Raw genomic sequence first — 282,324 nt, forward strand, 5'->3', positions numbered from 1 at the left:
AAAGTAGCTATTCAAGCATAAAGCATAAAAAAATTGTCGATACCGATATCATTGTCACGGCAGCCCTGTCCCGGTAAGCCCCACAATGCAGAGCATGATTGGTTCCAGCTTGTCGAATAAACCGACCGGATGCAGCATCATGACGTTAGCGTAAATGACGAGGGTTAGCACGACGAGATCCTGGAGCCATTGATCGAACTTTTTCTTTCTCTCGCTCATCACAAGAACAAGCTCAACAAGGTTCGACCGGATTTTTTTTTCTGTCGAAAGGAACAAACACAAAACCGGAAGCGTAACATTCATAAGGCGGAAATTTATCGTTCAACTGCAGCAACGGACACAATTTTAACTTTCATCCCATCAGCCGTACGGAAGCAGAACCATAACATTGTGCTGGGTGCTGTTTGGCAGGATCAAACACACACGACACGGTTCTCAGCAGTTGCATGCATGGGACAAGAACGCATTTAATTCTGCCACCGGAAATTGGGACACACTGGACGTGTTGGCTGGTTCCGTGGGAGGTGGGCAGTTTGGGTGAAATCCGGTGTGTTGCTGGATTCTTAATTGAGTTATCGCAACGTCTCGCAGCTGATAAATATACATTTCAATTACACCTGTTTCGTCGGACATGTAAGGGGGCCCCGAAGATATAATTACGGACACCGTTACCGCTTGAGTTTTCTTCTCGAGAAGGGCTGTTTTCATGCGAACTACAACCGAGCAATGCTAATGAAGATTGATTATAACTATTTTTTCCTGTTAGTTCACCGAGCACATTACCCCATTACACGAAGGACGTTTCATCTGAACATCAAAATAAGAGAAAATTGCTGTAAACGTACGATAGGGGGATGTTTTCTAGATGACCTGGAAAGGAGCCGACGAAACCCACACAAAAAGCTTCCCATGCAGAACGGCTATCCTGATGAACCCTTCACTGAAATCAATCCTTTCCCGTACCACGGTCGTTGTCGATCGGCCATGACCAGGAAATGGTAACGGAGCGTCCAAACAAAAATATTAATATGAGGGGAAGGAAAAAAATGGTAAACCCTTCCTTCGTTGCTTCACGCTCCAGCTGGTTCCGAGATGGAGCCGCCCGGTACTGGAAACGATCGGCGAGTAATGGCAAGCGACTTGATCCACTTGACAGTTTGCCCTTCGTTTGCGATGGCCGTGTACCGTACAGGTTACGCCAAGCGAAAGAATATTGATTGAAGGCTGTGGTGTATATAATTTACACACCATTTGCTCGCTGTCGTAAGGAACCACGGCAGCTTCCACGGCAGCAAACGGGTGATAAATCATCGGACAAAGTGTGCCAAATGTCGTGCACTATCATGGACATGCAGTGGCGTCCGATAGGTTGTTTATGTAGTCCTGTCCACATTACATTACATGATAGAATTTGTGTTCACTTTACACAACAAATTAATAAGCTGATTTGAATAATCAATTTATTATCGTCCCGAATCCAAACTAGACATTTTGTTTTTTTTTATTGTTTGATGTAGTCGAATTGGTGTGGACTATGTTAAATTAGGTTCACTACTATTAGGTTGAGCCAAGAAGAGAGAGAGACAAATCTGAGCAATTCGTATAAAACTCAATTTAAAAATGAAGATCTGCTTATAAAACACCTTTTTTCTTCTTCTTCTTCGCGTAACGACCTCTGAGGTCATGTCGGCCATTTCAGGCTTACGAGACTTATTTTACCACGTAGCTGGATAGTCAGTCCTTGCTACGGGGGACGGTCCGGGTAGGATTTGATCCCCGGTCCTGCCGTATGGACCGGCGCCGTTTATCACATACACCACCGGGCCGCCCCGCCCCGGTGGTATAAAAACACCTTTTTTATATATTCCAAATAATTCCTCTAGGTTCTCTTTATTTATGGTGTTATTGTTATTGACATTTTTCCTAATTTTCTTTTTAAAATTTTTAATTTTCCTCCTTTTACTTTGATTGAAATTTATACTATTTTTCCTTTTTTATTACATAATTCAAATTGTTTTGAATAACAACACATTTTTTTCGAATAACACAAAAGATTTTGTAGGAAATTTATTGAATTCTTTGATTACCGCTTGCGTAAAGAAAGAAACCCCAACGTTCTAACGCTTCTGGTATCGAAAGCTTTTTCATGTTCCGGTACTAGCCAACAGAGGGCGCCACAAAAAAAATTAATAAAGCTTACGAAAAAACGAACATTTTCTCCGTTTGAAGAAACACGTTATCCGACATCAAGAGCCCGTTATCATGGACACAGCGCATGCGTATAATCCAAAACACATCACCGGCATAACGAAGTTCAAACTGTGCATCGACCAAACAACGGCTAGGCCGATCAAACAAAATGCCGATCAAAGTCCTTTCCTCGGACGATTGGTTCGAGGTTGTGCTCGTTAAACAAACCACATCTTCCATCACGTTCCAGTGGACGTTCCGGAACCCGCTCGATGTGCCGTACGATCTGTTCAAGGTGGAAAAGTGTTACAGTGTCAAGCGCGATGGCTGGGAAACGGTATACTGGGGTGCAGCAACAACCTTGACGGTGCGATGTCTCGAGCAGAATCTTTGCTACTCGTTCCGTGCAAGCATCCTGCACCAACCATCGGATGGTGCAGATTTCCAGTATGCCTATCAGTCGCCCATCTTCAAGGCAAGCACCCTGCCAAACATTCCCTCGACGATGGGCCTGTACCGGGCAGTCAAAAAATGTCAACCAGGTCTGGTAAAACGACTTCTGTTTGCTCGCCCCGAACTGGTGAACGTACCCGTGCATGGAGAAACATTTCTCTACCTGGCCGTTCGCAGCAATAGCCTCGAGCTGGTAAACGCACTGCTCGATTCCGGTGCTAACATTGATTTGGGTGTACCGGAAACAAGCGTTACGCCACTCCATCTGGCAGTGTACCAACGCAACCTAACGCTGGTGCGCCATCTAATCGAACGTGGTGCCAATGTGCACGCACAGAACTGTGTCGGTATGACCGTTGGACACTATGCGATAGATGCCGACGATCTGATATTGCTAAAGTACGTACTGACGCAGGGCATCAGCCCGGAGACTCGAGATCGCTGCCAGTGGACGTTAATCTTTCGGGCGCTTTACATGCGCTCCTCGGTAGATATCGTACGACACCTGCTTGAACGGAAGTGTCGACTAAAGGTGAAGGACCGACTACGATTAACACCGCTCTACTACGCTCAGGTGTCGGGACAGGAGGAGATCCTGCGGTTGCTCAGGAGACGACTAAAGATCTGATAAAAGCAGCATAAAACGTTTAAGGAAAGAACCCAAAGATTTTAATTTATACATTTGGAGGAAGTTTTTTTTACAATAAACGATATTGTCCAAAACTTAAAGCAATATAGATTATTCATTTTTTTTTCAGACAATTTTCAACTTTATTTACAACCCACAACGATCAGATTTTGAGAGCGTTACCGCGTTAGCGTTATTGAGTGCCTCTCACAATCCGGATACATATAAATCTTTCTCTGCTATGATTATCGTATCTATCGTTTTTATTTTATCTTCCAACTTGTTCTATTTTTCTCCTACTTCTTCTGAAGTAATTCTTTCCTTAACATCCCTCTCAACTCCTTCAAAGGGGCTGGTTTGTAACTCTAATGTACGTGCGTATGTTTTGGGTTTCTATTTAAATAAAATGCTAATTCTATCTTCACGTGCCCCTCGAACGAACTCCACATTGTTATCCCCTAATACTGCATCCCGTGCGTAACTTGCCGGGCAATGTTAACCAACCATCTACAACAACACCGCTCGTCGAAGCACGATCGTAGGCCATGCCGTGAACAAAAGTCCAACGATGACTTGGCTCCAGCTGCTTACAACGGCCATTCCACCACCTGCCATCGGTTGCCAGCCATCATCGTGGCTGTCGCCATGATGATCCGGATGATGATGTGCCGACCGTTTGCTCCGTGTTCGACCAGCTTCCGATTCGGTTTCCTCGTACGGGATCGGATCTTCCTGTGAGCTTGCAACGGGCTTCACTATCGATAGCTTAGTCGAGATAGGTTTACCTACCACACCGGACTGATGTTCACTGCTGGCACTATCCTGCGCATTAATACCTCCCGGTAGCAGAGGGTTCGCATATTCCGATACCGGTGGCTGGACAGCATTCGAACCACGCGTCCCATAGATGGCGGCAGTGTCTGGTGCGAGATATGCCGCTATCGGCGGATACTCACCACGGAACGGACCAAACTGAGGCGTGTCGCGCAGTAACTGTTCCGTTTTCGAGCTCGGACCAACCGGTGGTAGTGGTTCACTTTGCTGCGAAGCAGCTGAGGGACCGTTCACTAGCGACATGTCCAGTACCGCTTTACCATCGAACGAAACAACTGAGCCATCGGAACCAATTGGAGGTAGATAGAACGGATCGACTCGATCGTTTGCCGCACCCAGCGTATCTTGTCCTTCGCCCACCACATCGGCCGTTTCGTCTGGTAAGATTTCGACATTACGCTTCGTGGCCGACTCGCGAGCAGGACCGGCAGAAGGTTTCACATGTGCCATCGCCATACTGTCCAATGGCGATGGAATAAACATCGGTTCGAACGTTTGCTTCGACGGTTCATCCTGGCCGTGGATCATCAGTGCATCGCTCTCGATCGCTTCATCGATATCATCGTCCTGTCGTCGCAAGAAGCCATGCGCACGGTTATCCTCAAACTCGAGATCGAAGTCATCCTTTCGGCGATAGATCGGCTTAAAGCCACTCTCCACAACGACCGAACTCGGCTCAAAACCATGATTAGCGGCGTGTCCCTCGTACGACACCTTCGGTTCCGACACATCATACGGCGTCTTGAAGATTGGTTTGATGTTCGGCTTCAGTGATTCCTTCACCGGTTTCGTATGACGGATCGGTAACGTAATCGGCACCGGTTCGTTCTTCTTCAAACTCATCGTCAGATGCGGTGGCATTTCGGGTAGTGCAAAGGGTGGACCGCCAGGTGAGCTACCCGGTCGCTGCTCACCGCCACTAATCTGCTTGGGGGGTTTCGCCACCATCATCTCCACCGACGGCCCTTTGCGGAATGGTTTAATCTCGGTAGGCTCACCCAGCAACAGAATCGGAGCGATCGCCTTGATCGGCATTTTGCCCTTCGTCACAAATGGACGCATCAATGGGGCGACCGGTTTCTGATAGTGACTCACAATCATCGATGGCTGCGGGATGACGAATGGTCGCGTTGGTCTGCTGCCATGCACTGGACGACGTTCCATACCGATCGGACGGCGAACGGGTAATTTCACCGGCCGAAACATTGGACCACTGTTCGGAGGGCGTAGGTACACCGGTAAACCGGACGAAGATAGAATCGGTTTTGAGGATCCCGGATACCCTGGGGGTGGTGGATGACGATGGCCAGGTGGACCAGGTAAGAAACCCGGATGACCCAGATGGTGCTGATGTGGTACAGTTTGATTAACGCTCTCCACAGTCTGGTTCGCACGTAGCTTCTCTTCCAATTCTTCAGCCGCCCGAATGCCATCCTCAATAATGCGTGTCATCTCGGGGTTTTCCTCCAGGTTGATATCGAACGACTGTTCCTTCTTCGTGTCCGGCGTCATCTTGTGGTGCTTGATCAGATCTAGCTCATGTTTTTGCAGGAAATTCTCATGCTGCTGCAGGAAATTATCTGCCGGTAGGACCTTCGATTCATGGCGTATCGATTCCTCTACCGAGATACCTTCATTCGGTTCTACATAAACCTCATCCAGCTCGCTTGGCTGCGCTACATCACAAGAATCGTGCACGTTAATGCGCCAACCAAGATAACGATGCGTGAAGCACTGATAGTACACGGTGTCGGGTGTGTCTGCGTCCGGTGTCCAGGTGATGATACCCGGCTCACCTACATCACACTTGAGCGATAGACTACGCTGGTACGCACCAAAGGAAGGATATTCATCTGCCGGCGGACCATCCGAATTCGGTGTCCAGTTACAGATGCGTCCAATACCCGTTGGAACTAGCTTTCCGCTACGACTGCGATGTACTCCGGCAAAAATGCGAACATTCTGAAACGATGCACATATAAAGATATTTGCATTTCGCGTGTAACTCCAAGCACCTTACCTTACGATCCTCTTCCGGTTGATTTTCATATCCTCCAACGGAATCGTCAGTAATGTAGAAAGGATGATATTTTGCAGGAACGTTAGGGTCCAGTCCACCTTCCACCACGAACGTGTAAGTCTTGCCGCGCACTACATTTATCTCGGGAATCAGCAATCCATTAATGTACCAAGAAATACCCCATCCGACGTGTCCTGGAACAAAAAGCAATTCATCCGAAATCGTCGACTTGTAGACAACTGCCATAAAACACGTGCATATCCATGTAAATACCTGTAATTGCTGGATATCCCTGTTTGCCACCAGTTGGTCCCAACTGTGCGTAGAACACACCATCCTCCGGTTCATCACACTGGATCGGTGGAATGTCCCATGCTCCTGGTTTTGCCGGTGGACGTGCCGTCGCCGGATGCTGAGGTCGCTGCTGTTGCACGCTATTGCCCACATCCTCCCGACGATTGCCACCTCCATAGCTGGACGACGATGATGAGAGTTTCTGTGGCTGTTCCGGTTGCTTCTGATCCGATTCCGGTGTCGGACAGTTCCAGAACGGTTGGCGACCGAAATCGACCAGCTTGTTGCCCTTCAGATAGTGCGAATGGTACGACACTTCGTAGCGCTGATTCAGTGGACCAACTGCCCAGATGATTGCCTGGGATGCATTAGTATAAACCGGCAGATCGAGATGATCTGATGCACGTAGTGGACGTTGGTACGTTACGATCGAGTACCCGTTAACCATAGCCGCATTAAGCAAACGGATGGAATTGCTATTCTCGGTAATGCGCGTGTCGGGACAACTGCCTCGACCACCCGAGCATTGCGATTTGGCATCCAAATAGTAATCTTGCGCATAACCCTTGCCAGTGGCCTTATCCACCCAGACGACTGCTACATCGGCACCCACCATCTGGCTCTGTTGCGGGTTCGGTGAAACGCCAAACGACATGTACTCGCCATCATCTTGATTAGGGGATAGAGAGTTACGATGTTTCAAGATTTTTTTTTTAGAAAAGTAATAAAACAGATACAAAATATAAGTCTTGCGTGATGAGTGATACCTACCTAATTTCGCTACCAACTGTACAACGACACTTTCTCCGGCCACTGCCCATCGAACCTCAAAAGCTAACTCGTCGAGAAGGACTTCACAGTTCAGTTTCGACTGCGAGAAGCAAAAGTGCAAAGAAAAGAATACGGTATCATCTATTATGAACAGCTCAATTCTTGACCTACTTAAGTACAAGCTTTAGAGTTTCAATGCAAACTGAACTTCTTCCAAAGCTTTAAGTGCCTTGAATTCGCAAAGTCTAAGCAACACCTCCCATTCCCTAATTAGCAAGCTACTATTTACATACCAAAGCAGCAGGTAGTATCTAATGCTACTATTTACAATCGCTTTCATTGTTTGGTGAAGCTCTCACTGATCAAGCCACAAAGCAAAACAAATAGGTTAGATCGTTTCCGAGCGATGTTTCTTACTTACGCACGGCTCGCCAACGAAAGCACCGTCCCCGGGCAGTTGAGCACGTCGATCGATTGTGGTTGATCATTTGGGAACGGTTTTTTGTTTCTTTTTTTTTCATTAGCCCGTACAATCAAAGCAAGCGGAAAGTTATCGACGCACACGTTAACCACGGTGACTGCACAAAACAATTATTATTTACAAACAATGAAAACACCGCTGGAAATGTTCGCTTCCGTTTGTTTTACACTGGTTTTATTTTTCGCCCATCAAACGGCGCTGATCGGTGAACGGTGATGATCGGTGGCCCGGTAAGCGTAACGCGCGTTTCAAGCGATGCAGCTCACGCGCGATGATCAGGTTTCGCAGCAACTTCGTTGCATCTCCGTTGCAGTCACCGCTCGTAAAGCTCTCCCGCGGCACTTAGCGATAATGGGATTAGTTAATTACACACGCACACAGTTCCACCGGGCACCTTTTTGGCTGTATTGACGGCTCGGATAAAGGCAAGTGACAAATTACGATACATGGCGCGAAACGCGGAACCGTTTGATGGAAAGCGTTTTTCTATCGTGCCATTGAACTTGTGGGTATCTTTTGAAGAATGTGTTTTTTTTTATTTTTTTTTTCAACTGTACCGAACGGATTCTTCACATTCATTAGAGCAAAACATTTCCTCTCCTGATCGCAAAGACACATTTTCTTTTATTTTCTATCTTGATTGTTCCGCCAAATGTTACCATTATGAGTGAACGTCCGTTCGTGTTGCATCCGTGGACACATTGTTGCCGGCGAAAGAAAACGTTTCTGGAATGCTTTGGAACAACCAGCTTTTCGGTGGCAAAAGTTTGCCGGATAGTAATCCACAACAAAACTATTTGTTTCATTGCTTATTGTTAGTCATTGCATTAATAATAAATTCAACATTTACAATGTAGTTATACAGTTTTATTTACAACCTAAAAGAATAACATATAAAAGAGAACGTTGTCGTATAGTTTGACATTCCAATGCCACTTAACAACCATCTCAGGATGTGTTTTTATAAAAAATAATTTTAGAAAGATTTTTTTTCCACGCCTCATTACTTCCACAAATTCCAGACTGAGTAAAATAACTTACTCCGTAACTCGTACAATACTATCTATGCATCATAGTTTCATACCACACTGCTAAGATATTAAATAAACGTGTACTTAAACATAGAACTTCCATAGCACATCGCTGCAGTTCCGTGGACCGATTAGTGGGTCGCTTTACGTGAAACGCGATCGCTGCAAACGAAAGTAAAGTGTTTTGAAGAGTAAAACCAGCACATTGGTTGCAAAGTAATAAAGTGTCACTGCTGCACAATGAATCGGGTCAGAACTGCAACGAAGCGATTAGAAACGAGCCGACCACTATCCCTGAGATGCATAGATGGGAATAAGGATGATTTTTTGTGTGATAGCGAACGTATGTGCTTAGAGGCCATGTCTGTTATGATGCGCTTTAAATCCACCGAATGTGCACAACAATCACACAGTGAAGTATTTCATCGTGAAATTAGAATGAAATTGTACAATGGTTTCCTGGTGTGTAGTAACATCCGCTAGAAGTTGGTTACAGGTTACGGATAGGGGTATACAGATGTGAGTGTGAGTGGCACACAAATGGTGAAATGTGAGTAGTGTTTGATATCAGCATGAGATAAGTATACACCCGAACCAGCCACCCAATGCTGTGACGTGCCCCAGGTACTAGGCTGTGCGCTTTATGTTGAAAATGGAATATGGATAGTGGAAAACATTGCCGTATGAACACGCCCATCACTCCACTAGAACAGCAGTGAGCCAACGTAGTCCAGCAGACCACCGGAACTGGCACTTCCAGCCGCTGGTCGGGGCGGTTTGCGACGCTGATTGCCATTAGTTACCTGCGGGCTAATGCCAAGCATCTTCAGCGACGGTGGCACATTGATCTGGTCCGGGATGCGCACATGTCCGAAATCGACGGTAAACGCCTCACACCATACACCAAAATGACCGATATCGAACACGGTCAGATCACCCGGCAGGGTAAGGACGATCGTTTTCTTGTCGTAACGGCGCAGTGGAGTTTCCTTGCCATTCTCGTCCGGGATGCGAATACCTTGCGAGGTAGGTGCCGGTCCACGTCCAACCCAAAACTTTGCATCTGTAAGATGACGTACGTTAAGAGTTGAGTAAGAATTGTGTTTTAGTCTTGGATGCAGCTTCAATGCAAATAATGATCGTAGGAATTTATAAAGACTTTTCCAATATCTTTGTCAAGTCAGACTTAACGTGTTGTATGTAATTTTTAATTTCTGTCCTTTTTGGTACATTTATGATAAATTCATTTTTTTCTACTTACCAGGTGCTTCACCATCGTAACTAAAGTTGGGTACGAGCAGCGTTTGAGCGTCGACGATCACGATATTGTCCGAGGTAACATCATGCACACCGCTCAGGCCCGCGATTTTGGTCGGGCGCGGAAAGTCGAGATCGTTCCGTATCTGCACATCGCCAAAGTTGACCGAAAAGTCATCACACCACACGGAGAACCAGCGAATGTCGCGCAGCGTCTTGCCCTCTGGCAGCGACAGCGTAATGTCCTCGTTACGATATCGCCGCAACACACCGGCACGGCCCCGCTCGTCGCGCAAACGATGGGCGCCCTTATTGCTAGGGGCCCGAGTATTGCCAACGTAGAAATAGGCAGCTGGGAGGACATTAACAAACATGAAGACAATTTTAGATGCATGATAAAATACAAGCTTTTGTGGGAGAGAGAAAAAGCACACAAAACGGACCGACCAAATGATTGGGTAACCCTTAAATCACCCGGAGGGAAATGCCCTAACGACGGTGATGATGACTTTCTACTGGTAAAACGGGCAATTAATGCAACTTACCGGGACCTTCACCGTCGTAGTTGAAGTTCTTCAGAAAAAGCGTTCTTGCATCGACAGCATAAACCGAACCGGAGACACCATGGTGCAGCTCGGTAAGATCAGCGATCTTTGTGCCATAGTATCCCTGCAGTGCGCTAGTATGTGTTGTTAGGAAACCTGTAGCATGTAAACGGAGAACAAAATATTAATTAATCAATTTAATTTCTTTCCAGTTTCCAGTAATCTCCACATGCATCACAGAAACCGAAGAGACCACAAAGAATAATCACACCAAAACCGAAAGATACCAATTAGCACAACCATTTCGCAACGGGAATAAAGGACCATGTTCCGTGATTCTTTTACCTTTTGGCAATGGTTTGCAAATGGTCACTCCTGGTGTGCTCAGTGAAACCTGTTCCCGGCAGAGGGAGAAAACAGACATTAAATACACAGGAGAAAAAAAAATCTCCCCATTTGTTCGTCTTAAATTAATTGGATTTTCCCTTTCATTTTCACCCGCTTCATCACCATTGCCGGCGGGTTTGACAACGAAATGCTTTTGGACCATTAATTTACCCTTTCGCTTCCCTTAGCTTCCCTTGTCCGTTCGCTTCCAAGAAGCTTGAAAGCAGTTTTGTTGACGGTCAAATTCTTTAAAGCTCGCCGGAAGGAAAGCAAAACCACTTTCTCGGCGGTTTGGATGGGGCAAAATGATCTTCCAGACCCAACACCCCAAAGGCTGCGGATGGTTTGAATGTTTGCTGAGCGTATGCTTTTTGTCGTTTGACGTGTCTGCAACCCGAGCAGTCTTTTGATTGAAGGGCGAGGACAGACAGATCGTAAAGTGAACACGATCGTAAATCGTTACCGCGTGAACACATTCGTGCGATTGTTTCGGAAGAGAAAAGCAACTCCAAAGGTAAGACACTACACACTGGTAAAAGGATAAGAGGACACTTACATTTCAAACACGCTCACCGCTTGCCCTTCTCGACACTCGACACCTATGTCATTGTTGGGCGTCGTTTGATTGATTGGCTCTAATGGTGGGGCCTGGGTGTTTGGGAATGCCTTCGCAGATCCGTTCCCGAAACATACCCTCGCTGGTATAATTAACATACCCGCGGCGAAACCATCTATCGACTATCGTGTGAAAAGCACGGCACCGGACGTTGTGGCGAAAGGAAAACAAAAGTGATTTTTCCCTCCGGTCTGATCGAATTCTTTACTCCCCCAGTTTCCGCACAATCGGTGCCCAATCGCTCTATACGGAACGAAAGGGATTTAGCTGGTGAAAGTTCGACAACGGCCCGGCCTGGTCCATTGACCTTAGCGACGTTAAAGATGATGATGTTTGGTTTGAATTCTGGCACGACTCCTTCAGTTTGTGCCATTTACCATAAATAAGCCCGAAAAACCCCCCCCTCATGGAAACAAATGTACTCTCAAGGCCGGCATGATGTCAATCATTGTGCACCGCAGTGATGGAGCGATGTATACGATCCGGTACGGCTTCTTTCATTCTTTCTCTTTTGCATTGTGCGAAACAATATTCAAGCATCGCCAAAAACTACCAACTGCCCACTGACGTAGAAGCTTACCTCATCGCTCTTCAAAAGCGCACGCGTAGACAACGGCAGCGGGAAAAATATAAATATACAACAAAAAAAAGTAACACAACCACTGTGCCATTTTTGTATTGCGACATGATCGTAAAGTTGCGCAATCGATGAACACTCCTGCCCGTTACGATCCTGGCTGGGCATCGCGAAAACCGTTCTGTTTACGGCATGATGTTGGTTCGCGTCACCACCGGATGCAACCGTGCTATTGCACACGGTGGCACGAAGAAGTTGTAAATTAACATATCGTTAGCGGTGCTAGCGAAAGACCTAAAGGGATCACCAGAGAACGATCTTGTTGTGTGATGTAATAGAGGCATTTTCCTTCGTAGGACATTATAATAAGCATTCGGTGAGATGAGCGTGTTGAAAGCATTACGAGATGATTTTTTTTTTTTGCTTAACACATAACTGTTAACAATTATAATAATCCTTCAAACACATTCATCAAAAAGCACCTGAATGAAAAATGAAGCTTTCTTAGAGTGAGTATAATTTGATAATATCTCTACGAGGACATTGAATAACTCAATTTAACTCACACACAGGGATTAATGTTATTTCTTAGATATAAAACTCTGGAAAGTGTTAGATTAGGAGTTAACTCTCGGTGGAGACAATCAACTCGCTCAGAACGATTCATCTCACTGTTAAGTTATTTAACTCATGAGTGAGTTACCTACAACGACTTAGTATACATTTGTACTATAACAGCATTTAAAAATCTTTAATAACTATTTCAAAAGAGATTTCCAGATATAACTCGCTATTAGCCGAGGTAATTTATTAAATAAGTCGTTACTCTCATTACTGCAAGAGACTCACACTAAGCAGATAGCAAAAGCTCCCTTACGCAAGAACTTAACCATATCATTTGGCCCTTTCCAATCCAACAGAAGATGAAAGCGTACCCATTTCCTTGCAAACAGCAAACGATCATTTGCAAGATGCAAGCGCAAGTCTGGCTGACTGAGTGCATTCGAACCAAACTTATCGTTTGTCGCTTTAATAAATAGTACAATTTTACGATCACTCAGCAAATGCTCGGATTTAACGGATTGGTTGGCCGCATAATGTGACAGCAGCCACCATAACTGAGACCGAAAAGATGCGTTTTTAGTAGCTGTGCTACTTTTTTTATCTTGCTTGATAAAAGCGAAAGGGAAGCTTTTGCCTTCCGAACATGTCGTCTGGAATCGGCTAATCGGTTTTGTCGCTAGTTGGATGTGCCGCAAGAGAAAAAAAGAGATGTTCGTCTTGTGGTATGCTTAAATGATAAATGAATAGACTGGGGAAAAAAAATTAAGCACACAAACAAAAAACCACCACCTTTAAACTCCAGCACTGCGCTGAGCAAAAGCGAAAGGGAACGAACATCGACGAACGGAAGACAGTTCTCGAAGTATCGATTTATGACGGACTGCATTGAACGAAGCCTTCCTGTAGCGTTTATGGTTTCTTTTTGTTAATTTTTAGCACACTTTACACAATCGATGCGAATAGAGATTGCCGTGAGCTCAGTTCAATAAATACAACCACAGAAATGATCAGTTTTTAGTTTTGACCTGAATTAATAATTTTAAAGATCAGTTAGACGATCCGTGTGAATTTATATCATACAATTTACTGTATTAATAACTCCAGTGCAGATTGTAGCATCTAACGGCCTCAATGTCACACGAAATTATTACACAACCCTAGTCAGAGCGTTCGGTACAAACGGCAAATCTTTACATAAAAATGCTCTCGCTACTCAATGGTTCGAAAAGGCCGGTGGCCTTTTCCGTTTTCCCACCGAACGCTGATATTAAAAAGATAATTCTACGGAGCAAGCCAGGGGCAAGGTACAACATCAACTGTATGCCTCCCGTTCGCACGCACGGTGATCAAATCGAGAAGATCATCTTCACACATCTTCTTGCGCACGCGACCATCTTCGTTCGCTGACCGCGTTCAGATGGGATAAGACACTGATCGTGTACGATGGTATAATACCGTGCGAGCGGTGAAACACCTCACCGACAAGGGAAAGAAGTAGAAGCAGCAAAAAAAAGCACCAACCCAACAAAACAAAACCAGCATAAGGGGCAACATTTGCATAATCGTTTTAACCTTTGATAAATGACGGACCTCCTCACTCCCGGATCACCTTCTCCCCGGCGATTGCAACTGCGAGGCGTACCGGGGCCGAAGATGCACAATCCATCCTACCATCGAAAGGTTTTGCACACAGCTGGACATCGACAGCGATCGCGGCTCATCGGGGTTGCGGCAAGTTGCTGGACGGGTTTTGCGTGATGTTTCTCAGCAGGTTATTCTTACGATTTAGCAAACGTGATCCACTTCAAGTGTCTGGGTGCTTATTTTACTGTTACTGAGAAGTTTCTCATTTCTTACAAAGGATTCATCTATTGGAGCAGATGTTTACTTATAAAGTGTAAATTAGAACACTTTTAAACTGTATTAGAAACTGCATATTCTATTTTTTAGTGCTTATATAGAGCAACCTCATTTTCTAGAGAGTAGTTTACTCCATTACTACTCGGAAATGACAGCTCCAAGCGTGATTTGACAGATCAACTCCAAAATTCAAAATCTACTCCAAAATGGGGATGATATCACATTTTAAAATTTCAAAGAATATTTCAAACTTGTTTTGTAATAATAAATCATTAAGTGTAAAAAAATGTGTGTGGGGTTTTTTCAGAAAAAGATTTCAATAACAGATGCACCGAAGGGTACGATCGAGTCTTGGAAGAACACGTATAAACTTGGTATGCCTGAGTATATACAACGCTGGTTTTGTCTTCCTTCATGATTATTTTGATATTGCGAGTTTCTTTAGTTTCTAGATTAGTAGTTTATAGTTTGATTGAGTAACATTCTTAACCGTTTTTAATTTAGAGTTAAATTATAATTTAATGTGCTTCACAACAGTTCATTGCTTACTTCCAAATGAGACAAAACAGCTTTCCCTACCATGTTCGTTTTACTTCAGTTTAGCCTTTACTACTTTTTGTAACACATTCCACATTTTTGTTTAAACCATTTTTTTGTAAAAAAAAGCTAAACATGATTTTTGATTCGTTTTTCCCACCAATTCCTCCATAACCACCGTCAATTCGCTTCGGCAATAAATGTAGCACAATGTCTCCTTATAGCCAGCAATTTACTACATCCTCCATAGTTCGTTTGAAAAAAAAAAAGAGAAACCCTACCGGAATGAGCTCCAACCATATGAAGAGTGATATGAGCTGAACCGAACAAAATTGAACCATCACCGAAAATATAAGCCACCGATCTCGAGTTCAAAATTGTCGTCATTCCATACCAAGTAACCGGTAACGCTCCAGTTCCGCACGGCGTAAACCATGCACACCCGGGTGAGACCGAAACGTGCTGATATTAATTGCAACAACCATAGCAACAAAATACATACAAAAATCTCACTCAAAAACTAACAAGCTGGCACCATATCCGAGCCAAGCCCGAAATATTTGGGTCAAAATTTCCCTTTTCCGAGCGTACGCTCACTCGCTATGACCACCCTGTGTATGTATGCATGTGTGTATGTGTGTGTATGTGGTGTGTGGCCGAAAAGTATGTAGCGAGCATAATTATTCAAATCCATTTCACGGCCAAGTGACTCAACGGGAAGCGATATCAAACTCCCCGGATTGATGTTGGTGGTTGATGAGCTTTGGGTTTCTTTAACATTTCTACTGCTGCTTTGGTTGTTTTGTTTCGCTATACCACTGCTACAGCAGCGGACACTTTTCCCTGGGTCCGCTTTTTCCTTAGCTATCCCCGCAAATTGATAAGCAAGTATCGAAAGGAACGGCATATCGAGACCGAAGATGAACAACGCTGACCGAGATCTCCCTCTATCTTTGCGCACCGAAGAACGGTGCGGAAGATGGGAAGAGTGAAATCGTGAAAGCAAACCGGGAAAAAGGTGGCAAACCCCTTACTACCCACCTGGAGGTAAAGACCCAGCTTATATATATATAAATATAGTTACCTCGTCTGTACGGTGCTAAGAAAACTGCAAGCTTCGTGCAACGCAGCTTGGCAAACGGACAAAACACCAGGAACCGAAAGTTGGCCACGGGCTGTGGTGAAAACAAACAAATCGAACACGCGCATACCGGGTACATAAAGTGGGCACCTACTATCGGGCCCCCCCGATAGTCCAATATTTGGGTCTTGCACATTCGAAAATTGTGAATTTTTATTCACCCGAACAGCAGCACCAGCACCATTAATTATGATGTCGATGCTCTGGCACCGGGTTTCGGGTCAGGGGCGGAATCGATCGGCCGGTTCAGGCACTGGTCTCCGCGAGGTATCAGTACGTGGTTACCACCTGGGTGGAACTAGGGAACCGGCACACGATAATTTGCCACCCGGATAAAGCCGAGATGAGACCCCGCACGGTTGGCCCATCATCATCATCATGATCATCATGGAGGGAATAAAAACCAGACTCATCTGGCACTGTCTAGAGTAAGACTGCCGGGATCCGTGGATGAGCGGACGGGCCTCATGGAATGGTGAAATAGCATAAAAAAATAGCTATGACTCTTCATCACGTCAAGCACCCAGATCGTAGTTAGATCGTGTAAGATCAATGTTGCAGGATAGTTATTTTCCTTATTCGCCTTGTACTCTGCCTTATTCTTTTCTATTGGCGGTGATGTTCGAGGTGCCAAACCGAACCGCGGAGCGATGATAGTGAGGTCGAGGTGAAATTAAAGCATCCACTCAATTCGTAACATCATGGCACACATTTTGCACCCCATTGGTTTGTCCAACGCATCCCAAGGAAATGGAATCAAGCGCCTACCTGGTCGACAATTGACCCAAATCTTCATCTTGCACACGTCAATAATGATCGTCATCAGGCGATCATCTGCGGTACTTTAGATTTTAGTTGAAGTCAGTTGCAGAGACATTTTCTACTATTCTTTCACCCTTACAAAAGACACACTCACATCCAGATACACACATGCAATCACGGAAGAAAGTCTTGGACGATCAATCATCCTCATCGAAACACAGAAAACTTACAAATCAAAAGTATTCCAGCGAAGTACCCGATCACTCTCGATCGCGGCCGGACGCTGATGCTGCTTGTTGGCAACATTTTATTCCTCCTGGTTTTGCTAACGGTTGTTCTGCCCTGGAACCACAGGTTGTCTTAGACCAGTTTCGTGAATGCACGCCACACTTCCCCATAAAACTCTTTACACACGTGTACCCCGTGGACCTTCGAGGAAGATCCTCCTAACTGGCAAACAGTTCACTTTTAACAATTCTCAGTAGCGAAGCTTCACTTTTCAAACTTTAGTTTCCGTCCATTCCAGCTGTCCGACAGCCACGGGACAGAAGCACCGGGATGTATCTCAGCCAAGTCCCGTTCGTTTTAGTTTAGCCCCTCAATCGTTCCCTTTGCTTTGCTGATGTTTTGTTTTGCTGCACTACTTCACTTTCTGCGTGAGCACAAACTGCGTATGGGATCGCAGTCAAGAGTCCCGTTTCTGTTTTTTCTTCTTCCTACACTGGCACGTACACACACCGAGAGGCTCACATCTGTGCGCAGACACACGCACACACTATATCCACTGGTGATCGGTCCGGTGCAAGCCTCCAGACTCCGGATCGTTTGGGAGGATCAAAGGGGATTTTGTGGAACAAACTCCAAACACTGCTCTCCGGGCAACGGCTCGAGCCCAAATGAAGCCCGCCGCGATGGTGCACCACCATAAGTATGTACCGTGAATGAGCCGTTGCGTTTCGGTGGCGCTCTCGCGGATTTTCGTTGAGAGGCTGCAGGCATCTCACCTGCTGTCGGTTGTTGTTCTTTTCTCAGGAGTTAGTTTTGTCTTTCCGCATGAGTCTTTTTATACGTGAGGCACCTCCATAAGTGTTGGCGAATAGGAGAGCTTTCGGATCAAATCTCAACGCACGGAGCTGTGTTCGAACCGAGGATCACTTCGACGGATAGAATGATTTAAGGTTAGGCTTTATTTACCTCCAAAATTTTCAGGGAGACCTTCGACGTAGTTTACAAAAAAAGTGCAACCCAATCTGTCCCAAATGTGAACAAACAATGAACAGGCAAAAATTCCAAACATCATCGCCCAGCCGAACAGCTCCTTCCGGTAAACAACACAAATTCCCACATGAAACGCAACATCAACATCAGTGAGCAGAAATAAGGAATGAAAAAAAAGGAAGAGGAAGCAAAGGAACTGGACCAGCAACCTTGGACGGTTTGAGAGTGGTTTTGAATTCGCTAGAAAATTAATTAATTTCTATTCCGTGCATCCATTTGCATCGTGTGGCGTGATGAGCCGTGTGGGGGGGATTAAACTCCGCAACACCAGCAGTGGGGTGACCGACTGTATCGGGTGGAAACGTATTACAAGTCTTCTACTCATATCTAACGATATTATAAAAGCTTCCCCTTCGCCTAAATGTCACGGCTCCGGGCAAGCGCTAGGTGCCGTGTAACGACCGTGAACCAAGACCTGCAATCGATGGTTCGTAGATGTGTCCGCATCCCGCATCCCATTCACTTCACTATTACGTTCTAGGTGTTCTACCGTTCTGCCGCAGACGGAGATCGTCGTGATAGGCCGCGAGACGATAATGTAACCTTTTTCCTTTTTTTTTTTTGTTGCAACCGTTAGCTGTCTGACCGGAATTCACGACCGTTCGAGCGCATCGTGCGGTTTGCAAATTCACCCGATGACGCCCCCTTTCGCTGGGGTGACCCAACACCTTCCGATCGCAACGAGCCGCAACAGGTCCGTGCATGCATTGAAGACACGTGAAGGTGAATGCAGTCTTCTCAAGAACTTTGAACGCCATTCAATGCAAATCACATCTGCACTGACGTCTTGAGGTTCGTTGCCGTTAATTTGACGGTCCGGAAAAAGTTCTTTGTTTTGCACCGGTGTACCAATGTGTGCAGAGCACAGACGGGAGCTTCAAGCTGTTGTGGAAACTACCGAGATCGGTCCAGCTTGTAATCGTTTGCTGGCGTTCTTCTAGCGCAATCTTTGCACCATTCTGTATAATTTATTCTCGTTTGCATACCTTTTGCATCGTTTTTGCCATGCTAGAGCGACCATATGATTGCACGGTAAGTTTTACGAGTTCTTTGAGTGATAATAAATAATCTACCAAGCAGCAGAACGTTTGTCTAGAAAGGGATTGAAATAAAAATTGCTCTGCAATATATTCAAAAACGTGCCTTACCCCTGGCATGGCTTTTGGGAGCTTTCTACAAACTTGTCAATTCACAGCCTAGCAGTTCAGCCCCACTATTAGTTAATATTTCTATGCCTGTTATATTTCCTCTTCTCGCTTCTTATCTCTGCCGTCTTACCGCGTTTGTGACTCTTCGTGTGCAGATTGAAGGAAAAACGGAAACCGTTGTCTAAAATTAGTCTCATCCTGTCTTCCTACCTTACCGCACCCCATCGTTCATCCAAACATCGATCTCTTCCTCCTGTTTTTTCTCCATTTCTGCGGTAAGCGGCGCTCGTCTTTATCGTTGATTAACGAACGTCACTTTTGCCACCTTCTTTTCCCGTGCACCGCTTTTTTTGTTTCTCTCGCCAAAAACCTTTCTTCCCAGCTGCGAGGGAAACCGATTTTCCGGCAGCTATTAATGCAATGACGCGGTGGATGAGATTTTGTTTAGTTAAAATGTGGGACAGATGCATTCATTTATTTGACTTGCGTCCACGATGGAACCGTAACGAAGCGCGATTACCGCGATTTTGATGGATACGCTTTTACTATCGAATTTGGACCGGGAACCGAAAATCGATGTTTGATTCGATAGAAATCGTTAATGAACATATCAGCAGGCATCGGATCGTGTGAATTGTACTCTTACAAAAAGGCTTACCTTACTAACCTTACAAAATGTTTAATCTATGTTAGTGACAATTTGTAATACTGCTTTAAAGAAAGATATACAGTGAGAATGTTGAAGAATATAAATTTTTTATTGTACATTTATTATTACAATTATTGTATTTGCTCCATGCTTTAGATTTCAGAAATGAAATATTCCTACAGCATAATATTTTCAAATTAATAAACTAAGAATCATCACAGGTAGCTCCATTCATAAAATTTTCAAATCGTTTGATTTGAATATATTATCAAATATTTGACGAAACAAGGGACTGTAAAAAAACTTACATGATTAGTACATGATTATGCAGAATCCTGAAAAAATTAAATTTTCAAATCAAATCACCTTTCCTAGTACCTGAGCGTATATCTTTCTTTCAGCTCGATCCTTATGATAACGAATTATGGCTTTAGTGAGTTGTTATTCCTACTAACCAGTGTAATCGACATTCCCCTAAATATTTTCTTTAGATAACATGGTTAATATATTTGTTTTATCTTTTTCTACTTCATAAGATTATTAAAGTATTCTTGGAATTGTGAAACGGGAAATATCAATATTGCATTGCTGCATTCGCCCATTTCTGGGAATTTATGTATAATCTCAAGCCACACGAAGAACAAAAAAACCGCAAAGTCTTTTGTCCTATGCAAAACATCAAGAATAACACTTAAACGATGAATTGCATACTTTCAGGCGTTATCTATAATGTAAACTTTACATGAAAGATGCAAACACACTAATATATAAAATTATATTCTCCTAAGGAATAATCGACAAAAAGTTATTTGCTTGATTAAATGTAAAAACACCATTAAAGTTTTTTTCCTTAAACAAACAATATTTTGGATCGTGCTTTACGCTACAACCTAAATCAATGAAATTGAATCACCCTCTGTTCGGTGCAGGCCTCTCATGAGTACGAGAGTGCCAAGAAATGCATCAAACAAAATCATTTCTCTCACTGCATCTGCTCAGAGAGTTAAACAGCCGCAGCAGCAGCAAAAACACTTGTTGCGTACACAATAATCTACATTGTCTCTAGCATATGGGGTTTTGCATAAATCATACACAGAAAAACAAAGCCGGATGCGTTCTTCATGATATGAGCAACACGGGAGGAAAAAAACGCGCCCATTTAATAATTGCATCTTTATTGCACATTTTTTCACGCGCACCCCCATATTTTGAAGCAATGTAAATGCACCAATGCACCACCATTTCACTTGTTTGCAGAAGATCGCGTGGAATGTTTAATTACGCATGACAGATGAGCTGATCATACTGCGCCGGGGTGCAAAAACGATCGTACTGCACATCGCGATCAGCGAAACGTAAACAAAAAGTATCTCATGAGTCAATGCTCTCCCGCGAGAGGGTTTAGCTCAGCATCAGAGAATGAGCAGGGTTTGCAAAGCGCACAAACGTTATATATTTTTGTATTTTATCTCTTCTGCTTTGTTTTATGAAATTCCTTATTGAATTATATATCTCTCAGATCCAATAATATTATTCAAAGAAGCTTTTAAAATTTGTCTCCTAAGCCTTTTTTATTTATTTAAAATATTTGTCATTTTTCGTTAAACTTTGTAAAGCATACAAGCAGATAAAAATCCACATATAACGTTAAATATTGTAATGCTACTATAGGAAAATAACATACCGAACCAAACACACTCATGAGTGATTCAAAAATGTAAACAAAGCGAAAAGAAACCAAGAGACTGAGAGAGACTTGTCAAAATTGCTCCCTTTGTCCATGAATGGTGGCCAAACATAAAACCATGCGAGCCAGCGGAGACGTGATGTAGTTTTGTTCGAATGCCCAACATAGTAAGTTCGTAAATCCGTGAATCACAGTGATCCGGCGCTCTGTACGACGCCATTGTGATTATCGCTCGCAACCAATAGATAAGCGTTAAGCGTGTGGTAGTGTGGTAGACGAACAGCAAGAACTGAGATAAGATAAGCTACTTTTGTCCAGCAAAAACTGATCGTACGGACGTATTTGTTCTACGGAGAGTCAACAGTCCAGGCTATCAGCCAGCTTGTTTGGAACAGTGACTTCGAACAGCTTCTAGAAATTATTCCATCATGAGGAATCTGCTGATCGATCAGGTAAGCATTGCAACCGGTCTGGTCCGGGCTGCTAGCCGTGTGTTCCCTTTCCGTGATCTTCTCATCCGATGAACATTGAGGCACCTAAATTTAGAAAACCGTGTGCAATTTTACGGACAACACCGGCCGGGACCGAAACGTGGAAACCATTAGCGGACGGTAGAATTGATTGCGCAGGAATTAAAGTTTAAAATCCGCACGAAGGTATTGCTCGAACCAATTGGAATATTTCGGTGGAATGTTTTAAGCAATTTGTTGCATTCCAATACCTGCAAAACAAATCAAGCACCGTGGATGGGAAGATGTTTGGACAGTTTCACTGACCCCTGTCCGTAAGGTGTTTATTTCTAAATATTTCTCGAAGTGGAAAAAAAGCCCCCAAACACCTTCCCCAGCTCTCAACCCTCGTTTCTGTACGTTAAATGGAAGTGCTAAAATTAGGTACTTGATGTCGCGAGTTGTCATTTCACTTTTCGCCACCTTCGAACGTCTCACTTCCGACCGACCTCCAGTGACATAATCCTTGCCAAATCTCGTTCTTCGTAAATCAATCCACCCGTGTGTGTCAATCGGTGTGAGAAAGCAACACATAAAAGACATGCAACAAAATTGCGGCAAAGTGGTTTTCCTTTTTCGGATGACCGAATCACTGGGCCGCCTCGGTCCGGGTGTGACCGTATAAGGAAAAACCAACTGAACCGCGGCCTGCCTCAACGGCTAGATCCTCCCCCCCTGTGGGGCGCAGCCGGCTGACGGGTTAATAATAATTGAATTTTAATGAACTCACCTACCAGCGCACCAGGTCCCTGTCGCTCTGTATTGCTAACGGTTTCCGGCGCTTTCGCCATCCGCCATTTGAGACGCTTGTGCCAACCGGCTCGCGGCCGTCTTAATGCACTAAACCGTTGTGGCTTTCCCAAAAACGAGACAGGTACGTTAAAGTAACAAACAAAAAAATGCACACATACACGTACTGCTGCCAACTGTTGCGAGAGATCTTTCCGGCGGTCTGTCAAGAAAATGGATCAGATGGATTTCAACAATAGTAATAAAAAATATACTAACACACGCGCCCATCATCAATGGCCATTGGCCGCACCGGAATAAGTCAATGAGATGGTCCGGCAGCACCATCTTCCCCTTCTCGGTCCCCGGCCCATCGCTGTGGTGTGAAGAGAAGCGTGCAGGTGAAAATATATTTCCTTCGCACCATATGTGTGCATTTTCACGCACTTGCACGCGCTTGGCATGGGACCCTGCGCCTTCGTCTGCGGTGGTTTATGCGCACGCATTCACATTCCGCACCAATACAGTAGTGTGCGCGTACACCCGCACACCCCGAAATGTTGTTGATCGCAATAGCGGGTACGATCGGGGTACGGATCTTGTTAGACAACATGGTTTGCTAGTCAGTCGTGTGTGGGAAGTAGGATTTGTCCATGATTCACTCTATTTATTCGAACGAAACTAACGGTTGCGAATGGCAGATTGATGCGGCCACACATGTTCGACGCTGATCTTGGCAAAGATTCATTTGTTGCCGCATTACGAATGGGCGTCATTTAAAGCAAAGGGAAGAGATACTTCTTTCGTCCACTTATTCACTTTAGGCGTTTGAAATATCATTGATCGTGTCTGAGACGGCAGACAGACGCACGCAGTGTCAATGTGAGTAAAGTGTTTTAAGTCAATCTATTCTACTGTGTCAGCCAACTACTGCTCCAAATATTTCCATCTTGCACGTAGTAGTTTTGCTAAAAGATCAACGAATGACAAATTAAATTTTTACTTTCTTCTTTCATGATCGCTCAAAATTCTGTTTTTGTTTGCCTTCATGGAACTCATGATGAAAAGCTTAGATAAGATAAACATTTTATCGCAGTTCTTCTGAATCTCTTTGAGTAACATAGTTTGATAAGAATAACTTTCAAATTCGTATCTTACACATTTTATTCATATAAGTGGTCATCGTAAATATTGAGGCAATTTTGAGTGGTTTAAATTTAACATTTCTGGTTAAAGTTTAAAGTCTACTGTTTAGAAGGTGATGTGTGCCGAGTGCAATGAATAATCAAAGTATTTACAGAACCATGACATACCAAATGTCTTCACTGAAATGAGTCGCTACATCTGTGTACATTATCCAATTCGGTACGATCACTAACCATTCGTACGACCGAAAACAATCACATTCCAACGTGCACAACTTATTACTCATGAACTTATAAGGCAAACCAAACAAACATCCTGTCGCATTGCGTTCTGGTGTTTAATTTATTTCGAGTGCTAGTGTTTTTAATTATAACACCAAATATTATCCGCATACCCGACCGACTTCCAACCCGAATGCAGTTCTCGGTCTGTGTCATGCAACCGGCAAGCAATGATGCAATGTGCCGAAACTTCCACTTCTCATGAACGAAAAAAATATACAAGCGCAATGAAAACCATCGAAACGATCTTTTACTTTGGTTTGAAAATATAGCAGACGCGCTCGAAAAAAAAATCCCATCCCAACACACGCATATACGACCACCGACATTTTGCGTCCAAATTGACGATGCGAATCAGCGTCCCTCTCCGAGTGAGGGTGGTGGTACGTTGTTGTAGTTGGTGATCGTGAACTAAGAGGATTTTTGTTATTTTTAACCCAACCGCGAGTGTCTTTGTTGGTTGGTGGAGCAGAATTTACACGTACTCAACACGAAAAGAAGACGAAAAAAAAGCGCGTCCTTCTCGGTAGCATGAATGGTTTCCCTATGCTGTTGTGTGGTTGTGTTTTGCTTGTTTGGCATTACTTTTATCGACTGATGGCAAATGGTGGTACAACCAGGGAGCCGTGAATGCGTCACACTACCCAACCCGCGTCTATCGTGTAACCTACGACGCACTTTTATCTCACGCGACCGATGAGTAATATCGAACTTGAGCCGCACGTGACGCCAATCGGATGGTATGCGCCGAGGAATGTTTGTACGACACCGCACGATCTTATCCAACGTTTCTAACAGACGTTTTTTTTCGTGTTTTTCACTTACAGATTCGTGAGGATGGGTTCGCCGTGATCGATGACTTTCTGACACCGGACGAGATACAAGATCTGTTAAAGATCGGCCAGAACCTCCACCAGGATGCACCGAAAGAGGAGCGAAAAGTGTTCAGCGCAAACGCGGACGGCAAATCGGCCCAAAGTCGCGAGCAGTATTTTCTCGACAGTGCGGACAAGGTGCGATACTTCTTCGAGGAAGGTGCCGTTGGAGAAAACGGCGAGCTGCTGGTCGATCCATCGATTGCACTGAACAAGGTGGGACATGCCCTGCACACGGAACATCCCGCGTTCGAAGAGGTTACGTTTTCGAACCGCGTGAAGGAAGTATGCTGGCAGCTTGGATTCCGACGACCGGCCGTTGCGCAGAGTATGTACATCTTCAAAAACCCGGGCATTGGTGGGGAGGTTAAGTCGCATCAGGATGCCACCTACCTGTACACGGAACCGAGCACAACGATCGGCTTCTGGATACCGCTCGAGGATGCCACACTCCAGAACGGGTGTCTGCACTTCATCAAGGGTTCCCACAAAAGCGGTGTCCATCGGCGGTGAGTAATAGTTCAAACATGAGCAGTCGTGAGGGAGGGTCGTGATGTGCTTCTATTGAGCAGAGTCTTTAATATGAATCTTCATTGTACAGTCGTTCAAAACATGAGTAAAAGTTACTTAAATCTTCAAGAATTCATAAACACAGACAGAATTAAGATTCGGCCAAAGTTCATATAAATTCCTTCCAAATAAATGAAATTTAAACAATTCATGGATCAGAAATCCCAGATATAGTAAAATAAAAAGTAAAATACCAGTAGTAGCGATGTGCAAAGTGAGTGAGAATGAATGAGTGAATACAATCTTTCTTGAGAGTGAGTTAATTCTAATCTCAACAAAGAGTTATTATAATTATAATAAAAAGAGTTGAAATATTTTTTTTGAAACATTAAAGTGGCAATTCACTCATGAAAGAGCCATTTGATTCGTAAAAGTGTCATTTGACTCTTATAGAGTCATGATTCTTTGTGGTGATCTTTGACTTACTTATTCACGAGTCATATCACTCTTTGACTCGAAGAAGTGTCATTTGACTCTTTGTGGTGACCTTGGACTCACTCATTAACGAGTCAACAATTTAATATTTAAAAATAACTATTCGAATAGACAGTTATAGAATTTATTCACTTACGTGAGTCACTCACTCAGAGTTAACTCACCTGAACGAGTTATTATTCCCATCTCTAGTCCATAGTATTCGACAAATCTTAGCGACAAATTAGAGATTCATTCGTCGTAGTAGAGCTTCAGAGTTCAGAGTAGAGCTGTCTTAAATAGATTACTACAATTTAGCAAAAATATAAAATAATCTTTTAGAAGTTACTTCTTTTCTTCCTTTAGATCTCAACTTCTTACAACTATTCTTAATTTAGTAACCAAAACAAGTTTTTGCAATACTCAACCATCCAGTCACATTAAACTTAAAACTGTTGGAAAAGTCTTTGATCTCATTGCTTTTCTTTCGTTTCTTACAGATGGATCCGCAATCAGGACAAAAGTGCCGACGAACTGCTGATCTACGATCGACCGGCACCGCTATACCCGCAGTCCAACTTTGTCGCCGTACCGGTAAAGGCCGGTTCATGCGTCCTTATCCACAGCCAGGTGGTGCACCGGAGCGATGCGAACAAATCGGAACGTAGCCGGCACGCGTACACCTTCCACGTGATCGAAAGCGAAGACTGCGTATATTCCAAAGAAAACTGGCTCCAATCATCAGAGGATCGTCCATTTCCGGTGCTGTACGAACGTAAATAGGGCTTTCAAAACAACGCACAATGCTAGTGCGTTACGATCGATTCCATCGGCAGACGATTGTTTTAGGATGTAAGATGTCCCTTTCCCATCATTTGCAGCGACCGATGATGGTAAATCGAAGTGTCTCTCTGTAATTTACTTGTAACATGTACAACTGTTTGAAGTGTGTGTGAAATATTTTTTTTTGTAACCCATCATCGCAACGCAACCGAACCTTTGCTCTCTCTCCGTGCCATAGATGTTTATTTACACTTCGGCGTTGGCGATTCGGTGCTCCTCTGATACACACAGTTTCTTTCCCCCTTCTCGTAAAAAAGGTGCCTCAATGCGCCAATGCGGTAGTTGGATCACAAACGGACCCGAAGCCAGCTGCAGCCGGTATAAGCTATGTAGCAAATTGTGAATAAAACAACTATTAAATTGCTAATTACATGAATAGTGTTTCCTTCCGTTCGTTCTCTGCATCATTGCCTGTGAGGGTCGGTGGCACTGATCTTTTCCCTCCTCCTTTTTATTTCAATGCCATCGGTCACGAATGGGTTGCGATCTGTGGTCGTTGTAGTGGAAAGAAAGGCACAGGACAGTAAGCCTTTATAGCAACACTTTTCCCATTTTTTTTAGACCGACCCGACAATAGTGCGGTTGAGTTGATTAGCAATTCATGGTAGTAAGGTATGATTGTTAAGATTTATTTAGTACCTTGTTATTGCCCATTAAGTAGGCTAAGTGGTGAAAAAAACATCTGGCCTAAATAAACTGCTCATTTCTTAGCCTTTAATTCGTAAACATCGGTACGCTTCTGGCGTAGAATCGGTATTTGCTGCTTAATCTCATCGCACAACTTAAGGTTGATGTCCGTAACTAGCAGCTCCTGATCTTCCTTTGCCCGGCACAACACTCGGCCCCAAGGATCACAGAGCAGCGAATAACCGTACGCAACATAGTCGGTCGTTGGATCCCGTGCCGGTGACACAAGCGCCACAAACATCTGATTGTCCAGGGCTCTGGCGCGCCCCAGCAAATCCCAGTGCAGTGGTCCAGTGTACGGATCGAACGCAGACGGGAAGATCATCATGTCGCAGCCAAGCTCACGATAGCACGCCGTCAACTCGGGGAATCGTTTGTCCCAACAAATGCCCAAACCGATCTTCAGTGTCCCGATGGTAAATGTTGCGAAACGATCACCTGGGGCTAAGGCAGACGATTCCTGGAACGTGCACCGGCCAGGGATGTTCATGTCGAAGAGATGCATCTTCCGGTACTTGCACAACAGTTCTCCCTTTGGACCAAACACAGGGCAAGTGTTGTACAGCTTGGTACCGTCACGCTCCGGATATGTACCACCGACGAGATATACACCGAGCTCGGCAGCTACCCTGGCCAACGCCTGACTCGTTTCACCCCGTGGAATCTCCTCGGCATGCCGTCCAAATTCGGCCGTACTGTACGGTGAGTTAAAGCACTCCGGCAGGATGATCAACTGGGCACCTCGATCCTTTGCTAGCCGGATCTGCGCGATGGCATTCGCAATGCACTCCTTCTTCGTTGGACGGCCGTACAACTGCACCAAAGCTACACGAAGCGTAGACATTTTTTTTTTGTAACGATCCAACCGATCTGATCGGCAACACCGGAATGATAGTTCCTGATCTACTGCTGTTTCACTGTCTCCGGTAGGCGCTTTATATAAACATGGCAAAACTGTACCATTCCAACGACGATCGCTTATCGATATCGAACCGATCTTGTTGCAAGGATGCAATAAATTTGCTAACGTGTTAACAGCATCACACCACCGAGAGCAAAATGTGCTGCAAATCGCGGGTGGCAAAGGTTGAATGGGCAGCCCATTATGATAAGAGTGATGCACGATTCCAGGAAGCACATTCAATTCACGAAAGGGATTGAATGCAATCGTTCGTTAAAAATGTATTTTAACGAGAACAAAATGTTTTACTGAAGTTAATTGGCAAGAGAAATTCTTATAAGAAAAATCTTTATATTTAGTATTTAAATTGTCACAAAGCATCAAAAAACTTGCATCGCTATGCAAAATGCAAGCCTACCTATCGGGCGCAAAACGTTTAAATTGCAAAAGATCGCAAACGATCAGCATTTGAACACTCACTCAAACTCTGTATGTTGAACTTGGGATGTAAAATCTAATGTAAAATACTCTAATATTTCACTAAACACATAGAAACACCTATTTTAAAACATTTCATCGTTTGGTGCATGCTGACGATTGGATTTGTTATTGTAAAACATTCGATTGATGAATCGGCTTGGTGGGGTTGTAAAGTGATTGATGGGTAGATTAGTAGTTATAGATTATTACCAATGCGAAGTTTTCGTGATAAAGCAAATTGGTGAAATTTGTCAATTATTCTAATTACGCCAATCATGAGTTTGCTTAAGATTGCTGTTATTTTAATCACAACTTTAACTGAACTTGTGTGAAATATTTTACGATTCTCATGTGCGATGCATATGGTCCAGAAAAATACTCGATGTGCTGGTATCAGTTTTAGTTTTAAACTATTTTTCTAACAAATTTAGAAAGCAAATCCAAACCGGCAAAACGGCCCTAATCGGTTACATTAGTGTGAATTGATGGCACCAAAACAATTCGATTATTTTATGCGCTCAGTAATCGATCATGTCTTTGTCACGCATTATTCTTCGTTTCGCTCCCCAGTCCTTCTCGCATTCACGTTCATCTCATCTCGTTCCATTGCTTATCGACAGACCGCGGCAATAAACAGCTGTACGGTCATCGTGCGTAACGTCAAAACAAATCTCAGTCCGTAACCGGTCACCCGGTCGCCGTATGGTTTCCGGGGGTCAAACAGGAAAGCTGATAGCGTACAGCACCAGTACAATCGAAACCCTGTCCACAGAGCAGATGGTGTTCCGAGCGTGCAAGGTGCAGCAGTAGTTCGGGAACGCACTTGACCGTGAGTAGCAGTCAAAGCAGTAACGGCAACGGTAAAGTGCAGTGTTTGGTAAAATCGGGCCTAGAAACCTGTGGAATAGCGTTGTTCGTTGTGTACTGTCGTCCGTCCGTGTTACCAAAATGACGATCAAGATCGCTCTCATACAGCTGCGTGTAGTTGATTCGAAGGAGAAGAATCTTAAGAATGCCATCGATCTTATACGCATCTCAAAGAAGGAAAAGGATGCAAATGTGGTCGTGCTACCGGAGTGTTTCAACGCACCGTACACGGCCGATTCATTGCAGGACGTGGCTGAGGAGATCCCGAGTGGTGAAACCTGTCGGGCACTGTCGAATGCTGCCCGCGATTTCGGTGTGCACGTTGTCGGTGGTTCGATCGTCGAATCGTTTAGTGGACGGCTCTACAACACCTGTACCGTCTGGGGCCCTGAAGGTGATCTAGTGGCAAAATATCGGAAGGTAAAGCTAAAATCACGAGTATCTGCCACTGTGCTGGCTGTGTTCTAAGATCTACTGATATTCTTTCGTTTCCAGGTGCATCTGTGTGATTCGAGCCTTAGCGGGAAAACGACGGTAGCAGAAACGAAGCTATTCACGCCCGGTGACAAATATGCCACGTTTACCGTTGGAGAAACGCGCATCGGGCTGGGTATTTGTTGGGATATGCGGTTCGCCGAGTTTGCCACTGCCTATCGCACGATGGGCTGCGATCTACTAATCTATCCGGCAGTGTGTGATGTACCGACCGGAGAGCAACACTGGGAGCTACTGGCCAAGGCACGTGCTCTGGACAACCAAACGTTTGTCGCATTCTGTTCACCTGCGCGGGACACACACGCCAAGCTGATCCCGTACGGCCATTCGCTGGTGGTCGATCCTTGGGGTCGCGTCATCCAACGAGCAACCGAGTTTCAGGAGATCGTCGTGGCGGATCTGATACTCAAGGAGCTGTCCGACGTTCGCAAGCGGATACCGGTGTTCGATCAGAAGCGAACGGATCTGTACGAGCTGAAGGTTGACTGTACTGTCTGAAACGTAATTTCGCAATCATCGTATGCGATTGCGAATCGTATGCCGTACAATGGACAGCGATGATGATCGCGTGTGTTTGTTCCTTATTTTGCCTTGTGTTGTGATCATCTTTTTGCTATACTGTGTGCTCGGTTTTAGAAGATCAAATGTTAAACAATCTTTCGTATGGTACCATAGCTACTTTTTTCGGTTTACTGATAATGAATAAAAACATACTCTTTTGCAATAGTCTAATAATTCAATTGCAACAAATCATGGGTGTGATGGTTTCACGATCGTTATGTGCAGAAGTCATGAACACATGCAACGATCTTATCGGGCGATCTGATTATTATTTTCCATAGTAATTATCATTTTAAATGAATAAACATGATTTTTTTAAGATTTCACTCACCATACAATGTCTTGTCTTGTTTTAGATTTTAATCTTCAAGGTCAAGATCAAGATGTTAAAACGACCAAAAGAACTTCTTTTCATTTGCCGACATGAATCCCAAATTATATTGTCTACTTAATTTTTCTTGGACCGGGATTTGTAATTTCATGACAGCAGGGGGGAATTTTCACAACTTACTTACAAACATTAAACAAGTTGTTCAATAATATGACATCTTCAAACTGGCATATGAATATATAGGAGAGTCCAAATTATTTGTTTAAGTCTTACCTACTCTACTCTAGTCGGTCGGTAAACGGCAGGCAAAGGCCTTGAAGTATGCATTTTCTTTATCTTTTTCTTGTTCTTTTGCGAGGTACATCACCTCTGGAAACCTCTGGACCCTCTAGATATGTAAACCTGGAACTATGGACGTATGTCCTGAAAGTTGAAACAAGTTCTCCAGCATTATACATGATCATCTTTTTCATGATTGTCTGTATTGTTGAATGAGTATATCGTCATCTAGATAACACAATCAAACGCATCCAATAAAAAATGAAAAAATACTATTACCAGGCGCCATGCAACTGTCATTTTAATTACTCGTTCTGATCGCAGTTGCCGCTTGACGGCGGTTGTCAAATTTTGTTCGTCGGGTGTGTGTTATTATCTACAACAACAACAACCACTATTTAACACAGATGATTTAAAAACAGCTGATAATTGTATTTAATCGTAGTTCAACGATTTTTTCAGTACATTTGTGTTTCAAAACGCCATTGTTTTAATTCATCAATCTACAGCAATAGTTCAGGAAGTGTCTAGCATTTGATAGTCTGTCTGATATTTGCGATCGCGGTTAGCGGAAAACATTATCAATATTGTAACATCTCGAAGGTTTGTGTAATTTGTGTAAAACATTTATAACAAGAAAGCTGTTTGTATTACAAGAAAGATTTTCATGTAAAAATTGATGCATAAAAGAGTGTGTTCATAAGTATATGTATTTTTAAATTCCAAGTGAATAGATCGAGCTATGTCGCTGCATAATCCCGCACTGATAAGACCCTATTATCAAAAGGAAGAAGCAAACATAAACAGCTATTCTTTTTTTATTATCTAATTTATTATCTAAAAAAGCAACTGTGTCAGATTGGCTGCCACTTTCACGGTAACAGATGACCACGATGGCTCGCGGTAAGCCAGTAAAAGTAAATACGAAAAGTTTACTTGAATATAATTTGCGATCTTTCTTCACAGCTGGATTTCGCATTGCCTTGCTACAGTTGAAAGTAGGTGCAAGCAAGGCACAAAACATCGAAAACGCTTTGGCCAAAATACGGTTTGCCGCAGTGGACAAAGGTGCCCGTGTGGTAGCACTGCCAGAATGTTTCAACTCACCGTACGGAACGCAACACTTTCCAGCATATGCAGAAGAAATCCCAACCGGCGAAACAAGCCGCAGCCTAGCAGCGATAGCGAAGGAGCTCGGCATTTACCTTATCGGCGGAACGATTCCGGAGAAGTGTACAACGGATAACAAACTGTACAACACCTGCACCGTATGGTCACCGGACGGTGCCCTTATGGCGACGTACCGCAAAATCCATCTTTTCGACATTAACATACCAGGCGGGATCACGTTCCGTGAATCGGACGTCCTGACGGGCGGTAGCGACCTAGCGACGGTTTCCATCGAGGGTGCGAAAATTGGCATCGGCATTTGCTACGACATACGGTTCGATGAGCTAGCGCGACTGTACCGCAATCAGGGGTGCGATATGCTAATCTACCCAGGTGCATTCAACATGAAGACCGGTCCGTTGCATTGGGAGTTGCTTGCCCGAGGCCGTGCGAACGATACGCAGTCGTACGTGGCGACCATTTCACCGGCACGCGACCCTTCCGCTGGATACGTTGCCTGGGGCCACTCGATGGTGGTCGATCCGTGGGCAAAGGTTATCGTGGAAGCTAACGAAGACGAAGCAACAGTTATCACGGACGTGAATCTCCAGACGGTGGATGAAGTGCGGGCACAGATTCCGATATTCAGCCAACGCCGAACGGACCTCTATAAAACGGAACCACTTGGAAAATAGCGTATGTAGTACGCGTACCGAATATTTGCCATTTTATGTAAAAAAAACTGTTGAAAATAAACCTAAACGCTATATGGCTATATCGCATAATGGTTGTTTATGTTGCTGCGGTCAACTTGCGGTAAATCGTGTTCCGTCGTTGGCTTACTTTTCCGTTTCATAGCTATATTGATTCAATTGACAATAACGAACGTTATCGCAGGCAGATAAATAATAGTCACATATAGATACTATTTAAAGCACTATCTACTGATAAGGGCTAACCAACAACAATCATGCTCATGTCGAAAGCTATGTGGTTGCAGATTCAATGCCAGGTTTTGTTTGCTTCCGTCGAGACACGTCACCAAACTCCAACCACACAATGAAGATTCACATGTTTCTAGTAAATTTACTACTAATTAGCAGTGTCATGATTGGTTGTAATGCAAGGTGCAGCATGAAGATAGGTGATCAAGTTTCCGGTAAGTGGATTGTCCATTAGCCTCCATGCCGAAATGGTTCGCTAATGCTGCTGACACTGTTTGTCAGGTGAACGATTGCTGCACAACATAACCATTTCGAAAGGACCTTTGGATGTGGAACAAATAATCGAAATGGAGCTGGATTATCGCGTTAGTCCGCTACAAAGCGAAGAAATTAGCTACGTCCAGCTCGATGGTACCGGTCCCGGGTGTTCCGCTATCATAAGTAATAGTGTGGATCGCAAAAAGCAATTGTATGGTACGGTTTCGAGTACAAGCGAACTCAGAGAGTTTTCCGTCACACTCTCAGTGTATGGAATTATAAGAATAAACGGTTCTTGATCAGTATTGGAAAACAGCACTGAAAACTATAGGAGAAGCATACCAAACTGACACTGTACACCAAGTGTTTTATTTCTGCAAATGACCTTCTTCCTAGACAAAATATTCCATATTGAACTCGACCACGGAACACGGTGTGGTGATTTCGAACGCTTGCAGTACCGTCGGATGTAGCACACCGATACGCCCGATTTCCGTTCCCTTATACAGCACCGCAGCACAACGGCCCGGGAAGTAGGCCGGATCATCGCATGCCTGCAAATAGTATCCGGTCGCCTTATCCCACGGCACCTCTAGCAGCTGCATCACACGGTCCAACAACCCGTGCACCACCTCGAAACCGGCCGTCTTGTTACAGTTTACCGCACACACCCGACGTTCGTTCTTGGCACCAACCTCCGATTTGCTATCCGCCAGCACAACATCGGACACCTCGAACAGCTTCAGTGGCAGTGGCATTTTGCGATTGGCAGCGAGCGTTTTCAGCAATCCCGGTATTAGCGTAGTGCGGACCACCTGAAACTCGAGCGTCTTCGGATTGGCTATGTGAACTGCCGGGATTTGATCGATGCTTGCGTTCATCTTGGTCGCAATATCGTCCCGTGAGCAAAGTGTAAACGTTAATCCCTCCGTGAAGCCGGCCTGGGCAATCTGTTCCCGCAGCTGCTCGGTCAGTTTGTTCAACGGGTACTGCTTTGCAATGTGCATCTTCGCCGGTAACGTTTTCGGGATGCGATTATATCCATAGGCGATGGCCACATCTTCGTAAATGTCACAAACGTGCAGCATATCGTGCCGGGTGGGCGGAATTTCAACTTCCAACGTGTCCGGATCGGTTTGCTTGGTCGGAAGCAATCGGTTTAGCAGCTTCGTCATGTTCTCTGCCGATTCGTTCAGTCCAATGTAGGCGTTCGTCTTGGCTACCGAAATCGTTTCCTTCCGGAAGGCAAGATCCGGATATTGTTTCGTTTCGCCGCTTGCCGATACTACGTCACAGTATTCGACGGTAAATTGTTTCGCGCAATGCGTGGAAAACATGCACACAAGCGTATCGAGTACGATCCGCGCCTTGGTCAAATCCGTTGCCGTACACTCGATGAAGACGTTTTTCGTCTGCAGCGTAATCTTCGAATGATCGCCATTGATAATCGGTGGCAACGATAGTACCACACCGTTCGCATCATAAATCACCGGATACACCGGGGAGTCACGGATGATGGGAAGATATGCCTTCAGCTGGGCATGCGTTGAGTAGAACTCCATCAGCTCTTCAGCATTCATCGCCTTTTCCTGGTTCAGCGGCACGAAACTAATGTCTTTTGGCGGCTTAGCATCGTACGTGAACGGGCCCTGCAGTGTATCCAGATCGTGCGTCCCGATGGCCACCAGTGCACGCTTACGGCATATGTTTTGATGTAGCTTATCCTGCAGATCGATGAAACTGTCGTACGAGTCCTTCGTGAAGGTAATATCACGCAAGACGGCCGCTACCGCGAAGGGACGAATTAGTGCAGTAGATTTCGTAACGATCATCTTCTGCGACGACGAACTCTTGCCGGTTGGTCCGACCTTGGTGAATCGGGGAAACTTGAGCCTAAAATTAAACGATGCACACATTACATTTATTCCTTGCACTTCTATGTAGAAAAGGTTTTACTTACTTTCCAAGGAACACCTGTAACCCCATTACCAGCCCTTCCAGACAGAGCAGATCGTACCGATTGGCCGGAATGTCAATGCGGTAGATTATTTCTTCCGATGCATCCTTTGCGGCTTCCACCTGCCCCTGTTCCTTGGTAATCATCTGCTTTTCCGTAGTGATCTCGTCCAGTTCCAGGCCAAACTCGAAGCACAGTTTTTGGAATTCATCATCAGCTGCAAATTATACATGAACCGGCATCCGGTGCGAGTGTTACAAGACACATAACCTTCCTCTCGATTACACAAATGTCGGATACTAACTGTAAGTTTTACCAAGAGCCTTAAACAGTAAGTCACGTTTCACTCCGATGGTCGGCATTTTTAGTTAAGAAATATCGATCGCTGAACTGTAGGTTTTTTTGAAATTTACAGCACGGCAAGTTATCTGCACCAAAGGATATTTGTTGTTGCCAACACACCGAAAGAACTTTTATTTTTTGTGTCAAACTGCGTTTGACGTCAAAAAGCCACAGTTCAGTTACATTGATAGCCCATAGATGATTTTCGTGTTGAAGCCCGTGTGAAAATATTGTAGGTGTTTTTAAGTTGTTTAAGATAGTCTTTTTTATTTTTTACAATGATGAAAACAAATGTATGCATGTGTGAACAAATGTACGTATCTGCTATTAGCTTGTGATATCGAAAAAAATGAACTATCAAACTTGTCTTCGAACAACATCTGCGGAGGAACCGGAATTTACACGCAAATTGTTTCAAAATATACTATGCAGTAATTAATGTGGTCCAATAAACTCCATCCACCACAATTTTTATAATAATTTCCATTTGTTACATCCATTTCAACGGTCCTCTGGAACTTTCGATTTTTCTCAAGCGAAGAATTGTCCTTGCTTGCAAAAAATGTCGTATGTACGAATTTTCTTTCCTCACCGCATTATCTTCGCTCCGGATGTGACGAGCCATTTTCGGGCGAATTAATTGTCAAAACTGATGGCTTTCGAGCAGATTTGCGACAAAAAACATCTTTTCAAGCACATTTCGAGCAGAACGGGGCAGCGAGTGAGAGAAAGCAGGAGGTGAAAATAAAATATGGCGAAAAATTCTACAGGCGGTCAAAGGCACGGAAGCTCCGAATGAAAAAGCGAATTTACCTAGTGAAAAGTGACTGTAAACGTACCTAAATTGTGACAAACGCATGGTAAATGCGCCTAGCTCATTGGACGCATAGCGAAAAATGCAGAATGCTGAACAATCCGGAGTGAAAAACCGGGAGAAAATTGTTAAATCAGTGAATCAGCAGACTTCGTTGAAATCGCAGCTGCAGCAGCAGCAGCAGCAGCCTTCATCGTCGTCTTCGTCGTCGTGTTCGTTGTCTTTATCCTCATCAACATCAACGGAAGGAGAGGAGGCAACGGCAATCGTATCAACTTCCCAGGGAATAGCAGCAGAAACAGGAGCAGCCAACACTTCGTCATCGACATCCAAGAACAATAGCAACAACAGCAGCACAATCGGTGGTGGTAGTAGCAGCAACAGTAGTGGTGGTATCGGCAATAGTGGTAATAGTGGAGTAACAAGCAGTGGAAACAGTGCTGCTGCTACTACCATCGTCGACGTTGTTGCTGGTACGGCCACCACTTCTACGACATTTTCGCCGTCATCATCATCGGCCTTGCATGCGGGACGGAATGCTGATGACGGAACGGACTCGGTCGTAGGAACAGCGGCGCATCCACTGTCAGCAAGGGCGGAGACTGAAGAAGCTGCAGCTGGAAAGCTGAGGAACAGGCTTACACTTGCTGCAGCAGACACAGTAACGCTTCTCGGGGTTGAACCGATTCGAACCCAGCTGCCTGGCAGCGTCATTTGTAAAACCAGTTCTAAAAATAATGGTAAAACAATGTCTTCGCCGAAGAGTTCCACAACAGCCACAAAGCCTGCTACGCCATCGACCGTGCTCGTGGGTGCCAATACACCGGGCGCCCCAGGAGCTGGTGATGGTAGTAGCAGTACCGGCAAACAAGCTAACGCCAGCAACGGTACCAACGGTGACGACGACTGCAAGGTCGCAGCGGGAGGAACCGGAAGTACCACTGGTATGTCGAAGCCGGCTCCTGGTGTGCCCAGCCAGAGCGCTGCACCTAGTTCGGCTAATATCAACAGTAAACCATCAGCGACCAGCAATAGCTCGTCTCCGACCAAGTCGGATACCGAGACCTTCTCCGAGATACAGCCTCGCGTTTCAGACTCGTCAGAGTCGGAAGAGGAATCGGTGTCGGAGGTAAATTCCACATCTTAAATACACGTATTTGTATCTTACAGGTTTAGGGGCTGTTCTCACTGTAGAATCGATACTTTCGGCAGATGAACATTCATTTGTTTATTTTGCTTTTTTTCTACTATCTCTTATATTAAGTTTTATGTTCACACTCTCATTTCCAAGCAAAATGCTAGGTTTGCCCTGGCAAAAACAAAGAAAGTTCCTATGTTGTACTTAAACAAATGCATACATACCTTACCACGCGGTTTATCCGCTTATCTCTTAGCAATAATCCCCATTGTCATTAGATAACCCTATTCATTTACGATTTACCTTTCCGGATACATTTGTTTCATTATATATTAAGAAGCAATCAATATTTTCGAAAGATTTTTACATCAATTTTCTAGTGATGTTTCAATCTTCAATGTTTTCGGCTGTTATAAAAAAAACAATAGAGTATCCTTTTACACAATGATACCGGATTATATGCACATTAAAATTATACCGGAAGTGTGTCAGCACACAGAATTGCGTATAATATGCGTTTTTCATCAAGTAATGACAATTGTTCTCTCAGCTCTGTCATGAGCAATGCATACAGAAGCATGATTATACTGTCCGTTGGGTGAAGAATGCAGCAGGGTGTGTTCTTATGGATGCAAAAGGCACAACGTATGTAAAGCCGAAAAAACTGTGCCGTTCGTCGTTGTGCGTCTGTAAAAGTGCATTCTACTTTGTGCTGTCCAGCAGCGCTTTTAAAACCAAGGCCATAATATTTCCAAGCTTCTTAGACCTTCATGAAACGAAACAAAAATGTATATGTTTTTTGTTTTACTTTTTTCAGTTAATTTTTTGTACTGATGATAGGTTTTAATTTTCTTTATCTACTAACATTTGAAATAGAAAATCAAATTTTCCTCAGCCTCCGAAGGCACCATGTTTTTCACAAATCTACCTTGGTAGGAGATAAAGAGCATAAAATTCATTAAACTTTACAAAAATTAGTGTTCTGACTGTGGGTAAAGATGTTCCTGTTCGAGCAGAGCACAACCCTAACCTAATCACGAGTCTGTCATCCAGAGCCGCAGTCGAGCAGTCCATGCTTTTTTTTACCCAGTAACCAGCAATAGTACCGTCGATGCGTGTTTTGCAGCAAATGTGCGATTTTGCTCACACAAAAGAAACGGAGCACCCGGTTTTTGAAGGGAAAACGATCGCTATTCGAGCAATCGTGTGGTCCTTCATCGTTCGTCCCTCGTCATCGCCCCAAAAGTTGCTGGTAAAAACGAGCAGCAATTGACGGCAGTTGTGTGGTAGCAGACGAAGTGTGCGTAATGGCAGCTGTGTATGCCGCATGTGTACGTGCGATCGAACCAGGCAAAGCAAACCAACACACTGACAGAGCGGTCACTGTGGCAGAAGAGCGTAGTACAGTTGTGTGCGTGTGTGTGTCGCGGGTAACAGCACTAGCAGCAGAAAAGGGAACAGTCGCGCGACCGTGTTCGTTCCTTAACTAGGTGTCGAAACTAGTGAGGCAGAATTTTTAGTCTGAGCTATAGTTGAAGTTTAGTCGTGTAGCAGCAGTAGAAAAGCCGTAGTGCGTGCGTGCGTGCATGCGTTTGTGTTTGTGTGTGTTCGCGTATGGTGTGGTACGTCGTCCATTCGACTGCAGTGGAAGATGCTGATGATCGAAGTAGCAGAATGTGTGATGAAAGCATGATGTCGAGCATGGAAGTGGAAGAAGCAATGAAAAGGTTAAAAGATTGTGCTTCAGGCGAAGAAGACGAGCGGGAAGAAGAAGTGCATGATGGTAAACCGGAGCAAAATTTGCAGAACGACCATCAGCGAGTGTTGGAAGAAGTCAGAATGCGTGTAAGTGTCACTATAGTGTGCTGTTGAGTGCAAATCTAATGTATTGGCATTGCAGTGAAACAAAAATCTAATGGCCTCTCGAAACTAAATCAGTAGCTTTGCAAAGTGGAAAATTGTGGCTGCAATAGCTGCAGCAATTCCCGCATGTGGATAGTGATTGGAAGAGATGGGAGGAGTTGTCAAAATGAAAAAAAAAGTTAATTCCACACTAACACACTGTCACGGCATGTATGTTGGATCAGCAGCAATATGCCACAGCACTAAAAAGAGAAGAATAGTTTTCGCAAGTGCAAGTGTGTATGTGCGTGTGTGCGTAGTGTATGTGTGTTGGAAATGAGCGATTTTTTCCATTCGTTCCATCTACTTTTTCCCGCATTGCTGTGTTCTCTTCCTTCCTTCCTTCGATCAACTGAACCGTGAATTCCTTTAAGACCTTGTTGGTGACTAATTCCGTGCTTGATACATAAAAACGTAAATCGGTGCGTGAATTACAATCGATTTCCGTGTGACATTCAATTAACACCACGATAATATTGTGCCGAAATCAATTTTCCTATTGTCGTCGGACAGGAAAAAAGGTTACGTGATTCTGCCGACATGATGGTCCCTGTTCAGTGCATCGTGTGCATCGATTCCGAGGAAGGCGTAGAGAAGTTGATGGATTGCAAAAAAAAAGAATGGAAAAGGGAGACATGACATGACGTTACTTTGACGGTAGTGCTATGTGCAAGTACGAAAGGTGGTACAACTACATCGATGAGCGGTCCCCGGCAATGGAACGCGCGTGTGTACGCTAGTGGTTGTGATAATAGTGCACACCTTATAGGAGAAGGAGAAAACGTGAAAGTGCTGCATGACTGTTCAAACTATGAAACAACAGCTATTTGGACTTTAGAACAAAGTTTTCGTATAATATTTGTTCAAGGTTCATTGTACATTGTTTTCCATATGAAACGACAAAGAAACAATTCCGTATAGCTGCACATTGCCTATGTGGGGTTGTATGATTGATAGCGCATCGAACATTGAGGGATGGAAGATCTTACAACTGCGCGTGTTAATTTATCCTTGTACTATGCTTGAAAATAGTAATAGTAAATGTTTAGGAAAATAATCCAACCGCTGCTCAACATTACGTTCTTAATTGCATTTTAGCATTCGCTAAATAAAATCTCGCAATAGAAGTTAAGCTAATTGGTTAAAAGAGAGCAACGGAAATGTGGTATGGTAGTGTGCGTTCCACATTCCGCAAAGTCGCAGGCGAATGCGGCAAACGATAGTATAGGTGGGCGCATATGAGTGTATGCATATGCGTGTTTGTGTGTGTGTTGGTGAAAGCGCTCTTCCGTCCGACGGGGATATAATACGGTGCTACCATTTGGAGTCGTCGGTCGAAACGGCGACGAAGACGACAACGTTTCTTTGCAGTATTTCAATTTTTTTCATTCGATCTTTTTTTTCTCACGATGTGTGTGGCACACGATTTTAGCCTTCTCCGTACAGCACACCATCGCACAGATTTGCGCTCTCTCGCTCACACTAGAGCGTTCCCTTGATTTGTTTTCCTTCTTTTCCCGACGTATGGTCCTCTAAGCGCGATCGATTTCTCTAAAGCGTTTTTAATGTGAAATGCATTTTTCGTGGCGAAATGTTTATTTCAACAATTGATTCGCCGAAATTCGATCCGTGCCCAAAATGTGTGCATGTGTTGTGTGAAATTCTAATGGCGGTTAGTTCGTTACGCTGCTAACTTCGAATAATGGAAGATCTGTGTTGATCCAGCGTTAATTTCAGCGTAATGGACGCGACACATTTTGCAACACAATGTTAAGCAAAATCATATCGTGAATTTACATTGTACACATAAATTGCTCTGTGCTGTTCCTGGTATTAAATCTTATCATTATGCTTATTGTCTCAATACGCCTTGGTGGCATGAAACGTAAAGTGATCAAATGATCAGACTGGTGACCACCTCTTCTACACTACTGTATATGGTTGCTTGGAAATCGTTCATTAATGTTTAAATTCAGAGGAAAGTACGATTGGCAAACCAGGCACATTTCTGTTTTTGGTAATTGACTCCCCACGTGCGTTTAACAATCCTTTTTTTCGTAATTAATTTATTGAAATAAATATTCGGATTAAAAATTAATGTTTTACGAAATGCTCGGAAGCGTACGGTCTTTCGATAGTTTCTATACATGTGACATTCATAAGAATACCAACCAATAGATGGCGCCAGTGGTATTAGTGTTTTTATTCGTCAAAAGTAACTGCATTGTTGTCCGTATCGGCCAATTTCAGCCAGATACGATTACAACGATGACTGATAAGGTCATCCCTTCCAGAAACACATGGTCCAAGCTTCATTTACCCGGATCCGGCATAGATACGGATCAGTATGTGGTAACGCCGGCATTAAAGCTCGTTAGAAGAAACGGCACATTAGCATGTTAGTGCGTACCACCAGCATACACATCGCTTCATCATGCCCAACTTCCCATTTCACATATACTCACTTGTGGTTTGAACTGGGCGTAGACAGGCACTGTCAACAAAGTACTAGCGCTGGTTACAAATCAATATTTTCGGATTTAAAAACTTACTTTTAAAATATTTATGAAAGTAAAAGCAAGCTTCATTTAAAATGTATACTTTTATTTGTCAATTAGTCTGTAAATAATTATAATTAAAGACTTGGAAAATTTGATTATTGTAAAGACGGGATCGAATCAACCCTTTCGCTGTGTAAGGATTTGCCCCGTGTATCGCATGGGGCCAACGAATATTTGCAATTATGATTCAAACTCACGATACAGGAGAAAATAAAATAGGGAAAAGTTCACCCATCCATGCCAGTAGTAGTGGTAAATGCTGGTGATGTGCTCATGATCGGTAGTAAATGGTAATTAGGACCGTCCGAATCGTAATAGCTGGAGATAGTGTGTGTGTGTGAGTTAAAAAAAATGCACGGATTCCCAGCAGGGAATTAAAAGTCCCAAATCGTTCACCGTGTGTAACTCCTCACGGCTTTTCACGATGGGTTTAATTCATTATTGGACTAGATGTGGAAGGAAACATCAATATAACATTTAACTAAACGTCATGAACATTTAATATTGGAGTGTGTAAGGATATGGTCAGTCATACAACCGTTTCTTCATGCCCAATATTTAATAACCTTGTGGGGACTAACTAGGTACAGGAAAGGATCCGCATTAATGTGTGATTCAAAGAAAAGCTTTAATTTTATCTTCAATACTCGAAATTTCCTACTGATTGCAAATCACTTTCCCTCCCTTTGCGTACACAAACGACCCTTGTAGTGAATTAAATCGATTTGCATTCGATTAAATTATCATTGGAAGACATTATGGATACAACACGCCTGTAGTGGTTTTTTAGATGATGTTCCATAGGGAATATGTTAATTCATGTAATTCTAAATGTTAACATTCCGCTTGTTAGTAAGGTTGTATATGCATTTTTCGTCGATTCGCTTAGCTGTACGATTCACAATTTACTTCAATCAACTCAAAGTGCTACACACCGGCGATTGTAAAAGAGCTGACCAAAAGCCCACAACACACTCACTACGATACTCTTGCAACCGCGGGTGTGGAGGTCAACGTACTTGCCCACAAACGTATTGACACACATGACATGCGATTCGTAAATTGTGCGTTTATTTAGAGGCAAAGTGTGTTTTTAATCACTCGCTTCACGAATATGCAGTCTGCAAAAATGTTGATACTTGTTTGGCTTCATGTACAAATTTACAAATGGCAAACTTTATACTATTGTTGTCATTGAATGCACATATACTACATATTTAATATAATACGAAATAGATAAAAATGGACATACCAAATATATCCGTTACAGGTAGATGCTTCTCCTTGTCTAGTTGTGATTAGCATGTCCTTTAAAGTAAATTCAATGATATAACTGTAGAGACTTACGGCATTGAATTACTGTAGCGGGTACACTATAAATACCTGATGTGTTTAGTCTACAAGCCCTTGAATTAATCTAAATCAAAGAAAGGATACTCATACAAACAGATTATAAAGAGTATAAACACTTTGGGCAATACGCTAGCATATTGTTCAATGAAAATGAAGCAACATAAAAATGTAATCCATGAATTACATAAGCATAAACAAAAAAACACAAAGTTCTTAATTGTTTTGTTTTCATTTATATAGAACGATCGTATTTCTTAGTTAATTAGTTGTCTTTTAGCTCATATTTAAAATGAGTTGTTGTGGTTGTTGATACCATAAATGATGTTCGTTTGTTTTTTTTTCCTTCTTTTGCTACACCCTTCATTTTACGTTATTTTTGCAATTTTTATTATCTTGTTTTTTACCCTCTTAGATTTTGCTGGCTTGCCTATGTCTAAGGCCAGATCTGCTGGTAAGTGTCGTTGCTTGTGTGTTGAAAGCGGTCTCCACCCTGCCCCAAGAGGCCTGCGCGTTCCATGTGTTTGTGTGTGTTGCGTGTGTGTTTGTATGCGCATTCCATTTTCCTGGCTTCATGTCATGTTGTCGTTTTTTTATAAGCATGCGGTCAAAAATTATCCAATGCCAAATTTCAAACTAAAAGCTGATAAGTTTTCTTATAACTTATTGTTTTGTTTTTACATAATTTAAATTACACATTACACATTACATCACACATTACAATTATTTAATACTATTGTTTTTGGCCTCAAGCCGAACCAGCTTTGATAACATTTTTATGCTAATTTCTAACCCCACGAAACACGCCTAAAACGTCTATTTTTATGAACCTGTTTTGGTAATATCATAAACAATTTTAAAAATAAACCGTTTGTGTTATTACATTTTACGGACCACGTTTGCCAGTGCAATTATAAACTACTCACAACCAACAACAACATCCAGCCGATCTTGAGCCTTTAGATACTTCAACCAGCAAAACAGGACAAACAATAATTGTACTGTCCATTGTTAAGGATGGGGAGAGAAGACAATTATCATTATATTTTGATCAGCACAACTGTATTCGAATTTTGTACTATTTTCTTAATTGTCTTTTTGTGGCGAAGAAATAGTTAATGTACATATTACTTTTTTTACAATTACTATCAAACATCTACACGTCCATTTTGTTTTTTAGATTATAACATTTTTTGTTGTTGCATTTTTACAATGAAGGAGCATTGAAGCGGCCTGTGTAATCTAAAGAAAGGAGGATGGCCCAGTGTACTACGCTTGCGATGGCCTATAAACTTGCCATATCTTTTTTTTGTTAACAAATATTTATTTCATACATCCGTAATTCGCATGAGATTCCCTTTGTTAATGCATCATTCTTTTTCGCTTCCTACAGGTTGACGACTTTGCGTTAGATCAGCAGTCGATTGAAATACCGGAAACGGAATGTTCCGACAGCTGTGAGAATGACGTCGACATGGATGAGTCGGACAGTTGCGACAACGATGCCGACGATAATGAAGATTCTGATGGTACGCATATATTCGCGCAACGAGATTGTGATCCGTGTTTGACGGATTTACTAAAACAATTTTCTTTACTGGTTTGTTTCCCTTTCGCTCACAATAGAAGACGACGAGGACGATGATGACGATATGGTTCATAGTACGGTACCGGGAAAATTTCTCTTAGAGAACGATGATGATACCGATCATGAACGAGGTAAGTGGAGGGATAATTTCATTCTATATGGAACGGATTTACGAACACTTTACCGGCAAGATTTGGTCTTTAAATTCCACATTTGTTTCCTTCTCTTTTTAGACGAAGCAGCGCATGCCTTAACGCGAATGAAATCTAGCGATGGCAGTCCAAGGGATAAAAAGTAAGTGTGAGCAACATTGAATGTCAGCTCATTTTAATTTATCGTTTCTATGTTTCGTTTATAGTTTGCTATCGCGTTCGCTGATTGCGGCTTGCACTGATAATGATGTGAATACAGTGCGGCGTCTGCTCGTCGAAGGAAATTCGTTGAACGAAGCCACCGAAGAAGGCGATTCATTGCTTTCCTTGGCATGTTCCGCCGGTTATTACGAGCTGGCTCAGGTGTGTATGACAGCTGGAAGCGTCATATTGGGATAGCATTAAAATTGTTTTCGTATTTGTTTCGTTCTCATTTCTTTCCGTATAGGTACTGCTTGCAATGTCCGCACAGGTTGACGATCGTGGCCAAAAGAACGATTGTACCCCACTGATGGAAGCTGCATCAGCTGGTCATGTTGAGATAATAGAACTGTTGTTCAAGCATGGCGCGGACGTGAATGCGCAATCGTCCACCGGTAACACTCCGCTCATGTATGCCTGCGCCGGAGGCCATGAGAAGGCAGTGAAGTTACTGTTGGATCACGGTGCTAAGGTGGAGGATCACAACGAGAATGGGCATACTCCGCTAATGGAAGCCGCCTCTGCGGGTCATGTCGGAGTCGCCAAGGTAAATGCTAGCTCTGTTCGAAATGGATCATTCTTTTTGTTACCTTTTTTACAATTCCATATGATTAAATCCGAGAACAGAACTCAAACATTGTACCAATAGCACAGCTATCATCTTTGCAACGAAACAACACAAAGACAGACGATATTGCTCACTGATTTGATCGTCATTATTGAGTCGATTTATTGCTGATTCTAAGGTCGTTCGTTCAGAGAGAATCTATCACTTTCGAGCGGGTTATTTTGTTGTGTAAATTTGTTGAGTGCATTTGCTACTGAGTAATGATTATTATTTGATCTTATCTGATGGATTCCACGCAGACAATTATTAACTATATGTTTTAAACTTGTTGCGCGATCGGTGTGTATAAATAATGATCAACTTATAATTTGTTCTTCTTTGTAGATTCTGTTGGAGCATGGAGCCGGTATTAATACACATTCTAATGAGTTTAAGGAGAGTGCTCTAACGCTAGCCTGCTACAAGGGCCATCTAGATATGGTTCGCTATCTGTTGGAGGCTGGAGCTGACCAGGAGCATAAGACCGATGAAATGCACACAGCTCTAATGGAAGCGTCCATGGATGGGCATGTGGAGGTGGCGCGGTTGCTGCTGGATTCAGGAGCACAAGTAAATATGCCAACTGACTCATTTGAATCGCCGCTCACCCTAGCAGCATGCGGAGGGCATGTTGACCTGGCGATGCTGCTTATCGATCGCGGAGCTAACATCGAGGAAGTAAACGATGAAGGCTATACCCCGCTGATGGAAGCTGCACGAGAGGGTCACGAGGAGATGGTGGCACTGTTGCTACAACAGAGTAAGTGGTTTATCATAGCTTTTAGATTGTTTAATTTATAAAGACATTTTAGTTTTGATTTTCTTGTTTTGTTTAATAACGATATGTTTTAAACAAGATTTTAAATTTATATTACCTATGGAAAATCTCCCCATAACTGATGATTTCTATATAACAATTACAGATGCGCAGATCAATGCTCAAACCGAAGAAACTCAAGAAACGGCTCTGACGCTAGCGTGTTGTGGAGGATTCATCGAGGTGGCAGAATATCTCATCAAGAATGGGGCAGATATTGAGCTCGGTGCGTCAACGCCGCTAATGGAAGCTGCCCAAGAGGGTCACATCGATCTGGTGCGTTTTCTGCTTCAGCATGGTGCAAATGTACACGCGCAGACGCAAACGGGCGACACTGCGTTGACGTACGCGTGCGAGAATGGTCATACTGAGGTAGCGGACATTCTGCTAAACTATGGAGCTGAACTAGAACACGAATCGGAAGGCGGTCGCACGCCGCTCATGAAGGCGTGCCGCGCCGGTCATTGGTGCATAGTGAAGTTTCTGATCGAACGTGGTGCAGACGTTAATCGGCACACTACGAACAATGATCATACGCCCCTCTCACTGGCCTGCACTGGCGGTCACCAGAATGTTGTGGAGCTGTTGCTAAAGAACGGTGCAGATCCCTTCCATCGGCTGAAAGATAGCAGTACAATGCTGATCGAGGCAGCCAAGGGTGGCCACATTGGTGTTGTGCAGCTACTTCTGGACTTTCCGCATTCGCTAATGAACGCGAATGCTGCCCAGCAGCAGAATATGCTTAGTAGTGGACAAATGCAGCAACTACAACAGCAACAGGCACACCAGCAACAATTGCAACAGCAACACCAGCAAGCCCAGCAGCTCATTATCACGCAGAACCATCAGCAGCACCAGCATCATCAGCAACAACTGCAGCAAGCGCAACAGCAGCAGCAACAGTTGCTGGCGGGTCCTCCTGGTTTGCGCGAAGTACCCGAAGCGATTCGTGTGAGTAACAAACAGATTTTTCAACTGCCAAGCAAAGATATGCTAGAACAGCAGCAGCAACTGCAAGCCCAAGGACCTCCGCAACAACAGTCCCAGCAAGCTCAACTGCAACAGCAACAGCAACTTCAACAACACCAGCAGCTGCTTGCGAACAGTCACCAGCTTATAAACCAGGCGAACATGTTGCTGGACAGTAGTGGCAACGACACGTCCGTTCTGGCACATCACCTTTTAGAAATACAAGACCCTTCCCTAAAGGATACCTTCCTCGAAGGTTTAGCGATTGGTTTGCGCCCTCGCGTACGTCGCATGACCAGCGGGCCAGCTGGGTCTGCTGGATCGTCAACCACACCGCCGATTTCCGGGCAACAGCAGCAACAAGATCAAGCGACTGTTGCTCAACAACAATTGATACAATATTTACACCAACATCAACAGCAGGCGCAACAGTTACAAGCAGCCCAGCCAATCATTCTACAAGGGAATAGCGTCGTAACACAGCAGCAGCAACAACATATGCAGCAGCAGCAGGTGCCAACGGTTGTAGGTAACAACAATGCAGCTGGGGCAGGTGGTAATAAGCAACAGCGTAGCTTACTGCGCAAGAAGCAACAGCAACCAACAGTAGCACTGCCTTCGCCATTCGAGGCAAATCTAACCAGTTCCGAGGCACAGCAGGTTCGCAGCGATCCTATTGGTGAGGATAATAATGGGAGCTGCAGTGGTGGAATGAAAAACGTGTCCTCGTTGCAACAACAACCTCCTCCCCGTGTCAGCAACGTTGCGATGCGATCTGATTACGAGCAGTATCAGAAGCAGATGAGTGAGATCCAATTCCAGAAGGTAATTAATATTTGTGTTTTTGGTGTGTTTTTTACAAGCCGATATCATTCATCCGTTATTAATGGTATATTGTTTACAATAACTTGAAGCAAACAGATCAATAATCAGTGCCAAACATGAAACGACATAAACGTGCATGATATACCTAATCATCTTTTTTGACTGATTTGTTTATTGTAATTTATTACAGAAAGCGAAAATACAATTCATCAGTGATGCGAAAGGTCCACCGCCAACTCTTTTACCGCACACGGAATCATACCTTGCCAACTTGCAAAACAACTTGCCTCAGTCGCAACAGCAACATCTTCAACTGGCAACAATAGCTGCTAATGCCGCCGGTACCTCTGTTGTTCCAGGCGGCACTAACATCAGTCAGGCTACCGGCAGCACCAGCAGTGGCACTACCTTGACTGCCCCATCGGAAGTGTCCCAAAGCACTGCCATCAGCGATCGTCCAAAGGTGAAACCTGTGTCCAAAAAAGATGCCAAGAATAATCGGAAAACTGCAGCAGCAGCGGCGGCTGCAGCAGCTGCGGCAGTTGCAACCGCTACAGCCTCAGTACAGCAGCAGCAGCAACAATCATTCTGGCCTTTGACGAGTAATAATGCGACCGGTGGTAGCGGAAACGCCACCGGTGTCCTGCAGCAAAATCCAATGGTGTCAATTTACAACAACTTGGTTAGTACATTATATTACGGATTTATCATACTTCTTACCAGAATAACTATACTCGATTTATTAGAGTTTAAATTTTATATGTGATGTTAAGTAATGTCTAGTAATGTGTCTTAATGTTTTTTTTAAATTGTGTACTTTTTTTGTAGTCTGTGATTCCAAGTTCCGACCAGAATGTGCAATTGTTGCAGCAATCAATGGCGAACTTGAATCTTCAGTCACAGTCACCCGTAACGCCATCCACCATGCAAACGGCATCGATGTCTTCGAGTGGCAAACCATCTGATAAGAAATCATCAACGGATGGTGGAAACGATGTGAAGAAGAGTGATTTTGGTAATGCGAACGAGTCGTTCTCAGCTACTGCCGATGTGAAACATGACAGCAGTATGATTCCTACGTCGTTAGCCAAGCCGACGGTTATCACGAGTATTGTAGCGAATCGCAGTTCAAATGTTAAGCAAGACGATGTCGCTGAAGGTTGTTCGGCAGAGCAGATGTCCGTATCATCATCGGTTCGTGGAACCGCAAAAGAAGCTACTGCCAGTGACAGTGCCAGCAGTAGTAGCAGCAGTAGCAGCAGCAGCGCAGGTGACAGTGGCTCATCGGGCAACGTGAACGGCAGCTCTGCAGCTAGTAGCAGCAACTCTACAACCAACACAACGAGTACCGGCGACAGCAGCAGTGCACCATCCGGGGATGCCGGTGCTGCTGGCGATGGCGAAGGAAGCACCATCAGCAGTGGAAGCATCAGTAGCAGTAATAGCAGCGCTAGTAGCAGCGACAGCAGCACCACCACAAGCGCAAATAACAACACTGCCGAAGGAGGAGAAGGAGGAGGAGGAACCGGTGCAGGTAATGCCAATGGTGAAGACGAAGGAGGTACCAGTGGTGGGAACGGTGGAACCGTGTCTAGCATCGATCCGGACAACCAGTTCAACCTTTTTGCGATGGTCGATCGTAAGTTGATGCTCAAGATCGCGCATCGCTTGCTCGGCGATACTTCCAAATCACCTTCGGAAACACCACCGCTGACCAGCTGCCCAGGGTCGAACTTGGAACCTCCCGCTTCACCCCCGCCAGCGATGATAAACAATGCCGGTAGTGTACCGAACACCAGTGGGTGGAATGGACAATAGTACGCGAGCAGCGCTTGATACGAATTGTTCACCTTTCCCCATGTATCGTCCTTTTTGTCACCCACGGACCAGCACATTAGTCCTGTCCCGGACTATTTGCGTTCGACGGTGTTTAGGTCGTTAGAGCGGTTTTTAATTTATTGATGCTTAATTTTCTTCTTACCCACCCAGATATCGAGTATCCGGAGCTGTCGCGCATCCTGTGCAGTTTCAGCGGCTCCGACATACTGCCTGCACAAGAGTTCGTGCAAGTTCATCAGCATATGCAAAACATTATTCAGCATAAGAGCGGTAGCAATGTAAGTATTCTTCGAAAGTGCTCCGGTGGCCAACAGCTGCATGATTATTCGCCATTACCACACCGTTTTATATATCACTAGCCTATCAAACTCGGCGATTCTACTGACGGCCATCAGTATGCGGAAGAAGGCGAGGAGCACCTGCCAATGTTTAACATCGAGGAATCGGATGCTGAAGGCATCACCGAGTGTGTGGGTGGCATGTATCCTGCACTGATGAATGATGAAACCCTCGAACAGTATCACGGTGAAGACGGATCAGTTACGCAGGCACACGGCTCGCGAGAATCGACATACAACTATGAATGGGTGGACAGCATTGACGATGTGATCCATGTGCTGAACGGATGCCCCGAAATTCCAATGGCATTGCACGTAAGTGTTAGAGACATAAGCAAACAATAAACATCGAACTAGAACATAAATATGACGATTGTTCCTCAACACACAGGATATGGCTGCCAATTTCGGTTGCCAGGATATGGATATGTACGCAAATCTGATTGGTTTAAACTCGTTCTGCAAGACTCGTTGGGCGGGTAACCAGACCCAGATAACTTCAGGTACATCGTCACCGGTAGAAGACGGCAGTGGTATGGTGACACTTAGCGATCCGACGTTTGCTTATCGTACCGCCCAAGCTGCTGGTCAGTTGTTAGCATTGGATCCGCAGCCATTTTCAATGCAGTCGATTCAATTGCTTAATCAAATTCATGAGGTATGTAGCGCGAAATTAGGTTAATAAATGTTGACTAGATATCGAGAGTTTTCTTTCTTCTTTTATTCAACCATTACAGGCATCTGTATCACTGGCTTCCGCTTCCGGAACTGAACTACATCATCCGCCAGCAACAAGCAGCGGTGCCCAAGGACAGCAACCAAAGCTTGTGTTCAATGTCGATGCCGATAAAGCTTCGCAAGTGCATTTGCTGTTTCAACTGCCTACCATGCAATCTCAACAGCAACAACAGGAAATGGCGCAGGATCAACAGCACGATCATATGAACATGATGGCTAACAGTAACCAACAGCAGTCGCAAAATCAACAGCAGACACTTTCATTGCAGCAGGCAGCTGGGCAGCAACAACAGCAGCAGTGTAATATAGCAGCAATGCAACCGCACGCAGCGGCTGCTGCAGCAGCTGCTGCCATTCAGCACGCTCAGCTTCAACAGCAACTACATGCGCAGGGTATGTCTGCTGGACATTCCGGTTCAGTGGCCTTGCAGCAGCAACAACAACAACAACGACAGCAAATGCAGCATCTGCAGTCCCAGGCCCAGGGACAACAGCTGCAACATTTGCAAACCCAGGGCCAGCAGCAGCAGCCCCAACAATCGCAACAACATTGTTTACAACATGCCCAAATGCAGGTTTCTACACAAACACCGCAACAACAACAGCATGTCGCATCGGCCAGAGGTGAGGAGGAAATGTCCCCGCTGGTAAGGACACAACATTTCGCTTTAATGGACAACAACCAGCCAGCCAATTCTGTCCCAGGCAGTGGAAAATTAGGTGGCGGTACCGGTGGCGGAAAGAAGGGAGAGAAAAACCGAAAAGAAAAGAACCGTCTCGCTGCAGTGCCAGCAGTTCGTCAGGCACCGGCTGGCCAGCAGAGTGCTGGTGCAAATGGTCAAATTCAAAACTATCAGTACGATAGCACCAACAGCAATACACGATCGGTCGGCGGAGCAATGGATATACCACCACCGAGTGGTGCCGTGCAACCGTTCCATGCCGGTACCGGTATGATGCCACCACAGGGTGGCACAGTCGTATCGGAGCGAACGATTGATGTAGACTCGGAAACCGATTCGAATCATGATACCGCATTAACGCTGGCCTGTGCCGGCGGCCATGAAGATATGGTGGAGCTGTTAATTACCCGAGGTGCAAATATTGAGCACAAAGACAAGAAGGGTTTCACCCCGTTGATATTGGCAGCTACGGCCGGTCACGAAAAGGTGGTGGATACGTTGCTTCGCAATGGTGCCGAGATCGAGGCACAGTCGGAACGAACCAAGGACACACCACTTTCGTTGGCCTGCTCTGGTGGACGGTATGAGGTAGTTGAGCTGTTGCTCAGCATGAACGCAAACCGAGAGCATCGCAATGTGTCCGATTACACGCCACTCAGCTTAGCTGCTAGCGGTGGCTACGTGAACATCATTAAATTGTTACTACAGCATGGTGCAGAGATAAACTCACGCACCGGAAGCAAACTAGGAATTTCTCCGCTTATGCTTGCTGCTATGAATGGGCATGTTGCCGCTGTTAAGCTGCTGCTTGACATGGGTTCGGATATAAACGCACAGATTGAAACAAACCGTAATACGGCGCTAACATTGGCATGCTTTCAAGGCCGGCACGAGGTGGTCAGCTTACTCTTAGACCGTAAGGCCAATGTAGAGCATCGTGCCAAGACAGGCCTTACGCCGCTGATGGAAGCGGCTTCGGGCGGCTACATCGATGTCGGTCGCGTCCTGCTAGATAAGGGAGCCGACGTTAATGCTGCCCCAGTACCATCATCCCGCGATACGGCGCTCACCATCGCGGCTGACAAAGGTCATCTGAAATTCGTCGAACTGCTCCTATCGCGTGGTGCCCTGGTAGAGGTGAAAAATAAGAAAGGCAATTCACCGCTCTGGCTTGCGGCAAACGGTGGTCATCTGGGTGTGGTGGAATTACTTTGTAGCGCCGGCGGTGATATTGATTCGCAAGACAACCGGAAGGTTTCCTGTTTGATGGCTGCCTTCCGGAAGGGCCACACGAAGGTAGTGAAATGGATGGTAGGTCAGGTGACACAGTTCCCGTCGGACCAAGAGATGACGCGTTACATCAACACGATCAACGAGCAGGAACTGTTGGAAAAATGTCACGATTGTGTGAAAGTTATCCGTGCTGCGAAGGATCAGCAGGCAACCAAGGCGAACATAAATGCATCCATTCTGCTGAAGGAGCTTGATCTCGAACGGTCGCTGGAGGAAAGCCGCAAAGCGGCTGCTGCCAAGCGTCGCGAAAGAAAAAAGCGACGCCGGGCGGAAAAGCGTGAGCAGCAGCGCAAGCTGGAGATGGGCGAAGAAGGTGCTGGCGGGGAAGGAAACGATGACGAGGATGAAGAGGAGGAAGCCGAGGACGAGAAGGAAGAGGAGGAGGAGGAGGAAGAGGATGTGGACAGCGAGCATGACGAGGATGAGTTGCTGCTTTCTGCTGCAATGACGCAACAGTCGTCTATTAACAACAAGAATAAAAATCGCAACTCCAATCACGTGACCTCCCAGCTTCATAACAAATCGCAGCAAAATCATCGCGAGAAAGAGAAGGACGGGAAGGGCAAACATAAGGACAAGGAGAAGGATAAGCATAAGGATGTGGAGCGCGAAAAAGGAAGAGAGCCCAATCAGGCTGGATCTTCCTCATCCAATAGCAATCAGCGCCAGCAGCAGCAGAATGCGAACGGTCAGCTATATCAGTATCGGCCAATGTCGATACCATATCAGGTACAAGAGGAAGGTGATTCTGGTATCGATGCCAACAGCTTGGGTTCTTGTTCCAGCTCAGAGGTGAAGTCCTCATCGAACAGCAGCGCGCTGGAGCAAAAGAAAAACAACAAGAAACGAAAGCAACAGCAGCAACAGCAACAACAGCAGGCACAAACGGCACGCGGTACGATTGCCTCCACGAACGCAGCCGGTGCAGCAAGAGCAGCAAAGGCGGCCGCTGTCGCAAATGCATCTAGCGGTGGCAAATCGTCCAGCAATGCGCAACAGCAGCACCAACAAAGCAGCAACAATCGGCAATCGAAAAGCCCGGAGAGTGGTACTGTATCAACGTCGAACGGTAATACTGTGGTGCAGGATAAAAACTCAAAGGAAAAGAATCGGCGTCAACAGCAGGAGAAAGAGCAGCAGCAACAGCAATATGGCGGCGGTAGAGAAAAGCGTGAAAAAACGCTAGAGAAGGAAAACGTCGCACCGAAAGATCACGATCGTTCGGGTGGACTGACGATGGCAACGAAGAACGAAAGCAAAAAATCCTCTACTAACGATCATCATCACCATCATCAGCAAAGTCAGCCGACGGGTAACAGCGGTACGGGCAGCAGTGGCGCAATGCAGCAGTCACAGCAAAACAGTGTGGCGGGAAATCGTAAATCGATTATCGTGTTTGGTTCGGGCAACCGGCACACCTCGGAACAAAATGATGAACTGGTATCAAGCGGTGGGGGCAACTTTTATAACAATGTCAGTGGCAGTGGAAAGAAAACGCATGGTAACAAAACGTTTTACAACACTGCAAATAATGAGGATCACGGTCATCATGGCAAGATGTCCTCAGCTAGTCCGATGAAGCAACAGGCCATGTCTGGTGGAATGTCTGTGTCACAGCAGCAGAATGCAAACGTATCACAGACCAACTCAATGGGTGTTAAACGCGAAGAAGGCTGGAAGGAGGTTGTGCGCAAGAGTTCGGTACAACAGAGCGGCGGCAGCGGCGGTAGTAGTTCAGGGAGCAGCGGCACCGGAAGCAATAGTGGCAGTGGTGGTGGTGGCGGCGGTGTTGGTAGCAGTGGATCTTCTTCCTCGCCAATGGAATGTCGTAAAGTGCAGGTGCCGGTACATGCCATCTCGCGGGTAATAGGGCGTGCTGGCAGCAACATCAATGCAATCCGTGCCGCAACAGGAGCGCATATTGAGGTAGAGAAACAGGGAAAAAGCCAGGGTGACCGATCGATTACTATCAAGGGATCGCAAGAAGCGACCAAGCAGGCACACTCACTAATCGTTACTCTCATTAAGGATCCCGATGTAGACATATTGTTAATGTTGCCAAAGCACAACGCTAGCAGCGGCAATTCAACGCAAAAAAGCTATGGTTCTTCGACATCAGGTACTGGTGGTGGATCATCGGCTGGGCCACACTCCTCAGTATCATCGGGAGGGCTACTGTCGTCCGGTGGAACGTCGGCCCAACAGTCACCGGTTATTGTGCCTGCGGCCATTATTCCAACCAATGGTGCTGCTCCGACAATGTCGGCTATCGTGGCGTCGGGTGGTGTTGCAGCAGCTGCTGCAGCAGCAGCAGCAGCGGCCGCCGCAGCCGCAGCAGCCGCTGGCACTAACAACAATTCGATAGGAGGCCCCATTAAGGGTGGAAAGAATGTGTTTAGTGCTACAAACAAGTCTACCAATGCGAACGCCGCTAACATTGTTGCTAGCGGCAGCGCATCAACAGCAACCAGTGCAGCGACCGTGGGTGTGGTTAACACTAAGACTCCGTCCACCCAAGGTTCGATGCCGCCAAACTCAAGCGCTACACGGACGTCGACTACCAAGAATCTGTTCCTATCGTCGGCAGCGACAGCCTCGCCACAGCAACAGTCGTCCCGCGTGCTGACGGCAGCTTCCAGCAATAATGTCACTAATAATAGCGGCAGCGTGCCATATGCCGTTGCGGCTTCTGCTGGTCAGGGAAAGGATGCAAAGCGACAACAGCCGACTTCACAAGCATCACAGCAGCAATCGTCCACCTTACTCGCAACCGGAGGACCAAAGGGACCGATCCATCACCCTGGTTTAGCAACGAGTGGTCCATCAAGTGGAAACGTATCGGCACCGTTCGGCAGTGTAGGAATGCAATCGATGAAATCGAAAAACCACATCAAAGCACCAAATGCATCTAGCTCAGTACCACAGCCAGGTGGTACGAATGTTAGCGGCAACACTGCCGGTACGGGAGCAGCCTCTGGCGTGGTAGGATCGTTCGCCAAGTTGGTTGCTTCGGACGGCGGAAATGCAGCCGGAAACAGTCAAAAGAAGTCATTCGGCACTTCCGGTGCCGCTGGCGGCGGTTCTGGAAATTCCTCTGTCATGGCGCAACAGGGCCAACAGCAGCAGCAGCAACACCATCAACAGCCATCAGTTGGAGTGATCGGAGGTCGCGCACCAGCACAAGTGCAGGAATCTCCAGCTAAAAGTGGTGGATCAGGGCTACCAGTACCATTTGGTAGCAATGCCAATGCAGTTGGTGTTGGTGTGTCTACAATTGGATCACACATGATTTCATCGAATTCCCATCAACCAACTGGAGGTGGAGGCGGTGGCATTGGTAACGGCAATGGAGGGGCTGGACATCAGAAGATTTCGTCGTTTATTCCTCCCATTGCAACAAGTGGTCCAGGTCCGACGATTGTTGAAGCTTCGACCGTACCGCCATTACCACCTATCACTGTACCAAATACAGCGAATCCACTTGCTGCACCCGGAAGCGGACGATCCATTACACCAATCGGACAACCACCATCATCGTCCGCATCAGCATCCGTATGCTCGGTTTCGACCATTTCATCATCCGGTACGTCGACCTCATCGTCAGTGACGGGTCCCATAGGTAGTCGTAGCGTTACTACACCATCGCCGTTGCTGCAACAGCAAACCTCAACCACCTCGCCAACCATCGGTGGTCAACTACACTCAAAGATGCAACCTATCGGATCGCATCAGCAGCTGCCACCTTCGCCTCCACCGTCGAACGTCTATTCACTGTTCAATGATCCGTTTACCAATAGCCAGTGGGGTGTTGGAGGAAACGGCACTGGAAGTAACGTTGGCGATGTTGGAAAACCACCGCTGTACGGTGGGCATCACCATCAGCAACAGCATCATCTGTCACACGCGAATGTTCCGCCGCATCATCATCAGCAACATCATCAGCAGCATGCAGGTGTCGGTGTTGGTGGTGCAGGTGGTGGTGTTTTGGCAACGTTCATGGAGAACCCACCAACGCTGCAGGTATGTAAAGAAAGCAACACCAGAAAAGAGTAACAATTAGAGAATCAAATTTATAACATTACATCCATTTTGCTTTTGCAGGTCGACGCATCTAAGGCTCCGGGTTACCGTGGAAATGCGATTTCTTCGCCAGTTAGCTCCAAAGCCTCGAGCAATGCTACAACTCCTCCATCATCCAGCATGTCCTCGCATCAACATCAACTTCAGCAGCAACCTCCAATGCACCAATCTTTGCAGCAGCAGCAGCAGCAGCAGGCCAATGGAGGACATTTAAATCTCCACCATCAGTCGCAACAGTCTCACTCGCATCAGCAGCAGTCATTGGGGCTTGGTCATATACTGAGTGGAGCGAACAGCGGTAGCAACAGCACATCGCCACTCACCGGCTTGGGAAGCGGGACCGTCGGTGCACAGCAGCAACCTTCAACTTCCACGGTTGTTTCACGTGACTCGGGAGTTGTGAACATGGTAAGTGGAGGACATTCATCTTCCTCTGCATCATCGTCCGTACCGTCATCCACGTCCGGCGGTGGTCAACATCAGCACCATCCATCCTCCTATCAGTCGTCGAACGAGCCACCGAACGTCGGTATGAAACCGACACCACCACCACAGTCGATGCACGGTGGTGGTACTGGTAACGGCGCACAAGGCAACGGTGCTCCCGGCGGTGGTCTAGGCATGCTGCGTTCGATGATGAACCTGTCCTCACACATGCGGCATCCGGTAGGTGGAAATGGACCACCGGATTACTTGAGCGGTGGTGGGAATACTGGTGGACGCGACCATTCTAGCGGCTTAGCACCACAGCAACCACCCGTAGGAAGTTCGCGGCCTCCGCCGCTTATGTTTGAAAACGCTGGTAGTGGTGGTGGCCCTCCGGATTCGCTTCAATCCTCCTACCAACAACATCTCGGTCTCGGTGGTAACGGGAACGCAGGTCTTCCGCCCATTTCCCGCCTCAATCCTAAGGCATCGTCATTCTCCGGTGGCATTGGTCCTTCAGTTATGCCACCGGCGCAACATCAACCGGGCAAGATGGGCCTGTCCAACAATCATCAGCCTTACGGTGGTAATAATGCAAGCGGTGGTGGCGGCGGCGGCGGAGGATCTGGAATGTTCCACGCGCCACCCCCAATCGGCATGGGTGGTGGAAAGTATCCTTCGCTGTCATCGTACAGTCTTGCACCGGGTCGTCCCAACAGTCAACAGCAACACGGTAGTGGTGGCGGAACAGGAGGCAACAGTAGTGGTGGTCCTCCACCCGTTGGTGGAATGCATCATCGTGGTGGTACAGGCGGCGGAAACAACTGGTTCTCGTCTGATTTAGGCCACCTACAGCGTGACAATTTGATGGGCATGGAAAATGGACTCGCAATGGCGCTTAATGCTGCCGTAGGTACTGGGTCGCCCAACATATCGCCAAACAACAACAATGCGCAACATACTATAAACGGTGGTGTTGGTGGACTTGTTGCGCAGCATCAGCAACAACAGCAACAACAGTCAATGATGGACGATTCTCGGAAGCTACCCCGCGCCATTGGTACCGAACGGGCCTGGAAATATGGTGGAAATGGTAATGTTGGTCTTGTGGGCAGTGGTAGCGGTGGTGGAGGTGCAGGTGCTGGTGCCGGTGGAGGAAACAATGGTGGAAACATGTACAATACTGCCATGGTAACGACATACGTTGGACTGGACGGACCAGACATAATGAACGGTGGTGCATCAGCGGCTGCAATCGCGGCTGCGGCAGCTGCTTCCGGCAACCAACCGTGGATGGGCATGGACAAAAATCAGTTTATGGGCAGCGGCGGTGGTTTGGGAGGGTCGCAACAACAGCATCAGCAACAACCACCTCTACCATGGCTAACGCCGGCAGGAATGAACAGACAGTACATGGATGATATTCATATACCGGATCACTTCCAGGTAGGTAGTTGCACATGTAGATCTCCAAGGTGTATCATATATGATCGCCATGTTTTTGTTTTAAAATCACGTTTTGCCATTTCATCTAGTTTAAAAATTATCTGATTATCTTTAAGGCTATTTATTCATGCCTTGGTGGTAAAATGTGATACTGCACATTTTTTGCCATTTTCAGTATATTTAAATAAATCGTGAACCGGACGAAGCATATAGATGTACTAATGCTACGCGATGGTGACAACTGTTCTCTAAATTGCATAGTATCGAAATGTGACGATTTCGAAATACACAACTTTATGTGTTTGTTTATGTGTGGCACCAAGAAGCGATACATCATGTTCAAATAGTTATTGAAGTATTTAATTTCTACAGAATAACAATTTTTTTTACAAAGAATTAATTGATTTTAAAGTTACTTAAAAATACATCAAATTTGCCAATATGTGTCACAGCCTGTATTTAGTATCATATAAATATAAATAGTATTGAATATAAATAAACACAACTGGTACTTTCTTCTTTATCACTAAGCAACTACAAATGGATTATCATGGCAACATTGGTGGATCTGGACCGAGTGGACCCAATCAACCTAACATGAACTTCATGCAGTATCCATTCACACCATCCAACGATATGGTGGGAACGGCAGAACTGCGACCACCGTGGGAACATGAAAAGCATGTAAGTGTTGTTGATAAGCAAAAAGGCGTGAATACGACAAGATCAAGCTAACCATTCGGATGTCATTTATTTTTCGATGCAGGGCTGGTCGCAAAAGTGGTCTGGACATTAAACGAAGACAACCAAGCGATCCTGTCGAAGATGTCGGAAGCCAATTTGTAATAATACTACACTTACCGTAATACCAGCTGCTTTAGAATCGGCAATTAGAAAGGGATAGATAGTAGAAGGAAAAATAGAATCAGCAGAAAGATTCGTTGGTAAGTTAGCATCTTGCTCTGCAGGTTGTCCTGCGGGTTTTGTCATCTTAAAGATGACGTCAAACCAACTTTATAGAGATCGGCTAAATGTGTGTTGCGTTTGATGAGACAACTTCACAGCCACTGCTTCACACTACTAGTTGACCGTTTCTCCATGTCGTAGTAAAAATGCGAATGTTTATTCTGAAAAGTATGCGTTTAGCCTCTGCCCCAATTGCGCAAAGTGTTGAAAATCGTGAAATATCTGTTCGGAGTTTATTCGAAGCGTCGTCTGCTGTGTGCTGCTGATACAATTCCTCGAAATAACAGTGGAACGGAGGAAAACGATTAAACCTACCAAGTAGTAAGGTTATTGCACTGCCATGTGCATGCCCGAAATCGTTTCCTTGGGTTTTTTTTTGTCTAATGTTCAGTCGTTCACATGCTCTTACTCTACAGTACAGTTAATAGTGACACTACACAATGTTCATTTAACAGCGTAAACTACAAAGACACTATGTGCACTATCTCGTTTTTGGGTAATGGAATATAAGAATATATGTCAACAGTGTATTTCTATGCCTTTTTTCGTTTCTTTCTTGCGCCCTAAAGTCATAGGAGGTGGGAATCGCTTTGAGCATACCGAAATGAACGCTAATCTCAACTGTGTGTTCGAGCTACTCCGATAGGAAACAGCACAACATATATAGGAACGGTGGCGACAAAGATGTATATCCCTTAACTTCGTTCACAGTATGCCGCTTGTCGGTAAGCGTAATAAGTCGGTTAACACAGTGTCTGCCTTGCAGTGAAAACAAACTCGACAATTTTGCACAAGTACTACCACCATACCGAGCAAAAAACTGACGATTTCGCACGTTTTCTAGTAGTGTGACGTAATCGGTTAGGATATAAAATCAATATCAAGCCAGCCAAATGCATAGCATAACAAGCAAGTATAAATAATACCAGTACTACTATAACATCTACTAGAGTAATATCTACTTCTACCATTAAATACTATCACTTATAAGCTACACTTGAATGCTATCCTGAGATAAACACGCATAACAAAATTTGCATATGAAACAAGCTCTACTACGCAGAAAAAAAACACACACACAAACACACTACTCAAGCCTATTGAAATTATTGCCTACAATGACGACTAGACACTACTTAGAGCGCAAAGAGCAAAAGATCGAAATTGAGCTGCCGAATTCACCAATGGCCGTGTGTTGGTAACGTAGTTGGTTATATTGTGCATCTAAAGGTAATGGCTAAAAGTTTCAATTTTAGGAATCTACATTTAGATAAAGCTGAGTCTACTACTCAACCACGGTCAGTTCTTCTACCCTGCTTGAACGTTGTTCAGCTAATGTTCGAAGTTGGATGTCGCACTATGGGTAGTAATTTGGATAGCTTAGTAAAAATGAAGTAGAAATAGTGCAACCTAATAGTAAAAGAATTGATTTACGCAAAATATTGATCATAACGATCATTCGAAACGGACATTCTTCTTCTTCTTTTGGATACCATTTGGCACAGGTGGTAGGAACAAAATTGGCAGAAAAAAATGATCCAACTCGGTTTTAATGGAACTGTTTATCAAAAGAAAAGAGAAAGGCTTTACCGTGTTAGTAGGGCGGCAAAAACATGCTTTATTTAAATAGAATCATGCAACACGAAGTGAAAAAAGATACTACGAGTGGAAGTAGAAACAATTATACCAATAATAACCATTACACGGGCTTTATAAAATTATTCTGAACCACGAGGTTATGCTTTGAAAAACTAACGTTTGAGCCTACAAAGCTATTCATATTTTGTCTAACCTATTATACATCTAAATCATCAAAAACACACAGCTTCCTGGTGCCGCTTCGGTAATTGCAATGCACTTATTTGAGCCAATGAATCAATACAGTTTTCACATATACATATTATCAACAAACAAAGCAAATGGCGGTCTTCTTCAGGTTAATTTCTCGGCACAGTATAAAGAAACCGATCGTAGAAGCCGGTTCGAATATCGGCAGCGAACAGTGAGTGGCACCTAATTAGACACTTGAACGGGAAAACATCCTGCAATCTACATTATTTCTTTACGACGGACGACAGCAGCACTGTCAAACTCTAGTTTGATTTGTATGCTATCAACAAGAATATCCGCATTTAAAGTTAAACGATAAATGCTACTCGTGTGGGCTGTGGAGAGAAACACTTAAAATTGGGACAGAATGGACGTGAGGCTGTATAATCCTCGGCTTTACCACGCGATCTTCAATTGGGCCTTGAAGATTCATAGGAAATGCCAGGGTATGCTAAGGCCACCCGTTTCTAGTTCAAATGTCGTATCGAATACGAAAGAATTTTTTGTGCCGCAAATACCCAGACAAAACCGTTCCCTTTGGTTGCAGGATATGTCCGACTCGATGCGTTGTCGGACAACAATTTTCAACATTTTCGGTTTTACATGGGTTGTAAACGTATAGTTTTGGGTGTTTTGTTTTGTACCACGCCACGTAAAGAGCAATCAATGGTCGAAGAAAATGATGGACATTGAATGGGAATGGAAATGGCAAGCAGCACTGAAAGCTTCGCTAGTGTTTGTTCTTTTAGTTCATTTAGTTGGGATCCGTGTGTAATTGTGGTTGGTCAGAGAAATGGTATCGCGACAGGCTAATAACGCTTTGCGGGGACTATCCATTCGATTAGCCTGTGTTAAGATGATCCAAATTGAATAAATTGCTTGAAAATTCATACAACTATAATGTAGGCAAGTTTACTAAACATGCGATCGTGCAACCACCTACACACACTATTTGCCGTTGTTCAATGCAGAAGTCACGAGTGTATGGCAAGCAGTAGAAGGAGGAAAACTGCAGTGTTTGTTGCACACAATGATATTTAAGAAATAAATGAACGATTGACGAAAGAACGAAGAGAAACAGAAAGATTCCCGTTGATACTGCTTGAAAATATACGATGAAAAGATCATACGCAGATGAATGAAGAAGAAACATGATAAAGTCGAACCCATGAGTCTTGAAAGACTCAACAGAATGAGAGGAAAAGAGAACATATTTGCAAAATATGCTAACATGTATTGGAAACTTATGTAGTCGATGAAGAAAACATACTACCAACAACGGGAAACATGAGTAAAGAATTACAGTGGACATATAGAGAAAACAGTTATAGAACTAGAAATAACGCTAACGGTAGATTAAAAAAGGCAAAATAAAACAGAAACCCATTCACTCACAACACTATCCGTGCAGTGTGTGCGTGTGGTGAACCTGATATATACGTTGTCGGTAAAATGATAAAACGGAAGGAAGATGAAAAAAAAAAACACACACACACACACATGATGCAAAACAAGCAAAACCCGTACAGATTAATGATTACTGATGGATTATTGAATAATTATTATTATTATATATTATTATTCTATAAATTATATATTATATTTGGAAAGTAACCAATATAAAAACTGAAAACGGAATATTATAAGTAATGAAGCAGAAAAACAAACCAGAACCAAATGTGTGTCTCTGTAGCTGTTATGCGTGTGTGGTTTCGGAGTTCGGAATCTGGAATCCAAACGAAATGATGACATTCTTAACAGCTGTTATGTGTGTGATCTGTCCACAACACGGGGATTTTCGACCTTTTCAATGAATATTTTACTTCCAACTTCTGTTGTTCTGACTGTTCTACTCAACAAAGTGAACAAGCCTGTGGGAACTATGTGGATGAAATTTTAAAGCTCTGGGCGGCATGACGCTGTATTTGGTAGTGGCGCCAATATTTACAAGACAAGACTGGGTATCAAATCCCATCTGGACCGGTAGCCCCTTACGCACGACTAACTATCTTTCTATACGAGTGCCACCTCTTGAGGTGGAAGAAACAAGAAGCTGTTTTAAAAGAGCTTTCAATAACCTATTTCATATGCCGCGCACTGGCGCAGAATAACATTTTATAAGTACAACTATGAATGTTCCGTTGCTGTTCACAATGATGAAATGGTTCAATCGATGAGGATTTCAACGAAAGAAAAAAGACGAACTTACACTATCGATCACCCGACATGACAGCAGGGTCATCTCCTCCGGGGTATCCCCTAAATGATGAAAACTGGCTGTCTCTACTTGTTGATCTACTAAATGAAAAAATCGCAATATTTAAACGGTTCGCTACTGTGATTTTATTTTTCGCGTCACAAATTTTGCATGAACCTGTAGAAAGAGAATCTCCGTCTCCTAGTTGATTTTTATTACATTTTTATTTTTCTTAAAAGTTGTATGCTCCTCAATATTAGAATGTGCTATTTTGTTAAATTTGAATCTCGTTTTTACTTCTTATACTTAAAAGAGAATATTCGCTTGGCAATTTACAAAACCCGTGTGTGTGCATTTTTGATGGTTTATGAAAAATGAATAAGAGGCGATTCAATGGACACCCCAGAGTAGATCATGCTCTGTGTTGCCGGACTCTCTCACAGTTCTGAGTGTTTAAAGATTCGTCTTTCAACTTCCTCCTGAATTTTCTCCACTTTGCGCGTTTGCTTCTTTATGTTATCTTCCATCAGCTTGTGCGTATCCGCTTTGGCATCGCTCTGTTTATGCTTCTCCAGGCTAAGCGCATGCTCTGCATGCATATGGCGCAGCTTGAGCAGACGGCTTTCGTAATGCAACAATTCCACCTTCAGCGAGGCCAGCTCATCCGCACTAAAGTCGCTCGCTAGCGCCACCCTCCATAAGCCCTGCACCTTGGGTTCGACAAAGTCCTGGCTGTTTGGCCCTTTGGAAGCGATCCGATCTAGCCTATCGAAATTGTCCCGTATTTCACGATGTTTTTCACGCAACTGGTTGGATTTATGTAGATATGCGTGCTGTTTGTTGGCGCCTTGCTGCGAGCGATCACCTTCCTCTGCACGGTCCACCTCATTGTATCGATCATGCTCGTCTTCGTTGATCGCGTTTAGGTGCGCCTCGGCATTTCCTGCCTGTTCGTCTGCCTCATCACCCAGTCGCTCCAGCAGACTGTAATACACATCGATCTTAGCCTGATGATGGTCGAACTCTTCGCGCAGCGCGTCAAGTTCTTCCGTCGTGAAACCGGCCGCTTCCGCCTTGTCCCACAGTTTGTTTAGTTTCTTATCCTTGAAGAGACTCTTGTTTTTGTACGCATCTTTCTTGGTACCTCCATCATTGGATTTGTACATTTTGTACTTTTCCGGATCCTGAGTATCGTCGAAATGTTCCAGCAAACCGTAGGTGCTCATTATCCTAACCAGCTTGTTGCGCAGCTCAGCTTCCTTCAGTCCATCCTTATCTTTCTCCTTCAGCTGCTTGTACGTAATTTCTTCCTTATCGTGTAGCTTCAGTTCAGTGTACAGCGACTTCAGTTTCGGTTCGGTAAGCCGCTAAAGAAAGCAATAACCAAGGTAGAACATGTTCAGTTTCCTTGACGTGGCGAATGGGTTGCGGGACGAAAATGGTACTTACGTGCTGTGCCTTCGTCCAGACAAGGTTTAGTTTCGCCATGCGGAATGGTCGCTGGATGTTTCGGAAGTCCGGCTCGTATATTTCGGTATCTGGCAGTGCATTGGCGTGTTTGGAATATTTATTGTGAGCTTTCTCTTCCGACCGTACGACATGATTGCATATTAACACTATAAAAACTATCACACACAATCTTCCGCGTAACAACATTCTCGCAAACTGTATTGCTATTGCAGCTCGGGAATTCCAACGCTTTCGCTACGACCAGCTCATTAAATAAATGAGTTCTAGTTTTGTTGACCCAGCGAAGCGATTTGGAATATTTACCGTCAGCTGACAGCTGTCATCGTGGTGAGTATGGTGAGTAAAAATAATTCACCACCCAGAGTGCTAGAATTAAATACCAGTAAACTTTTTGAGTTGGGTAAAACATTTAAAAAACCATCTAAGATCCCAGCGGTTATTGAATATCTAATCAATTGAACCCATATTCAGAGTCCTTCATTTTAAAACGGAAGTCTTACCTCGTTTTAGAAGTTTCTATAGAAATAATTTAAATGGATTTAAAGGTGAGATCAAGAATTCAGGAATGCGTATTGAGACAAAGATTTTTTCTATTCATTCACCCCACCTCTTCGCCCAACACCCTTCAGGTTCCAAGAGAATGGCTTGAATTTCCCGAAGACGCCGAGGACAGCGAGGGAACTATACACCGTGCACCAAGTACGGAAGAATTACAGACGGATAATGAAGACGAACAACCATTTGAAGAGGCCGATCGATATGAAACAGAATCCTATGTTGCAGTGGATGCCGAAGTGCATGAAGTGGGTGATACGGGAATTGTAATGGTTGAGTTGGTGGTTCCAGTGCTGCAGCGTAATCTTCTTGCACCTGAAAGACGAAACCGACATCGAAGCAATGGGCATAATAGGAGATCACGAAGGTCACGAAGATCAGGACGGTCTCGCAGCCGTTCAAGAAGACCAGCACGGTCTCGAAGCCGTTCAAGAAGACCATCCGAGCGCCATCAAGACCGAAGCGCAGAAGACACCTACAACGAAGAATTTGGTTTGCCACGGCCATCGGACAGACGATACAATAGGCATCCTAGTTCCAGCACGACTTCAGGTAACGCTCCATCCGACAGTCCGAGAAGATAACCTTTTGCCTAAGGTACAATACCCAAAATTCGAAGCTTTATGACATACGATCAAAATTCGTAATTTGTAGAAGATTGAAATGATTTAATTAGCATGCTTAGTACCATATTTGAAAGATACGTGCCATATACATATTTAGCAGAAATACAAGATTACATCATCTTGGCATTTCGTCCAGTAACAAAACGCTGGAGCCGGTGGGAGATGTGGTAGAAAATGGTTGTTTTGTTTATGGGTACCGACCACAGGACAACAATGTAACCAAAATTTTGCGCTCCAATTGTTGCTGAGTGAGCCACATTTTTCCAACAAGCTGAACAGCGGTGGCCAACTTAAAACTAGCCCGCTTTCTTGATGAATCATCGAAACAAAGTTTTGCCCTTTCGACCCACGAATAGCAACCGTGGTGATGCCGTTAGCTCTAGCAACTTTCGCTGAGACTCGCGCTTTTCAAGTTATGCTTTGGGGGCTTTTTATTGTATCGCGAGAACTTACCTCTACCGAAAACAACCCGGCAGTGTAGCGGTGTTGCTTTGCTGAAAGAACTGCAAAGCCGTACAAACATGGCCAGAGTAATTGCCCTGTAGTTTCAAAAATTAGCTAAGAACCTTTTGGTTTGGTACGACTCTTCTGCAGAAAATATCTCCCACCACCACTCGCGGAGATCCATCACATTGGCCAGTGATAAAGCACAAAAGAAGGTTACCGTACGCATCTTGGTGCACAGTTACGGTTCAGTAGTTGGCACGTTCCGGTACGGGAACGAATCGGTCTAGCAAAGAGTTCTCTAAGGCGAAACTCTGCGATATGACTTTAGTACAGACTAAGGTCCATTTTCTCACCCGCCTGTGCGCCTTAGCGGTGGTGATACTGTTCCTGGTTCCCGGTGTCCGTGCACTTACAGCGGACAATGAAGTACCGTCCGTGTTTGGCAGTGAAACGGTCCGCCAGCTCGGTGTCAGTGTTAATACGAAACGGTTAGCGAACGTGCTGGGCGATGAGTTTATTAGCTTCTACGCCAAACCGCAAGATATATTCGATGGCCAGGGTAATCCGATCAGTGAAACTAGCTTCCTTATGGCACAAAGTCTCGGTGGTACCTTCGTGAAGGTGATCGCCGACTCGTCGCAGCTTCATCTGCAAACAACGGGCGGCGAGAGTGTGATCGGTAGACCGGACGATTTGGAACTGGTGCAGATAAGTGCAAGCGCGTGGCAAGCCTTCTACGAATGGGCACGACGAGCCAACATTGTACCGGTGTTTGTACTAGACTACCCACAGGACGGTGATCAATGGAACGCAAAGAATGCGCTTCGTATTCTAACCGTCGCCAATACGCTCGGAGTTACCAAATGTCGTTGGCAGTTAGGCAATGGTAAGAATGAGTTTTGTGTTGTACGTAGTTCAATTTCATCATTCCCAACACTTTCACTGCAGGGCTCGTAAAAGACGCTCCCAAGTATGCGGATGATTTGCGCACATTCCGTACCATGCTGCAAGCCTTCCCCACGCAACAATGGTCCGTTGTGGCATCGGAATTAAATGCTCAATTCATCCCACTGGAAGAGATCCAATATTTCCACGCTAATGTCGATAGCCTTGTGGAAGCCATCACCATAACGAGGTAAGAGTCTGGTTCTGGGACCGTTTCTGTTATACTTTGTAAGAAATGTATATAACACAGACACTTCCCCGCTATAATCCGTTCCCGATAGACCACAGTACACCGATGGTGCGGCATGGAATTATACTTCGCTCCAGAGAGAAATTCATTTGCGTGGACTTTCTAAGCAACGGCTTCCGATATGGCTCGATCTTGTTGAGGAACAGCAAACAGCTGTGGATGGAGCTAAAGCACATCGAGCTCCTGGTACTTGTTGTAAATCGTGTGTACAGGATGGGCTGGAGTACGCTCGCACACTCGGCGAAGCTGCCCGTGGTGGCATTAGTGCGGTATTTCAATCTCTCCAACGGGACGATATTCAGCAGTACACATTCAACTATTTAGTCGCTCTGCTGTACAAACAAACTGTAGGACATAAGGTCTTTCCCGTCCACTTCAATATGGATCCTTCCAACGAGAACACTAGCCCCATGTCGGTATACGCTTACTGTACACGCAATCGGACCGGTTCTCTTACGCTCATGGTAGTAAACGATGAGCATGATGGTGCGACTAATGTCACGATTCAACTGATGACTAGATCACTCTCATCGCCGGTTGAGCTGTATTTGTTGACCGTCCAGGATGGACAACCGATGGTGAATAATCGACCGTTAGAAGTGAGTTCGGAACTCCTTCAACCAGAACCGGTAAGAGCGGTCACTACGCTAACGCATGGTGTAAGCTTCTACGTGCCAGCGGAAGCAATATTGTTCGCTGTAGTACCAGGTGTGCAGATACGCGAATGCCGCCATGATGAATTGCCGCAGCGCAAAAAACTTTCCCGAGAGCTTCAGAACGATCGCACCTCAGCCGACATGTTGCTCGAGCATTTGATCGGTGAATTGGTAGAAAAGGAGTCACACCCAAGTCTGCAGCGCAAGCGTCGCTCGTTGCTGCTTAACGAAAGGCCGGCGCGGGCCATCTTTGGAGGTGAGAAGCGGAAACGGTTTCACGGTCGTTTCGTTAATACGGCACAAGATGATAGCCTTACGGAAAGCCTCTCGGAGGTTCTCGCGGACCCGCAACCGCCACTGGAACCGACGGAAAGGACTGCGAGAGGTACCCGCCAAACGCAAGCCTACAAGAGACAGCAGCGTCGTAGACAGAATAAGGAAAAACGATTGGAGAAACGCAACTTGAAGAAAATGAAACACCCACTGCGGGAGGCCAGACGGGAACGATCGAAACGTGGCGATATGATGCTAATGGGTCGTCGATCATCTTTGAACCAACCGAACCGACGGCTCCACGATCGTTTGCTGAAGCGCATGTCGGCCAAGTTGGCCAGTCGCAAAACGAAACGATCCTCCCTAGCGGAAGCGGTTAATGAACCACCAAACTTTGCGGGCAGTGACGAGGAGGATGAATTGCATCCACGGTCGGACTTTCCGCTTGGGGATGTACATTTGGTGATCTCGAAGGGAAGTAGCAGCAGCAATGATGAGGATGGTTACGTGTCGACCGATGAACATTCGAATCAGCCGGAGGAGAGTTCGGACGAGTACCAACGCATGCCAAGTTGGGGTGCATCACGCCATCGACCAGCCGTTCGCCGAAGAGTCTCGATCAACCAGCGCGATTTTCACCGTTTTGCACCGGTGCGGGAACGAAGACCGATCGAGACCACCAACGACGAAGAAGATTGTGTGCGCCGTCGAACGCTTCGTCGTGGACCCAAAATGGAGGAAATGCGAGAGACGAGACGTGTCGACCGGTTTATACCCATCCAGAGAGCACAATCGCAAGAAATGCAACGTTTCGACACACAACCTAGCCATCCTGAGCAAAGCAGCAGAGAAGCGTTTACGATTGCGCAGATGAAAAGCAAACGCTTTGAATCGCAAATGGACGAGCAACGAGAGATGGAAATGGTGGACAACTCTCCCGAAGACACTGCACCGATTTCCGAGGAAACTCCGGAAGAAACTACTGATCGTACGGTAGCTACTTCCGAAGAGGAAATGAATCTTTTCACACCGGCACCCCGGACCAGTGATGAGCGTCATATCCCACGGCTGGAACCCACCTGGTCGCTAGAATCGACATCTGCCGAGGTAACTGAGTTGTCCCCCAATCGCTACAAACGCTCGTTCCCTGCGCCGGACGCCGAACCACCGTCCTCAATCGAGTCCGAGGAGGTGCAACGGTTAGAAGACTTTTTCCGCACCAATGCGAAACTGCAGCAAAAATTTGCCGAAATGTTTGACCTGCTGCTCGAAGCAATCGAGGAGCTGGAATCGGAAGATAACGATGCCCGGGAGGTGCTTGATGATGACGTGCGGCTGAAGGAGAGTGATGCAAACGAAGCGAATGAACCGTCTCATAAACGTACGAAGCGGAACGTCCTACTGCATCCACAGTCCTGGGAATCCCGGGAACGGTCAAACATGATTCACCGACTGCAGCAGTCCGACGAATCTTCGGACGAAAATCTTGTGATGCCGGGAGAGGTACGGATTCCGAAGCAACAGGAAGAGCTCGTCCCGATTGGACAATCGGCCCATAGAGAGACTCGCGATTCCGAGCCCGACAATGGTGAGGACGATGAGGCAAAACCGGGAGCTTTTATGCTGCGATCGGTCGTAAACTTTATGCGTAGAGCGTCTAACGAATTTCACCAACTGTTTTCCAGTTGGTTTGGAAAGAACGCGTGAGTACAGGTGGTGATTGTCTAGCTTCCAATAAGTTTGTGTGTAAAATAGTTTTTATTTGTAAGTAAAATAAAATGACTGTGTTTTTTCCTACTCAAATTATGTAATGTTTCGATACTGTTTCTATATCACGGAGTTGTTTAACGGAAAAACAATAATTTGAACGGATATTTCAAATAACTGCATGAATTATTAACTCGAGCAGTTCCGGCGTGCACGAATCGTGGTGTGTTTGGCAGCACGGCGATATTTTGGTGTTTACCATCAGCGCAATGACATTGGCAAGCCGGACATCAGCTGACCGCACGCAGCGCGTTTTCCTATCCTGTACTTCCCACGGCAAGAGTTATTTACGGTACGTACATATCTATGAAATTTTATTACAAAACACACGGTAATCGAGCTTTTTTTATTCCAGCTTTGTCTGCCACACTCATATTCATCACATTCCAATCCAAAACCCGTTCTAAGCACGATGAATCAGGAAGATTTGTACTGGTTTACGTTCATTCTTGTTACACTACTCGGATTCTTTACCTACAAACTACTTACACGCCATCGTTCGTACTTTCGACTGTTGCGCGTTCCCTTCGAAAAGCCACACTTTCTTTATGGCAATCTGGACGATGTGCTGAGCGGCAAGCTGACAACGATGGAGAAGATTGAACAGTTCTATCGAAAATTTTCCAGCCATGGGTAAGCAACAAGGACACGTTTCACAACGACAAGTTTCACGCTGATAGCATCTTACATATCGTAGATTGTTCGGGTTCTTCAATTACATGACACCGGCACTGTACGTGCGCGATCCTGCACTAATAGGGCAGATGCTACAGCCCAATATGCATCATTTCGAAAGCCATGGCTATTTTCTAGACGAAGCAAAGGATCACTTTCTCGGCAGTCAGCTTCATCTCGTAAAAAATGCCGATAAGGCCTCGAAGTTGGCTTCATTCGTGGCACCCATTTTCCGCAATCCAAACATCCTTTCTACGGCGGATAAAACTTCGCAGAAGTGTTGCACCGCACTGATGGATTTTATAACGTCACGCGTCGAGCTAGAGTTGGAGTTGAAGGCTATTTTTCTGAAGCACACACTGAACATGTTTGCCGCGATAGCGTTCGGCAAGGATTTGAACACATTCCAAGACGATACGGATCGGTTCTGTGCCGTGGCTAGCGGGATGGCTTACGGCACCAATCCGGTACAGGTGATTAAAACGATGGCATTCTACTTGGCGCCGGGACTGATGCGAAGCGCTGGCGTACAGTTTACCGACCGGCAGGAAATTGAGTTCCTCGTCAAGCAATACCATACTGCCGCATCCACGCCCAGCACACATTCGGTAGCACACTGCCTAAGCCAGGCTAATGACAAATTGAAAACAACTCTGCAACTAACGGACGAACAACTGACCGCACAGTGTGCCACCTTTTTTACGAAAGGGTTCGAACCTACGCTTAATTTACTGTCGTTTGCGGCTTACGAGCTGGCCCAAAGCTTGGACGTGCAGCGAAAACTTTACGACGAAATGTCCCACCATGGTCTTACAGCCAATAGCTCTACCGGTGTACCGCCGTACGAGAGTATCCGATCGTTGCCCTACCTAGAAGCGATCGTACTTGAAACGCTTCGCAAATGGCCCCCACATCCACTGTTGGTTCGGGAGTGTACCAAACCATTCAACATTCCGGCCACCGAGAACGGCGATCGCGCTTCCATCCCGATGAAGGTGGGTGACAAATTGTACGTATCCGTGTGGGCACTGCACCGAAATGCGGACTACTTTCCACAGCCGGAACAATTCAATCCGGAACGGTTTTTGAGCGGGAATGCACCACGTCCGAACACATTCATACCGTTCGGCATTGGCCGAGGCTGTGTAGGGCAGGAGTTTGTTAAGCTGGTAGTAAAGGTCACACTGGTTGCTCTGGTACAAAGGTTTAAGCTTAAACCCGGAGAGCGTACATCGGATCCTATAAAGCTAATCGAATCGGCCTCCTCACTTGAAGCACGCGATGGCTTTTGGATACGCCTGGAGCCGCGAGTGTAGTGACGTGCAGATACAGTATTTCCAAATAGATTTTAATCTTTACACCTTAGCATAGAAAGTGAAATCATTCGTCAAAACTTTTGAATTCCCTTTTCCAACCCCATGATGATGACATTCTTGTAGTGAAATCTCTTGCGCTACCATTATGTAGATATTGAACTTTGATTTTGATTTAAAAAACAAACACATTAAACGCAACACGTACAGTTTTGCAAGCTATCTAATATTGTATAGCGTATACAAAATTATCGCACACACAAACATTTTTTTGAAAATTCATTCCTCTCACATTTCAACCCTGACTTGTGTTCTTTGCCGCCCTTTCGCTTCACCTAACTTTTCGCCTTATACTTCCATCTATAAGTTAAATGCAACACAAACGATAAAACGTTCGTTGCGCCATCCACTGCCAAGTCCTGTTTACTAACCGAAGGGTTGTGTATAGTTTTGCCTTTTCCCTAATCAGCAACGAATCGACCCGAAAGCCGGCATTTGCACACTAATTCGCTAGCTAATGAAACCGATCAACATCGTATCAACAAATCTAGCACCTTGCTCCATACTTTGCTTTCCTAGAACAGGTTCACTTCGGTACGCGCTTCTTGCATTTTTTTTTGTTCAATCCTTTCAATTCATTTTCCGTCCTACTTATGTTATTACGCACAACAGCTTACGGTGCGTGATTTACTGCTTGCTTTCCTTTCCGGACCAATTCTATTTTTCGCTTCTTTATCTTACATTTCCTACCGTTCTAATATACTGGCTTAGGCAAATCACGCACGTACGCAACTGTCTGTGAAAGTACGTTATTAAAGTAACGTAAAATAGTCAATCCTATTCTCGACCTCGTGTACATTCACATACATTTATGTATCTATATAGTTATATCACATTTTAATAACAATTTTGCTAATAAATTATTCGATTTGGTACGATCGCGAGCACTTTTGTTACGCTGCATACCCGGTAACCACTGGATTCTCCGGGTTGTTTACGTGCCGTTTCGGAGTGCCGACACGTTAAGCCTTAAATCGGTTCTCACAGTCCCGCTGGTAGCGCAACCGTGCCGATTCGCGTTCCTCCGCATCCAGGTACCAGAGCGTAATGGCGTAACGGGTGCGATGGGCCGGCTGGACTTCGTGCGGGTTTCGCCGGTCGGACCAGAAGAAGAGGATGCGATCAAAAAGCGGCTCAATGTCAGCGACTCGATCGTTGCATCCTTCCGGGAAAATTCTACAACAATAACAGTAATTAGTAAGCCATCGGCGCGCAAAGTGTAAACTGATGTGAATGACTTTTACTACCTTAGCAAACCACCGCTTTCCCGAACGTCCCAGTCGAGATTAAGATAGTAGATGGCGGTAATGCAGCGTCCGTCACGGTTGGGATTGTCTACGTGCTTCACGTAATGGGATCCGGAGCCAGGATAGCAAGCGACCATAGCCTAAAAATACAACAAAACATAATGCAATGATGAATTATCAAAATGTATGGGAAAACAGATTATTTTACCAAATCAATGTAGCTTCATAAAACATAAGATTCTGAGACGATAAAAAGTGAATAACTAATTTATATAATTGATTACATAAATATACTTCTAAAATCTAAATTCTCAATTTTCAAATGTGGTGCTGTTGTAATGCAATTCAACCGTTTATATTTCCAAGTCTTCAAGTTTGGAGCAAATATACCTCCTACAATAAAGCAAGCAAATATACCTCCTACAATAGATATCAATCTAAAGGTATAGCAAAACCAGCTAATCCGTGTGATATCTAGATGCATTTCGTTTGATAAGCGCTATCGAGTTTTTTTTTGGTTAACAACCCGATACCTTACCTAGCATAAGGAGATGCAAAAATCACAATACTTTTAACAAACTACCAACGCATTAAAATAATGTGGAACTCTCTTTCGTGCTAATGAGTTTATCATTGTTTAATTTTGGTAGTTGGAGCAATGGAGCAGGTGTAAAACAGATAAGCCATGCAAGTAACGTGTTATTCATAAGGTTTTGATTGGAAAATCAATTAATCGCAACAATGATTTATCCTTTCAACAGTGATTGAATAATACAAATTCCTATTTTTATTATATTTTTCCCCACAGTAATTTTTCATTAAAAAAAACAAGTGATACCCAAAAACCCGTGCTGTAAGAACTGCATAAGCTTTTATTCCGTACGAAATTTCGGGTACCATCCCAAAATTGGCGTACGTGACAAACTCCTCGGTCTGATGCCGGTCAAAGGCGAGGCAAAGTTGTGCGCACGCGTTTACACACACCCGCGTTGCACAAACATATGGCCCTACCGCAGCCACGCCGCGCGACCTAAACGTCCCAGAAAACATTTTGCTTGGAAATGGCCTAGTGGAGTGCGCGCGCGCCCAGCGTAGTATATGTGTGGTTTGTGGTGCAGCGCGGCACTGTTGTTCTCGGTAGTACACCTGACTCGTACACACTATCAGTGCGCAAATGTGCAGCAGCGTTATCCGATGGGTAAGTGTTTGGTATGTTTTTGTGTGATAGAACGAGAGAAAGAGATACAGAGTGCATAGGATACGGTATTCGGCAGATCATACAATCAGCTACAAATCCCTCTCGTTGATACCGCAGCTTAGGTACGATAATAAAAAAAATCTGGAGTTAATTTAAAGGTGATATCATCTGATTAATTACAACTATTGGATTTGCTTTTTAATAGGTTGCAATGAATGTAATCTACAATAATTAATCTCTTTAAATCAGCGTTCTCCGATGGAAGAAGCTCAGATAAATATTTAGCTACGTGTGTGCATATGACAGTGTCGGAATCCGGCTATACGTTACTATTTTTATTGGCCACGTCATAAGTACTACACCGAACAATCTAGGCCATAAAATCCTTTCATCCTTGGTAGTTGTATATCACATGCAAGTAAGTAAATAAATCGTCGTGGTTGCATGAATATTTATTTGTCAACAAACTTAGATAAGCAACGGAACAAATCTGAACATCATATTCGAGAATGATTGACTAAGGACACCCAAAAAGATAGATGATTCGTTTCATTAATTCTATCTCCAATTGATTCATTTAAGAAAGGCTCGCAAATCTCCAGGGAGTATTCCAAATTTGAATCAATAGTGTTCTGTCCAGTGGAATGAATGATGTCCCTAATAAAGGATCATTATTGAGATCATTTATGTTCCATACTTCATAGACAACATTAACACAAAAACGACTCAAATGATAAAGCAGACGTAGAATTATCTAAATCCACTTAGTTTAAGTTACTTAATATAGCTCTTCCTCAGTAATGCCCGAAATTAAGACATGGATATTACCATCACACTGTTCTTATCATCCTCTCACGTTCCACACACAGAAAATGCGGCAGGAGGAAATGCAAAAATTTATGGTACAGCTACTTCCTATTATTAACGGCACACACATCAACGTTTTCGGGTTAATTCATGCTAATGTAAGATCATTCCAACTAAGCGCTTTTTTATGTATATCCTGGCGATCCACTCTGTTGTAGGACAACGTTCTGATTCAGCATATTGTCCAAGAATTTGTTCTTCGGGCAGGGAAGCATCTAGCCTTTCAGAGTACCAATAAACTCTTCATTTGAACACCACCCTCAGTGAAAACATGCAACAGTTTCAAACTTACGTACGACGCCAAGTCAAAGATTATGACACTGACCGGGTATTTGGTTCGAAGCCTGGAGCTGACCCTTTTGACAGGGTTTTTTGTGCGAATAATTGTGGACAAGTAGTGCAGTAACCAGTATGAATAAACAAAATTGTCCCCGTCCCATTTCCTTTTCGTTTGTAATCACTGCCAAATGTTATACCATGGGCAAAACCGTGAACAAAAACCATTAGATCAAATCACCGAAAAAAAAACCATGGATCGATAAACGGAAAACAGCCAGAACCGTGTGTAATCGCGTTTCGTGTGTCTCTAGTGTGTCATCAATCACGTTTCATTGATTGTGGGAATTTTGTCTTTGATCGGGATGTCGGGGGAGGCAGTAACGATTCATGATTGCCTTTCCAAACAAAACAAATAATGTACCCGTGTTCCTCCCGATGATTCCCGAAAGATGATTTCATCGTACCAATATTAAGATGCCATTTCAGGGTGGAATGAGCATATTGTCCAGATGTACACATTTCCAGGAACAGGACCGACATGGGGATGGATCGTAGTAACGGATAGTTGCAACAGGGGTCTAACACACGCAATCTCACATTAACACGCCACAAGTGATCGGGTTACGAGGAGCAGGTGATGGCTTTTCTAGATTCGTAGAATTGATCCACTGTTTACTGACCAAACAAGATGACACACATGAGTGGTGGGTGGTAAAAATTGTCGCGCAAAAAGGCTTGATATTTGCCATTCTCCCACCTCCCCCATCCAGTGCTTCCCCAATCACAAACAGAAATGAAAAAGAAGAGGAGAACGTTGCAAGATAAGGTTCCGTCATTGATGCATTCGATTGTCATCATCCCGACTGTGCAGTGTGAAAGTGCAGCCTTCGCATCGGATGGCCCTGAACGCGGTTGAGAATGACGGATTCGAGAACTACGTGACCATCCGGTCATACGCAATTTTCTCTTCGAGCGGAAAGGGATCTCTGGTGGTAGGTTTACATTTCGCAGTGTAACGCGATATTGCTCAAGGTCTTTCATTGACCTGCTCCCACTTCATACCACAGTGCCAGGTGTAGAATGAAGGAATAAAAGCGATGTACAAAATAAAGTAACACGCAAAAAGGAAATATAAACAGATGTTCGATCACATCAAGCGAAAGATTAAAGGAAGTTGATTGGGTTTCGTTTCAATCTTCCACAAGCAACGCACGCGCTGCCGAACCGAAGAACTGTGCAGTGACAGACAAATAGGCACGCACGAATGCAGAAAAATAGCAGCACGAAAGCCAGAAACCAGAAAGTGACCAGACTCAGGAGCATAGAGTGAAATTAATGCGAAGATGAGATGCCAACAGAGTTCATACCATAACCTGGGCTAACGAACTATTGGTCTAGCGTGCTGGGAAGGTTATTTTGAAGGGGAGTAGAAAGGTGTAGAGAGAAACAAAGATAGTGAGAGTAAGAGAAGGCTGGCATCATGCACGTGCGAGCTCACGTACGCATTTGGCAGCATGTTGCGCGACATTCAAAATTCAAGAGATTCTTCATCGCAACAAACCGGACACGCGCGTGTTCGGCTGCACGTGCACGTGTTCTTAGTGTGGTACGCAAGTGAAGATTCTTCCCGAGATGGAAATTTTAACTGTAATGGAAAAGTAACGTACCTTTGTTCGCTCTTTAATATTATATCGGCCAAGTTTGCCATTGTTTTTCATCCGCTTGCAGTTGGTAATGACTGCGTCAACCTGCAGTTGTGTGAAAAGGTGCGTGTTAAATATCGAAATGGGATGCTTTTGTTTGCCATTTTAACAGGATTATACTTACGCGATTGATAAGATATCCTATGCTGCTGCAACCTGGTTCCTTTCCACCAATCCACGTAATTTTATCTCCTCGTATATGGCGTAAATTGTTTCCACCTCGGTTTGAAACTAGTTGCCCGTCCTGTAGGTAGGAGTGGAATTTGGGAATGGTTAAGAAAAATTATATTAAAATTATTATCGTATTTATTTGCTACACTTCAATGAATTTAGTGCTGAAAAATGCATTCCTACACGTAACCATAATGTATATACAAAAGGACAAATACGATTTTTGCACGATTACGCCAAACCAAAGCGACAGAAACGACTCAACGGGGCCAACATTAAGTATCAGATAAGATAAGAAACCACCTAGGCATATTTATCCCACTGTTGCACCGTATATGTTGCAAAAATTGATACTGTACTTTACGGTAGGAATTAACTTAAAAAAGACAGCATTTCACCGCTCGGTAAAGGTCCAAATATATATATACAATGCTACATGCACATTTAAACAATTTTCCATATTATCTTACCCGAAACACTCCGGACGAATACATTCCGGTCACCTCGTCCAGTACTTGCAGACCGCGTTCCTGGCCAAGAAAATTGTCCAACACACACACCCCATACTCATTCATATCCCGTATCAAACTACGGCAAGCTTCATCCAAACTTTCACTATCTAGCTCAAACGCGCCTTGTGTAGGTCCTTCACTAACGGAATTCGTCAAACCCACTGGTGCACCACTAACATTAACACTCGCTTCAGTAGCAGGTTTTCCATTCGAAACTTGTAGTGTCCTTCCTTTTCGAACGTCCTGCTTCGAACCCAACAGCAGGCTAGCATCACTTGAATCCACTTTGGAGAGAATTGGTCCATCCACGGCACTGTTCGCCTGCCGGAGCAGAGCAGCCAGTTGTTGTTTCTGCTGCTGCTGCTGCTGTTGCTGCACTTTGGTTGTTCGCTGATCATGCTGAGTCTGCTGCTGTGGTTGCTGTAGCAACATCACGCTGCCGGATTGTGCCACCTGCATTTTTGTCGTTTTCCCAACGTACGGATTACTTTGATCGAGTACACCCGGCTGCTGGTCGTGATCACTTTCGCACGCGTCACCTGCTAGCAACACAACAGGGCTGTTTACAAAATTGTTGTTATTGTTCTTCTGAAATACGACCGCGTCCCGGTCAAACCCGATGTCAAAGTTGCGATTGTTGTTGTCCGTTTTCTGTACGTCCGTAATCACAAAATCCGATTCGAACAGTTGTTCCGGCTGTAGTTGCTGTTCGGTACCGTCGAACACGTTTAAATTGTTAATGTTATTGAGAAAATTGTTCTCGTTCAGTATATGATCCACGTCGAGCTGGTCGAGATCAGCGAGCTCTTCGGCGGACGCTAGTGCATCGATCGGGAACAATTTTGAAACTGCGAGCTCGTTCAGAAACTCATCACCACTGTCGCTGCCATCGGAAGCTATCATCGGTTGTTGCGTTCGCGCGCACGTCGTCCCAACCGTTGCCGGAGCTAACAAACCCCCTCCGTCGTACATAATGTCAAGGGTTGCTGTAGCTGCGGTTTGCGACGGTCGGCTAGAGGAGGATGCGATAGCAGAAGACGCATTCTGATCAACAGATGACTGTGTGAGTGAAGGGTGTGCAGCGATGTTTACATTTGCCGTCTGTGGAACAAACCCACCGCTGGTGGTGTTTGTACTACAATTCGGCAGTACCATTTCTGCACGTACACACAAACTGCCTTCGTCCGATGGCTCGGCAGCAGCAGCGGATTGTAGGAAAACATTCCCTCCATGCAACCGTTCCTGCTGCTGATTTTGAGTATGTTGTTGTCCATCGCTAACAATAGCAGGATATACGGCTGCTGCACCACTAAGTGTTTGTAGATTCTGCTGTTGTTGCAGCTGCAATTGTGTCGACACTGCCGTTGACGATGGCTGGGGCAGCTGATGTATCGAGCGGCACTCGGTCTTGTGCACCTTCCAGTCGATGCGCTGATGGTCGACCGAACAGTAATACGCAATCTGGCAACGGCTACATCGGCGAAGCCCTTCGTTCACACCGCATATACGGCACTGGTGCTGAAAGTGGCGATGCTGCTGTACTATCATATTCGGAGTGGTTGCTTGCTGTTGGTTCGGTTGCAAATAGTTTGTGAAGCGGTGTGGTCCGCTGTCTTCCATTGCTGTTGTTCCTGCGGCCGGTGCTGGCAAACCTCCCTGATATCCACCATGCATGACCACATACGAACAGAGACGCAAATAAATATTAAACACTCACATACGCACACACACAAAAAATGGGTCTCTAAATTTACAACACGATTCTATTCGCTGCAAAAAAAAACACACGGAAAAGAAAACTAAAATCATCTTGATGTTCCTGCAGTGGATTAACGTTTGTTAAACTACTCACATAAAACCATCCGGTGTAAAGCTTCTTGAGGAAACGAATCGAAACGTAGGTATTGAACTTTGTTGCGATTGTTTTGATTATCCAAGCAGACAGTGGATTCGATGGCCTTGTTTGACATTTCTTACTTTGCTGCACCGCACGCTCCCTGTTGTTCCGTTTACACACTGGTTGCACTTTCTATGAATGCGGGAACTGCACTATACCCATACACATACACACACACACACTTTCCCACTCCCTCTCTTTCTTTCCTCACTTTCTCCACGACGGTACTAACCTGCCAATAGTTGACCACAATGTAGGAATTTCACAATTTGACCGACAACGACCTTGCACGCAGTATGTACCTCATTTGACTGGTCCATCCGTATGCGTACACGCTGTAAGCTTCCGGCTGATGATGGCCACACATTTTCAACAGTGTTACGCACCGTGCTCCAACAGCCTTGTTATTTGGGCATACCTTTTCGGATGTTTGCGTCCTAGCACGGGATCGTATCGCAGCATAAGTGACGGCGGCACCAGCACTGTTATTTTGTCAATGACTTTCATCTTCCACTAATCACGCGTACATACGCACTCTCGCACCTCCGTTCATGATTCGTCCGTACCGACACAGGATGTGAACAAATAACAGCAGCAATGGGCTCCTCGTTGGAGGGACTTCTCCCTCCTTTTCCACCTCGCTGCTTAGAGAAGATGGTGCACTTGAACTAATTTTTCGACATCCATGCGAACGGTCCCGATTCGCAGCTGCAGCAATACCAGACCGACACCGTAACGAGTGCAGAAAGCTGTAAAATCGGAACCTTTGCTTATGTGTGCGTACCATCGTTCTTCGCTGCAGCATTGCAGGGTTCGCATGTTTCGCCAACAAGCCAATTGATTTGTTTTTTGTTTCGCTTCAAACGCTCAACAAGACATGCGTAATAAGGTGATACTAAAGTATTATCCTTTGCAGGGTAGATAAACCCGGGCTTATTCACTCGAGTCAAGCCGGAAGTTAAGCTGTGCATTATGGAACCATCCATATGATCAGCGGACGCATGCGTTTTCGGTTCAAATTAAATTGTCGTACGCCGGTTTCTTGACATTTGACGATCCTTCCTTACGATTATTGTTTATTTGTTTAATTTCATTCAAAATTCTACTACGACTCGATAATCACACTACACACGGGTGTTTGTGCGGTGCAGTAGCGAAAACGTTCAATGTACTTGTGACTTCAATTGCTCATTGCGACTCACTGATTTTGTCGTTTTCCCCTTTTCACAGTCCATTTTAGCAGACCATCTACGCACAGTCATCCGTTGCTTATTTTCTTTTTGCATTAGTTTTTGCTTGCTTCTTGTTGGAGGACTGAGTTTCAATAAATAATACTTATTCCAGGTTTTCTCTCCTGCTCTCCTCGCCCTTTGTGTGTTTTCATTAACTACTTCCTAAACACGCTAATCCACCGCTAAGCTTATTATAGTGCAGTCGATAGATTCGCCGACAACCGGTTGAGTATGCGAGCAGTAGATTATTGCTATTGGCGGTACTACTAGCGGAGCCCACCGACGATGCCGGTGCGTTTGGTGGTAGCCCGGTTGTTGCTGCATCGCCGGTACTGTGAAGCTGATGTGACATCAATACTGTACCACTCCTTCCACTCCCAGCAGCCTGTTGCTGTGTATTGGCTGTGATGTTCATCTTTGGATTGGACGTGCCATTGTTAAGTGTAGCGAAGGTGGCGCCCCGCCCTGCTGTGGACGATAGTTCTCGCGTGGATATTTGAATCGACGTTGAAGTTGATGAGTTGGACGAAGAGGAAGTGGAAGAACCGCTCGATGAGGAGGTTGATGTGGAAGGAAGTAACATACGCTTGGCATCCCAGATTCGTATCGTACCGTCCGCACATGATGAAACGAAATGGCTGCTATCTTTGCTCCACGTGATACACGTAATGGCCGCTGTGTGATCTTTCAGCTCTGTCAACTGAGAACCGGCTGTTAGATCGAAAATGCGCACTCGATTCTCTTCCCCTGTAATGTGCAAAAAAGTGTTGGTAAACGATCGGAAGGTAATAGAGGTAATAGAGCTTCAGGAAACAAACTTACCTCCCGCGGCAAGATATTTCCCATCAGGGCTGAAACATATCCGCTGTACCGGTTGCCGACAGTCGGTAAAAATGCGCAACAATTTCCCGGTGGTAACACACCAAAGCCGCACGGACAGGTCGGTCGACCCGGTGGCCAAATAGTTCCCGTTCGGATGAAATGCTACCGTGTCGACATCCTGAGTATGGCCTACGTACATTTGTAATGGAAACCGACGATCTGTAGACCACAAGCGTGCGGTCGTGTCACGGGACCCGGTAGCAAAATACAGGCCAGTAGGACTTTCCGCAACACACCAAATTGGATGATTGTGTCCACGATATATCGCCCGGCACGTATAGTCACTACCCGTCCAAGCACGCATGGTACAGTCCCGCGAAACGCTTACCAACAGTGGACTGTATTCGGAGAAGAGAAGATCCGTCACGGCATTTCCATGTCCGCGCAAAGACAATCCACCGGTTTCAGAGCTAAAATGAGTTTTGAAACATTAATTAACATTCAGGTGAACAAATCACGGGTGAAACATACAAAGTGTTTTCCAAGCAACGATTGTCTAGAAATTGCTTCCATCGTTCCCGTTTTGTAAGCCTCCGTTTATGCGGCGGAAGCAACTTATTCATCCGCTCGATACCCGCCGACCCACGCAAATCGAACATACTATCTATTCCATCATCTAGCAGTGAGGTGCCGTCACGGTGCCTGTCCTCTCCCGCTATCCGACACTCCGATTCGTCCCTACCGTTGACTCCGGCTGCATACTCATCATCGGATTCATCCGATTCACTAAATCTACTATCACAGGAAGTCACATTCCAGCAGCACTGGCGGTCGCGAATGCTGGCGTACGGTTTCCGGCCCATCTGAGTGCTGCGGTTGGTCGACCAAAGCATTATAGTGGAGTCTTCGAAGCCGCTCGCTACATGACAGCAACCGGTATCGATGGCCATACTCGTCAGCTGTTGACCAACGTTTTCTAAGCTGTACACGCACAGTGGCCGCTGATAGACGAACAATTTCTCCACACTTTCTTTCAATCGTCGCAACCGTTCCTGGCTATCCATTCGCGGGAACATTCCATCCATACCAATGTTATTAGTGACTGGATCGCTTTGCTGTTGCTGCGGCTGTTCCGAAACTCCACTTTGGGAGGCATGCGTGTCCTTAATACAATTACCATACTCGTCCTCATCATCATCTTCACCGAGAGTTGGCGAACCGATCCGATCGTTTGACGCTGTACCGTTCTCGGCGTCGAACATTTTGTAGCGCAAATATCGCGCATTAAAGCCATTCAGCAACAGATAGCGTTCGTTTTCACGTTCCGTATGCTCGGTAAAGTCATACTCTGGTTCCGATCGTTGCAACACAGGTTCCGCTACCAAATCGTCAACTTCCATCGGTAGACTACTACCGTTTAGTTGACCGTTCGAGGAGTTTGATCGAGCCACTAGCGATCGCGCGATCATGGAATCTAGCTGTGCAACACCCGAAGCGTCCGGCTGGCAGTCTACAAAGTTCTTGTCATCGGACGTATCGAAGTAGAACCACGTGCGCAACGTTTGCAGGATAAGAGAATGCCCATGCTTTGCTAAGTATTGGCGCATGGCTGCAATAGTGGCCGAACGGAAACGTAGCTGCGTTTGACAGGAGCGAAACTGCACAAACAGCGGCTCACTTTCGCAGTCCTGAAACCGTGCGATTTGCGACAGCTTATGTATCAACCTTCGATATGGTTCTAAACGTGCCGAATCGGGTGACCGCCCGGGCGCGAAAACAATCGCAGATCCATGTACAGCTGATGATGGCATTAGCGAACTCACATCTGCTCCCAGCGGCAAACTGTCAATGGTGCCGTTTATTTTTTGCTGATTCAACATGAGCAGCGGAGATGAACCAGCCGTACCAGTAGAGTGTTCCACTTTGCCCACCAACGGTGCATGTTTGCGAAGGAACTCGATTGCCGGTCGCCAATCACGCCCCTTTAACATCTCAATGTACAGATGACATAGAAGCGGTGGGATAATCTCATTTAATTCCGTACGAATTGGTTCCTGTTGATTTCGTACAAACTTTGCGAATCTGTGAGCAGGACAAAAAGAAAACAGGATTAATGATAGTGCCAGGATAGTTTCATACATGGCACCGAAGACGTACTTGGCAAAATGTTGTTCAACTTGGGTTATGTTCGAGTTTAGGCAGATGTTGGAGTACAGAAAACTGTTCACCATCGATGTGTCGTTTTTGATGGCAGTGTTCATCACAATTTGCTCAGTTGATTGCGTGAGGATGAGATCCGATTTTCGATAACGATCAGTAACCTGGCAACGGTAGTACGAAAAATAATCAGATAAATATAAGTCAACGAAGTTCCAGGTGCGAAATGCCGGGAACCAGCGAGCAACGCCGTTTTTTGGCTGTGGCTGTCTCTGCGATTTAGGGTTATCTTATGCGCTGCACCGTACACCGCACACAGTCCACTGTTCGTCGCAAACGAAGTTATGCTGAGACATAATACAACCCATGGAACGAGGCGGTTATTTGCTGGGAACAGGTTTGTATAGAAGAAGTAGACGGAATACCGCAACCCTGACGTTACACTTACACTGTAGTTGCGCGCTTTCAGATAGGATCCGACAAGGCTGCGAATCAGATCGGTTTTAGATTTGCGAGATTTGCTGGTACTTCCACTGTTGCTACTACTGCTGCCGCTGCCGCCACCGCTACTGCTATTATTTGTCGTTATTGTTGATCTTTTCGCATCAGCCATTTTTCCTCTGCGTGTTTTTCCATTCGTACTAACAAGAACCGCACAAAACAGGAATCCTGAACGCGGCTGGGCAAGAGGCAAGAAAAAAACAGACAACTGTCAACTCGGACCGAAGTGTGTGCGTCTGGAACAGGCTGGTGCATGCAGACAATTTTTGCCAACCGATAGTTGGCGCTTTGACAGTAGCTCATACCGAATCGTGACGAATGTTTTTCAAAAAAATTTAAATAAAAAGGGTCATTTATTGATTCGTTAGCATAGAATAAACGCGTTAATTAAGACCGCGCTCAGAATCAGCAGCCTAGGTGAAGATTTTTTTTCTACCAAAAATTAAGTAATGAAATACACTGAAACGTCGATTATCCGTACTCGTTGGGACTCTGCCCTAGCCCAGCTCTGGATTATATGGAAAATAGACACATTTTGCTTCATTGTTAAATTTTAGTATATCGGGTGTGATTGACGGGATGAATTAATCGCACGATTATATTTTGTTCAGTGGTTTATCGTCACATAAAAATGTATAATATATTTGTACTAACTTGAACAATTTTTATCATTCACAGTTGAGCAGCCCATCAAATTGAGGACTTTATTATTTGCCATCATAAGGATTGAAGTTATAATTTCTCAATTTGTAGAGCATTTAAATAAAAAAAAAAGATCACACAATTCCTTTTCTTCCAAATTCGATGTGTTGTACTGTCAAACAGTATGTCCGTTTGTTGACGGTGCAGTTCCATGTTGAAAGCTCGGCGATGTTCTTGAACAACAAAACGTCAAAGCAGAAGCTTTATCGAAAGTGGAAAGAGTTTCTCAATATTTTACGCGTCCAAAGTGTTACGTTTTTCGGTGAAAATACCTTGCAAATCAGGTGCAAATAGTTGGCAAAGGTATGCACAAACGAATATCGATTCAGATAACACGGATTACACATCGTTAATGCTGTGAAATCGTATCCGCAATACTGGATCCAAATCCCTTTCTTTGCACCAGTGAGTTCGTTGTCTTCTTCGGGTAGCGCTCCATCGAATGTTGTATATAGATGTGTGCGTGTGTATATGTGTTCTTCCCAAAGCTCAGTGAATGTGCAGCCTTCGCGTTTGGTTAGAGCAGCGTCTTCCATTCGTGAAAATGTTTTAATTTTGTATGCTGTTAATCTATTATTTCGTTCGTTCCGCCAAGGATATTCAGCGCCCAAACGCGTAAAGGTTGCACGTAATCGAAATATAGTGATTATATTAAATGCATATAGACCACAATCCTGTTATGCAGTTTCGCTGTGTTTATACGGTGTGGTAAATTACTGTAATTATGATTGTATGTATGCTCTGTGTCGCTGTAAATAGTGAAACAATATCGATATTATTATTATGTGTTTTTGCTGTTGAGCAAACGAAGCTAAGATAGAGTATTGTTTATCCTTGTGCTACGCGCCTAAAGCAATGATTGTCGCGCCATCTTTTGTGTTAGGAATTTAGTGTGTTTTAGTATTTATGCTTGAACTGATTGGTAAATTATCACACCGAATGGGACGTAGCATTGCAGACTCCAGTCAAAATGAGATATGAAACGAAATGTGTTATGTGAGCCCGCTATGGAAACATTATATAAAAAGCATCGCAGGTTAAACTGTACGAAGCGGAACAATTAAGTTCAGGTTGCTCTGTTAATCGCCGGGATGATTGCAAACGGAAACACATGAATGAATTAGCTGTTTCACGAAAGAGAAAGATTTTACACCCCCAATCGATGTAATCCCTTCGCACTGGTATCTCCCTCCCTAGAAGTATCATCGTAGAATCATCGCATATAAAACCGGTTCGAGCAAGCTGCACGCACGGGAAGCGCCGTGCGATCACCAACACATGCCCAAATCCAAGGCTAATGTCGATTTTCGCCGTGCGTGCATTACGCGATTCGTCTTCTTCGTTTAATCGTTTATCGCAAATCGTCCTAGGTCTCCCTTTGGCTTTGTTTACTGTCTTAGAACGCGCACAAACCCATTGCAAGCCTGTTTAACCAAATCAATCTCTCTTTTCTTTTGCATTCAATAGGCGGAAAGTGGTAATCGTTGTCGGTGAACGGGCACGGAACGGGCAAGCAGCGCATGATATCAACATAACAACGAGCTAGACGCAAAAACCTTTCCTTGCCGGCAGTGTACCGTACTCCACGCACGTTGGGTTGGATTCTGATTTGACGAGGTTGGTTTGTCATTTGATTAAGCGAAATTAATCAATAATATTTTGCCGCCTGCGTGTGCTTGTGGCGATGGCGGTAGTGTATGGCGAAAATCAAAATCGATTAGCTCATCGTTCATTACAACGGGTTGCCATTCGCCACTGTGATTACGGTGTTTGATAGCTACAATATTCTCAAGTTTGCTGAAATCCATACGAACAGAAACCATGTACAAAGCATCGCGCGACAACAGCATAAATAGTTCAGGGATAGGAAGACAAACAAAAGAAGAGAAAAAAAACAACCAAATTAAAATCATACCGTATTGTATACACACACTTCCGTGCAGGTGTAGGTGTATGTGTGCGCGCGCGCTTGAGTTTTCGATAGTGTTGGTACACTTATGTATGCTGGCAGAGTTACGAAGAAGAATGCGAAGAAATCTCTATGCTTTCACTCTACACGCTTGCTAAATAACCTGCCGATTCAAGGATTCTTGTTGCGTTGCTCGCAATCCGCAACTGTGATACGCACACGTATGTGTGTGCCTTAAGAATGAAGCAAGGAATTCTTTCCACCACATGCATTTTGTGTGAATTTCCCACTGTTTTTTTCTTCTCCTGTATGGAATGGGTAAGAGCGAAACTTACTCGGCCAGGATAAGCTGGCTCCTTCTTCTCTATCTTTCCCAATTCAACGCAGTCCGGCTGAAAGAAATGAAAGAAAAAAGTACCTACCGGAGGCCGAGCACAAGAAAAAACGCGTAGAAAATTGTGCATGCTTCGTGTATGTGTGTGTATGTGCGTGCAGGTTGATTATGATTTTTCCCAAGGAAGTGTACAAGTAAGAAGTAGAAGAGCGAGAGAAAAATAAGAGTTCTTCATGCACGATGTCCATAAATCGTTGGACGACGAGAGTAATATTAACACAAAGATGGTTGCGTGATGGGAGTGTGTGGTTTTTTTGTTGTATGTTTTGCATTGCATTTACAAGATGAATGAGTGTTGGCGAATCGACACCATATCATAGCAACCGGGAAAACAATTTCGCGCCACCGACTGAATCCCGTGATCCAGTGTATCCAGAATACTACATCATTTTTGACAACTTTGTTCCACCAACTAGGTTACCGTGTTTCAAATAGCTTTGCCACCCGGGTGCGGCGGGCAAACAAGAGTGGTCACAGGACAACGGACGACAACAACGGACACGAAATCAGGCGGAAGCTGGAAGGATTTAACGCGTTCAGGATACAGATTTTTATGAATCGTGTGTACGAAAGTTAGGTAGGTTGTTCATTATATAGTGCATCATTACACCTAGTGTTGTTCTTATTTTAGGTAGAGCCAGAAACAAAACGTAAACGGCAATTGGTTCTGTATCAGAAAATGTAGCGGATTACATGTGTGGCTTAGCATCGTACGGATAGAGATGTATTTACAGATAGAGATAGGAAGACAAAATCTACCGAATAATACAGTGTCGGTACATATACGGGCCGTGTTATTATCGTACGTTCTTTGCAAACTGGGAGACTTGTTTCTTCTAACGAGGATAACATAATCTCACCAACGTACTTTTTTCGCGCCGTCCATCCCATTGAAGGAAAAGTGCGCAAAGAGATGCTGTGGAGAACATGGCAGGGCGGTAGAGTGCATAATACATGGGATGGACAAGTCTATGATCTGGAATAAAAATTAATGAATTATGAGTCGTAATTAACAAAACTTTTTTCAAACTTACAACATTCTTCTGCGAGTTGGTTCCATTTAATATAAAGCGAGTAAATTAAATTCTAGTACTACATTAAAGGAACTGATTATAAGCATTTTGCAAAAAGCGATCGTAACTTTTTCGATGTAAATATGTAAAGTTAGAACTAGCAGATAGGAATGAGTTAGGTGCAGCATTAGCAGCTTGTACATATGGGCTGTTCATTTTTTTTTCAATTGAATTACAACACTAATGGTATGTTTTCCTTTTTCTTTTCTTTCCATTTAACACAAATAATTGCACTTCCGCCAACCAACCAAATTGCTGGCAATATGCACGGAAAACAATATCCGTAAATGTTGCAATACACAACACACGTTGGATGGATATTTTCATGATGATTTGTGTTGTTGTACCGTAAAATCGTCTAACTATCACGCCATCCTACGATAAATTCCCAAACCAACCAAAATCGAACCGAACAAAAACCAAACCGTAAATTACTGTTGCATCGCAATACCATGCGCGGGTTGTTCTTTCTTTTTTGTCCTCCGTTAATGCTAATGTTGTGTTGCGATCTCTCGAAACAACGCATCTTTACTTCATTACCGTAACTTGTGTGTATTTTTTCTTCCCAATTTGATTACGGCGTTCTGTTATGTTTTTGTGTGTTCTTTTTTTTACGTGTTTGAATTGTTTACAAATGTTTGATTGCGCGCGTTCTGCATTACACCTCTTTTGCCAACAAACTCCCTGATCGCGCACACACACACACGCATTGTTCGATCACGGTACCTAAAAATAATTCCTCTCTGGTGGAAATAAAAACCGCTTATGGGCGTGGACAGGTTATGGCAAACTTAAACTTCCAACAACCGCCCAGAAGCATACCGAGCAGTGTGTCCTTAAGTGGGAGAGGAGGAGGAGGCGGAGGCGGGGGAGGCAGTAGCAGTGTGGTAGGCGGTGGTGCTGGAGCCTTCGGCAGTAGTGCGTTGGCCGGTGCCGGAGGACATGTTACCCCAACGTCCGGTATGTTTCCTTCGGTAGTCGGTGCAAGCGGTGGCCCTTTCGGACAAAATGCCACCACTCCTTCCCAGCAGCAGCAAAGCAATCAATCCTCTTCGTCGGTGGCACCGCTCTCGCCTAGCTCTAATGGTGGAAGTGGCAATCCCCGGCCGGGCGGCGGTTCGGGAGTTATGGGTGGCACGAGCGGACCAAACGGGGGTGGCGGTGGTGCTGGACTCGCTAGTAACGGGCCAAATAGCAGCCAGCAGCAGTCGCAACTGTCGTCCGCTGCCAACGCGCTGTCGGGCGGTGGCCGAAGTAGTAACCTGTTTGGTGCGGGAGTCGGCGGACAGCAGCAGCGTGGCGGGGCTGGAAGTGGCACGGCAGGCTTCGCGGACCGAAGGACACTGTCCGGCCTCAGCGGTACATCGATGGTAAGTGATGAAGAAGCAATCCTAATGTTGAACTTTAATCAACACATTCCTAAAGCACACAGTTCTATGATTAAAGCTCAAGAATTTTTTTCTCACTTTGTTCACTTTTGTTTGAATATTTAAAATTAAAATTATCTCAATTTATTCTTGCATTAAGACAGCGATAGCGAAATGTGTGAAACATATTTCCTACATTAAAAGTTTATTGGAATGAGCAATCCCGCGCGCGCGTATTTTTTTATTTAAGGCCGGTGTGAAGTATCCATTCTATGAACACTGGGGAAATTTTTCTATTCTGTCTCTTTGTAAAAGTTTTATCGTCTTATTCAATGTGTTATGCTGTCTTTTGTGTATGATTGGAATGCAATCAGAAAATCACTCGTCCTTTATTATTGTTCCTTTCATTTACTATATAATTCCATCGTTATGTGTATTAAACTATCTGTGTTTTTGTGTTATGTTTGGTTTTTTCGGTTCGGTTGGTTTGGTATTGGTTGGTAATAGGGTTTATAAGGGGTTTTTATATATGTTTTCTGTTTTACATTTACGTTTAAAAATTTTCTTTGTTCACAACCTGCGATGTGAAACGCATAATTTGTACTGCAGTTTTGCTTCGTTTAAACATTTTAAATTATAACGCTAAAATCTATTTTTGTAGAACATAATTTTCAAGGTGTTTGCTGCTTTGAAGCAAAAATTCCTTAATCAAATTTTGAAAACTTTTAAAAGCTTTTAAAAGCCTTTTTAACTTTATTGAATAAACGCATTATGCGTTTAAAATATCTCCTTATATTTGTTTTTGTTGTTAAGAAGGAGGTGGTGGCAATGAAGGTACATGTATTGAATTCGTCCTTCGATCATTAAATCGTGGTTTTTGGATTACCTCGGATTCCTGGGGATTCCGTTTGTTGTGTTTCTTTTTGCCTGTATCCGATATTTGTTTTCGGAGCATCTTTTTCCAAGGTAAAAAAAAGGTCATCAAGCGTTTATAATGTATTTATGTATAATTTTGAAGCAAATAATGTACGTTTGGATTTTATTGCTTTCATACAGCTGGTTAAACTGTGGATCATTGATCGTTCAATGTACCTGCTTCGTCCCGTTTTGTGGTCTGCTATGTGGGCGACCGTGAATCTGCAAATGATATTGGAACGGATGAAAGATTCTCCTATCAACGTTTGACGATCTATGAGATTGAAGCAAGCGATCGCGATTCATATGCTGCGCATGTGTGTATGTGCTTTCATTAAAACAAATACACGCTGGAGACAGGCTCTCCATATAGTAGCGATCGGTGATCAACCTTTGCCGGGTATGCTGGGAAAGAATGAACTGTGTGTACAAGCTTGTATACATTTACATAGTGCGCTGCCACATACCCGTCCCTACCTACCATCTCGCGTTGCTATCGTCAACCTCCATATTCCGGCTGGCGACGCATCTGCTTTCCGTTTTTACGCAAAAGATTGAGAGCAATTCGAGAGTGCGCAGAGTCGCGCCGTGCACGTGTTGGTGTACGCGCTGCGGATGCATTTGTGTTGTTGATTGTGCGATGCGCCTAGTCGCTGTGGCTACGTGATGAGTGCGATGAGTTTTCTGGTGTGCGTGATGGGAAGAAGCGCCCGCGCATGAACCGTTTTTTTTTTGTTAGCCTGTCTCGCGAGGAATCGTATGCTCATTCTCGCGGTCATCTTGTTGTAGTTGCGCTTGTTGTTGGTGGTACACGCACGTTTGTTAGTTCGCTGGGGAATCATTTTTGTCCGAATTGCTGTTGGTTGCGTCTTTATGGTCTTTATATTTCTATGTGTTATGCGTTCAATCAAACAAATCAAGCGATACCCATCGGTAATATTGTGCGTGACGATTACGTAAAAAAAATAACACTTCACCCCAGTTTAGTAAATGCATACATATGCACTAACCGGATGCGCATCCCTTAACCTGTGAAAATAACACTAACAGCATATACAAATAAACGCAAAGTGAAATATCCACTATCGCGCGTGCAAATGAAATGAAACATAAATAAATCGTCCGTTTCGCAAACGAAAGTGTCACAGCGCAACAAACGAACAGGAATAAGATTCCGGACGAGCTAATCTGCTGCGCAGTTTTGTTATTAAGCCCCGTGTGTGTTGTTGATGCGCGCGTGCCTCGTGCGTTTTCTTGCTGCGCTTGCTCATAACCTAGCTTTTTTTTTATTTACCCGTGCTCTCCTTACCGACTCGCCGATACCTGCTGCTGGTGTTTTAGGACGAACCACAATTACTGACTAGCTGCTTGTGTGTATGCTGCGTTTGTGTATGTGATCTGCACTGTCAAAAAAGAAGTTGATAGCGTTGTTGGCGCAGTTTAGACGAAACCTTCGCGGCGAGCTGTTTTGTTTGTCCCTGTCCGTAGTACGCGCGTGTGTCTCTGTGTTTACTCCTTGAGGGTGGTTAGAAAAGCATTATCGCCACCCCCAACACATACCGGAAGTTTGTTTCCTCTCGGCCTACTGTGATTGCGTTGTGCTTTGCTGCTTCTGTACGTTTGATGAAGCATGTGCTCCACACTGCCGAACGGAATGCCACACAAAGGATACTATCATCAGAGGTCGACACCGGTGTCGGGTTCATCGAGTGTAGCAACCATTGGTGTGGGTAGCGTAGTAGGAGGCACTATAGGCGGAGGCAATGTAAGTGATTCATCGGTAAATTGCGGACGCATTCGTTTGGTACTACGACGTGTTTAGCATAAACGCGAGATCAGCACTGTCGGAACAGCGGATGTGTTGAAGATGTGTGTGTTTTTGCAAGCTAGGATAAAATATCTTCCCGGTGGTCTGCAACGAACAACCGATCATGAAAGTATGGCCGTCGCTAGATCGTTTTTCGAGCATAGCAAAAATGGTGTTTCGAAAGTAGTATTGCAAAATATACACAAGTGTGTGGTGCTAAACATCACATACAAAACGGAAGTACGCTCCGGATGCCAATGTTTGTAATTATTGCCCAAAAAGGTTGCGGCAGAATCAATTTCGGAAGTTTTACTCTCGTGTGTCGAAAACGTGAACAAAAGTTTTAGCTTCAACAGGACGAAGGTTCGGAATGAATAAGACGGATCAAAGTGTACACTGTGTATTAGAATCGGTGTCTACAACGTTTCATTAAACTTGTCGATTTGGCGTATACGTTGAACTGCAAATTTCTAGAAAAATGCGCTTTTTGTGTGAAATGTCTCCAGCAGGCTTTCTCCATTTTTCTGATGCCATTTTGCAGACAATTGCAGCAACTCTCTGTTTGTCCAAATTCACTTTCCATACAACTGACCAGATTCAGTGAATCGATAAAAAAATATCGTTTCACTGTTGACTACTTATCGTTGTCTCTTTCGATTTCAAAACAAACCAAAACTGCTCATATAGAATTCAATGCCAACCTGCAGGAAAAATGTCCCCGGTTATTCTGCACCTATTACCACGAAGAATCTGTCCAGTTAAAGCATAATTCCACCACACACCATTTGAAGCGGGTACAGTGGCACTACGACGGTACCTGATAAAAAAACGTGCTAAACAGATAAACTAAACTGTTCGAATAAATCATCCGCAGGGAGAAACGTTTGATCGACGTACATATTGCAGCCTAATAGCATAGATCGCATGCACGTTATTTTGAATCATTTTACAGTTAATGCAATCAGAATAATTTATATAAATATTATTATTGTTTTCCGCTTGAGTCACCCAACAACTGGGGATGTTCATTTCCAATTTAGTTTTATTTTTATTTTTGATGAGTGAATCATCTTGAGTGCCCAACAGACTACATTTTACACCTTAAATAAATCTTCCAAAATCAAAACTGTGAATTTGTGAATAAATACTCTATTGTTTATCCATAAATTTCGAATAACGTTCTAATCGTACACTTGTTTGTTGCTTTCTCTTTTCATGCTTTTGGTGTTTCATGCCGCCACAGTCCAATATGGTTTCGTTCATGCAGTCGCGAGGATACGGATCTCAAAGCGGGAATAGCCTCAACAACTACCACGGTGTGTTCGACGGTGGTGCGGCGGAAACGGTCACACCGCCCCTTCTCGATCTCTCCGAGTTTCCTTCGCTCACGAACGCACGCGGCGGTCAGAACGATCAATCCCTGCCGCAGTCGAACGCGCTGCAACCGCCGGGCAGTAAACCGTACGGTAATGTGTTGAAATTTTAATCAAATCAAACATAAGTACGCGCCACAGAAACAGGACTAAGGGAAATAATGCTCTCCTTGCAGTTGGTATGGTGAAACAACCGACGTCCGAACAAATTGCGTTTACGATGTCGAACGAAGACTTTCCAGCGTTGCCCGGTACGCAGAACGCCGAAGGAAGCCAGATGGGTGCGGCCAGCCAGGGCCTGCAAGGTGTCCACCATCATCACCATCCGGACCACCACGGTGGGACGGACAGTTTGGGTGGCAAGGGTGCGGGCGGCAGTGGACCGGTGGGCAGTGCGGCAGGCATGGGCATGGACCTGCAGAGTGATTCCGGCAATTCCAACATTAACATGGACAAAGGGGCGATGAAACGGGGCGTACAAACATCACCGAATGGTAAGTGTGGAAGCACAATTCCCGCAGAATAAGAAATTTGTTCTCGTTTTTTACCAATCTCGATATTCGGTACTTCTCGCAGGAACGGTAACAAACATCCCTGCCAGTATGGTGAATAATCAGTTCGGTATGGTGGGCCTACTAACGTTTCTCCGGGCAGCGGAAACGGATCCCAACCTTGTGACGCTAGCGATGGGCCAGGATTTGATGGCACTGGGGTTGAATCTGACCGCGGTGGAAAACCTGTACCCGTGCTTCGGTGGTCCTTTCGCTGATGCGCCTGCGAGGTAAAAAAAAACTATTTTTGTTGTGAGAAAAAAAAAATACTGAAAGGATTTTAAATTGACATTTTCAACCTCGCTCCGTAGGCCTCAGGATATCGACTACCCTGTACCGCCAGAGTATTTGATCAACATGTCAATAAGGGACAAGCTGTCGAAGCTAACGCTGCAAAAGTATAAGGATGATCTATTATTTTATTTATTTTACACGAACGTTGGTGATATGATGCAATTAGCAGCGGCTGCCGAACTGTAATTATTTCCGAACTGAACTTTTGCTAGTCCGATTGCTAATGTTTTTTTCTTCTTCTTCTGTTTGATCCGCATCCACAACAGGCACAGTAGAGATTGGCGGTATCATACGGAGGAGAAGGTGTGGATAACGCGTGTGCCCGGCATGACACCGTACGAAAAGAATGGCACAACCGAACGTGGCACGTACTACTACTTCGACGCGCAAACTTGGCGACGGGTGCCAAAAGAATTTCAAGTGGATACAGTGAAGTTAGATAAATGTCCAAACATAAGTGCTTACGTTACGATGAGTGGACAGCCTGTATAATATTTATTAATTTGTAATTAAACCAGAAAATCACGGTCAGAAACAACGGTGTTTGGATGTGTGTTTCCTTTTGCGGTAGTTAGATGAAATTTCTCCGTTGATAATTTTGGACGCGGGGCCCGGTGGTGTATGTGATAAACGGCGCCGGTTCCACACAAAAGGAATGGGTATCAAATGCCATGCGAGCTGTCCCCCGCAGCAAGGACTGACTATCCGGCTACGTGGTAAAAACAGCGCTAGCAAGTCAGAAATGACCGTCATGACCTTAGTGTTCGTTAAGAAAAGAAGAGAGAAAGATAATTTCGATTACGCCGATCCAGCGCGTGTTCAGAGCAATTTCGATGGTATGTTCAGAGTTCTCTGCTCTGCTCTTACTTTCGATACAAAATATAGACTGTTAAATAATTTATACTATTTGATGGGCTGATGGTTATCCAGAAGCAAAAGGTTTTTGCCGATGCATCAACCACTCTTCAGTAAGTAAAGGCCAACATATGCCGAGATTTAGTTGCCAATCCACCCGAAACAAAAACAACTGTGATGGAAAATTCCTAAAAAATGTTTTTTTTTGTGCCATCTTGAACTAGGTTCACTTGGTCAATGCCTTTTTCATGTAGTTATAACAAAAACCTGAAAGACCAAAGGATTTTCTCGAGAAAGTAACATCTCAAAACAACCCAACCAACGAGAAGAAACGATCGAAACATATTATAATAACTGTGAAAGACAGAAAAGCCACATTTACTATCTTTCAGACGTCGCTGTGAAAAAATTGTTTGCACTTCGTGAGGTTTTTTAAAATTTTCTCTTCTTTGAGGAGATCTACAGAACATAACTACATTTTACCCGTACTTTGTTGAATGTGTTTCCCGTAAGGGACTACATATAGAACTTCTTCACTTTGCTTCACAACCTTTAAACAATTATATATCGTGATATGTGAAAGCCAACCGTAAGCAACATGATAGAGAATAGCAAACAAGATAGAAACACCGTTTTTACATTTTCAACAAGGGATTGATTTTTTTAAATAAGCAATGAAAATGGCTTTTTACTACGTTATGTATAATACGCCACTTTTTGATTACTACAAGCACAAGGCAGTGTGATTATGAGTATAAATACTAATGGCAAAATACTTCTTTGTCCCTGCTTACACCAGGCACGTAGTAATGTTCTCCAGGAGCACATTATTCGTATGTTTGTGCATTTTCACAGCGTGCCAAAACCGTTGCATCCTTTCGGCCTTCATTTTTCGACATCGGATTAATTTGCCCATGAAGCTTTTCTTTTGGCTTGGTGTTACATTTTCCTATGCAATCGTTCGTCCGTGGCTCTAGCTATTAAGTGAGGGAGAGAGAGCAAAGTATGGTACATTCTGCACTTAAAGTCCAATCCGAAACACAATTGTTTTGAGTGGTACAGAAGATACAGTCCATCGCATTTTTTGCCCGGCAGTTTGCATTTTTCTATAAGGCAGTTTTTGATGGCATGTACAGCAATATCGTCATGGTTGTGTATATACATTGACCTTAGCGACTTTTAACTTTTCTGTCCGATACGCTGCAGTTTCGTTTCGTATTCGGTTTCGAGTTTGGCAATCCTTTCGCGCAAGCTTTGCTCCTTGCTTTCCAACGCTTCCTTCATGCGGGTTTGTACCTTTTGTAGCGCAACATTATAACCTTCCTTAATGCGATCGTACTCCTTCAGCATGTGCTGCTCCTTGTCCTCCGCATATTTCTGTTCAGTGTGAAAATGGAAAACAAACACAATTTAAGAACAATACTCTCAAGTCTCTTAAACGACATGATTTGCCCCCGTACCTTATAGTTGAGTGCGGTTTTCTTGGCTGATTGGTACTTTTCCGTTACCAAATCGAGGCTCTTCTGGTACTCCACCTCAACCTCCTTGAACCGATCGTTCATCTCCTGTTCCCGCTCGTGGAACATTTTCCGTTCAGCAGTGATCTGCGCAATTAGCTTCTCCATCGATTGCCGTTCGCTGGCAACGAGTTCCCGTTTCTCCTGCAGCTCACGCTCGAGAAATTGCACCTTCTTCTGACCATTCGCTAGTTCCGCCTTGTACTTGCCCATCAGCTCCGACTGCTTGTCGAACAGCGAACGTGCATCCGTGTCCTTTTGTGTCAACAGCTCGGTCATTTTTTCACGCTCCGTCACAATGGCACACTTGAGCACTTCAACCTCCTGATTGCGTACCTTCAGCTCGGCAACCCGATCGTACAGTTCGTTCTTGAGCGTATCGATGTTTTCCTTGAACCGATTGAACTGGGCGAAGAATTTTTCTTCGATCTGGTTAACCTTCCCGGCGTACACCTTTGCCACCTCTTCGCGCACCTTTTGCTCTAGCTCGCGCAACTGTCGTCGCGTTTCGGGATCTTCAAGTGGGGGATCCCTGGTTAGCTCTTCGTCCGTCCCAACGCTCACATCTCGGGATGAGACTTTTCGCGGCGAAGTGGCACTGTCGCACGTTGTGCTGGAGGAGTTGTTCGAAATTTGGTTCCGAATGATCTGCTCGAACTGGGCTGCCTTTTCCTTCAGCTCGTCTATCAGCTGATCGCGTTCTGCCTTTAGATCGAGTCGTTTGTGAAGCTCCGTCACAGTCGCCAGCTGATCGTTTAATTGAACCTTAAGTTCGGCTATCTCACGCAGTTGCGACGAGCAGGATGATTGAAGTTTCAGATTTTCTATCTCCAACTGCAATGCATAAGTAAATGGTGAACGATTTCTAATGATAACCCCCGATCTAGTATTTCTTGTCTTACCTTTGAGAGTTGAGTTAATCCATCGATACACTTTGGACAAGTGGTGCTTCCAGCAGCATTATTGGCTTTTCCATCACTCATCCGCATGTTACTGCTGGACATTTGCCTCATCAGCTGCTCATGATCGGTCTTCTCCTTATCAAGCAGCTTCGCCAATTCGCTCGCCTTCAGTTCCGCCAACTGAAGGGCTCGTTCCAGCGAAACGACCTGCTCTTGCAAGACCGCAATCTGCTTCGCACTGTCCTGCGACCGTAACGTGGCCAGCTCCCGGCCGAGCTCTTCTTTTGCTCCACTCACCTCAATGTACAGACGCTTCAAACGATCGCATTCTTTTTGCGCGTCCAGCAGGAGAAACTTTTGCTTTTCCACTTCGAGCTTTAGTGTAGCAACGCAACTGGAATCGTTGGTTGCCGTTGCACACTTCTCGGACAGCTGTTTGTTTTCACGTTCCAGCATTTGGATCTGTTCGTCTGCCGCCAGCTTTTCTTGCTGTAGGGTGAAGATCTTATCCTCGAGAAATGCTTCCTGCCGCAGATCGCTGCTTGATCGTCGGCGGTTTAAGCCACCGCTACCGGTAGTGATCGATCGTTCGTGGTTCTTTCTCGTGCTCGATTCGTCTGTTGTTAGCTTTTCCAGCTCTTGTTCCAATATTCTACACTTGGACGCAAGCCTGAACGCTTCTTCCTTGTATTGGTTCATCTGTACCAGTGTTTCGCTCTCGTCCTTTTTCAGCTGCTCCAGCTCGCGATCTTTCGCCTGTAGGTTTGCTTCTAGCTGCCGTATCAATTCCCGCTTCTCCTTCTGCCCAGTCATACAAACGCGCAGCTCATTCTTAAGCCTTACCACCCGATTGTCGCTATCACCACCTCCTCGATCACGCAAGCTCGGTGCATTGTTGTTCGGCGTGCTCCCGATCAGATTGCGCTGCGCAAACGTATATGCGCCCGTGGTTGCATCGGCAGCATTGAGCAACCTTTTGCCGTCGCCTGCGGGTTCTTCCTCTTCGATGTCCGGCTGACCACCATGTATTATGCTATCCATCAGCTCAAGTTCGACATTCGTTTTCTCCAGCCGATTCGTTAGATTGTGAATCGTTTGCTGCATTCCGGACTGTTCCTGCTCAAGCGCATGGATGCGATTGCGCATTCGTAATCGTTCCTGCTCGAAATCGCCCTGGTTTTTGCTCTTGGACAGCAAATTCGAACACTGGCGCTGCGAGTCCTCCAGCTGATCCTGCAACCGTTGCACCGTTTCGGACTGCTCCATGAGCATGGCTTCGCGCGATTTCTGGAGTTCAGCGTAGCGTGCCTCTAGCCGTCGACCATCCTGCTGCCGTGTATCCAGCTCGCTTCGCAGATTGTCGATCTGCTGCTGCATCATGGTTACCTTTGCGTTGTGCCGTTCCTCCGTCTGCTTCAGCAACGCATCCGTGTGGCGGTCGGCTTTTTGGGTCGAATTTTGCTCCAACATCCGGTAACGGTGCAGACTATCTTGCAGCATAACGTTTTTCTGTTCCAGCTCGCCAACGAGTTTCACATTTTCGTCCTCCAGTCCGGATATCTTGGCGCGAAGCTTATCATTCATGTCCTCCGTTTCAGAAATCTTCGTCTTGCTCTGCACCAACAGTTCGCGGGTCTGGATGCACGTCATGTTGGCACGATCTTTTTCCGCTTGCTCGATCAGCAGCTTTTTTTCCAGCTCACCAATTTGCTGGTCGTGTTTATGGCGCTGTTCGTACAATTCTCTCGTAACGTGCTCGAGCTCACGGGTTTTCGATTCAAGCAGCAACCGTAATTCTCGTGCAGCCGCTCCCCCATAATCATTCATGGGATGCACTTGTCCCAACTGTTCGGCTGCGTGTCCAATCATGGGAATTGAAGACATTCCTGGCAACGGCTCAGACGGAGCCGGTGGTCGTTTGCCGCTTCGCCCGGTATCGTCATCGTCATCACCATCGGAGTATCGATGGGTAAAGGAATCTAACGTATCGTTGTCGTCGCATTCCACATCGTCGAATGCAGTTTCCATCTCGGTAGCCAGCTGATTCTGAAGCCGCTTTTGATCCTCGAGAAGCTCCTCCTCCTCCCTGGCACGCTGCTTATCGAGCGCACTGTTGTTAAGGTTGATGCTAAGTCCATCGTTGAAAATAGATAAACCCGGTGGTCCGTTCATGGTGCGATGATGGCTTTAGCAGAAGTACACAAGTTTCACTATTGAATGTGGTTGTCGATCGGCAAGGCAGTAAATTATAATCTGCCGCGATGCATTTTAACAGAACGCTTATGCCGTTCGAATTAACGTTCACAAATTTGCGCAAAGCAAGCGCACAGTTTCCCACTGCATCCGTTACGCACGCACATTCGGCCTTGAACTTTGGAAAAGAAAAATGGTAAAAAATGACCCAAGTGTGTCCTATCTTCTAGCGGGTGAAGATGTAAACAAATGAAAAGTCTAATTTCTACTTGTCCTGGACTATTTTTCTCCCGCTGTTTCTTCTTCTCGTTGCTTTTCAAAACTTTGATCGTGTGTTTTATGTGCTGTCAAATCTCGCGTCCTTTTGTGAGCAAGGTGTTTAGAGTGGAAATAGCCGAACCGAGGTGAAGAATTAACCACAGGATGGTTCACAAATGGGTGTTGTTCTACGCGCAAACGATAGAAGAGATCCCATTTGAGATTATGAGATTAATATGAAATTTTAACGAAATAACTCATGATACCGATGTGTACAAGAAAGAGTTATCGCTATTTTTGCTTTTTTTAAACTTGTATAGAAAATTGAGATTCTTGAAAATAAATTGTGCATCGTTGTCGCAAGAATAAATGTATACACCTTGAGCACACAGCATATCGCGCAGCCCTGACACAGTTGACAGTTCTTCAAAACATATAAACAAACATACGCACATCTACTTTCGGGCAACCGGTGTTTTTTCACCGATTCAATAAACCACATTAGCGTACTATTTCAGTTCAATGAATGATACAACGTTAAAATCGATCGCAAAGAGCTTGGTTCCTGAAAATTACCTGGCACTGGCAAACGATGCACGAGCGGAACGTGATAAAGAAATCAAAATGCTGCTCGAACAGGTTTGTTCCAATTATCACTGTAAAACATATTCCAACCACTAACAGTGGTGTGCTTTTTTTTTAGCGTAAATTGCCCATTTCAGGATGGAGCGACACGATGATCGAATATTTGGTAAGCGAGCTAGCTTTGCTGGACAGTAACAATTTTCCTTCGCGCTGTGGTGTAGGCGAACGGGAAGGACGTGTTATTTGTGGTAAAACGATAAAGTAACTACGAAACTCTGCTTTCACCAATCAAACGAATTGTTTCTATCTTTTGCTGAAGATCTCGTACGCCGAAGGCATTACAACTTTTCCCACGGTATTGGACGTTCCGGAAACTTAACAGATGCACAACCAAAAGCGGCTGGTTCCACGATTGTGGCAAATCTAGCCAACAGTCTTGTGTGTGATTTGATCAGATCGATTGGCATCCCGAATTGTTCCAAGTCCATCGTTATTCCTCTGGCTACCGGCATGACCATGATGCTTGCCTTGCGAGCTATTCATTCCAAAAGGCCCAAGACACGCTACGTTCTCTGGTCTCGGGTAGACCAACAATCCTGTTTTAAAGCCATATCAGCCGCTGGTTTGATACCAATCGTTATCGATAGCTTGTTAGCACGGGAATCTACCGTAACGGAACCAGCAAAGAAGCAGGATGTCGATTCGACGTTTTCCAGTGATTATTCAAGTTTTGCTTCGAAAATTGATGAACTCGGAGCAGATCAAATATGTTGCATCGTATCTACGACGAGTTGTTTCGCGCCGCGTAGCAGCGACGATATTATCGAACTGGCCAAGCTCTGTAAAGTGCACGACATTCCCCACATCGTGAACAATGCTTACGGACTGCAGAGCTCATACTTTAGTCACCAACTCAGTCAAGGCGCTAGAGCCGGAAGAATTGATCTGTTTATTCAAAGCACGGATAAGAATCTGCTCGTTCCAGTCGGGGGTGCGATAGTTGCAGGATTTACCAACGATACGGTTGAAGCCGTTGCCAAACTATATCCCGGTCGTGCCTCCGGCACACAGTCATTGGATGTACTTATGACACTTTTATCATTGGGCAAGAATGGCTACCACAACTTAATGAAGGAACGAAAGGAAGTCTACCAAATGCTTTTAGACGGACTAACGAATCTGGCTCAAACTCATGGCGAACGCATCTTGCCCTGTCGCAATCCAATTTCAATCGGTAAGTTTAACGAATTTTATTTTCGTAAATGTTTTGTAATAAGCAGATGCATCTTTCATCGCAGCAATGACGCTGGTATCGTTCGAAGGGAAATCCGCCCGTCTGGAAATGATTGGTTCCATGTTACTGAAGCGTGGTGTATCGGGTTGCCGTGTAGTAAGCACCGCAGAGAGCAAAACCATCGATGGTAATACTTTTCTCCAATGGGGATCGCATAGTTCGAGCGCCAGTGTTCCGTATCTCACGGCGAGTGCCGCACTGGGCATTAGGTCACAAGATGTAACTAATTTTCTAGCCAAATTGGATGAAGTTTTGCGTAAGTATCGCCTAAAGTATATGAGAGATGGAAGTTGAAGAACTGGTGTAACTGGTTCGAAAGAGAAAGTTCCCCAAAGTCTTACTTATTCGGTATCCTGGGTAGTGTTGAGCTATTTATTAAAGGAAAAGAAATGAACAAAATATTAATACTGTTTGTGGTAGAGTCAACTGAAAGAATTCTGTATACATCAAACGTTAAAATAACGATATCTCAAAGTTCCTCTGCATGCCATATAATGTATTAGGATTAATGTTACAAAAGAAAATAACCACCGAGCTTCCGGGAGATACAACTTTTCCATTCATTTCCGATGAACTATATTAACCGTTTGCCACTTGCCAACACCCCTTCAGCATAAGTACCGAACGCACTGATGCTGAACAAAAGCGCACAAAACAATGCACGCACGACAGCGAATGAACTGTGAGAATTGCGGAATGGTAACTCCTGCCTCTGCTGTTACTACTATCGGGAACTGGCCAGTATGCGTGCGTACGTAGACCGTTTTTGTTGCGTTTATATGTTTCTTAACCTCTCCCCCGTTGATGCTTCTTCAATGTCATTTCAGTTGCTTCGTTCGATCGCAACACGCCACAGCTGATCCATTACATTTTGAACTCTCCGATCGGGGGCCACTCCTTGTTCGGAAGATCAGTATGGTTTTTATTTCCCTCATTCCCGTGTATAAAGCAAAAGCACGATCAGGGCGGGAGAGACACGTTGCTTTTCACCTCAGTTCAGGGTTTTCGATTATTCCGATCGGACAATTAGAACCGCTCCCACTTCCGGCGTGCCGTGTGACGGATCGGTTGTACTTTACAGCGTTTCATTTTGCTGTTTAGTAAGTGTACGTGCCCGGTGCATGTATTGGTACACGTTTAGTGTGGCTATATGTAAAAACGGTATATTTTTTAACAAATACGGAATATTCCAATACTGAAATGGAGCAATTCTAAGTATCTAATGGCAAATGTGTCAACTTTAAGCTAATAACATTAGACTTTTAATTTCTTGTGTGAAGCATCATATCGTATATTCACAATCTCAAATTAAAACACATTCAGTTTTATAATTTAATGGAATAAAAATTTCTTTCGTCGGCACACGTTTAGGCTATACGCAAAAAAAGGCAATATATCCTTCCGGTCGGTATGACCCCGAAAAAGGACCCATATGACGATTGATGATGCGATGTCGGTAACGTTTGGCTTTACGCCAATCATCAGAAAAGGCGCCCTGGGTTGGTCCGCCCTAATGAAGATTGATGGATCGATCATTTCGGACCGACCGCTTTGATCCTGTTGTGTTACGATTTTTGGTCCTCCCTGTGATGCTTGGCAAACTTTGTGTAGCGAAAGGAAAATTTGCCTCCCGTGCACCGTAGAAGGATGACTCAATCATTTGAAACATTTTCAAGATCATGTACAAAGGTTTCTTTTTTTATATGGAAGCATCAGCTGTTGTGCATTCAAGTACAGCACATCTTCTGGTGATCGATCTTGCGAGAATGTATAGATCCTTTTAGAAAAGTTATTCCCTTCCGTGGATCACAAAAGTGTTCCAAAAATCTACTTTTATTAATTCGAATTTCTCTCAAAACCTTCCAGCGTCCTGTACTTCCAATATCTTAATGACACGACCCACAATCATCGTCCCTCGTTATCGGCTATTAAAGTTTTGAAAGTCATTAAAGCCACTGACCATGCGCATGGAGACGACGTCCACAGCCGAACACAATTACAGCGCCCCTGAGTGTGTAATATGAAGTGACCGCCCGTGCACAATGTAGCCACCTTGGGGAACGTGCGCACAGATGCACCTGCCGGCCGGATTTTGGACATTCGTATCGCGTGCCCTTTACTCTTCGTACTACTGTTGGTTTTAACTTCAAGTGAGCTCGCAGCACCAGTTGCATGGCACGTTCTACCCCACTGTGGACGATTATCAATTTCATCCAGCTCTCGACACCCGATAAAGAAGGCTTGGAAGGGAATAAGGAAAACAAAAGACACGTTTTCAGCTTGAAGCTTACATCGCGTAAGCTTTCAACATGTTGTGTCTTTCCCGTTCCATCGTAGGTGTAACATACGGAGGACATTTCTTTTTGGTAGGGCAAACTTTTTAAATTCCTTCTGCCTGATCGTGGTGCTGGTTAGATCGTAGTGCTTGTAGCGTGTGTACCATCTGCCGCACCAATTCCTTGGAACAGGTTCGTGTTAATCATATCCACACCAGACCAGATCGGCACAAATGCCGCGTACCAGCGCACAATCAATTTCAGCAGATCGATTTCGGAAAAGTGTCGACCATCGAAAAATACAAACCAGAAACACACCGAAACTTTACCAGCTGCTCCGACTGTACAATCCGGTGTACGATTAATAGCTTTATGATAATTCACCGAAGCACCATGTGGCTGCTGGGTTCATTTTGCTGTGTGCAATTAATTTTGTCACCGTATCGTGTGCCAATCGGTTTTGTGTCGCTTGTTCGCGAAATAAACATAACAATTAAAACACGGTACCGTTATTGCTATAGCCTGCCAGCTGTATGATTTGTTTGCTAATTAATTAAGTGATTTGTTCGTTGAGGCGCCATAAGAAAGTGGACAAGTTTCTGATTCATAAGCGTGTTAGGACGAATTATTAAACAAGTAATATATTTAGTTTGCAGTTTTGTGTAAAAAAAAATTAATAACAATTGCGTGTTTCGTGTCACGCAAAGCTGGTTAAGCTTTAAGGATGTTTTTCGATGATCTGTGGTTTTGTTTTGTTATTTACCATTTTTTTTGTTTTGTTTTTCGGATAATTGCTTATTTAAATTCTTCTTATTCTTTTACTCTAGGGGGGGGAATCACTTCACACGCACCCTTCCTTCCTTAATCGGGTTGCGGTTTATTCGGTTTTTGGGCCATTTCGGCAAGTTGCTTCTTCCGTTGCCCTTCGAAAGCTACAACAAGTTGCGCCATCTTATTCCCTTGAACCTTACATTTTACGTGCCATCGAAGATGCCGCGGCAGCTGCCGATCAGTTTTTTTTTTTCATTTTTTGTTGTTTCATTCAACCATCTCCCCATCCTTGAAGTTGTTGCCGTTCGTGCAAACGTACCGAGTTTTGTCCGCACACCTTTAAGGGTCGAACATTTTCGTGGTCTTGTGTTTTCATGCGTTTTTTTTGACCAACCGGTCTCTTTTTTACCTTCCGTATATGATGGTAAGCGTAAAGAGATCGATGTCTTCCGCGGGGAAAGAAGACTGTTTTTTTACGTTTCGTTTCGTGTACTGCTGGTCAAACTCAACGGAACCCGGTGGTAGTTGTTGCTTCAAAAAACACGGTTGCAACCCTCCCTCGTCCTTGATTCTGTCCTTTCGCGCGATCCTCTTCCTTTCCTTCCACTGGGAAAGGTTCGACCAGCGTAATGGTGGTGATGATTATGATGACGGTGGTACGTCTGCCGTATGTTTAAGTCCATGTCCACCAGGCACTTCCTGCATCACGTTGCAGTGGTCCGCTTTCAACTCTCGCTAGTTGCTACAGGTTGCTTCAGTGAGGACGCGTTTTACAGGGCCATCTTCAACAAATGTGGATGTGCCGGTGTCTACGGGCAGATAGGTTTTTACGATTTTCTTTACCCTTCAAATGACGCCAACTTATGCTGCACACCCATGTGGATGTGGGTTAAAGGAAATGGGCTTCGTGTGTTAGAATGATAGCACTTCCTACTAATTTTTTTATTCCTGTTTTCCAGCACTTTAAAGCACGGATAACTCTCGGATACGTTGATCGCAGACGAAAGATCAGCAATTTGAGTGTTATTTCTCAACAGAACCTGACGATCGTTAAGATCTTAGCTTTACTAGCAGGTCCTCAAGCTTACAGTGGTCTGTGACAGGTGGCACAATTGCACCTGGATTCAAACGGAAAAAGGAATATCTGCTTTTTCCGTGTGGCATTACAATTACATTTCATCACATAAACATCACAATATGAAACTTTAGTAGTGTTATATATGAATCAGTCGTTTTTTGAGAGATCATAGGCAAACGACTCTTCATAGTACTGCATTCAACAAATGAATGAATAATGATAAATGCCAACTCGTACTCATACTTTGGTTTGAGAAGGAATGAATTATCTTTGAGTTACTTTTAAAATTAAACTTTTTTGTTCAACAAGTGCTGATATCGATGTGTAAATCAATACAAAAATCAACAACCTCTTGTATTGTTCACGCTGCCCAAGATTCGACCAGTTCCCCTAGATCTCAACAACTGAGATCAGGGTACTGCGCTCCAGAACAAAAGAATGTAATAGATGAATATCGTGTAAAAATACAGTGTTACAAATCAACTAATACCCCGAAAAATGAAGTAAAATGTGACACTTTTATAGCAACCGTAGATATTGAATTTCTTTTATCATAAATTTGATAGGTCGTTTCAATAGAATATGATCATGAAAAATCCCATAACGAATTGGAGTTAAAGTTCATTTTAAAGTGTTATTCTTTTTTGAATAAGAAGGATTTTAACATCTCTGGCAAAGAAATCATAACGCTATGTAGACACTGATTTTTTTTTTAAACTTCTACATAGACATCTGATTTATGGTTTTATTAGTGAAATCTAAAGCATTGAGTGGACTTCGTGTATTTTCAGTGAGATCATAAATATCAAGACAATTAACATGTGCACAAGTTTCCCTTTTATGCAATAGCGGAAATATGGCTAAAGATAACATAATTTATGATGAAAAGTAACATGGTTTGTGCGACTTTTATGTCACCATCAATGAACTAAAGAGTTTTGCAGTGTAATACTTCATTCAGCGCACCCTATCCATCATCCAGCTATTCAGTGATTCGAAGGATGTTATTGCACCTTTGAGCTGCTTGCCAGTATAGCATCTGTTCGGAGCCTCGTGGTGGCCAGCTGTTTAGGCCAGCAGGATTTTATTTGAAGTGCACGAAAGGCCCACACGAAAGGCAACACATACATCGATCGAGTGGCAATGTTGTCGTAATTTATGTTTTTCCTTTCCAAACCATACCAACCTCGTTAAGCCGTGGACAGCTGCTATCGGTAAGGTCAGGCGCCCGGAAAACAACCTGAACGAGGATCTTCCCAAATGCGCCCAATCGATCATTTTTATATTTTGCTTTTTCTAGCAATAGGACAGTAACACCCCAAAACTCATCGAGATGATCTCTCGTAGCCCGCACGTGAAGTGTGTCGCAAATCTGTACGATCTCGGTAGAGGTAAACCCGGTAAATACGATGCTTTCTTCCAGCACGCCACTTTCCAATCTGCAAAGCAAACACGAAACCCTCATCCTGGACAAAAAGGGACACTACATTTTGTTAGCTCTCGTTAGATACCTGGTTCGATCTTTCTGCTTCATGCTGGGATAATCCAGGCAGATGGAAAAATCTGGAACGGCGGTGGTGTTACGAAGCAGGAAATTTGATCCTCTGGCCTGGATCTTGCAAAACATCTTCAGCACCACTATAACCAAACGAGATCTACCATTGGCCTATCGGTAGCTTGCCGTGATACACTCTCTTGACCAGCATCCCGAGCATCCTCAAAACTGATGCGTACCGATCGTACCGATCCGGCAGGATGATCTTCAGGCTACTACGGATTTATCTTATGAGCGCAACTGCAGAGCGCAACAAAAACAAACCGGCAAACAAAGACACAGACTCCAGGAAAATGGAAACACGAACCGAAGGCGAACAACCAGATCAGGTATGCGAATCGAGGTCCAAGCAGTAGAGTTCCAAAGAGAGACGGAATTTCGGGGAGTATAACAGACAAGCGCGAGGATAACGGATATCGCCCAGCTCGTATTTCCAGGTGTTTCCTTTCCTTTTGTATTTACTGCCGGGGATTCTTAACGCAGCAGCATTGCCGTTAGAAAAGGACCCTGAAGAGAAACGATCCAAGAGGACAGGTTAGGCGTGGTTCGGTACCTTGTAGTTTATACGACCACCGCAAAAGATTCCTGCGACGGTTGTGTTTTTGCAAGCTCCCGTACTAAGCGGGACGCTTTTTGCCAAGGATTCCGGTTCGTCTTTAAGGGGTTGGTTGATTTAATTTCGCGCTCTAGCACACATACACACACGGTCTGTGTTTCAGTTACCGGTTCCGGTACGCTTTGTTGCGGATTGTTATGGTCTTTGCCGTGCAATCCTATGGTTGACGGAGGACTTGTTTTGCTGCATGGGGTTTAGTCTCGCAATCAATCGTTTCCATTTCGTCACAGTTTTTTTTTTATTTTTCTTGTGCAATGAACTAATATAATGAAGCACTCCTTTTTCCTATCTTAAGTTAATAAAAATATAAAAATTAATTTATTTTCTTCCATATGTCCTCATATTTTAAAACAAGATCAACAGAAATTGAGCAAACAGTAAACCAAAGATAATTTTAATCTTATTCTAACATCATGTCGAGCAATGTATTTGTTTCTTTATTCTCTTGCAAGTCTAGCTCAAGTCTAGTCCCAAGCTATACAATTATTTAATTGTCTTATGTGAATGCTTTTTTATATTTTCTCTCTTTTGTACAGCTGTAGGGTTGTGTAAATTGTAATTCCACTTATATTATTTACTACCGAAAAGGACAAGGATTAGATGAACCGGGTTGAGGACACGATTAATACTTAACCCTAATAATAGACCACCGTGTTCAGTGACATCCGTCACATAGTTAAACTTATCACACTAATTTATACAATTCCTTAGAAAATTTTCTACTGATTCATTTATAACATTTTTTTTTGCTTCTGTGTTTTGAAATGTTATAACGAGTTTCATGAATCACTTGACATATACATTTCTACATTTCTGTTTTACAACATTTGAATTGTTTGAAAGTAGAAAGAAATGTAATAGTATTACAAAACGTTGTTTCATTGTTATATTAATTTTCTATTTTTGTTGTTGCAATTTTTTGTTATTGTTACTGTTGATCCTTTCTAACTGTTCTCCTATTTGCACCGGAAACAACGGTCTTCAACATCTACTGCCACTAACGATCGTACAATTTTATGCTTTCATTTTTGAATCTCTAACAAGGGACGTGGACAAACAATCAAATTAAAATTAAGGGTGTCAACTGGTAAGCCTTCCTGGGGTTCGTCCTAACGAAGTGCGACCAAACAAAATACAAGACTATTCTCGAATCATTCATTGTACTTGTTTGGAAACCGCTTTATCTAGGGTTTTCCTGTGTGAGACGATGGGAAGTACTGAGCAGAGCACAATCCACAAAAACGATCACCACCGGTACATGACACTGACGGCAACAGGGTCGTATGTTACAGCCAGGCAGTACAATTATGGTTCGTTTTCACTATTCTATCAAGCTGAACGATTCAGCCGTCCTTGCTGAGGATACCGAAATTAGATTGCAAAGAAGTGTTGTAGATCAATAAACGTTCACTTTGCTTTCTACCTAGCTGAGGGTTAATATTCTGTATTAGGGACCCTACCTAAAGTTCCTAAACCTGCGTATATGAACGCACAACTTCAAGAAAAAAAACTCTTCCTTTTGAATCTTACGGCTCTACGCTTGCCACGGAAGCACATCACATAAATAATATGTAAATTTCGACCATTCTTATGATAAATTGAAACTGACATCTTCTCGTTACCGGCCTTGGTTTTGGGATCTGCTGTTCATATTTGAGGCAGTGAGGTGAACTTTTGTTTGGATCTCCGTTCATTTTGTGTTCCGTCATCAGACGCTACTTAATCTCGCTTGTGTATATCGCGGGGAGCACTTGAAATTCTCGACGATCGCTTCTTTTTTATACCGGCAAATCCTTGGTTCTATCAGAGCGGAGAAAAAAAAAGGACAGGAACAGGCAAACCATGGTCTCATCAAAATCGAACTCATAAAGGATGTACCAGAGCGAAGCTACTCGTTTCTCACGATCAACAACCTTCTCTGGTAACGCGTACCCATCCCTCCCAGGGCATTCGCTTTCACGTGTCAAGGATTTGTCTTCTGTTGGGGCAAAGGAAACCCGTACAATAAGACGATACGATAGGAATCGGCTTTGATGGTGCGTGAGAACTTACTCCTTTTTGGCTCCTTTGCGCGGGACATCAGATGTAAAAGATCGGTAGGAACAGATCTTGCATTGTTACAGCAGTGCATTTCCTTTTCTCGTTCACGTTGCACGCTCCGGTGCTTTTCATTCACGAATGTTGTAATGTTTGTGGTGCATATTGCTGTAGAGCAAACCTCCCTGTACAAAGTCCGATATATGGCGAGGTTTGTATTGTCTGCATTGTGCAGCCAACAGGAGGCAATGGTTTACACGTACACTTCTTAACCGGGCACATCTAACTGGTAGATTATGGGTTGGGTTTTGCTGAATGAAGCGCTTCGATATGAATGAGTGAAGGGCCACGATGAATCTCTACTACGGAAACCGACAAGATGCGTTCCTTTGCACTGGCTGTATGTGTTGTTTTCTCTGCATTTAAGTCTACTGTTGATATGAATTGCATGAACAGAGCAATATTTAGTGCAGAAAATGCATCGGCTGTGTTGTTTGTGCTAAGGAACGAAGGGATGGTTTGTGCCCTACCCTTTTTATCTACAAAAGCAGGTTCCATTCTTAGGTGCATTTCGTTCCCTTTTTGATAGATACTTTTGTCACACAACGTGTGAACTATTTGATGAGCTATAAATTGTTTGGAACGAATGGTTGGGTCGGTTAAGGATTAAATATCTCCTGACACTTCTAACGCTTTTTTTGCAATTTGTTAGCAATAGTTTGTTATCATACAATTTGCTTTATCGAAACTTTAGACTGGCGATTTTCAATATTTCCTAGACTGACAAACTGGAAGCCTCACTTTTGCAAAGCTTTCAGTGAGTTAGTGGAAAAAGTTTTGATTAGAATTGATTTTAGGTTCCTGAAAGCGTGAAAGGATTCCAGGTCTACCTCGGCACTAAAATATCGAATTTATTCCTTTAAAGGGATTTTGATTTTGTCTGATAAAGTCAGAGCCTTTTCTGGATTTTGTTCCAGTTTCAGACAACTTCAATTAACTGCCTTACGAAATAATGAAATAAATCTCTGACTGTTATTAGTTAAATAACTGCAAGATCTCTAAAAGATCAAGAATAGTACCATTAAAAATATTTAATTTTTTTACAATATTTTAGCCCTTTTCATACTGATGGCCCAATAAAGAAAACGCACAACGCCAGGGAGTCCTCCGAAGTAATGTTCACAGTTTTGCGGGCAAAATTAAAAGAGGTTTGCACGTGCGAAGCTACAACCGTCGTACCACTTTTTGCTTTGCTTTAGATCATTCTTGCCGTTTTGCAAAGAACTGGGGATCAAGCGAATAAAATCGTAGAGAGTCCAACAATAATAGGGACAGTTTATTTTCAGTTGCCGTAGTGTGGTTGGCTTTTTTTATGCATGTGTTGTAATGAAAAATCCTTACTTCCTTCCTTGATTGAGCAGCAAGAACTAGAACCGGCAAGAACGAGATCCAGAAACGGGGGAATCAATTTCCCATTCCAATGCGTCCCGGAATGTTTCCTTCATCTTAGGGGTGAAATGTACGCTGACCTTGAAGCGTTTGGTTCGCTTCGCGTATGCGCAAAACCCCGTTCAGCAACATACCCAATGTGACCGGTTACCGGTCGGGACGCGTCCTTTTTTTTGTTAAGGAACAACATCCTTCATCACAATACGCACGGGGGGAAAAATTATATCACCACAACAAAAACCCGTAACCGTAGTGTGGCCCTCGTTTCGATACGATTTTGATAGTGCTGGGACGCAATGTAGCCGGTTTTGGTTTGCGTAACATGTTTCGATAGGATCGCATAAATTATGCACAACTCACTGACTCATCGGATGGTGTGAAATACTGTGAGATTGCTACTTAGCGTAAGTGACAACTGCTAAGAACTACACTTTTGTGATCTGTATTACTTGCAAATTGTTTAAGATTGTCCTCCAAAAATGGGAGCGTCATCTAGTAAAAGGAATATCTTTTTTTTCTTAAAGTAAAGAAGAAATGACATTATTTTTTTCTATTTTTAGAAATCTCGAGCTCAGTAATTCAGCAAACTAAATACTTTAGATTTTTTTTTAAATAATTTTCAAATAAAACAATCTTCATTATTGTTAAAGCCTTAATCCTTGGCATTTTCTTACGGACAATGAAAAATAGGATTTTACGCTTAAGATTTTTCAATGGTATAAACTGCACAAATCTGCTTCACCAAGAAAAACAAAAGGTCTAGAAAATGGTACCAATCGGTGAAAGCAACCAACCAAAAACCGTCCCTTTTGTAACTGACCAATTTCACAGTCCAGCACCGTTTAAACATTCCAGCCCCTTTCACAATTCTTCTAAAATATAGCTCAACTGAAACAGTAACAATTGTGAAAGATTATTTATTGGTCATGCATTTCTCGTTAAACTAACGCAACTCTTAGCCTATTATCGGTTTCATTCCGAATAGCCCAAAAGTGACCCTCTAATGGATTGTTCTAAAATGGAAAATGAAAATAAGAAAGTATCGGCTAGGTGATGAAAATTGTTCTGATTTATTTCCATTGCCAAATCTAATGATCTGCGCCATTGCAAAATGCATGTTTCTCCACGAAACGATCGATTTTACGATCTGTTCAAGGGTATTCTGGGATGTGGTTTTATGTTGATGGTCATAAATTCTATCAAGCACCGTATATTACATAGTTCCATGTATGTGTCGCAGGGGTACACCAGTAGCTTCCATTGCAATGAAGGTCACCCTTCAGTAGGGATGAGCATTAAGTATTCTACCAGACGAAGGAAAAAGGTTGATTGCAATCGTATCGTCTATTCTCAAGTGAATCGCAAACTGGAAGCATCGTGTGCTATGTCCTTAGAGATCATTCATGGCCACTGGTTTATTTGTTTTTTAAATGTAAACATACTGTTTGTAATTTTTTTTTTTTTAATTTTATTAGTTACATACAAATAAACTGAAACTTGGGTGTAATTTTCAAAAAAACACTTTTATACGATCGTTTAACATAACGGCAGATCAAAGGGCAGGAGCGGGAGAATGGACAAGGGGATTGAGGGAGTAAGTTATAAAGGGGGATGCTTCCAGCGTTACGTTCTGTTACGATAGGGAAAGAGGGGGTCAAAAATTAACATTTTTTTCGCCACGAAATAGTTGAATCATCCCTTAGGGAAAAGAATATGGTGTCGCTAACAGACAGAGAAAAATTCAATCATCCCCTAGCAGATAGACCATTTTTATTGCGCAATATTGCCTTGATTCTTGACAAAAAGTTTGTAGAGGAAAAATGTGTTGGAGTAACTTTTATTTGTTTTCAGTGGTATTAACAAGTTTTTTTAATACATTTTTTAGAGTTTCCATTTAGGATGCTCTCATAATGATCTTATAATTGTTTTTTTGAGCAAAAATATTATTCCAAACTGTTGCTTGTAGTTAGGCTACAGACACAGAGGAATGCACCGTTTTACCAATGCTATCGACCGTTAACGAACACAACAAGCAGAACAAAATGGGTTTGTTGTGAAAGACTGGAATCCAATCCAGAAATCCAGAGAAAGGGTTAATTTCCAGGGTACGAAAAAGGATTCAGGTATCGGGTACGGTGATTATCATTGCAACCATTGTCAGGCAAATGAGGTGCTAATTAATAATGCACATTCGTCAGGGTAACCCTGGTTCTGTACCTTTACATCTGAAGCAGCGTACACCGAAGGATTTTAGATCATTGATTAGATTCTGCTGTCCCGTGCAAAGAATACCAATCCACATACGAACCCGGATCCCTTAAGCCTCCGGGGTTTGAAAGCAAAAGCAATGCGATCTTCTATTTGAAAATCCTTGCAATGGTGATGCATTCGGACGTATGACTAATTGCCGTACTATTGTGAAGAAATAAAATAAAAATATAAATAACATTTAGCAAATGCTTTATGATGCTTTACTTTTTTCTGGGAACAAGTGTAAAATAAATCTCACGAAGCAGAAAAATTATCTTTGCTTATCATCTTTAAATAAATTTCCTTCAATAAAAGTAGTATAATGGCTCATATTCCTAAAATATTACGGAATCATAAATAAACGTCCTATTTATCATATTTTTTTCAACATGGACGTGACCTTTCACTTGTAATAAAATAATTTTACAATACTACGAGTTGTTGCCAGCCAGCTTGGAGCTAATAAAGATGGTAACTTTCTTTCCTTTTTAGTTTTTCATTACGATCATTTACGATTTATTAAAATCGAAATGAATTGTTCCAAGGTAGGGTATGGTGTTCAGGCTGCTCCTATCGTAAAACTTGAATATTATCTAAATTTCTGAAATTAATTCTACCAGTAAACTTAGAATTCTGTCCCGTTTGATGATATATGGCCCAATAGCGAGGATTGTTAACTTTTTGCCCCCTTCGAAATCCCCTTCGGTGCGTAGGCATTTCAGTGGCAATAAGAACAAACTGAGTGCAATCCTCGCGCAAGGATGCAACACGATCACGTTTACACCTTCTCGAACTATTCTCGAACGAACGAGCAAACGAGATCAGCTTTATGATGGGGTTTTTATAACAGAAAGAAAAATCCACACCTACAGCATATCCCGGAGCATTGAGGGTACCCATAAAAGAATGGCTCACTATTGCTCCTTATGCACGGCCGGATTATTGTTCTTTTGTGCACATTTATGCACATAAAGCAGCATATGCGACACGATTTTTAGCTGTCGAAATGTGATCCAAACGGAATGAGAAGGGTTATAACTGAACAACATAAAATCCTTCTGCTTTTGCGTTTACCACGATTCTGTGCAATTCGAAATTCCCGAACCTCCCGTACGTTAAGCAGCTGTCTTTTTTTATTACATGCTACACACCTCTAAGGTAGGAAAGGCAAATTCCAATCGATCCAGGTTCAAGAATAAATTCACACACAGACACACACATTTGAATAGAGGCATGCGTGCATAATGGTGGCTATTAGAGCTAACCCTTCCGCGCACTGGGCAGGTGTCGTCATAAATTATGTGTATATCTCGCCTGTAACATAATGAGAATACATCGCAATACTACGACTATGTGAAAATGCAGAATTTTTGAAGTTTTCGTGAATATCCCGAAGGATCTTCAATGTTTGTAAATAGTAAAGTTAAGGCCTCCATACTTTTAATATAATTGAAGTTTAAAATTATTTACCTTAAACACGTTTATCTTGTAACATAAAAGCTGTAGTAATATTTTACTAGTGATCATTTTTATCTTCCTTTTCCTAAAGCATCCGGTGAAATTCACACATGACACATGATCAATTGGCCTTTGGATGGATACCTTTCCATTGCTTCTGCAACCGACAGCCAACAGTAAACTTCACCCTCTAAATAACCTTATTCCGGCCAGAACCGGAGTGGCAAGGGTCGATTATGCAACTAATTGGTCGGACCGGCTGTGCGTGGTCGATACCGTGCGCCAGAAGTGTGTTATGGACCAATCAGCCATGAAATGGAAGCGTCATGAAAAACAGCAACTGATCGAGACCCCGGCCACAATAATCCATCCGAGTGAAATGGTCCGGTTCGATCGGAAATATGCGAGCTTTCAGCTCCTCACCCTGGATGCCGTTGTAAGGCGCCAAACGATGAAGGAAATCGTAAATGATTAATTAGGCACGGCACAGACCATGTTTGACCCGAAACCACCCAAGACCTGAGATGTGATGGCACAAACGGGTTCATACGATACCGGTATAAATGTGCGATCGATCCGTCCACGATCAATCGATCGTAACAATCCGGAAAAATGTTATAATTAGATCAATCAAGAGAGAAAGAGGAGGAGTGTCCATTGTCACCTTTGCAATTGACGACCCTTTTTGATGGAATTTCACGAAGTAATCGTAAGTATTTTTGATCGGTAATACACTGATACAAAATTATGATATTTTAAAGCAAATAGCCAATTTCTTCTTGAAAGTTTTACATATAATAATTAAGTAACTTTTTTTAGTTCTGCCAACATCAAAACTCCTCACGAAAGTTCTACAAGCGATGCAGCTCTATACTTGAGAACCAAAACCAAAAAATCAAACCAAACCCCAATGCCATTAAACCGTGGCGAGCCAAACTCTTCCAGCAATTGCACAGAACTCCCGAAAAAAAGCACCCATCTCGCCCCACGCAACATTAAACAAAACAAAAAACCATGCATATAAAACATGGGATCGTAAACTTGCTCACCTGCATAATTCCAAGAAGTAATGTGCTTTTTTTTGGTTTTGCCTTCACCCGCTGCTGCTATCACAATGTGGTTTTTTTCCTCCAGACTCGGTTACCATAGCGTACACCATTCCGTGGCGTTCCATTTGGCAGGAGGCGAGATATCCTCCAAATGGGAGAACCGACACGAAATTGTACCGAGCCCATGATCATAACTTTCAGCAGTTTGCTTTTCTTTGGGCATCTTTTTAACCGCCTCTGCGTCTACACTTTGAAAGACTCATCCGACCGTTGCAATCCGCAGTCACTGGATGGGAGATCAGGCCAGGAAGCACTGCACAAAGAAAGCATCGATCGTGTGTTTCCAAATACACAACCCGGACCAGTGCACACTGGTGGTTGCGTGCACGTTTGGTGTGTCTCAAATTTGGCCCTTTTGTCTTTAAACCTCCCTTTCGGAGGAGATAAGCCACAGCAGACCCCAGGCGCTGATCGGTATGGCACAACATTATGTTGCAGCGGTACGTTTAATGTTCAGTGCTTTCTGCCGCAGCAAGTAGTAACAAACACCTTCTACGGTGAGCTGTCGATTAGTGGCGGAGATGGTAGTTGTCTTTAGGCAGTTGACCATCTCAGCCCAGATTGTGAGCTTTCGTACCAAGTCGACGCTTGGTGTTAGTTTACATGTCTGAAGAATGGAGAAGATAAAAGTATTTCTCATGTTATTCTAACAGTTATCTTCAATTGCAGAACACGGTTTTCATTTATGCAGGAATAGTAGTAAAAAAAGCTGCACTCAAATATTTAACATTTCATGAAAAGTTGTACACAAAGTGTACATTCTTGTTCATTTTTTATTTGATCTCTAGCGCCCTTTTTAGTGTAGGCAATGGTTTAACACTAGAACTACCAAGCGTTTTAAGCGTTTTTCGTTTGTGGTTAATTTTTAAACAATTTCGAAGAGTTGGAGTATATTTTATTGTTTATTGCAGATCGTACTATAGAATATATATGTGAAACTCATGTTTAAACTACCTTAGAATTGTTTAACCCTAAAAAATTAAGTGATGAAAATGAAGCGTTCCAGTCAAAATGACTGGTCCGGTAGTTCTAGTGTTAAGTACAATTAATGTTAACGGTTCACTCATTTCCAAAGCCTTACTGCTCTTTGGATATCTACAATCAGTATAGTGTGTTCCTGACTCGGACTTAAGAATCCGATCTCTCAACGATCACCTACAAATATTCTTGATTGAAATGAGTGGCCGTTCAGATTGCTCGAGTTTATTGTAAAGATATAATCAACAATCTTCTGTTTTACTGATATCTATGTATTGAATTTCCTTGGTTTTTAGCTTCTTGAACGATGACAGTTACTATATGAAAGCATCCAGAAATGACAAAAATAAATCTAAACTCAAAATATTTAAGGTCATTTTTGAAGTTTAAACTCATTGTACCATTAGCGAAGAGATTAGTTTCGCAAAGTTCCATAATTTATTTATTTATTTATGATACTTCCCGGTGAATCTTCAAGTGAAAATTTGATTGATCCCCCATTGAATCCCCAAGTTTTGTCTTATGGTATAAAAGCGATCGCAATATTATTACTCTTCATTATCAAAGTTACAAAATACTAAGTGTCGAATGATTTCACTGTAAAACGTTCTTCCATTTTTCAAAGACTAAGATCATCGCAGTATTGTAAGAATGACTCACTCGAACAAATAAACTTATTGATTCCGTACATAAATTTGGTGATTTTCCTCAATTAAAACGGAGCGGAATTCATTTATCTCAAAAGCTCAACTCTCTTTTCAAATAGAATACATCAAACCGTATTTCTATGTTATTCCTTTTTTCATTTACCTTTCCGGAGTATTCCATATAAAGGAAATCTGAACCAATTTTTTGTCTCTACATTTCCATTTGTTATGGCACAAAAAAAAGGTTCCAGCTGGTCGAACCTAATTTGTCTAAAGCCGAATCTACTTGCGTTAGCTTTAGTTTTAGTTTTACCATACAGTAATGAAGTACAAACATTTTTGTACAGCCTTGAGTAACGTTGTAAAACCTTCGACTTTGACTCTTCCGCGGCAGTATGTACGTTAGGTAAAGAAAAATGCGAATGCCTGCACTTTGCCTGGTGCAAATTAAAGACGGTAATCGTAATTTACTCTTGTTCCTAAGCTCGGCACATTACATATACCTGATGAACCTTTCCTACCTAAGATTTTCCACCGTAAGGTTCGTACTGTGTGGCACTGTGTTCCGTTTTATGGAACGCTCGCCATTAATCTTGTCCTGCGCATTCCATTTCCATCTAGGAAACCAGGTACCGAGGCGGCACCTCGGAATTGTTTCCTTTGTGTTAAAATAAAATATTGTAAATTTTCTATCTGCATGCAGCTTTACAGCCCTTGTTTCTCGGGGTACGTTAGCCTTGGCGAATGCCGATTTTACTCAATAATCCGTTATGGTAAAATTACCCACATGGGTCGGATATGTAAAGCTGCTTCGGAAAAAGTAACATAAAACGTATCCTGATACCTGTGCCACAATTTTCCTTCTCCTTCCTGGTGGGTATTCGAGCTGTTTTTGGAATAAATTGACTTTGATATTGCACGGAACGACCTCCAAAAATTAAAGCATATGCACATAGCAATGTTTCAGTAAAGTCAAATCACAGGTAACACCCACTTTCTAATCTCTAATCGCATGATGGGTTTTTGTTTGCACCATAGCATCAGGTGTATCTGGTGTGTAAAGCTTAGCTGGCACAAACAATGTCCCCGCATGTGAGCTTCGCTACTGGTGACCCAGTCACATGCTGCTCAGCATCCTGTGCATCGTTGAAGACACTGCAAAGATTTGTTATGAGCCTTGTAGAAAGTGTCCGAAGTAATTAAGGTTTAACCTTGTCCCTTTCGTACCATTGCTAAGCTGGTGCAATCCGATTCCGTAAGGTTGCAAGATTGTTTCATGGAACTCATCTCGTCAAATCTTATCGACTATCGCACGTCCACCCAATCGAATTGGTCTGCCCCAAAATAACGGGACTACAGATTGATCTGCCGGATCTTTAATGGCGAAGTAAAAATCATCCCCGAGTCTCTTGCGTGGAAATCTCTCGTTCTCTCTCGCTCTCACCGCTTGTCACCGAATGCACTGGCAGCATCCGGCAGCAGGCACTCGAATACATCCCTGCACTGCGGTAAATCTTTCTGATCTGATAATTTCCTTCGATTTTCTTCACCGCCATTCCGTGGCGTAGAGGAGATCTGCACCGTAACCCAACTCATCGGGAAGGGTGGGATGAATATCAGCAAACACGCGGCCGTCATCATCACCGCGAACAGGGCGCGTCGTCATCATTATCGCATCTTCAACAAGGTTCATTGCTCAGTGTTTGGACCACCGCACTATTTGTTGCAATTGCAACAAATGCTGCAAAAGAAAAGGTTTGCCTCAACGTTTGTAAAGAACGTGCAAAATAAAGTTTGAAACATCACCGAGACCAGCTGACTTGCGCTATAGCACAACAAACGGTTGATCGTGGTGCGCATTGTTGTGGCTTGGATGCTGTGGAAACACAATCATGTTGGCCTCTGATAGAATGTTAAGAGTTTCGTAGATAAACTGCACGTTGATCGTTGATCAACTGCAGATCACGTTGATATCAGAAGGAAGAGTTTATTTTACATGAAATAATGTTTTTTTTTGTGAGTGATTTTTTAAGTATTGTAAAATACATTTCATAAATTTATTGATCTTTTTTTATGGGAACGAGCAGACATCACTCACCTAAGCTTTCCCCACCAAACTCTAAACTCCATGTAAAACATTAAAACCGATCTCCGCAACGTACACAGCAACATCGAGCTCAACCACCAGACCCTTGTGTTGGTTCCTTCACGAAGGATACGTGGATCAAGATAAACGCAGGTTTTGTGGCTCCAAGTCGCCGTTTCTCTACCTTCAAAAAGCTGCTTCCAACTGATCGCTTAGCCGCATAACCCCAAAAATGCAGGATAATAATGTGGTAACGCTAAACATCTGCCTCAATAAACAACACACCGATGGAAAGGGGGGAAACAAAACACGAACCCAACTTCAACCAACGAAAACCCTGAAAAAAAACATACCAAAAAGTTGAACATTTGGAAACCTGACCAGCGTTTGTGTGTGCCGTAAGGGGAGCTTTTTTGTTGTTGTTGTTAGCTGGTGTTTTGGAGCTGGTTTGCCTTGGAGAAAGATTCTTTCGCCGGGAGCCTTTTTACCCGAACCCTTATCCCCAGTCGTTAGCAGGGTCGAAATAATATCCTGCTACGGTACCGTGTAGCATACCCCCCCAAAAATAAGTTGAAAGAGCGATCGTTTCAAACCATTCAAGGCCCTCGTCAAGTCAAGAGATCCACACGTCCTGGGATCATTTGGGTTGGTTGGTTTCGGTTTAAGTCCATCCATTGTGATCGGTCTCATCGGTATAAAAAATATATCTCATCTAGCTTAATTTAGACCAAAAAATTGTAAAGGCACAATTTTTTAACAAAGTATCTTACAATAATTGAGTTCATGTAATAATATCGTTTAATATAACGTAGAATCTAACGTTCGAACAAATCACCCTCAATACCGTTTTCTTCGTGCACTTTTTCCTGAACAATCGCGTCTATTTCTGATCGATCGATCGATCCATTTTAAGGTGCTCTGACGAAATTGTGCCTTGCCTTTCTTTTACTCAACTTACCAACAATACCCCAACTGAGGACGAGAAAAAACGCCCCAAAAGGTGCTTCCGTTCAGGAGAAGTTCTCGAAGAAAATCAAAAGACTGAAAGAATTTGTGGCGCGACAAGAGACGAACCGTGCCCGAAAAGTGTTCCACCGGAGGCCCGGGGGCAGATGGAGTAATTTGGCAACGGAGCGACTGTTTCGATTGCACTGACCACCGGCTGCTGCTTGCTGTGTGTGTGTGTGTGATTCAACTGGACAATTGGAGCAGGCAAAAACTGTCCAGGTCAAGAAGGAGGAATTTTCTCGAACCGAAAACACAATCCCCACAGGATGAGCCATAACTCTTCGGTTGATTTACTTTCCATCGCATGGTTAATCTTTTCATTGCATCCAAAATTTTTCCACGTTTGTAGGTTTTTTTAGTTAAAATATGCTTTATTTTTATATTTTTTTCAGTATTTTTGCTTATTTGCTAGCGAAATTAATATTTTATTGTTGCTTAAAAATCGTTACTACTTTAATTTGCATTTTGGAATGCGTAATGTTATTAAACGTTCATGTTTTATGCTTTTTGCCGTTCGATGCTAAATTATATCTTAAAATTTCTTCGAAATTATTTTTTTTATTATTATCTAATGTTTAAATTGACTAGTATAACAGCACAATCAAATTTTTAATCTGTATTAAAATGGAAGAAGGGACAAGGTGGATTAGTTATCTCGTTTTTCGTGTCAGGTGTTTCCGCTTTATTTATTTTGGTTTTGTTCCTTTTTGTTGCTCCATTGAAATACTCATTCCACAGACTGTTTGCTGGAAGATATTCTACGGCCAGTTAGGAGGATGCATTACGACTTCCGCTTTGCTGGACAATAGGGTATGTAAAGATATGTAAAATTTTTATATATGCAGATTCTAATATATTTAGAAGCAACTGGTATCTGAGGTTGTAAGATAGTTTTGAATTTGAATTGTTTTTTTTATTGTACAACAAATGCTTTAAAACAAACCAGAAAAGATCAAAAAAACGAAAAGACAAAAACCTATCAGAAAGAAGCATTGACGTTGCCCCCGGCTGCTGTTTGCAGCATTCTGGAGTCAAAACTGAACAATCTGATGCCGAGAGTGCACTTTCAATTCAACCCTTCTTTCTTCGACGCGAGAACTTCTTCCTGCCCCTTTTTTATCCACTAAAGACAAATAACTATTCAACCGTAACGAATGATCACAATCGACTTCTCCTCAATATCGTGGCCAAGCCAAGCACTGATTGCCTTCGCTCGCCCGTGTGTAGTTTCTCATTACAGCACTACAAATTGCAATTGACGTGGCACAAGTCGGAAAAGAATCTTCTACATCTGTGTGACGCAATGATCGTAGCGATCACTAGAACAAATCGAAAAAATAAACCCCCGAAAGCCATTTACATTGTTGATCGTGCACACAGTTAAATCATGTTTTAGTTAAATCGGTCCGTTACGAAAATTTGTTTAATTACAATAGCATGCGTTTTGTTTTTGTTGGGACGATTACTGACGTAGAATCATTGTCCAATCATGATCATCTTTTTTTGGGAAACCACATCAACTTGCAACTGTACAACTGTCTAAATCGCTTTACGAGAACAAGATAATACGTCCGAAATGCATTCGTTTGGTACGTTTGCAATGGACATCAACATTTCGGGCGTTTTGTGCCCGCCAGGTCCGCCGCAACACACTTAGCATAGTAATTATTTCGTAAGGTAATTTCCAAAAGAACAACAAAAACAAAACACTGCCAACAGTGCTGATGGCGATGCCCAAACGAAACGAGCCACCGAATGCTGTGGGGGTCTTTCGATACGGGCTTTGGTGGCGTTGCGCTATTTGCTGATGCTTAAGCTGCCTGCCACTTAAACCCAAATTGGAGCCACTGCTCCACAACGAGTTCCGTAGCGCGCGCGCATACACTGAAATTATCCTTCAGCGGCATTGATTGCAGCGCAAATGCAATCAATGGATGCTGCAAGTGGTTGAATTCTGACAAGTGAAGCAGACGTGGCCAGTGTGTTTGTTGACCAGACCTTCACTGGCCAGGGTGATGCATTTCCGCGGTTTTGCTCGGGGTTTGAGAACAAGTTTATAAACGGTACATGATGTTACTCGAGTGGTGTGCAAAATAACATCCAGAATTTATAAAACGGCTTTAAAACATTTTAAAAAATTTTGTTAAGTAGTCAAAGAGATAGATAACAATTAATTAAGTTTTACATTTTTTTTTTATTATCACAGTTGTTGAACACTTAAACTAGGATACAACTCACATTGGTTGGGAGATATTTTTAGTCATAATTTAAAAATTTCTTTAATATGTGACAGTAGTTTTAGCGTAGCTCGAATAATTTAGGCATGTTTTTATTTGTTTTTTTGTTAAGTCTGCTTGTTCTTACCATGTAAATTATCAAGGTATCAAACTAAAAGTTGGTGTATTATGGTTGTTTTAACTGTTGTTTTTAAGTAATGTTTTAACTACACGTTTTGATTCCAAATGTTTTTGTAACAACCGCTACAAAGTGTTAGGTAATATAATACTTACAAGAAACACATACATTTATTTCCCCGTTATCTAAAATTGATTTATACGTGCTATAAAGCAATCGACATCCTCAACTTCGATTACCAAATATAGAAATGTATCAACAATTTAGTATGATGAGAAATTTCAACCACCCCAAATCCTGATTTAGCATTTTGGAAAGCCATTTACAGTTAATTTCATTTTAATTTGATACTTTTTCCAATTTTTATTTTAATTCTCCTCAAGCTTCCATAATTTTATTTAGTTATCAGTGTATCAGTGTAAGTGTACATCAGTATATCAGTGTATCAGTGTATAAGTATAAGTATAGTGTAATGGCTGTATAATCATGTCCTGTCCTATGTCCTATGTCCTTTCCAAGCCAAAAACTGAGTAATTCAAACATTTCATTTTTCATTTTCTCATAAAATCCTTTCTCAAAATTTCTCAAAAAATCCTTTCTTATCTTTCCTGTACTAATAAACCTGGTTCGCTATACTAAAAAAGGGCGAAAAATCATGTCCTTTATTTACAGGATAAAACATGTCCCTTCCTGTTCAATCTTGTATTTTGTTTCTTCTTGTTCTTCTTGTTCTAGTCGCCTTCAGCTTACCAAACGTATAGACACGGCAAGCAACAGATGGCAGTTTCTTTTTTTTTTGCTTGCTCTAACAAAACATTTCTTTGCTTCTTGCCAGCTTTTTATTCGAAGGATGTAAGACCGACAATGTGGAGCAGCTTCAAAAAGAAGAAGCAAAAAAAAAACAAAACATAGAAAGGGAATGAATCGCAGGGCAAGGAGTGACACACAAAAGCCAGGCTCAGGTACTTTGCTATGCGCACACGAACGCGTGCGCGCCCTTTTGTATTCACGGCGAGCGCAGCAGCTGCTCCTTCCTAGACATTGCTCCCGGTTTGCTCAACAAAGGATGTACATTTCCACCGTGAGGCCATGATGATCTTACTTCTTCTTCGTCCTAGCATTATCATCGCTTTTTGCCACGTGTCGCTTCTGCGCAACTAAACAACAATTTGATGTTTTCAACTCTGCTGATGACAAAGAATCGACTCGTTCGATAGCCATACATTCCGTGAAATGGTTCGATGTGCTGCCACTTTGACGACACGGATAACGGATCTCTTGTTCTATGATCGACAACTGTTTCTAGTGAAATTTTTCTTATGGTTTTGCTTTTTAAAAAAATGCCTTGTTTTGGACATCTTTCTAACCAGTAGAAACTGCGTAAACAATTCTTCGAAAGCACGTAAACACGAAAACAAAAGTGTTCGTTTCCGGTAATGCAAAAATAAGTCCACCGAAAGGGACTAGACACAGTTTCGAAAAAAATAATGCCCTACGATCGTTCTTGTGTAGTGACATTTTCAAATAGTGGATTTTCGTAGGAAATTTTTCACACAAAACGTACAACGAAATGTCGTTTCGAGATGCAAGCTCCAACGCGTTTTACACTGAAGAAAGGTAAAAAACTAAATACAAAGGTGGCCAGGACCATTACCACCGCACTACCCCCCCTAACCAACCATTGCCTATCGCTTCCTTTCGCTTTCGCTTTGCACCGTTTTCTTCGAAACCGATGAACATCTGCCACCAAAACACGCGGGGTGAGTGAGAAGTCCCTTTTGTTTTCTTTCCAACTACCACGTAATTCTTCCATCCAGTTCGCCCTTTGCTTGGGGCATTGTCATTATTTCCTGTACCAGGGCAGGATCTTGAGAAAAGTTTGCCAACCATGTATTGTATGTGGCGTATGTGCGCGTCGCACGAGCGTGTTGCGTGCATGTGCGTGTTGGTGCGTTTCGGTAAAAGGCGCACTTTGGGTTGCGCGTGTGTGTGTGTTTGGGTTGGTTGCTAGAATTACGACGCGGCAAAAATCCTGGCAAAGCAAAGCAACGGTGTATTAGTGTGTGAAGAAGGTTTGCATTTTACTAGCCCTTCTTTCCATGGGATGACTCATCCGTCACAGTTCGTTACAGTAATTTGAATTTCTAGCATATGTACCTAGTTTTAAGTTATTCTTTATATCTATGCAAATGTCTAAAATCCAAATATTTAATGTTTCAATGTTTCACTAGCGCGAAGAACATGTTTGATAACATTGAAGATCTTTGTATTTATGGTGTGCTTCATGTTGCAACGATGCCCCCCACATACATGATGCACATGGCGCTTTATTTCCATTGGCTCGTTCATTTCAATCGGCTCACCCTCCACGGTTTTATGCTCAAGGTCAAGGTTCTCCCTGGTTACGATACCAGCAGCAGGGCAATCGCTCAAAACTGTTGCATCAACTATTGTTACACTGATAGGACGGACTACGGAAAACGTTGTTTTTCTTCCACAAAGAAAAACAATTCCTTAAAATAATGAAACGTTTTAGAACCCTTTTTGCTTGATCTTATAGAAACCACGTGTTGCTTTGCGATCGTTGTTTCCCAAAGCACAAAATGTCTGTGTTGAAATGTAACCCTAAACCATCCAATCCCATCCGTCGTCTGGTTTGGGCATTCGGATGTTAAATGATGATGGGTGTAAGAATTGTAACGGCTCGTACCACCACCCCAAAAACACAGCAGCACCAGCTCATTTATTTATGGCTTATGGCAGCATAGAAGCTGTTTTAGAGCATATTTCCGGTTTCGTGTTTTTTTTCGTGTTGTTTTGAGTTTTTTTTGCTCTTTTTTACGCATGTGATAGACGATGATTTAATTTCAATTTTATATTATGTTGAATGAGAGTACATTTGCTTCCTAGCTGGGCACAGATGAATAGGCCAAAGAGAGGAATTATTTGCCGCACAATGAAGAAGATCTCTCCAGATGCAAGGACTTGCTAAATATTCGACGCGATCAGGATTAGATTTTTTTACCCTATTTTGATAAAATATTTCGATTCCGTAACTGCCGAAATGTTTGTCCGCTACATCGGGAATGTGGCGGCATGTTGGTACACAAAGACGAGAAAAGGAACCCACTCTGGAATCGCATGATGGCGAAACAGAGGGAACATAATTCTATCACCAACGAAGGTGTAGGGGCGGTGGCCAGAAGCAAGCAAGCATGAATTTTTGTGCTACCCTTCGCCAAACCTTTGGAACATGTTTTTTTTCTCTTTAGAGAGAACTGTAAGCTGAAATCAGATCGTGCGATGATCACGGAAGGATCACCTTGCTACAGATTTCGGGCATCAGAGTTTATGCTAGGGGTGATTTCACGGTTTTGGGTACGAATGTGTGTTCGTGTGTGTGTGTGTGTTTTAATATCGTCTCGAATTGCGAGAAGACTTTCAGAAGGGTTTGAAAACATGTGCCTTTTTGTTGCGAATTGTACTTTGATGAGCAAAACAAACTACATAAACTTTTGTCTACCTTACCATCGATGCGGACATTTTTTAACAAATATCCATACGGGTAATTATTGTCATAGTTTTTTTATACAAATTATACGCATTTCTTAAGAAAATGTTCTTAATATGAACGTGTATGAGTGTTTTTTTTTCATTACAAATCAACGATGTAAAGCAACGCCATTTTTAGTATGGGTTTTGTGCAACACAAAATCTACTGGATGTCAGTGGTGCTACGCGTTTCGATACGCATGAGACAAGCCGAAAAACCAACTACACCGCGTGCAGAGAAGCGGGAAAGCATATCAGGAACCGCATGCTGCCGCGCTCTGCTCGGAAGGGTTGGAAACAAAAGAAACTTTCCGGGTAGCACGAAAAGGAAACCGTCGCCAACACAGAAGAACAAACGCGCGCGTTTTGGGCTAAAGGAAGTTAAAACGGTTGGGATGTTGGTTTTGAATGTGGTTGTGTGTGCCATTGTTCACGCTGAACATAAAGGGTTCGCAGGTGTATGAAATTGAGATAACATTTTCAAAAAAAAGAACAAATAATAAAATGTCAAAAAGAAATTTTACCATGTAGGGAAAAAATTAAGATTATTTGTATTGGGACTAGGTATTAAAAAATAATATTTTTTTTTCATTAATTTTCCTTTTACTTAATACTGCTTCAAAATTTAATCCTGGTTTTTAAATAATTGAGGAAGTAAAATTATATTAAAAGTGGTATAATTCAACAAATTGTTATTTGAACTAAATCACCAGCATAAGTAGCGAAGTGCTGCGAACCCTGCAATTATGCATCGTGTGTGTATAGCGGTCTTACGATTCTAGGAAACCGGCAAGCATTCGACGAAATCAGAGTGTGAAGAAGAGCGAACAAGAATCGTTCTGTTGTGCGATTTGGTGAACAGCTTCTGTGTGTGTGTGCGTGCGAGCGTGTGAGGGATAGGTAATACATTCTATGCACCGTGAGAACAGGATAGCGCGAGTGCGACAGAAAGACCGGTTGCGTTGGTAGTGGTGTGATCGTAGCATGCTACGAAAAAGTCCGTTTGTCGCTGGATGATCGTAGGACTTGGGCAGTAAGTTCATTTTCAGTTCAGCGGTTGCCGGAGTCGGATGGTGTTCTTGTAGGTGGTCCTGCCTGACTGAAGAGTTGAGATTTTGCTGTGGAGCCCTAAGTGTGTGGTGTTGTGGAAGTGTTGTGACACGGAGTGAGGTGATCGAATTTAAAACGGTTCTAAAAGTGAACACATTTCATAAGACAGATGATCGAAACGAACCATCACCACGCGCTAATGGGAAGGGAAGATTGTTGATTGCTCGATTTGGTGAAGAATAAACGTAGTGCGAATATTCAACCTCTCTCCCCGTGGTGTGCCACAAGTGGGCATTGTGGAAGTCTGGTTCTGACATTGTTGCGTGCCAATGTTTGATGAAGATCATGTTGTACATCATCGTGTTTGAACAGCTCTGTGAGTCATATTTCTTCTTCTCGGTGAAGACTAATTAACAGCCGGCATTGCGGTATTGTTTGGTTGGTGCGTGTAGTGTGATAAAACCGCACGAATTAAGCCCCGAAGTTTTGTTTTGTATGTTTTGTGACATTTTAAGATCGAAATCCAAGCAGGTCGAATTGAAATGTGCTTAGCGCTAGATACAGTGGTTTAGTAGTCAGTTTAGTTAACGGATACTCTCGTCAAGCTTGCAACTATTCTTGAGTTCTGAGCTGAGTGTTTTCGATAAGTGTCACGATTCCATGTGATTTTTAAGACTGGGTGTTACAACGCATAGTAAACTGAAGTGTGTTCAATGCTGTAAGAGTGAGCTGCCGTAAATTTCAAGTTGTCACAAACTTGAGAAATTCAACCAACTGTTGCGTACGAATGCTGTATTCATCTCTCCATTCCGACTGAGTAAGTAGTTTTAATTTTTCCATTATTTTATTGTATATTTGTACGTTCGTTAGTAATGATGTGTTCAGGTCGACATACTTTTATGCTTCTCAAGTATTGGGAATTTTATTTAACAATTTTTATGTTCCAATCGATCATACGTTTGTTTACGTAGGTATTTCGATTTGTTTCTTTGTGAAACTTTTATGGCGCACTGTTACAGAAGCCCAACGATATAACTCGTAGTCCTTTATATCCCGAGAGATGCGTGCTTAGCTTACGAAAAAGTAGGAATTCGTAGCGTTGCCGCCTGTGTGGTATTTTCCCTCTCCGTTTCCGAACAGAAAAAGGCGTCCGATCATAGTTAGTAGGCAGTGCGCTTCCGTTGTTACCCTGCCGACAGCAGCAGCAGCAGCCAGTAGTTAGTGTGCGAAGCCCCACACACAGTGAGAGCGAGAGGGACCGATCGACGCAATATCGTGGAAATGGCGTTGGGGATGTGTGTATAGTTTAAGTGAAAAATTGTCGAACCGGAACGGAACGCAGCCCGGGACGGGTTTTGAATCATTCTTTTATTTTTTGAGTTGTGTGGTTCGACCACCGCCACCCCATACACATACACACAGGCACATTCCGTACCCCCTTGATGTGTGGTGTTCCATGTAAAGTATGCTCACAGCTTAAATGTTCTTTCTGGCTGGGCCGTGCGTTCACTTATTCTTGTTTTTCTGCGTATGCTCTCGGAAGAGCGCATAATTCTCAAACGTAGAATAGAATTCGATGGTTTATTATTCTTTTTCCTCCACTGGAGACCCTTCTGTGAACGATTTAACTTCCAACGACAGGCTGGGTTTAGAGCAAATTTTCTAACGATGGAAGTATTGTGGCTTCTAGGAAATAGCAAAGAACGATTTCATGTGTGATCGATGATCGTGTGAGGGAATATGTTGGGAAGATCAAGCAATATATTAGTAATATGTTGTAATTTCTGGGGTGTAAGGAATTAATAAAAAATATCGAAGTGCGAATAGTGATACTCTTTAAAATTCCAGGAAGTCTACGCAGGAAGTCTAAAGGCATTTTATTTTTCTTGTTCCCCTCAATCTTGTTGGGCCTTTTATATTGGAACCAGCGGAATTGGTACCACACACTGTGGTTTGAAACCCATTCCACTACCTGTTGCTTTTGCTTTAGAGTTGGAACTGAGAATGATGGGGTTGGAAGAATAAGTAAGGTTTCCTTCGAAAAAGGCTTCCTTTCCGTATCAACTGGTAATTTGTTTGTATTGTTTTAATTCCCAACTAGCTCTTGTAAAACCGATAGCACATGAGCAGGTTTCGAATAATTTTTGGAAAAATCAATCCATAGGAATTCAGCAACGACCAGTAATGAAGCATTGGAATTGTTCTGATTTATCGTTAAATGTGGAGGAAAACAATGTTTCTTCCCCAACAGGAATAATAATGTATATTTTGCTTGTGTGTGCCACACTGTGTACCGAGGGAATGGCAATTGAGGTGTGGTACAACTTAGCCTCACGGTATTTAGCCCCCAAGTAAAGAGAGCGAGGGATATGTGGTACGTGATTTCTGAAGCGTAACGCTTCTTGTTGTGCTTTTCGCTTATTCGTTTCTGAATTGGGGAATGATAGAGAAGATAAATGCATATTAAACATATTCTTCACGCGGAGTTCGTTTGCTTGAATTTGGCTCGTATAATTAGATGTTTATGAAATTATATTTTTTCTCTTAGTTATGGTACTCTGAGCTTAACATCCCGAATGTAATTTTTTTCTTTCAAGCTATAAGTTTGACATTTTAAAATTAGTTACGATTTATCTTCGTAACGAGGATTTTCTAAGAACATTTTTCAATATGTAGGCTATTTTCGAAAATATGTGGGTGAGCTACATGGTTCCACACGTCCCTCAAATAGCTTCACACCTAAGTATGGCATTAACTTAGAATTTGTATAATCAGCTGCTGCCAGTGCGTGTGCTATCTCTGTGGAGATATCGATTTGTGTTTCCACAACCAGCAGCTGGTCAATTGCCACACTAACTGGTTCTTGGATATATTTGTCAACCGTTGGTTGTATTGGTCCTATAACGCATTTCTTGTGATCATGAAGCAAACAGCTGTCTTTTGGTTTACCGTCAGTATCTTGCATTATTTATTTACCATCGTTGTGTTGAGAAAGTGTACTTCGCGATAACATTCCTCAACGCACATTTAAGTAGTTACCCAAAGGCATATGGACGTCTTTGGTGTGATCAGTGGAGGAATTAAGATTCTGATTTAATTTACACTCACCTTCAGCGTACTACCGTTTTTTCATACGATCTTCCGGGGATCATTATGCGTGCGGTTCCGTTTTGTGAATGCAACCAAGTGCCAGGAGATTGTCCAGGTGTAGCGAAGGTTTTCTTCGATTAACTGTAAATATGTAAATCGGCCAAAAGCGAGAAAGAGAGAGAGAAAGAAGGTGACAACACAACCCCCTTTGGCTAACAGCGGTGCTCGGATGATACGATTGAGAAGATGGAAGAAAATGTGGCAGAGATGTGGGACGCCCATACGGATTTGTCCCGTTTTTCATCTCTGTCGAAGATCATCGAACTCGCGAGGCGAGAGAATCGGTCGGAACACAACGGTGTGTCTGTACAACTGTGTGTGTGTTTGCTTTTGAGTTTATTGCAGCAAAAAGTGTAGAGACGCATGAGACACCTACTATTAGCCGCGCAACACTCTCGTTTCCTTTCGCGCATAGAATGCGCTCCGCTCAGCTGTAGGAAAAAAGCATCGCGCCTATGGCTCCCCAACAAACACTGATCGGCCCCGCAGGTTCAGGTGATGGAAGTTGTTCCGTTCCAGAATCGATTCAACAATTTAAGGAACAGAACAATCTTCACGGGGTATTTTGTCCGATTGTGTCTCTTTCTCATACACTTCCTCCCCATTCTGTTGATCGTACCAGGCAGTCAACGGGATATTTGCCTCTTCTGGGTGTTGAAGCTGGGTGGTGCAGTAGTAGATGCTGTCATGGTATCGAAAGCGTAGGCAAATACGCATTACGAGTAAGGAACAGAGTGAAAGAGGAGTTGGAGTTGTGTGTGGTGATCCGTGATGTGTCGTAACTAACTCCAACCGTTTCCCGGCTCTTGTTGTTTCGATGGCAATGGAACGCGCGCGCGCGTAATCGATCGCTTACGGTACTCTTTACCATCGTCTCTCTGTCTTTTCACAGCATAGCGAGAAAAAAGACGACCCGTGAACTTTATGGTCATGATAAGTGAGGGAAATGAAGCTTAAGAATCTCGTGTTTGTTCCATCGTAGGAAAATGGGCAAAGAAGAGGAGGAGCAAATGGGGACGTTAAATTGAAACTTTCAGCGCGGGAGAAAAACGTCAGTGGCACACATTTTATGATATTCGAATTTCTATCTCAATTTCTATTTCTCTTCAATGTTTTCATCGTGGGAATTTATAATTCTTCTACGGGTTTGTTTTTTGTTATTTAAAACGCGTGGTTAGCTTCAGGTCCTCTGAACAAAGTAAATAAGTATCCAGATGTTTTGCTTTCGATCAGCTGTTTCAGTCAGTCAGCAAGACGATATTATTTTTATGTTCTAGCATATTACATTAGAAGTTTTCGTACAGTTCGCAGCACCTTATCTTTGGTTTTCTGGAAAAGCTTATTTAAATGCAAAAATATCTCTTCAATGGAACGTCAAACAGAATTTTATCCAATTCTGGCGTGACCAAATCTTGTACCGCCCGTGTTTCCAACCGATCTATAGCTGTCTGACGCGTATAGTACTACCATCCGACCACTCTCGGTCGCTCTTTGCCCACTTTGGCTGTAAAATCGAAGGTACTGTTAGCCATAACGGCAAAATGTGCTCGTACGAGGGCGCGTGTTTCTTTATGTCGCAGAGCTCTGCAACAACCTTACCACCCCAACCATCCTGCACCCATGCTTGAATAACGCGAAAAACCAAGTCTCTGCATCCCTTGGTTGCGCGTGAGCACTCCAAATATCGTCGTCGTCGTCGTCGTCGTCGAACTCTATCCCCAAACTTTTTATTTCGTTGTACACTGCTTTCCGAACTTATGCTTTCGCCTCGTTTCATTCTGTTTTGTGGTGTGCCATCTCATCATCATCACGATCAAAGGTGTGCTCCTTCTTCTCGAAAGTGTTGATTGGGTGGGGTGGAGAAGGAGACTCTCGAAGTGGGTGAGAAAAGGTGCTGACCTGAACCCCGTTATAAAAGACGCGTGTAACACGTTCCAGTCCGGGATAGATAGTCGAGTTGCGTTGATTTCGTTTTTCCTGTTGTTTTTTGAGGATCGAATCGCTGGTGATCGCCTTTGTTTGAGCGTGTGGATAAAAAACAATCGATGGACCCCAATTGGTTATTTCTCGGGATAGAGAAAATTCTTGTCAATATCACCGTTACAACAGCACCCACATATATTCGGTGATGAAGAGGATTGTGCTATTGCCTTGTTGACACACGTGTGTGACACTGCAATGAAAATTAAGCGAAGAAATAATAGGCAGAAATTGATCATTTAATTATTGAGCCGTAAATTTTAGATGATGAATCTGCCATCCGGAAATTATTCAATCTCGAGATGGAGGATTTTTGGGTGGAATAGATCGGTGCAAAGTGCCATTAGTATGCACTATCCTGAGGATCTCCCATGAACGCGGCATGTGTTATACTCACATTGCAATGGCGGTGAGGTTAGGTAAACAGCAACGAACGCCAGTATCCAGTTACAAACGCAAATCTCTTCAAAAGAGGTGGTATGTAGGTATCCAATTACAATTCATCAGCTTCTGCACGGACCTTGGACCTTTGCAGGGCTGTTACAGCTAGCGCGTATTTTGCGTTTGGCGCGGATTTTGCGTTTCGCGCGGATTTCGCGCGTTTTTACCCTTTATCGGCGCGGATTTTGCGTAAATGTACAAAATAACGTCTAAAATCGTCATTATTTTTACTTCAGAGCAAATCTCCTCATAATCAAAATCGAAAAATTGCCCATTTTATCAATTCTGAATGTAGTGGACGTAATGGGAAAGCATACTCATTTTGTTTGTAAGACATACGATGCAAAAAATGATGAAATGTTTTGAACACCTATTTTCATCTCTGCCACTCACAAAAAAGTTTCGCGCTGAAATTTTCCAATATGATTGAGTGTGTCATACTTCTCGCTCTGGCCAACTTCTCGCTCTGCCACATATGATTTCAAGCAAATAAAGCGAGAAAGCGTAGCGGATTTGTTGATAGTTTGGTGGATTGAAGAATTTCATTCGTACGGAGAAGCAGCAGGATGAAACGAATTTACGAATTTTTAATTGTATGATTATAGTGTGTAGCAACCTTTTCAGTGAGTATTTTTTTCTTAAATTTTTTTTTAACATTGAACTAAGCTATTGAATTAGGCTTCATGAAATTCCAGCATATTGGTAGTGCCAGGCACAGAATATGGAATAACTATTAGTTTTGCATAGTACGTAATGATGAACTTTTACCAAATATTTTGGTAAAAGTTAATAAGTTAATAAAACTTTGTGGATTCTAGAAATTGGCAGTGTTAGAAAATTTCGTTTTTCGGAAATTTGCTAACTAATAAGATTTTTTTTTGCCGAACACTGATTAACAGACGTGGCTCGCAGGTGGCAAAAAAAAGATATTTTTTTATCTCCGCAGGCGTTGCCTGCGACTTTTATGCATTTTTTCCAAACTTCTTATTTTTATCCTTCTTTTCTCCTGCTTGTGACAGGTCGTTGTGGCATTGTCTCCCTGGGAAATACAAGGTGTAGACTTAACAATTTGTTGCATCATAGGCAAAGCGGTTATTCAATTAATCATCATAGAGGGTTAATTAACTACATTTTGTTTCGAATGTTCCAACATCGGGTAAAAATAAAACTATACATTTTATTCTATAATACTGAGTACGTTTTTTCATTATCAATACCTTGATTCAATAATTCTATGAGTTACTTTCGTATTGGCGCGGATTTGAAAATCTGGCGCGGATTTCAAATGGGTTGGCGCGGATTTCGCGGTTTTAAAATAGAGACTTCTGTAACAGCCCTGCCTTTGTCTTGATGACAGCAAAGCACATTTAGAACCAGTTGAATATTTTGTTCTTGGCAGAGCCTGTTTTTGCAAATGCCGGTCCTGAAGATCAGGTACTTACCTTGGCGACGGTCGTCGAAAGATCAAATTTAAATCGCTTTTTTGCCAACAGAGGCTGCATATTTTTGAAAGTTCATAAATAAGGGTAACAAAATTTGGTCTGTAGAATACGTCTTCGGAATTCAATTTACATTGTATACTGTCAAAGCAAAAAGTGTAAACCCAATTTATCAACTTATATTTTATTGATTAAGAGGTGTATTAGTTTTGGTAACTTTTCGTAACATCAGGTCTACGTGTCGGCCGAGATAAGGGCAATGTTGTGTTTCTGACTAATATTGCACTTGTCCCGGCCTATTCGTGGATGAGCCTGACACTCAACAACTGCGAAACTACCAGATCGTCATAATATATGCGTCCTATCAATGGTTAGTAATATTTAATTCGTTAATTAAATTATTATATACTATCATTTTTTTGAAAATATTATTCGACAACATCTCATTCGTTTTCTATCAGGGAAAAGTGTCTTTCAGCAGATGAGTTGCGGGCGTTAACAAAACGTTTTCTTTCGTTGGCATTGAATTCTTGTCTCAAAGATTCCCATCATTAAACCCTACGTCCGCATGAGTAATTCGGAAAGGAAACGAAAACGACACAAGATTCTCCTCCTGTCTGGTCGTTTTCCATGATCTTTTGCGTTTTGCTTCTGAAACTCCAGCCGAAGTTCTGTGCTATTGTTTTGAGCGTGTGAATAAAAAATATTATATTTCAACTGGTCTCGCTCACGAGAGACTTGTTTGTCCTATCCAAGGCATCAAGTACAGAAGATGTTGGTAAAGGCGGGTGATATTGAGGAAATGTTCTTTTTCTTGTGGTAGCTCAGTAAAATGTGGCGCAAAGATCGTAACACAGGTGTGGTGTGCCTACATAATCCCGAATGTGTTTTTGTGCTGTTGAGAAGAACTTTTCCCGACTTTTCCTTTCCTTGTCTTTGTTTAGGAAAAGCTAGCTTTTGAAGGTTGGGAAAGTTATGAAAAGCGAGTTTGAATCGTGAACAACAGCAGAAAATGCAAGTTTCTGGTAAGCATGGAAGCTATTTTCTCCTTGTGAAAATAACAAACCGATAGGTTTGTTTACATCTTGTGGAAGAATTTCTCATATTTTATTTTATGTAGTGAAAGTGATAATGCACTAATAGGAGATATACACCTGATCAATTTGTGTGCTTGTTTTTTTTTTTTCGCTAAATCGAAATGTTTAGCTCTTAATTGGATAAGAAATATTGTTAGTTCTCTGATTGACATTTATTTATTATTGAACTCAAAAATCGCAGAACTCTTGAAGAACTTCATTATACAAATGTAACATACAAGTCGGGTAATAACTGTACATACTAACACTGTGAGAAGAGAAGAACGAACCCACGTACTGTCAAACGGTCGTTGAACTATTTGTTAGCAAGACGAGCAACAAGTGGAGCATGGTGAAAGATCTCCGCATCAAGCAGCGGCAAGCCTCTCTAAGCGCTATAGTAGGGTACTATTCATCATCAACAGACGATTCGTTTCTTGCCATCGTTACTCATCGTAACTCCATCAATCGAACACTGTGGTGACGGGTATGTGTACTGCGAGGACAGCGCGCAAAATGACGTGAGCACAAATCATCATCTGTTGACAATCCAAGCAAGTGAACCGCGCGGAACTATTCAGAAGAACTGACAGGAGAAGTGGCAAATGTGCATCAATAGGAAAAAATCTATCCTAATGGGATAGCATAGAACCGTTTTCCCCCGTCACATCGGTTGTTATTCATCGAGATAAGGAGTTGGAGGAATGGAGAAACTCTGACTGTGGAAGAGGTGGTGGTGGTCAAAGAACACCTTACCAACAGAAACACACACACAAATAGATCTGAAGAATCGAACATTAATCAGCAATTGTTAATTTGATCAAGATTAACCACCATCATCATCATCATGAGCTAACAATAAATAGATGTAAATTGCTTGCGATAGAGTAAAAGGCTCTTTACACATCAAATGGAAACATCCTCTACGAATATGTGTAAGCAAAAATCTGTACGGTATTAGAGTCAATCATTTGCATGTTTTATAATTTTTCTATTTGTTCGTAATAGAATTGCTGTCAAACTTGAGCGCATTTTTATCTCAAATGAAGAAATAAAAACTGTTCATAATTAAATGATCTATTTTAAGATCGCTCACTCAAGATCGCAAATAATAGCGCGATGATGTTCTTTAAACTAAAATACATTAATAAATCCTTAAAGGGACGCCGAGGTGTGTCACGCCGAAAGACAGAAGAGACCACACTATCGATCGAGAGAAGAGACGATCGCGCGAGAATGTGCTTACACATCAACAGAGGAACTCATTGAATGAGGAAAGCACAGATTCATCCGTCGTGCGTTCCGTTAGAGGTTAATCACTTTTGACTGGCTCTTTCCAATGGGCTTTGGAAGAGGTTACATAGCGGTATCCGCCACCCATTGGAAATAGAATTCGTTCCTGTTCTGTATTGATTGTTGTTTCGGATTGATGGGAACAAGCAATTTAAATGTTAAGCATTAGGTGTATTGTTTTAATACATTATTTCCAGATCACTTGCTGTTGAAGTCGATCTTACCTGGCCAATGATTCATGCAACAATCACGACAATACACACGTTGGTTGCCTGTTGTAACGTAGCCTGGATGGTGCGAATAATTCTGCTGAACATTATTATGTCTACAACTTCGCGCGCGGCCCACCCTCTTGATCACCACCCAATTTTGATACAGAATTATGTGATTGTATGAATTGTTGGAAGGATTGTGCGTTGTTGGTGGGGGCCGGTGGCTACGTCGCTGTACCAATTCACCCCTTGTACATTCACCATTATCCGATCGTTTTGGCCTTAACCTTACCTAAGGCCGAAGCTCTCGCCGCCGCATACAATGGTGTTGTGTTCCATCAAGTACCGCGAGACACACAAGCCAAACAATGCAGGAAGAAGGAAACATCTACTAACGATCGTTGGACACACTCACACACACCATCGTAGGCATTATACATTCACCGTCAAAAACTGTGCGCGGAAAGCAATACGTGCGCGCGCGATACTTTTCTAGTCATCTTTTCCAGTCTTCAAGCCACGACGACGACGACGACGGTCCATTACAACACCGTCAGTCTGTATAGCCGCCTTCTCACTGTCAAGGTTTCTGGGTGCTTCGAAGCGTTGACCTTTTTTTTCGTTGCTTGATGTGCTGTACCTTCAGGAGAAGAAAAAGTATCTGGTGATTTGCCGTTTAACTTGTTTCTTCATTTCCAGGGCTGTTACAGCTAGCGCGTATTTTGCGTTTGGCGCGGATTTTGCGTTTCGCGCGGATTTCGCGCGTTTTTACCCTTTATCGGCGCGGATTTTGCGTAAATGTACAAAATAACGTCTAAAATCGTCATTATTTTTACTTCTCATCCAATCTACTCGTAATCAAAATAGAAAAATTGCCCATTTTATCAATTCTGAATGTAGTGGACGTAATGGGAAAGCATACTCATTTTGTTTATAGGACATACGACGCAAAAAATGATTAAATGTTTTGAACACCTATTTTCATCTTTGCCACTCACAAAAAAGTTTCGCACTGAAATTTTCCAATATGGTTGAGTGTGTCATACTTCTCGCTCTGCCACATATGATTTCAAACAAATAAAGCGAGAAAGCGTGCGGATTTTTTGGTAGTTTTGTGGATTGAAGAATTTCATTCCTACGGAGAAGCAGCAGGATGAAACGAATTTACGAATTTTTAATTCTTTGTTTATAGTGTGTAGCAATCTTTTCACTGAGTATTTTTTTTAACATTGAACTAAGCTATTGAATCAGACTTCATAAAATTCCAGCATATTGGTAGTGCCAGGCACAGAATATGGAATAACTATTAGTTTTGCATAGTACGTAATGATGAACTTTTACCAAATTTTGTTTTTATTAACTTTGTGGATTCTAGAAATTTCTAGAATTCTAGAATTTCGTTTTTCGGAAATTTGCTAACTAATAAGACTGTTTTTTGCTGAACACCGATTAGCAGACGTGGCTCGCAGGTGGCAAAAAAAGATATTTATTTGTCTACGCAGGCGTTGCCTACGATTTTTATGCATTTTTCCAAACTTCTTGTTTTTATCCTTCTTTTCTCCTGCTTGTGACAGGTCGTTTGGGCAATGTCTCCCTGGGAAATACAAGGTGTAGACTTAACAATCCGGACCGTCCCCCCGTAGGAAGGACTGACTATCCGGCTACGTGGTAAAATAAGTCTAGTAAGCCAGAAATGGCCGGCGTGGCCTGTAAGGTCGTTAAGCCAAGAAGAAGAAGACTTAACAATTTGTTGCATCATAGGCAAAGCGGTTATTCAATTAATCATCATAGAGGGTTAATTAACTACATTTTGTTTCAAATGTTCCAACATCGGGAAAAAATAAACTGAGTACGTTTTTTTCATTATCAATACCTTGATTCAATAATTCTAAGGGTTACTTTCATATTGGCGCGGATTTGAAAATCTGGCGCGGATTTCAAATGGGTTGGCGCGGATTTCGCGGTTTTAAAATAGAGACTTCTGTAACAGCCCTGCATTTCTCGACAGATGCGCGCACACAACATGTGTCAAACATTTGTCGAATGAGTTGTACCAAATAAATAAATGTGTGGAAACGGTACTTTTGTTTTTGGGAAGACCGCGCTTGCAAACTGAGTATTGCACAGCTTAATAAATGCGTGTGGATACTTCAATCTCGTGTTTTTGACGTATATGGGAACGTCCTGAACCCTTCACGGTAAGAGGTTCGTCCTACATACATTCTTCCGCATCAGTTTTCTTTCGTAGGAAATATTCCTGTGATACTATCTTTAAAACCATTACGAATGGGACACTCATTCATAACATCTTGGGTTTAATATTTCTAAGGCTTAGCCATAGCCACCTTCCCGATACTCTGGAAACAAGTGTCGTAAAATGAGCTTCCTAGGACACAGTAATACGAAGCGAACAGCTGATTGAGGGAATGTTTGGGAACTTAAAATTTATTTTGGGAGAGGTTTATGGTCACACATTCTATCAGATCGTTCCTTAAAGACCTGTGGATCATCACGTACATACATACATTCGAGAGATAATAGTAGCTGGTTCAGCAACTGTCGGAATTTATCGGCAAGTCTAAGCTGCAAATATACAGAATGTACTTCCAAAACAACATTATCATTTCTCCAAAGAGTTTCATATTGCTGACAAGGACTAGAAGTTCTAAACTTTTGCAGGCGCGCGCGGCATCTGTTCATTTCCTTTCCAAAGGGTAGTCGAAGGCGATTTTCTTCTGATCGGTATTTGTGTAACGGTTTGCTCGAGAACACTTAGTGGCTTCTCCCAAATCCGCCCCACCTAGGTCTAAATGTCTCAAGTGCGCTGGAGGTAAAAAGGTGGAGAACCCTGTGAAGTGTGGCAATCGCCGGGATGGATTCAACCTGTGATGTTGAAAGGCGCGTGTTCTCGTTGCGGCACACGAACCCGTTAAATCCGGTTTAACCAACTCAAGGAGAAATACCGGTGGTGTGTGTGCCCTAAGCCAAGAAGTGTGGCTCTTCTTCTTTAGTGGTGAAAATCCGTGGATTTAAACCGCGTTTGCGCGCGCTAGTTTGAAGAAAGTCGAAGCTTCCTGGTGGGCAAAACGAGCTACAGAAGAGGGGGGTGAGGAAGAGAGCGATAAGTTCTTTGCTTTATACACCAATGCTTTGGCCAATGATCGAGATTCATGCATCCGACGACGATCAACGGAAATCTGTTGACGTTGCGGAGAAAGAGGCAGGAAGATAGTGACGCATTTCCAAGGGGCGGCATATAAACTAAAAACTGCTGACGGAGTCACGTTTCTGGCGCAGGAACCGATGGAGTTGAGATGGAGGAGTTCGAGAGAGTTGTGGTGGGTAACGACAAATGCTGCTGTGCAAGCAAGTTTTCCGTCCGCGAAGATTAAACTATGAACGAACAGCAGCAGCAGCAGCAACACAACAGTGTGTCGTGATTGTTCTTCGTACATTTGTTATACAATCAGGAGAGAGACTTCGCCAGCAGTACAGGCCTTCCAGCGCCTGTGTACAATAATTAAAGCCCGAAGGAACGATTTCATGCTGGATCTCCAGTTACAGGGAAGTTATTGAAAATGATCGTTTGTCGAATTCTTCTATCCTTCTTTCATATACACAATCAGTTATTGTTTTTTGGTAGAATGCTGTGTTATATTACATTAAGCTCGAAGAGTACACGCTGAACACTAATATCGGGGCAATGTTGTTTGGTTAATACACTTCGAGCTGAATAAAATGTTGGATTTCATGGTATTTACTTCGCATACCGTTCTGTAGCGATTAATGATCATTGCTTTGGTTGGAATTTGCCCACGGACGTATAAAATGTATTGCTACGCGATCGACGACCAAGAGGATATTGCCTTGTGTTGGCTGCTGTGTACACGCTGAACGATCTTCACTATGTGAGAAAGGGGGAGAGAGATATACAGTGAGCTTTTAGCGGGAGATTTCTTTCTGTAAGAAGTGCTGTGTGGTGCAGTTCGTTCGATAAACTTACGATCGGAATTGTTTATTCCAGAACGAGCGCACGCGCCCCCCAGAGGTGATGCGATGAAGTGTATTGGAAAGCACACGCGAGTCCCGCGATCCAAAGAGAAGTTACTTTGTGAGACTAAAAAGTTGCATTAAGCAAAAGCCACGGAGAAATGTTGTTGTATAATGTGTGGGGGATTTTCTACCAGGCCGCCGGGTGTGTAATACCGATTTCATGACGCTGGAATTATTTATGATGATGGTGGAGCAGACCACGCTCCGCAAAGTTCTTTGCCACGGAATAGCATTGCAATGGGAGGAGGGCGAACCAGAAATCTAGGATGAAGAGAGCGAGAGAGAGAGAGAGAGTTAGTGGTGGTAGACCGTGAATATCTATTCCGTGCCACCAGAAACTGTGTGAAGGAGCGAGAAACGTAGGATGATCGCTACTTGCAGTTAGGAACAATGTCCGGTAAAGTGTCTATGGCGATGTTCACTGGAGCAGAAACTACACCACCGGCAACGAAAATGGCCGTGGTTGAAAATAAGGCAGAATAAAAGCAGTTCTTCTCTCTGTGCATTTGTGGGCTACAAACAAAGAAGTAGTAGGAATTGTACCGTGCTCTGGAGTCAATTCTGCTAAACAAATCTGCCCTGGTGGAGGCACGGCTCTCTGCCACACGTTGTTGAACTTTAGCACTGTTCTTTCGCGCTCGGCAATATTTTGTAGAAATAGAAACGAGAACTATCCTATACTTCCCGCAGGTAAAAAGATTATTAGAAGTGATCCTATCGCTGCTGGTCCTCCGAGGGCCCCCCATAGCAACAGCGTTTCACTAAGAGAGATCTACCTTTTTGTGGTGGGTGGCAAACATCGGATGGAAATGTGAAGTTCGAGGTGAATGAAACTATGTCGCGAATTGCTTAGCCGACGAGATTCGGTCAATGACACCATCAGTTGCGTGGAAGTTCATGATCATCGGTTTAATGATTGGCACAATAAGTGCACGCGAAGTGTACAGAGCGCATAATGTGATCGATACAAAAACACCATTTCTGAGGTTAATTTGTCAATGAAACGATTCGCATTTTGGGGCGCAAAATTCTTTCCTCATTTCCATTACAAAGTAGCAACCCCAGAGAACGCAACTGTCCCGATCTTTTGCTTCACAAAATGATGGGGATCAGCTAGAGAGGCAGACGGAATGACAAGTTATCCGCACAACATATGCACGGTTGACATACACATTTTTGTGGAAACCTGTTTTCTGTAACAAACATCTTCCCCCCTCAATATGGAAGGATAGAGATGAAGTGGAAAATGCATCCCCCGTAGCAGAAGCATGTAAAATGCATCGGCACATCATACACCCTTGTTTTTGTCGTCCCTTCATGTGCACGAAGGCAGAACGCGACCGTCCATTCCCCTTCCAGACGTCGTTTATGAGAGGAAGGGGGAGCGCATTATTGTATGGGAAGCTACTTTCTGGTCCTGTTTTAATTTTCGGTACTGGGGATGCTGCAGTATATGTATGTGCTCGAGGAAGTTAGTATCGTTTTCTCACACAAAATGAATGAACTCTACTTGTTCTGTGTATGGTTGTTGGTGATGTTCTCTGTGCTAGCCGTACACCGCACACAGCACAATCGTTGCTGCTGAAGAATTTCCTTTCTTTGGGGAGAAGTACATTCTTCCTTCACCTTCATTACGAGTACTCTTACGTAAGGAAGGCAGTAAAATTACGACCTCTGGAGTGCTATCTCTTTCTTTCTGGTGATAGTTTTTGTTTCCCATTTCCAATCGCACTTGGGGATACATATAAAAACTGTAAGCCACCAAAATGGCCTGTGTGTGCGTCTTCTTGCCCTTGAATCTTGGTTCGTTTTGGAGTTGGTACGCGAATGTTGCAAACTCATTTTACTTGTCTACCGCTCTTCAGGAGGCTTCGCGATTATTGCCCTTACCGTTTTGGTCCTTCATCACATGATGCGCTTTGGGTGGTAAAGGTCAATGAACTACCCGTGTAAATGAGGCAAAGTGGAAGTTATCCACTTGCGCAATATATACATCCTTTGGACTGCGTCTACACTGGTAACACGCTTGGACTACTGAAGAAAAAATAAAACTGTGCCTCAATCGAATCTATTCCGGTTTTATCCATTACATCATGAACTACTTCTGGGTGCTCCTGTTCACATACGTATGCGTGCAACGCGATTATCTTCCCGAGCTGATCGTACATCGATCGATCATTAGAGACATAAATGGAAGCAAAAGGAAATTGCGCAACACACAGCTGCTGTGTGACAATAAATAGTGTGCAACATATTTTATCTTTTCCATTGCTGACTCTAGTAGCAGCTCACAGTCTCTGGAGTTTCCAGCAGCTCGCAGTAGCTGTGAAAAGAGTGAATTATTTTCTTCGTCCATAATAAGTGCGGCAACGATATCTACTACTGGGCGTCGCGGCGATATTCTTTATTTTGTGTGTCACTGTCTCATTTTCACACTTGCAAGATGTATATTTCGCTTTTAGATCTCCAAAGTAGTAATATCCTTGAAGGATGAAGTGACGAAGGTCCTTCATGTAACTGTTGTTGAAAAAATGGACTGAAACATTTCCCAACGGTGAAGAGAAAAACCCTTTTTACCTTTCTGTCCATAAGAAATAGTTCTCGGTTGCAGCGATATTAAGGTTTCTTTGTCATTCCGCACGACTGTTTTTGTTTTTGAGATATTTGGTGAATTTTGCCTTCGCAACTCCTTAGTTTTGGAGGCGAACGATCCTCACGCATTTGTGGGAAGCAAAACAGGTTAGTTGAACGCGCTAGAGTGAAAAGCTGTACTTGCTTTTGCCTGACTATCTTGCTGTTGAAATGCCACCACTACTGTGTGTGTTGTCCCATAACAGTTCCGCTTGTTGTGTTGCACACGCATGTGTGAAGTGTATTCCAGAGCCTCCAGCAGACAGCAGCAAACCAGCGCGCGCGAGATGCGGATTTTCGTTAGGACCACGAACAAATTGAGTTACGCCTGTGGTGTGTTGTATGTCGTAAAGAGAGGCTGTAAAAAACACGGTGCTGGTTAAATTCCAAACAGGTTTGCTGCTGCAATGTGTGTGCCCTGGGCTTGTTTTCCTGAATGCAAACTTTTTTCGGGCCCCGGTGTGTTGGTGGCCTTCTGGGGGATATAAGTGTGGGGAGAGAAAGTATGATGGTATTAGCTATCGAAATTCGTCCTTTATATGGAAAGATTAGAATATTTTAGTAGTGTTGAATAATTAACTAATGTTTTCTTACTTTTCTTTTTTTAAATTACAGATCAACGCAATCATTTGTCTAAGAAACATAGTGATAAGCCCCTTGAATCGAACGATACTCCTTCAGTAAGCAATATTTCGAAACACAAACAGAGCAGATAGGTTAAAGTTTAATTTGTCGATGTTAAGGTATATTTATGTGTATTTAAATCAGACTAAAACCATTTTTGTTGTACAATTCAATTGATGCCTGCAAAGTTTCTCAACATTAGTATATCATCAGGTAGATATTTATACAGTAACGTATTGTAATAATTGAAAACTTTCATTTATCATACGTCCTGCCCGGTCGTTGGTTGATTGTCACTTTTCTTGATTTCCAAACCAAAAATATTAACCATCCGTCTTTAGTTTAGGGGAGAATAGGTTCAATTGCTTTAAAAGGTGACCAACCGTGACAGAGAAAAGAACGAGTGCAGCTTACAAATAGATACATCCATTTGATATTCATCTCATACAACCAAATATTAGAATAAAATCTTGAAAGATTATCAACAGCAATAAAGGATAAGAACGAAGTAGGTAGCATAGAAGAAGAGTACTCATTTGAAACGTAATACACTAATAATACGAGCAGAAAAATCCCCAAGACATTAGTGGAAAGCCTGAAATAACTGCGAAAAGCTCATTGGCAAAGTTGTGAAAGATTCTCGTTGCACGCAATTCGATCGACACTCCCAAAATGCTTCCAACAAGCCAACATCAGCAGCAACAGTCGCACCAGTCCTCGGATGTGGTCACTCAACAGCAACTGCAACAGGACGCACAAACGCAACACCTTCTAAATGTGGCCGCATCGTCGTACAGCACTGCCGTTTCTTCGAGCGGTGGTTACACCATGAGCTATCCGGTCGTAACCGGCCATCATCTTACCGAGAATAACAACCTGATCATGCATCCATCCTACGGCAAACCGGCGGCACATGTTGCACATCAGCTGCCGCCAGCTTCACTCATCACGCTCCAGCCGGTACCACTCGAGGCACACCATCATTCGGCGCTGCACCATGTGTCCAATTTGGGACCACCGCCACCAGGAACACCCGGTTCCTTGCAGCAGCAGCAGCAGCAACAGCAAGGACCACCACCACCTTCTCAACAATCGACCGTCGTAACGTCATTGGCTCCTCCACCCGGATCGGGGTCGCTCGGTGGTTTGATAATTGGCGGAGGGCAACATTTGCATCACGCATCATCATTACAGCAACACCAACAGCAGCAGCAACAGCAGCAACAACAACAGGCCCACCAACAGCAACAGCAGCAACAAATGGAACAGCAGATGGGAGTTGCATCCTCGAGTGCGGGATCTCAAATTCAACAAGCACCGTCTTCCATGTCGCACGCATCGTCCATGAACGATCCCAACGGAAACGGTATGTGTGTGGTATTGGTAGAGTGTTTCGGTTGACGAATGCCACGGGATAGGAGTAGTATTTATATCGGATTTCGGTTGAGATGCGGCTTATGTTCATAATTCTCCCAGCACATCAAGAACAGAGCACTCTCCAGCTCTACAACATTTCACTTGCACAGACGAGTTGGATATATGTTGGTAAGAGAAAACTTGTCTAGTGTGCTCCGTTTAGTGTTGTGCAGAGATATTTAGTACCAGTCTCACCGAATAAAATCGCAAGCGAACGCGTTTGATGTCCTCCTCGCTAATATCTGTTACCACTTGACATCGAAACTCTTCCGATCGAGGCAGACAAGTTGGATGTCAATGCTTGGTTGATAGTAGAGAAGGACAATTATTTAGCTTTTTTAGTTTGTTTGGTGGTGGTATATAATCCTGGGAGCACAAGAAATTTTCCAGAGTGTGTGGCGTGTTAGCTATCAGGATTGGACTCGCACTATCATCAACAACTGGAGGAAGGCAGGAAGGAAGGATGAGACTTTTGATTGCCGCTGTAGTTGTGCAGAGAGGACTGATTTCCATCCAGGAGAAGGAGTTGTTAATATACGTTGGAGGAACATATCATGTGCGGCAGATCAAGGGAAAAAAACCTTTTTGATCTACGGTAAGGATAACTATTCTACTTATTTTCTTCCAGCATGTCAAATGTTTTTTGACAAAGTTCATAACAATTAACAATTTGCTCATCTGCTAAATAATCCGCATCAACGAATAGAACTAATTGCGTAACTATTTTTGTCTAACACTTAAAAAAGAACCAAAGCTGCTAGAGGACTTAAAGAACGATTGCAATATTTGATTGATCAACTTTCACCTCCTCGAAAAGTCTTGTTTAGAGAGTGCATACGTACTCTATCGAAAATATTAGTTTCTTCAGCATCATAAAAAGTGCCTTGTTCAGGTTAACGAATGCTTAAGGGGAATTCTTGTCCATTATTGCAAGTACTCTTTGTAAGGAAGCGAAGGTTTCCCTTCTAACGGAATATCATTTCCTCCTCCTCCTGTTGAGATGCTCTCCATCATCAGTGGACAACATAATGTGAGTGTTCCTTTTTTGCCGACCACCTAACGTTCTTTTACTGCTCAAGGGCTTTGGATGACTTTCCTGTCGTTCGCGCAACTTCTTCAGATACAGGCAGACACTCACACAGAAAGAGTATAAGTTCTTGAGGTCCACAAAACCGCAAGTCGTATGGGTGGTACGCGTATGGATCTTGTGGAAGAGAATAAGCTTATTTTGCAAAACCTAATTCCGATGACTCTGGCTCTTGATGCCAATACACGATGTGTTCTGTTTGGATTTTTCAATAGCGTTCGAGATTGTCGGTCCTCTCTCTCGTGGGTCTGGTGGAGATCAAATAGTTTGGTTAGGGGATATCTACAAAATATATTTTGATAATTGTAACATTTTTGTAAAGAATTTCCTTCGCGATTAACTACAGTAACTACTGGTAAGAAGCACACCTTTCTTTTTCTTTTAGAAGTTCATTTGTGGACAAGCGAGGATATCTTGAAACTGTGCGTGATTGGGAAATCAAACGCCTCTAGACATGGACTTTTTTTTATCTTTTCCCGTTCTTCATCTGGAGCGCGATCGAAGACGGAGAACTCCAATTGCATCATTACCTCTATTGAACCCTTCGCCGATCCGTCGTGGGGCCAATCCGCACTAACGAACCCGATTCTCCCGGCGATAGCCAACAGTTTCCTTTTCTCACCACAACCGTAGAGTTGTGTGTGCGAGAGACCACTGAATAGCGGGATATGGGGGGAAATGAATGTAAAAGGGCACCGTGGATTGACCCGAAACCGCGCAAACCAACTACCACCATCATCATCTCATCTTCCGTGTTAAGCCATGGCATCGTAGTTTCCGACTCCTAGCTCAAACACACGCACGCGCGCACACACTCAGCGAAATCGTGCAGTGAGAAAGCACCGTTAATGAAATAAAAGGAAATATCTCTCCACTGATGCAACAGCGCACGCCGGCCAGCCTCGACATCCATTTAACCCCCGTAGGCTTAGACCAAGCCTTTTTCAGCAAGAGTGGGTATTATGTCCCTCCCATGCTGCAGCCCCTTTCTATCCACTTGGCGTTCCTGTAAAAGTTTAAAGAGATTTCTAAGAATTTTGCATTTTATATGCTGCTTCTCTATTATCGCATGGGCCAGAGCTCTAGAATTTGTTTTAGCATGCGTTTTTATTGTAACAGGAGATATGGGTTATTGTTGGTGCTGTTGCGCGCTATTTTTTAAACATTATTTTCTGCTTCCGTTATCCAGTTCTGCCGAACAGACGGAAAACAGTGTAATAGCGGAATATATTTTAAATATTGATAATAGTGCAATGAGATGATATGTTTATAATCTCTAGGAAAAATTCCATTTTTCCTACCATTACAAGGATACATTTATATTAGGATTCTCTAAAGTATAGTTCAAAAATAGCGATGATACCAGATGGAGTATAGGGGAATCTGTTATTTTATTCCAATTGTGATTTGTTGCAGAGAAAATTAGATGTTTCCAAGCTCAAATTGATTTTCATAAACAAGCTCAGCAGATGATTTTTTAAGTAGGCGAATGTAAAGATATTAATTGAAGGCTTGTTATCTTATGGGAATACGGATATAAAGTGTAGGAAAGGAGTATGGAGAGGGAGTGGCAGGTAGACGACATTCGGAGCCCAATGATAAAATGATTTTTTTTAATTATTTAAATTGGATGTACGAGAATTTAATTACAAATAACAATCTTCAACCATAATATTTTTGTTATGTGTATAAAAACTAAAGTAAGTTAGTATTATTGTACAAAAATGATTACTAAATGCGTAAATTGCATGAGCTAGTGCGACAGGATTTTTGTTTTAATATATTTAATTTAAAATTGCATGTATGTTGACATATTCTATTAAAATTTATTGGCCTTCTCCCTTTTCCTTCCCGAAACGAGACGAAACCATACGAGAAGAAAAAGAAAGAAAATGAAGAGTAAATAGCACAGACAAAGCAACGCCACCGTCATTCGTATCGTCGATCGCGAAGAAAAACAGATCGATGAAGATCGAACCGGATGAAACCATTAACGTAACTGTTTCTTTCGCCTATTGGCAGTTTTTGGACTGTGAGTGGCGGTCCCCTATTGTGTTAAGTGTGATGGCAAAATGAGAAACGATCGTTCCTCTATTATAACATGGTGGATCGCGGGTTTCTTCCCAACTTCAGATGGGTAGACGGAAGAGGGAGGAAGAATCCGTCACTCCGATTATAAAACTTTTTTTTTGCTCAAAATTTACTCTGGAAAAAAAATCATGCTGTGAAAACATTTTATTGATAGCCGTAAGATCTCATTCCATCTGTCCGATTTTCCATACGTGTTTTCCGTCCGCTTAGCTCTATTTAATTACTCAGCTTAATTTCATAACATGTATGTGTGTGCCAAATATGTGACCAAATGTTTTTGTTTCTATTTCGAATTAGTCGAGACTATTGGGACGTTTTATGGTCGATGGAATTTACATTTTCTTTTCGTTTCGTTTCGTGAAGGGTAAAAAAGAAAAGAGCAAAGGTTAATTAAATGAAAAGAATTAATGTAACACGCATGTATGATGTACCAAATATGCATGAAAAAATTGCTTTTTATTAATAGTATTTGTTCCATATAACAAGGTTTAACAAGATTACTGAAATTAATGCTTAGCCAATAATAAAGCGACAAATGAATAAAAATTGATTTTTAGGAAGCAGAAATAAAAGAAGAAAGACCTTAGGGCTCCGGATGTAGGTCGTGACCGGTGCATTATTTGCTGTTTTTCTATGTCAAATTGCACTTGTCCCGGCCTGCAGCTTTCCGCCCAACATTCAACGATATATTACGAAAATTGTGAAATTTAAATGTGTGTTTAGGATAAGTGTTCATTTTGTTATGTCATATGTATGTGATCAACTAAAATTACAAGTAAAGATCAATCTTCGGTGATTCATACAATAAAAAATAGCGCGTGTTACAAAACGACGTAGAAGTACAGTCGCAAAGATTTCAGCATGTGGCGGAACAAGGATACAAAGCGATTTTGTAGTACACTAAGTACCCGTTAAGTGAATATAACAATCGTGTCACCTTACAAAATCATTCAACTGTTGTAAATAATTTTTCAATATTTCAACCAATAAAATTATTAGTAATAATTGATGCAGAAATTTTCTTTATATGGAAACGATAACTAAAATTAATCCATTTATTAAAATAAGCTATAGTCGATTAACACCGTGTACAAATATCCAAAAAAGGATGTTAGCGTAGTATATAGAATCAAACACATTGTGTTCTCCTAAAGGTTGTTTTAATCTTTTTATGGACATATTTTTTAAAAACAACAAAAACCATCAGTGTGATACCGTAATTTGGTTTGATCTGATTAGCAACGTTAATAACTAGATCCGGATAAAATTAAGATTTGTGTAAGAACATTGTGTGCTGTTTACTGCTAAGAAGTTAAATATGTAAGGCGCAGAGAAATGTGATCGAATTGAATCATTCTGATATATCGTAAATTTACACAGCAAGTTGATAACTGGGAATCGTACTAACGTATCTTAGCAAAAACGAATTCATCCGTTCTACCATCACAAAAATCTAAGCAAATAAATATTATTGTATGAAAACAATTATTGCACTGAACTATGTGTAAAGTAAAACCCGAACGCGATTCTGAAAATTTTGCCAAACTCCATCCATAAAAAATTGCGAAAAGTCGCAATACGCGTATGTTCAGCGTAAAATCGCTATTCGAAGCGCGACTTGACGCCACGACCCTAATGGCGGCCAGAATAGCTAGATTTTGCTGGCTAAATAAAAAAAAGATTAAGGAATAATAAATAAGTATATAAAATTCTATAACTTTTATTAAATAAAAAGGAAAATCTCCTAAGGCTTATAGCCTTAGCATTTTTTGTGAAATTTGGCAAAAATTTTAAGTTGATGTAGGTATTTAATAGCGAATTTGTTAAAATAAGTTTCTTTTTACTCAAATAATTGCTGCATTGTTAATGAATTTATTACTGGTATGTTGAACTTGCATCAACAATGTCGGTATAAACAACGCGTTTGGCCATCTTGCTAGATAAATATAACCCACTACATACAGGTGTTCGTTCCGTTTCGGAAGCTATGTCGGAATCGTAGTTATTACCTGACAAATATGACAAGATTTTCCAGCGAAAAACACACAAGAAATCAAAACAGACAAATCTGCGCTACTGTTAGCAACAGCCGTTGTTTGTATCACAGTAGTCAGCAGCATCCGACAACGAGCTTTGTTGATGGTCCTTGGTTTTGAAACATCGTCACTGGGCTTAAAAAATTTGCCTTTCACATCGACTTCATCAAAACAATAAATTTATTAAACCAGACTAAAAACATAAACAAACCTTGCACGAAAAAAGTTAAACGACCTTGAAGTCGCGCCAGAATCGCAAAATTATTTTGAAAAATTGAGCTACTTTTGTCGGGTTCGCAAACGCGACGATTGCTAAGCATGGAGTGACGGGGTAAGATGCGCCTAATTTGTTCGACATTTGACGGGAGATCAAGAGTATCGAAAAATTTGTTAAAAATGCCGGAATAAAGACTGTAGATTAATGTTGCTTCCTCCTTGGGATGTCCTTTTGTTATGTGGAAAAATAAAACTGTTTTTGACGAATTTTATCTTAACCGACTTGGATGTGAGCACATGGGAAAGAGGATGCTTACATCCGTTCATCCGACATTTACTATCAAACACAGTCCTTGTGCGACAGTATGAGATGCGGACATTTGCTGTGCGTGGTTTCATTGCCTAACGTTAGGCGTTTATATGATTATTCCTCTTGGCGTATTGTAGTTTAGCCCAATTTCGATATCAGAAACCGCTAGAATGGCACATGCTGTTCAAGAGCTGATTTACAGCTGATTTCAAATTGATTTATTTTATTGTTGAAATTAATATTTGTCTCCTAGAGAGAAGTTCAATTTCGGTACAATTTTATGCTAGACCATGTTACTCATATGCAGGATCTACTCTTCGTTTACGTATTGGACTTAAGTCATAGCAAACCACTTCTTGGGAGACAAAACGACTTCCACAACGATTGTTGAGCCACTAAGAACATTTATTGTGTTTTTATACTAGTTTATTTAAGTGTTTGACGCAGAAACAATTCAAATCAATAGCGTTGTTCTTTTACTATAAACTACTGTTGGCCTTGACATTACTACAGAGCAAACGCAAGGAACGGACCAAACTATTAGGGGAAAAAAAACTTTGGGCTAGCTTTGAAGAAACACTTAAGCAGGGTGTAGGCAACATCACATTTGTCAGGAATATCATCAGCTGCAGTACGACAAGAATCGAGTCCCAGTCGAAACGGTTCCCTGTACTCTTCCGGAAGGATGTCAATCTGCTTCATGGCGGCTTCGTAGTTTAGCTTTCCCTTTTTAGACTAAAAGAAAACAACATTAAACAACTAGAAAAAGATTTTTCGCTTTACTTACAGTTTGGGTAAGATCCATTAAACATGCCACGTAACACTAGAACGATATAGGCCAGATGTAATGTTTTAGGACAGATTCAGAGTACGTGTACGTTAGGCGAAATATAGCCCCTTTACCTTACCTTAAAATCTCTTTCGTCGGGAAAAACACCCTGACCAGGATAGTTGGCCATTTCTAAAACGACAAAGCGGCAAGAGACAAAGGTAAAATCGTGACAATGTACTCTACAAGTCAATTCCCCCTGCTCGCACAGATAACTATACCTTCAGAGATTTTATGCCTGGACAAGCATATCTTCCGCATCCCCTTGGCGATCTCATTCATGTCGCTCTGTGTTATCACCTGTTGGGCATTTACCACTACTGCTGCAGGTTGATAGCAAAGTAAGAAACAGCAGCTGCACAAGGTCGTCACTACCAACTTCATAAACTGGTCGGATGAGAACGCGTACGGAGTCATTTTCACCACGAAAGCTAAATGCCAACTAAACGGTCACAGTTTGAATGTTTTGTAGTGCGCTCATTCAGTGTGTCTTACACCGGAAATGTTGTTCTATTACTGCTGCTAGTGGCGATTAGCTACTAGAACATTCAATTATAGCCAAGTTTCTTTTATTTTCCTGCAAATCATCTCACTCTAGCTCATTGAACGTAACGTGTGAACACGTGCTACGGTGCAACGATTAGTGAAAGAAAGCCGATTAACGATCAAGACAGCGGGAGCGACATTCAGTACGATCTATTACTCATGTTCACCAAAATCAATGATCATTGAAAGAAAATGTGTCTTGTATGGACTTCGATTAATTTGAGTGTTGTGTAATAAAGGTTAAAAATACATTATTTAAGCAGTTATGAATCTTTTTTTTAGTTGAAACGAAACTTGAACTATGATATGCAGGTGACGGGTGAATGATAAAATATTGCTTCCGTAAATGACTGGTGTCGGGGGGGCAGTTCGCCGAATCAAACCGTCATGTTCACCCGCGCGCCAAGCTGGCTAGTGTGAGTGGCAGCAGGGCCGCGATGATTTCGCTACTTTATTGCATTGATGAATGCTTCCATTTCCAATTCTTTGTTTGATTACTACGAATGACTTGTTGTGTGTCGTAATTGTTCAACGGAGAAACTTCCAAATCATACCCGATCATATTGTGCGGTTAAAATCTTTCTAAAATGGAACCTAATTGTTCAGTTATAAATTATTGTTTAACATAAGCTGATAAACACAAAAGTAATGATATATCTGTTTTACATGAAATGCTTTCGTCTAGGTTTTGCTTCCATCCATCGGTTTATCAACAATTCCCCAACAAACGTGATACAAGCACAACCGTGCCCAAAAAATAGTATAAAAAATACTCCCAAAAAGTGTTCGATAGAAAGTGCAGTTGGTTCGTGTTCCTGCTCCTTGACACGTGCATTGGCAATGTTTCGCTGCACCGTTAGTCCTACATTCCTTATGAGTGACTGTTATAGGGGAAAGAAATAAAAATTAGTTCAAAATTAGTCCTTTCTGCCTTTATATCGTAACTAATGATCAGTTTAATGCTTTACCGTAAATTCCAGATAGTGTAAGACACCGCACTGATGCAGCTCCAGGATAAACGTATTGTAGGCATCCCGCATCGGCCACACCTTGCTAACGAAACCGTTCGTATGATCGAGATACATCGGTTGCTTCAGTGGCTGTAGCAGCCGGGATGCGTTAACACTAAGCGGTGTCCCCAGACCGTAACTACCGTGCATCATACCCTCGATCACGTAGCCCATGGTGCGATCGGTGAATGGTAACTTCTCACGCACCGCACTGTCCGGTATGATGACGAAGCTTTCCCGCATGTGTATCATTGCCGGTGTCGTCGCCATGTACAGCGTGTAGATCCACACGTTGCTACCGCCCGTCCATCGCATGCCCCGCTTCAGGAAGTCTGCCACTGTGTCGATCGACGGTTCGTACCGTGGCAACGTCATAATACTAGCCATCGAACCGGCATAACTGTTACCGACCATGAACCCACCGAAAAGTAACGCCGTTAACAGGATAGTGGCCGCAACCAAATCGTGCCGTAGACGCGCGGACTGTTCCACGTACAAGCTGAACATGAAGAACAGCGCATCGAGCAGGTGTTGCGATCGTGGCTTCTGCGGAGCAGCAATACCGTGTGAGATTTGCTGGCGGGTAATTGCAACTATGAACACGGTCACTGTACCGGCGGTGAATGTGCAGCCCACCGTAAGCCACAGGGAGGGAGGAAACGAGAGAAACGGAAACTGCCAGGAGGGTAGCAGTTGGGGCTTTGGCACCAGCACCGATATCATCGATATGCCAATCATTGAGGTGATGGTAGTTACTTCGAACCAGGCATGCCTGAATGAAAATTTAAAAAAAATATACAAACAAGTATAATCCGGCAAATGAGTTTGGAATTTGTAGACTGTGGTGACCCCAAGCTCCATCTGGTAGTCTGTGTGGTAGTTTGAAATTCACCACCATCACCCTGTGATAAGTGTGCGTAGGTTTAGATATTGGATAGAGAAAAGGCACAACGCGCTCGATCGTTTATTTTGCGATCGTCGATCAGCGGAGCCATATCGGTTCGATGCTAGAGTGAATAAAATTGTCCAAACACCATCATTCAAGCAAAACACTTACCAAGCCAACAGTGCTCCTAATCCTAGGTCCGCGCGTCGCTCCACTATATCACCCAGTATTGCAGAATACGAACCATTTTCTAGCAGTTCACCCCAGTCCGTTTTGATCACTGATTGGAAATGGTAATGAAGGATCTGGTTTTAGTTTCACATGAAAATCCTTAACCCATTGTGTGACATACGTAGCTCCACGGTACAGTTGTGTCGTCGGCAAAACTCCAGTGTTAAAATCAATTCAAATCCATCCAGCCAAAGCTCGTGCGTTACATCGTCAACGTCCTTAGCATTTCCTTGTCCTATTGGCTAAAAAACGGTAAACAAAACACACACGCATTAGTAACCTAACCTTCAACCTTTGAAGGAATCAAACGTACCACTTTTTTAAAGGCAGTACAGGGCACATACTCCAGCGTACTAACACGTATCCTTCTCCCTTTCATATCGCGTACTTTGTCTGGGAAATACTCCAACTTGTTTTCGGTCAGCTTCGGTACGAACATTCCGCGGCGGTTTGCGGTTAGTTGACCAATTTGTACCAATTCCAACGTTACGCCTATCGGATGCTTTGGGAGTAGTTGTGTCGTGTGAAGCTCAAAAGTTATTCCCATTCTGTTGTCTGCCTTACGGTTGGGTACGATAAGTAACACATTCACCAAAGATTCGAATGTTTCGTTGTGTGCCAGCAGCGCAGTGCGTACGGACGGATCGAGAGATGTTATGGCGATCAAATGCTTTGAAGGTGTTCTCATTTTGGCTTTCTCGTGCACTTCGTTGAAATGATCCAGAAAGGGAAGCAGGGCCATTTCGGTAACGACGAATCCAGCACAGTTTGTGTCGACGGCTTGTAGGAGATGTTTCCGGAACTGATCGTGCGATCTTTCTTTAACATCATTTCGCGCGGATGAAGCATTTTCCATCACGACTAGAACTTGCGCTATCGGTGGCGTGCCAATGAACTGGATCTCTTCGTGTGGCGTGCGTATAAAGCAAGCAGTGTAATGTTCTTGTTGGGCGAAATATATTCCCAGCACATGGCTGAGAAGCAATTGCAGACTTGTATTGAACGCATTCGATACTGCAAAGCTATCCATTTTACACAAACTACTGAAAGAGTGTTACATTCTTTGCTGCCTTGGCTTTTTATAGTGGACTTGAGTGGGATGGTTATGAAATATAATCGATATACATTTTTTAGTGGCAAAACTATAATAATATAATAGTTCTTTTCTAACAGCAAAATAACGCAACGATTATCTTTCTTTTGCGGTACGTACACGCCCCGGGACAAGTTGCTGCGCTCGTAAATTAAACGCAAATTACGATAAGTAATATTTGCGCTCGGTATTGTTGGATTGTTTCTGAACGCTTACGTACTTACTCCCTAAAGATTACATAAGTAACTATTCACTATTCTTGGCAAAAAATCGAATGCATTGTGCAACAGCGGTGTAACATTATGTCCTACCACAACACTTTCTACCACTTACGCTCTATCCTGATTATTAGCGTTGTGTTTGTAACGAATAGACAAGATATGAATTTGATTACCGAACTCGATGTGTTAGAAACAAGTAAAAGTATAATTAATTTAAATTTTGTGTCGCAAAAAAATAAATACATCAACAAATCTCTCACCCACTGATAGGTAAATCTCTCTCATCCTCTTACTTTGCACCTTTGGTCCTCACACGCTTGAATCTTCCGGTGCCACATCTGTACCATAGCAGTTCCGCTAGAAGCATAATCATCGCTAGCGACAACCCAGTAACCAGTACCAAAAGCGCCCCAGTAATGTTGGCCATACGCAGTGGTGTAAATTCATCAGCGCTGCTTTCGCGCGAGTACCTTATGATTTGCTGCGACTTGAAGCTCAAATATTTTGCCACCCCGATCAGCTCCCAGTGTGCCAAAATGCCGAACGCTTTCAGATCGAGCACTAACTGATCAAATCGAGCCCGAGCTGGCCACGTTTTGGTGCACATCCCAACTACCGACTCCCAGTAGATGTCTTCCGCCATCATCTTGCGGCCCTTCATCGCGTCCAGATCCATGTGCGGGTGGGCAAAATGGCCATACTCCATCCGCTCGACGATTATGGCCACATCGCGATCGTACGCATGGCGGGAAATTTCATCCTCCTCCCACTCGCGAAACGTTTGCAGCAACGTCAGCATGTCCGTTTGGTACGCTAACTGGATCGAGTAGATCCAGGTCACACTAACCCCAACCCAGGTTGTGCGCGTTTCGGCTAAATCGTGCACAGTGTTTATGCTTTTCTCGTACTGCGGCACAATCATTGTGCTTGCCAAACCACCATTGTAGCTGCTGCCGATCATGAACCCAGCAAACATGAGCGTGGTGAACAGAAAGCAGGATGCGAGCAGTTCGTTCGGCATCGGTACGCTTTGCTCCATGAAGAAACCGATCATGATCAGCACCGAATCGCTGAACGTGTACCTGACCGAATCGTTCAGCTGCAGGATGCGTTGACGACTGCGGGACATGACCAGTACTGCGTACGCACCGGCAATAAATGCAGCCAAAACGGCACACCACAATGAGCCGGTAAAGGATAGGAAAGGGGTACGCCAGTTGGCAACAATGCGAGGTTTAGCCACGATACACGTGCAGCCCGATCGTGAATGAACGGCACTGAACGCGAGATGCTGAAAGGTGGCGTACCAGGTGTATAGGCCCGCAAATGTAATGTCAACCTCTCGCTTTGCCGGTGTCCCTATCAACCCAATCTTGGTACCGTTGTCGAACACGTTTCCCCATTCTGATGCTAAAATTAAAATAAACGACCATATAGAGGCATGAGGGCACACAAGCTGAAACGCTTACCGATCATGATTTCCGTCGTACAGTTGGCAATTTCACAGAATAGTACTATCAACCATAGTTCTGTCCCACTGATCATTGCCGACACGTTTGGTTTCGGGGGTAGTATGTATCGTGCATTTCCTTCTCCAAGTGGCTGTAATAAGGCAAAAGGAGAGTCATTTTAACGCATACAAACTACGTTCCACTTCGGAGCTGTCGTACCATATCTTCCACGAAAGCATTCGGCAGGTAAGGTACGGTACCAAGCCTTAAACGGCGTTTATTCATGTTGACAAACTTGTTCGGGAAATAATTTGCGCTGTAGTTTTGGGACCTGGTCCCATTCCCGAAGTCGACCACATCAATCAGGCGCGGACTGATAGTAATTGGGGCACCATCGGAAAGGTCTAGTGTGTAAAGTTCGAAACTGCTGGATACTTTAGCGTTGGAAGGAATAGGTAGTACAATTAAAACTTCCGGAATTTCTGGGAAAAAACGCAATGCTGTAATATTATCCGTCGGTAGAGTTTCGCGACTTCACTTCAATACCTTCAATGACAAGTAGCCGATTGATGGTAGGGAACAATGTAGAGTGACTATCAAGCACTACAAGAACTCTTTTCTCCATCGTACGCTGTAATGCTGCTTCATGCACCGGAAGAAAAGCATCGAAAAAGCCGTCTGCCGTTCGCTCGGTAACAATAAAGGACTGTGCGAAAAAATCGAAATATAGTACCACTCTTTGTATTTGAACCGCTCCTGCTTGCCTGGCAGCCTTTATCCACCGCAACCCCGAGAGCCACTTCAAAGTCGTCATCCAACTCTAGCACGATCGTCGGTATCGGTGAGGTGTGATAAACGGTGTCTGCTTTCGTTCGTATGAAACAAACTCCGTAAAAATGAATGAAATACTTCATTACAATATAATTAATCAGCGTATTGATTCCCGCACACAGTGCGACATCATAACCGCCGGGAGAAGCGTTATGATAAAAAAAATAAGTAAAATTTGTGTCTTCCATTTAAGTACTAACTGGAAATGCCAAATGCTTAACACTGATGAAACGAGTATTTAGCATTATTTTATATATATAGGATTGAAAAGTGGGAAAAAAAATCAATACAATTAGGACGCAGCGTTGGTACGGACAACAAATCATAAACCTTTAATGCTATTGAAGGATTGTTCAGTGTTTGTTTTAAGTGCATATGCAGCAGTTTGCAAATATTTATTTTTACACTTGCGGAATTAACTTTAAACGCACTATGTGATTAAATTGTACAAATTTATTCAAAAATATTTTTTTGCACTTCGCAAAATCATTGCTTCTTTACAGAAAGAAATGTTAAAAAATAACAACAATAAAAATTGTGGAAAGGATCAAATGTTGCGAACTAAGGCCATATTAAACTATAAATCAAAGAGGGTATATTTCCCTTACGAAATAATGATTTTAATACAATAAAAAATATCTGCTTTTATACCTTTTTGCGGAAGTGTGTTGTACTTCTGTTGATCAAACATCGTTTTGCAAAGTCAATAACGGCTGTTTGTTAATATTGATTTTAGCCTTTACCATCGACATACATATTTGAACGGATCTGTGATATGTGAGAGAATACAAAACACGCAAAACCTCATTTGACTTTTGAAGCAACGCATTATATGCGTTTATTTATTTGCAAATAATATTGTAGTGGCATGACAAATTCAGTACAACGCATACTATCATTAATAACTGACCTAAACTAGCTTAAGGCCAAATTCTGAGCTTGGAATCACTATCACAAACGTAATTAGCACACGCAACGCTACTTTAAAGCTAGTTACAGGGCTTGAATTGCTTAAATTGTAGCCATTTTTGACTTCTTTTTATAGAATAGAAACCTATGGTAGAAATATATAGAATAGGAATTTTCATAGATATAGGAATCTATATGTACATAATTCGCTGCAACATTAAAAAGAGTCCAGTAATAGCTTTATTTTTTTACTTGAAAAGCCTGTATTGTAGATGAGCCATTCATATAGTGCATAAATGTGAGGACGAATAATTTTTCTTTGCTAATTTTTTTTGCGTTTGTGACGAATTTTTAATCATATTTCTTTTCATAGACTTTGCTTGGAGTAAATCACAGAACACTTACCCTGTTATAATACGGTACACAAATAATCTGAAAATATAAAGTTAAATAAATGTAATTTAAGTTTAATTTAATTTAATGAACTTTGCATTAGTTATGGAGCATAATTTACACATGTATCAGGGCCATTATGACATCTTTAGTTAAAATTCTTTAACATCAAACTGCCGCAGAACGCAGCAGTATGGTAGACGTTGTATAGAAATTTAACGCTCAGTCTCGTCATCTGTTTCATCATTGATGTGTGTTGAAATTGATACAATTGTAATTTGTACTACATTAATTACAATCAAGCTTACCTGCAATATATAAGAAATCAAACTCATCGATATACGACACACATGGCTTGGGACGCATTTGAATAGTTCCTGTAAGATAGTGGAAAGCAATGAAGATGTTATTATTTTATATGCTGAAAATTGCTATTTATATATTAAAGAAGCTAAATATGCATCAGGGCCAGTTTAACATCTGTGATCAAATTTCTTGTACATCAAACTGTGGCAGAACGCAACAGTATGGTTGATGTGATATCAAAATTTAACCCTCAGTCTCGTCATCTGTTTCATCATATGTATTTGGTATGTTCGTGACGCAGATAGGAAGATAATTTTTTTTATGTTCGGTTAATTGTGTTCTAAATATCCATATTTAAACTGATTCATTTATTAAACTTTTGATCTTTGGCTATTCGAAATCGACTAGTTATTTTTAAATTTTCATTACGTTTATCATAGAAAATTCAAGACACGTATTTTCAAAGTTCGCATTTTCTTCCCATTGCACAGGGATGTTAGTTAAATAGGAAACATGATTTATTCATACCTTTCAGACTGCACTTTAGCCATCCTATGATTTTCAACGCAGTGAATCTATGAAGAGAACAAAAATACAAATATTTAGGCATTACTATTCGTTTCTAAGGACCTTTATTGATTTTATTTTTTTTTTATTCAGAAAAAAATTATTTGCGTAGGAAAATTTTGGAACCAGTTTTCTTCACATTTGGATCGGAGAGAGCTGGGTGTGGTCATCATAGTAATATGCTTTAAAAATATTATAAATAAAAATGCAAGTAATCACTCACCTTAGCTGTTGTTTGTTGTGCGCGATTTCACAATCATCCACGCAGTGTACCTATGTGAAAATGGAGAAAAAAAATAAATTAATCTTAATTCACAAAGAAAAAAGCAAACTCTCGCTTCATTTTCTAATTTCAACTTCAGTTAAATAATTTAAATTGCGTAGTTATTTATGGAACCAGTTTTCTTCACATTTGTGTCAAGAGAGCTGGGTGGGATCATCATAATTAAATTTAAAAAAATAAAATATATAAAAATGCAATCAATTCTCACCTTAATTGTTGTTTGTTTGTGTATCTTATCGCAATCATCCATGCAGTGTACCTATGTGAAAATGGAGAAAAAAAATAAATTAATCTTAATTCACAAAGAAAAAAGCAAACTCTCGCTTCATTTTCTAATTTCAACTTCAGTTAAATAATTTAAATTGCGTAGTTATTTATGGAACCAGTTTTCTTCACATTTGTGTCAAGAGAGCTGGGTGGGATCATCATTGAAGTGGAATAATGGAGTATTAACACACGAATATACACACCTTTAGTTCATGTCTTTTTTTTCATGTTGCGCCTTGTGTCCATTCATCTGAAATATAAATAAAATCTAATTAATATTTTTACGAAGTTTTCAAAAAAAAAAGCAATGTTAGGTACAGGAAATGATATCAGATGCATTTTAACGCGTAGTGTTAAAGGAATTAGAGACTTTTCATGTTTCGTTCAAAGTGAGCTAGGAAAATATATCATCATATTGTTGAACTGTATGCATATTGGTTGCAGAATTGTTTTATACATAGCATATATTTACCTTTTCATGTGATGATGAATACCGAATGCGTACTAATACGGAAATAATCCATGCCAAAGGAGGGAAGAATCTAGAAAAGTGAAGAGTTACATTAAGCTAACAATGCTATTCATCATAAACAGATAATATCGAGTTGCTTCCAAAAATTTCAGACGCTTTTTTTAATTTTTTTTCCGTTCATGATTACATGAATTCAGAGACGAGAAATAACATTTAATTCATTTCATCATTGGTAAGCAACGTAACGTGAAAAAAACTGTACTCAACTCACCTGCATATAGTAGACAAACGAACAAGTCTTCAGTTGTCTTCTGTGATAACGACCAATTGGAGAAATCTGTAGCAAGAAACATAACGATTAGTTTTGTTATATTTATTTGTAGCGTATGACACGAGTCATATCAACAGAGAGCTGTATGCGATAATCATATTACTATAATCTGCTTTAAAAATATTATACATAAAAATGCAAGTAATCACTCACCTTAGCTGTTGTTTGTTGTGTATGATTTCACAATCATCCATGCAGTGCACCTTTGTGAAAATAGAGAAGAAATTGAAATTAATGTTAATTCACAAAGAAAAAAGCAAACTCTCGCTTCATTTTCTAATTTCAACTTCAGTTAAATAATTTAAATTGCGTAGTTATTTATGGAACCAGTTTTCTTCACATTTGTGTCAAGAGAGCTGGGTGGGATCATCATAATTAAATTTAAAAAAATAAAATATATAAAAATGCAATCAATTCTCACCTTAATTGTTGTTTGTTTGTGTATCTTATCGCAATCATCCATGCAGTGTACCTTTGTGAAAATAGAGAAGAAATTGAAATTAATGTTAATTCACAAAGAAAAAAGCAAACTCTCGCTTCATTTTTTAATTTCAACTTCAGTTAAATAATTTAAATTGCGTAGTAATTTATGGAACCAGTTTTCTTCACATTTGTGTCAAGAGAGCTGGGTGGGATCATCATTGAAGTGGAATAATGGAGTATTAACACACGAATATACACACCTTTAGTTCATGTCTTTTTTTTTCATGTTGTACCTTGTGTCCATTCATCTGAAATATAAATAAAATCTAATTAATATTTTTACGAAGTTTTCAAAAAAAAAAAGCAATGTTAGGTACAGGAAATGATATCAGATGCATTTTAACGCGTAGTGTTAAAGGAATTAGAGACTTTTCATGTTTCGTTCAAAGTGAGCTAGGAAAATATATCATCATATTGTTGAACTGTATGCATATTGGTTGCAGAATTGTTTGATACATAGCATATATTTACCTTTTCATGTGATGATGAATACCGAATGCGTACTAATACGGAAATAATCCATGCCAAAGGAGGGAAGAATCTAGAAAAGTGAAGAGTTACATTAAGCTAACAATGCTATTCATCATAAACAGATAATATCGAGTTGCTTCGAAAAACTTCAGACGCTTTTTTTAAATTTTTTTCCGTTCATGATTACATGAATTCAGAGACGAGAAATAACATTTAATTCATTTCATCATTGGTAAGCAACGTAACGTGAAAAATGAAATAAAACTGTACTCAACTCACCTGCATATAGTAGACAAACGAGCAAGTCTTCAGTTGTCTTCTGTGATAACGACCAATTGGAGAAATCTGTAACAAAAAAGAGAACAATTATATTATATTCATTCGCAAATTTTCATCGAACGATACTCACCTGAACAGCTGGAATACGGATATCCTGAAAATAAAGCATGGCACGACTTTCTTTCTACGTTAGAACTAAATCTACCAATAAAGAGACAATTTTCCTGTGTACTCTCGAATGTTGTATTCTGTTTCCTTTCTTAATTGTTGCGGGCCTCCATGTTGCTTCCTGTCCAAACGCCGGCAACCCTATTCTTGTCGGAAATTATACTTCTGTATGAGCCAAACCACACCACACATCCAGCAGATGAACGGCAAGTTGACATATTTCACCACCCCTCCACAAACCACCGCCGATGCTTAAACAGACGTCTGCACTGGAGGTTCGTAGCCTTCTGGGCGGTCGACGACGACACCGGAAGCCGCACCGGTCGACACTTCAGCAGCCTTACCACCACCATCGCCGTGCAGTTCCATCAGGCTGGCCAGATCAAATCGCGGCTTCTTCAGTACCTTCACCTACAACAAACATCAGCAAGCACGGAATTTGTAACACGCTCGGACGGCACACACTTGCAGAAATCTTTAGCTCCGAGCAATTCTGCCATTTACACAACCGGACTGCGCGCTACGAACAATGCTTACCTTGCGGATGTAGACATCGTGCAGGGGGTACACAACCTGGCATGCCTTCTCGATATCCTTGGCGATCGAATCGGGCAGCAGTTTCTCCACGACACCCTTCAGATCCGTGCTGGTGACCTCACGCTTGATGATGGCCGTCATCTTAGCGCGGATGTTCTTGATCTGCGAGTGTTGAGCGTAGCAGGTCTTGCGCTGCGACATCGAATCCTTGATGGTGAATCCGATGCAGAACACGCGCAGCACGAAGCCATCGGTGGTCTTTACATCAACCGAGCACTCGATCAGGGTCTGCCATTTCTTGACCATGGATCTATGAAACAAAGGTAGAAGATTATAGCAGTAGCACTTGAACGGAAACTCATGCGCTTCGCCATTTTGCACAAGTGAATGCTCCCGACCAGAAGAGTTAAGAGAAAGCCGCATTTGTTGTCTATGACATATGACGCGGCACAACCGAAACCCAACAAACACACACAAACAGCACCTGATTTCAGCACTTACCGCAGCTTGTCGGTCGTCAGGTCCATACCGTGGAAGTTGGTAAGAACATCACGGCCATTCACGCTCTCGGCCACCAGCTTGAACTTGCGGAAAGATCTCTCCGCATCGGGCTCATTCTGCAGGTCAGCCAACGACACCTCAAACACGCGGCCCTTCAGACCGTCAGAAGCGATGCGTGTGCCTTGGGTACGGTTAACCAGAGTTTTACCGACCTGGCGGTTCTTGAACATGTTCGGGGCCTTCACATCGTACCAGTCCTTGCGCGTGAACGGATCCACAACCTTCTTTTTCGAACCTTTCTTGCCTCCTTTAGAGACACCCTTATTTTTGCCGACCGCCATGGTTACACTTCACGATCAAAAAGAACGGAAGTGGCTGTTCGATGACAGCTCGTGACAGCCGCCAGCCACTGAACTGTAATTCAAACACTGTCATTTTAGCCAGCCTTTTCTATGACAGCCAATGCTGTCACTTTCACCACACTGGGGAGCTGTTGTTTATTTTTCTCTGGAAAGCACGTAATCCCGAGCTGATTGTGAAACCATCGATATCATGGTAAAGTAATACAATTCTTCGCGTGCTATTATAAATTAACGGTGGTGCTTATTTTGCTACAGACTTCTTCGATTATTCTGGCAGGCTTGGGCCTGGCCGTGGTGGGATACGGAGGACGAGCTTTAATGCGCCAAATGCCGAATGCTGCTACAAAAATGCAGGAAGCTCTTAAAAACCTTCCCAAATTCGATGCTGAAATGATGGCCAACTCGAAATATTATCGTGGAGGATTCGAACCGAAAATGAGCAAACGCGAAGCTTCGCTAATTCTTGGCGTAAGCCCGTCAGCTTCCAAAGGAAAGGTAGATAAATGAATGGGATTGTTTTGTAGGTGTAAACAAGAGAGTAAACGATTCACTTTTCGCGTTGTTCTAGGTAAAAGATGCCCACAAGAAAATTATGTTGCTTAATCATCCAGATCGCGGAGGCTCACCGTATTTGGCGGCAAAGATCAATGAAGCAAAGGATTTCCTCGATAATTCGAAGTGAAGCATCGCTTTGAACTGTGGTTAAAAATGTACAAAGAAACAGGCTTTACGATAAAATAACAAGGGTAGACATACTGAAACTAGATCAACATTGCTTCAAAATCTCTGCTGTTTAATCCCGAAGTACGTTCTGCCATATGCCATAAGTATTTCCGAATGTTTTCTAAACTGTACAGGCCATTTTAAAATGCAAAAATTAGGTTGGTGGTTACGACGCAACAAGGCAAAACATTTCATTCAATTTCATCAGAAATGGTTTTAGGACAACGTACGTACTAAATCTTTATTGTACTAAAAAAAGATTGACAGCTTCGTTTGTTTTCGTTAAAGTGACTGATGAAGTACAACACATCACACGAACCGCTAGCACAGGTGCAGCCCGACTATCCCAGAGCTAATTGCAAAGAACTGCCGAAAACCACAGCTGTGATACATTTACTGTGTTCCAACTATTTACTGAAGCCTGTTTCTTCCTCCTTACGGTGAGTAGCTTTCTTTCTTTTTATGTAAAATACATACCTGTAGCTGGGCAGATGCAATCGATCGCCGGTGGTATTCAAAAGATTCCTGCGTGGCACTCTTAGCCGCTTTCTACAAGCATGCCCTAGCGTTTACGACGACCAATATCAACCGGTCCCAATTGCTTATCAATCTTGATAATGAACATGAATTTTCCTTGATTGTCTAATTTTAGACGGACATTGCGCTGGTGTTTCGTTAGGCGAATCCTCATTCAAAGTACAAAATGCGAAAATTACGTGGAGGACAAACTAAAGAAACGCGCAAACAGCGCCAAGAGCGGAAGGAGGAAAATTTGAAAATCCAGCAACAGATGAAAACGATAGTATTGCCTACGGTCGTAGTGATTTTTCTGTGCATAGTGGTGTACGTATTTCTAAAAACACGTCCACGATACGATGAGCTCTAGTGAGACGACGACCATTTGGAGGAGAAAATGTTCTTCGTACGTGTTTGTTGTTTTTTTTTTAATTATTTCTAACGGGACAAACCCGTGCAAGGTTCAACTTACAATGCAATATTTAAAGCAGATAATCGGAGCCGTCTGATCATACGCACAACATGATTATATGTACAGGTTATTGTGAATATATCAGCGGACTATATTTACACTCGAAATGAAACATTTCTCCTTTTCTGTCTCAATCCCGCACTGTAATCCGAAATTACACATACTAAAAAACTTCAAAAAGTGAGAGTCAAAAAACAAAGATAAGCATTTCAGCTCCAACCAGCTAAAGATTTTTGCTGAACTTAAACAAACTGCAACAGATTTTTTTTTTTGTTTACTTTATCACTCTCAGCAAAACAAACAGAAAGGGAAATGAAAGGCAGTTTGTGCCCGAGATTCAACACGCATTGGCCAAATGTCACTCTCTTATCACAAGACTGCGCTACGACGAGAGAGAAATGTCACTTTTCCATGCATTACGATAAGATGCAATTAAGTAAACGATTGAAAAGGAAAAAAATAACCTTCCCGTGCATAAAGCACACACTCTTCCTCCAACACAAGTAGCGACAGCAGCAGCAACACGCCGCGAACCCTCAACGGCGTACTTAATTGAATTAGAAGGTATCAAAGCACAAAACAAACACAGCTAACTTTGTTTAGAGAATTCGCACAGTTCGCATCAACGTGCGGCACATAGATCAAACACGCAAGGAATCTGCGGTGAAATGCAACATTGATCGTAGTTAACTGACGCGTGAATATTACGGTGTACAAAAGAAAGCAAAGCGTAAAACATGGATTCAACTGATAATCAATCGGCTCCCAGTGTCACACTAGAGTCATCCGTGCCGGTTACGGAGGGCATCAATATTGCGAAACGGTATAACGACCGTTCGGATAATTTGTACTTCCTGTTTATTCCCTTGGCTGTTCTGGTTACAGTTATGTTACTGTCCGTTGTGGTAAGTTACAACCGGTAGGCACGTGTGATGATGAATTAAAAAGGTTAACTAGCTAATTTTCATGTGCTTCTTTAGGTTTACTTGATGGCGAGGCGTCGCCATAAGATCCGGTCCAAGTACAGCTACGTTCCCAGTTTTAGTTTCGAATCGTCTGATCTGGATGATGAGCGAGAGGAACGCGAAACGGATCATCTACTGAAAGGTGGGAAGCTTCGGCTGGACGAATCAACATTTGAAGATGCGTCCAGCGTGAATCCGTTTGCAGGAACACGCTCCGTAGGTAGTCGCGAACTGTTTGCTTAATACAATTAAGCAGTGCCCCACTTTGCCATTTCGTAAGCTTGGTAGTGTTAGAATAGATACTATTAGTGAAGGTTTGTGATACTACAATGCAACAGAGCAAACAATGTACTGCAACACCAAAGAAAACACGATGGACCGTCGACGAGCGGGACGGGTTCATTGGAACGATAAGCAGACTATTCGATTCGATTTGCTACACAGTCATGCACGATGGCCACCATTCGTTGTATCTCGTTTGTGATATCGCAACGAAGGAAATATTTCTTACGCATTATAGGGAACGAATACGATTTTGTGTACCATTAACATTACGATACATTTGTTCATCTACGATGTTCGATTACATCTAACAATCCATTATTGAATTAACTAATGATTTTGTGTAGTATTCTTTGGTTATATACCTGGTTGCGATCCGAAAGTATTTCACCTGTTTTCGTTCGCTTTCAAGAAGCGTAACGTTAGGTCATACATTCCGAAAAATATGGCCCCACCCAGTGTTATCCACGTAACGCGCGGAACAAACCCGGCAAACACACCTCTAATCCCTCGCTCTCTGTATATATTGCGCAGTATTCGACCCATTCCACCCATCCGGTTGCTTTCTAGTTGTTCCGCTAGCATGATGCGTGTTTTCGCTACATCGAGTGGCGTTGTAAGACCGGCCGCAATGCCACCGGAAATCGCTCCACAGATTGCCACGGATAGGGGCGTTAACGCGGTACCAGTCGTGTCAGTCCAGTGCAGTTTAAAGTACTCCCAAAGCGGGAACTGTATCAACGAAAAAGGCACATCGCGCATCACAGTTGTACCGAAACCACGGTACAGACCCTTCCGGATACCTTCCTTCTTGAGCGCGCCGTACAGAATTTCAAGTGACGATGCATTGGCTTTGTGCAGTAAAGCTTGCCGGCGTTGTTTTACAATTTCGATTGGTACACGGATCAGACAGGCCACCACTTCGGCGACAGCAGCAGACATCATGTGCACGTACGGGAGCTGGTCGTGTGCGGCGTACTGTCGTAGGTGTGATTTCATACTTTCATACGTGCAAAAGAAGAGTGCCGACGTTGGGGCACTGCCAGCCGCGGTCGGAGCAAGCCCCTTGTAAACGCCACGGAATCCACCGGAAGCGACGAAGCCACGCTCACTCTGTAAGCGAGTTTTAATCGTATCGATAGGAAATAGCACAACATCTACTACTAGTCCGGCCACTCCACCCGCCTGTAGGAAGTAAAGAACAAAAGCAATAATTAATTGTTGCGTTTCGTATTCGCTTACCATTTTAATGGACTCAACATTACTATCAACGATGACCAGTAAATTGTTTTACCACCCAACGGTGGAGCGATTGTTGCTTCTTCCAATTCCATCTGGACGCACGAATGTTACTTCTGGGATAAACACTGGCACGGACTATGAAACATGCACTGTAGCACAATTTTACATAGAGCTTTTTACTATTACTATAGGGTGTAGTACTGCTGAAACACGAAGAACAAACCGCGTTTTGTTTCTAATTTTGCGCTAATCCATGCCGGGTCCGTGATGTTTGTTTACACTTTTAGAGAAATGTCAAAAAAGGAAGAATGAACTGCTATCGAATGAACCGCGGCGAAAACAGAACGCTTCAATCAACTTACTCTAGCGGTGGGTATTGAAACTAGTTTGAACAGCGCATCGAAAATACGTTAATCCAAATTAATGTAGGTAGTACATTTCTTTATTTTTTTGTAAATTCCTGCAATTTGTTTTATTTCCAAAATGCTTAACGGTTGAGAGTACCACACGGGAAGAGTTCGAACGAGATAACGATAGATAATGTTTAAACCCAGCTCTTTTATATGTGAAACACACGTCTGCCGCGTTAATCCCTTCCACTGACGCAAATAATCTGTTTCAGTATTCTTATTTCTCGTGACCTCTGTTTAGGGTTTAGAGTAAAGCTTACATCTTAAAATATGTAAATCGTAAATCTCACATTCATCACGCAAGTTCGATCGTTAATGCATTTTTAACTTTTCATTAACGCTCGGTTGATCAATTGATTGTTGAAAGACACCATTTCGGGTTTAAAGCCCAATAAGCTTCGAGATATCATTTGGCTTTCGAAAGTTGATATCTAGGGCTTACCAGTCACATGCCTGGAAAACTTCAATTCCTCCTCAATCAAACATGACAAAATTTTCTCTTACATGGCTTTTATTTTATTCTTCCCATATCTTACTTTTTATATAAACGTTCATACTTATTTTATATGAACTTTAACCTATTTATTGCATAGATCCACGAGCTTAAATTTCCTTGTTTATATCTATTTGCTGTATCTATTACAACCATCAGTACCATCCAACACGCTCTTATCGAAATAAATAATCTTCCCTCTAGAAAACACTGTATACGTAGCTAAGCTTCCAAGGTAGCCTCTTCTACGAGGTTTCGCATACATCTCACAGTTTGCCGTACCCCGGCGATGTACTGCGCCTTGGTAAAAGTCTCATCACGCGTTTACGCACGCCAACAAACTTTTTGCGCGATGATGCAATGCCACCAGTAATGATGCTCGACAGTCCTGCTACCTTACTGGCCGGTTGATGGCGATTAGTCTTGCCCATCCTAGACAACGATCCACGGCGCAACAGGTGCGGAGATTTGCGTGGTGTAAGTGGCTGTCCAACGTCCATCTCCAGTGCAAAACTGTCGTCGAACTGATCCATGCAGGATTGGTCCAGCAGGCAGGAATCACGCCGCACCGTTTGCCCGATAGTAACGCGCGTTACCAACGACGGACAGTCCCGTCTATCGTTGTTGAGCGATCGCAAGAGGTGCCTGGCCAATGGTGGAACATCGGATGTCAGCTGTTTCTGCTTATGTTGCTGCTTCTTTACCAGTTTGCCAGCACGAATCGGTATCCGGAACGGTGATGTACGTTGAAAGTTGGACGGATTGGCCATTTTAATACACCTAACACCTTGGTTTGCAGCCTTGGTAACAACTTTGGTTGCGGTTGATGTTTGTTCGATGCGACTGCTGTACGGCGACTAGTGATGCTGCATCGAGCGTAAGGATGTTTTAAACCAACTCGGCAGGTATTTCATCCCAACCGGACAGGAAAAGTGAGAAGAAACATTTTGCTAACCTAGGCAAAACAAATATATAGGAGAAGAGGTGCGTAGAATTCTTTTGTTTTGACTTCATCTTGCTGGCTTCTTCAGGATGTACCTGTGGGCAGTGGCATAATTAATAAATACCCAAACCTATGCAGGATGGAACATGAACCAACGGGTCATAATTTCAGAACGCCTGGACATCTTGCTATCGCAGACCATCATGTGATGGTGTTGCTCCATTCAGAGATTGACTGGGAAAGGAAGAAAACCACGAAAACACCCGAGACATTCGGTTCGAAAGATGTAAAACACATTAGTGTGCGACAACAATCGGACTATATGGATCAGACCATGCACGGAGTCTTGTCTAGACTACCTTCAATTTTTGGTGTTTTATTTTGATCCCTTCGTTTACACCCACACCCACTTTTGTGGGATGCTGCTGATCACGCTTTAGGTAGCTGGTGATGTTTGTTTGAATTATGCGTCCTGCACTACAGACACGATCAAGGGTACACTTTATCTATGCCGGGTAGATTGAATAGGACTCGTCAGACCTTTGTCAGACAAAGATAATCACATTTTCATCTGTTTAACACGTCCGTAAATTTGAATTGTAGTCATTCTTTATGTCGGTCACCACATCACTTAAATAAAGCTACATGTTTAGTGAGGAACCATACGTTCTACAATAATTTTCAAAAATACTGCAAAACAATCGGGGAAATATTCCGTATTAATATCGATCACCATTCAATTGCGGATCGCGAAGGAGTGAAAAATCTCCTCCTTTGGTTAATAGAACGATAAAATAATTACTACATATGTATCAGGCAAGCTACGGATGCAATAAAAACTAAAACAAAAAAACACACCATGCCACCACCTGATCTGGACACCAGGACCTCCAAAGTCAAGGTACTAATCTAGTCCATATTTCGTACCTGTGCTACATGATCGTTAGCACGCGTGCTATGCTTTACCCGTCCCGTTACACCTTTGCACACATCCCGAAATTCCCTTTCGATCGAAAGCCCAAACGATTGATAACTTTACTCATCGTACAATATATGACAAGTATCCTCCTTGTCCTTTGCTGCTGCTACCACACATTTATTTCTCGTGCCTTCCAGCGTGTGTTCCAGCACCAAGTGTAGCATCACTGTTATTGTTGTGTTGCCTGTCTGCCCTTGTGGTTCTAAGCATCTCAGAGCCCATCAATACTTGAGTGGTAGTCCTCGTGAAGGGATTGTGTACGGGCCAACGTTGTTCTTTCGCTGCCCCTAAATGATGGGAAATTCCCCTCGTTTTGGATCCGAGCAACAACCGTCGCTTGCAGGGTTTGTATTTTTGTAAACGGGTTTCTTCTAGAAATGGGCAGCAAATGCGTTAAAAACGATCTACAACGCAAAGAAAGCATTTATTCACGTATCGTCTAACAAGTGGTCTCTTTTGTTTCTGGAAGAGCGTTAATTTTTACAACAACAACACTTGTGCTATAATAAAAACCCAAATTTGAATGTTGAAAGGTGTATGCGCCATTCAAGGCACCTAAAATTAGACATTTAACAGAAAATCCCACTTAGGAGATGCATAAGTAAAAATAAAAACGAATAATACGACGACACAAATTTGTTATTTTTGCAGTTTTATTTAGTTCAGTTCTATTATTTGATTTTCAAAATCCAATTCAATCATTATTTCTAGAATCTTCAAACAGAAAGCTCAATTTTAGCCTAGTTCAAAATAATTCATACATTGATTTATAATATCTCTCTGCTATGTCTAACTAACTCTTTGATTTTTTAATATCGATGCAAATAATATTCTACTGTATTGCTTGTGAAAAAAATGAGATACATGAAAAAAATATCATGGCGTTTCTTACTTTGGACGTTGCCGAGTTGAGTTATGCATTAACGCACGCAAGTCACTCTCAAATGATTATTCTCACATGATTATTTTACATCGTCTCTTTCATAAAGAGACACAGACCTTTTCGATGTACAACATTGCAATTCCTAAAATATCAATTCATAACTAATGCTACTAATCCATTCCACTGGGTGCGTTGTAATGTAAAGCTTATGCTGCTGTTAGCATCCATTATCCGTATCATGATAATCCAACTTATACGTGTGATGTATCGCAAAACAAATGCGAAACTAAAGCTATTAGCTCAAACCAAATGCAGTGAAAATTTACCAAATCGGATTATGGCATCTAATGGTTACAACTATTTCAATAAGCTTACCAAATTGTTACAAATGTAATTAGACAAACTAATCTTAATGCCTTACCATATTAACAGAGATCTCTCGATATATAATGTACGTATGGATGTTACACTGGGTTTCTTATGATGATCTGATCGTTGTGCTCAGTCTCTAAACATTCCGATGAGGGGATGTGTCTTAAATCTAGCAACGTTGTAAACGGTGTTGCTTTTTCAGTTCTAGTGTATGCTTTTCTATTTCCTTAAATGGCACATCGTATAATGCTGTGCGTCGTTACACATTTTCTTTGTACGGTTATTTTCAATTTATAGCAATCGTTCGCCCGGCGATCGTGTGCTGTTGTAGCTACGATGCTTGTATGTTCTACTTACAGCTATATCTCTACTAATTTGTTTTTATCCATTGGTATATAGTTACGCTTGTTTGATCTGTAGCTTGTGTTCTTACATAAGTTTCTTCGTTGCTTTATAAACAACACTTTGTTTGAATAGTGTGATTAAGGATGTGTTTAAATGGCAGCAGACTGACGATAGGTTTTCTCCGATATCATACAAATTTGAGTGTACTTTTTGATGGAGCCTGATGTTACCAACTAAAGGTAATAATGACGTTTTTGCGTTATGTTATTTCAAGCTCATTGACTTCCGACCCCGTTCAAAGCTATAAGCTGCGGAATCGCGGGAGGTTCCACTTGCTTCGCTATGATCGGGTTTTGGTGAATCTGTTCCTCGAGCGACTGGCGTATAGTTGTTAGCTCCCGTGCATGTTGCTGCTGTTGAAAGTGTTGCAATTGGCGAAGGTTTATTGCATTGACCATACTTCGAATCTTCATCACATCATGCTCCTGCTGGCGGCGTCTTTGCTCCTCGTTTAGCTGTTGCATCGGAATTGAGTTATCTGCTTGATGGTGTGTGTGGGGCTGCTGTTGTGGATGCACATGCAACTGCGACAGCTCCCCCGGGAACCGACGATATAGCAACATATTCGTTTCATACGACTCATGCATCATACGCAGATGGTTCTTCATTTTATCCGGCCGTGAAAACTCCTTGCTACACACGGGACATGGAAACACTTTGCGCTGCTTCCCTTCGTGGTACAGGAAAGCATGTCGCTGAAAGCTGTACTTGTTCTTGAACGTTTTATCGATCCCGTCCTTGTTGCACTCCATGCACTGATACATTCCGGCGTTGATCGTAGCGTAGCGGAACAAATCAAGACCACGGACGGACATCTCGGTTAGTGCTTCTGCCGGATCGTTCGGTGATAAGGTTTTGCGTGTACGCCGCTTCGTCACTTTTAGTCCCGACGATGATGTGCCGGATCCATTGCTAAGTGGTCTATGGTCGATCTCATCTTTCAGTTCATTCGGACAATCAATCGCAAGTTCACAATGCTCGCCCGTTTCAGCAACTGTAGGTGCCGTTGAACTACCTTCGACACCTTTCAAACCGTTGTTGCCATTTTCTTTCGGGTTTACCTCATGATTTACATCCGATGAGCGACGATGCTCGGTTATTGTAAGCTCCTGCAGCTGTCCATTGCGTTGCAACTCTTCCAACAATGGAAATTTGAATCCCCCCGCGGACGATTGATTTGATGTTGTTTGCAAAGGCTGCGCACGATCAGCTATTACAAGAACGGAATCCTTTTCATCGTCGCTATCTTCTTCTTCATAAGTAGCATTCCCTGAAGGGTGTTGATCAACCTTCTTCTCAAGGTTGATAGGGAATATCGATAGTTCCGCTTGAATGGAACCACATTTCGTACCTACGTGAAAGAAATCTGAGAGATATAAAATTCAATTAGCTCGATAAAAATTGTATTTCGTTAGCTTTGCTGACAACAAATGGTTTTAAATACATTTTACATTTACGTTTTACTCCAATCACTTATAAGGCTGATTGAGCAATGTATAACTACTCTTAATAGTTAGTAAATACACGTCCAATACAATGAGGCCCTTAGCATCAGCCCATCAAGAGCTTCCAATTCAGAATGCCTCGATAATGTTTCGGATATGAAGTATTTGGGAGTAACCATTAATAAATTTCATGGCACATACAAAGAACGAAGACTTTCAATTTCATATCAATGTTTATTATGTGTTTTACGTGTCGGTTATTTCCAACTTACAGCAATTGTTTAAATATATTTTCCAGTGTTTTCATTGTGCTCTATAACGTAAAAAAAACATGCTCACAAATTAAATTTCAAATTAAAAAACTAAATTTTACTTATGCATCGTTGCAGTTGGTTAACACGTCGATCCTGCTATAATTGCCTTCTGCAAATCCTATCAAATTCGTTAATTTGAAAATGCCATTCTTTCGTTTCTGATTTACATGTGAGCGCTACCTGCAACAGGACTCGTGGTGAAACAAAATAAAGAAAAACCGTACGTGATGGAGTTAAAAGTTCTCGCAAAAGGAAAGTAAAACAGAAAACAATTTAAAAATACTTTTTATATGTGTGTGCGCGTTTGTGTCGTTTATTTAATCTTATTTGGTGATTGTTTTCTTCGTAATGCTATCCAGTTTGGCTAAAACTAACACGACCCACATTATCATCCTTATGCCTTTAAATGTCGCCCCATTCAGGAATATTGATTGCCTCTCGCTACGATGCAGACTTTACAGTACCCAGAGTAAAACGGTGATCGAGATACGTTAACTACAATTTAGTGTAAATGCTTGTTTGCTTATCTTTCCTTTAATTTATTACTTTTTTGAAGTAAAAGTTGAAGCTTATCTTGTTTCGTGCCAAAGTTTTAAAATCTGTTTCACACACCCACTCACTTCCCTTTACTTTTACTTCCACCGTCGGCATCATCGTTCTATGTACAACAACTTGGCAGATAAGTGATGGTGTATCACTGTATTTTCACTCCTACTATCGCTTTTCTTTTAGTGTTCTCGGTGCCATCTACATAGGCTAAATAAAGTACTTAACACATTAAAATTGCACTAACTATTAGGTTTGTGTGTTTTCTTGCGATGGAAATTGCATCGGTGCATCACGGAGTAAGGGAATAAGTTTAAACAAGTGTTTTACGCTTATAAAGGTTCATTCTATGTGAAGCTCCTGTTCAGAGTGTGCGCTGTTTTGAGAAGAAGAAAAAACTATTAGTGCGCACGTGTCTTTACTAGTTAGAGATTAGCTTGCGATCAGTATTATGAATACGTTGTTTTTACTTTAAAACAATGGTGCGAGCATACGGTACTCGTACACAAACTAGAACATTTATTGCAATGTGTTGCTAGTGTTTTTATCTCTTCACTCTGTTGGTTTAATATAGAAGGATGTATTATACATGGTAGTGTCTCGGGAGAGTTGCACATTTTATTTAATTTTTGCCTACTACCTATACCATTATTTCATAACATGCCCACTAAAAACGATAGTTATATTAAACACGTAAAATGCACGCACGTCCCTTTCAACATTTTTCCCCTCTCTTCTATCTGTCTAGCTTCCATCGTCGCATGAGATACATCGCCCACCGTTCCGGCAAGTAGTGTTTATCAGATGTTTGTCCCGAACAAACATTTAAAACATAAACGTATATGTTCATCTAACACTGCATACAAAAATAGTTCAACTCTGGTGCTGATTCTTAACGCTAGATAGATTAGATTATAAGTTTGCTGTTTTGATATATAAATACTACTCACACTAATTACTATGCTAAACATTGACCCTCCCCTTAATACACCCTTACCCCCTTCTATCTACATTTATTTTCAGATAGCAAACATATTAGTCTCTCTTTTCAGTTATGTGTTAACATTTTTTTTTGCCAAACGGATTTTACTTAACTGTTAATTAACTATCGGGAATTGATTTACGTGTACGTATGTGTGGGTGTGGTGATAGACGAGCGGGAAGAGGTGGCTCTTGGTGGTGGCTATAACAAACACGCACTAAACATTACTATCTCAGCCTTTTTCATTTTATACATCTATTAAAACTGTGCAACTCGTCCATGAAAAAAAACATCCAATGCAGCTTTAAAGTTTATCTATCCTTAATTTCCACCCTCTATGCCATTCCTGCACAGCAAGATAGAGCACAGCAGGAGAGCGCTCTTTTAACTGTTATCTCTCAATTGTTTTTCATCTTTCACGCACAGAAAACAATCAATTCGAGTTACAAAAATCCACTTTTTCTAAACGTAAAAATGCTATGTTGATAAGACCATAACGAACATATGTGTATCGAGAACATTACATTGGTAAGTAAGGGAAGTACGATTGATACGATTGAGAGTGTGAAGGTCATTAACAAAAATTATTTCATGTTACTATTACAACTAACAAACTCTAATGCGAAAGGGAACATCATCACAGAAGCATGTAGGATGTGATCCTGCATCTCGGACAAACGGAAAGTTACGCTTCGTTACATGACGAGATTTGTGTAGTTAATGCCCTTCTTACATACCTACATCTGTATCGGCGGTTTATATTTATGTCTTGTCTTGAGGTGCGATACATTTAAATAACATAAAAATAATACAAACCAAGCTGAGACCAACGTAACAAAGACTGAATGTATGATAAACAGAAAATAATAATTCAATAACGTCACATGGTAACACACCAGACAAAAACCAAAAAAAAAATGTTTCGCACAAACACCACCCAGCCGCCTGACTGTACGACATTGGACAAAACGTAGGATTCAATATTTGCAATACTTCAAGTGAACCACTAAACGCGTTGTCATATTGTCTAAATCTTAGCTTTTCGGTGGGTATAGCTCCACAACAATATGTATTAATTTAGAACAAAAAAGTAAAGAATTTCTAAAAATAAATAACAAATCAAGGAAACAAACCGAATCATTCTACGAAATGATTCTGCGCTTGAACGCAGACAACACCGATAACAATCTGGCGAGTAAATAATAATATAATGCATAAAATTCGTTTAGAACATTTCGCTTCTTTCTACAGTTTCTTTGTTCGTTTCGTGTGTCCATTTTCCATTTAGAAAAAAGTTAGCTAATTCATTCATCTTTCTACAATGCAAATTATTTAAATGGAGTTGCCTTACGGATGGTAGCCGTAATCATGCGCACACTTACACACCCATGGCAATGTAGTAACCGATCGTTCATAAATTCATTTCAGGGTGTTATACTCTGCGAGATGAAAATGGAACGATATTCTTAATGTGCGATCGATTGGTTATTATCAACAGCAGCACCGTTCTATTCGGCCCGTTATTACCGGTTGTATCGCTTGTTCTTAGGGGGGAAGACATTTGTGAAGCAATTGTTGTTTTTCAAACTGTATTATGATGTCCCGGAAGGAGTTTTGAGAGTTGCCTCTCCTCCTACGCTCATTGGGTTACATATAAACAGATTCAAAATATGCGTTGCTAAACGAAAATATTACAAATAATTAAATACCAATACAATTAAATATACGCACGCGTGTAGATACACTAAACAAACCTACGGATAATCTAACAAAGTTGCCGTTGTAGCGACCTCTTGGGTGCCTATCTTTTGGTAAGATTAAATACAGGTATAAGGAAAATTTGTTGGCCAATATTTTCCGCTATCTCACACCCACACACACAGACTCGCCGATCTACACCACTTTTTCAATGCTTTAACGTTTGCAATAAGGGTTGTTACTTAACATAAAACATTAAACAGTTTCACACTTACAAGTTAAAACAAAACAATCATTTAAAAAACCAGTACAAAGGTCCGTCCATCTAACATACTCATCTCATCCGACGATTTCTAGTGTGTTATGCTTATTGTGGTGATACTTTAGACGATTCCACTAAAAACTACAAAATACCCTTTTGAAGGAATGATTTTCCTAGCTTTTGTATGCTAGCCTACCGGTCGTACTTGGTATGTTCCGTTCGCTAATGCGCAAAGCGGAAGGGATAGAAATATTTTCACTTTTTGTAGTTGCGTACGATGGAAGCAAATGTTAATGTATGCGCGTGTGTGTGCTGTTCTATTGGCTTTCCCCTAAGATATTACTAGCCTCTATCTGTGGTTGGTCGTTTCGAAAACAAGTCGCTTTCTTACCGGATGAGCAGATACCACCCGCCGATGCATTTAACCCTTCCGGAGCCTTCTACTGGCTGACAGTCGCAGTTGCCGGTTGGGCAGCGAGCCCGCTGGAGCTGGATGAGACCGAACCGGTCGGTGAGTTGGCACCCGATGAGGACGAAGATTTTTCTTGAAACTCTTTCTTAATGCTAATCGTCCCGACCGTGCCACTGCCGGCTGTTCCTGTTGTGGTTGCAGCCGCCGGCGAGGCTTGACCACTCCCGGGAAAGGGATACACGATGCGAATACCGCCGCTACTACTGCCACTACTGTTCGAGCCCAGCTTCGGCTGCAGTCCAACCGCATTGATGATCGAAGCAGTTGTCACGGAGCTTCCCCCACCACCGTTCGTCGACTCGTTCCTTCCGCCGAGCAGCGTTGCGCTAAAGGATTCCTCACCGCGCGAATTGCTTCCACCGCCGCTGGCTGGTGACGTGCCCCCGGGTCCAATTCCCGTCGTCTGTTGTTGGGCGTACTCCTGCTTATGGATGATCTTCACGTGCGCCGTCATATTGTCCTTGCGCGTGAACTCTTTCAGACAGAATGGGCACGGATACACCTTTACGTTACGCTTGTGGGAGGTCACATAATGCCGGCAGAAGTTGCTAATGTGCGTGTACACACGGGCACACACCTTGCACCGGTACACGTGGTCACCCTCTTTGGTACAGAAATCACGCACACTGCCCTCGGTATCGTCAATCACGGCGTACTTGTGCGTTCGTGAACCGCTATCGTTCCCACTGCTGCCACCGCCCTTTACGGATGGTGAATTCGAGTTGGACCGCGGGCTCGACGAACGGAGCACACTGCTCGAAAACATATCGTACACCTCGGACCCGATGCCCGACAGGCACAGCGAAGATCCGCCACCGCTAGCGTTCGTGGTTGAGATCAAATTTTCGTTCAGATTGTTGTTCAGATTGTTGAGGATCGTTTGCGTGGTGGTCATGCCGTTCGGTTTCTTTGGTGCCAGCAGTCGTGTCCGTTTGTGCAGCTTCACCGTGGATTTGTTGTTTGATCCGCCGAGAAAGCTGCCCGCGGATGTCGTTAGCGGTGCTAGTTTCGGCAATTGCAAAGCCTTCGTCGGTACAACCGAGATCTGTGGCATACGAGTGGTGCTTGTTCCGGCCAACTTTAGACCTGGTTTCGGTTGCAAGGGCGGAAGGTAGCTGTTGCTATTCATGGTTGTATCGACTGCTCCACTGTCCGTACGGGGATCGAATTTAAACTCAACCGGTTCATCGTACTCATCCAACAATAGCTGTGGCTCCATTAGGCTTGAGTTCAGCTCCCGCTCCTCATACTGATCGTCCTCAATATCGTCGTCTTCTTCGCCGCCCGTTTCATCCATCTTGTTGCATTTTTCATCATCCACAAAAGAATCTTTTGAATCTATAAAAAAGTAAAAAAGATACATAAGATTGTAGGTTAGAAAAATTGACAAAGTACTAACAGACAACCATAAAAGGGATTGTGGTTCGGGGAAAAAATACACATCACACGGAAGTAAAGAGAAAAGGGAAGTATGTAACGCTACTTCCCACCGGGGAATGGTTTTACATTTTCCCAAAACTCTTCATGTAACAATCGCCACATCAAAATGCAGGAAAGTGTTGTATAGTTTTTTTAGATAGTGAATGAGTCATGACATGTACACAGAGATTGTTAATATAAAATTAATATCTAACTAAACATATCCAATTTCCCAAGCCGCTTTAGCTTTCAATGACAATGATTTAATTTAAGAGGAGTTGTTTTCGTGGTTCCTTTACCTCGGGTGTAATAAAACGTGCTTTCTTATGTGTGTAAAAAGTGTGAATTTTCCTTGCAATTTGCTAAGCATTAATATAAAACAATTTTCCAATGTAAATCCATAAATCAATACTAAAAGTTATGATACAGAAGGAGATAAAGAAAAGAAAAGGACTGGAGGTGGCATAAATAAATGAAAAGGAAAGCGCAGCAAAACAGCGAATGTAAAACAAACGTGATTAAATGATAGCGCATGATTTTATGAAGGTGCAGAAACGGTAGGGCAGTAAGCACAGAATATGCCGCCTGTTTGTTCAACAGATCGAAAGAGTTACCAAACATACGGTACAATGATGCGTTATTATTAGATAAAGCTTCGGTATAAAATTAGTGCTAATGTGTCTTTACTATTTGTGCATAAGGACCGATATTGAACGAAGCAAGAAGAGATTTTGACGTTCTATTTATATGATGTAATATGGTGACTTAAATTTTATATGATCTAATAAGATGATGAAAACAGTTGTTTCTTCTCCAAACGTAAACATATTGTTCCAGAAAGCTGCACAATAGCGGACCATTCGCCTAAGACCATTCGGCTGTGTTGTGGTAATAGTAAACCTACTTTCGGTATTTATTTGCAAAATCCCGACGTGCCTTCTTCATTAAATCATTTGATCCATCTATCAGCTTCAGCGGCATGGGAAGGTGGAAACTCACCTTTTCATAAATGTGTGCTTATCCGCGATATCGGCATATATAGATAATTACATAGTGTTTTCGCTTATCCTATGTATAAGTGTTAGCCGTTTTTACTTATATACGAGCAGCAGCTACCACTAGCACTAACCGAAGCATTGTACAGACAGCTTGTATTATGTTGATTCTTTTTTTTGTTTTTAAAATTTCCGAACGACGCAGACACGTAAATTATTGACAGGTTTGTGAAGTGAAGCGACAACACCAACACGAATAGCGTACAATGAGGGCACATATAAGGCAATCGAATCGCGAAGTTATGATATCAAGGCATCCCTATTTGCAGGATACGCATACGACGCCCTTTTTTATCATGATTTGAATTTTCTCTCTTTACAATTGTTTCATAGGATGTCATTCTAAGTGATAGTGACATGAACGATGAACCATTATTAGTAAGCAATGGTGATTACAAATATCTGTTTTAATTTTTTCAGCAACATTTGCGTTTGGCGTTTGTTGCAATGAAATTGCACATACACACGCAATCCATTTAATGTTGATTGATTTTGCTAATTAGTTACTATTAATATAATTATATATTAACTATAATTAACATATCAATCATCCTTTCCGCACCCAACTATTAGGTAACTATATGTTTTTATGTGAATATGTATATACAAAGTTAGTAAATGTTACAAATAATATTATTAAAGAATATACAGGGATTTTTTTTCCAAAAAAGCCTTATTACCTTATTACCTGCATTTCGTTTATCAATTATACACCCGTATCCTAAATACATCATGTATTTAATAACACGTACACAACTGATTGAATGTACCAGTTAAGTTAGAAATGTTGTTTTAGCATTTTTTAACTATGATTTATGAGTGAATATCAAATTCGGCACCTAGAAAAGGTATTACGATTCAAGAAAAGGCAAATGAACCGATGTAACTATCCGCTAGAATTAAACCAAACATTTTATCAATTGCTGCCCATTATATGTATCTATCGCTCCATTAATAGGCACACTAAAGCTACACACAAATAGCAATGGAAAATTATGATTCTTTTCTACGCCGAATCAATATATTATTATGCATAAAATAACCAATGATTATGGAGTGAGCATTGTAAAAGCCCCAGCTAACACACCTTATTTTGTGTCCCGAATCCGGGTGAAAGATATGATCGAAACGCTGTGGTCTTGTGTGAATATGTGCGAATTATTAATCTAATATGCTGTGCGTGTATGTGTGCGCGCGCGCGATGATGTATTGTTCTGTGCGTATTGCGGTTCACAATACGGCCAGGAATAGCGTTCGCTTGCAGTACTCACCGGACATGTTGCTGTTTTCGCTGTTCCGCAGATTGCTGCTCGTCGTCGTTCTACTTCGTTTGGATGCTCGCGATGGTTTGGCCTGTGCACTACTATTGCCACCGTGCCGCTGATGCTGTCTGCCGGAGCGATTCGAGTTAGCATTGTTTGCTGCATTGTTCGTACTGCCGGTAGTCACTTCCATCGATTCGTCCAGCGATGGTGTGGTTCCGCGAGGATCGTCACCAGTGCCTGTTTCCAACTCGTCGTCATCAACCAGTTCATCGGCCTCGTCGTCCATTTCTTCGTCATCATCCTCGTCCATTTGTTCCGATTTTTCGTGCATTGGCGTGTCGCAATCCTCCGTACGGCTGCTCACAATACGCAGCTGCTGATCATCATCGCCCGAGTTGGAAGCACCACTGCTGGCAATCTTCACGTCCATGATATCCATCGAACTGCTGTCGTATTCTTCACCAGCACCACCGCCAATGAAATTTCCACCTTCGGTTTCACCTTCACCCGCATCGCTTCCCGACAGCTTTCGTGGACGGCCTCGTTTGCGCTTCTGTTGCGAGAGGGCTGTACCGAGCAGTGGATTCGTTTGCATCGCGTTACTACCACCCTGATGGTGTTGCTGCAGCAAACTGTTGCTGTGGCTACGCGTTACAATACCGGTAGATGAGAGCAGGGGAGGAAGTTGCTTCAGATGGCCGGACCCCGTTTGCACCTGACCAGATGGGGTTACGACGCTCGATGCCACCGAAATACTGTTGGATGCTGGCGAGGATCGGTCTTCATCGTCATCTTCCACGTGCGTTATACTCTCGCCGGTGGTGGTCTTCTGTGCTGTCGCACTGGAAACTTTATTGGTGGCAACAGCACCAGAAGTTTGTACCGCACCGGAAGCGGACGAAGGTGCTGTCGAGGTTGTTGTCGTGGTCCCAGTAGGAGCATTCGGTTTATCATCGCTTACTTCCGTGAGACCCTTTATCCGGAGACTTTCGGCCACGCGTAGAAAGGCGGCAAGTCGATCCTGATCGACAGACACCTCACCACGGTACATAAAGTCTAGCAAACATTTCATGTCCTTAAACGGGACATCGCGCAAGATCACGATGGGGTGCTTCTCAGGGTGACTCACAAACAGCTGCTGGAAGTAAGGACTACATGCGGACAGCACCATCTGGTGGGAAAAATGAAAACATCAAAGTATGTTAGGTTCGTGGTTGCTGTACTCGCTAGCTCTGCAAAGTAAAGAAATAAAAAGAGATCCTGGCGCATTTGTTGCTTACCTTATGTGCCTTCAGGTGCTGACCTTCAACAGCCAGTGTCACATCAATGAATGTTTCATCATGCAAAAGCTGATCGAACACTGCGAGCAAGTTTGTCTGGTGGTTGTTCCACCGAAGGCAAAATCTTTGGGATGACATTTTTATTGTTTTGATTTGTTTTTTCTTCTATTCCTCTTCCTAATACTGCCTCTGCCAAGAGCAATGCTGTTTCCTCTATTATAGGCGGCTGTGTACGGTTTTGTGGTAACTTGTTCCCTTCGTTAAGCGAACATACACACACTACTCAGGCCCGCAGACATACACAGCGACTTCTCTTATCGTTGCCGCACTCGTGTTGGTTGTTGATGGGTTGTCCGTTGTCCTTCGTTATCTTTCCGGGACGTTTAGAAGGCAAGATAAAAGCTATTATCGCTTTACGCTGTATTGTGGACCAGCCAACTTGAACTTAGGGTGATTCAGTCTTTCCTGTTCGCATTGATGTTTTGGTTGCTGAGGATTGTAGAACATAGAGAAAAAAAATACATTTAGTATTATTCATTGTACATAAAAAACAATACTTTTAATCCTAACAAAAGGATAAGCAAGTTTCGCACATTATTGCGTATAAATATAATTAATAGTAATACCCGAATAATGTTTAAAACATTCTTCTCTAGGTTTGCCTCTAAATCTAAACCTCCCGGTTTTGGTATGATACGGTTGTGGTATTGTTGACGTCAGACAACGACTAGCGAGATAAAAAGCAGACGCACCCAAAACCGAATGGCTGGGCGGGCAGCGTACAAAATCTATAGGCGTAAAAAGAAAAAAAAAACACTAAAGAAGACTACAACATGACAAAACGCACCCATCTGTAAGGGAGATAAACCGTCATTGTGGGCTCCTAGCGCTAACAAAATGCCCTTCAAATTGAAAATGCAAAGCTTTTACAGCCCACTCACGAGGCTCTTTTCAAGACGTAAACTCCCGTTAACGACTCGGACAGGATAGACGCAAAAATTGGGGTTAAACAATATCTTTTTTTACGATTTATTACGTGTTATACTAGTGTAACTGACAAAGTAATCTCTTGCGAATAATATCGCCTAACAATAAGGATCGATTTTGCTAAACGAATCACTACAGACGCACATAGTTTTATGGAAAAATTAGCTATTAAAAACGTTTCAACCCCGCTTTAGTATCCACAACGAGACACTAAACTGTTTGGGTTTTTCTTCCTATCGTTATCCACATAAAATTACATCACCCCCAATGGGAGGAAACTAAAAGTTGTTGTGGATCACAGAGAACAGAGGCAACGGGGCAAATGTCCTTCAGCGCCATTTAACAACTAAACTGGTCGGCGGCTTAGGATGGGTTTTTTTCCTCTGATCAACACATCGGAATAAAACTGAATACTCTTAGTGGAGAGACCCTTTTGCGACCGCAGGTCGATGATAATAAGGAGACAGACGGCTGACGGATGAAACAGGGAGAAGGGAAGGAATTTGCTATGGGCTGTTGTTAGGTTTTCTGTCTACGATCGAGGCTAATTTATTGTTGTAGTGTGGAATGCTCATAAAGCAGTCTGTTTGGTAAATGGAATGTATTATAAATTGTAAAAATACATCTATTCACGCTAGGTTAGGTTAAAACCATTATCATAAATGTATTTTAGTGTCGTAAAACTAAACTCTTTTGTGTTGCAGATATACAACATAATCCATGTGTATAGGGACACACTTGCAGTGTGGAAGATTAGGGAACAGTACGAAAATCATTAATCTAGTGTTAAAGCAAACTAAAAGCCTATGAAGGAAAACAAGATAAGGAAAAAGCACAGAAAGGAACTAAACTGTAATCTGATAAAACACGGGAAATAACGTAAGGGAAAAAGCATGATCACTTCCCTTTAGTCGATCATATACAATTCAAACATGACGACGCCCATGATCATGACCTTCACAAACCTGTCAAGCTGTCAAACCGATTGCATATTTATTACCGCATCGTCACATCTTCACCGCTCACTCCCTCTTTCACTCCCACTTAGATACTCTTTCTGTCTTCTACTACCATTTTACTCGTTGAACCTCTTTTGCTCTTTCTTCCTCTCTCTCTCTTTCTCTCTCTCTCTCTGTCTCTCTTTCTCTTTCAGTCGAGCAAAAGTTAATTTGATGCGTAGCAAACGAGCGAGATGATGCCGTAATACTACGGCGGACAAGCAACAAAAACTATGGCAAAATTACAACTCCACACGCGTGAACACGCGACTGTCCCACTGCCCCAACGTCGATCGCGCATCCCCCGACAACGGGGGTGAGTAATACAGAGCAAGAAGAGAGCAAAGTAAAGATTATAATTTTCTTTTGTTCTGTCCTACTACAAACTTCATCTCCAGTTAGAAGAAAAACTAAAACAATTTATGTCTTGAACGTTATGACGAAAAAGGGATGTACGCCATTTTTTGTTGTTGGTTTTACATCTATATATATAAAATTCTCGTGTCGCGGTGTTAGTGTGCATACTCCTCTTAAACGGCTGCACCGATTTGTATGAAATTTGCGCTGAACGTTCGTTAGGTATTAGAATAGGTTTACCGCTATTTTTCGTTTCGCTAGGAGGCCTCTGGCCAATATTATGAGTTCTTTTCTGTTTTTCCTACGGGAGTTATCAAGTAGGCATAGCCATTTTTGCAACACGAGTAATGTTGAACACTACCGAAACAAAAAAGTTCTAACGAATATATCAATCAAAGTAGGTACACATGACGATTTATTAGTGCAATTTTATTCATTAAAGCGTAAAGTGAGTGATAAATAAGTAAAAAGCAAGTGTGTGAATAATTAAAAAATGCTATTTAGTGAATTGCGGCTCGGTGGTACATGTGGAATCGGCACCTTACACGGAAGTACCTGAGTCAAATCCCAATCGTCAAGGAAAGCCAGAAATGCCCCCTGAAGTAGCAGATGAAGATCAGCCACAAAAAAGAAGAAAAATTGCTTTGACTGGGAATATCATTTGGATTAAGAATGGCAATAATTTGAGAAATTTCAATTAATGAACGATATTCTCTAATCGCCACTCTAATAATGCCACACGAATCAAGATTGAACACTCAAAATGTTTGCTTTAATTACAAAACGCATGTTTAAGGGCAAAGCTAGGTTTGCCGGGTAAGCTAGTAGAACAATAACAATGAAAGGGGTTAACCTGCCCGAAATGGGACAGAACAATCTAGGCAGCATTTGCATAATTTTATGCAAAGTTGATGATAATTGACAGCTTTGGAACACCTCGAAATGGTTAAAAGGAATATTTGTGGCAACTTATGGGTGATTTTTTAAATTTAAAATTGATCGCAACCGCTTCCAAATTGATCGAACCGTATTTTTGTATATTTATATCTCTGCGGGAATGTTACGGGAATCGATAAATCTAGTCACGAGTAAAGGTTGTGGACGGAACGATACACAAAACCCACTCAAAGTATTGTTGGTTTGCTGTTCGATATTTGATTAATAATTTGTCGCCTGGTTCTATTTAAGTTAATGTAACTTTCACTAAAACCTTGTCACCATTTTAAGTTTAATTCCAAATCATACTTATAAAAAAAGCATTTTTGGTAATAAATTACTTCTAAATGTTAAAACCCAATTCTAACGAAGAAAAAATCGACGTGCGATAATTACGTCTTTCCTCAATCTTTGTCAGAGTGTGTCGTCATCAGCTCCTGCACCTTTGTCAAGAAAAACCAGAAACGGTTATAATTCCCACCATCATACGATACAATAATATCCTCTAGGGTTCTTACACACATACACGAACCAAAGAGACAGAAAAACAGGAATTCCCAAATGGTTTATGCATATTTATTCCGATGCAAGTTAATTCGCTCGTGTTCTGTGGGCGAATTGTACAACACGCCATCCACAGAACAGCTGAGACCACTTTAAGAAACTTGAAAACAACAACACCTTGAGGTAATGTAGTTTCTTGCCCGTCGAGTTCTAGCACAGTACAACGGAAGCTGTGAAGCACATTTAAAAGGATAGTAGAAATTTTTATTTCATGTACCAAAACGGAGAGCACACTATTTGCAGGCCATGGTGGATCTACGATCTTCCCTTTTGCATTACACTCCTCTAAACAGTGCGTGTGAGATGAACGCGTTCATTATCAAACCAACACTAACGCGCCCACAGCAATGAGGGGATGATCGCACGCGGTGGTCTTAGCAGACGCAGAATTCACCGGAATACAGTGCACTACTACACCAATAATCTATCCCCCACAGTACGCAGACAACACATTTCCACCCCCACAGCTTTTTTATCGTACGATCGTTGTTTGGAATAGGGCACCACAACACAACAAACGATGAGAATTGAACTGAGACACCTCCGCACAAGCGAACGAGATGGAGTGTTGCAGTGTTGCAGTGTTATGTTTCCCGTTGCTTCGCGCTGTGATTGTGTAGGTTAGCGACCGATACGTATAGATGGAAGCACGCCGATGCTAGATGATGCTGACACATTGCCGCAACTAACACCCTGCTGCCTACACTAGCACGCGTATTATTGCGACACGCTAGCCATTAAGTTTGCTTGCGCCTCTTCCTACACGAGAACCGGGTTGTGTTTATGTGCATTTGTGCTTTTGGTTGAAATACTTAGCGAGGATACGATTGCGAATCTATAAGCCATTTCTATGTCCACTATTGACTCCCGGTTTTTTATCGGCTATAGTAATCTTACCGATGTAGATAAATAATAAACGATCGATAAGATAAATTGTGCATCCTAGCTAAAGAAAACAACTGAAAAAAGACAACAAATCGCAATAGTTTCAGTGCCAAAACGAATAGTACACCGAGACTAGTGAACATTAAACGTTTGCAGGGAGTAAATAGGATACAAGCCGTTAAGCGGTGGAAACGTGGAGAACATAAACGGCGTGTAAGTAATTACTACAAACTAGTAAGTGGCATACCGTCATCTTCCTACGAGGTGGTCACATGAGTTAAAGCTCTATTGTACGATTCCATTGAGACACACACATTGGAAAAGCAATTTTCTATCATTTCGGAACGGATGTCATGCAAAAAAGAAAAAAAGGGGCTGGAAAAGTGCAATAGCAGAATGGAAAAGTAATACAACTTTACACATTTTACACAAACCACTATTATTTTAATATATCATTAATGGCAAAAATAAAGCAGTTTTGTAAGGAACGTAATTGGAACGAGAAGACACTTTTATCACAAGCAAGAAGGAAATAATAGATTTAATAAATGCTGGGACTAGGTATCATTACACAATCGAAACCGGCTAGATCTCCTCCTTCTTATCATTTGTTGGCTTTTCATTCTCCCTTCACGCAGTAGAACAATGAAGGGATGCCAACCCCGACGCCATTTTGTATTTTCCGCATGCGTGATTTTTCCTCCTAGCAAATGGGGAGACTGTGTGCGAGAGAGCACGACAGAGAGCGAAGAAGGAGAAAAACAAAGAGCACATTTCCCCTTCCATTCGCACTAGTTGCACATCATTCTCCCCTAAATCCGGACTACTTCGTGTTTTGTATTCGTGATGAAAGGAGTAAACGCACACAGATGCAAGGGCATTTTCACAACCTCCCCGTTTTTAAAGTACCTACAAGAGAGGAAATAGAAAACGTGACAAGACAGTCAAAAAGGGTTGGGAAATTTTATCTTCATCGTACAAACTTATGAACTCCTTCGAAGGAATCGCACGACAAAATGGCGACACGAAGGGAGAAAAATGAAAACATGCGCAGTTTAGCTTACTGCAGTGATAATGATTTCATTGGTTTATATGTGTTTTTCTCACTGTTTATCAGACATTGCAGTGAGGACGATTTGATTGGTTTATCCCTTTTATCATTACTTATCAGAGAGTGCAGTCTGGAAAATGTACATAGTATGACGAAAAACCTTCACAACTGAGACACGGTACCTTTAGCAAATGTCAGTCACGTACAATTAGTTCGTCCCATCACCTTGTCTATTCATACCATCCTCGGCAATAGTGTTAGTAAGTGTTGGCCGTTTGGGGATAGCTCAGTGCATAAGGTACTACTACACTTTTATTTAAACACCCAAACCCCATCGACCCCCCACTTAGCTTCTATATCGTACGCCACTATCGCTTAGGAAGCCTTTATTACCCATACAATTACGCATTACAGGGAAACACACTCAGAGGAAAAAATGTTCGTGGGAAGGTTAAGAGTTGCTTGCAGCAACTGCTGCCTTTTTTTCTAACGTTTGCCTCATTTATCTGGAGCCTGGCTCCCGTCAGTTACCCCCCAATTCCATTTTTCTCACCCTCCCCTTCAACACCCTTTTTCCAGCCATGGAGCCGCTCGTCTATTTCGTGGGCCGTGGGATGCGTAGGATGGGAGAGATTTTCAAACACGCGCGTTTTTCTGTCGACGAGAAGGTTTTAACTGCATCACGAGCCCCAATACACGCTCGCGATTTCTCTATCTCTCTCACTCACCCCTCTCCGGCCTCTTCCCTTCTACCCCATAGGTTTAAACAATTTGCTTCGGCGGAATTGTCTTTCTTCTCTTTCTTTTTATATGCATGACGAGCGGGCAACGTTATGCGCTCTCTTAGTTCAAGGATCTTGCTACAACCTTACCGTCTGTTTCTTGCAAACACTTTACGCTACTGTTTGTTAACAGCACGCATATATTTTAACTTTGACCATTTTACATCTGTGCAGCATAGATTTTTCCGAAAGCTTAGCGTGGCCAAGCTAAAGGAGTGATCACGTTGCCTTTTACAAAGGAATTCTCTTCTTCTATTCATTATATTTATAGATAAGAGGCCATCCCCTATACCAGCCATACAAAGGATGTTTTTCTGAATAAAGAAATGTGAATAATAAAAATTTATCAATCAATCTTTCATCCCACTCTATTGTGTTTGTTAAATTGTTTTAACATTAACGCGCTATTGGATGCTTTTATTTTGACAGGTAAACATTAGATGCTTAGGTCTCAACACATCGGTGTGAAAATGACCCCCCCCCCCCTCCCGCGCCATCCCCCAAACCCACCGAGAATTACAAATATGCTACATCCGTTATTCAATCTAATTAAAAAGAAGGACACCAAAACACCCCGCCACACACACGCACACACATTGCCAGCTCACGTGTATATTCCTGTCCATCTATATGTGGTATTATCCTGAAACATAAACAACACCACAGGGCACAAAGGGACAGACAGGTTTAGGCTCTAATTGGATATATCCTTTCCGTGATGGTAGGACGAAATGACAGTTGGGTGGATTCGGTTTCTCTTGCATCGTTGGAAAGGTTGCGCTATATTTAAGCCAATACAAAAATGCTTCTTCACTTGGCCGGGTGTATTGTTTGGTAGCGAGTCCTTGAAGGGCTTCCGAACATCCGCCCTGCAGCTCCTTTCGCGTGTTGCTGTACGGTTGACAGCCCAGATGCAAATGTTATACGATAGTTATCCTTTTCGTCTTGTCCAACAAGACTCACCTCACTACAGACACCTCCCTAAAATGGACTTCACTACACAACTAAGCTTCCAACAACGCTTCGACGCCAGCAGAGCCGCACATCCTTTGTACGGCGGTCATCCTGCCGTCCTGCCAACCATCCTGGGGGTTAGGGTATGGCTTCACATCGGATACACGGTTCTTGTGTATTAACGAAATCCTATTTGGCCTCATGTGTCTGTACAACATATTGTCAACAGCTAGTAGAAACAAGCAATCAGAAAATTAATATCCTTGACACAAAAACCCCTGCACGTATTCGTTAGCAAAAAAGGCCTGTTTTAATTAGAAAATATGCGCTCAGATCCGTTGGAAATTGCGTGTTTTAAAACAAATAAATCCTTTACTTTTCTTGTTTTGAGAAATCATAAGCTGCGGGGCCACGACAGTTGAGGATTCCCTCAGAACTCAAAACCTCAGGAACTCATGAGTGATTTTGAGGGATTTGCGTTTTGAGGAAAACCTGGCCGATCTACAAAAACCTCAAAAATTTTTTGAGACTTTTTTTGAGGAATCGTTTTGACAGTTCCGATGCCTCAGCTGTTCAGAATGTAAACAAAACATATTTTTGTTTGCGGTTTTGTTCAATGAAAGTACACTTTTCGTGTGCCATTGTTAATGCAAATACCCACTGAAGAACTAAAATTAACATTAATTATAATTTAACACCGTATTTGTGTGTTTATTTTTTTTCTTTTTTGCGACGGTTAATTGTTCATTTTGTTGCACAGTGTGTGACACAATTTATGTATACGTTTTAATTTAAAAGTTAAACTTTTTATGTGAAAGACTATCCTTGAATCTCGTTCTTTTGATTGATAAAATGTTTAAATACTTTCTTTTCCTTAAAACAACTTTTTATTGACCATATTTTCCATTGGATTGATCAAAAAACACCTTCGAACAAAGATTACAATTACATGAATTACATAGCATTTGTCAAACACTGTTTGTTGTCGCTGACGAAAAGAGAGGCAGCATGAGTGATTGTTTGTGTGACCAAATTTGAGGAAAACCTCAAACGGCCACGGCAACACTGGTTTTGAGACGCTTTTTGAGGGATTTGAGTGACTGAGGAAGTTTGAGGGAAAGTCTCAACTGTCGTGGCCCCGCAGCTATACAGTATACAGTGAGTACAAATATATATAATAAAAAAATTGAAAATATTGATCTACATTTCCATTTTATTCTTAATGCTAATATACCTGTAATTTTCATCATCCAAACTGATCGAAAAGAAACTAATTCAAAAAGCGTATACAACAACAACAACCCACAACGTGGCAAACGATGCCGAACTCTATGGCACAAACCATTGTGAAAAGAAAACCCCTACAGGTTTTTTCCACGATCCAACATGAAATTTGGATTTTTCGTGTAAATGGTTGATTTCCTGGGAAAGAGGTTACCGACCGGTCGCCCGAGAATGGAAGGGGATGTATCACGAGGGAAAAGAAAGTTAACAAAAACACAAACTCAACTTGGTTACCACTACCAACCGGGAGGACCCGGTTCGTTGGTAGTTTTCCGAACCCATACTCCTAAGGGGTGGTGTGATCGAACTATGGAACAGTGCAGCTTAACTTCAAGTGGAAATGCACAAGCAATTTCATGCCATTCTCGCAATTTTAAATGCATAACACTTTTGCAGAAGGTTACCCAATAAGATGCGGGGGATTTGGTATTGATCGACCTTTCCTTTGGAATGATTGCACTTTTTTCTTCTTAACGTTTAAAAAAATGAAGAATAAAAAAACTTATCCTTTGAATATCCCACAACCCGAACCGGAAAATAACTGCCACGTACCTATTTTTCTAACACCGATAGAGGACGCTTTTTTCTTTCAGTGATATTCCTTGGTTGGCAGCGAAGCCCATTCGGCAGTCCGTTTCCAACACAAGCCGCCGATTGCTTCGACGCCGTAAGCAGTTTTTCTTGTACACGCTGCTGTCAAATGGATGCAAATCGTTTGTTGCAGTGATTTTTCCTTTCGAAACTTCAAACTGCTGCTGCTGCTACACACATCACCGACGTGCAGACACACACACATCCACTTAACAATTAATTGTGCTTCTCTACACTTCTTTCACAGTACACTCGCCACACTACCCACAAGTGTGCCTGTGCGGTTTTGGGGTGTGAAATAAAGAAAGAGGTTTTTCTTTTTCTTGCAACCACAGTGTAGCACTATTTCGCCTTCTTTTTTCGTTTTATTCACACACACTCGACAGACTTTTAAATGAATTTCGCACGTATAATCAGCGCGCCAAAATTTGGCCACTTTTTGCTCCTTTTCCTCACTTTATCAACCGTAAACTTTTTCTTGGGCTGGGGATCCGCTGTACTTTTTCTTATTATTTTTTCACTATATCAAGCGGGCACCACAGGGTATCGTGTACGTCATCGTTTAGAACTACAGCTATCGGTGAAAGAATTTGCACTCTGTGCAGCACCGCAAACACCACATTCGACTTTTTTTCTCATAAGGCACACGCACACATCCGCATCGCAGCACGCGTTACTTAGAATTTTTTTTTCATTCGCTGCAACTGACAACCCGTTTTTCTCAATCAGTTTCACGTTTCACAATGAAAGCTCTCTTTCAACGCCAACAGACACGAACAGGACGGAACATTCACTACGAAACGGAGGATTTTCGGACAACATGGCGACTCCTCTTCACACAACAGAGCAGCCAGTCCAACTGATGACTGTGCTAATTGCGTATGAATGAAGTGTGTCGGAATTTGACAATCATCAAACCCTTGTTTTTTTAACTGTATGATGACGTCACTTTATGTCATATCCATCATGATCGCGAAAAGCAGTAGACAGGAAATGCGGGGTGTAATCGTTTAAGTTTTAGCAAACAGGAGCTAAGCGAGAAATAAAAAACCTCAGCCTACCGAAACCAGTAAATCACACACTATACACATCGCCACGAAGGCACCCACTGACAGCAGTACAATTCACGCACAATCTCACACAAACACATACGATCGAGAATAGTAAACCGCACCCAACAACGGGAGGATCTCTCTCTCGCTTCAACGTCGGGTTCTAGGAATGCACGTTCTGTCGTTGCAAAACCGTGAAAAAAATGTGCTGCTTAACCTGGTGTCCACTAACCCAGACAGGAAAATGTGTTTTCTTTTTCGATTGATTTGAGATTACCTTCCGACTGGCAGTATAGATCACCTTAGATAGATATTTTTCTTTTCTTCATCTAACTAGAATCTTTTCCACGTTGCTCCAGGGCAGAGCCCGCACTTCGACGGTGTTTCGCGTACCAGGAGATTTTTTCAGTATTATCGGGTCGATGGTTTCTTATCGCACTATTTCACTACTATTATCATACCGGTCCGATAGCAACTGCTCGCGCGTACAAAAACTGTACCCGTGTGGATGCGATATCGATAGGCGAGAATCCAGCACGGAATTAAAACGGACCTGCTGCTTCGTGACACACACTGAAAGGCTTTGATATTTTGCACCAAACAGGCGACTACGATGGACGACGAAAAAAATGAAACGGTTATCTCTTCCGATGGTGATGACAGTTCGGCTCGACACGCTGTTGTATGTCCTGTAACGGCCAGAGCTCTGCTACACAGATTGTTTGATTTTCTTTCCCTGTTTTTTTTTTGTCGGCTAGCCTCCACTCTCAAGAGAGGCACACACGGATCTGATGTACCGTGCCGTAGCGAGTGTGTTGCCGAGTCCGCGTCGCACGTTCGAATGAATAGGGGTGTGTGTTAATTTTAGCTATCCGACTTCTCTCCACGCGCGCCGCCCGCTCAATTCCCTCCACTGCGTTCGCATCACCCCACACACGCTTGCTTCGATTCGTTGTGTGCTGTGCGTCTCCTTCGCAGGGATCTGTGCACCCCCTCCACAGGCACGACGACCCGCATTTACCAACACCAACAACTTTACCGAGCGCGCCCGGCTCGTCGTGTATAGCCGCACACACCTTCACAAGCCACCGTATCGAAGAGCTCCTTTTTGTTGTATGGACTTAAACCGACCACGCACATTGCGATACACACAGGCGAGAGCGAACGCTACATGCCGCTACACGGAATAAAACAGCAAGCTCTCTCTGTTCCACTCTCATACAATCAGCGTCCACTTGCGCTCTTTCCTCTTTGCTCTGTCTCCTTTACGCAGAGTAGTATGCCATCTCGTTCGCACTCATTAGGAGTAATCGGGAAGAGAATTCCTTGAAGCTTCCGTACAGAAGAGTTTTGACTTGTCGCAACACGTATATAGTCCCTGCGCTTGGATTCACTTGGGTTGGGTGTAGTGTGTATGTATGTGGGGAGAGGGTGTTTTTTTATTGTGTTGTCAGAGGGTGTGGGGCTCAAGGAGGATTGAATCGAGAAAGGGGAACACACAGGAGTATGGTTGCTGAGATTTGACGTTGTGGAAAGAGGACTTCGGACGACCAACGTGGCGCAAAGTAGATTTTATGAAAAATGCCTTTCATCACGATCTTTTTCGTTAGGAAACAGGCCCAATAAAAACTTTTAAATGCCTCATGAAATTTACAGTAAGTTTTCAATTAAAGTAAAACAGAAAGGTTTTCATTACTGCAATGGTGAAAATGTTACGCGCACTGTGCGCAATGATGGGGATAATACGCAACGCCCGTTCCCAGATTGACAATAGTCTTCCGTTCATTTCCTTGAACGGAATTGTGTGTTTTTTTTTTTGCTTCCCTTGAACTACTCAATCGAATCACGCCCTTTGAAGCTATCTACTAAATTACTCACACTCATACAACGACAGCCAACCCCTGTGCGCATCGGAGGACAGAATTCTCGATCCGCGGAACTGCTGCGGTGCGTATGTGTGCATGAATGTTGATGGGATCTATGAGGCACTTGTGTGTGCTCTTGATTGTGTTTACTATCCGCGTAGGGCTCCCCTACCATCCCCACGTACACACGCACACACACGCGCACAGGGAAAAAAATGTTCCTCCTATCATTCCCATGCCCTTCCGTTACCTACCTTCAGCACTGTTGCAAATGAATCGTCGCATTTGGATTAGTTCGCTCTCCCTCTCTCTTTCTCTCCCTCTGGCTCAAGCGCTCGCTGTCTTTCCCATTCTCTTCTTGTATGTCCCGAAAGGCGATCGCATCGCTTTCGCGCGGGAGCGAGCGAGCGAGTTGGTGGCTTACGACCCGCTTCCCATGAAACACGTCCTGCTTCTCGGTCTCCCCTACCCAACCAAGCGTGCCCACTTCCAAACCCCTCTGGATATGGGTTCGTTTCTATAGATCTCGTGTACTACACGCCATGGCTTTTATGACTTTTCTCGCCACAGTTTTCCCACCCCCTTTAGCGTGGCCCATTGCTTACAGCAGAAAAAGGGTAATGATTCGCCTTTTATCTATCCGTTGGACGAGGACAGGAAGTGTGGACAGAGCATGCTGATACCGATCGTTAAATTGCGCTTGCTCAGTTGCAGAATTTTATCCTGTTTCTCGCATTTATCCCGCTTGTCGCTGTGTGTCTGACTGATCGTATCGGTTTCGACACTATTCTACCGCTAGCGTTACGTACAGCGGTTGATTGGGTAAGTTCACTAATTGCTGAATAACGTTAGCGTAGGCGAGGGTAGTTCTAGCATTCGCTTCATTCGCTGGAGAATGACGTCGTACTCATGGCAACGCATCATCGTAGAGTAGATGGCTGCGTGTTGTGGGTATTGTCACAGCCTACTTTTATCTGCACATCTGCATAGACACTCGCTTTTGCATGAAAACTACCATTCGCATCCTGTTGGTCATTAGTTGGCAATATAACGAGTTAGGAACCGCAAGTGTGAGCCCAGAGTTTGAGAAACTAATTCGTTCTGATTTTAGCTATTGTTTTCCACACCAGGACTAAATATTGGTTGCGATCGTAGGTATAGAAACCAGGAGAGGAAGGGCCCAACAATCGTTGACGATACTTCTCAACATTCCCTATCAATACAATGCCGCGATCCCGTAGGCTGGCATCGTCATTTCCCACGCACACAACGGCAGCTTGCGCATACCGAACCATTCAAAAGGGCACGTAGTGTGTTTGATACTTTTTTATACTTCTTCTTCATTCCACTAGCGAATGATTGTGGGGTGGTAGTGGGGGGGTTGCACCCGACAAACCTCTTTGGTAGCCGTACGCCGTACTTGGGCTGGTGGAGACCTCTGGTTTCCTTTCCTCAATCCCATTCTCATGTCCTATTTCCCGCAGATGGGACATCTAGCGGCAGCAGTAGCGCAAGGAATGGGACGAGAATAAATTGTTTTGCCCACGTCAGCGCAACTCACACACCGTTAAACCGAGCGAGGGCACCCTGGGGGTCGCACCGGTTGTCAACTTGCTCTTCTCTCCCCGTTTTCCCTACCTCACGCGTCCCTTATCTATCTTTCCAAAAACGTTCGGAGACCGGAAAGTGGACACACAGCAATGCTTATTGTTTGTGTCTAACGACGCATAAAGCGAGAAGGAAGGAACGGAAGAACAAACGAAGGAGAGGTGGAGCAAATGCGACAACAACAACAACAAAAAACAACAAAACAAAAACGGTAAACACAACGCTTGCAGCTCCTCCGCCAGAGCATCCTTTGATGGTGTTGGAATAGATCGAGCAAAATTGAACTGGATCATGCGGTGGTGTGTGTTTGTGTGCGATCCATCCCTCCCCCCAACGGAGACAATTGGCTGGGGGGATGTTTCTGCTTCGAACTGGTAGGAAAAAGATAGAAGATAGAAGTGTGTGCGAGCAGGCCACCGTATTTGATTGTGTTGAGGTGTAGGAAGTTCAGGGTAAGTTCTAGGAGATGGATAAAACCCATCCCAGCCCAACCAACCAGCCGCCGTACGCGCTGGTGTGCGTTTCATTTTCCATAGAGATGTTGCACAGTGCCGAACTGGAAAGCGAACGAACCCTGCACCACTCCACACGGGTGGGGTATGGGTGGCTGCGGCGATATACCGTGGAATTAGAGAATTGTTCAAGTGGCGAGCGAGCGGAACCGAAGTGTTTTGCGGTTTATGTGTATGTGTGTGTGCGCTGTGTGTAGTGGAGCGTTTGGAGAGCGCCCCATCATCAGCATGATCTCGCATCGATCGAGCTAACGCATAGATGCGAAGCGGAGCTAGAAAATGCCTGTGCTGAAGGCACAAAACACGTTGGATGTTACGCTCTTTCAACTAGCAACTCTCACACTCCCCAAAAGGCACGTTTGCTGCTCCCCAATGTGTTGTTGCGCTCTCACGCTATAGCGCACTCGCTTGCCCATCTGGTAGGGGCTGGAGAGACAAGGAATAGGAAAATGGCATTAAAAAAAACACACAATCCATACTCACACACATAAATAAAACCGATCTTCTGATGCAGCGGCTTGCTGAGGGAATTAGAAATCCTCGATCGCTCTTGCTTCCTTACCGAAAAAACCCCCTTCTAATATCTACGCGCGTTCAGGAAAGCGATCGCGCACCTCGAAGCAATCGAGGAAAACGGGAAAGTAGAGGGAATGGTACAGAGGGGAGGGAGGTTTTCTCACATTTTTCCAGCTCCCTGCACGAAGATCGCCTGTTTGTTTCGGTTTCGAACGGTGCGGATGTGAAAGGAAATGGGTGGTGAAACACTCGCATAAGTAATCTTATATAGGGGAGAGCATGCCAAGCCGTGGATTGATTTTCTATTTCTCGCCAGCTCTTTCACCGGCTCGCGTATTGCGCTCTCGCTATGGTGTTGGTTGGCATCAGCGCAGGAAGTGAGGGGCAGGAAATGAGGAAGAGCGTACCAGAAGGAGGGCTGCCTGATTTTCCACTCCTTTCGCTCCACCAGTGATTTGGAAGGAAAACGAATCTTCTTTTTTGTCCCGGTCTATGCCGGATGATTGTTCAACGGAACGATTTCCAGATGTGAGTGAGTTGGGGTAGCTGGGATAGTTTCGGAATGTGCCAAGTTGTGCCAAGGGAAGCGGTGGCGAAAACTGAAGAAAGGAAGGATGTTTTTCCTTCTAGACGGCCAGTTCTTCCATCCATTCCGTTTCCGATGTGTTGAAACGGACATGAATGGATTCGATTGTGTCCGAGTGTAATATACGGAGGCACTGCACAACAGTGAATTGTGTCTCAAACGGCTAAATATACATATATTTTTGAACTCAATACTCTTCGACGTTATGTACACTTAAAAAAACCCTTAATAATAGATTAATTTAGAATGTATAAAATTTAATGTAAATGAACTCATTGGTCTCCCGTTAGCATGCGCCACATTCATCAAGAATACCTGTTGTCCGATAACACTTCCTAATAGCCCTCATTAACGGTCCTTTGGGACAAAGTTTCGGTCGTGAAAGCTGCGATGCGTTAATGAATCAATTACGATCCTTTCCTTCTCGCTGTGACACTAACGGGATGCGCTTAGACCAGTGGTCGGCAAAGTACAGCTCGTGAGCTGCATTGCGGCTCTTTAACATTTAGAATTAGATTGAATTAGAAAATGATTAACCCTATGCTAAGTTTTCAGAAAATTTCCACAAATTTTAATCTTCTTTAGTTGAAATAGAGCTTATGAAAAAGTTTATGAGGAATTATGTCATTTGAAACGATAAGATACCTTTTTAAAATATTTAAATATTGAGCGAAATGCTTTCATTACTATTTGGCATTCAAACACAATCCTGAAAGAAAGTTTCCACTCATGGAACAATAGTTGTTGGAAAAAATAGTTGAACACATTTGAACATTATTTGAAACAGATTTAACTTTTCATGTTACTGTATTTGATTAAATTTTGGCATTTTTTGGGAATAAATATTAATATGTGTAAACCATAAATAATTCAATAACTCAAAACTTCCGCATTCTGCAACCTTCAGTCAGTTTTCTTTTTATTAAAATGGCCTGATCGTTTGTATTTTTTACATTTACTTGTTAAAGAGAAAAGTAAAAGTTGCATGTATTTTGTTACAAGATTTGAAAATGAACTAAATTTTAGTAATTTTGTAAATACACAAATAAATTGTTTATTTGAGGGTAATTTTTAAATGAGACATCCAATGTACTATGCATTTTTGTAACACAATTTACATTGAAGTATTTAATAAAGAAAAATTCTTGCTCTTTGAAACTCATTCAATTTTCATTTTGATGATATTTTGCTCACTCTCCTCATAAGTTTGCCAACCACTGGCCTAGACTTGGAACAAATGGGATCAGTTTCTGTTTGTTAACCCCGGAAGAAAATCTTTTGTTCTAATTACTTCCTTCCTAAACCAGACGTAATGATCGAACATGTTTTCCGACCACTAATGCATGAATAATGTGATTTTAAAAACGGGAATGAATTGCCAAATGCAAACATTTGCTGTCGTTCATGGGCGACACAATCACATTAGACATGTTGAAGAATTTATCACGGAAAAAAACGGATTCTTTAGAAGGGTATGCATTGATGTGTTAAACGGAATATGAGTTCATCATCTTAACTTCTTAAACACACAAACACACACATATGTTTGCGATCGTAAGCTTCAGCTCAAACGAAAGAATGACGCGTATTCATGGGCTGGACAGACGGGAGGACACTTAAGTGACTCATCCTGCTATGTGTAAATTTCGTACGAAACGATAGGGAGTTTTAAAAATAGTCTCGAGTAATAATATGTAAATCCTTCCGCGAATTTTATTGACTTCGTCAAATGCGGGGTAGTTTGTTATAAGGGCGGAGGTCACCGTGAATCAATTATTATTAATTGTATGCATTATCGTAAAAAAAAACCCGGCACAGGTAATTTTTTTACGGTATCCCTGTCCCATTAGGGGTTGTAAAGTGCATCGAAAGACAAGGAACAGTAATAAAATCATCACAAACGTGATCTGCACACGTATGCGATCGAGCATTTCGCGTCGTGTTCCATAGTACTAAAACGAGAAGATGCTGGTGAGTTTTACCTTTGTCCTGCTGTGGTAGTGGTGTAAGTAGTAGTAAAATCTCACACACGTACTTCCCGCTGCTTCTTCCGCACGTATCCACACAGTACGCGGCTTATCTCGTGGACCAAATGTCCACGGCTTCGGTCATGGGGTTGTGTTTAATTGAATCGTCTTCAACTACAAACGGTCTCCTGTCGACAAGGAAGAAAGGAAAAAGAAAGAAAGCCACACACAAAAACACACTTTCACAATATCCCCTTGTGTTGTGGCAGCAAAAAGGGAAAAGGAAAATTGCTACTGATGCTTTTTTGCGGTAGTTCTCTCACCGTCACCATCACTTTTTGTTGCCCCCTTTTGTCTCCATCTGCGTGATGCTATGCGGGACATTGTAATGGTTTGCGCTTGCGCACATTGCTGATAAGCAATCTAAGTCACCGCTCTGGGGGGATTGATTTACTCATTGTGAATCCTACCCTATCATCGTTGGCACGATTACCATCCCGGCTGTTTCGACTTATGTTGCCATGCCGGCGCTTGTGTGTTTGTATTTGTGGATTGGAATATTTCAAGCGCAAGTGTGTACTGCGCACGCGTGTTCGTGCATGTCCTGTCCCGAACAACGACCCGAACCAGGGTGGAATGCATCTACGGGATGGGCGAAATGGGAGTTTTTAAATTTAACACATCAACCCCAGCATCGATGTCGCGAGTGAGATGAGAAATACGAATGAGTGTGAGCGTTGCAACTCACTGCTTCTCGTTTAGAACGCTACATGTTGAAAAAGCTGAGTTCCTTACCCGATACCAATGGTCTTTGGTATCATTTCTAATGTTTTCGTTATTTCCAAGAATGTTTCTGTAGTTTCTGTCTCAAAAATGTCCTTCTCAATATCCAGATTTCTTGGAAATCAGTAAAGCATTAGTCTGTTCAGGAATATTTGGTGGATTATAATAATATCCTGCAGCAATATCTCAAATAATACTTTCGCCAATAATAGCTTGTGATATGAAAACATTGTCCTTGTATACTAAACATTAATGCACAACTTTTGAGTTAGCATGCCTCGGGATATTCGTTTTTTTACCCATTTTACTGTTCACCAAAGTTTCACAAACAAGCGACACCAATATTTCGACCACGATCGTTCCCCAGATCGGATCGGCAAACCAACCACGGCGCAAAGATGATTGGACATTTGAGTTTATTTTTACCTAACTACGCTACGTTCCCGCTTTGTGTGAGCGTACGAGAAAGGACCAACGGCAAAGAAATCGAAGACAGCGAATTGTTTCCAAAGGAAGAAAGAACAAATGAGCCAAAAAACCAAATCCCGTTTTGCTTGAAATGGAATCCGTTCCGCTTTCCAAAAGGACAAGCTGAAAAGAGGCTCGATCGTAAAGGAACCTCGAATCACGTTCACCGGAGCGTGTTCCAGGTCCTTGGAGCAGTGAGAGCAGCATGCGTGTTTGCGTGTGGGGAGTATGGCGCGAATAGCGCGAACAAACGGAAAAGGAGCCAACCATCCTTGAGCCGTGTATAATGGAGGCCGAAAGGCTGAAGGTTGAATTGGTTGAGCGAGCAATAAAGACAAAAAAAGCAAACCGCACAGAACGACCGAAGCAACAAGCAGCAAATTTTCCTTCCTATTTCTGTTTTCGGATGGTTCGGATCGCTACGTTTTGCTCTCCTGTGGCCAGCGTGTGCTGGCGTCATCGCATGTACCGAAAAAGGCAAAAGTTATTTTTGAAGGATCCAACAGACAAAAGGCCCAACAAGGGACTCGCATTTCATTCGGACTGGTATTGTTTTCTTTTCGGGGTGGGGAACCAGCAAACAAAAAGAAGTCATACTTTTTGGCTTTATTTCCATCGTTTCGTTTGCTGATGATGAAAAATGATACTCCCATCGGGAGCACAAATGAACACGTTTTCATTCAAATGTACGGCCCCGGGAACATCATCTTTCGCTCGGTGAAATCGGTTTTGTAAGCGCACAGTTAGAGAAACATAGCGTGAGTTAATGAATTGAATTATGGACGCATGAATCTTTATTGAACAAGAATTCTGTCAATTGTTTGATGTATTCACGTAAAAAATGGAGGTGTTTTTAAAACAGTTAAAAAGTATAGTTAACAAAAAAATAATTCGAAACATTTGTAACAATCCACCCAGCGCCTCGTCCAAGATGTCCTGTTGTACAGCTAAACCTACAGCTAAACAGTCTTGCTAATTAACAACGTTGGTAGGGCAAATAAAAAAAAATAAAAAAAATCCTACCATCCCTCAATACAGACACCAAACAGCACGGAAACGTGTAAAGAAACAACAAAGCAATAAATGTAAACGCAGTCTCTGCTGGGGAAAGAAAGCAATGAATAATAAAACCGAACACACAAAAAAAAACAAAACCATACACATCCCCAGCATGGGAGGACACAGAAGAAACAAGCAGGAGATAAAAATGAAGAACGCCAAGGAGGTTATAAAAATATATAAAATAACGCGAAAGGATGAAAAAAGGAACAAGTGGGAATGAAACGTTACAGCAGCAAAAACCGACCCAACGGAGCAAATAAAACAGAACAAAACCCATTGCAAAATGCGATGAATATGACTCCTGCAAAACAAATCCCCACACACCCAGAGGGAGAGAATGCAAAAAAAACCCCTTGGCAAGGGATACGCGGGCAAATGGGGTCCACAAAGCACGGTTGGGGCGATTGAAATGGCAACGGGGTTTGAAACGGATGAGTAAGCAAAACAAAACCACAGTGCAAATGCGCGAACTCAACGGAACGGAAGAATCAAACTCTTGTGTCGTGTTTTCGCGTCTTTTTGTGAAGGATTTTTATGGGCTTGTGTGCGCGCCTGCGTCTGTGTGCTGCTGTGCTCGTGGCGAACGAACGAAATGAGAATTATTATCTGTACCGTGGGGTACACGTGGGGCAAACTGGATGATGGTATGCAACTGTCTACTTAAAGGGGTAGTACATTTTGGGGGAAGAAAAACACATTTATTTTGTTTTACATTCAACAAATCAATCGCAGAAGTTGTCCACTGCATTCTAAAAACATTATTTTTTATAACTAAATAACGTCCAAAAAACCCCAACCATGATTTTTTTCCCATCGCTTGACTCCCCACAACTCCCTAAAAGCAATGATCGACAAAAGGAGGCAATATTTTACTTAACAATTGATGAGAACTAGGAAGGAAAGGAAAGAAATAGATAAAACAAACGAAATTAAAGCAATAAATGCACAAGCAAACCACAAGTGTCCTGTTTCGCTGACGGAATCTTTTCAAAAACGGCGTCAGCCACGTTGTTCTGCATGGCTTCTGTTCCGGGTGTTCGGATTTGTGTATATATATGCGTATATGGGTGTGTGCGCTAATTGAATTGTGTAGGACAGCAAAGAAACCTCCCCCCCCCACCATACCCAAAGGGGAAGGACAAATTGAAGAATCATCGATGCGCAAAACGAGAAAATTTAGAAAAAAAGGAACCGGCCAGACCGTGACGAATGCGAAAATTCGTTTCACAAGCTCTCTTGAAGTGGAAGATCCCCTCCCTGGCCGGGCGAGGTAGAGTAGGCGTTGGCGTGGAAGGAAACCGGGGGGCCATCGTCTCGATTCCTTGATTCCTTGCAAACGTGTACGATCACGCAATCGTTATCCCTTCCACATCTCGCTAGCTCACAAGCATAACCACACACAAACACTTGTATCAAGAAACGGATACAGATTGTATGGCAGAAAAAACGTAAAGTGATGAGTGAGAAAAATTGGCTCAAATGAAGCCCAGACTTGGTGCATCCTCTCGATCCTCGTTTATTCTACCAGCGGGGGGTTTAAATGATATCAGCAAGCGGTTTGAGCTGAGCATGCGCAACAAAGCAAAGCACGTTGACGGTGTGTGAGACGAAAGAAACGGGGGGAGAAAGAGAGAGAGAGAGAGAGAAAGAGAGGAAGAAAGAGAAAGAAATATTCTTGGAGCACAGGGCCCGTGATCGTTGGAGTGTGTGGATCCATCAAGCGGAACGCATTCTTCCTTCTTGTCGCGATCGTACAACATTTTGTAAGTATGTGTTGGTAATCGCAGTATCGCAGTATAGCGCCTATAGTGTGCGTAAGTAATGCCTACGCACAAGTGTTCAGAAGGGTTGGGGGTAGATAAAGGAAGTGGGTAGTATATTCTACTCAGAATAGTAAGGAAGTGCGCAGCACTGTGATGACGCAGAGGGAACCAATGCTACACACCACGTTGTTTTATCGTTTATTCCCCGGGAAGGTACAACTGTGTGGTAGTGTGTTCCGTCCCGAAAGGGACAAAGTCAATCGAAGGTTAAATTATAACGATGAGCTGTTGTCGAGTTCCGGAGCAAAACCATTGCGTATTTCGTTTGGTATTGTATTTATTAGTACGAATTCTTTGTGTTTACTTAAAGCAAGCTTATAATGGGGTACAGGGATATAATGTTTTTGGCAAGATGTAGAACGATAGTGTAATGAATATTTGTACTTTGTATATAATGACATTGAATTTGTGAACTCTTCTGCTAGTAATATAAAATTTTAGTCGCTCAAGTATGTAGCAATTGGCCTTTGCTCTGTGCTAATGGCAATAAGATCCTTACATTAGCGATTAAACAACCTTGAGTAGGTGATTTATTGCCTAAATCATCAACCAGCATACACACACGGGGTATGAAACCACCCGAAAGAGGATCACTTATGGGGAACGTAAACCGTTTGGACGGCGAGTGAATAATTCCTTCCTTGCTGTTGTTGCGCGATCCCCAAAAAGGATTGAAGATTTGAATAAATTAATGTCAAACAAACCAACTCCACAAACGCCATCAAAAGAGGGTTTAAAGAACGTGAAGATAAGGAAGATGTTGGGGTAGCGATGGGGGGAAGGAGAGGATTGCCTTTTTGGTGCAAGGATCGAGCTAGCTGCTTTACGTGGAGGAGGATCGTGTTTTGAGCCGTGCTTCACTGTCGCATCGTTGTGTCGCCCTGTTGTGTGCGTGGGTACACTCGACCGTTTGCGATACCATTTCCTGCCTAGTGCGTATATTTTTGTGTGCTTATTTGCTTACACACTCTTTGGAGCTTTTCGGTCGTTCGCCACTCCCACGTTAACCGTCAACCAGAAAGGTGACCGGTAAAGGTGATCCGATTTGGTACCAAAAACTGTTTTGCTTGCAGCATCGTGAAAGGGACGGGGTTGTTAGAATTTTGCCCAACGCCAAATCGTTATTCCTCGCACATTCGCTCACACCGGTCACATATCCTTTTGCGGTGCGAAGCGAACCAGCGTTTGGCATTTCAATATTCATCCCCACTCGGGATCGTTACGCTGTCCTTCTTCCTTTTGTGGCGATTGAAGTTGAAGCCGTTTTGGGGATGGTTTTTGTTTTGCCAACATTTTATCACCCTCTCAACATCACCCGCGTGTACCGTGGTAAATGACAAAGTTAGCACATAGCGCAAAACAAAAACCAACACGCAGCGGGTATGAAAATGCCATCAAAACGATCATCATCATCCGGACTCCTAATATCCAATCCCTGTGGGGATGTGCGGCAGACGGGCAACTTCAAATTTGAACGCTCCGTTCCCCATATTGGGCAGAAGGGAAGAACATAAAAAAACAAAAAATCGTCACCATCATCTTTTACCGAGCCGCGACACAGAGCTCAGTTGCTTTCGGTATGGTTTATTCGTTATGCGTTCATTTCGTTCGCTCGTTCCGGCCGCCAACGCATATCCATTTCCGCTAATGTTCTCCTTAGGTTCAGTTGCTGTGCTGTTGGTATTGCGTGTTCCTTGCCACTTTGGTTCAGCTTTTGGTGCCATTGCTGCACACTTTGGTGAATCACGTTTTGTTCTTCAACTTCAGTCTAATTTGCAGTCCTTGAACTGTGCGCTCTTAAGATAGAATGCAAAACGAAGCAAAAAGTTTGAAGTCTCGCTAGAAGTTTCTTGCCACAGTGGAAAGGATTTCTTCAACGCTCAACATGGCAAAGAGGTAAATAAATATTCACAAATCTTGCTCGCCTGCCTGTTTCGCTTCTACGCCATCCTGTTGACCGATAGCTGTTTGAGGCTGGATTTAGCTGAAGTATAAAACATTTTCTATGCTGCGCATGTGTGAGGATGACCCGTGGCAGAATTCCCCCGGGATGTATGTGGGCGTCACACATCGGACTGTTCGTAATGGCGTCACCGTTTTGGTAGCAAACGTTTGGAGTAGGACAGGACAATTTATGCGCATGCGATGGAAATAAAAAGTAAAACAGAAAGGCGCTGAAAAAATGGAATTATGCGGGAAAGGAATATTTGCAGCGAATGTACCTTACGAGTTGTACGAGTATAAAATCTTTGATGTCTAATGATATGAGCGTAATCTGTTTGAGGTGTTGTTTCAAGTATTTTATGAAAAAATTCAAATCAATACACCGACAGAAATAAAGAAGTTTCTGTTTTTGTATGCAGTTCGGTGTATGTACTTTTCTAAAGACAACGTTTCCAAATCTATCGATGAAACGTGGCTCAGTAGACTTCGAACTTCCACAGATATATTAGCCCATTTACATTCTAATTCACCATTTTAACTTTTAATGTTTGCTAATTTTCATTGATAAAATTTCCAAAATTAGAATTTTAAGATTTTTTAAGATCCAAACATTAGTACATTTATTTACAATATTTTAATTTTTTCGGATATTCTGGTGATTTTCATCAAAATCGCAAACTCGATTTCATTAGTGGTTTTCGTTGTGGTTTTCGTAGAGATTGGATCAGTTTAATACTTGAGGTAGTCGACTTTGCCACGGGCTACTTCAAATTTAAATACTCCGTTCCCCATATTGGGCAGAAGGGAAACATTCACGAATGCGAATCCACGAGTTTTTTTATGAGCTTCAGGGTAAATATTTTATTGCAAACAGTAATTATAATAAATCTCACATAATATACGAGAAATAGAGAGACATCGTAAGTAAGTGTTTCCCATTCCTGATAGAATACTTGTAAAAACTGACAAATGTGAATTTGAATGCAAGTTAAACTGATTAACTGTTTGGCATTTAATTTACACACTTACATCTTTCTGATGCGAAATTTTAATAAAATAGTAAAATAATTACTCAACCACCTTTAATGAAATTATTACATTAGTGATCCTTTGCCCAACAATTCTCACTGCAATGTGTCCGTAAGTGGTTGTTTCCGTGTCAATGTCCTTGCTGTTAATGACCAGCAATGCGCAACCGGTTTGGTTCAACATATCTTTCAGCTCCCAGATTTTACGTTTCCCGATACAATCACACCGTACGGCACGGTCACATTTTCAGGCACACATTTTCACGAAAAACGTCTGTGTGTGCCGCCTGTACACGGGAAATGTGCAGGTGTTCTATATTTAAATCTTCCACCCGAGGATCACGAACACGGCGGATGGGCGTGTGGGCGGATGGGCAAAAAAGGGAGAAATAAGAAAACCAAACGTTGCCGAGATCGTTTGGTACCGTTTTCCTGCCCGAAGGAAACACGGGAAGCCGTATCCGGCTGTACACGGTTTTCCCGAAACGGCAAAAATAGAACCGAACGACTGTGTTTTTCTTCCAGTCTCGGTGACATCCTGCCGGGAGTAGAGCGTTCTTTTGTGGTTAGTGTCATTTTTATATTGATTTTTTTTGTCTATTTTTTTGGTGTCGATATAGCATTGCCGTGGTAAAGAATTGTCGATCGTGAGTGCTGGTGGAAAACGCAGCATGCTGTATGACGCTGCAGGAGCTGTCAACGACCTCAGCAGGAGAGAAAATCTACTCCCGACGCTAGCTGTTCACATGTGGTCGATGGGATTTTTATGGGAATTTTGCTTTTTTCTCGTTCCAACCATGCGGGAGTTTCTACTTGATGTTGTCCTTTTAATTCAGTTACCCTTAATGGAAGTTTGGATTTGTTTGGAAAGAAATGCTAGATTCTAACTCCAATTTGAGTTGATTGGTACGTTCGTTGAAGATAAACTTTCCAATGGCTACCAGCAGCTAAGCGGCCATGATAACAGCAACATTAGTTTACCAGAGCATTCCAGCCAGCACGAAACAGGAGGTTTAATTCGAAGATAATACAGCAACTATTGTACGCTTCTTGCACCACGTGGGCACCACGTTCGCCCTCGAATAATCCTTATTCTGTAACTTTCGTCTAATCTCGGTGAAGGATGCTGCTATGATTATTGGTCTAATAATAAACACCCCTTTTTCGGTCGTACTGCTGCTTTGTTAGAAATGTCTCGCGTTGTTTTCCAATGTACGACGAGAAAGAGTAGAAGAATTTGTTTTAATGCTTTTTTGTTACAGTTTAAAAGTTTTAATAGTTATAATGTAGAATATTTTATTACTAATACATTAATTTACTACTTTTTCATCTTTCTGATTAAATCAAGCTATTTTTTCTAATTTATTTACATATATTTTAATTTATCCAGTACAGAACGCTAATGAGCACTACTTGAATGTGCAAACGCACCCCCTATTGCTACGTTATTCTACATTTAAAATAAACGAAGAGCATGCGGGACGTACTCTTAAGGATCTCGAGATAATAAATCGAGAGCGATCGTCTGTGCTAATGCACCTAAAAAGGACCATCAACAGATCTTCTAAGTATGCAAAGAAAATCATGGCACGCTGTTTCACATGCAATGCAGGACCCTTTAAGCGAAGAAGTCACATAAAAACCTTCACCGATGCTAGGCTATAAATAAATGAATAAAAGCTGTCAGCACATTCATGCTGGCAGCTTGAACTGGTTTTGATACACTACTCGGTCGAAAGCCGTGAAAATGTGGGCCCTTCCTCGTGTGGGCGCAAAAGGAAAACTAAACCCCATACGGTAGATCATTTCCACGAGAGAGAGAGCTGTACGTGCCGGTTCATTTTATGGAATTCGATTTAATTAATTTTAATCAAAATGAACGGCTGCGGGAAAATGGTCTTTTATGTTTCCGTTGGGCGAGTTTTTCAGGAAGGAAAGAAAAAGATAACGATAGTAGAAGCACAGTCAGACTGGTAGATGCCGGTAGTGCATGAGTTGTTTGGTGTTATTGGCAAAGTACACATAAGTTTGGATGTTACTGGTTGGATGATTGGTTACGGAATTTATCGAAATGCAGTCTGACACATGTCCAAGTCCTGTCGAATGTTGGCAGAATTTGTGTTTGTTGGAAATTAAAACAAAACGTCGTATTGAAAGTTTCTGCTATTCTTAAAACAAAGATTTAAAAGAAAATTGGTTGTTAAATAGAACATTTGGTTTAAAACGTTTTATTTGACAAAAGATGAAGATCTAGATAAAGGATAGTGAGTGAGTGAGTGAATTGTTTTGAAAAATTTAAGATAAATTAGCTAGGATTTTGAACATTGTTTCGTAGCTTAAACTGTACATTGTGGTGGAATCTGATAGAGGTTGTCTATTAGGAGCTGCATGATAAAGTCCATAATGCATAATTTTAAATGTGGCAGATTTAAATAAGCAACGTATTCAAAATGACCCCAACTCTGTGAGGACTCAGACGAAAAACATCATCAACCAAACTGAAACACTATTTGCAAATGCGTAAACTCATCCCCCCGAAAAATGGCGTTACATTTCCTTAATACCGTTTTGTTTGCCCTTCCTTTTCGATCGGGATGGGTACACAGCCAGTTTACCAAATGCTGGTTACACATTTAACTGCAAACCGATAACTATATGCACATGTGTTTGTTCGTACGTATAGAGAACGGCTAGAGAAACTAAAACCATCTGGGAACCGTGGAAAAAGGCGTACTGCCTGGGGTAAACAACAGGAAGATAACACGTACCACAGGCTACGGGAGTTTGCCACCACAAACCGCCTTATATCCCGTTATCGGTCCCGTTTGCGATGAATACACATATGCGTGTGCTTTATTTCTGTATATTGTTGAAATTTTTTTTCACCCTCTTTTTATTACTCCGGGTTTGGTCTTACTCACTCCTTGCTTATCAGCTTCTGCGGTTCCTTGTGGGATGGGGGAACGTAGAAAGGGTTTGTTCGTACATCGTGCCATGTTATCCCACGAAAAAATGGCCGTAAAATGCCTCGATGAAAATTGCATTCAGCATAAAGTGCACAGGATCAGTGGCAGGGAAATTCAAATGAGCAATGGGTAATATTTCCATACGCTCTGTCAATGGGCAGTGGGGGCATGATTTTTGTATGATGTTTTTTTCTTCTTTTATAAAACCTCCGCCTGATATAGTACGACAAAAAGTGTGTTTATATGGGCCGCAGTTTACATATGCGTCCAAATTTCTGCGAGAATACTACCATCTTCAACAAGACCTTCACGATTGTTTGGATATTATTCAATTGAGGATGTTTTAAATGTTTTCTGTTTCGAATGGAACTCGACATTTATGAATCTTACAGATGTGAGCTGCGAAAATATATAGTTAGGAGCAAATCCCTTGCAAACAAATCATTGTAATAATTCTTGAAACATTTTAAGATTCAAATATAGCAGATCTCAGTGACTTCACATTTTGATTAGATGTTTTGCAGCTTTGTCATTCAATAATCGCCTAAAACGGATAATTTGGATCCGACAAGTTTAGAACTGCTGACTAAGACGGGAAAGTTGCCTCATGAAACATTGTGCGCAATCTCCACCCAGATCAATTTAATCTTGTTTGGTGAACTCGCGGGCCTGGTAAGAGTAGGTTTTTCTTCTCGGGTTTTTCATTGGATTAATACATACATACATATGTACATCCTGTACTGTACTTGTTGATGCGATAAACTGTGCTCATTAATGTCATTCCACATGCTCAAGTATTTCCTTGGGCTTATTCTAGACGAGCAGCAAACTCATTATAATTTTTTAGCATACATTTTCACAAATTAGGAATAAAACCAATTGAACGTTCTAAAGCAGTGTTTATTCCTAAATAAATAAATAAAATAAATAAAGGCACAGGTAGAACGGCCTGGCCGTATGATAGAAGGCATATCAATTGTTAATAAAAATATGTCATTTCTGACAAAGGTTTACCATTATCGCATTTTTTTCATGTGGAACCTTGTTTTTTACGGGTATCTCTAGAACGTAAGTTTAAAATATTACCCAATCGACATCAGAAATAGGATCTATCGATCTGTCATAATTTTGATCGGTAACATAAATCAATCAGGATTGGAATTCCTTTAACTTATGCGTACAAAAACACTCGGACGATCTTCAACTTCACGGTTCGCGCCTTATGAAACGTGCTACCCTTTTTTATATTCTCATTCGAAACGTATTTGCTTACCTTGCTTTGCACACGCATTAGGCTTTATGGTAAAGCCGTTATGACACCCGCGTCTATTCCACACTACACCCTTCGATATGACGCATGCCAATCCAATGAGCTCCTCGCTGGCGCTGCTTGCCTTGCCGAAGGAAACAAAACGATGTGGGTGGGCGATGTGCTTCGATGATGAAATTCGACAAACATTTTGTCAGCTCGTCTATTCCACCGGGTCAGGTGCGGTCAGGGCATTTCATTCTTCTTCTACGTCCAAAATTGTCTTCCAAAAACTTGCGGGTATATTATATTTGCTTAGCCGGGAGCCGATCCAAAGATCCTGTAAAAAAAGAAGTTTTTCACAGTTTTTTTTTCGCCAACACAGAACCAACATGAAGGAAGATCGGCGAAGATCGCACTAGGATCGCGATCGAAAGCAGTGGAGTGGGAAGCTAATTAAATCGAGAAGCGTTTCCCATTTCGGAATGAGCACATGAGTATGAGAATGACTACATCGTCACGGTGTATTAGAGCGATTCTCGGAGCATCGATCGTAACCACGCAACTTGGAACGCAAGGAACCAAATCTTTAACTTGGGGGTAGATTCTAATGTACGATAGCTGTAAGTGGAAGAACGTTCGATCGTTCGCACTTGGCACGGGTGGAAGTTTTGTTTGCATTGCTTATTTAGCATTTGGCAGCGTCTGGATCGGAGGGACAGGAAATTAGAGAGCGCGTTTGTTTGTGTACATGGTGTGGAAATGATCAACAGAAACCTCCATTGTGCTGAGGGAAGCTACTTTGCTACTGGCAAATTTTTGGAGGAAATCCTTCATCAGCAGGACAGTGAATATACTGGCTTTTGTCAAACACTTTAGATCGAGCACCCTAGTATGGGCTTTTACGACTTTAACCTTGCCATATCTACCGGCATTTGCCTGCGGATCGTTTCGTAGAAGCAAAAGCGCAAGGTAACCTTTGGCCCAACCACAGCAGTTCCGTAACGATCAAGCAAATAAAGCAAACTCCAAAGGAATCGCGAACCTTGCGAAGGGTTTGGTTGGCGGGAATTGTTTTTGTAGACATGACCACGGTACGGTCGTGCAGTTCATGGTACGCGTACATATCATTCCGGCTGTCCATAAACGAGGTCTTCATGTCAGACATCGTTTCGTGGGGCTAGGCGTTACCCGTACAAGCAAGCGTCACGTACTAACGTGTTGGTGTTCCACCGGAACTCATCGTTGTTTCCATTGAATTATGGTGAAGGTTTTGCTGCTTCTGCTGTTGCTGCTGAAGCTCGCCATTCGAGTGTGTGTGTTTATGTTGATGATTTTATAAATTTTCTCGGGAGCTTCTAGGTCGGCATGGGGGTACCGGGAAAATAAGCATGATTTGCTCGGAAAAGATTGGCAAATAAGCTTTTCTTGGGGTTTTGGGATTGACTACCAAGCGATAGTTTCAATTATAAATTATACGTTTGTCCGTGAAATGTTCGGTTTGTCCTTTTTTTGTAACTTCCCCAGTGAAATGTTTGGAAGGAAAATTTGTTAAAAAAAAACTACCAAATATTGTCCTCTATAAATGTGGCGTGGTTAGCACGACAGAAACCGAGACGATAAAAAGTGTACGCACACTGTCCGGGGTGGGCTGAAAGAAAGGAACGGAATGCAAATTAAGCAACTTTACGCATACGGCAAGCACGGGGCCGGTGTGGCTTTTGCCAGGTTCTCGCTAAACTCCTCTCGTGCGCATATCCACTTCCACATCCCATAGCGCACACGTCGTCATTCTTGTGGCAAACCGTAAACATTCACGTGCTTGGTAGTGGTGGTGTAGTGCACGATGGACCCTGTATATGGCTTAAGCTCACACACCATTATCGCACCGTCGCACCGTTGTTTGCCGGTCGGTGGAGTAGCAACAGTTCTCGGTTGCCTGGCTTTGAACCTCAACTTCGACCCCCTCTCCATGTTGGTCGTTGGTGGCAGCAGGAGCTGGAGAAGAAGAGGCATGAATAGGAGTGCGGAGTTTTAATGTCCCGAAAACCTTGGCCAACAACCAGGGAAAGAAATTGGCATGGCGGATTGCTTGTGTCTTTTCTTCTACGACGTACCGCATGTCGCCGGCCAAAAAGAAGAAATATGACGCCTGGAAAAGACGTATTATTGTTGAAGGAACGCGAATGAAAACAAGACATGAATTCACATTTACAGCGTCTTACATGGTACGGATTCCTTTTTGGATCGGAAACAGTGTCCCGTGGGGATTGGGACGGGTGGATCGTTACTCCCCTTTTTTTACATGGCAGGATTTGTCAGAGCCCGCTGGACCCAGTTCCAGCTGGGCTATATTAATGGTCGCACAGTGTTGGTACCCCTTTTGGGCCATCTTTCGGAGATTGCCCTTCAGCTTCCACGGAGACGGAGACATGCGTTTTCTGGGAAAATGGATACAAGCGTACCGTGGCCTTATTCTCTCGGCATCCAGTACGGTCCGGCAGTCCTGCCGTAAGAGGTAGACAAATTGGTGGTGACATCTGAAACTCTACCGTGGGGCCGTCATTTAGGCATTGGAGACGCAATTTTTCATTCACAGTTCAAAGGGCTTTGTACTCTTTTGGGGCTAGGGTTTTTTTTAAATTGGAGAACGGTTCGAGGACATTGTAGATACATTTTTTTTGAACAAATCTATGAAAAGTAAGGTGTTATGCGGTGAGATTTATTTCACTTTCAACGCGTAGTTAATTTTTCAAATTTAAATGCAGATGTCTTTTTATTAGATCTCTTTTAAATTGTATTAACTTGTTTTGTAACTTTCATTAAAATGGAACCAAACCGGCAGTTTCATGCGCCTGATCCTCATCGCGAATACGTGTGTGCTCCAAGCCTATAAAACGCGTTGTACAAATTTGATCATCAAGTACAAACGTAACGCATTTATCGGGGGTAACGATAACGCATCGCTTCGCGAGCAACTGTTACGAAATTCTCTCCCGCTGTTGCTCGTAGGATAAGGAAGGTGTCGTCCCGTTGTACACCACGTTCAGGTCTCCTGCTATCGATGGCGTCATACACCGCCTCCCGTAACTAATTCTGGCAGGAGTGCCGCCGTGCTACTGAAACATACCGCAAGATCCGACCATTCGTGTGTGTGTGTGTGTATCGAGCGCCCGACATACAGGCGGGACCATTTCTTTCGGTTAGGAAAATATTGAAACAAGTGAACACCCACCCAGTCGGCGCCCACCGATGTGGAGGACATGAAGGTTGAACGCGTACTCACCCACTTTTTCTACTATATTATTCCTCGGGTACAGGTGCCACAAAGGGGTAGGGTTTAGTCTAGGAAGGACTGTGTTACTCCACCCCGACAAGTGTAGATTGTGTGCTTTGTATAGCTTTGCAGGAGGGCATGAGGTATGGTACAAGTGGACAGGGTCGCCGGGAACGCACGAGCAACTTGAAAATTAAAGTAAACGTGTTTGTCCTCTTATCACCTCTTTACCACTGGCAGTTGGTTGAGCAATCGTGTGCCCAGAGCACTGCGGTTCCACTGGCAGGTCACAATCGCGCGAAAGGCGCGAAAGATATGGAAACCAAAGGGAGCTAGCTCGGTGTGCCGTGTTGTATGTGCCTGTGTTTGGGGGTAATATACAAATGTATATACACACACTTTTTTTTCTCAGTATACCATCATGTAGATGGAAGTGAGGGATGACGAATCGTAGGTACGTTGAACCTTTACAGCTTGAACAGGTTGCGTCTCCGATATGGTCGATTTCCTTTCCAAGGGAACCGTTCCTTGGTACGTTATCGGAGTGTTCGGTGCCTAGCCGCCGTTCTCACGACCCGAGCCTCATCACGTAGCTTCTAATCAGGAGATAAGGACTGACAGGATCAATGATAGAGACGAAATGAGCAATCGCTCATTGCTCCAGAAAGAATGTGCGTTATGCGAGGAAAGAGAACAATGAACAGTAATAGTACGCAAACAAAGGCTTTTCGTGCAATTACCGACACATTTTAAGAACCTATTCTTACACTAACTTTTCGCTTTGCCATAACTTTAAAAAACTTTTTTTTATCTAAAATTATGACCAATAAAAGTGCAGTTATGGCACGCATTGCCTGGGTCCCTTTCCGCTCGTTTGCTCATGTTGGTTGTTATCGGAGAGATCCTGTTTCGTGCCATGGTATGGACACTAGCAACGGTTGATAGAGGAGGCCCCAAGTGAGCTGTTCCGAGATAAGATAACGGTCCACCTCTCGATGGTGGCGGTGATGAAATTCCTTTCCATTCCACTTACAGCCTTGTGTGGTGGCTTCTTCTTATCCTTGCTTTTGCTACCCAACATTGCCTGGTAAGTCCAACCAGTTCGTTGCCATGTCTTGTACCTAATAGTACCGCTCGAACGCGTGATCCTCTCAGATCTTGAAGGGTCTGTTTGTCATAATATTGGATCTTCATTTCAAGCCTTTTCCAATTTATTTATTTGCAGGTTGTTTAACAGGCAATAAAGCATTTTTCACATCTGATGATTTTGAAACATAATTTCCTGATGAAATTGCTTCTGATGTGATCCAATGTTCAATAAGCAATATGTACGATTTTATGCAATGCAAAAAATTATTTGTAATTTCTAAGATAACGCAAGGATATTGCTTATAATGTGTGTACGTAATTACTTTGTGATTTTAAAGCTTAATCCTCATTATCTTTTTAATGACCTATTATGTCAACAGTGTCATCTGGCACGGCATGTTCATGGAATTTATTGCACAGGCAAAAAGCACTCGGTCAGTGCGGTGTGCGGGTGTGAAGATGATAATGTTGGAATGGGGAAACAAAGACGCCATATCCATACACGCACCTCGGTGCTGCAGACAGTGCCAGATACGCAAAGAAAAGTTAAACACGCTGCGTAAGACGATCAAAGTTGTCACTATAAAAAACCCGTACATCATGCTACTCCTTTACGTCTAAACTTAGGTTGCCAACGCAGTGTTGAAGGAGTTGTGCTGAAAGAAAGAGAGAGAGAGAGAACAGTGGAGAGAGAGGGAGAAGAAAAATAAGAGGAATAGAGGCTGGAAAAAACAGTAACCGAAATTGAGGTTATGTTGCCCGCAGTTATCCAAATAAAGGAAGCGCTGGCGGCGTACAACGTTAGTTCCGAGTACATCGGAACGTCACCACCCTGTTGAATGGTGGAGCAGCAGGAAGGGTGGACTCGGCGGGTTGCCTCCCGTTTTTGTTCAATTGTACACTCATGCACGCACGCACACAAAACACATGCGTCTGTTTATGTGGTGACACCAATGGCGTTGGCCTTTACCACACCCGTGCAATCGTTTCCACTTTGTACCATTTGCTCTTACAAGTTCGGATTCCTTCTGGGTGCAAAAGTGTTCGTCCTCAGCATTGCTCAGCAACCACCCTTAGTTTGGGGCACTTTGGAGCTAGGGGTGTGCAACCCTCTCCATCGGTTCGGGGACTCGGAGAGTATCATCCTCATTTGGTACACTTTGTCGCTCTGGAACGCCACATAGATAGCGTGAAGGGGAGCGAGAATGGAAGCTAGAAAGAAATAGACAGTGGAGGTTCTCGCTTCGAAGGCACATTCGCTGGATGAATGCGATCAAACAGTAGAGTGAGCGAAGCATTTGTGTCGCAAATGTGGAACGAAATGTCCCATTTTTTTGCGTTTCCCTTTCCCCCTAGCAAAAATCCCCACCTTTTTCATCTGCCTGCCTACCATGTCCTACCAGCCAAGCACTAAAGGAGCAACAAATACAAATGGCCACAGTAAATGTGCTGGCTACGCACTTGTTGCGGAGTGACACAAGAGCCGGAATGTGAACGAATTGTACAAACCGATATCGTTCACGGTGTGCAATCCTTGAGTTTGAACGTTTGAATGTTGTGTCGTATGCAAAGTAAACAGCGTGCTCCGGAATAGGGAGAACCCGTGTGATTACGATGAATGAGTGTCTAATTGCCGGCAACCTGTCCGTGACAATTCGGTCCGTCCGGTAACGCATCTTGCAAAGATGGAAGAGTGGAGTGTTGGCATTATTTTGAGTGTGTGTGTGTGTTTGGGGGTAGGAGGAGGGTGGGGTATTTTTTACTTAATTACTTCCATGCGGGTATTTCCTCAGTTTACCCCCCCGCCATGACGATCATCCCTTCTTCGATTGTACTACGTATGCACATGCCGGGAGAATGATACGCACTGGTGAGAAATGAATGCGTGAGAATGAGATAGAAGGAACCAAGCTGAGGGTCGGTTTTGCAAAGCGAGTTGAGCTGAGAATGAGAGAATAGAAGAGACAGAAGGAGAGCTTGAACTAAGCAGTAGTGGTATAGTAGATATGGAGCCACGATTGCTCCAGCGTGTACATGAACGATGGGACACGGTGAGGCAAGTGTACGAGCGCGTGCGGTACGTTTGGATTATGCAATCGTGTGTCGACTCCACTTGTTGCTCCCGCACACAAACACAAAACAACACCGTAGCCCCACATGGTTAAGCGGCACCCATACACCCACGCGAGCACGCGAGCCCGGTCGAGAACGCGTGTACGAAGTCGCGTTCTCACTCACGCGTTCTTAACCCGCTGGGATGTTGTTCCGCTCTTCTACCCACTGCCTGTCCGCTAGTCGCCAACACTTGTCCATCGCATTCGGCGTTACGCAACAGCACACGGTCGATTCGACTCGTTCTGACGCCTGCTGCTGCGGCTGCTGCTCGAAGGAGATTTCGTGTGCGCGATCGAATAAGTAGGCTGTAAAGAAGGCGCCGCTGTTGATGATGATGATGATGATGATGACGATCATGGTGCCTTCCTCATACGCGGCAAACATATCGCACCCTACGATGAGCTGCGTGTGATCAAGGTGCTTTTGGCATTGTTGTTTTGGTTGGATGGTTGGAGTTCTAGCCGGTGGCTTCCGATCGTTCCGCTTCGTGCCTTCTGATCCTGTTTGGACGCATAAAAACATTGATGGCGTTTTAATCTTTTGACCATTCTAGCGTTGATCGAGGAAGTATACACGAAAAAAGCTTTATGTAAGAGCTGGCTGCTGTCTCTTTAGGTTTAGAATAACAATGATGAGGGGTTGAAATATATATTTCAAAATACATTTTGTTATTTTTGTTTGTTTGTAAAAATAAAAAAATCGTCTTTAAATCGTATAAATAACTTAAACGTTAAATAAAGCAAGCTAAGGAAGACCAAACACTGCAAAATACCATTTATCCTTTCGTCGAGGTGTTGCATCTCGTTACGCTTTCATTCCCCGACGAGTGCGAGCCCCTTCTCGGATGCTTCGTTCAAGGATAATCGATATTAAAAATAACTTTTTATTTTCTCCTCCATTTTCTGGTTTAACCTTGAAATTCATTTGCTGCGTGTTCCGTTTCCTTCGCATTCCACCCATCATTATCCTGAACAGATAAAATGAAGAAAACATAAAGCAGACACAGACACATAAACGCGAGGTTTTACTGCCACTGTTCGTCTCAATCCTTTCATCTTCTCTCGTCCCTGTTAGTGGATGAAGCCGAAATACCGAGCGAAAAAAAATAACGATCACGTTCGATCGCGCGTTCGAGGACTTCAGTTGCCAGAGAATCAGGTTTTTGGTGTGTACGTAATGTAACAAAATCACAAAGCAAGAAACCAGAAAGAAGACGAAAAGTTCGTTACGAAAGGCTTCCTTTTTTGAAATATTTCCCATTGCACCATTTCTGATCCTCGTTTTTATTTATTATTTCCCCCGCTTTGAGCGAGTCGCGCACTGGAGACAGTGTTGAAATGGGACCCGAAATGGAACAAAACCGGATCCACCCTGAAAGCTAAGCGTGTTGTTAAGGATTGAATATTTACTTTTCGATGTGGAAGGATAAAGATATGAAGATTTTCAAAATTCTTCCATCGACCGAACTTGGTACCCTGGTCAGGAGTTGAAGTGATTGATGAAGCAGTGAAAACGTTAGGATGAGATAAATGACGCACAAGTTGACTGGAACATGGGATGTGTAGTGTGAGTATTAATAAAAGCTAGTAGAACATTGAGAACTTGCAAGCAATAATTCCAAACTGTAGCATAAATAGTTGAGACTTTATGAAATAAACAGGTTTCCACAGCGTCCTGTAGTGATGGTGTGGTATCATGCTACGATCAAGCGCGATGGCGTCAGACGAAGGACTTTTTCTGATTTTATAGCGTCTTATGTACTTCATTCCTAGGAACAGGTTTCCTGGTTCGTTGCGAGGCTAGCAACTGTGCTGATCCCCAAAACCGGTTCGGTATCCGCGTGTTGGCTTCTTCTTTGCTGCGTGTTTGTTAAGTTGTTCGCATGAAAAGGATTTCTTTAGGCAATATTGAAGTAATGCTTGTGGGCAATTGAACTAAAGGTTCAATAGTTAACTCGACGATGGTGAATATTTTCACGACATGTTATTGCAATATGTATAAATTATTTTTACTTCTCTTTGCCTTAAATGTAAGCTTGAAGTTTTTTTTTAATTATTATGCATTTCTTAATGGTTTGCTGCGCTTCAGACGACACTAATTATAATTTATCTTTTGTTAGCTTTTAAATTTGGTATTTCTGCATTGATGTGTTTACATTAAGATTTAATAATAAAAATAATAAAAACAAATAATGGTTTTCTTATTTTGAAGTAGCAGTTGATAAGTTATTCCTACATAAGGACCCTTCTGGGCAAAAAAGGAGCAGTAAAATTGAAAAAAACGCTGACCTATCAATGTCCTCCCGAAGTGTCCGACACCGTACTCGACAAGCGCCTTTTGAGATTTTTAAAAAATCCTGTTTTTAACCGCAATCAGTTCTTCTGTGTTGTGTTAGTCCTTTTTTCCATTCCTCTTACCGGCGACCCAAATCCACTCTGCATATCCCTTCAGTTGTTTCTTTCCCTTTCCCTCTGTTGCGAGCTGTGCGAGGGTCTTTTTTATTATTTAAGCGAACACGGATAAGAACAAGTTTCCCCCCTTCCCGGGTCCTTCTTGTAAAGGGTTTCGTTCTCATCTTCACGTCATTTTTCCTTTCCATTCCCCCGTGCAATTGTTTATTGCTTCTTTGGTGGGATGGATCCATCTTGCCTGCTAGCAGAAGCTCATCATAAACTGTACAGCGCAGCACAAAAGACCCCATGCAAGCGGGGTGATGTTGGTGAATGGATGGGCCCGCGTAGCAAACAATACAATGGCCTGGTTGCCGAGCGGCATCCTTGGCCAGCATCCTACGCGTAGAGTCCTCCGTCGACACGTACACGTGAGTGTGATGGGCGCGTCAGCAAAGCCGGGCGCAACAATTCAGTGCGAGAAGTCACGAAGTCAGTGACCTTATCCTTGAACATTTCCTCACCGAGAGGTTGAACTAAAGGGCCGTGTGTACGGGGGAATTTTTTTATTATCCCCTTTTCCCATTCGCTCCAGCTCGGAAGATCCTTTGGAATGGGTTTTATGTTTTCTCTTTTCACTTTCCAACATCCATTGCCCGCGTGCCTCAGCTTCTTTTAAGTTCTCCTTCTGTCTATCAGCTTGGCTTAATAAAAGGCTTGTCTTCTGAACGATGATGGTGATGATGACGATGACGACGTTCAGTGCCGAGGATCGGTTTTCGTTGCGCGCTCCGTGAAGATCGCTCGAACGGTTCGAAAACCGGTCTTCTCCCAGTCTCGCGATCGTTTGCCGGGATTTGTTTCCTCGTTTTGGGACAGAGGCGACACTGAGCTCGTGCCTCGTGCGAAGGAATCACGGCGTCTTGGCAAAAGATTTTTACGATGCGACTTTTTCAATGTCGTAGCTCCCAGGCAAACGCTAGCCGTAGGGAGAGAATGAAATCTGGTAGTTTACGTTTCGGTTCTGGGTGAGTGTATTTGCTCGAACGGGGAAAATCCTGCCGGCGTGGTTAAGGAATTCAAGATGTTTTAACGATGGTGGAAAGTTATTTTTGGGATTGATAATGTTTGTCAACGTGGGAAAACAGTGCGACAAATATTGTCACACGGAATGTGGATGTAGAACAAATAGGTAAAGAATGAAGTAATTATAACATCTTAAATCAAATCGTATGCACAAGAAAAAGCACATATGAGGATTAATGTAAGTTTTTTTACAACTTTTAGCAGCAAAACTACCTTAACCGTTGGATTCGAAGCATTCGAAAGTATGTAACACAAAAATTGACATTTTTACAATCACCATCTATTAATTGGAAAAGCATTGAAAATATAAAAATTTAAACATAAAAAAAAACATGGGAAAATGATTAAATAGTAGATGAATGATATTTAAAAAACCTACTAATATATTCCTACCTTTGGTGAATTTATTTTGACACGTTGACTATTAATTTCCTCATCAATCTTTATTCATCAAGAATTTTTAGAAACAATATATTTAATTTAGAAGATTTTACCTCGTGACAAACTTATTGTTAGTCTGAGAAAATTTCAGTTTTAAACTTGAATAACTTAAAAATTACTTCATATTTTAAGTTACATTTAGCTACTTAAATTTATAGCCAATTGTTCAGGTATAAAGTTAATTTTCGCAGTCCGTGCACCTTTGTAAATGTGCCGACAGTTGAAAACAACGATGCACGATACGAATTGGTTCATCATTACACATTTATTCCTAGCACTCATCACTTCCAAGCCACGTGAAATCGTTCATCATCCGTCCGAGCGAACAAGTGCGATTATTATATGAGTGAAAAAAAAACCAGGATGGAACGGAAAAAAGGAATGAAAAACCAAAGAAAGAAAAGCTAACGTCATAATTGTTATTATTTGTTTTTCTTTCCGCTTTCGAGACGTGCACGTTGGGACCAACGTGCTGCACCAACACGGCCACACGATCCTTACGCGCCTTTGCTTGCGGACGTCGAGCGAACCTTTGTTCGTTCAGGTGGAAACGCACCTGAATCACCAGGCGCACACACATACGCACCGGTGTGTGTGTGTGTTGGTTCATCAACAGACGAAAAACCCCAGAGGAGAGAGCGCATCCGAGCAATTCACCCCAAAATCCCGATGGGTTCTTCGACCCTCCGTCGCCACAAGTCTTTTTACGAGTTCCCGAAACGAAAACGAACAACAAGGGAAAGGAAAAAAGAAACAGTGAAGATCATCAACCATTTCCTTGCGCTTCGGTGCGGCTGCCGGGCAAAGACGCATCAACCATGGGAAAGCGATTGGTGGTGGTCTTTTCTAGCGAAGGGGTTGGCATTGAGTGGCTCATTGGGGTGAGAGCTGAAAACTGATTTTCTGACTCCCCGGGTCTGACTGTTCTATTCACTGGCCGCGATTCCTTTGTGCGCAGGTTTGTGTACCAGGCAGTGCGCGTAGGATGCGGCCGTTTGTGAAGGAATGTATTCCTTCTCATTCTTCTGCCGGTATCGAGTTCTTCCTATTTCTAGAACCCTCGCTTTTTTCATTTTAAAGAGGTGAACGAACTTACGTTTCCGAGTGCAAGAAAATTGAAACGAAAAACTAAACCAAGCAAAATGCCCGAAGCCTTAGAAAGGTTTAAGGTACAGGAATGTGTCACCATGCCTAGGACAACAAGGCACATGATGAGGAAGGTCCACCGTTAAATGGAAAGGACTTTAGGTAAACAACAAAAAAGGAAGGTTGGCTCGTAACGACAGGTTGCACCAAAAAGGTAAGGCTCTGTCAATAAGTTTGTTTTAGTTTCATACTCATCACGGGAGGATCATGTGCATTGGAGGATCGATTTTTCGTTCGAAGGAGTTGGAGCGATGAAATTTGAGTCTTTCGTCGTGTTTAACTAACCTTCACCTGTTGGCATGACTTGGTTACAAACGAAAATTTCCTATGAGTTCTTTGCTATTGCCGTGATGTTGCTGAAGGTCGGACGAAAGGCGTCTCAAATTACTTATAGGGTTCGATTACGATTGCGCTAGGCCAAACATTGAACCTTGTAAATAAACGTTTACTTCTTTTGCCTTGTTTGCTAAACCAAAGAAAATGAAAGTTAATGCCTTCAACCAAAAACAATCGCTTTGCAGATAGACCTAAATCTATTTGAACTTTAATTAATAAAGTAATTAGAGTTTTATTAACAAAATGCAATATTACCCAGAGCGACATACACGTGGCAAACTGAAACGGATGATTCCTCAACACCGGAGCTTTATCGTGATCGCGATCGTTCCACATCAGCAGAACAAATTTGCCAGCTGTGACGGCATTGGGGCAAAAATTGTACTTCTCCATTCATTCTACCCTTAGCTAGATTTCTACACGCATTTTTTCCCTTCTTGATGTTTGCAATTACCTGTGTTTATTCTTTAATGCTTTCCAACAAAACAATTTTTCCATAATCGAATAGAAGTTCATCGAGAGGGAAAGATTTGTAGGAACATTACGTGAGCATTCGGTGATGAACGCATTGTTAGTTGGGTGCGTTAAATTCTTTATTATTTTCGATCTTCCTTCTAGTGAGGTCTTTTCCGAATTTCTCACGTTTTCTTTCTAGCTGCACATTTATTCGTTTTGGTTTAGCGTAGAAGTGGTGGAACCACAATCGTGTGTGCTCGAGAGAGAGAGAGTCGATAAAAGTACACGATTGCCACAAGCAATCGAGCCAAAAAGGCTTGTTTGTTAGTACCCAGTGGCAGTAGTAGTGGTAGTGGATTGGCCTAAAGGAGTTAAACGCACGGAAAGCAGCCTGATTTGAGGTCAGTTCCTTGGTGTCCAAAACATGGAAGCTCTTACTTCCACACCAACCCGCCCTATCTTCATCAGGAGTATTCAAGAAGAAGAGCCAAGGAAAGGAAAAAGCCAACGAAAGGAAGATAGACACCGAAATGAATAGACGAACGATCGTAGCGATGGCCCCACACAACTCCCCCTTGTTTGCAGTGGGGCTGTGCGTTTAGATGTACTTGTTTTCTTTTCTAAGCTTCTTTTTCGGTGTCTTTTACTCCTGCATTTATTGCCTGTTACGGCTTGTTTCGAGTTGTCTGTAGTGTTCCTGGTGCTTACGAATTCCGGCCTGTTTCCTTCCCCTTCCGGTATGTGCTCCTTGCGCCCTTTTGTGTTTAGTAAGAGCTTTGGAGGCAAGGAATACGATCAACCTACTTTATCTGTCCGTACGGTATGTGAGTGTGTTGGGGAGTCTAAGCCCCAATCCCAAAACAGGCAAGCTTCTTCACTGTTTTTGCCCATTTTTTTGTTGTTGTTCCACGAAGCAGGCTTCTCGTTCCGCTTTATCTATGTATTCATGGGGTTTTGCCTAGTCTAACCCACCCGTGTGTTCCATCTTCGTGCCGCAGCTTCAGCGCATCTCGATCGCATTTATTGCCCACCCCCCCAACCCGATCGTCGATCCCTCCATAAACTCCCTTTCTTTCTTAGCTTTTGTCCCATCTTTTTCCCTCTTCCTGTTCTCACGTGAATCGTGCCGTAGTGTGGAACAACCACTTATTGGTATTGCTGATGCTCCCGGAAGAATTTCCTTGGCCACCCTGTAGGGGTAATCAAGGGCGGGAGCGAGGGTGGTGCAAAACGAGCAGAGCAAAAAGTATGATGAAAAACGATTTTCCTCTTTCACCTCGAATTCGTCGTAACCGGTGTTTGCATCCAATTTCACGATGGCGGTATTAGGATCCATTTGTCTGATTTTGTAGATTTTGTTTTCCTACCAAATATTTTGATTGATCTCTCGGCAAGTGTTGTACTTTTAGGATTTTTACGGTACGTATTATCCGTGTGTGGATGAGCTGTGAAGAGTTTTCCAAAAGGGAATTCTTAACTTCGAAAGTTGATTGTGGTCATAAGCGTGTTACGTCAGTGTGTCTTACCAAACTACCATGAAGAGTTATAGATTCGCCCATTCTACAGTCGCAAATACTGTCCTGTTTCCTAACGTAGTCGATGCAAAATCTAACCGGGAATATTGTGACTCAGTGTGAAAGTGTGTAGGAGAACTTATGGGAATTTATACTGTGATGCGCCCAACAATTCGGACTCTCGTGGACTTCAACTTGGCGAATTCTGTGTCGAGGCTGCATCGAAGACGTTGGATCCAGACCTCCAATTTTGACCATAAAAGAATTTCTTCAGTGACAGATTGTTGCATGCGGATGAACGGGTATATGAACATGCAGAAATATTGAAATAGTACCAACAGTATAGTACCAACAGGACTGAAATCCAAGTTTTCAAAAAAAAAAAAAAAATTCTATTTACATGAATATTCCATATGTGGTTTGTCTTACTCATATTAAAAGTTAGCTTGCAGGAAAACCTCTTTAGTTCCTGCTAGTATTGTAGGGAACAAATGATTCCGGAATTGGTCACGATTGGTGATTCTGAAGGAACATGAAATGCAGAGCTTACAAGCCGCGAAACAACAGTGAAATAGCAGCAGTGACTCCAACTGCTGGGTGGGAATTTTCTATCACGTTCGGAGGAGCTAAAATTATCCGAAGCCAGATAGATACGACGGGAAATGAAGTTTGAAAGCCGCTGTACCGCTCATTTCCCTTCTTCTGTCCTGTGTGATGGTAGTGCTCCATTTCTGATGAAGTTGTTACGTTATGGCGTAGAGCTTGTTATTTTCCGACCATATCTAGCCCCACTGTTCGAATTTCCTTTCGCTTGCGAGTGCTCCAATATCTCATCCCGGCAACAATCGCGCAATAGGGAGACACAACTCAACAGACACACACACATACACGTATACGGGCAATGGCTCCACAGGTCATAATTCCCACACAACTTCACCGAAGGCAATCGGAACAGTCCGGATCAGGGAGAAAATAGAAAAAAAGGTTCCTCCTCTTCCGTTCGCTTGATCACAACGACAACGGCAACAATTCTCACCGTGCGCACCAATGAACCACGATGCGAAAAAAAGAGGCATGGAAAAGCACTACCACCATAGTAGCCTTTCTAATGCATGCGCCTGTTCGGTGTTCGTTGTCCGCGGGGCCCCAAGCATAATGGGATGTTTGCTGCCTATGCTGGGAAACACTTCACTGGAGCTGGAGCTCCGAGTGGAACCGAACCGGCGGGTACATGAACTTTAATAGGGTCACACAATGACGATGCGCCGCTGCTGGATGTCTGTGTGTGTGTTGGTTGCATTTTTTTTTGTTGTAGCTCACACTCGACATCGTCTGGCAAAACAACGCAATCCTACCGAGTATCCTACTCGCTTAGTGTTAGTTCTCTTTACTCCCGCCAGTTAACGTGGCTCGCACAGTATGTCTGTTTCGTTCCTTACTATTTTCACTCTTTTTCACACCATTTTGCTCTATTTTGCTTCTGCTGTTTTCATCCCTCCCAACCCCAACATTGATCAGTCGGTTCGAGGCGCTTTGATGAGAAAACATTTTTAATTTCCAGCCCGGTTCCATACATTCGTGGGGCGGATTAGTTCCGGCGATTGTAGACGATCGTCGAGAAAAGGCGTTTCCGGCCGGTTTTTTTTTTATTTGTGGCTGAAAACAGGTGAGTTGGTGAGCTAGGAAATAATGTTTATGATTATTATGCTTAAGCCTTATCGTGTTTAGTAATTCTATTTTTTAATAATTTTGTTATCTTAACTTCTTGTTTCACAAGTGATCATTTCAAACGTAACCGTTTTAGCATGACAATTCGGGGATAACAAATTGCATCAAATAGTGAACGGAATAGTGTGGACCGTAATTCGAAACCAATCCGTCATCCTTCGGTTATGCTTTTTTGTTGTTGTTTTTTCGCCAGGAGTGGAGCAGTACGCGGACAAATGAAAAAAAAAAACGCAACACTTGTCGCGCCGAACGTAACAGATCCGCAGCATCCGTTCGATCGGTTGGGCACATAAAATAAATAAACCCGCTACGCGGTTCAATGCAGAAACGAGAGTGAGAAAAAAAGGTGGACATAAGAAAAAGCGAAAAATGCACCTACGAAAGAAGGACAGAGTGTGATAGAGCGCGAAAGGCGCAGAAAAGAAGGGACCAGAAAACATCAAACGTTAGCTTCTGTTTACATTTGTTTGCCACCTTTTTTTCACCTTCAAAATGTGTGAAGAAATTCATAACGCTTATGGCTAATGCCTTTTGTCGGTTTGTCTTTTTTTTTCTTTGCCGTTTCGCTGTTCCTTTTCCTTGCAGCTCCGTGCATTCGGTGCGGCGTGGTGTATTTGTAACGCACCTGTGCCAACAAGATCAACCTGTGTAATGAACCGAATGGGATGAAGAAAAAAAGATCGATCCTTTTCTCGATCTCGAGAAGCTGCGCGAATCAACCGGACCAGACGCGATCGCGATCGTTGTCATGAACAGGAAAATATGAATGTAAGCTGATTCGTAGCATAATGCAATTGTGCTTTTTTTTAAATATATGTTGGATAAGGTTGGAATTGAGGCAAATTTTTCTTGAATTTAAGAATAATTTGGTTACTGGCGGATACTTGTTTTATGGCGTTGTGATGTTTTTTTTTCACTCAACACTCCAAAAGCAACCAAAGTGGGAAATCGAAAGCTTCGAGTCGGTGTGTTGAGTTTTGTTTTGGTTCCCTATTTGTTTCCATCTCCACAGGTAACCGCTTCGATACCGATTGCCATACAGCGCTGCCCCGATTCGTTCGGAATGGCGCAGAAGTTGGGTTTGAGTGAAGTAGGAACGCTACGGATCGCTTCTGAATGTTTTTTTCTTTTCTTGTTTATGCTGAAGTTGGAGTATTTCTATTTCTCTCACCTAAGCGCACCTGTAGACTTGGGTCCGCGAATACCTGTTGTCGGTCATTAATTTCGGCTCGACGCACCGTTCACCACTGCCTGATGATGGATGAGTGTTCTGGGATCTAGATAGGTAGGGTTTCGAGGATGTGAATGGTCAAAAGTCCTGACTCTACGGACAATACAGTTCGTATATTTGTATGACTTTGAAAAAAAATTATACCCCAAAGGGTAGTCTACACTATTTCCAAAACTGCCTTAATTATCAGTTTTGGTGTATCCTAACGATTTCGGTGACAAAGAACATCAGTCATTAGGACACCGTCGAGCAACATTTAAATAGGAGTCTTTTTCTACGATGTTCTAGACAGGTGTCGTTGATACTTTGCACAACTTTCAGACTATTAGTAGTGCCAGATGGTGCAAAAGGATTGCTATCTCACCATGGATCATTGTTCTCTTTAGGTTATCCTCTTTTTTAACCTTAAAAGTCTAGAACAACAAGGAGCTAACGTTCTCTACATTGAGGTGTTTGTGAAACAAGCACGAATTTAATTTATCATTGGTCAATAGGGACAATAAATTCGGCGAAGGATTGCGGATAGGACAAAAGGACCGTTCACCTGTAGCTACAGCTTCGGAAAGGTCAAAGAACTCTAGAAAGGGTAGAAGATACCTGCTGTGAATTGCGAAAGGGTTTCGAATCCTGTTTGAAGGTTCTTGTGGAAATTATTATTCTAGAACGATTCTGAAAGGAAGGAAAAAATAAACATGTTTTTACGTATAATTTTAATCCCTAATTTATGCTGTACTCAATTTGTTAAGTGACATAATCGTTTGGTTATAGAAAACAGGTGCTTTGATCCTATTAATGTTATAATTGGAAACATATTTTATCGCTCAACAAACTTGTGATAACAAAATGTTTTTTATTAATGGTGATGTCAACAATGTACAAGCTTCAAAAATTGAGCTACCTAATTGGTGACAAATAAAAAAAACTGGAGTTAGATATATATTTCTTGCTTTACACTCAAAAAGCTAAAATAAAGTTGATGTTATGATCGATTCCAACTATCCAACATAAATACGTCCCAGGTGTTAGATCCTAAGCCCAAAGGAATCATAAACATCACATAGGAAATCCATAAATCTCTAACGGTCCATTGTTATTCAAATGAATGTGGTTCCTTTTGCTTTCGCAGTGCAATGCTACACCCGTTGTTCCACACCACTATGCCACAGTTTCAGGAGATGAAATACCACCGAGGATTAAACGCCGATATTCACCATTTTCCGTTTAAAACAGGCAACGGTACCATTTTATGGTGCGCGTTCCTTTGGCCAAAGCGTTTTAGTGTTGTTTATCAGCTGAGGTTATTGGTCATGGTAGCCGAAGAAGAGGATAAAAGAGGACCGACTTGATCTGCAAAAAGGTGATCGCTTGCCTATATACGCTTTCGGTTTGAAGCAGCGCGTCGTTGGTGTTGAAAGCTTTGGTTACTACTGTGAGGCGGTAAATTTATAGAAAGGTGCAGAATTTGATTAACAAAACGACTTTTTCAACATAAATCATGTGTGAGAAGTATTGTTCATGTTCATAAAATTATTGAAAGAAAAGATATTTCGAAAAATAGAAAAACCCTTTTGCAAATATCTGATCGCATGATCGGTAATAACGTGACCGCTGTTTGGGGATAAGATATGAATGTTGTTGTGTGTAAGGAGACCCTTTGTCCACATGTTATACTCCCAAGATCTAAAGGTATATCCGTATATTCGAAATTTGAAAATTCTTCTCACGAAAAAAAGCGAAAGAAGTTGAAAGATCCATGCTGGAGAGTATGCGCTAGAGCACACTCCAAAAATCACGTCTTTTTACGATCGTTCACATCCTACTCCCTGAGTAGAGTGAGCCGCGGGAGAGAATAAACGTGCGAGACAAGAAAGCAGAGGATATTCCTTCTCCGTGCGGTCCCATTCCACAGCGCGATGATGCGAGCCGTTGTTGGGGTCAACAATTTCTTTACGATTGTCCATGGCTGCCTTCGAAGATTGAACCAAGCGGGCGTGCAGGAAGATGCCAGAATGGCGGTAGATGGAATAGAAATAGAAAACACGCTTCCTTCATGGAGGTCCGCAAAGCAAGCTCGCGATCCACGTTCGTTCACTTGCCCCTGGGATACCGTTAAAGGAGTGGGTGATGGAGGAAGGTTTAGATGGGAGCGGACGACAATGGGGAAGGAAGAAAAGGAGGCCTCCAGAAGGGAGAAGATTGGTTCGGGATTTTAGTGCTTCGATCGGCCGGGAGTGAGGACACTCTGGTGGTTCGTAATGGCCTTTCACCTTCTCTCCTTCTTTCGCCTGGTTCTTATGACCAAGTGGTGTGCCATCCAATGGGACCATTAATTTAAGGGATTTCGTGAGCGGCGATCCTTGCGCGTGCCTGGAGCAGTTGGGTGGTTTCGAACAGCAGCACCGTACCGACGAAATAGACGTTCGCCGAACGGCGTCGATCGTGATCTGCGTGTGAGGTAGGAATAGAAAATTAAATTTACGTACAAAAGGTTAGAAGATGCGCCACAAAGCTTATACACTTCTAAGAGAAAGGAGTTAACGAAAAAAGTTAGTTCCCAAATTTTTTTCACTAACTTTTCTAATTACTTACCCATTTTTATTATCTTTTCAGAATGACAGACGGTTTACTTCCTGCAAGAGGGGAAATGTTTTGAAAAACTTTCCCACCTCAACCACAGCCCTTTGCAAACACCGGAAAAAGACACATCACTCAACACTCAAACACACAAACAAACTTGAGGGAAATGTTTCCTTTCGCTTCGAGTCTTTGCCATCGTTTCTGCCAAGGAAAGAAAAGGGCAAGAAATGTGGAGTTAATTTCCCTTTGTTCCCCTTTTTCGTGTGCGTGAAATTGAACGAAAAACCATCTGTTTTTCCACTTGAACAAACCATGCCACTACCAATCTAGTGGTTTTGTGCAGCAAAAAAAGAGAGTTTGCTACAGCTAGGAGATTGCCGAGAAGTCGCCGACACTATTTGCATAGATGGGAATTTTTCATCGCTGCCGGGAAACGATCGTTAAATCCCAGACATCCGGCTTGGTATGTGCGGGAAGGTGGGAAAGAGTTGTAAGCACTGGCGACACATGTGGCTTGGAGTGAAATCATTTTTGTCACTGATATGGGACCGATCGAATATGAAACTTTCCAGATTTTCATTTTGAGCGGAAGGATGTCTTTGCGGGTTTTTTTGTGTTCTTATTGTGTCTATAATTGCGCCGATGAGTGCGTGAGAAAATTGAGGAGAATTTTTTTCCTTTTAAAATTTAAACAATAAAGCGAAGGGTTAATTTTGAAGGCTGAACGACTTCATTTTATCAGTGGGAATTACCCGTACTCTTAGCGTTATGTTACTAACATGCAAAAGGAATAACAATATAAGAGTCCTTCCAAATTAAGATTGACACCATTGTATTCCATTGGTTAAAAGGTAAGAGATTTATTTAACAAAAAAAAAACAACGAGAATATTGTTATTTTCGACCCTCCACAAAAGTTCTCACTTTAGAAAGCAATTGAATCCCCGCCAGATACGTCTAAGCGCAGGTACCAGCAGATGCAACGTGTTTGTCGAATGCACATCACAAGCCGCAGACACGCACCGGAACCTCCTGCAGGACATGGTTTCGCACCGCCTGCATGAAAAAAAGCATACGCTCTCAATTTAAAGGGCAATTAGGGTGGGTTCGCTGCGGGTCGATCAGGACATCAGGAGGGCGTCGAGCAATACAAACTAACACAACGGCAAAACACAAACCCAAACTGGAAGTCGGTACAAATTGATGTTTAAAGAGCAAAAAGCCACACGTGTGTGTATGTGTTGGTTTGTATTGGTTTTTGGGCCGTCGTGTCTCACCGAAAGAACACCCTTGAGTGTATTATCCTCAGGCACGGGCAGACGATGAGGGCATTTAAATTTAGCTTCCATCTGCTGCCGGTATCAATCGTACGCAATGCATGGGTATTTAAACATTGACTTGGTAGATTTGCTGGTGAGACGGGACAGCTCGAGGAGGTCCTTTCCACTAATGAGGTTATCCTGGTGGCGCGCTGCATAATGTTTGGTTTGCTGCTGGAGGGAGATGTGCTTGTGTATATTTAGAAACGAGTGCAGTGTCCTTTGCAATTGTCAGAGGAAGTATACGTTAAATCGGGGTCGTTATCTACTGCGTAAGCTAGGGGGAAAATCTAAAAGATGATGGTTGTCATTTTTAAGCGATGTAATGTGTTTTTAGGGAATGTGATAAAGTTTTTTGTTGTGGCAGAATTTCTTCATACTATTTAGTTTTTCATATTAGGTTATATTTTAATAGATTGGTTTGCGAAAACAGCGCAATAATACATTTTTTTATAAAACTCTGAAATGTTTTATGATTTTTATGTTTGATTTATGAGTTTTATGATCAATTACAATTCGGTATTAAACTATTTTTTTCTTTAACGGATTAGCAAAAAGACTCATATACAGTTTTAAACCAAATATACGAAACAAATATAAACTCATGACATTTAATAATATATTTTAAAAACAGAATGAAAAAACGAATACAAAATTACTTTGAGATTGAAGAGTTCTAGAGATTTGAATAAGACATTTTATGGTCTTGTAACATGAATATCATAAAAGGCATTAAACTTTGATTTAAAATTGTGTATATCCTTAAAATTCATGGACGCAAAAAGATGGTAACAATAAAATATTCATTGCATCAGAGTTCCAAAGTTCCAAAATTGGTGATCATTATGGTGTTTTAAAGATGAATACGAATGTCATATACTATCGACATCATCGTACAGAGTAATTCTAGAAATAAGTAATATAATTTTATCTTCTTTATGCAATATTTTTTGTCTTTCTTGTGAGTCACATTTTAAGAAGTTTGTTAAAAATCAAAACTGATAATTAGACAGTTTTATTGTCCAGTGCCTTGTCTATGATTTTTAACAATTTTGAGCTAATTCATTTGAAACTTTTCTCCAGTAGACTGATTCTAAAATTATGTCAAATGAAATAGCAATGTCACAACGAAATGGCACCAAGGCTTGCAGTGATGAATGTTCTGCGATTTCTGGACACGATCAAGGAGAAATAGTTAGTAAGAATTTAATTTTGTTGATACATGTAATGACATGACTCACTGCCATGTTGTTTCCTGTCTCAAAAACATGCAAAGATCCTTTATTTACGTAACGAATATTATTTTTGTTTTGGTTTGTTAAATTTTGCATTTGTCAAAAGTAATTGAAAGTACCTGTTCTGCGGTATACCTTCCCATGAATGAACAGCCCACATCAGACAGGAAATATAAACGCGTGTGTAAGTTTGTGAAGAGACAGAAAAAATGGGAAGTTTGCTTGCAAGAATCGTACGCCGAAAATGTTACCAAACGAGCGAAAGGAAAGAAACGGAACCGCCACTTCCTGCCTTTGAAAAGCTGGCTGAGTTTCTGATAGTGGCCGGTCGATCTCGGCAAACTAGACAAATCAGAAGGAAAGAGTGCAAAGCCAGTAACAAATGCTGTGTACGAAAGAGCAGACAAACGCGCACCCGAAATTCACTCTGTGTTGCGCGTTCCGAACGATGGGAATTGTGTTCATTTGTTGTTGTTTGCGCGGGTTGCGCGTTTTTCTCATTTCATGCGTTTCCCAGCCTCCCAGTACGCCTAGTGGCGTGGCGCAGATTTTTCCTTTCCAAAAGGGGCCGCACCAAACAAGCGGGCGCGGGACATTTCGTCGAGGTTGTTCCGTTTCTTTCGTTTCGGATTTTCCTTTTTTCCTCGCCTTTTTGCGTAACTGTAAAGTGTAAATCCCATCCATCGTTTCGTGGTTTGGAGATTGGCTAGCAAGGTTGCCGTAAGCCTAGGGTGGTGGAAAAAATGAAACACAACAAGGAAAAGTTTAGTTATTGTAGTGTAAAAGCGATTACCCTTTCTATTGTTTAATTTTATATTTAAAAAACACATGTTGATGAATGTAGACATTTTTACTAAGAAATTTCTTAAATGCATAGAATACTTTATTCCTTTATTATTATTATTATGAGTTTTTAATGATATATTGTTTATCTACATGTTAGATTTTTACTGCTTTCTATATTCGACAGAAAAGGCTAAAAAACGATTTTTTAAATTTCCCGTTGATTTAATTTTTTTTAAATTTTATTCAAAATAACATCAATATATTTAACATAACTAGGTATGTAAGCTACACAGGTAACATTAACATACTGCCTTTTGATTTGTTGAGCAAATAAAAACGCAAAAATTATTCAAATGTTTAATTGTATAATGATATTATGCAAAGTTTTACTGATAAGTTCAGTAAAATAAGTTTAAAATTCAGTATCTTAGTGAAATGAAAGCTATTTTGCCAGGAAATGGTTTAAAAAACGAGTCAAAAACTATTCTTTTTCTATCCAAAATATCTAAAGAAACTGAACGACACGAAGCCACGATCTAAATTGTCTTTTTAATTCTTCACGCGAAAGGAGCGAACATGAGGAGAAAAAAACTCTTTTCATAGGAATGGGTGAAGTGGGATACCCGGTTGCGTACAATGGTGACGACGAGAGATTTTGCTCTGGATTTGGAAGGGTTTCGATATGCAGGCCGCTGGAAAGAAAGTTCCAGCAGAGTCGCGGGAGCCTAATTTACACTGCGGCGAAGATTTCTGGAATGAACAGTCGCAGTGTGGTTAGAAAGGGATGAAGAAATGCTCCGAAGGAAATTAGGAACGGAACACATTGCATGGCCACAGTTCCGGCACCGTTAAGTGTTGTTGAAGTTAGACGAAGCTGTACTGAACAACAAGAGTGGAAAGTAAAAATATGAACGCATGGGTTAAGCTGTCAATTTGTGATCAAAATATATACAAATGATACAATAAATACATGAAATCAGTCAGAAAAAATAATGTGTCCGTTGATCGTAGTATTACTAAATATGATCTACCTTGCATAATGCGTGTTTCGGTGTTAATTGATGTGCCTTGCGCGCATAACACGCATGCACGGAGTGAAGCAAAAAAAAAAAACGATCCTCATCCGGCAGCAGTATCACATTTCGCATCGAATCATGTTCGGTTTCTTGACGCTAATTGCAGAAATCAATTTTTTAAATCCTTCATCCGTATCCGTCCGCCTCAGGCCAAAACTCATCGGAGCGTTCTAAACGAAAACTCCTTCACAAAATCAGAAACGTATTTCATTCATCATCCCTACCGGCCACAACAGATTTGTTCGATCAACGGCTACAGACCATTAAAATAGACACGCCGGCTTGAGGCGGGAGGAGAGGTTTGTGTGAATGTGAGGATATTTAAACGCACGGAAGGTGGTTTGCATGCGATCCATTACCAGCAGGTACATAAATAGCAAATAATAACACAAAAAAAAACCTTCAAAAAATAAGATTAAAACATCCTCCCACCTCAAACCGTCGCGATCCAATGGTGGGATCCAGTTTGAAGCGAACGCAGCGAGTAATCATTAGCAGCTACTGGTGGTGACAGTGTAGCGAAGAAGAGAACTCGAAAAATATCCACAATAACTAATCACACACATACACACAACACTGAAAGGATTATCTTGTTGGGTTCTTTCAGGTCGTAACGGAAGAAACCGTAGCTAAGTTAGGGAATTGTAAAGAACGTATCCGAGGCTAGGTTAATGCTTCAAGGTGTCTTTAACGGTAGCGATCTTCAATCTCTGTTTTTGAGTTTCATCCTTCGTGGTCAGGAAATTTGCAAATGTTTATTTGTTTTTTTTGTTGCATGTCTTGTGTTTGTTGTGGAAACTTCTAAACTTTGAGAACACGGATCGCATTTCAAATCAAGCTTGGAGGAGGTTTTTTTCGCACATTTGTTTATCATACATTTGAATCGTTTCACGTGGTTTCTAGAGAGATCAGTTTCAACATTTCCGGTCTATAGAAAAAAAGGTTCTCATACAAGTTTGGTTTTGCTCCATATTTGTTTCTGAAATAAAAAGTTTGCATGAGATGCAGAGTTCCTGAAGACAAACGTTTTCCTATTTCTTGACAAATTGAGAGAATTATCGAGAATAAGAAAACTTCCTATTTGGATATTTTAGAACCGGCAATAATATTGCCGATATATACCTAAGGTGAGAATACCTAAGGTGATGTTTTACACAAGTGTGTTATTTTACCCCGGCTCTAAACGCTTAGCAATTGTCGCGTTTGCGAACGCGAATCAGAAAATTTTTGTGAAACTCCATATAAAAAAAATTGTGAAAAGTCGCTATACGTGTATTTTCAGCGAAAAATCGCGATTCGAAGCGCGACTTGACGCCATGACAGTTTTCTGTAATAACAAGGTAAACATGGCAATACCAAGGTAAACTAATACAAATTAAAAAATTAAATATTTTGAGTGTTATTAAATATTGTAAATTAAATTAACAAATCGAGTGCTATTTATTTTTTAAAAGTATGCAGGATTTGTATATAATTATTGTGAATGTCAATATTATTTTTAAAACAGAAGAATCGTTGTTAATTCAAAACAAAAATCCCATATCGTGGGCAAATGCTTCAGAAAATAGAAGAAGAAGAAGACAAATGCATGGCTGCATTGTTTATGAATTTATTACTTGTATGTTGAACTTGCTTGAACAATATTAATTAATTAATAATTAATTAGTAATTAATTAAATTAATGAATTAGCAAAAATATTAGAGTTAAAAAAAATAGAGTTAAAAAATATTAGATAGTCCACAGCACAGTGTTCGATCCCTTTTGGAAGCTGTGTTGGAATCGTGGTTATGAATACCTGTATATTGAGGGTACGGTGACGGTCATGAAATGAGAAAAAAGCCATACACGTTTGATTACCCGTATTCGAAGATTTTTACCTTTATGCTACTCGAAGCTGCCGATCCCAATTCTATTTTGCCCGGTGTATGACGCGGTGGGCAAACACATCTTCGTTCACCTATTTATCTTGTTACAATTATTTCTGGCTACCGGAAAAAATTATAACAAGATTGTCCAGCGTTAAACACACAAGAAAACAAAACGGACCAATCTGCGGTACTGTTAGCAACAGCCGTTATTTGTATCACAGGAGTTAGCAGCATCCTGCCACGAGCTTTCTTGATGGTCCATTGTTTTGAAACATCGTCACTGGAGTTAAAAAACTTGCCTTTCTCATCAACTTCATCAAAACAATAAATTTACTATTTATTATAATTTTCATTGTTTAAATTACTTTAATTTAATTCGAAATTAATTTCCCGCTACCGGCCAGATTGAAAACATAAACAAACCTTGCACGAGAAAACTTAAACAACCTTGAAGTCGCGCCGAAAGTCGCAAAATTTTTTGGGAAAACTGTGCTACGATTGTCGCGTTCGCAAACGCGACAATTGCTAAGCATGTAGGCACGGGGTTATATAGTAATTCTTATACAGTCATTATACAGACATTAAAATTTATTTCTAATTTACTTGAGTGTCTGTTTGTCATTCAGATCTGCGAACACAACATCGTATGAGGGCCATTCGGTCAATACTTTTAAGAATCATCATTTTCAAAAATGAAAAATGAAATTTGATTGAACTGAAATAAATTGCTTACAATAGGAAATGGACCGATAATTAATTTCGCGAATTTCGCGTATTTATGAGGAAATCGTTGAAAAATCAGGATGGAAGGTATATTATAAAATTATTATTAAAATATATATTAGATAAGAATTTAATTTGGAGCTTCCTGTGGAATTAAAGAAGGATTTATTTCATGATCGCTTTTAAAAAGAAATACTCCGATCACTATTTCAAAAGGTGAACGCGAGAATCGCATCAAATCTCGCACCAGTGTAGTTGTTCCATACTAATCGCACCATTCCGTCCTCGTCCTAAAGGGAAGACTATCCTGGGAGAAATCTATTTTGATACACCGTGTGGGATTGGAATTCTCCACGGTCCCGCGTGTGGGGAACGTGAAAAGCAAGCAGTGGACAAGAAACAGAAACTGATTTGTGTACGATCGTCCCAGGAATATGGAGCTGAAGCTATAGCAAGGAGGTGAAGGATGCGCTAACGATCACGTTAACGCCGCGGAACAGTGGAAGAAACGATCCCCCGACCAGAGCACAAAAGGAAACATAAAACGGGAACGGCAATGGGAACGGCGTTGGCACTATGGCCAGCAAGACGGAAGAGCAAGACAGCAGGAACTCGTGAAGGGATGGCTGGGATGTGGAGATCGAGTGTAGAGAGCAAGAAAGAGAGTTAAAATAGACAAAACGCGTACGGTGAAGACGCTCTACCGAATAGGCCACAGCAAAATGATGGAAAAACGTGCGGTGTGGATGCGTGCGTTGTGTGGAGGCATTCAATCTAATCTCTTCCTTTACCACGGACGAGTGAAGTGAAAAAAACGGGGAAAAAATAAAAGAATCCCACCAAATAGACAGGAAGATTGAGAGGGAGAGAGAGAGAGAGAGTTAGTGAATAGAAAAGAAACTCCAAATCTTGTGCTACGGCACAACTCACACGGCAGGACACGGAACATAGGGAAACCAAGCAGGAAAGGCTAAAGTCAAAAACACTTTGAGCCACGATCGCGGTCGCGAGGTCGTTCAACTTGCGCGTTGCGTATGAGCGGACGCACGTCCCCGCGCACTAGCCGTGTTTTACTATCGCACTTGCCTGTGTGTGTGCGTGATGTGTTTGAATGCGTGTTTTGATTTTTGTTCCTACTCAAACTCTTCCTTTTTTCACTGTGCGCATGAAGATCATCTTTTTCATAGCTATCTCCTGCAAGTTGTCGGCCATTTTTCTTCTTCCTCTCTCCTCCCGGTTCTATTCATAGAGGACGCAGTTCCTTGGGTGATTGGGTTGACTTCATGACCCATGTCAAGGACCTCGTAGCGTACCGATGAAAGTTATGGCGTTTTTTCTGCTTCTCTGTCTTTAAGTGCAGTTGCGCGAGTGCGCGTGAATAGCAGCAAATGGAGCGACTTATGAACTAAAAATACAATATCATCTTTTGTGTGATTGTTCTGCCGGGGGGGAGAACTGGGGTGGAAGAAAAAGAATAAAAATATCCTTGAACAGGGTGGAAAGCAAAAGTATGTCTGTTACAGCTCTTTAGGATTTCTTTAGGAACGACATCAAGTATCAAGGAACGAAGTCACTCACTCATATTTCCTCACTTACATTAAGAGTTTGAACTTTCGTACGAGCAATAATTGAAGTGCTTTGTTGTACGTTTTGAAAGGATGCACTAATTAGCATATAAATGTACATGCTTTCGAATTAATGGAGAAAGTGTAGCCGCAACTGAGTTGCCAGGACAGAACACTCAAATCATGCGGGTCTTCCCACGATTTCGGCAGGATTCGTAATATGCAACTCACGATTCGGTTCGGGCATCGAAACGTACGTACCAGAACCCTTGTCCGGTTTGGGTTGAAAGGGCTAGATATTTGTGTTCCTTTTGTGGCGATTTACGATCCTTTGATTGTATGTTTTTTTATCATATGCTTTCCTCCTTATTTCTACTTCCTATCTTAGGGTGATCTATCTCAGCTTCGCTGGACTCAATACCTTCTATCCTGATCAAAAGCATCCACCATGTAACCCTTTTTCACCGAACCCTTTTTCTAGCGCACGGCCAATGACCTCCGGACTGAACCACCGAGAGAAACTTGAAACCGGGGGTAATACTGTGGACTCTACTGGACAGGGACCTTGAATTTTGTTGAAGAATTTACGTTAAACTTCAGGTGGGCAATGGGTCAGGTGCTACAGATGATGTACCTGCTGAACATGGTGAAAGAAATCGTTCAGCGTAAGGAAAGATGGAAAAATATATTTCCACTAAAATCCATTTCTCAAACCTGTCCTCTATCTACACGGAGCCTGGATGACTTGACATGATTTTTAATTACGTTGAAATGTAGTTTTTTTCCTCTTCTTGTCGGGTGTGCGTTTTTTATGTTACTTTCAATCAGGACGAATGAGGCAGTTGATTCGGTCGGGAGGAACTATTAATTGATGAGCATTAAAAACAATGCTGCATGGGAAGATTTCCTAAGGTACTTGGCTGCATCTTTTGAAGAGTTTAATGGTTTTAAATGTTTGAGAAAGGATCAGAGTATTCAGTGGTACTGGTTGGTTGGCGTTGTATTTGATTTAGGACCTTTTATTTGGAGGGTTGTGTTGTTATGTTAAAATTGTGAAAGAAGTGGAAACAGAAATATTTGTCTCAACAACAAAACATCTCAAATAGCAATACGACCAGGTCGTCCTTCATAAATAAAAAAAACCCATCTCAAATGTTTCAAACCAACAACAAGAAGGTAATAAAATTAGCTTTAATCTGAAATAATATTTGATAAGAAAGACTTTGCAATTTTAACATAAGCAAAAGTAATGGACTTGGAAAGTTAAAGAAACCTGTCTTTATTGATAAAGATCGCTTGTTGTATAGCCTCAATTTATAAATTTTATGTATGTTTTTAATTAGTCAATTTTTTTAATAATACAACATACTCCATTTTTATTGTTTAACGATATTGTAATTTTATTTTTTATTTTTGTAAACTAGAATTATTAATTAACTTTTTTAGTACACCGTGTTCTCAATTCGGTCTCAATCAGTACTTACGCACCCGGAAAGAGACTTTTTCACTTCTATGAAAACAGCACACTGTAAACAGCATTTTCTCTACACTAAACCTTCAATCAAACCAGAAGGAAGGAGCTGGAAGGAAGTTTCGCCGTGGAAAATGAACAGACTTGACTAACACTAACTCAATACCGACCAAAAGAGGGTTATGGATGAATGGATACTTTCGTATTATAGCCGCAAAGAAAAGCCGCGATTGTGTTGGAACGAGGTGAATGAACGATCGGAATGAAAGGAGAATTTCTTTCATAGTTTCGTTGGAAAGCGCGTTTCCAAACTCAATGTTCTTGCTATGTTTTCGTGCATTGCTGGAATGTATGCTGGAAATGATTTTTCGCTTCCGTTTCGAGAATATGTATAGACACCGGAATAATATACATAATCTTATCCTCAAATTTTACTTTCATCATTATTTCGTTTCCATTTATTTTGTGTACAAATATACTTCCACTGAGGAAATACATCAATAGCATTGTCCTTGCAATTGTTTCGTTTCAAAACGAATCATTTTTTTTGTGGGATGTCTCTATCATGTATGTAGCATCATACATCATCTATTTATGAATTAAGCAAAAGCATATGTTTTCCAGCTTATGCGAGAGATTCATTAACAGCAATACAGCCATGCCATCATGGTTGTGAGAATTTTATCCCAGTGCCGGCAAAAAGGGAAAATAAAGATCAGTTCGATCGCAGTGCAGCCCGTTAATTGAGGTTAACTTCCTGCGATCCGCGCGCGCGATCGGGCACACCCCTTGCGGGGATGGTCGATCGTCATCGTTCTAGGGTTTTGCCCTTTTTATGACACGACCCTCCACATTATTCCCTTCCCATCGCGTTCGTCTTTAGAACCTTGCACAAGGCAAAAAATCGGGCTTGTGTAACACCCAAGTGGACAAGTGGTTTCGATGTGCTAGCTGCTGTCGCGGCATTCCCTTTGCAGGGTTTATAAACCCCACCAATCCCCCCATCCCTTTTGGCGTCACAATTAACGGTATATGCAGTGAGAGCTAAAAACTTTACCGTGGGTAAAAGGAAAACTGGAGGACAGAATGGGCAACACCCCACTGCAGGCGTGACGATTTAATCTACGAAGAAAACTAGATCAAAAGTGTCCGCTATGCCCAGCACATCTTCCCCCTACCTTGCACTTCCACCCACCCTTACTCCCGTTCTCGCTCGAACCATGCAGTAAGGTACCCCCATTTTCTGGGGACATCTTGCGCACACACACACCATTAAGACGCTCCCTAACCAAGAATTAAATTCATTAAATTCTTCTTTCTCAACCGGCCACATTGCGTTGCGCTTTAAATCTTCAAATCACCACACACATACGCACGTCGCACTTTTTCGGGACATACTTACCGCTGGAAAACTGGAACGAACGGTGAAAAACGGCTCCGGGTGCTGAGCGGCATCACACAAGGAACGATCGTTCGCACGGCCAGCCAGAAACGAAACGAAACCGAAAAGGAAACGCGCAGGGAATCAAATCGTCTCTAATTTAATTCATCTTCCGCGTGCCGATCCGATTCGTTCCGAGGGCGTTAGGGCACAACACGGGGAGGATGTATTATTTTTTTGTTCCGTTGTTTGCGCCTGTTGTTTCGATCACTGCACTGCTCTTCTCCGATCTTACGCTCATTCTTGTCGGCTGCGGCATCTCTGTTTCTAGCCATTTCGCTTTCCTTGTTCCCTTGTTTCCGATTTTACTTCCGCTGTTCGAAGCGGGGCTGGGCGGAATGTGGTGGAAATCCACCCTCCCTCCGGTCGGAAAACGGATGAAATCAAGATGAACATCGGGGTTGGTATTTTTGTGGTGTTTTTTTATTGGTAAGTTTCGGCCAACAGTCTCCTTATTGCGTTGCCCGGGTGTTGTTGAACCTTCCGAAATTAGCGATCTGCTGAAGTGGATCATTTTCCACCCATTTCTTTCACACACAACCGCAATCTCAACAATGCGCTTGATTGGCGCTAGGTTTTATGTTGATTCTCGATAGACGTTCACCGCATTGTGTCGCATTTCTTTTGCTATTTTTTTTCTCCTGTTATTTAGCTTCTCTTCACATTTGCAAGATGTCCCAGTTTAATGCTGTGGCCCATGGCCGATGACGTGATGAAAGTAATAAATTGGAATCCAATCCTTGTTCAAAATACTCTTTATCATGCTCTTCAATCCAAACAGCCGAGCGTAACTTTCTCTATAAGTTTGGTGATATTTTTCCCGTTCATTAGGCCATCGTTTGATTGAGACGAACTACCGTTGTTTCACACGATCGATCGCACGGATGCTAGTCTAATCAGCTGGCATCGATGGTTAATCTGGCGAAGTTATGATCGATTTGTTGTTAACGGGAATACGGTTTTTAGATAATTTGTTGAGGTATTCCCGAAATTCGGTTATAAGTTGGTTGTGTGGTATTTTAAGAAGATTTTCTTTTTTAATGATTATCCAGGGAGTCCCAAAGTTTATTTTTACATTTAAAGTCAAGGAATGCCAAAAAATTACTGACAAAGACGATATTGTTGAGAGACATAGAAATAAGAAGTTCATCTTTAAACTGTGTAGTTACAAATATTATAATAAGATTATTGTAAAGATAAGATTATTTTTAATAACCCTATTTGGAAAAGAAATAACAATTAATCGATTCAAGCAAAGTGTGTTGAGTTTCATTTCTAACACTGAAGTTTAGATCGCAACATTTTCTAGACAGCAAAGAGAATGTTTATTGATTCAAAATAAAGTTAATTTTCTTTATTTTATTTTCTTACCTTTACCTTTCCTGCATTTATTTTCTTATGTTTATTTATACAAATATTACGTAACAAAAACATTTAAGAACGAAATGAAACATAACGAAGTTTATTGTTTAATGGGCGAGAGCTTATTGCATTTTTTTTAAATCATAATTTTTAATTTGATATTATTTATACAGTCTTGAGTTTAAAATCATAATTTTTAATTTCATATTATTTATGCAGTTTTGAATTTAAAGTTGCAGCAAAAATGTTTGCAATATCGTCAATAAACTATGAGACAGTTTTAAAAATATCTGATAAATTATTAATAAAATATCTGATAAATTAATAAATAGATTTGTGACTAAATTGTTGTTCAAATTTCACCGGCTTTTACCAAACTCCTTTGGAAATTGTTGCAGGGATGTGCAGCCAAGTGTAATTTGGATGAGTTTTCCTGTGCGAAACGCTTCAATTTAAATGCTGACAAACCCATACGTTACCCTCAGCAAATACTCGGCATTTTAAATACACAGGAAGAGGCCCTTGTAAGATGGACCACGGGAGAGCACGGAAGCGCGGAAATAAAGCAAACCGTCGTCGAGTCAACCAACCGTCAGATTTACGGATGGGTTGTTCCATACTAAGGGTCTTGTTTGGCGAGGATCGAGGATGAGTTTTGCCTTTTGCCAGTTTGATTTGGTGTACGTTTTGGTTCAGATCATACAGGTCAGTACCGGATGTAGCAGGAAGAGAGACAAACGCAAAGGCACGGGAGCGAAAGGACGGAAATGTTTAATTCAATTTCGGTCCAATATGAGGGCACTTCCGTTTGCTGATAACGAGTAAACCGTTCCTGTTTTAACTTTATTCTTAAGGAATCCTATATGAGGAGATACAATGGGTAAAGTAAAATGACTGAATTTTTAATAACATATTTTCGTTACAATTTCTGCTTAACAATTGTTGCGCTCAAGGGCGTGTCATGAGACTTCGAAATAACATGAGGTTTTTAATTATATTCACATTTTAGTACCTGTGAAAAATTTGTTCCGAGAATCGATAAAAAACCAATTAAATTTTTCAATATGAATGGCAATGACTTAATAGATTTATTTTTATGACGCTGCTTTATGATTTCATTTTAAATTTCAGTTGTAATTACAACGCTGACGTTTTCGAGTTGATTTAGAGTTTTAGAGAGTCGGATTTCAGCTGGCAAATTCGACTTGTTTCGTGATCATTCAATAAAGTAATTCCTTCGATGACCGTTAACCACTGCCAACTGCCAACTGTGGATCACACGCACGATCGCGGAAAAATGATTTCATTTCAGATCACCTACCAGAAAAAGATTCAACGGACCTGCGTTAAGCATAAGGATTTGGTGCTTTGGAGCTATTGCTCCGTGACAAAGAGCGTCATTGTTTCCTTTGGTTTAAGCGTTCCAGAAGTAGAACATGGGGCCGCAGGAAAGGCGAAATAAGATGCAAGGGCGAAAAAAACTCATCCTTCCTTCGCTGACTTTCAGCCGACGTTCTGGATGGGAAATGTCATGAAAGAACTCCACTGTGTTTGCGTTAAATTCGTTACATTCGATACAAAAATCAACAGGAGCAGGACGCTATTCCTGGAACGCTGGAAGGGCCAATGACACCGTCGAAACCGTGCGTCTCGTCGATGGAAACGGCTGGAACAAATTAGGAAACGGAGGGTCGGTTCCCAACCGTCTCGGGTCCTCGGCCAGGATTGGACGGGGTCCCGTACATACCTTATTTTCTACACTTGTTTACTTAACATTGCGCGCGCACACACACGATAGCCGATAGCCGCATGCGACGTGCTCGGATGATGATGTTGGGTACGTGATAAGACGCAGACGTGCTTGCGTTATGGAAGCATGCTGCCGTCTGTGAGGAATGCAGGGAATTGGACGAAGCGGTAATGTGAAACATTTGAGACTAATACGCGTACAGTACGCGTACAGCACAATTGTTTAATCGTTCGAAGAGAGGCAGCATATGATTAGTTTATTGTTATGCTTTTTGCTTCGATGATTCGTTACGCATTTATTTGCTTCAACCGCTTGAATTGTTTTAATTTTTTTTGAATTGTGCAAATTTTATTTTTTAATTATTAAATTTATATTTTGCATTATTAAACAAATTTATCAAACTAAATGTTACGTAAGCTAAACTGTTCAAATATTTAAATTAATTATTACGATCAACTTTTAGAAAATTCGGAAAAAGTAAAGCATATAACGTGATCTTATAAAAACTAAAGTTAATTACAGCGAGGAATCAGGTGGTCCTATAATAAAGCTCATAATTTCCTTTCCTAAGAATAACACATAGCAATCAATCACGCAAGCTGCAAGAACTATAAGTCATTGAAGTCTGCCTGCAGGAGGACGTAAACCTTCCTCTTCTGAAGCCTTTTAAAATCCCCACAAAACGAAGCCAACCGAAAACTTACCCCAAGATTGCCGTGATCCGTGACGAGGACTGTATACATGTACCAGCAGCGAAACAATCCTTTTGCACAAAAATCACACAACCATGAGTACAGGGGCCAACCGAAAAAGTGCAATGCACCGGAACGTGAATCCCGACCAGTTCCCGATTCGGTTCCGTGCGCTCACTGCGAGAACCCAAAAGGTGGAACATTATGATAATGTCGCTTCAAGATCATGCCACACTGAAGATCACTTTAACGCTTATCAGTGTGGTGTAACGAGTGTATGTAAGGGTGTATTGGAAAAAAAGGCCCTCACAACTTCTAACACTACGACCATACCCATTATGCGTGATATGCACTGGAAGAAAGTCTGGGAGTCTATCCCCAGCCAAGGGGTGAATAATTGGAATGTTAATGTAGCGATCTTTTTAAGAAGGAAAAAAAACTCTCTGCTGAAGGATGAATATCTAAGGAAGAACCAAGAAAAAATTGAAAATGATGGTCCACGCCTTACTACGTGTTGGATGCGTGCGTTACGCCAGAGTGCAGACAGAACAGGAACGGAAACGGTCCTTTAAGAGAAGAAGGGTTTACCTATCCGTTGGAGGGTTCCTGGTGAGCGTAGGGATACATTTCCGCTCGAAGGAATACATTATTATCACCTTGGTACGCTTCCCGACTTTCTCGGCTAGGGTTGACCACATTGGCCGTTGTGAAGAGCAGTATGGAACGGAACAGTCTTGAACGCTTCCTTTCTACCATTAAAGAAGGAAGTGGAAGCAACAGGAAAGTGTTCCGGAATCTTTTAAAAGTTGAGAGGGTTTGAGACCCCCGGTTTTCAAGGATATTTTTTTTCTTTAAGGAACAGAAACGAAACAGCCGACAGAGGGAGAAACTAGCAAGACGCTGCATTTTACGGCGGAAGTAAACGATATACACTTCCCGGAATGGTTTCCCTGTGTGTAGGGGTGCAATAGCGCTTGAACATCATCACCTTGCAGATCTGACTTATTCCCCCCTGGTTGGTGTGAGTTTGTCCTACTAGAACACCGGAAGTGTGCATCTTGCATGTTGGATCGGGGCGTCTGTAATTAGAAGCACGATCACCGGATGGTGACGTTGTGTTTCGTTACCACAAAGTAAACACTGTTATCTGAAGGTACATCCCCTGTAGGTCCTTGAAGGTTCTGGAGTTGACTGCCAGACAACCTACGGTGACAGTTTCCGTTCCTTGTCTGAAGTTACTGAACAAGGATCGTACGTAGCAGAATGTTTTGTTTTGTGTTGATGTGTGATAAGCATCCAGGCGGGTAGTTTTTAGGTCATGCTGGTTTGACCATCCCAAATGATGGGTGACTGTTTCCGGTATTCAGGAAGCCGGTTGTAAAAATGTCGGTTGCAAAGGATATTTATTAACACGTTCTTACTAATAAGGCATACTTGATGCTTGGCTGTTAGAAAGGATTGACCCAACCATTTCACCAAACAAATGTCCGTCAGATCATTCTCCATCCGTCACAGGACCTACAACACTTGTACGGTTGTTGTCAGCGGTCAGCTTACAGCAAATACTTTATATTTTGATAAGCTGAGGTGAAAACAAAAGAGTTTTTCATAAAATGCTTTAACTTTAATATTAACTATATAAACACCTGTTTTTTTATTAGAATAAATTTAGAATAATTCATGAAAAATTTAAATATTTTTTTTTTGGTAAGTTACAAAACGAGGAAAAACTAGACAAGCGATTTTTGCATTTAAACTCTCTCTTCTTCGCTTTAACGACCTTACAGGTCACGCTTACAGTCCTTACAGTCCTTGCTACGGGGGGACGGTCCGGATGGGATTTGAACCCGGTCCGGCCGGGTGTACTTTCGCCGTTTATCACATGCACCACCGGGCCACCCCGGTCTTTTCCACTAAGATCTTTAATAACTACAAAACTGTGTTACATTTCTATATTCGAGTTTCCATATCTACGACTCACACGATCTTCGCCTAATATTTTCTTGTACGTCTTGTGGAAATATTGTATCACATTGTAAGGGAGTAATGTAAAAGAGCTTAAAATCAAATAATGAAAATCAGAAATGAAAATATATAAAATGTTGAACTGGAATTTTGATAATTGGCTCACAGAGATCACAAAACCGTTGTTTACAACTACCTTTACAACACTGCAAAGGCTTGTGGCACAAGTTATTTGTTTTTTAAATAATGAAAAACATTAATTTTTATATTTAGAAAATAGAAACTCGTGGTGAAAAAATAATTTGAAAACATTTATTTTTATTAGTGATTCAATTCAGATTTTGAATTATATTTTTCCCTCTCAAGGATTTTTAGACCAAAACAAAACTTACTTCGACAATTACATAGGCGATGGTTGAGTTGAAAAAAGTATCCGTTCTCTTGATCATATTTATCAAATCAGCAATCGTTCGCCCGTATTACGCCCCTTATCCTCCCACATGCACTCGATCACACATGCACAAACGATCATGCGATCTGTCCTCGGGTTAACGCATGCCTCCATTTGTTCTAGCATGTCGTTGTTTTCTGTGTTTTTGTGCCAGCTCCTCATATTTTCAGTTCTACTAACTGATACACCACCACACAGAAACACATCTGTTGCTACCCTCTCTGTTTAACAGCAAGGGGGAAAAACATTACGGTAGCTGGACAACGATTAGTAGTAACATTGTCAAACAGATCTGCTCACTAGTCAGCAACGCGTTACCGCCTGGTTGGTATGAACCGCATGCAAACTGTTTTGCAGATCGGACGTTAGACTAACGTACGGTTTTACTTCCCCTTTATTTTTTTTTTTGTTTGTTTTTTTGCACACCTCCTGCACAATTCTAGTCCGCTCATCTGTGTCGTCGCCTGCTGCGATGTTACGTAATGACACTGATTTTATGACCGAGATAGGCTTCCGTCAAAGTGCCGACAATGTGCCGCCGATCGAACGAAGCGGCAGTGTGTGTGTGTGTGTGTGTCTGTGTGTGACAGCGTGGGTGTAGTAGCGAGCATGATGCAGCACATTGCGTGTACGCTGCAAAACCCACTCGGAAGCTTCCCCATGTTCGTAAGGAAACGAAGGAAACGTCTATCATGATGGCCCCAAAATGGTGACGGATGGGAACGTCGTGTTCCTTGTTGTCTCCGGGTGTCGTCAGGGTGGTATGTGGTAGTGTTCTGGAAGGCAACAGAGAAGGAAAAAAATACCTAGGTAAGTGGCTTTGTTTAACTTAGTGATCGTAGTTTATAAAAGAGCGTTCAAAAAATATAAATATTTCATCTGGTTGGGGATATGCTCGTCAACAACTGCAAAAAGTGAAGAATGTTCATTTGAGTACTAAATCAATAACATTTTTATTATAAAAAATCTATCTCATAAAACTTGAACATCTGCTTCTAAATCATTAAACAAATCCACAAAATATAAATAAAATTTTAGATGAAAAAAAGCTACCGAAACTAACGTCAAAACATGTCAAGTTCTAAAACGCCTTGCAACTCATCAGAGCTCAAAAAAGGTACGACGGAATAGAAAACTGCACCGACACACGCTCACAAACGAGGAATAAAATCCACTCACGTAATCACCATTGTCATGCCCATTTAATGAAGGGCTCCTCGTTGCGGAATCATTTCGGACTCATCTGACCATCGCAGGAGAAGCGAACGGACAAGGGTAACTGTCCGTACAGGAAGTGGGTGGGCAGCCTAGCGCTAGTCGGCGGACGTATGGGTTTGACTCAATCAAAATTATCATCATCCACCAACAGTCGGTCTCCTACAGATTGGTTCGGTGGGGAAGGACGCGCGAACGACCGGTGGGGAATTTGTCCGTCAAGCGTGACAGTGGAAAATTTACGATTTTTCATCCCACCACCAATATATGGCCAGGTGGCAAGGAAGGCAAAACGATCAGTGGATGGGAGAACCGTGGAGGATTTTGTTGCCTTTTCTCCCGCCTCCGCTTCTTTCCCCAGCCAGCGTTTCGTTTCCACCACACAACCCTTTGCTTTGGCTGTTGTTTTGTTGATCGCCATCAACAACATCCGGAAGGCCTTCGGGTCGCATACGGATAGCGAACGCAGCAACAATAGGCCACTGGGTCGATGCACCTGAGTGGGTGTGGGAGTAAAATGGGAGGGTGGCCAGTGGGGAACGACACAGGGGGTGGTGTTTCGTTCCGCTTTAATGTAGCTGTTGCATGCAACCGATGGAACGTTTAGAATTGAGCTTTTGATTTTTCTTTTGTCGCCATAAAAAATGACTATTTGCGAAGCAGATCTGCGATCCGGTATCTTTTTCTTCTTAGCGTCATTCGTTGTCTATTTATTGGCTGAGCTATGGATTATTAGGTATTTTTTCTGAAGGACGGCCGGACATTGTATGTAGACTACGAAGTGAATAATTTTAAGCTCAAATGCATTTTTTTGCGATGGGTCAGGTGAAGTTTTAAAAATTTATAAACAATTGATTTTAATCGAAAATTTACCACCATTGTTTTAAGTTATGTTGGACAAATATGATTAAAATATTTGGTCTTTCAGATCAAATCATAATGAATTTTGAACCCTGAATAAATTCATCTGAATCTTCATTACGAACATTCATAAATCTCTGTAGACTAGCCACTAAGGATATATCCCAAAATTAATAAATTAAAAAAGATAGAGTTTCAGAAATTAAAGAAAGATTTAAGAGTGAAAAATGGTTTAATATGCATATGCTATGTATGCTTTATGAAAGGTAATATTTTATGCGGCTTATTTTTTTAAATTCTTGAAGCTAAATGGATATATTTTTTAAACATCTTCTTGTATTTTCCTAACATAGAGTTTGTACATTACAGTGTTAAAAATAGAATTAATTGACCATAATCTGTAAAAGATACATTTTCGTTAATAAATATTTTCAAAACTGGATGAGCTGGTGCAGCAGAACATTAGTCACATCAAACCAAAACTATTAGCTAGCTCGTTTCAACGGCTATCTGTACGCTTTCGTAAAAGAGAACATTCATGCGAACAATACCATCGCATTACCATCAAATTCCCATAGCCATAGCGAATGCTCACACCGTGACGTGGCACATGCAACAGGGCCTTTTCCCATGCACTTGCAACTTGCCGGCAGGTTGACGCTTTTGCTCGGACGGGCAGGTGAATTACCATTTCGATGGTTGTGCGATGGTTGTCCGTCCGCCGTCCGTTCTGCCACGAAACACAGAACCGGCCCCCTACTCCAGCAAATATTGGTGAGGGGATGAAAATAAAAGATTGCTCATAAAAGAGTTACTGTTATGTTTCCCATAGCCCTCGACTATCCGCAAAAAGGTGAAAAAAACAAATACAAAACAAAAACAAATTCACTCAACCCCTCATAAGTAACAACGCTAAAGGGAACATGATTCATAAATTATGTATCAACGCGAAACGTTTGAAATTGGAAAAAAGTCGAAGTTAGCATCTTTTCCATTTGCCAGTTGTATAAAGATAGGGGAAGGCTTTGAAGAATACTCAAAGGATATGAACGATCTTCTCGCGATGAACACAAAAAAGGACTATCCAGCACGATCCACCAAGGGAAGGTGTGTTAATTCGTTTTCCAATTATTACATCCTTGTGGCAGACACACACACACACACACACGATCGCATCACACTTGTTAGGCGTGGAAGGAACAAACCAGGACGAACCCCATGTGCGGTTGTGGTGAAGAACGTAGATTTCATTTGTATCTGAAAATGGAATTAATTTGACGCTTGGCTAAGCAGCGTGATCGCCGAAGCGTAAGCATAATTTTGTTGTATTTTTTTCTGGGTGTGAGCGGGTTTTTTTTAACCGGAAAGCATTGAACAGGTATAATGAGCGAAAGAAAGAGACGAAGTGAAAAAAGTCATCCTTCCTGTTGTGAAAAAGGATACGCGCTTTTGTTCGGCCAACCCTTGGTGGCTGTGGTATTTTGTTGTTGTTTTGTCTGTTGCTTCCATGTGTATTATTGGTCTCGGTTCCATTCTCTCGCACACCCCTATTATTAAGGTCCTAACCGGGAGTTAGTTCAACTTGAACAAAAGGAAATCATGCCAAAGCGAAAAAAAAGAGAACATAAAATCCCGGCAACCCTTTTCGAGCGAGGGTTGGGATGTTGGATGCCTCAAACAGGAACGGACAAAGCGGAACGAAAAAATACTATCAGTACAATCACAAGAGCAACAGGTTGCTTTAGTGTGTGTTTTTGTATGGTGACCGTTCCTTCAAGCAAGCAGCAGGAATCGAAACAAGTGGCCGTAAGGATATGTAAAGGAAGCAAAGGCATTTTAAAAGGGGGAAGTTTGATGATTGTTCACGTGAGTGAGCGTTTTGACGTGAATGTAGGAAAAAAGTTAATTGACCATTACTACCGTCGGAAAGTCATCCGTACCGGTGTCGTCCTTCTCATTTCCTGACCCGGAAAAGGAAGACGCCGGACAAGTCCTTGTAAAGTCCTTCTACCGTAACGCTGGATGTTTTAATCAGACACACAGACATTGGCCGACAAATGAATGCAAATGTATGTGAGAAACAGGTTAATTTTCGAAAGGTTGGGAAAGTTTTTCTCAGGACCATTGCTAGGTGCGTCCTTTTGAACGGTTGGATGCCGCCGTGGTTATCGAAAGAGGGGAGCAGTTGAAGTGTACGATCGAGATCGGTGAAACGTCGAAAGGGCCACCCGGGAACGTAGAGGAATGTACAAACAATCGCGTTCCGATTTCCGGATGCGAATTGAAAATGAATACATTATGCGCTCGAAGGATTTTGCACCTGTACCCAACCGGGCAAGTGGTTCCCATGGATCCTTTAGTGTCCTGGGAACAGGATGCGCACTGATGGAGTTGGTTCCCATGGTAGTTTTAAAGGAGTTTCTTTTTGTTGTTACAGGTGTGGAAGTAGTTGATAAATAAAGGTGTGATACATATAGTATGGACGGTTAATATTCTATTTAATTGATCATACTCATTTCTTTAAATTAAAAAAAAAAAATTATTTATTTTAAAAAATCATAAGTCTGATATAACTTACTGATATAATAAAACATTTCAAAAAAATGCAGGACTGCTAATTGAAACCTATTAAAAGCAACAGAGAATTATTTAAACTTTAATATGTTAAGTAATGCAGGTTAAGATGTTCCTTTCCTTGTGTAAGAATAATTTTGAATGAAAAAAGTTTAAACCCAATTTTGATTTCTACAGTAGAAAACGTTGATTTTAAAATGCTATTATGTTAGTCACTAATAAGTGCCCTTTATCAAGATGCAATACACTTTGGCCTACTTTCACTCTCATCGCGCACGAGAAGTTCGTTTTTCCATTCGTTATCAACCGTTCTATCGCAAGAACGCCCATCAGCATTCTGATAAGCCTTACATAATGGTGGCGTATCGCTTCTGATTAATATGCCGCACCGTGTATGGCAGCGTAGAGCCTTGGCCCAGCGTCAGTATGTTGATTGTTCGCTAGACGCTGTTCTGCCTATTGTTCTTGCCACGTACTACACCCAGGCTACCATCGGTGTCAGGCATTTGTGCCTTGTATGTGTGTGTGTACATGTGTGTGTGTATTTAGATGGTCATAATTTTGTGTGTCAGCTCTACCTGTGTTGTTACGTCGAAAAAACCCTTTGCAGTGTGGCCAGCGATTGAAAGCACGTGTAACTGCAGCAGTAGCAATTACGGATGCAGTTAGCCGGAGCCGGGTGAAGGCTAGACTCGTGGTGGCATCGTTTTCAATCGTCAACCGGTGAAAAAAAATTGCCGTCCCAAACGTGGCGATTGTTCTCGGCAGCTTCGCCAATCCGGTGCGATTCCGGAGCGTAGGGTCCCGAGGCTAGACTGGCCCGACAGGTGGAACTGGTTAGGGTGCTTTCACATATGGCACCGGTCCTGCCAGACTGGCCATACATCCAGCTGGTGCTTTATTGTGTATTCCGTTAGATACGCTGGCCATCCGTCAGCGGCCTCGATTTGGAAGCGACTTTGACGCACTCTGTCTGTGCGTTTCTTCCACTGATGTGCTGATTACTTTACGAAATTTCTTTTTGATCGATACCACCGGCTGGAATCGATTGTGGTGTGAATTGACACGTACCAATGAAAGAAGGGATTTTGTATGTCAATCGAAAGCAGTTCCCGAATGAACTCACTTTTAACAAATGATGTTGCTAGGAAGGTTTATGGCTGTACTTGACAGCGTTTAAGTTACAGTAGAATGTCTTTTATCTCGGTGTTTAATGAACAGTGCAGGATGAAAACGACAATTGGAAACGCAATTTGATATATTAATTGTAAAACAGACGACGGGAATAACAGAAAAGGTTTAATAGTGGATGACATAAATTGCTCAAGTCCAATAAAAAATTAATGATTTATTTAAACACAAATAATTGACGTTAATGATCGGATAATCGACAACTGTTTTCAGTATTTGTTTTGAAATAAATAGTTCAAACATGTTTTTTAATTTATAAGGAGTTAATGGTATACATTAAAATTTCCACATGTGATAATATGAATATCAGTTCGTCATGAAATTAACGATTGATCATTCATAAGATCGTATGCATCTTATGCTTAAGAAGAAAATTGAAAATAAATTAATAAACGTTATAAAAATAACATAATAATAACATAATAAAGGTGGCCTTTGATCTTTGGTGTACAAATATCCGTACCGTATTGGTGGGTTTAATAACTGTCACTTATATGACACAAAAATTAACTGTCCTTTTCGTTATCGGTTTTCGTCCAAAATGAACAGGAAAGTATAAACAATATTTTCCTCTCAATTTGACTTATTTCCGATGCTAGTTGTTTCATAGTGTGATATTAATAGGTGATAGTAGAATATCACCGTTAATGTGCAATGGTACTGGTGTTATCTCTTCCGCAAATGTTCTCTTGGTATTCGTAATGATAATACTGACAGCTGCTGCAGCCATAACATGCAGAGATTCAAACGAATGGAACGATATGATGTTTTTTTTCGCTATTTTTCATGTTTAGCACATATATCATTGTGATATACTGTGATATATCAATGTAGTAATATTTCTATTTTTATATTGAATATAAAGCACTTAAAATAAAATCGAAAACTCTCCCTAAAATTAGCTTAAAAGGGCAAACAATGTGTAACTTTTCCTCCTCCAAGCGACGTACTTGGAGCTAAAATATTACAGATGCTTAAGAGAAACAAATTCCTGACCGTGCAGAAGCGATTCATTTCCCTTTCAATATCCTAATCGCATTGATAAGGTCCAGGCGCGCCAGGCCGTTAGGAATGCTTTAGCGTGGAATTCGTAATGCAATTAGGGTTTCCCGTCTATCGCTATTTCCCGTCAGCGAAATGTGTCCTTCCTCTTTGCTTACACTTTACAACACATGCAACTTCACAGCGAGACGGACATCGTAATCGGAAACTGATACGAATGTATCGGAAAACAAGCGGTACAACAATAACATACTTTAGACGATAGCAAACATCAACAAAATGCCAGCACGCAAGGACGAAATTCAACTGCTCGGAAGAAAGACCATGCGGAATGAGCTGAAGAATCCTTCTAAGTGATAAGCTCATTATCGAACATTTCGTTCCGTTTGGTGCATGTCAGTGCCGGAAGTTACAGGATGGATTTCTACATAGACTAATGGAACACTTGCTGATGAGGTTTGTGAGGCATTTTTGGTCTTTCCGTTCAATATTGTATCCTTTTCCTGTCACGGCGAAGTTGATCAATAGCAGTATTACATTTAGAGAGAAAAAGAGATTAGGAGCGAGGAAATTGATGGTAGACTTGCTAAGTGATTATTGAAGTTTAATGGATAGTAAAGGCTATGAATGCCTCAATTATCGTCGGAATTTTAAATTAAGAAACAGTTGTTGGTATTTTCCTTCTGAAAATGCTTGATTGAGTTCATATAATGTCCAATCAAAGGAATCAAAAAACCATTTGTTTTCAGATTATGTTCTTAAGTTTTGCTAAGTTTAGTATTTCTTGGGAAGCGCAAATTCCAGAATCTTTACATTGGTGTCAACCTATATGATATAAAAGTGAGAACTTGTCTATCTTATTCTCTTGTCATTCGATATAATTAATCAAATACTTAGTAATGAATTAATTGATTATTCCACCATGCACAGTTGGTTTTGTTCCATTAAATCCTTACAGCGAATAATACATTTTTAATACAGATTAAACGTAATCGTGTCTGATTGATCGCTATTGATTCGTAGTAACGCACGAACGAGTAGGGTTTAGTTCATTACGCAATTTGCATACCGTGCGCTATGCGCTCCAACAACGCAACAGCCAGATGCTTCGTCCGAAGATCGCTTTAATTTCGTTGTCTTCTTCGATCCCGAGACACGATCATCGTTCGAAAGGAAGCCATAGCCATAACAGTCGGTAGGCGTGCAAGTCATGATGATGATTGCATTATTATCACATTATTGTACCCTTTCGGTCTGTCCTAATTGTCCTCCCCGCAGTCGGTGAACGTCTTCTCCGGCAATGTCCTCAAAAGCACACACGCAATTCAGTGAGGTTCAGTCCTTCCACAGACAAGGAATCCCCTGTCAGCAACCGTTCTGTAGAGAAGATCGTGTCCCTAACCTTCAAATTAGTAACGCTCACACACACATACTCGCACACAGTGTGTGGCAGAAAAAATGTTCTTCCAATTAGGCTACTGTTTTTTTCTGCTTCTTTTCTTTATCCTACTCCTCTTCTTCACCAATTCCCTGTTCAATCGCTTGCTTTGACCGATCGTGATAATGTCAATCTTTATGTTAGTTTTGTTTTATGTTGTACCCAATTTACTCCATCATGTGCGTTTCATCGTGGCGATTGAGCAGACCACGACATGATTTGGTGTCTTTGCCCGTTTCTTCCAATTGTCTGTTCACAGGTTCCCGGTTCCGCTCGATCGTGGTCGATCCTTCTTGTGCATTTGGGTTCCCAGATCCTCACAACGAAACAATCGATCGTGAACGCGTTTGTGTCATCAAGATCGTTCGTACCGTTCGCACTCTTGCTCCATTCCGGTATCGTCCCATTTCGTTCCGGAGGCCATCGGCCTTAGTTTTGGATCTATTCCTGTCCTGACGCACACTCACACGCAAAAACGCTGTAGCCTTCCTATTAGCGTTCCTGTTCTCACTACTATCGTTTTCTCGCCTACTTCTTGTTTGCCTTCTGTCTTATCGCTGCTGCTCCTGCCACCCAATTTGGCCTCTTCCGGGGCGAATTCTCTTCCCTTATTTCGTGGTTGCTTCACGCATTGTATACATAATTCATTTTCAACTATTCCTTCAGGTTCGACTATCACAACCCGATCCTCAACCGTGCCCGTCATCGTTCGGTGGGATTGCTGAGTCCATTGTTGCTCTCTTCGTTTGCTTTCTTATTTTCAACCCCCAACCCCTGCCTGCCGTAGCGAGCATCACCCCCCAAAAGACGCATCCATCCTTGGGCCGCTCCATCCTTTCTTGCAGAGCGGGTCGCATCGCAGACAGCGTGAGATTGAAGAAGGCACGGCACGAGTTCAACGAACCTGTGGTCGCTCCCTTCTGGCCGCTCGGTACTATTTCTAGCGTCTTTTACTCTTTCTTTGCTCGTTTTTCTCTCTCACACTCTTTCTCTCAGTCGCTCTTGCACTATTTCTCTATCGATACCCTTTCGATCTATTATTCGTTCCTTTCCAGTTCCTCTTCTAACGCGATAGACTTTCAACACCAATTTCAAGCCGCTTTTTTCTTGCCATGCACTTGTGTCCGGCCGTTGGGTCTTCTTTTGGTACGGCTAGGAATGGAAAAATGTGCGGTCCCCGCACAACAACCTCCGCCTGTTACGCAGTTTTTCCTTCTAATCGTACGTCCAAAAAGGGGTAAGAGAAAGATAGAATCATTGTTCATTGTTGGCTTTTGCTGTCTTTCTTTGCCAAGTTTTGTTCAAGTATTTCGCTCTAGTCCTCGCGCTGTATCCTATTAGGTGTTTTGAAAAGTGTTGCGTTGCTGTGTCATGTAGAAGGTTTAACGCAACTTTGGCAAAAAAGGAAGAGTAGGATAAACATTCATCTGTTGATTGCAAATTAAATTAATTTTTATGAGATTACACACTGTACACTTGAGTTTAACTTTCAAAAATGAGAAGTTGACTCAATACAATCACCTGGCAAATTTGTATTGAAAAAATCCTTAATAGCAGTTATTAAGGCAACTTTGTCAATAAGATACCAATTATTAGAATTGAAAAAAAAAATATTTGGGAACAATGTGAAATGTCAAATTTGATTTGTGTTTTGGATCAACTGAAAGTATATTGGCAAATTGAATAAGAAAATGACATGAAAAGACCTATCTGCAATTGCAAATAGGAAACTAAAACTTGAACGGGATAAAGTGGCTGCTTCACTTTCAGGCAGGCTGGGCAGTAGGCTAATCCAGAATGACAAAAGTGAAGACGAATCGGAAAGAAACTGTCCAGCAGGTAACACATCGAGTTCATAAATGGTGCACTAAAATGTGTTAGCAATGGTGGCATTTTAACTATGTTCTTGTTCTTATTTATCACTACATTTCTAAAAGGATTATGTGATTCTGATAAATTGGTTTATGATAGGATTAAAAATGCAGAACCGGTTGTTTCCACATCAGGTAAAAAAACTTATTATACTTTAAAACTTCTTTTTTTTATGAGAAAGGCTGTATCCTCCTATGCTCGTTCAAACTCTTGTCCTAGCTCCCATATTTAGAGGTTTACATTCTCTATTAAAACTTCGACTATCCAGAGTTATATGTCTTTTTGCTGCTTAATAATGCTTTCAAACAAAATCAATAAACAAACGCTTAGTACATTTTAAAGAAGATACGTTCGAACAGTGGTTTATGAACTTCTATTTTTTTTCATTGTGTTCAAACAGATAGTGTTGCTCAATTTTGCTTTCCACATAGACTACAGCAACCATTACAATACAAAATAATAAATGCATTCACTATAAGTGGTAAGGGAGGACCGCGCTGAATTGGTTTTCTGCCAAGGGTGCCAAGTGACCACGCTTTGGCTCTGCGGACGGGTCAAAACCTCATGAGGTTGTAGTGCCTCAAAAGAAGATGCTATATGTGCAGTGTGATAAATCGTTTCAAAATTTTATACATTCCAAGCTTGACATTAAAACATTTAATCAGTATTCATAATATTTGCTATCTGTTTAACAACTGAATAGAAAAACAAACAAAATGTACAATGAATCGTAGATCAAACGCAACAACATGAACCCTTGTAGATGTGATGGTAATAAATGCATTTTTTTATCCAATAAACAACGAATTGTATTTTGCTATTTTAATCTAATATGCAGGAGGATATTATTAACATATACCTACTACTTATAAAATAAACAGTACTTTCAATAATTAAAAAAATAAAAACACACTTTTGGTCTTACCTAAAGGCGACGGGGATTTCCGGCAAAGAATTTCATCCTCCAGTTATTCCGAAGTTGCTGCCCCACCCAACATCACACACTAATCTGCAACAACAGAACATAAAAAAACTCCCATCACAACACTCACACCCCTTTGTTACTGTTTTTAAGTCTCCCCGTGCATCCTACGCCCATCCATGCTCATCCGGCGATCATTTTAAGCGAGTGTTGGTACAATGCTCCCCACGTTTGCCGCAGGATTGCTGTAGTGTGTATATGTATGTACGACGCAACGCAGTACGAAAAAACAGCGACCGGGAGATTCATCCTCTCATGTGGACAACTCAAGAGCCATCGACTGGTATACGTGGGAGTGAGCAAGAGAATGGAAAAGATCGAGCGAGTAAGCGAGAAGCAAAAAGCATGTTGATCATGAGAAGGATTTGTTGGTTGGTGGTGGTGGTTGGTGGGGTTGCTATGTTCCAGCATTGTTATTATGAAATTATTTTATTATGCACCCTCAGTGCACTGTGGTAGGGAAGTGCTCCCGTTCACTTTATACTTGCCACATTTTCCATTCCCTCCGGTGCAGGTCGATTGCCTTTGATTTTACGTGTTGCGTTTTCCGTACATCTGCGAGAATGTGGTAGTGTGCACGGATAATATTGTGAATTGTTTTGTATATTGCGGAATATGTGGAAAGGAGAAAAATCCTTTGTTAATGTTTGTTTTCTTTTTATTAATTTATGCTCCAACGAAAATAATTTGTTTTATCACTGGTAAAACTTAAAAAGGGGTAGGATTTAAAAAATATCTTATTCTCATTTACATCCTTCATCACGCAGGGTCAATAACATCCACCCTCTCTCTTCGTATCATGTAAACGATGTTAGATTTGACACGTTTTTTTTGTCTTATTGAATTCAAAAATAAAATCCAACAATAAATTCGGCAATAAACTCCTCCACAGTCTACCAATAGCGTTCTTACTTGGTGTTTGGATTTGTTTTATACAATTGTTACATCGTGCGTTTCGTCAACTTCCTTTCACTCTATTGTTTTTCATTTCCAACGTTTTCCCCCCTTTCAAGCCAAGTGAATCGTGGTGGTGATGAAACGGTTTATTCCCAATTTTCATGATATTTGTTTGTCGTTTTATTAGCTGAGTGTGCTTAGCCCTCTTACTTCATAATAATTTCCCTATTTTGATCGTGTTTTATTCTCTTCCATCGAACGTTACTTTTCAGTGTAGTATTTAGCGGTGCATCCTGTCTGAATAATGCGTGCCGATGCATTGCGTGAGTCAAAAAATATTTCAAAGAAATAAAACTTACCCTTCGAGCCGTAGTGTGGTGTACGTTTCATCGTACAAAATACGGACACTAGCCATCGGTTTTAGTCCCCACTGAACGTGGAACGGTTCGAAAGGGCTACAGTAAATCACTGTACCATATCGAATTTCTTTTATACCAACTGCAAGACGAAAAAAAAATACGAATGAAACGAGTAGAAAATATGTTTAGTAAATTATTGTTATGTTACCAGTTCTATTAAAAAAATATTACAATTTTTCTCACTGTAGCTGGTTAAATTTAGTCAAGAAATGCATTTTTACTGTAAAAATGTGACAAGAGATAAAAATAAAAAAGGAAACAAATTGAATAAAGTAGTAATACTGATAACAATCATAAATAGCACACAATGTAAAGAAGTTTTTTTAACAGGTTAATTTAAGCTTTGTTGAGCTAACAATTGAAGCGACATATTTGTTAGTTGTAAAGGAATTGGACCAAGCTTTTAAAAATCCATTCCTCTACTAAAAATTCCACGGCATGAAAGTACTTCACTCACCCCCAATACCGGAAAGGGTGTAACTGTGTGTGCCCGGTTTTCGTCATCGTCTGTTCCGCACATCAACTTCGAAAGCCAAAACGAACGATAGGGATCCCGCAGGAAAGGGTCCGTAAAGAATGGCCATTTGAAATGCAAATAACCACGAGCATAGTCCCATTGTAGTTGTCGGCCCGAAAGTTGGTAGGAAAGAAATGGATAAACGCAAGTACAACACATCAACAATACGCACACACAGGCGCGCGTCGGTGTACAAATCTCTATCCACGCACGGCACCGTTTGTGCAAATGTGTTCGGCACACGGGTGCACAAATGCGGTGAACCGTTATGGGAAATGAGCTTCCCCTTATGGTTGGTCTGCACACACTGAAATTTTACACGTTGCTTAATGTGGTACAATATTTATGCGCTTTTTTTGTTGCCTTGTTTTGGGTCCAGGTTTTGTCTTCGTGCGGAATGCCGAAAGGGTTCATAATGTGTTGACAAACCCTGTCACAATTATGTCCTTCTTTAATTTAGCTTAAATCGTTTTAGAACACCTGTGAGAAGCTTTTTTAGTTTTAGATTTTTTTAAATTATTTATGCATTAAGGACATCCATTCACTACATAATAGGGCGTATTAAAATTCGAGTTTGCGTTAATTCATATTCCACCTGCCGCTTAGTTGGAAATGATAAGGAAGTGATTTTTAAGTTGAAAATAACTTATCCACCACTGCGGAACAGAACGAATTGACTACACGATCGAGGTGCAGAGGTGGGTGAATAAATAAATTTTTAAATAATGCATAATGGTGACGTGGTGGGAAAACAAAGGAACAGGGAACCTATGGTTGCGTAAGGATTTTCGTCCTGGGAGAATGATTTTTAACAATTTTCAACGCACCAATGGCTTTTTGTTTTGGTAAGGAATTGTGAGAAAATAACAATGTACACAATTGTTTAAATGGCAATCCATTGTAAGTACAAGAATCTCAGTTTAAAAGGTTTTAGGCACTATAAGTATTTTTTTTTTAATTTTTGTTATCCAAAGGTATATTCGACCGAATCAATAAAAAAATCCATAAGTCACGTAATTTTAGATTCTATCTCAAAGTCTTCATTTAGTTTCGTTACTTTTATCTCAAGTTCCACGTCACTATCTTCCGTTGGTTCTCATTTTCCAATCCGATCGATTATGTCATGTCTTGTCATCTATCGCTCATCCTGTGCCCCAAATCAAAGCACCAAAAATCATCATTCACGTTTAGTGCTTCGGCAGCCTCTCATTACACATTGGTGCGGTTCGGTGCGATCATCTCTGTTCACTTTGTGCGCTTGTCGGTTTGTCGAAAAATGAGAAGAAAGGATTGAATGCGCTCCCCGTCGCGAATTGTGCAGCATAAATCGCCCGCCCCATACAGCATTGTACGTGCGCGCGCACACACACACAGAAAGAGTCGGAAACGATGGGAAAATTCGAATGTAAATTTGTAGATTATATACCCACCCCTTCGGGGGGTGTTGTTGGATCGGTAACGGGTCGAGCCAAAGGTAGACACAGCGGAAGGAACGCCAGCGTAGTGGTTGGGGAGGAAGGTGGGTAGAGCTTCCTGCGACGGGGCAGGGGGAGTCGATTACGGTTCTCGTGTGCACTCTTTCACTCGTGCGTTTCCGCACCAGTCACACAAGGGAGCTTCATGTTTTGATTTTTATTTGGTGCCTTTCGGTACCCAACCGCACTGGCGGCCGTGCCTGCCCTGCTGGGAGGGTGCTATCATGTTTTGCGTTTTAATTAACACCCGTCCTGTGTCTTTTCCCAGGATCGCGAACTTACTCATTCATTAACCCTTGAGTGATTGAACGGCACGGTACAGTGTGTGCTTATCAGTGATCGCCAACTTGTTACAAAAGCATAAAGAGTCGGTATTCATTATCCAAAAATGCATCAGTAATAAAATATGATAAAAATTATGTGCTACGAAATTGATCCATTTTTTTTAAACTTCACTTCTACTGAATGTATCAGCCAAAATAAACATTTTAATGAAATCTAGCTATTGTTGTATTTCACAACACTGCGATCGAATTCGACAGAGAATTGAGTATGATCGGGCGGTTTTCGTAATTTCGAGTCAATTTCGCTTCACATTTTTTTGGTTTCTGTAAATTTTGTGGATGTTGTAGATTGTATTAAAAATCTATTCCTTACAAAAATTGCATCCGAAAACTATGAAGAGGTGCTATGGCACCAATCTTATGAGATTACTTGCATTTTGAATAAATTTTAAAATGTTATTATCTTATGAAATTTTAAATGTTATCTTAAAGGCATTATGTAAGAAACCGTGGAGTTAAAAAGCGTGAAAGAGTTTTAGAATTGTCCAAAAAAATTCTAAAATTGGGTCTAAAGATATATAAAAATCACGAAACAGCTAAATTTACACTCCGTGGAAGACCTCGAAAACAAGTAAATGTATTACGTAGTTACGTTGCGAACTATAATAGTACTAGTACTATATATTAATAGTACTTTAGTCACCAATGTTATTATGATTATGTCAGTTTTGCATGGATTCTCTCAAACCTATATACAAGACAAAATAAACATGTCCACTAAACAATACAAAAAAAATATTAAAATTTGTATGATAAGAATTGATTTTAGTTAAACAGAAATTTTACTCACTATCGTGATATGTGGAACGTTTGGTTCGGTTAAAAACATTTTATCAATACAATCACCGAAGGGTTTTTTTTTTACTTGAGGTTCTCTGTTGTTTTGCTCCATTGTGAATGTGAGCCTTCTGCTTGTCGGACGGTTGGCTAAATTTATTCCAGTACTTTGACGCAAAGTACCAACCTTTCATCACCCGTCATCCTGCTGTAACCGCACGCTCATGTAACCGTACTGTGAACCGAGAGATAGATAGAAAGAGAGAGAATGGGAGAGAAAAATAAAAAAATGAATGACAATCCCTCAAACGTTTCACAACCGCATTCGAACAGCGAGCTGATTCTGTTCAGCCGCGTGTTGCCCAAGGAGTTCCCAGGTTTATTAGCGCGGCTTCTTCTTACGTATGCTGCGCCGGTGACGAAGTCAAACCCGCCGGATCGGAAGTCATTCTCTTCCCGAGAAAGCACTCTTTCTTGTGCTAGTGCCTTTTTTCCCCCTTTATATTTCGTTGCCCCCTTTTTGCTTTTTCCACATCCGCGGGGATGTTGAACCCTTGTGAGGTTATAATTCCTTCAACCGGTGCGTCCGGAATCCCTTCGTCCGGATGTTCTCAATCCGCGAGACAGATCATCGCGCGACCACTGGAATGGTTCGACTGGTGATCAGTGCAGAGTAGCCAACCCACCCGTCCTGTCCACTTCCCTAGTCTAACACCACCAAAATCAACCCTCCCACCTCCAAAAATAAAAACCCGATTGGATGAATATTCCTTTCTCAGCACTTTGCACGTGCCAGCGATGAATGCGTGTGGCTTTCTGGGTGGAAGTGGCTATTCCGGACAACGGTAAATCTTCCGTTGGTTTTCGAGCCACCTTCCGGATGACGTCGCGAATGGGCATGCACTGTAACGTCACTGGGAGACGTTTTTTTCGTTGCTGCTGTTCGGTAGGTAGAGGTGGAACGAGAATGAAATAACAATGAACGAGGAATGATTTTTGGATTTAGATATTTTTTAGTTATGTTTAGAGCTTTGCTTTAGCAGTTCGTACCGAATTCCTGTACATAATCTAACTCATAGTCGGTTGTAGATCTTGCTAACCATGATTAGACAACGTTCCAATGTCTAAACCTACGTTTATTGTTTGTTTTTTACAAACCAAATTATTCTTTATCGATAGATCTGCTAGTTCTTCGTTCTCGACACTCTTATCGTCCTACCGTAACCGAAAACAAAAAAAAGTCCCATTAACAAATCTGAACCCGTCCTGGTGTGAAATCGTTTTCATCATCAATAATTCTCGATAAAACCACAGCATGAAACGCACACCCCGGTGTAGGATTGGTTTTCAACGGTTTTTGAATACAAATTAGAAACCGAAAGCCGTTCATACCCCAGACGCGGAAATCAAATGCTGGTAATCAATTTTGCGGTTTGTTTAGTTCCTTTTTTTTGCATCCCTCCCTGCGAACACTGATTGGCAAAAATAGACATGGAAAGCTGATCGTACACATGAAAGCCGATCAGCTAGATCTGTCCGGAGTCGGGCAGAATTTTCTTCCATTTTGCAGTTTGTCATTCACTTAGCTCGGAGGATTTGTTTCGGGACGAAATCGGGAATAAAATAATCCGCGCAAAAAGAAGCGACGGCGCTGAACATAAATTTGATCCGAATCGATATAAATAACGACGATTGGGTGACGTGATCGGTGTTTGGTTGCTGGTCCTTTTATTGGAATGGTTCGAGTGGTACGGTACGTTCGTAACAAGGACAAGGAAGGTTATTCAGAGTAAAGTGTGAGGATTCGTGGAAAAATTGTAGGATGCTGTAGCCGATGCTGTGTAAATAATCGTTGAAATTGAGCTGATCGCATTAAAACAGAAATAAATATGATATATGTAAATACACTTCCGACGACTTCTTTTTAGACAGATCTATTGAATTAAGATATTTTTAAAATGATTTTTTTAATCGAAATGCCATGATATTGAAGTCTACTTTCTCAACAAATGAACTTAATTATGAACGTAATAATTGTATTGCATGAAAAATACAAATTCGTGTACAGTATCATTAAATTTTCAATGCCTTTTTGGTATAGCCAGTAATGATTGACTGTTTTCTAACCCACCAGTACTTTGAATTTGGACAGCATCAATCAGGGTTGTTAGAATCTGAGAACGGGGTAATGCGTTCCCGACCAGAAGTACTCAAAGTATCTGTCAAATGTAAATTACAAATACGAATTAATGGAAAATGATATCAAATATTGGAATAGAAGTCTGTTTTTGAGAAAGTCTATACATTGAAGAATACGAAAATCATTCAAATAATTATATACTCTTTAAATTTTTATAGGTCTTTCTTCGAAGTGTTGATAAAGCCAGCGTTCAAAGCCAAATCAAGCTTATTGTACAGCTCGTTTTCAGATATGTACTTCTCTCTACCTCTCTTCTTGGCTTAACGACTTCAATTGTCATGTCAGAAATTTTTGGCTTATTAGATTTATTTTTACCAATTTGCCGGACCAATTCAGCCCTTGCTTACTTAAGTTTAAGTATTTATACTTATAGTACAGATAAATATGCAGTGCCAGTGATCATTTTTTTAGGATTTTGCCAAGGAACTCATCAGCTTGTTCGAGGTTCTGAAGCAAGATTGAAGCTGTGATCGATGCTTGATTATTTTGAGTGAATATTGTTGATAGTATTGTAATTTACTATGTCTATAATTGGTTTTCTATAATTTATTAAATTTAGATTTGTCATGTAGATTTTTCATGTATGTACAGAATATCTATAAAAATGTTAAACACAAACATTAAAAAAGTTTAAACCTTATTCCTACATTTACATCCACCAAACGCAATCAATATCGCTTAAAGATGCCATCACCGAAGGCGTATGATCTCATAGCATCGCTCCGTCCACCACGGGGTGGGCTAAAGGTCTTGCGAGGGATGAATGTCCGTCGCTACTGATGCGTAAAAAAATTACGCCGAGTGACGACCATAGTACGTTTCCAGAGAATCGTACAGAAAATTGCATGAAAACCGCATTAACCACGTCAAATTAAGGCATACACCAGCAACGGAGCGGTACGGGATTAACGGGATGCTGGGAAAGTCTAATGTCTCTCGGGTGTACAATTGATAGGTATGTGGTGGATGAATAGCAAGAAGTGACTGAAACAGTACCGGGTGGATCAATTTCAAGGAAAATGGATCGCTTTCGTTTGGGCGATCCTCGTCTCATCGTGTTACGGGATGCTTGTCGAACAAAACCATGAATGAATTTTCCACTGAGCGATGGCATTGTGAATGGACGCTTTACTATGATGGGAATGTACAAACTTTTCGTATTATATGATGGTGTGACATAATAATTGAAATCATGGAGCTATTTCTTGGATGATTAAGTGGAATTTTTCCATGACACATTGGGTTTTTTTGTTCTTAGTTTCATATTGGTCTGAATAATTGTTTTGTGTATTTTTTTGTAATATTTTATACTTAACATGTTATTTCTGTTCCTTTCACTTGTCTAATTTTCAGGAAGCATTCATTGTTTTATACTTTCTGCAAGTCTTATGTAACTTCAAGCTAAAGTTTGCTGAAGCAAAATAGGAAAAAACTGTTTTAGGTTGCTGGGAAACAGATAGTCCGCCGAGAGGTTACGAGAGAAACTAAAACAATAGCAAATAGGGTGGAGGTGCGTAGCAAAAACGGAACGCAAAAAAACACACAAACAGAGCTTAACGTAAGCGCGGAAAGAAACAGTGAAAGAAACCGCGTGCTCCACGGCCAGGGAAAAGTAAATCAATTTTTCCTTCCCAAAAGGCTTAGGTATCTGGATTGCTCGTTTCGTGTTCCATCCTGACGGTGTGTTGATGACCATTCCTATAGTTGTCTCACTTTTTTCTCCACTCGCTGTTTCTTCATACTACCCTTTTTTGCCCCATGCTCACCGCAGTAGTTTGGGGTGTTGTGTCCGGGTTTGAGTTTGGAAGGGAATTTATCTATCCGTTCGTTTGCGTTTTCCCGTCATTCCGCGGAACTGGGAGGACGGAAGATGCACCGGTGAAGAAGCGCAAGCGATGAAAAAAGAGATGAAGCGTTGGAAAAAAGGAACGATCGCTCAGGGTCGGGAAGGTAGCGAGCGTGTGGCGAGTGCGCTCGGAGTATTGCGCGAGACAATAAACCGAGATGAAACCGGAACACGCCGGTGACGGAAATAGGGGAAAGTCTGAGAAATGTTGCCCACCTTCCCCAAAGGGGGAGTTGTCGCTAGCATTTCGCCCCAAAAGCGAAGCCACATCTTTCGATCCACAACTGGGGTATAGCGGCGGAATGCTAAGTAGCGATGGGATTACAGCATCCTAGAACTAGAAGCAAGAAGAAAAACAAACCAAAAACAAGAAGCAAAATTCAAGGGAAGTTTCAACTTCATATCCTCGGCATTTGCGGACAGGCGAGCAAAGCAATAAAAATAGACCAAACCGTGGAAAAGGCCGCCAAGCTGTGGTCACCGTTTGTCGCCCAGCAGTTTGTTCGTCTCTTCCAGTGTAGACGACGACAACCGGATGAATTGTGTCTCGCTCTAGCTGCCCGGGGACGGCTAACGGAAGTAGGAACGATAATTGCCATCCCGGTTCCCATTTGCCATGGTGGAGCCGAGGAGTTTTGGAAGTGATGTAGAAGAAAAAACTAAAATGAGGAGCAGCATAAATATGGACTCGGTGCTAGGAGTGTGTGTACGATTTGAGAATGGGCTAGGTGACGGTAATTTCGTACTCGACGCTGTCATTGCAATTAGTAGGGATGTTACAGGGATGGTGTGTAATTTGGAACTTAGAAAAGAGGGCTCAGTATAACAAAAAAAAAACGAAGTAAACAAAAGAATTAGAAATTCGATATGAAACGAATGAATAAAATTGGAAGAAAGACAGATAGGTATAAAGTATTGGGGCCTTGATGAATTTCTGCACAACCCTTGATCATTACAAAAGCTATTAAATTGAATTTGGAGAATAATAAAGCTGCTGAAGTATTGATTTCATTTTTGCTTCAAACAGTCAAAATATTGATAAATTTACAGCCTATCGAAGTTTTCCATCTTTAAACGTTTGTTAGAAAAATTAATTATTTGAATCACGAATATCTTTATTTTTTTTAATCCACTCGCCTATCCAAACACCACCACGTAGATTATGGCATTTTATTTATTCATTTGACGATCGCCTTTTATACTGCATACAGACAAAAAATATTGATTTTGTCTTAAAATCCACGTTGCGTTCTTGATATGACATGATTGGCGTTATAAGTCCCAAACTGTAACCAAGTGTAGACCAAAATATTATATTTTTTAAGTCAAAAATCTACAGAATAAAGCAGGTTCATCTTAAAAATATATTCTCAATAATCATCTTTTATTTCAGGCCATCAGAGTGTATTGAACTGCCAAAATGTCAATTAGTGTGTTATATATATTTTCCCATGTATTTTTCAATGTCTTTAGTGTGAAATGAAAATATGACCAATTTAATATATGAAGTATTTTTCATTTCAAAAACTCATGCTAACAAACTTATTCTAGTGCTTCCGTAAGTATATCTTCCCTTGACTCATCTAAAGTAACTTCATGTGTTTGTTGTTTTCTTTAGTCACATTTCATATTTATCGGCATTGCTTTGAACGTTTTGTTATGATGTGCTTTGACGTTGACTTCCCATCACAACTCTCGTCTATCGCGGGTTCGTCCATCTCCGCCCAGCCGCACATTCACGCTGATCGTTCACAATTCATTCATTCCTTGCGTTAGACGCTATTTTCAATTGCGGCTTCTCGTCGTTTGTGACAATGATCAACCAGCAGAAAAATCGCGTCCAGTCACCGATCCACCTCCGGCTCGTCGAGCGATCACTCTTTCCTTCCACCGTTTATCCGTACGATCGATTGCCGGATAAACGCGATCGTAGCAGGGACAGGAAGTGAGTAAAGCTACCAAGCCACACAAATCACTCGTGCGGTCTGCCAAACGGATGAAGACGTGGAGACGATTAGACGCAGGGGAGCCAAAATTGGAGGTTGATTGAAAAAAAAAAACGGACTCCAACGGATTGGAGCTATGCGTTTGTGTGTGACGGGAAAGAATCAATACGCAGAGGGTCTTTTCTGGGCGGATTCGTAAAGTTTTCGTAGATGAGATGATGAAGGAGTATGTTTCGAAAATTAACTCCTTACCGATGCGTGATCATGATCCGGGTCTCCTCGGCGCGAATGTTCTTAGCTTAACGTTGCGCCCGTCCTGGCCTTGAACTTGCCTTGTTATGTCCTTGAGCTCCTGGGTATCGTGAGGTTTTGGAAAGAGGCAGGAGAGAGAAGTATTCGTTTTTCCACTTCTCATCTTAATCAACGATTCATTTCCGGTTGAAACAGCAGGACTATTAAATGCAGTACGATCAATTTCATTCACCAGATCATTTAAGGTTGTTTAGAAATAAAACTTTGAAGCATTAAACCGTACTAAAGTAGAACAGTGTTTGTGCTGTGTTGTAATATAATTACCAGACGATTATTATTACGAAACCAGAAGATTGTTTATTACTTTAGAAGCTTTATTGCTGCGACAGGAAGTGACCATCGACAACACATTATTATTCATTACTTCTCGTCGTATCCTGTGCGATCGCCTTGAATTTTTTTGTACTTCTAAATGCATTTTTCATCCTTTGCCTGTATTCAGGTTCCGTTCGCTCTAATACCTTTGGAAGCAACTCTGCAACGGTACACGACTCGAGAATTCACACAAAACGTCTAGTTGCAGGAGGTTGCTGTTAGCGTAGACCTTGGCCTATTCGTGCCTACTGCAACGCCAACGATGCAGTTGCTAGTGGAGCAAGAAAAGGGGTGGAAAAAACGCACCATCCATCCATCTGCATCTGTAAGTAGCAGCACTAACGCCACCGTAACCCCTTCCTCGGAGCTTTCCTTTAACGCCGGTCCGCCATTAAAGTGGCAAACCTGGGGTTGCTTTTTCCTCGACCTGAAATAGAGGCCAGGAGAAGCAAAAAAAAAACACCAACCACACATACAAACGATAAACGGTGCTGGGATATGCAAGTGCAGTTGCAGTACGTAACGCCTATTGTTGGGTGGCCATCATTGTGTGCTGAAGCCCTCAAGCCGCCCTCCAACGACCTGTTGCTTCTCGCTGCTGATATATTTTTTTTTGCTCTACACAAACGTGAAACTTTTCAAATCCCATGTCAGTCCGTCGCTAACCTTGGGATCCTAATTACAGGTGCATATTTTTTCGTCTACCAGTCGCACTTTTTCTCGTTTTTCTCGCTCTCTGGTTGTCGGGTGGCGTGGTGCATAATGTTTACCATGCTGGGCATGTAGCATGTCCCGCAGCATCATCACGAGAGACTTGCGCGAAAATCCACGGGTACGGAAGGCCTCCCACTCTTGTGCGGGATGAAGCTGGTGGTTGTAGGCAGTATGAAGGGTTTTTTTCTGTTCAACTCAAGCTCCATGCCAATGGTGACGCGGCGCAAGCGTGCTTGAAGCGTGTGCGTGTGTGTTTCGCTTTGGAATTGCAATGAATGAATGGATGAATGAACGAAGCGAGCGGACGGAATGATATTATGTAAATGTGGGCGAGAAGCGCGTATGCCTTTAGTTATGACCCGTGCCAGGATCGTCAGTATCGGGTGAGGTCGTTCGAACCAGCATCAATGGGACAAATGTGTGATGTGAGAGATGCGTGCACACGGAAAATAAATCGAATGCTTGGGCATGTGAAGATTGGAAAACTGACACCGTATGGAGGCCACCTGTAGCATAGGAAAGAAGGTAGCAGGTTTTACTCATTTTTAACGGATGTTTTTTTAACATATCGTAGGGATTGTGTTTTGTAAAATGTTTGATAAGTTAGGTTATCAACTTCCTGAGAAGGTCAACTAATAACTCGAGTTTAGAATCTTTAGAGTCCATAATGGAATACCGATCACAGGACAACTATTAACCGGAAGTAAGATTATCCGAGCCGGTTTTAAATATTAGTTTCAAAGGCGATTTAACGTTTCAGCTGTATATGTGTACGAAGATGGCAAATAATGTAAGCTTCAATTGTTAATGGTACAATATGCTCAAGTTTAAATAAAATACAAACAGTTTTTCGCTCAGGTCGACTCACTATTTTTTATTTGCTTACATTAGAACGGTAGTAAATTTTAACTTGTATTGAACTTTTTACGCTATTTAACTATTTTAACGCTAATGGATATATTTGTAAATTTTCTTCTTCATTCCTTTTAATTCTATAACGTATAGACGATTTGGGACCTCCATTACGTAAATGTTGGTTCTAGTGTATTGTAAGAATTTGTTCGCTACAGAGCTTAACAAATATTACAAATATACTAAAATGTCTAACTAATTTAAAGTTAAGTGAAGCGGATATAGACTATAGACAGACTAGGAACATCAAAGAAGATAATGAAAGTAAAACCAAGACTGTCAGAAAACAAATTCACAGACATCAAGAACTCTTTTTGAATTTAATTTTTCATACCTTAAACAGTCAAAACGAGATACGAGTACTCACTCTGGACATGTAGCTAAGTCGGGAAAATATCGTACTTTGTAACAATCTTACTTAAGGAATTCATCTAGTTGGATTAAAATTCTATTTCGGATTGTATATTAATGTTACAGTAAAATTAAATGATGATTATCACAAATAATCAAATCTATCATTAAAACGCATTCTTCTAACTTTTTTTTTAAAACATTGTATACCTGCAGGATGAGTCAAATGTTATTTTTTTTTAAATATTCTTTACAAAGTATAACTGTATAATTTTATATCGCACCTAAAACTACGTATCATCAACATGAATCAATCAAATTGGACGAGAATTTCCAACGTAAAGCTGCAACGTTAATGAGAGAAAATGAGAGACAAAAAGAGACTTTCGGAAGTAGCTAATTGATTCACTTCTGTCAAATCGTCTGTCCACTGTATACCGGTTTCTGCTTGCGGCTGTGCTGTATTCGTGCGTTCACCCAACTCCACAAAACAAACAACCATGGTACAGTTCTTTGGGGCAGTAGGACGCAACCACAGTCACACCGAGGCCGGTTCATCACTTTTTGCTCGCGATCGTAACAAGTTGTCATAAAATGTGGCGAACGGGCTGGTAATGTGTTTAGCGCGACTACTCTGTATGGTTATTATTGCAGCTGAGCGCGACCGTTTGATGTTTTGGTCTTGATCGTACCGCACAACACAAACGATTCCGGGGCTGCTTCCGCAAACGGGACACAAATGTGAATCATCTCGTTCAGATTGGTGTAGATTATGATTGGAATTGGATGGAAAATTTAATGTCTTTGGAGCTTATAGGATTCTGAAATCTGTTTATCATTTGAAACACATTTAAGAAATCCCATATATATTCTTTTCGCATGACACATTAGTTGTATAGGACACATTGTATATCTTGTAGTACAATTGGTCACAGTATAACTTTCCTTTTCTGCGTCTTCTTATGCCACCAGTCCGTCCTAGATCATAACTCGGGGAGCTTCATCTATCATGCCGGCAATTCATTGAGAGACGTTCGTCAGTTACGATCGGTATGACTTAAGATCGCCCTAGCGTCGATGGCGTAGATGACTGGCGGGAATGGCGCCCATGGGAATGGCAAACCCTAGACCAAGGTCTACTGCTACCGTCATCCATCTGACATATGGCCCCCACAGACCAAACCGAACAAGTGGCCACGTACTGGCTGGGGGTGCTTTTCCGCTCAACCGAACGCGGCCCGAACACATTGCCGGCGTTTCACTGTCACAAGCTTCGTGAGGCTTCGCGTTGTGCGTGGTTGCGTGAAAATGTAATTAATACTCAGCTGACCTACTTCAGGCCCCGGCAGCCCTCGTTTCCATCAGCGTATCGGTGGAACTTTACTGAGGGAAACGCGAGTGGACGAGCGAAACATGGATGAGTTACGATGATGGCAGTCGTTTATCTCGTAGGTCTCCAGAAGGCTACGCAGCGCAAGAGGATTGTATCCATACGCACGCGGCGGCATGGGGCATCAACACACCCAGACTCGAGTAGCGACTCAAACACATTTGTTAGAAGCCGGTAGATTAGAAATTGATTGAGAAATTGATCAATGATTATGGTGCAGTTTTGCGTGTTTTCTACGCGATTTCTTGCGATCTTTATGATATGTGTAGAATGCTGTTACGTTTTTTTTACACATTGAGTTCCTTAACAGTAAAATATAGAAACAAATATAATGTTTAATCGATGCGGAAATTAGTTATAAAGTTTTGTAAACAAATTACAAACAATTTAAGCTTAAAATTATTAATATTATTTTGATATTCAATCTTAGCTAATACCGGTAGTCCCCGAGATACAAATTACTTCTTATTTTGTACTTAATTCAATCGAATACATTTCTAAATCATGTTTAATAAAATCCCCTAAAAAGCATAAAAAGGAGCAGAAGGAAGTTAAATGTGAAAAACTTTCGGGATTTTTGCAGATCTTCACGGTCCGCTATAATAGCGTCTCTCGGTCTAGTCTTATAACGCCATTATTTGACGTTTTTATTATATTATTTTAAATTTCTCCGACTGTACGAAATAATACTGCTAGGGAACTTGTTATTTTAAAAGATATAAATTTACAACACTACTTTAATACTTTAATAGTTACTTTACTTTAGTACTACTTTAGTACTTTAATAAAGTACAACACTTTTACACATATCTAGTTACGAATCAATTTGATGCGATTTGATGTTACTACTAGCTATGAATGTATAATGCGAAATAAACTGTCTGTTGACATTATGCTACACATAAATTATACATTTTAACATGCTTCAATAATCCTGCTTTTATCAAAGTATCCAAATCGCTACTGCAGCTAGACTAAAGCACGCGTTTGAAATATATTATTTCAAAGAATCGCAAATGCACTTGAAGTACATGCCAATCAGTAGAAATGTCTCCAATTTGTTAAACTCCAATCGATGACCCCAAAAAACGAGTATCATCAGGATATTAAGCTTTGGATGGTTGCCATATCGAATGTACACCGAGCTAAGCTTATGCTGCGAAACGAGAAAGAAACGAAGAAAACAAAACAACAAGTAAAAAAAATCTCACAAAAGAACATCTACACAAGCATAATATTAACAATAAGCAAACAAAAGTCCGTCAGAACCTATAAATGAGAAGCAAAAGATAAGAAACAGAAAAAAGTTACCAACGGACAGAAGAAGGGACAGAACAGAAATCATAACGTAAAAAATATGTATAAAAAAAGAACAATAATAAGCCAGAGACACTTTGAGCTTGGAAGCACGGAACCGAATGGAGCTGAAGTTGAAAAAATCCGCTAGTGCACCGCATTCTCACCCGAGCTCAATTAATATTCACCTCGTTCTCGTGCCACCGGTGACAGATTATATGCCACATTTTCGGCTATTTTATGTGAAATAAATGCAGATGGTGCGTATGGCGCAAATTCCTACGGACGGAACAATCGTTTTTCCGCGATTTGACAGCTTGCGTGGATGAGCAAACAAAAGCCGCAATGTGCAACTGAATAATATTGCAGGATAGTTACAACAGTTGGCGCCCAGCGAATCCATCCGAATGAAGGATTCAAAGTTGACCAGCCAGCTTATTCACTTCACAAACAACGGTCAACTTTATAAAAAAAAACATAACGGATGTGGTTGCAGTACGTGTTACAAAACCGATTGATACAATAATGCATCCGACGCTCGGGCAGCAGAAGAACTGCATAATCAAATGATTATTACGTTCTTAATCACGAACGAGTACGACCATTTAAAGGCTTCATTGTCATTGACTTTACGGGACACGTTTCTGAGCCGCGCTGTAAAGTTGATCGTTTCCCGAACGCACCAGGACGCGCGGCAAATGCGAGAACTCATTGTCCCTGGCTGATTTGTATTTCGTGCTGTACTTCTTTTTATTTTTACATCATTTACTGTTTCTTTTATATAGCTTTTTGGCAGTATTTTGTCGCGTTGGATTGATCGTCGGTCGGAAGAGCAGTTTGTGGTCCGGTTCCTAAAGGACACTCCTCAAATTCTTCGTTTTTTTGCAGAATTGCTTTACGTGGCGGGATCAACAAAATGTAAAACATGTCGCTTGGAAGAAGCGGTAAGCAAACATGTACAACATAGAATTGAAATGTAGCAGTATCTTTTAACGACTTTAACGAAAAAGATGAAACGGTAAAGAGGCAGATACACAAATGTTTGCTGGCGACGAAGATGATGCAAACTGAGAAACATCCGAACAACAAATTGCTCACAAGACTGTACGCACAAAAGGATTGAGTTAAATGGAAAAAAACAAGTTGTATTAAGGAAAAGAAGACCAAAGATATAACTCGAAGATGTGAAGCGAAGTTAAAATGCGTGCCTTGTGAGTAGGTGAGATTATTAACAGTATGACATCGTATAAACAATATTAATTAAGCATTTATTTGGCAAATTGCATTTTATTAAAAGTTGAAAAAAATATTTCAAAATATTTTGATTAAAAATAAAACAGAAATTTCCACATGCGGTCTTTTGCTCACAGTATGTAATATCGCACTCGGAGTAGTTACCGTAAATGGTATAAAGAACGAACCAAAGATCCTCCTTACGTATTCCATAAGCAGCAACGAAAATTATAAAACCATAAGAAGCGGTACGATAATAACTGCAGTAATACATAAATAAAGTATACCATTTTATGGTGCCCAATGGCGATCAATGGTCGCGGGAGGGGTTAACGTGTCCTGAATACCACACGCACCGATGATGCAGTGATTGGATCGATCGAGTTCGGGTGAGTGGTGTGCGTATCCTTTACATTTTGAGTTTTGCATTTTTGTGATTGTAGCGATCGGTTTTCGACGACACCAATCGTAAAACGGATACGCAAATAATATTAAT

General features: G+C 42.2%; 28 protein-coding genes across 41 annotated transcripts; 14 read left to right on the top strand and 14 right to left on the bottom strand.

Moving 5' to 3' along the window:
- Positions 1-1,904: 1,904 nt before the first annotated feature.
- On the top strand, positions 1,905-3,372 carry LOC125762917 (uncharacterized). The gene has a single exon (XM_049425544.1). It carries the CDS (start codon positions 2,360-2,362, stop codon positions 3,269-3,271), a length of 912 nt encoding a protein of 303 aa, XP_049281501.1. The 5' UTR covers positions 1,905-2,359; the 3' UTR covers positions 3,272-3,372.
- A 19-nt stretch (positions 3,373-3,391) lies between these two features.
- Positions 3,392-18,444, bottom strand: LOC125762906 (protein Skeletor, isoforms B/C). 2 transcript variants are annotated; one of them, XM_049425531.1, is made up of 8 exons: positions 17,179-18,444; positions 10,505-10,660; positions 9,964-10,311; positions 9,506-9,765; positions 7,191-7,290; positions 6,399-7,088; positions 6,126-6,319; positions 3,392-6,067 (listed from the first exon to the last, which is right to left on the bottom strand). In XM_049425531.1, exons 1-8 carry the CDS (start codon positions 17,252-17,254, stop codon positions 3,779-3,781), a joined length of 4,113 nt encoding a protein of 1,370 aa, XP_049281488.1. In that variant the 5' UTR covers positions 17,255-18,444; the 3' UTR covers positions 3,392-3,778. The 2 variants fall into 2 exon arrangements, with proteins under 2 accessions (XP_049281488.1, XP_049281489.1); XM_049425532.1 differs by lacking the exons at positions 3,392-6,067; positions 6,126-6,319; positions 6,399-7,088; positions 7,191-7,290 and adding an exon at positions 8,517-8,864 and having other exon boundaries at positions 17,179-17,966.
- A 3,387-nt stretch (positions 18,445-21,831) lies between these two features.
- LOC125762918 (phytanoyl-CoA dioxygenase domain-containing protein 1) lies at positions 21,832-27,447 on the top strand. The gene is made up of 3 exons (XM_049425545.1): positions 21,832-22,162; positions 25,203-25,759; positions 26,735-27,447. The coding sequence occupies exons 1-3, from the start codon at positions 22,139-22,141 to the stop codon at positions 27,015-27,017; spliced, it is 864 nt and encodes a 287-aa protein (XP_049281502.1). The 5' UTR covers positions 21,832-22,138; the 3' UTR covers positions 27,018-27,447.
- Positions 27,448-27,685: 238 nt separating this feature from the next.
- Positions 27,686-28,869, bottom strand: LOC125774896 (omega-amidase NIT2-like; the record flags this gene model as incomplete). The annotated part of the gene is made up of 1 exon (XM_049445263.1): positions 27,686-28,869. A coding segment is annotated over one exon (1,092 nt), but the record flags the coding sequence as incomplete, so codon positions are not given.
- A 932-nt stretch (positions 28,870-29,801) lies between these two features.
- On the top strand, positions 29,802-31,242 carry LOC125762920 (omega-amidase NIT2-like). Its single transcript, XM_049425549.1, has 2 exons — positions 29,802-30,432; positions 30,508-31,242. The coding sequence occupies exons 1-2, from the start codon at positions 30,094-30,096 to the stop codon at positions 31,003-31,005; spliced, it is 837 nt and encodes a 278-aa protein (XP_049281506.1). The 5' UTR covers positions 29,802-30,093; the 3' UTR covers positions 31,006-31,242.
- A 708-nt stretch (positions 31,243-31,950) lies between these two features.
- Positions 31,951-33,563, top strand: LOC125762919 (omega-amidase NIT2-like). Of its 2 annotated transcripts, none has more exons than XM_049425547.1 (3): positions 31,951-32,281; positions 32,537-32,581; positions 32,645-33,563. In XM_049425547.1, the coding sequence occupies exons 2-3, from the start codon at positions 32,563-32,565 to the stop codon at positions 33,481-33,483; spliced, it is 858 nt and encodes a 285-aa protein (XP_049281504.1). In that variant the 5' UTR covers positions 31,951-32,281; positions 32,537-32,562; the 3' UTR covers positions 33,484-33,563. The 2 variants fall into 2 exon arrangements, with proteins under 2 accessions (XP_049281504.1, XP_049281503.1); XM_049425546.1 differs by having other exon boundaries at positions 31,955-32,281; positions 32,525-32,581.
- A 129-nt stretch (positions 33,564-33,692) lies between these two features.
- Positions 33,693-34,347, top strand: LOC125762922 (uncharacterized). The gene is made up of 2 exons (XM_049425552.1): positions 33,693-33,947; positions 34,015-34,347. The coding sequence occupies exons 1-2, from the start codon at positions 33,794-33,796 to the stop codon at positions 34,287-34,289; spliced, it is 429 nt and encodes a 142-aa protein (XP_049281509.1). The 5' UTR covers positions 33,693-33,793; the 3' UTR covers positions 34,290-34,347.
- A 1-nt stretch (position 34,348) lies between these two features.
- On the bottom strand, positions 34,349-36,453 carry LOC125762911 (phenylalanine--tRNA ligase beta subunit). Its single transcript, XM_049425538.1, has 3 exons — positions 36,252-36,453; positions 35,951-36,164; positions 34,349-35,883 (listed from the first exon to the last, which is right to left on the bottom strand). The coding sequence occupies exons 1-3, from the start codon at positions 36,307-36,309 to the stop codon at positions 34,383-34,385; spliced, it is 1,773 nt and encodes a 590-aa protein (XP_049281495.1). The 5' UTR covers positions 36,310-36,453; the 3' UTR covers positions 34,349-34,382.
- Positions 36,454-36,903: 450 nt separating this feature from the next.
- Positions 36,904-64,519, top strand: LOC125762905 (ankyrin repeat domain-containing protein 17). Of its 6 annotated transcripts, XR_007418271.1 has the most exons (19): positions 36,904-38,232; positions 44,470-44,508; positions 45,448-45,583; positions 45,681-45,773; positions 45,876-45,936; positions 46,001-46,157; positions 46,243-46,542; positions 46,948-47,362; positions 47,526-49,213; positions 49,404-49,895; positions 50,042-50,993; positions 51,203-51,330; positions 51,412-51,705; positions 51,782-52,048; positions 52,128-58,124; positions 58,206-60,056; positions 60,588-60,740; positions 60,823-61,000; positions 61,592-64,519. XR_007418271.1 is itself a non-coding variant. In XM_049425525.1 (18 exons), exons 1-18 carry the CDS (start codon positions 37,186-37,188, stop codon positions 60,850-60,852), a joined length of 14,100 nt encoding a protein of 4,699 aa, XP_049281482.1. In that variant the 5' UTR covers positions 36,904-37,185; the 3' UTR covers positions 60,853-61,552. The 6 variants fall into 6 exon arrangements, 5 of the variants coding, with proteins under 5 accessions (XP_049281482.1, XP_049281483.1, XP_049281485.1 ...); XM_049425525.1 differs by lacking the exon at positions 61,592-64,519 and having other exon boundaries at positions 60,823-61,552; XM_049425528.1 differs by lacking the exon at positions 61,592-64,519 and having other exon boundaries at positions 36,911-38,232; positions 50,042-50,747; positions 60,823-61,552.
- Positions 64,520-65,171: 652 nt separating this feature from the next.
- On the bottom strand, positions 65,172-66,777 carry LOC125762915 (alpha-2-macroglobulin receptor-associated protein). Its single transcript, XM_049425543.1, has 2 exons — positions 66,499-66,777; positions 65,172-66,416 (listed from the first exon to the last, which is right to left on the bottom strand). The coding sequence occupies exons 1-2, from the start codon at positions 66,703-66,705 to the stop codon at positions 65,487-65,489; spliced, it is 1,137 nt and encodes a 378-aa protein (XP_049281500.1). The 5' UTR covers positions 66,706-66,777; the 3' UTR covers positions 65,172-65,486.
- A 174-nt stretch (positions 66,778-66,951) lies between these two features.
- Positions 66,952-72,074, top strand: LOC125762907 (uncharacterized). The gene is made up of 4 exons (XM_049425533.1): positions 66,952-67,064; positions 67,149-69,033; positions 69,096-69,282; positions 69,374-72,074. Exons 2-4 carry the CDS (start codon positions 68,466-68,468, stop codon positions 71,976-71,978), a joined length of 3,360 nt encoding a protein of 1,119 aa, XP_049281490.1. The 5' UTR covers positions 66,952-67,064; positions 67,149-68,465; the 3' UTR covers positions 71,979-72,074.
- A 76-nt stretch (positions 72,075-72,150) lies between these two features.
- On the top strand, positions 72,151-74,093 carry LOC125762913 (probable cytochrome P450 9f2). The gene is made up of 3 exons (XM_049425541.1): positions 72,151-72,330; positions 72,394-72,671; positions 72,736-74,093. The coding sequence occupies exons 2-3, from the start codon at positions 72,451-72,453 to the stop codon at positions 74,027-74,029; spliced, it is 1,515 nt and encodes a 504-aa protein (XP_049281498.1). The 5' UTR covers positions 72,151-72,330; positions 72,394-72,450; the 3' UTR covers positions 74,030-74,093.
- Positions 74,094-74,231: 138 nt separating this feature from the next.
- On the bottom strand, positions 74,232-82,735 carry LOC125762910 (uncharacterized). Its single transcript, XM_049425537.1, has 6 exons — positions 81,916-82,735; positions 80,022-81,833; positions 79,505-79,624; positions 79,345-79,425; positions 75,334-75,473; positions 74,232-75,262 (listed from the first exon to the last, which is right to left on the bottom strand). The coding sequence occupies exons 2-6, from the start codon at positions 81,735-81,737 to the stop codon at positions 75,049-75,051; spliced, it is 2,271 nt and encodes a 756-aa protein (XP_049281494.1). The 5' UTR covers positions 81,738-81,833; positions 81,916-82,735; the 3' UTR covers positions 74,232-75,048.
- Positions 82,736-82,998: 263 nt separating this feature from the next.
- LOC125762909 (uncharacterized) lies at positions 82,999-86,872 on the bottom strand. The gene is made up of 5 exons (XM_049425535.1): positions 86,620-86,872; positions 86,172-86,335; positions 84,546-86,096; positions 84,015-84,484; positions 82,999-83,939 (listed from the first exon to the last, which is right to left on the bottom strand). Exons 1-5 carry the CDS (start codon positions 86,782-86,784, stop codon positions 83,344-83,346), a joined length of 2,946 nt encoding a protein of 981 aa, XP_049281492.1. The 5' UTR covers positions 86,785-86,872; the 3' UTR covers positions 82,999-83,343.
- A 675-nt stretch (positions 86,873-87,547) lies between these two features.
- Positions 87,548-97,595, top strand: LOC125762912 (regulator of gene activity). Of its 2 annotated transcripts, none has more exons than XM_049425539.1 (9): positions 87,548-87,677; positions 88,842-88,991; positions 90,094-90,254; positions 91,530-92,120; positions 96,083-96,305; positions 96,389-96,706; positions 96,789-96,993; positions 97,075-97,239; positions 97,324-97,595. In XM_049425539.1, the coding sequence occupies exons 4-9, from the start codon at positions 91,533-91,535 to the stop codon at positions 97,547-97,549; spliced, it is 1,725 nt and encodes a 574-aa protein (XP_049281496.1). In that variant the 5' UTR covers positions 87,548-87,677; positions 88,842-88,991; positions 90,094-90,254; positions 91,530-91,532; the 3' UTR covers positions 97,550-97,595. The 2 variants fall into 2 exon arrangements, with proteins under 2 accessions (XP_049281496.1, XP_049281497.1); XM_049425540.1 differs by lacking the exon at positions 87,548-87,677 and adding an exon at positions 87,695-87,779.
- A 949-nt stretch (positions 97,596-98,544) lies between these two features.
- On the bottom strand, positions 98,545-102,942 carry LOC125762908 (myosin-11). The gene is made up of 3 exons (XM_049425534.1): positions 100,332-102,942; positions 99,373-100,263; positions 98,545-99,289 (listed from the first exon to the last, which is right to left on the bottom strand). The coding sequence occupies exons 1-3, from the start codon at positions 102,501-102,503 to the stop codon at positions 99,092-99,094; spliced, it is 3,261 nt and encodes a 1,086-aa protein (XP_049281491.1). The 5' UTR covers positions 102,504-102,942; the 3' UTR covers positions 98,545-99,091.
- Positions 102,943-103,064: 122 nt separating this feature from the next.
- On the top strand, positions 103,065-108,893 carry LOC125762914 (O-phosphoseryl-tRNA(Sec) selenium transferase). The gene is made up of 5 exons (XM_049425542.1): positions 103,065-103,421; positions 103,486-103,615; positions 103,687-104,601; positions 104,666-104,917; positions 106,528-108,893. Exons 1-5 carry the CDS (start codon positions 103,305-103,307, stop codon positions 106,599-106,601), a joined length of 1,488 nt encoding a protein of 495 aa, XP_049281499.1. The 5' UTR covers positions 103,065-103,304; the 3' UTR covers positions 106,602-108,893.
- Positions 108,894-130,490: 21,597 nt separating this feature from the next.
- LOC125762921 (GATA zinc finger domain-containing protein 10-like) lies at positions 130,491-153,062 on the top strand. 2 transcript variants are annotated; one of them, XM_049425551.1, is made up of 3 exons: positions 130,491-131,753; positions 147,827-149,201; positions 149,642-153,062. In XM_049425551.1, the coding sequence occupies exons 2-3, from the start codon at positions 148,508-148,510 to the stop codon at positions 149,656-149,658; spliced, it is 711 nt and encodes a 236-aa protein (XP_049281508.1). In that variant the 5' UTR covers positions 130,491-131,753; positions 147,827-148,507; the 3' UTR covers positions 149,659-153,062. The 2 variants fall into 2 exon arrangements, with proteins under 2 accessions (XP_049281508.1, XP_049281507.1); XM_049425550.1 differs by having other exon boundaries at positions 130,624-131,753; positions 147,827-153,059.
- A 2,313-nt stretch (positions 153,063-155,375) lies between these two features.
- On the bottom strand, positions 155,376-156,237 carry LOC125762773 (general odorant-binding protein 72-like). Its single transcript, XM_049425256.1, has 4 exons — positions 156,042-156,237; positions 155,900-155,952; positions 155,779-155,814; positions 155,376-155,726 (listed from the first exon to the last, which is right to left on the bottom strand). Exons 1-4 carry the CDS (start codon positions 156,235-156,237, stop codon positions 155,532-155,534), a joined length of 480 nt encoding a protein of 159 aa, XP_049281213.1. The 3' UTR covers positions 155,376-155,531.
- Positions 156,238-157,027: 790 nt separating this feature from the next.
- Positions 157,028-159,923, bottom strand: LOC125762765 (uncharacterized). Its single transcript, XM_049425246.1, has 5 exons — positions 158,807-159,923; positions 158,615-158,735; positions 158,434-158,542; positions 157,335-158,148; positions 157,028-157,247 (listed from the first exon to the last, which is right to left on the bottom strand). The coding sequence occupies exons 1-5, from the start codon at positions 159,521-159,523 to the stop codon at positions 157,029-157,031; spliced, it is 1,980 nt and encodes a 659-aa protein (XP_049281203.1). The 5' UTR covers positions 159,524-159,923; the 3' UTR covers position 157,028.
- A 113-nt stretch (positions 159,924-160,036) lies between these two features.
- On the bottom strand, positions 160,037-162,773 carry LOC125762766 (uncharacterized). Its single transcript, XM_049425247.1, has 5 exons — positions 162,023-162,773; positions 161,805-161,964; positions 161,478-161,740; positions 161,277-161,409; positions 160,037-161,217 (listed from the first exon to the last, which is right to left on the bottom strand). The coding sequence occupies exons 1-5, from the start codon at positions 162,275-162,277 to the stop codon at positions 160,097-160,099; spliced, it is 1,932 nt and encodes a 643-aa protein (XP_049281204.1). The 5' UTR covers positions 162,278-162,773; the 3' UTR covers positions 160,037-160,096.
- A 551-nt stretch (positions 162,774-163,324) lies between these two features.
- Positions 163,325-166,960, bottom strand: LOC125762776 (uncharacterized). 3 transcript variants are annotated; one of them, XM_049425259.1, is made up of 9 exons: positions 166,851-166,960; positions 166,572-166,641; positions 166,301-166,348; positions 166,039-166,089; positions 164,756-164,806; positions 164,488-164,537; positions 164,226-164,272; positions 163,700-163,768; positions 163,325-163,430 (listed from the first exon to the last, which is right to left on the bottom strand). In XM_049425259.1, the coding sequence occupies exons 3-9, from the start codon at positions 166,346-166,348 to the stop codon at positions 163,408-163,410; spliced, it is 339 nt and encodes a 112-aa protein (XP_049281216.1). In that variant the 5' UTR covers positions 166,572-166,641; positions 166,851-166,960; the 3' UTR covers positions 163,325-163,407. The 3 variants fall into 3 exon arrangements, with proteins under 3 accessions (XP_049281216.1, XP_049281218.1, XP_049281217.1); XM_049425261.1 differs by lacking the exon at positions 166,039-166,089; XM_049425260.1 differs by lacking the exons at positions 164,488-164,537; positions 164,756-164,806 and adding an exon at positions 165,771-165,820.
- Positions 166,961-167,069: 109 nt separating this feature from the next.
- Positions 167,070-168,439, bottom strand: LOC125762770 (40S ribosomal protein S3a). Its single transcript, XM_049425253.1, has 3 exons — positions 168,057-168,439; positions 167,556-167,865; positions 167,070-167,429 (listed from the first exon to the last, which is right to left on the bottom strand). Exons 1-3 carry the CDS (start codon positions 168,395-168,397, stop codon positions 167,271-167,273), a joined length of 810 nt encoding a protein of 269 aa, XP_049281210.1. The 5' UTR covers positions 168,398-168,439; the 3' UTR covers positions 167,070-167,270.
- A 59-nt stretch (positions 168,440-168,498) lies between these two features.
- LOC125762775 (mitochondrial import inner membrane translocase subunit TIM14) lies at positions 168,499-169,184 on the top strand. Its single transcript, XM_049425258.1, has 3 exons — positions 168,499-168,611; positions 168,674-168,913; positions 168,987-169,184. Exons 1-3 carry the CDS (start codon positions 168,609-168,611, stop codon positions 169,098-169,100), a joined length of 357 nt encoding a protein of 118 aa, XP_049281215.1. The 5' UTR covers positions 168,499-168,608; the 3' UTR covers positions 169,101-169,184.
- Positions 169,185-169,257: 73 nt separating this feature from the next.
- On the top strand, positions 169,258-170,241 carry LOC125762778 (single-pass membrane and coiled-coil domain-containing protein 4 homolog). The gene is made up of 3 exons (XM_049425264.1): positions 169,258-169,367; positions 169,430-169,581; positions 169,794-170,241. The coding sequence occupies exon 3, from the start codon at positions 169,845-169,847 to the stop codon at positions 170,025-170,027; it is 183 nt and encodes a 60-aa protein (XP_049281221.1). The 5' UTR covers positions 169,258-169,367; positions 169,430-169,581; positions 169,794-169,844; the 3' UTR covers positions 170,028-170,241.
- Positions 170,242-170,349: 108 nt separating this feature from the next.
- Positions 170,350-171,702, top strand: LOC125762774 (uncharacterized). The gene is made up of 2 exons (XM_049425257.1): positions 170,350-171,034; positions 171,110-171,702. Exons 1-2 carry the CDS (start codon positions 170,867-170,869, stop codon positions 171,335-171,337), a joined length of 396 nt encoding a protein of 131 aa, XP_049281214.1. The 5' UTR covers positions 170,350-170,866; the 3' UTR covers positions 171,338-171,702.
- LOC125762769 (S-adenosylmethionine mitochondrial carrier protein homolog) lies at positions 171,701-172,850 on the bottom strand. The gene is made up of 2 exons (XM_049425252.1): positions 172,642-172,850; positions 171,701-172,561 (listed from the first exon to the last, which is right to left on the bottom strand). The coding sequence occupies exons 1-2, from the start codon at positions 172,708-172,710 to the stop codon at positions 171,764-171,766; spliced, it is 867 nt and encodes a 288-aa protein (XP_049281209.1). The 5' UTR covers positions 172,711-172,850; the 3' UTR covers positions 171,701-171,763.
- Positions 172,851-174,533: 1,683 nt separating this feature from the next.
- On the bottom strand, positions 174,534-199,818 carry LOC125762764 (protein tramtrack, beta isoform). 3 transcript variants are annotated; one of them, XM_049425245.1, is made up of 4 exons: positions 197,192-199,818; positions 187,842-188,330; positions 186,568-187,732; positions 174,534-178,469 (listed from the first exon to the last, which is right to left on the bottom strand). In XM_049425245.1, the coding sequence occupies exons 2-4, from the start codon at positions 187,977-187,979 to the stop codon at positions 177,319-177,321; spliced, it is 2,454 nt and encodes an 817-aa protein (XP_049281202.1). In that variant the 5' UTR covers positions 187,980-188,330; positions 197,192-199,818; the 3' UTR covers positions 174,534-177,318. The 3 variants fall into 3 exon arrangements, with proteins under 3 accessions (XP_049281202.1, XP_049281200.1, XP_049281201.1); XM_049425243.1 differs by lacking the exon at positions 174,534-178,469 and adding an exon at positions 178,763-184,160 and having other exon boundaries at positions 197,192-199,811; XM_049425244.1 differs by lacking the exons at positions 174,534-178,469; positions 197,192-199,818 and adding exons at positions 178,763-184,160; positions 191,901-192,014.
- Between the last annotated feature and the right edge of the window lie 82,506 nt (positions 199,819-282,324).

Source organism: Anopheles funestus, chromosome 2RL (genome assembly GCF_943734845.2).
Source record: "Anopheles funestus chromosome 2RL, idAnoFuneDA-416_04, whole genome shotgun sequence".
Lineage (NCBI taxonomy): Eukaryota > Metazoa > Arthropoda > Insecta > Diptera > Culicidae > Anopheles > Anopheles funestus.

What these genes read in the sequence shown, in the direction of transcription:
- LOC125762917 (XM_049425544.1), top strand. Translation starts at nt 2,360, where the DNA reads ATGCCGATCAAAGTCCTTTCCTCGGACGATTGGTTCGAGGTTGTGCTC.
- LOC125762906 (XM_049425531.1), bottom strand. Translation starts at nt 17,254, where the DNA reads ATGTTGCCAACAAGCAGCATCAGCGTCCGGCCGCGATCGAGAGTGATC. An exon ending in TTACGATGGTGAAGCACCTG is followed by an intron (nt 9,766 to 9,963) that starts GTAAGTAGAAAA and finishes GTCATCTTACAG; the next exon opens with ATGCAAAGTTTTGGGTTGGA. An exon ending in GGGATATCCAGCAATTACAG is followed by an intron (nt 6,320 to 6,398) that starts GTATTTACATGG and finishes TTTTTGTTCCAG; the next exon opens with GACACGTCGGATGGGGTATT.
- LOC125762918 (XM_049425545.1), top strand. Translation starts at nt 22,139, where the DNA reads ATGAGGAATCTGCTGATCGATCAG. An exon ending in GGAATCTGCTGATCGATCAG is followed by an intron (nt 22,163 to 25,202) that starts GTAAGCATTGCA and finishes TTTCACTTACAG; the next exon opens with ATTCGTGAGGATGGGTTCGC. An exon ending in AAAAGCGGTGTCCATCGGCG is followed by an intron (nt 25,760 to 26,734) that starts GTGAGTAATAGT and finishes CGTTTCTTACAG; the next exon opens with ATGGATCCGCAATCAGGACA.
- LOC125762920 (XM_049425549.1), top strand. Translation starts at nt 30,094, where the DNA reads ATGACGATCAAGATCGCTCTCATACAGCTGCGTGTAGTTGATTCGAAG. An exon ending in TAGTGGCAAAATATCGGAAG is followed by an intron (nt 30,433 to 30,507) that starts GTAAAGCTAAAA and finishes TTTCGTTTCCAG; the next exon opens with GTGCATCTGTGTGATTCGAG.
- LOC125762922 (XM_049425552.1), top strand. Translation starts at nt 33,794, where the DNA reads ATGCCAGGTTTTGTTTGCTTCCGTCGAGACACGTCACCAAACTCCAAC. An exon ending in GATAGGTGATCAAGTTTCCG is followed by an intron (nt 33,948 to 34,014) that starts GTAAGTGGATTG and finishes ACTGTTTGTCAG; the next exon opens with GTGAACGATTGCTGCACAAC.
- LOC125762911 (XM_049425538.1), bottom strand. Translation starts at nt 36,309, where the DNA reads ATGCCGACCATCGGAGTGAAACGTGACTTACTGTTTAAGGCTCTTGGT. An exon ending in GGCTCTTGGTAAAACTTACA is followed by an intron (nt 36,165 to 36,251) that starts GTTAGTATCCGA and finishes TATAATTTGCAG; the next exon opens with CTGATGATGAATTCCAAAAA. An exon ending in TTACAGGTGTTCCTTGGAAA is followed by an intron (nt 35,884 to 35,950) that starts GTAAGTAAAACC and finishes GTTTAATTTTAG; the next exon opens with GCTCAAGTTTCCCCGATTCA.
- LOC125762905 (XM_049425525.1), top strand. Translation starts at nt 37,186, where the DNA reads ATGCAGAATGCTGAACAATCCGGAGTGAAAAACCGGGAGAAAATTGTT. An exon ending in GTCTAAGGCCAGATCTGCTG is followed by an intron (nt 44,509 to 45,447) that starts GTAAGTGTCGTT and finishes CGCTTCCTACAG; the next exon opens with GTTGACGACTTTGCGTTAGA. An exon ending in GGCAGTCCAAGGGATAAAAA is followed by an intron (nt 45,937 to 46,000) that starts GTAAGTGTGAGC and finishes TTTCGTTTATAG; the next exon opens with TTTGCTATCGCGTTCGCTGA.
- LOC125762915 (XM_049425543.1), bottom strand. Translation starts at nt 66,705, where the DNA reads ATGTTGTTACGCGGAAGATTGTGTGTGATAGTTTTTATAGTGTTAATA. An exon ending in TCTGGACGAAGGCACAGCAC is followed by an intron (nt 66,417 to 66,498) that starts GTAAGTACCATT and finishes TGCTTTCTTTAG; the next exon opens with CGGCTTACCGAACCGAAACT.
- LOC125762907 (XM_049425533.1), top strand. Translation starts at nt 68,466, where the DNA reads ATGACTTTAGTACAGACTAAGGTCCATTTTCTCACCCGCCTGTGCGCC. An exon ending in TCGTTGGCAGTTAGGCAATG is followed by an intron (nt 69,034 to 69,095) that starts GTAAGAATGAGT and finishes CTTTCACTGCAG; the next exon opens with GGCTCGTAAAAGACGCTCCC. An exon ending in GAAGCCATCACCATAACGAG is followed by an intron (nt 69,283 to 69,373) that starts GTAAGAGTCTGG and finishes CGTTCCCGATAG; the next exon opens with ACCACAGTACACCGATGGTG.
- LOC125762913 (XM_049425541.1), top strand. Translation starts at nt 72,451, where the DNA reads ATGAATCAGGAAGATTTGTACTGGTTTACGTTCATTCTTGTTACACTA. An exon ending in CGAAAATTTTCCAGCCATGG is followed by an intron (nt 72,672 to 72,735) that starts GTAAGCAACAAG and finishes TACATATCGTAG; the next exon opens with ATTGTTCGGGTTCTTCAATT.
- LOC125762910 (XM_049425537.1), bottom strand. Translation starts at nt 81,737, where the DNA reads ATGCATGGTGGATATCAGGGAGGTTTGCCAGCACCGGCCGCAGGAACA. An exon ending in ATATTAAAGAGCGAACAAAG is followed by an intron (nt 75,474 to 79,344) that starts GTACGTTACTTT and finishes TTGTATTTTTAG; the next exon opens with GCTATGGTCGCTTGCTATCC. An exon ending in GAAAGCGGTGGTTTGCTAAG is followed by an intron (nt 75,263 to 75,333) that starts GTAGTAAAAGTC and finishes TTATTGTTGTAG; the next exon opens with AATTTTCCCGGAAGGATGCA.
- LOC125762909 (XM_049425535.1), bottom strand. Translation starts at nt 86,784, where the DNA reads ATGGCTGATGCGAAAAGATCAACAATAACGACAAATAATAGCAGTAGC. An exon ending in GTTGAACAACATTTTGCCAA is followed by an intron (nt 86,097 to 86,171) that starts GTACGTCTTCGG and finishes TCCTGCTCACAG; the next exon opens with ATTCGCAAAGTTTGTACGAA. An exon ending in CGTTGCTTGGAAAACACTTT is followed by an intron (nt 84,485 to 84,545) that starts GTATGTTTCACC and finishes AACTCATTTTAG; the next exon opens with CTCTGAAACCGGTGGATTGT.
- LOC125762912 (XM_049425539.1), top strand. Translation starts at nt 91,533, where the DNA reads ATGGCAAACTTAAACTTCCAACAACCGCCCAGAAGCATACCGAGCAGT. An exon ending in GCCGGGCAGTAAACCGTACG is followed by an intron (nt 96,306 to 96,388) that starts GTAATGTGTTGA and finishes CTCTCCTTGCAG; the next exon opens with TTGGTATGGTGAAACAACCG. An exon ending in TTAGCAGCGGCTGCCGAACT is followed by an intron (nt 97,240 to 97,323) that starts GTAATTATTTCC and finishes CATCCACAACAG; the next exon opens with GCACAGTAGAGATTGGCGGT.
- LOC125762908 (XM_049425534.1), bottom strand. Translation starts at nt 102,503, where the DNA reads ATGAACGGACCACCGGGTTTATCTATTTTCAACGATGGACTTAGCATC. An exon ending in GATTAACTCAACTCTCAAAG is followed by an intron (nt 100,264 to 100,331) that starts GTAAGACAAGAA and finishes TATGCATTGCAG; the next exon opens with TTGGAGATAGAAAATCTGAA. An exon ending in AAACCGCACTCAACTATAAG is followed by an intron (nt 99,290 to 99,372) that starts GTACGGGGGCAA and finishes CACACTGAACAG; the next exon opens with AAATATGCGGAGGACAAGGA.
- LOC125762914 (XM_049425542.1), top strand. Translation starts at nt 103,305, where the DNA reads ATGAATGATACAACGTTAAAATCGATCGCAAAGAGCTTGGTTCCTGAA. An exon ending in TCAAAATGCTGCTCGAACAG is followed by an intron (nt 103,422 to 103,485) that starts GTTTGTTCCAAT and finishes CTTTTTTTTTAG; the next exon opens with CGTAAATTGCCCATTTCAGG. An exon ending in CAAATTGGATGAAGTTTTGC is followed by an intron (nt 104,918 to 106,527) that starts GTAAGTATCGCC and finishes AAAACCTTCCAG; the next exon opens with CGTCCTGTACTTCCAATATC.
- LOC125762921 (XM_049425550.1), top strand. Translation starts at nt 148,508, where the DNA reads ATGCTTCCAACAAGCCAACATCAGCAGCAACAGTCGCACCAGTCCTCG.
- LOC125762773 (XM_049425256.1), bottom strand. Translation starts at nt 156,237, where the DNA reads ATGACTCCGTACGCGTTCTCATCCGACCAGTTTATGAAGTTGGTAGTG. An exon ending in CAGGCATAAAATCTCTGAAG is followed by an intron (nt 155,953 to 156,041) that starts GTATAGTTATCT and finishes TTGTCGTTTTAG; the next exon opens with AAATGGCCAACTATCCTGGT. An exon ending in TAATGGATCTTACCCAAACT is followed by an intron (nt 155,727 to 155,778) that starts GTAAGTAAAGCG and finishes GTTTTCTTTTAG; the next exon opens with TCTAAAAAGGGAAAGCTAAA.
- LOC125762765 (XM_049425246.1), bottom strand. Translation starts at nt 159,523, where the DNA reads ATGGATAGCTTTGCAGTATCGAATGCGTTCAATACAAGTCTGCAATTG. An exon ending in TTAGGAGCACTGTTGGCTTG is followed by an intron (nt 158,149 to 158,433) that starts GTAAGTGTTTTG and finishes ATTTTCATTCAG; the next exon opens with GCATGCCTGGTTCGAAGTAA. An exon ending in TACACTATCTGGAATTTACG is followed by an intron (nt 157,248 to 157,334) that starts GTAAAGCATTAA and finishes CCCCTATAACAG; the next exon opens with TCACTCATAAGGAATGTAGG.
- LOC125762766 (XM_049425247.1), bottom strand. Translation starts at nt 162,277, where the DNA reads ATGGAAGACACAAATTTTACTTATTTTTTTTATCATAACGCTTCTCCC. An exon ending in ATGCTTTCGTGGAAGATATG is followed by an intron (nt 161,410 to 161,477) that starts GTACGACAGCTC and finishes GCCTTATTACAG; the next exon opens with CCACTTGGAGAAGGAAATGC. An exon ending in TACGACGGAAATCATGATCG is followed by an intron (nt 161,218 to 161,276) that starts GTAAGCGTTTCA and finishes TTTTAATTTTAG; the next exon opens with CATCAGAATGGGGAAACGTG.
- LOC125762776 (XM_049425259.1), bottom strand. Translation starts at nt 166,348, where the DNA reads ATGAATGGACACAAGGTACAACATGAAAAAAAAAGACATGAACTAAAG. An exon ending in AAAAAAGACATGAACTAAAG is followed by an intron (nt 166,090 to 166,300) that starts GTGTGTATATTC and finishes ATTTTCACAAAG; the next exon opens with GTACACTGCATGGATGATTG. An exon ending in ACAAACAAACAACAATTAAG is followed by an intron (nt 164,538 to 164,755) that starts GTGAGAATTGAT and finishes ATTTTCACATAG; the next exon opens with GTACACTGCGTGGATGATTG.
- LOC125762770 (XM_049425253.1), bottom strand. Translation starts at nt 168,397, where the DNA reads ATGGCGGTCGGCAAAAATAAGGGTGTCTCTAAAGGAGGCAAGAAAGGT. An exon ending in CTGACGACCGACAAGCTGCG is followed by an intron (nt 167,866 to 168,056) that starts GTAAGTGCTGAA and finishes TTTGTTTCATAG; the next exon opens with ATCCATGGTCAAGAAATGGC. An exon ending in ACGATGTCTACATCCGCAAG is followed by an intron (nt 167,430 to 167,555) that starts GTAAGCATTGTT and finishes TGTTTGTTGTAG; the next exon opens with GTGAAGGTACTGAAGAAGCC.
- LOC125762775 (XM_049425258.1), top strand. An exon ending in CGTCAGCTTCCAAAGGAAAG is followed by an intron (nt 168,914 to 168,986) that starts GTAGATAAATGA and finishes GCGTTGTTCTAG; the next exon opens with GTAAAAGATGCCCACAAGAA.
- LOC125762778 (XM_049425264.1), top strand. Translation starts at nt 169,845, where the DNA reads ATGCGAAAATTACGTGGAGGACAAACTAAAGAAACGCGCAAACAGCGC.
- LOC125762774 (XM_049425257.1), top strand. Translation starts at nt 170,867, where the DNA reads ATGGATTCAACTGATAATCAATCGGCTCCCAGTGTCACACTAGAGTCA. An exon ending in TTATGTTACTGTCCGTTGTG is followed by an intron (nt 171,035 to 171,109) that starts GTAAGTTACAAC and finishes GTGCTTCTTTAG; the next exon opens with GTTTACTTGATGGCGAGGCG.
- LOC125762769 (XM_049425252.1), bottom strand. Translation starts at nt 172,710, where the DNA reads ATGGAATTGGAAGAAGCAACAATCGCTCCACCGTTGGGTGGTAAAACA. An exon ending in TTTACTGGTCATCGTTGATA is followed by an intron (nt 172,562 to 172,641) that starts GTAATGTTGAGT and finishes TACTTCCTACAG; the next exon opens with GCGGGTGGAGTGGCCGGACT.
- LOC125762764 (XM_049425243.1), bottom strand. Translation starts at nt 187,979, where the DNA reads ATGTCATCCCAAAGATTTTGCCTTCGGTGGAACAACCACCAGACAAAC. An exon ending in AGCACCTGAAGGCACATAAG is followed by an intron (nt 187,733 to 187,841) that starts GTAAGCAACAAA and finishes TTTTCCCACCAG; the next exon opens with ATGGTGCTGTCCGCATGTAG. An exon ending in CGAAAACAGCAACATGTCCG is followed by an intron (nt 184,161 to 186,567) that starts GTGAGTACTGCA and finishes ACTTTTTTATAG; the next exon opens with ATTCAAAAGATTCTTTTGTG.